The 288,358-nt window shown below is 43.9% G+C and overlaps 3 protein-coding genes and 2 pseudogenes across 3 annotated transcripts; 4 read left to right on the top strand and 1 right to left on the bottom strand.

The window, feature by feature from the left end:
* Positions 1-51,306: 51,306 nt before the first annotated feature.
* On the bottom strand, positions 51,307-54,388 carry LOC120049317 (putative Dol-P-Glc:Glc(2)Man(9)GlcNAc(2)-PP-Dol alpha-1,2-glucosyltransferase). The gene is made up of 3 exons (XM_038995565.1): positions 54,032-54,388; positions 53,481-53,678; positions 51,307-53,249 (listed from the first exon to the last, which is right to left on the bottom strand). Exons 1-3 carry the CDS (start codon positions 54,194-54,196, stop codon positions 52,191-52,193), a joined length of 1,422 nt encoding a protein of 473 aa, XP_038851493.1. The 5' UTR covers positions 54,197-54,388; the 3' UTR covers positions 51,307-52,190.
* Positions 54,389-54,659: 271 nt separating this feature from the next.
* Positions 54,660-57,644, top strand: LOC120049062 (annotated as a pseudogene).
* A 5,302-nt stretch (positions 57,645-62,946) lies between these two features.
* Positions 62,947-65,626, top strand: LOC120049061 (annotated as a pseudogene).
* A 2,304-nt stretch (positions 65,627-67,930) lies between these two features.
* LOC120049060 (cadherin EGF LAG seven-pass G-type receptor 1-like) lies at positions 67,931-194,233 on the top strand. Its single transcript, XM_038995316.1, has 38 exons — positions 67,931-67,946; positions 68,403-71,375; positions 125,597-125,765; positions 126,003-126,183; positions 126,497-126,785; positions 128,343-128,565; positions 135,722-135,837; positions 137,310-137,398; positions 162,717-162,874; positions 164,301-164,464; positions 164,661-164,786; positions 169,299-169,465; positions 169,604-169,789; positions 169,879-169,992; positions 170,181-170,355; positions 172,473-172,614; positions 173,763-173,883; positions 174,165-174,348; positions 175,230-175,331; positions 176,383-176,477; positions 178,548-178,757; positions 179,477-179,660; positions 179,881-180,030; positions 181,313-181,499; positions 182,128-182,295; positions 182,481-182,607; positions 182,795-182,995; positions 185,726-185,900; positions 187,391-187,503; positions 187,816-187,895; positions 188,259-188,385; positions 188,747-188,872; positions 189,028-189,164; positions 190,352-190,458; positions 190,629-190,793; positions 191,057-191,341; positions 191,545-191,854; positions 192,967-194,233. The coding sequence occupies exons 1-38, from the start codon at positions 67,931-67,933 to the stop codon at positions 192,989-192,991; spliced, it is 8,667 nt and encodes a 2,888-aa protein (XP_038851244.1). The 3' UTR covers positions 192,992-194,233.
* Positions 194,234-217,633: 23,400 nt separating this feature from the next.
* Positions 217,634-283,092, top strand: LOC120049844 (GRAM domain-containing protein 4-like). Its single transcript, XM_038996300.1, has 19 exons — positions 217,634-217,924; positions 222,405-222,621; positions 238,440-238,560; positions 262,547-262,667; positions 263,464-263,537; positions 268,289-268,433; positions 269,587-269,612; positions 269,730-269,821; positions 270,424-270,515; positions 273,983-274,031; positions 274,150-274,221; positions 274,334-274,377; positions 274,598-274,707; positions 275,107-275,261; positions 278,850-278,994; positions 279,130-279,223; positions 279,481-279,571; positions 279,730-279,798; positions 279,889-283,092. Exons 1-19 carry the CDS (start codon positions 217,821-217,823, stop codon positions 280,000-280,002), a joined length of 1,935 nt encoding a protein of 644 aa, XP_038852228.1. The 5' UTR covers positions 217,634-217,820; the 3' UTR covers positions 280,003-283,092.
* Positions 283,093-288,358: the final 5,266 nt, after the last annotated feature.

Here is a 288,358-nt window from a genome sequence, read left to right as displayed (position 1 = left end):
TCCTTTGCACCCCATTATTTCTATCTCTACTTTGCACATTCTTCCACTGCAAATCTACCATTCCAGTGTTTCACTTGCTATATTGTATTTACTTCGACACCATGGCCTATTTTTTGCCTCCCTTATCTCACCTCATTTGCTCACATTGTATATAGACTTATTGTTCTACTGTATTATTGACTGTATGTTTGTTTTACTCCATGTGTAACTCTGTGTTGTTGTATGTGTTGAACTGCTTTGCTTTATCTTGGCCAGGTCGCAATTGTAAATGAGTACTTGTTCTCAACTTGCCTACCTGGTTAAATAAAGGTTAAATAAATAAATAAAATAAAATAGCGTAGTAGCGACTACCGAGAAGCTCCCTGACTCACCTATTGCTGCTCATTGGACCCTATGATCACTCGGCTACACAGCTGATCCCTGCTGGACTTGTTCACTAACACGGTACCTCATTTTTGTTTATCTGTCGACGCCAGCCTCGAACTCAGGTACTGACCTAACTGACCTAATTGGATGTAGTCTATCACAGTGCCATCGTTTTGTCACCAAAGCCCCATATACTACCCACCACTGCGACCTGTATGTGCTCATTGGCTGGCCCACGCTACATATTCGTCAAACCCACTGGTTCCAGGTCATCTATAAGTCTTTGCTAGATAAAGCCCCGCCTTATCTCAGCTCACTGGTCACCATAGCAACACCCACCCGTAGCACGCGCTCCAGCAGCTATATTGCACTCGTCATCCCCAAAGCCAACACTTCCTTTGGCTGCCTTTCCTTCCAGTTCTCTGCTGTCAATGACTGGAACGAATTGCAAAAATCTCTGAAGCTGGAGACTTATATCTCCCTCTGTAACATTAAGCATCAGCTGGCAGAGCAGTTTACCGATCACTGCACCTGTACACAGCCCATCTGTAAATCGCCCACCCAACTACCTCATCACCATATTGTTATTTAATTATTTTGCTCTTTTGCACCCCAGTATATCTACTTGCACATCATCATCTGCACATCTATCACTCCAGTGTTAATGCTAAATTGTAATTATTTTCCCCACTATGGCCTATTTATTGCCTTACCTCCCTAATCTTACTACATTTGCACACACTGTACATAGATTTTTCTATTGTGTTATTGACTGTACGTTTGTTTATCCCATATGTAACTCTGTGTTGTTTTTGTCGCACATCTTTGTTTTATCTTGGCCAGGTCGCAGTTGTAAATGAGAACTTGTTCTCAACTGGCCTCCCTGGTTAAATGAAGGTGAAATAAAAAATACATTTAAAAAAGGGTTGAATTGGGATGTGGACATGAAGCTACACTGTAAAAAAACAAGTTGTTGATTCAACGTACATTTGTAAGGCAACCAGCTGCAATAGGATTGTGAGTTTGATCGCTAAAATAGCATTGAAGTTGATTCAAAGTACAATTTTATAAGGCAACCAGCTGCAATAGGATTGTGTTTTTGCTCAACATTTGGGCATATAAATGAACCAACATACATTCTCAAGTTGAATTGTATGTTCACTCAACTTAGATTTTTAGGTTGAGTGAACATACAATTGAACTTGAGAATTTATTGTACCTTATTTGCATATTTCCCAGTGTGCCATTCGAGTGAATTGTAGTTACCACCCATGACTATATTTGTTAGTGACAGAGACATGGTTGTTGTATTCAATGTCTTTTAGTCCTGTAGCTATCACCAAGTGAGTGTCTTAGTGCCTGATTCAGACTTAGGAAAGCTATTTGTTTTTTACATGTTTTGATTTAGGCACTTCTCAGTAGTTGGTATCCAGACTTACTATATGCAGGTGTATAATGGGCTTTGCAGGTGTGGCTCCCTTGCATGCACTGAATAAATGTAATTCATTTGCTGAAAACCCTCCCACTTGATGGGTTTTCATTCAATATGGTTTTCAATACATTTATCTAAAGACATTCCTTTAAATAGTGTACCTTTAAAGCTGCAATATGTAGCTTGTTGGGAAACCTGACCAAATTAACATAGAAATGTTTGTTATAGATATGTAATTCGCATTGAAAACAAGTCTAAGAAGAGGTATATCTGTTCTATGTGCACTATTTCTATGCTTCCCATTCTCAAGTTTTGTTTTTGCTTCTTTTACTTTCAGGTTTTGTACACAAGCTTCAAACAGCTGAAAATACAATATTTTTGGTTATGGAAAAGATATTTAACAGCGGTTTAGATGATACAATGATTCTCTAGACTATACTTGCTTGTTTTGTCACATATACTGAAATTAAGCAAACTATTAGAATTTGAGCAACCAGGAAATGCCCGAGTGATTTCTGCATGATGCATCTTAAATTAGATGTATTTTGACAAATTTACTAGAATATCGAGAAAATGTGTTCAGAGTAGGGATCATTGAAAAAAAGCAATCTGATTCATCCTGAAAGTTGTTCAATCCATGAAATATTGTAAGGTGAGAGAAGTGTACGTTAGGGGTTGAACAATAGTCCTGTAAATCTACCCTAATCCTCACTAATCACAAAACTGTGATAACAGTCCAGTCATCGTGAACCGTGCGCCAGGCTCGAGGTTTAAACTGCTATGTATGAGTCAAATAGGCTACATGTCCCAAATTATTGCACTTGCAATATGTTAGCCTAATATGATCCACTATTGCTTGCGACCCTCAGGAACAACCACACGGACGCAATGCAAAATGTAGGTTACAAACTGAAGGAAACTAATAATCACTGAACTAAAGTAACAGTTATTATGTATATGGGTTTTTGCCTGTATATTATATGATAGAAATGTTAGTTGTTGTTTCTTTTCTGAAAAGGCTTCCATAGGCTACAGCATCGGCTTGGGTCTCTAAATTTCACCCCCACAAATTATGAAGCCATTGGTCTACAATTAAAAGGTCACACTTTTTGGGGGATATTCTGGAAAGTCCATCTGTAGATGCTCTATCAACAACCTATGTATCTGTTGATAAGCAACTGCTTGTTAAGGTCATGGTTAGGGTAAGGGTTAAGGTTAGGGTTTGGGCTAGGATAAAGTTTAAGTTTAGGGCTAGGATAAGGGTTAAGGTTAAAGTTAGGGTTAGTAGATGGTTAGTTGAAATGTTACTGATAGTCCATCTGTAGATGCTCTACAGACTATCTAAATAAAGTGTTACCTGCTTATCAGTTTGCCAATATGACTGCCCACTGGGCACAAACTGGTTGAATCAACGTTGTTACAACGTAATTTGTCAACGTATTGTGACATGGAATCTACATGGAATGTACATTGCGTTTGAAACATAAATCAATGTAAACTTGTTGTTTTGAGGGTGAAATTTCAACCATAGGACTATGTAATCATGGCAAGCATATTTCAACATACCTTGTATAAAATACACTGCTCAAAAAAATAAAGGGAACACTTAAACAACACAATGTAACTCCAAGTCAATCACACTTCTGTGAAATCAAACTGTCCACTTAGGAAGCAACACTGATTGACAATAAATTTCACATGCTGTTGTGCAAATGGAATAGACAAAAGGTGGAAATTATAGGCAATTAGCAAGACACCCCCAATAAAGGAGTGGTTCTGCAGGTGGTGACCACAGACCACTTCTCAGTTCCTATGCTTACTGGCTGATGTTTTGGTCACTTTTGAATGCTGGCGGTGCTTTCACTCTAGTGGTAGCATGAGACGGAGTCTACAACCCACACAAGTGGCTCAGGTAGTGCAGCTCATCCAGGATGGCACATCAATGCGAGCTGTGGCAAGAAGGTTTGCTGTGTCTGTCAGCGTAGTGTCCAGAGCATAGAGGCGCTACCAGGAGACAGGCCAGTACATCAGGAGACGTGGAGGAGGCCGTAGGAGGGCAACAACCCAGCAGCAGGACCGCTACCTCCGCCTTTGAGCAAGGAGGAGCGTGCCAGAGCCCTGCAAAATGACCTCCAGCAGGCCACAAATGTGCATGTGTCTGCTCAAACGGTCAGAAACAGACTCCATGAGGGTGGTATGAGGGCCCGACGTCCAGAGGTGGGGGTTGTGTTTACAGCCCAACACCGTGCAGGACGTTTGGCATTTGCCAGAGAACACCAAGATTGGCAAATTCGCCACTGGCGCCCTGTGCTCTTCACAGATGAAAGCAGGTTCACACTGAGCACATGAGCACATGTGACAGACGTGACGAATGTTGAGAATGTTCTGCTGCCTGCAACATCCTCCAGCATGACCGGTTTGGCGGAGGATCAGTCATGGTGTGGGGTGGCATTTCTTTGGGGGGCTGCACAGCCCTCCATGTGCTCGCCAGAGGTAGCCTGACTGCCATTAGGTACCGAGATGAGATCCTCAGACCCCTTGTGAGACCATATGCTGGTGCGGTTGGCCCTGGGTTCCTCCTAATGCAAGACAATGCTAGACCTCATGTGGCTGGAGTGTGTCAGCAGTTCCTGCAAGAGGAAGGCATTGATGCTATGGACTGGCCCGCCCGTTCCCCAGACCTGAATCCAATTGAGCACATCTGGGACATCATGTCTCGCTCCATCCACCAACGCCACGTTGCACCACAGACTGTCCAGGAGTTGGCGGATGCTTTAGTCCAGGTCTGGGAGGAGATCCCTCAGGAGACCATCCGCCACCTCATCAGGAGCATGCCCAGGCGTTGTAGGGAGGTCATACAGGCACGTGGAGGCCACACACACTACTGAGCCTCATTTTGACTTGTTTTAAGGACATTACATCAAAGTTGGATCAGCCTGTAGTGTGGTTTTCCACTTTAATTTTGAGTGTGACTCCAAATCCAGACCTCCATGGGTTGATAAATTTGATTTAAATTGATAATATTTGTGTGATTTTGTTGTCAGCACATTCAACTATGTAAAGAAAAAAGTATTTAATAAGAATATTTCATTCATTCAGATCTAGGATGTGTTATTTTAGTGTTCCCTTTATTTTTTTGAGCAGTGTATGTTGAATTTCTACATTTAAAACAACAGATCTTCAACGTTTTATCCGCTATCAGAAAACAAAACAATAGGCTGGGCAGCACCTCTTACTGGAGAATTGTACAATCTATCTACAGCTACCCTTTGGTCTCCCATCCAGGGTTTTAACCAAGCCCTATAAGCTTTGATATTTGGTACTGACTATTACCAATGTGTTATTGTGAGAATGATTTTTGAGAGAGCTCCACTTAAGCACTACATAGATTTACTACCAAAGGGTAGGTTTAACAGAGCAACTGATGTGTGACTCTATTTTATTACTCATACAGTATATCATCAATGATGTTATGTTTTGCCTATATAGCATTTGTAAAGTCATCAACAGCTATTGTTTCAATTCAACTCAAAATTCAAACTAAAAATAGACAATACAATACAGTAGGGTTTCAAGCTAAGGTTGATTTAAAAGGTAATGATATTTAATTATATCGATTTGTGTTTGGTTGTCAACGCAACCAAATGTCAACATTTGAAGGAGAGGTATCTTCTGTTTGGATAGTTATATCTGTGCTATTGACTTAGTCTGGCTTTAATTCCAGTTTGTCTTCAAATTAATAATTGATATATTAGATTCACATCTCCATATCAACCAAAAAATGGAACTTAAAGAATAGGACTAAATCAAATCAAACGTTATTTAAAGTTTAAGGTAAAATCGATTTAAAACAATGATTATTTACATGTACAGTACAATCCCCTTATCCAAACGGATTACTCATGTACCTAGTTCTTTTAATAGCTCTTATCAATTTATGTTACAGTGCATGGAGTTTGGTGTAGATGTCGTTCCACTTGGAAGCGACAGGCTGCTCAACCTTATTCATCGTTTCCTCGCACACCTCTGTCACACTTCCATTTCTGTGATCTCCACACCAAACGAATAGCTGGTAAATAGCATGCTATTCTCATGCTTAAATTTGTCAGAAAACGCATAGAGAGAAAAGTGCATAAAAAGTGCATTATGTTACATTTACACATGCTTAACCCGAGTTAGAATTCCACCCTAAGTGAATATTGTATCTTAAAAATAAAACTCTTTATGACAATTCATTACATATATCATAAGGCCTTTCTTTGAGGGCCTAATTACATCATAATGACCCTGCTACGCTACAGACATCGGGTGTCCGGCATTGCCTTCAGCTATTGAGGGAATACTTCATTTGAAATCAATGAAAGCTGCTATACTGCCCGTGTTGCGCTCGAGTTGCGTCATATCCAATGGCCAAGCTCAAGAATAGCCGAGATTCAATTCTCGATGGCTGACGTGCGTGTTCATTCTATCTTGTGAATTGAAATAATGAGAAATAAAGTTGATTTTGGTTGCATATGGCCTCGACTATACACCGCTGGTTATTTTTATAAGATTAATGAACTCAAGAAGCTAACAGATATAAACTGTAGCTAGCTACATGGACTATGTAGCCAACAATTGGGAACTTTTAATCACCTGAAACCTGCATTAAGAATGACTGCCAGGGCAGGGAATATTTATTGCTGAGACTACCTAAATCATATAAACTGGAACAGCCATCTCACTAATGGGTGCAATAAGTCCAACTACTAACAGATTGAATTAGTTTAGAAAAAATATGTTATTTATGTTTGTGTAGCATAAGATTAACAACAAACCAATTAATGTACATGAAAAAACACAGGTATTGAAACAAACATTTCTGAAAATCAACTTGTAATAGAGCATACTGGGAAATATAATGATGGGTGTGGTTTTGAGTGCGTAATTTGAGTGGTTAAACAAACTTGAAATATTAGCTAAAATGATTGTCCTTTTGAAGTCCACTCAACTCATTTGGCTTTTTTATAGTGTTGCCTTCCAAAGTCAAGCATGACATTTTAATTTTACTCAAAAAGCTTTTTCAAATTCAACTCACTTCGAGCAGAGTTTGTTGAGTAAACAAACTTAAACACATTATCAAAAATTATTGTCCTTTTTTAAGTCCACTCAACTCAATTGGTTAAGTTGGCTTTTTTACAGTGACGGGTTCGGTTAGGGTTGTGGTTATGGCTAGGAGTAGGTTTGAACCGGGGTGTGCTCATGAAGTTACAACAGGGTTAGGGTTGTGTTTGAGGCTAGGGTTTAACAGGGATGTGGACATCAAGATAAGGTGGGGGGTTAGGGTTGTGGGTTAGGGTTGAACCGGGATGTGGACATGAAGCTAAGGTCAGGCTTAAGGTTGAGGCTAAGGTTAGCTCTTTATGTTTACATTCAAGGTCCGGTGTAAGGACACAGATTCATTTTACATCTTGACTTAAAACCACGCCCAATGGAGAATCTCTTAGCAAAATCTGTGTCTGGGGAATCAACCGAACTGCTATAACGTGCCTCTCCTCCAGTCTTCCTTCCAGAGCTGTGATACTGTTAGAGTAGGTAAGAAGCTTTTGCTCAAATCCAGCCACACAGCCTGAGGGGAGCAGATAGAGACAGGCAGGAGGGAGCACAGCCTCTGCACGCTACAGAGATTAACTACACACACAGGGACACGTCACATGTGTGCAAAAGCTCACACACAGACACACACAAACATACTTGCACACACACTCTCCAATAACCATGCAAGATGTGGATAGGTGTCGATATTGTCGGGAACTGATGAGCAAGTACAGTCGTGGCCAAAAGTTGCAAATGACACAAATAATAATTTTCACATAGTCTGCTGCCTCAGTTTGTATGATGGCAATTTGCAAATACTCCATAATGTTATGAAGAGTGATCAGATTAATTGCAATTAATTTCAAAGTCCCACTTTGGCCTGCAAATGAACTGAATCCCCAAAAAACATTTCCACAGCATTTCAGCCCTGCCAGAAAAGGACCAGCTGACATCATGTCAGTGATTCTCTTGTTAACACAGGTGAGTGTTGACGAGGACAAGGCTGGAGATTACTCTGTCACGCTGATTGAATTCGAATAACAGACTGGAAGCAAAAGGAGGGTGGTGCTTGGAATCATTGTTCTTCCTCTGTCAAACATGGGTACCTGCAAGGGAACACGTGCTGTCATCATTGCTTTACACAAAAAGGGCTTCACAGGCAAGGATATTGATGCTAGTAAGATTGCACCTAAATCAACCATTTATCGGATCATCAGAACTTCAAGGAGAGCGGTTCAATTGTTGTGAAGAAGGCTTCCGGGCGCCCAAGAAAGTCCAGCAAGCGCCAGGACCGTTTCCTAAAGTTGATTCAGCTGCGGGATCAGGGCACCACCAGTACAGAGCTTGCTCGGGAATTGCAGCAGGCAGGTGTGAGTGCATCTGCACGCACAGTGAGGCGAAGACTTTTGGAGGATGGCCTGGTGTCAAGAAGGGCAGCAAAGAAGCCACTTCTCTCCAGGAAAAACATCAGGGACAGACTGATATTCTGTAAAAGTTACAGGGATTGGACTGCTGAGGACTGGGGTAAAGTAATTTTCTCTGATGAATCCCCTTTCTGATTGTTTGGGGCATCCGGAAAAAAAGCTTGTCCGGAGAAGACAAGGTGAGCGCTACCATCAGTCCTATGTCATGCCAACAGTAAAGCATCCTGAGACCATTCATGTGTGGGGTTGCTTCTCAGCCAAGGGAGTGGGCTCACTCACAATTTTGCCTAAGAACACAGCCATGAATAAAGAATGGTACCAACACATCCTCCGAGAGCAACTTCTCCCAACCTTCCAGGAACAGTTTGGTGACGAACAATGCCCTTTCTAGCATGATGGAGCACCTTGCCATGAGGCAAAAGTGATAACTAAGTGGCTCGGGGAACAAAACATCGATATTTTGGGTCCATGGCCAGGAAACTCCCCAGACCTTAATCCCATTGAGAATGTATGGTCAAACAAAAACCCACAAACTCCAAGCATTGATTATGCAAGAATGGGCTGCCATCAGTCAGGATGTGGCCCAGAAGTTAATTGACAGCATGCCAGGGCGGATTGCAGAGGTCTTGAAAAAGAAGGGTCAACACTGCAAATATGGACTCTGCATCAACTTCATGTAATTGTCAATAAAAGCCTTTGACACTTATGAAATGCTTGTAATTATACTTCAGTATTCCATAGTAACATCTGACAAAAATATCTAAAGACACTGAAGCAGCAAACTTTGTGAAAATTAATATTTGTGTCATTCTCAAAACTTTTGGCCACGACTGTACATAAGCAACTTTAACGGCAGGGCAGAGAACTTATCCCCAATTGTTTGCAGGATGAAGAGAGGAAAAGGCCAAGCTCTGTCCTGCACAGCCTCCTCTTGTGTATGACAGTACCAGATCAAACATTATTACTCCACGCACTACACACACCTCCATCACAGCAGCTGAGCCTCATAATTCTGCCTCTGTGTATCTGTCCTCCATGGTGCCACAGCATCATCATCCCACTGGGTGGCTACCCACCGATGGTGACTGCTGGGGTCACATGCCTCACCTGGCAATGGATCACACCTGTGTGTGTGTGTGTGTGTGTGTGTGTGTGTGTGTGTGTGTGTGTGTGTGTGTGTGTGTGTGTGTGTGTGTGTGTGTGTGTGTGTGTGTGTGTGTGTGTGTGTGTGTGTGTGTGTGTGTGTGCAGGGGTTTCAGTGAATCACTGTCTGGCTATCCCAGGTCACCCACATCAGGGGACCTTTCTATGAAGGAATAGGCCAATTGCACATCCACACACACATGCCTTGGTCACAACTCAGTGTTAACCCTCCCATTGCTGAGGTGGCAGCTACTGTTCCCTTTGTTAAAGCTGTAGATTTGTGGGTACCCAGCATTTAAGATAATTCAGGATAACACAAAGTTTGACTACTTATTTAATATGTGGTTCTCTGAAAGTTAGCTAGCATGCCTACCAACCAAATGCCCTTAGTCCATTCCAACCAACTTGCCCATCCTGTTCCTGCATTGAGCTCTAACTCTTATCCCTAAACCCATTAAGTTTCCAGACCCCATAGGTGCAGTTGGCATATAAGTGAGGGGGACATGTCCCCCCCAATATTCCAGTGGGCTATTTTGCCCCCCCCCCCCCCCCCTATAATTTTATATTTTCTATCCACTGAATGTGCCGGTTAGTTCATAGAACCACTGTTACACGTGTTATGTCTCATGGGTTTCATAACCACATCTTTAAAACAATTCAATAATGATGAGATGGGAGACATGAATTGGTTCAACAATTTATCTAGAATGTGCGCATCGCAAACCCCCATGATGATCTGCTGCACAACCACAATACATAACAACTCCTCCTGTCCTACATAGATTGTCCCCATTATGAACAGTAGTCCTGAGAAGATGACTGTGAGCCACTAGGTGACGACTGCTGGTTCAGGGTGTCACCCAGTAACAGTTCTGGACCACTCATGACTGGTGGTTTTGTCAGAGTTGCTTTACTCAACAGTAAATTATCTGTGTGCCTTTTCTAGATGATATCCTCTGCAGTCTGAACGGTGTAGGACATAGGACCAGTCTGACGATGACTGTAGCAGGAACCCCCTTTGGTCCTTTAAGGTAGTTCCTAGCTAAGACAGTTTCTCCAGGATTGAAAGCTCTGTCGTTTGCTTTCAGTTCCCTATGTTTGACTTGACTCATTGTCCTTTGTGTTCAGAGGTTTGAGTAAGTCGAAGCTTGTGCGTAGCTCTCCATGAGTAGCGATGCAGGCAAAGCCTTGGCGGTTACATGCAGCATGTTACTTTAGGATAGCTTCAGCACTTGGCAGTCCCGTTCTGTGAGCTTGTGTGGCCTAGCACTTTGCGGCTAGGCCACACAATAACACTTCACAATAACAGCACTTACAGTTGACCAGGGCAACTCTAGCAGGGCAGAAATTTGACGAACTGACCTGTTGGAAGGATGGCATCCTATGACGGTGCCACGTTGAAAGTTACTGAGCTCTTCAGTAAGGCCATTCTACTGCCAATGTTTGTCTATGGAGATTGCATGGCTGTGTGTTTGATTTTATACACCTGTCAGAAACAGGTGTGGTTGAAATAGCCAAATCTATTAATTTGAAGGGGTGTCCACATACTGTTGTATTGATAGTGTAACTCTCCTACTCCACAGCAGACAACCGGACTGTACTGACAGCTCAGTTCACCTAGAAAGGTACGTTTTCAGTTCCTGCATCTCCTGCGGCTCTACCTTTGATGATGTTGTCCATCACTTCGGATAACACCGGGTCGTTTCTGTTGTTTCTCTGCACTTGTATTGAAGAAGACTGGGTGCGAAGTAGAAGATGTCCACTTGGTGTGACTTCGGCTTGATAGTGACTCCGGCTTGATAGGTAGTGGCAACCTGGAAAGTCCATCTGCGTTGCAGTTTTTACTTGCGGTAGTTGATGTCCTAGGTGTGTGCTGACAATAACAACGCCAACAAGTAATGGAATCCCAGTGTGCGGTCCAAAGATGGTCATCAGCAGACGATGATCTGTAAGAACTCTGAACTTCCTCCCATACAGATTCTGGTGAAACTTACGTACTCCAAAAACTATGCTTATTGCTTCTTGTTCTAACTATCACATTTTAGGGAAGACCCAGATGCAGACATTGTCGAAGTAACAAAAGTTTATTACTAGAACAGGGGCAGGCAAAACAACAGGTCAAGGGCAGGCAGAGGTTGGTAATCCAGATCAGGGTCCAAATGTTACGGAATGGTAGGCAGTCTCAGGGTCAGGGCAGGCAGAGGTCAATAATCCAGTGGGATGTGACAAGGTACAGAACGGCAGGCACGCTCAGGGTCAGGGCAGGAAGAATGGTCAAAACTGGGAAAACAGGAACTAGAAACAGACAGGAGCAAGGGGGAAAATGCTGGTAGGCTTGACGAACAAAACAAACTGACAGACAGAGAACACAGGTATAAATACACTGAAGATAATGGGGAAGATGTATGACACCTGGAGGGGGGTGAAGACGAGCACAAAGACAGGTGAAACAGATCAGGTGTGACACTATCTGTGCGTAGTAACTTTCTGCTTTGTTCAATGTCCTTGATATGAAAGCGATCAGCTTCTCTTCACCGGAAGGCATGATATGGGACACAACTACTCCCACACCATATGAACTAGTGCGCCGAATACAACAGGTGTAGACCTTGCAGTGAAATGCTTACTTACAGGCCCTAACCAACAGTACAATTTTTAAGTAAAAAATAGGTATTAGGTGAACAATAGATAAGTAAAGAATTAAAAACAGTAAAAAGACGGTGAATAATAACAGTAGCGAGGCTATATACAGGCACCAGTTAGTCAGGCTAATTGAGGTGGTATGTAGGTATGTACATACATACATACATGTAGGTATGGTTAAAGTGACTATGCATATATGATAAACAGAGAGTAGCAGTAGCGTAAAAGAGGGGTTGGCGGGCGGTGTGTGGCGGGACACTGCAGTCCGGGTAGCCAATGTGCGGGGGCACTGGTTAGTCGGGTAATTGAGGTAGTATGTACATGAATGTATAGTTAAAATGACTATGCATATATGGTAAACGGAGAGTAACAGCAGTGTGAAGAGTGGTTGGGAGGGGGGAGGGGGGTGGGACACAATGCAAATAGTCTGGGTAGCCATTTGATTACCTGTTCAGGAGTCTTATGGCTTGGGGTAAAAGCTGTTGAGAAGCCTTTTGGTCCTAGACTTGGCTCTCCGGTACCGCTTGCGATGCGGTAGTAGAGAGAACAGTCTATGACTAGGGTGGGTGTGGTCTTTGAACATTTTTAGGGCCTTCCTCTGACACCGCGTGGTGTAGAGGTCCTGGATGGCAGGTAGCTTAGCCCAAGTGATGTACTGGGCCGTACACTACCCACACTTGCCATACCAGGCAGTGATGCAACCAGTGAGGATGCTCTTGATGTTGCAGCTGTAGAACCTTTAGACGATCTCAGGACCCATGACAAATCTTTTTAGTTTTCTGAGGGGATTAGGCTTTGTTGTGTCCTCTATGACTGTCTTGTTGTGTTTGGATCTTTCTATTTTGTTGGTAATGTGGACACCAAGGAACTTGAAGCTCTCAACCTGCTCCACTACAGCCCTGTCGATGAGAATGGGGGAGTGCTCGGTCCTCCTTTTCCTGTAGTCCACAATCATCTCCTTAGTCTTGGTTACGTTGAGGGACAGGTTGTTATTCTGGCACCACCCGGCCAGGTCTCTGACCTCCTCCCTATAGGCTGTCTCATCATTGTCGGTGATCAGGCCTACCACTGTTGTGTCATCTGCAAACTTAATGATGGTGTTGGAGTCGTGCCTGGCCACGCAGTCGTGGGTGAACAGGGAGTACAGGACTGAGCACGCACCCCTGAGGGGGGACTGAGCACGCACCCCTGAGGGGCTCCAGTGTTGAGGATCAGCGTGGCAGATGTGTTGCTACCTACCTTTACCACCTGGGGTGGCCTGTCAGGAAGTCCAGGATCCAGTTGCAGAGGGAGGTGTTTAGTCCCAGGATCCTTAGCTTTGTGATGAGCTTTGAGGGTACTCTGGTGTTGAACGCTGAGCAGTAGTCAATGAATAGCATTCTCACATAGGTGTTCCTTTTGTCCAAGTGTGAAAGAGCAGTGTGGAGTGCAATAGAGATTGCATAATTTGTGGATCTGTTTGGGCGGTATGCAAATTGGAGTGGGTCTAGGGTTTCTGGGATAATGGTGTTGATGTGAGCCATTACCAACCTTTCAAAGCACTTCATGGCTATGGACATGAATGCTACGGATCTGTAGTCATTTAGGCAGGTTGCCTTAGTCTTCTTGGGCACAGGGACTATGGTTGTCTGCTTGAAACATGTTGGTTTTACAGACTCAATCAGGGACATGTTAAAAATGTCAGTGAAGACACCTGCCAGTTGGTCAGCACATGCCCAGAGCACACGTCCTTGTAATCCGTCTGGCCCCGCGGCCTTGTGAATGTTGACTTGTTTAAAGGTCTTACTCACGTTGGCTACAGAAAGCGTGATCGCACAGTCGTCCGGAACAGCTGATGCTCTCATACATGCCTCAGTGTTGCTTGCCTCGAAGCGAGCATAGAAGTGATTTAGCTCGTCTCGTAGGCTCGTGTCACTGGGCAACTCGCGGCTGTGCTTACCTTTGTAGTCTGTAATAGTTTGCAAGCCCTGCCACATAAGACTAGCGTCGGAGCTGGTGTAGTGCAATTCTATCTTAGCCCTGTATTGGCGCTTTGCCTGTTTAATGGTTCGACGGAGGGCATAGCAGGATTTCTTATAAGCTTCCGGGTTAGAGTCCCGCAGATGTGTCAGGACTGTTTCCTTGGTTTTCATGAATGCTTCCTTGCATTGTTCTGTCCATTTCCATGTTTTGTCCTGACAAAGCAACTAATGCAGTGGCTTCAGCTTCGTTGGCTAAGCTCGGGATAAAGTGCCCATAGTAATTCAGTAACCCCAGGAAAGAACTTAGTTGGCTCATGTTCTGAGGAGCTGGGATGTACAAGATAGCCTTGACCGTGGCATTGATGGCGTGCCTGAGGTATTCAACCAATAATTGGAAGAATGCAAATGTTTACTTATGAACTCGCAGTCCGTGGTCCTTCAATCTGTGTAAGGTCGCATTCAAGATCTTGAGATGGCCCTCTCTGTCCTTTCCAGTAACTATGATGATTTTGCTAAACTTTAGACCCCCAGCTAAACCCATGAGAAAGTTGTCAATGGGTGATAGCAGATACTGCTCAGCAGACAACACAGGGTTAACTGTGACTTTAAAGTCTCCACATATCCTGACTCCACCATCCTTCTTAAGGACTGGTACGATGGGTGTAGCCCATTAACTCACGCTGACAGGCTCCAGTACTTTGTTCTTGACTAAAGTGTTAAAGTCGGATGCAGTATATTTTACACTAGTTATCTTTTGTTTGTTTTTAGTCCCATCCTTTAGCTACCCTCAACCCCTCCCATCTATCTCTGAAAACAATCCAGTTTTGATTTCTATTTGCCATATATTTTTCAACTGTGCTGTGATGTTTAACAAAAGTTCTGAACCTTTCTATTCTCATAGTTTCAACAGATTGTAAATTAAAGATACTATTTTTTGCTAAAAGTATTATTATATTATTGATCCATTGACTATGACTTTTCAGATCACCCAGCAGTGCTATTTGCTGAGTTTAAATTATTCAGCCATTCCTGAACCTGCGACTAAAAACAAGCTACATATGGACAATACCAAAATCTGCAAAGCTGGGAGGGTTGTATCCCCCATATAGATAACACTCTATTGGTTGCAAGAGTTTTGCATAATAATTTAAATTGAAAAACTTTACGTTTTGAATCCGGTGTTGTTTTGTGTATCAGTTTATAAACCATGTGGAAGCGGTACATCGAAGATGTCTTCCCAACTATTTTGCAATCTGTATGGCACAGCTGTGAATTTTTGGTCCTGTATATTTTTTTATTTATCACAATTTTCTTTAAACAATTTTTGTCTTCAATGCTGGGCCGACAAACAAGTTCCTTACTTTCTACCCTTTCCACTTGCCTCTTCCATTTTCGCGGTAATTGTAATTTTGTTGTAATTTTGGATAGAGCGGAGATTTTCATATATTTTTGTTAGCTGCATGTGTGACAACTCCACCAGCCCTATTTATGATATAATTTACGAAGATTATACAGTTTTTAAAATAAATTATTATATTTGAGTTTAACCATAATATTTGTTGAAATATTTGTTCTTTCTTTTCTGGTGGATGAAACTGAAATTGCAACCAACTTTCTATGGCTTGTTTTGAAAATAGCAATATTTTGGAGATTATTTGATTTTCAAATAACCTAAAGTGAAAGGTTGTAATCTGAATAAAGGGGAAAGGCCATTCTTGAACATGATGTGAGCCATTCTTACTAATCTTCAAGAGAACCCGTTCGGATTTCAGAATAGCTTTTGTGTGACTGAAGCCTTTATTGAGAAGTCTAATGCTTTAATATTTAATACATTCTGCCCTACAAATTCATATTATTTATATAAATAGGCTGGTTTAATTCCAAATAAAATGTAATATTTGTTGCTCATATACAATGAACTAAAATATAAATGCAACACGTAAAGTGCAGTGCACTGTTTCATGAGCTGAGATAAAAGATCCCAGAAATGTTCCATACGCACAAAAAGCTTATTTCTCTAAAATGTTGTGCACAAATTTGTTTACAACCCTGTTAGTGATCATTTTATCTTTTGTCAACATAATCCATCCACCTGACAGGTGTGGCATATCAAGAAGCTAATTAAACAGCATGATCATTACACAGGTGCTCCTTGTGCTGGGGACAATTAAAGGCCACTCTAAAATGTGCAGTTTTGTCACACAACGCAATGTTACAGATGTCTGAAGTTTTGAGGGAGCTTGCAATTGTCATGCTGACTGCAGGAATATCCACCAGAGCTGTTGCCAGAGTATTTACCATAAACCGCCTCCAACGTCGTTTTAGAGAATTTGGCAGTACGTTCAACCGGCCTCACAACCAAAGACGACGTGTAACCATGCCAGTCCAGGACCTCCAAATCCAGCTTCTTCACCTGAGGGATCATCGGAGGGGGTAGGAGGAGTATTTCTGTCTGTAATAAAGCCCTTTTGTGGGTAAAGAATCATTCTGATTGGCCGGGCCTGGCTCCCCAGTGGTTCGGCCTGGCTCTCAAGTGGGTGGGCCTATGCCCTCCCGGGCCCACCAATGGCTGTGCACCTGCAAAGTCATGTGAAATCCATAGATTAGGGCTGAATTAACTTATTTCAAAAGACTGATTTCCTTAAATGAACTGTAACTCAGCAAAATCTTTGAAATTGTTGCATGTTGCGTTTGTATTTTTGTTTGGTATAATTTAAAAAAACAAGTCATTAGGTGTATGCAGGGCCATAAGCACATAGGTAAACTGTAAACTAAAGAGTTAATCAGGTAGATTTTTCCACAAATATACAGGCATTGTCCTTTCCATGGTAGCAAGATCTTATCTATTTTTACTAACTTTCAAATGTATTGTAGTGAGAATTTCTTTCTTTCGGGATATGAATTCCGAGTATGTCCACTTCAATATCAGACCATTTTATTGGTAAACTACACAGTAATGTAAAATTGTTATTTTTTTGTGATCCAATATCAAATGAAATCAAACTATAGTTGTCAGATGTGCCGAATACAAGTGTAGACCTTACTGTGAAATGCTTACTTACAAGCCCTTAATCAACAGTGCAGTTCAAGAAAGAGTTAAGAAAATATTTTTGAAAAAAACTCAGGTAAAAAATTATAGAAAGTAACACAATATCAATAACGAGGCTATATACGGGTGGTACCGGTACAGAGTCAATGTGCGGGGGTACAGATTAGTCAAGGTAGTTTGTACATGTAGGTAGGGGTGAAGGGACTATGCATAGATAATAAGCAGCGAGTAGCAGCAGTGTACAAAACAAATGGGGGGGTGTCAATGTAAATAGTCAGGTGGCCTTTTGATTAATTGTTCAGCAGTCTTATGGCTGGGTAATCCAGAGAGGCTGGGTAATCAAATGGGTAATATAGTACATTTATCACAACTTGGTTGTAATCCAGAGAGATTAGAAAATGATCTATATCCTCTATGAGGCTATGGAGGGATCCAAATTGTGGATTAAAAATTTTAAAAAACATGAATCGTCAGCGTACAATGACATCTTTGTTTTGAATTAAGTCCAAGATTTCTAGCCCTTGATATTATTGTTGGATCTGATTTTAATATAATTTTGATGGCCATAATAAATATATATGCTGATAGTGGACAACCTTGTTTTACTCCTCTTGACAGTTTAATACTTACTGAGAAGTAACCATTATTTACTATTTTAGACCTAGGGTTACTAGACATAACTTTAACCCATTGTTTAAGAGATTCTCAAAAATGTGAATATTCCAGGCATTTATATATAAATTCCAGTCGTACTTTATCAAAAGCCTTTTCAAAGTCAGCTATGAATACCAGGCCTGGTTTCCCAGATTTCTCATAGTGTTCTATTGTTTCCAGTACTTGTCTTATATTATCTCCAATGTATCATCCATGTAAAGAACCTGTCTGATTAGGATGAATAATACCCGTCAATACATTTTTAATTCTATGCACTATGCATTTTGCCAGAATTTTTGCTTCACAGCACTGAAGTGTAAGGGGCCTCCAATATTTTAAATGGACTGAATATTTATATTTACCACCTGGGTCCTGTTTCAATAATAGTAAAATCAGACATTCTTGTTGAATATCTGATAATCTATCATTTTTATTGCAGTGGTTAAAAACATGCTAATGGCCTTCCTCTGAGTACATCTAAAAAGGTTTGATATACATCAACTGGTATGCCATCCGGCCCTGGAGTTTTCCCGGACTTAAAGGCTTTAATTGCATCAATAAGTTCCTCTACTGTAATTTGGCCTTCACATGAGTCTTTCTGTACAGCTGTTCATTTTACATTATGAATAGAAAAAAATCCTTACAAATAACTTTACTGGAGATGGAGGAAACTGAAACAAAAACATATGCTTAAAGTACTTTGCTTCCTCTTTTAAAATATAGTTTTGTATATCAATGGTGACTATTTTGAAGATAAAAAATTATTATGTGCATTTTCCCCATATTCTATCCAGTTAGCTTGGTCTTTCTTGAATAAGGTCCTCAGTTCTTTTTGTTTTTCCTCTAACTTATTCTGTCCTTCTATGATACAGATTTTATTGCTATCTACTGTATCTGTACTGTTAGTCCCTCTATTTCCTTTGTTAATATTAAATACTTTTGTCTTAAAGATAAGTATTGAATTCCATGTCCTCTAAAGGCACATTTAAAAGTGTCCAATACAATAAGAGGATCTAAGTTATGTTGTAAAAAGTCAGTTATAAATTCTTCTGTCCTGTTTCTCTGCAGTCTACAACGTCTCAACAGCGGAGGACATTCTAGAGCCAGTCTACCCAACAAGTCAGCACACCAGCCCATTCAGCAAACAGCTCAGGTCAGCGATGCCCGTCTATCCCTCCCGGAGAAATATGACAGGACATCATCCAAATGCCGTGGCTTCCTCCTTCAGTGCTCCCTCTATTTTGCACATCAATCAATCAATTTTATTTTATATAGCCCTTCGTACATCAGCTAATATCTCGAAGTGCTGTACAGAAACCCAGCCTAAAACCCCAAACAGCTAGTAATGCAGGTGTAGAAGCACGGTGGCTAGGAAAAACTCCCTAGAAAGGCCAAAACCTAGGAAGAAACCTAGAGAGGAACCAGGCTATGAGGGGTGGCCAGTCCTCTTCTGGCTGTGCCGGGTGGAGATTATAACAGAACTATGCCAAGATGTTCAAAAATGTTCATAAGTGACAAGCATGGTCAAATAATAATCATGAATAATTTTCAGTTGGCTTTTCATAGCTGATCATTAAGAGTTGAAAAACAACAGGTCTGGGACAGGTGGCGGTTCCATAACCGCAGGCAGAACAGCTGAAACTGGAATAGCAGCAAGGCCAGGCGGACTGGGGACAGCAAGGAGTCACCACGGGCGGCAGTCCCGACGCATGGTCCTAGGGCCCAGGTCCTCCGAGAGAAAGAAAGAGAGAAGGAGAAAATTAGAGAGAGCCAAGATTTTCAAAATGTTCATAAATGACAAGCATGGTCAAATAATAATCAGGAATAAATCTCAGTTGGCTTTTCATAGCCGATCATTAAGAGTTGAAAACAGCAGGTCTGGGACAGGTAGGGGTTCCATAACCGCAGGCAGAACAGTTGAAACTGGAATAGCAGCAAGGCCAGGCGGACTGGGGACAGCAAGGAGTCACCACGGCCGGTAGTCCCGACGTATGGTCCTAGGGCTCAGGTCCTCCGAGAGAAAGAAAGAGAGAAGGAGAAAATTAGAGAGAGCCAAGATTTTCAAAATGTTCATAAATGACAAGCATGGTCAAATAATAATCAGGAATAAATCTCAGTTGGCTTTTCATAGCCGATCATTAAGAGTTGAAAACAGCAGGTCTGGGACAGGTAGGGGTTCCATAACCGCAGGCAGAACAGTTGAAACTGGAATAGCAGCAAGGCCAGGCGGACTGGGGACAGCAAGGAGTCACCACGGCCGGTAGTCCCGACGTATGGTCCTAGGGCTCAGGTCCTCCGAGAGAAAGAAAGAGAGAAGGAGAAAATTAGAGAGAGCCAAGATTTTCAAAATGTTCATAAATGACAAGCATGGTCAAATAATAATCAGGAATAAATCTCAGTTGGCTTTTCATAGCCGATCATTAAGAGTTGAAAACAGCAGGTCTGGGACAGGTAGGGGTTTCGTAACCGCAGGCAGAACAGTTGAAACTGGAATAGCAGCAAGGCCAGGCGGACTGGGGACAGCAAGGTGTCAGCATGCCCGGTAGTCCTGACGTATGGTCCTAGGGCTCAGGTTCTCAGAGAGAAAGAGAGAACGAGAGAATTAGAGAGAGCATACTTAAATTCACACAGGACACTGGATAAGACAGGAGAAGTACTCCAGGTATAACCAACTGACCCTAGCCCCCCGACACATAAACTACTGCAGCATAAATACTGGAGGCTGAGACAGGAGCGGTCAGGAGACACTGTGGCCCCATCCGAAGAAACCCCCGGACAGGGCCAAACAGGAAGGATATAACCCCACCCACTTTGCCAAAGCACAGCCCCCGCACCACTAGAGGGATATCCTCAACCACCAACTTACAATCCTGAGACAAGGCCGAGTATAGCCCACAAAGGTCTCCACCACAGCACAAACCAAGGGGGGGCGCCAACCCAGACAGGAAGATCACGTCAGTAACTCAACCCACTCAAGTGACGCACCCCTCCTAGGGACGGCATGAAAGAGCACCAGCAAGCCAGTGACTCAGCCCCTGTAACAGGGTTAGAGGCAGAGAATCCCAGTGGAGAGAGGGGAACCGGCCTGGCAGAGACAGCAAGGGCGGTTCGTTGCTCCAGAGCCTTTCCGTTCACCTTCACACTCCTGGGCCAGACTACACTCAATCATATGACCTACTGAAGAGATAAGTCTTCAGTAAAGACTTAAAGGTTGAGACCGAGTCTGCGTCTCTCACATGGGTAGGCAGACTGTTCCATAAAAATGGAGATCTATAGGAGAAAGCCCTGCCTCCCGCTGTTTGCTTAGAAATTCTAGGGACAATTAGGAGGCCTGCGTCTTGTGACCGTAGCGTACGTATTGGTATGTACGGCAGGACCAACTCGGAAAGATAGGTAGGAGCAAGCCCATGTAACGCTTTATAGGTTAACAGTAAAACCTTGAAATCAGCCCTTGCCTTAACAGGAAGCCAGTGTAGGGAAGCTAGCACTGGAGTAATATGATCAAATTTCTTGGTTCTAGTCAGGATTCTAGCAGCCGTATTTAGCACTAACTGAAGTTTATTTAGTGCTTTATCCGGGTAGCCGGAAAGTAGAGCATTGCAGTAGTCTAACCTAGAAGTAACAAATGCATGGATTAATTTTTCTGCATCATTTTTGGACAGAAAATTTCTGATTTTTGCAATGTTACGTAGATGGAAAAAAGCTGTCCTTGAAACAGTCTTGATATGTTCGTCAAAAGAGAGATCAGGGTCAAGAGTAACGCCGAGGTCCTTCACAGTTTTATTTGAGACGACTTTACAACCATCAAGATGAATTGTCAGATTTAACAGAAGATCTCTTTGTTTCTTGGGACCTAGAACAAGCATCTCTGTTTTGTCCGAGTTTAAAAGTAGAAAGTTTTCAGCCATCCACTTCCTTATGTCTGAAACACAGGCTTCTAGCGAGGGCAATTTTGGGGCTTCACCATGTTTCATTGAAATGTACAGCTGTGTGTCATCCGCATAGCAGTGAAAGTTAACATTATGTTTTCGAATAACATCCCCAAGAGGTAAAATATATAGTGAAAACAATAGTGGTCCTAAAACGGAACCTTGAGGAACACCGAAATGTACAGTTGATTTGTCAGAGGACAGACCATTCACAGAGACAAACTGATATCTTTCCGACAGGTAAGATCTAAACCAGGCCAGAACTTGTCCGTGTAGACCAATTTGGGTTTCCAGTCTCTCCAAAAGAATGTGGTGATCGATGGTGTCAAAGGCAGCACTAAGGTCTAGTAGCACGAGGACAGATGCAGAGCCTCGGTCTGACGCCATTAAAAGGTCATTTACCACCTTCACAAGTGCAGTCTCAGTGCTATGATGGGGTCTAAAACCAGACTGAAGCATTTCGTATACATTGTTTGTCTTCAGAAAGGCAGTGAGTTGCTGCGCAACAGCTTTTTCTAAAATTTTTGAGAGGAATGGAAGATTCGATATAGGCCGATAGTTTTTTATATTTTCCGGGTCAAGGTTTGGCTTTTTCAAGAGAGGCTTTATCACTGCCACTTTTAGTGAGTTTGGTACACATCCGGTGGATAGAGAGCTGTTTATTATGTTCAACATAGGAGGGCCAAGCACAGGAAGCAGCTCCTTCAGCAGTTTAGTAGGAATAGGATCCAGTATGCAGCTTGAAGGTTTAGAGGCCATGATTATTTTCATCATTGTGTCAAGAGATATAGTACTAAAACACTTAAGTGTCTCTCCCGATCCCAGGCCCTCGCAGAGCTGTGCAGATCCAGGACAGCTAAGCCCTGGAGGAATACGCAGATTCAAAGAGGAGTCCGTAATTTGCTTTCTAATGGTCATGATCTTTTCCTCAAAGAAGTTCATGAATTTATTACTGCTGAAGTGAAAGCCATCCTCTCTTGGGGAATGCTGCTTTTTAGTTAGCTTTGCAACAGTATCAAAAAGAAATTTTGGATTGTTCTTATTTTCCTCGATTAAGTTGGAAAAGTAGGATGATCGAGCAGCAGTGAGGGCTCTTCGGTACTGCACGGTACTGTCTTTCCAAGCTAGTCGGAAGACTTCCAGTTTGGTGTGGCGCCATTTCCGTTCCAATTTCCTGGAAGCTTGCTTCAAAGCTCGGGTATTTTCTGTATACCAGGGAGCTAGTTTCTTATGACAAATGTTTTTCGTTTTTAGGGGTGCAACTGCATCTAGGGTATTGCGCAAGGTTAAATTGAGTTCCTCAGTTAAGTGGTTAACTGATTTTTGTCCTCTGACGTCCTTGGGTAGGCAGAAGGAGTCTGGAAGGGCATCAAGGAATTTTTGTGTTGTCTGAGAATTTATAGCACGACTTTTGATGCTCCTTGGTTGGGGTCTGAGCAGATTATTTGTTGCGATTGCAAACGTAATAAAATGGTGGTCCGATAGTCCAGGATTATGTGGAAAAACATTAAGATCTACAACATTTATTCCATGGGACAAAACTAGGTCCAGAGTATGACTGTGGCAGTGAGTAGGTCCAGAGACATGTTGGACAAAACCCACTGAGTCGATGATGGCTCCGAAAGACTTTTGGAGTGGGTCTGTGGACTTCTCCATGTGAATATTAAAATCACCAAAAATTAGAATATGATCTGCTATGACTACAAGGTCTGATAGGAATTCAGGAAACTCAGAGAGGAACGCTGTATATGGCCCAGGAGGCCTGTAAACAGTAGCTATAAAAAGTGATTGAGTAGGCTGCATAGATTTCATGACTAGAAGCTCAAAAGACGAAAACGCCATTTTTTTTTTTGTAAATTGAAATTTGCTATCGTAAATGTTAGCAACACCTCCGCCTTTGCGGGATGCACGGGGGATATGGTCACATCAGATGGGAGTTCCCACCACCGAGAAGTCTAAGGTTGCCACGGTTATTTCTCAGCTGACTGGGCAGGCATTGGAATGGGCTACGGCTGTCTGGGAGAGAGGAGAGGATGAGCTCGAGTCTTATGAGGGGTTCATGGTTCTGTTTTAAATGTATTATCGGATCATCCTGCCGGAAGGCAGAGAGGATGGTGAGTGTCTGCTTCAGCTCCAGCAGGGGAATCAGACAGCTGCTGTGTATGCACTTACCTTCCGGACAGTAGCAGCTTCCAGTGGATGGAATGAGCCGGTGCTCAGCAAGTTATTTAGAAGAGGTCTGCGCGAGGAGGTCCACACGGAACTGGCCTGCCGAAATGATAACCTCACCCTGGACGCACTCATTGCGATGGCCATCCGTCTGGATAACCTCCTCCGGGAGCGTCGACATCTCCATTTCTTCTCTCCCTCCTTCGGCGAGTGTTCGGGATCAGAGCCTGAACCCATGGAGGTAGGGGTCACACGTCTTCCCGCGGCGGAACGACACAGACGGATACAGCTGGGGCTCTGTCTGTACTGTGGCCAGGGAGGGCACAAGCGTCAGCGGTTGTCCGTTACTTCAGAATCCGGGATCCACTACAGCAGAGGGACGGCCAATTGATGTTACATCCCCCAGACCAGGAGTGAGTATTCCATCTACTGCCCTTGCTGTTAGACTCTTTTTAGTACCCATTCCTCTGGCTGACTGTCCCTCATGCCCTGTGTCTACAGCTCTAGTGGATTACGGCGCCACATGGAACTTTATGGATCAGATCCTTGACTCCTCTCTCAATATTACTACCTGCTCTCCTCTCCTTTTCCGGTTCAAGGTCTTGACTGTCGCCCTCTAGGATCCGGAACCATCACACACATCACCCAACCACTCACCCTCACGTGGAGCCCAATCACCAGGAAAACATCCCCTTCCTCATCACCAGTGCACCAGTTCACAATATCATCCTCGGCCTACCTTGGCTGCAGCGCCATAACCCTACCATCTCATGGTCGAGGATAAGAATCACCGACTGGTCACCTGAATGCCAGAAGACCTGCTTTCCTGTCCCCTGTGGTTCCACGTCGTTTGCGAGTCCGGTGGTTGCCCTCCAGCCCAACATCCCAGAGGAATATCAGGATCTAAGGAAGGTATTCTCCAAGACCCGCACTATCTGTCTCCCTCTTCATTGCCTCTGGGACTGAGCCATTGACCTTTTTTCCGGTGCTACACCTCCGCACAGACGCATCTACCCTCTGTCGGTGGCTGAGACCCAGGCCATGGAGGATTACATTCAAGAGGCGCTCCAACAGGGTTGCATACAGGTCCACGTCCTCTGCGTCGGCTGGTTTCTTCTTTGTGGCCAAGAAGGAGTGAGGATCACGCCCTTGTATCGATTACCGTGGACTCAATGACATCACCATGAAGTATCGGTACCCTCTCCCGCTCGTGCTGTCAGCCATCGAGCAGCTCAGTGGGGCCCGGATCTTCGCCAAACTGGACCTCATTCGCATCCGGGAGGGGAATGAGTGGAAGACGGCGTTCAGCACAATGTCTGGTCACTATGAGTACTTGGTTATGCCCTTTGGCTTAGCCAATGCTCCGTCAGTGTTCCAGGCATTTGTCAACGAGGTGTTCAGGGACATGCTCGTACGTCAGGTGATTGTGTACATCGATGACAACCTGATCTTCTCAACCAACCTGGAAGATCACCACTCACGTTTGATCAGTCCTGGAACGCCTCTTGGCTAACCACCTGTTCGTCAAGGCGGAGAAGTGCAAATTCCACCAGAGGGCAATCTCCTTCTTGGTTTACCACATCAGCCAGCAGGGAGTGAGGATGGAGGACAAGAAGGTAGATGCGGTAAGGTCATGGCCAGTCCCAACCACCATCAAGGGGTTACAAGAATTTGGGGGGTTTGCCAACTTTTACCGACGTTTCATCAGGAACTTCAGTGTCGGAGCCGCCCCTCTCACCTCCCTCCTCAAGGGTGGGTCTCGTAGGTTGCTTTGGTCTCCAGCAGCTGACAGGGCCTTTAGTCTCCTCAAGGGGCATTTCACCTCTGCCCCCTTGCTAAACACCCAGATCCCACGCTACCTTTTGTGGTTGAAGTAGACGCATCGGAGGTGGGTGTGGGGCCAGTTTTGTCACAAAGGGGGACCCACTAAAATTGTATCCTTGTGCTTTCTTCTCCAAGAAACTGTCCCCCACAGAGAGGAATTACGACGTTGTCAATCGAGAGCTCTTGGGGGTGAAGTTGGCATTAGAGGAGTGGAGACACTGGCTGGAGGGTGCCAAGGAACCATTTGTCATCCTCACTGACCATCGGAACCTTGAGTACATACGGACAGAGAGGAGACTGAATCCGCACCCTCTTCTTCACCAGGTTCGACTTCACGCTGACCTATCGCCCAGGTTCTAAGAACATCAAGGCCGATGCCCTTCTCTGTATCTACGATTCGGGAGAGGCTCCTGTCCAGAGGGCACCCATAATCCCATCCTCCCGAGTCGTGGGTCCAGTGGTTTGGGACGCAGATGTGGACATCTGCCAGGCTCTTGAGAGGGAGCCCGCACCCTGGAATTGTCCTCCCGCTCGCATCTATGTTCCCACAGGGATAAGGGATCGTCTGCTGACCTGGGCACACACAGCTGTCGTCGCTGCACATCCAGGTATTTCTCTGAGAAATACTGGTGGCCCACCTTGGTGCAGGATGTTACGCGGTATGTCAACTCCTGTTCCGTGTGTGCTCAAATCAAGTCCCCCCGGAATTCTCCAGCAGGGAAGCTCCTGCGCTTCCCGTGCCTCAGCGACCTTGGTCCCATCTACCCATTGACTTTGTTACTGATTTTCCCCCTTCTGTTGGTTTCACCACCATTATGGTGGTAATGGATAGATTCTCCAAGTCATGTCGATTAATCCCTTTTCCTGGTCTTCCCACTGCTCTCCAGGTCGCTGAGGCACTCTTGCAGCAGGTCTTCCGGCATTATGGCCTTCTGGAGGACATCGTCTCGGACCGTGGGCCCCAATTCACATCCCGAGTAAGGAGGGCCGCCTTGGAGAAGCTCGGGGTCACGGTTAGCCTCACATCCGGGTATCGGCCCCAGTCTAATGGGCAGGTGGAGAGGATGAATCAGGAGCTGGGGAGGTCCCTGAGGAGTCACTGTCAGGACCAGCAGGGTGAGTGGGCACGTTTCCTTCCTTGGGCAGAGTACGCCCAGAACTCTCTGTCATTCCTCCACTGGGTTGACCCCCTTCCCACCAAAGGCTCTCAAAATCGGACCTGAACACTCTCTCCTTGACACTCAGTGTGACCCTGTTTTAGCCCATTGTGACACAGGGAGTGAACACTATTTTGAATGACAGGAACCTGCCACAATTTCAAAATCCGTGGGTGGCAAGCCAATCCAATAAAGGCTCTTTTAAAGGCTCTCTGACATTTAATAGGTAAACATTTTCACAACTATTGTCTTTCCTAATATTGCCCTTAAAGTACTGCTCAAACTTATATTTTCTACAAACCATGAGTAATAGCAAACCTTGTTAAAAGCCCAGTGCATTCAAAATTGTTTTGTATCATATAATAAAACAGAGGAAGAAGCTAACACTCTAAAAGTGTGAAAAATGTCATAATATGAAGTGTTATAGTTGCTGCTTGAAAATACAATCTACTCAGTCAGAATCTTCTAATCAGCAAGTTTTGCATGGGTTTTGGCTTGCCAGGTGACATCACCAGGTGGTTTAAGTTAATAGACCAATAACAAAAATAGTTTGAAACCTCTGTGCCTATAACAGCTACTTTTCAGGTTATATATCCCTCCCATTAGGCCCCTCTGCTCTGGTGGATTGATCCACATTGTGGTTAATGCACTGCTTTGGAGTCCTTCCCCTCCCCGCTCAGACCACTCCCAGACAGTCATAGCAAAATTTTTGCTTGAATTTAATTTTTGTTTATTTTTGACCATTTTAATGGAAAACTATTACAGTAAGGTACTTAATTGTTACCCAGAAATAATTTGATATTGAGATGAAAAAAAAACAGCTGCATTGGGCCTTTTAAAATGTAGGAAATGCAGAGCCACTTTAGCTCTGCATTAAAGTTTCAGATAGTTAGCATAGGAAAGGAATTTGTGATCCATAATTAAGATGTACGTAAACCTTAAAACATGCTTTTCTCTGCCTACCCACCAAACACCTACTGTATAATTATAAATAGCGCATATTCTCATGTAACTGTAATTGTTTTTAGAGTAGAGTTGCTAAGCAGAGCAGAAGTGAGGCCACAGTAAATGCCTGGCCTGTTAGTCTGGGTAGTCATCCTGGTAGGTTGTGTACTATAAATACAATAGCAACACATCTTTAAATAATGTATATGGAAAGGGTCAACAGCTTGCAATGACTCATGTTGCCAATAAAGATACATTACAATACCAGGTTATTTTAGGTGTTTCTAAGGCAATGTGTGTTGTCGCTCTCTCACACACACACACACACACACACACACACACACACACACACACACACACACACACACACACACACACACACACACACACACACACACACACACACACACACACACTCTCTCTCTCTCTGTCTCTCTCTCTTTCTCTTGCTCTCTCTCACACAGACACCAGCCTGATGCTGCTCTCCTCACAGGCTTCAGAAACATGCTGCCTCTGCACTCTGCAGACCGTACCATAGTAGTGAGTTACACACACACACACACACACACACACACACACACACACACACACACACACACACACACACACACACACACACACACACACACACACACACACACACACACACACACACACATACATATAAACACGCACACACATGCATGCACATGCTCACATATTTCATGCAATCAATTACAATGAAAAATAAGAAAATAGGAAATTTACAGATGAGGTTAGAAATGAAATTTATGAGCCTGGCACTCTCATGTAATCCAGTTTGGTGTATAAAACATGATAGGAGAAGTAACAGTTCTCTACAGACATGCCTGTCTGTCCTCTGTGGTGTTGTCACCCTATTTAAAGCTGAAGAAGACCAATGTATTATGCAGGGATGCAGTAAGCAGATGTACAGTACGTAGCGCCCAGAGCAGAGCTGGATCTACAGGGAATGGAATAATGGGGCACTGAGTAAGTAGTAGTGTGCACGTGTGCTCCTTTCTGTGTGTGTGTTTTTGTGTGTGTATGTTTCGGGGTGTGCACGTGCAGATGTGTATTTGAGTGTGTGTGTTTGTGTATGTGTGTGTGTCTGTTTTCAGGGCTGATTGATTAACAGTGACAGCGTCTTGAGGAGAGTGGGCAGGGAGACCATAGGATCCTCTCTCCCAGTCTCTAACACGATGACATTACTGCTACTCACCGGCAAACTGCCCTTTATTACCACTGCACTGTAGCTCTGCATCCCACCTGAGACACAGAATCCCCTGTGTGTGTGTGTGTGTTTGCCCATGTTCATGCATGTGTGCTTACATGTGGGTGCATAAAGTGCATTCAGAAAGTATTCAGACCCCTTCCCTTTTTTCCACATTTTGTTACGTTACAGCCTTATTCTAAAATGGATTAAGTATTTCGTTTTCTCACCAATCTACACACAATACCCCATAATGAGAAAGCGAAAAACGTTTTTTTTTTGTTGAAATGTTTGCATATTTATTACAAATATATAACAGAAATACCTTATTTACATACAGTACCAGTCAAAGGTTTGGACACACCTACTCATTCAAGGATTTTTCTTAATTTTTACTATTTTCTACATTGTAGAATAATAGTGAAGACCTTGCCTCCCGAGTGGTGCAGTGGTCTAAGGTACTGCAACGCAGTGCTAGCTGTGCCAGTAGAGATTCTGGGTTCAAGTTCAGGCTCTGTCGCAGCCGGCCGCGACCGGGAGACCCATGGGGCGGTGCACAAATGGCCCAGCGTTGTCCGGGTTAGGGGAGGGTTTGGCCTGCAGGGATGTCCTTGTCCCATTGCGCACTAGTGACTCCTGTGGAAGGCCGGGCACAGTGCACGCTGACATGGTCACCAGGTGTACTGTGTTTCCTCCGACACATTGGTGCGGCTGGCTTCCGGGTTAAGTGGGCATTGTGTCAAGAAGCAGTGCGGCTTGGTTGGGTTGTGTTTCGGAGGAGGTACGGCTCTCAACATTCGCCTCTCCCGAGTCCGTACGGGAGTTGCAGCGATGAGACAAGACTGTAACTTTTTTTTTAAATAACCAACTAATAAATTGTAAAAGAACAATGAAATAAACACATAGGGAATTGTGTAGTAACAAAAAAATTGTTCAACAAATCTAAATATATTTTAGATTCTTACAGACAGATTATTTAACTTATTATTCACTGTATCACAATTCCAGTGGGACAGAAGATTAGATACACTAAATTGACTGTGCCTTTAAACCGCTTGGAAAATTCCAGAAAATTGTCATGGCTTTAGAAGCTTCTGATAGGCTAATTGACATCATTTGAGTCAATTGGAGGTGTACCTGTGGATGTATTTCAAGGCCTACCTTCAAACTCAGTGCCTCTTTGCTTGACATCATGGGACAATCTATAGAAATCAGCCAAGACCTCAGAAATAAAATTGTAGACCTCTACAAGTCTGTTTCATCCTTGGAAGCAATTTCCAAATGCATGAAGGTACCACGTTCATCTGTACAAACAATAGTACGCAAGTGTAAAGACCATGGGACCACGCAGCCGTCATACCGCTCAGGAAGGAGACGCGTTCTGTCGCCTAGAAATGAATGTACTTTGGTGAGAAAAGTGCAAATCAATCCCAGAACAACAGCAAAGGACCTTGTGAAGATGCTGGAGGAAACAGGTACAAATATATCTATATCCACAGTAAAACGAGTCCTATATGATAACCTGTAAGGCCGCTCAGCAAGGAAGAAGCCACTGCTCCAAAACTGCCATAAAAAAGCCAGACTACAGTTTGCAACTGCACATGGGGACAAATATCGTACTTTTTGGAGAAATGTCCTCTGGTCTGATGAAACGAAAATAGAACTGTTTGGCCATAATGATCATCGTTATGTTTGGAGGAAAAAGGGGGAGGCTTGCAAGCCGAAGAACACTCCCATCCGTGAGGCACGGGGGTGGCAGCATCATGTTGTGGGGGTGCTTTGCTGCAGGAGGGACTGGTGCACTTCACAAAATACATGGCATCATAGGAAGGAGAATTATGTGGATATATTGAAGCAACATCTCAAGACATCAGGAAGTTAAACCTTGGTCGCAAATGGGTCTTCCAAATGGACAATAATCCCAAGCATACTTCCAAAGTTGTGGCAAAATGGCTTAAGGACAACAAAGTCAAGGCATTGGAGTGGCCATCACAAAGCCCTAACCTCAATCCTATAGAAAAGTTGTGGGACGAACTGAAAAAGCGTATATGAGCAAGGAGTCTTACAAACCTGATTCAGTTACACCAGCTCTGTCAGGAGGAATGGGCCGAAATTCACCCAACTTATTGTGGGAAGCTTGTGGAAGGCTACCCAAAACGTTTGACCCAAGTTAAACAATTTAAAGGCAATGCTACCAAATACTAATTGAGTGTATGTAAACTTCTGACCCACTGGGAATGTGATGAAAGAAATAAAAGCTGAAAGAAATAATTCTCTCTACTATTATTCTGACATTTCACATTCTTCAAATAAAGTGGTGATCCTAACTGACCTAAAACAGGGAATTTTTACTAGGATTAAATGTCAGGAATTATGAAGAACTGAGTTTAAATGTATTTGGCCAAGGTGTATGTAAACGTCCGACTTCAACTGTATGTAAATGTGATATTCCAGTTTAATATTTTTAATACATTTGCCCAAAAACTTTTTTTGCTTTGTCATTAAGCGGTATTGTGTGTAGATTGATGAGGATTTTTTAAAATCCATTTTAGAATAAGGCTGTAACTAAACAAAATGTGTAAACAGTCAGGAGGTCTGAAAACTCTTAGAATGCATTGTATGTGTGTGGGTAACCTCCATACCAAAAATCTAAAACAAAGCGATTAACCAAGCAGAATGAGTTATTCACCCCAGCTTTGCTCTTTAAGATGACTCCCACACATCTGAACTGCTGCCAATTTTATATGAGCCCACTTGAAGATCCAAACAATATCCCCTCACACAGAGACGGTATTGTTCCCTGCACCATCTACACTCACAAAGCAAGAAGCGACTCAGATTCCAATATCTCAACGACGTTCGCTACATCAATAGCGGAGGAGGAAACTGGAAAGGTCTCTTTTCATAAATACACTGGAGGGTGGTAATAATAATAATCAGAAATGACATTGCTTTAGCCACCAAGCCTTTCACATAGTGTCATTGGCAGGTACAGATATTGCTTTGCATCACGGGGCCCGCCGGTCTCCTTACATGAACAGAATTTACCCACTATTATTGCCTGTGAGAGATTACACCAGATATTTCAATAATCAATCCACCTTGTTCCATTCTAGACCCCTTTCAGTCTCCACTCTATCCCACTCTAAGTCTCAGATACAGAGATATGATTTGATCTCCGGCATGCAGGATTCTTTATATCAGCACAGGTAATTGTCTTGTTCATTTGTGGCATCTGTGTGCAGTCTTTATGAGCTTCCTGTTCAATAATGTACTGTGAAGAGATAGACATCTGGTCCTCCTGTCTCTTCTCAGCAGGGCTTGGGATATAGCCTCAGGCACCTAGGTTTCTAGGAGTGTACTGTTTAGTATACAGTACACTCCTAGAAAAAAAGTTCCTTATATAACCAAAAAGGGTTCTATCGCTTGATTCATATATGGAACCCCTAAAAGTTCTATATAGTACCCGCTTATAGGGTTATTTTGATCAGAACCCTAGACGTTCTTCTTCACTGAACCAAAATGGTTCCAAGTAGAACCCTGCATGGTGCCATTTATGATGGCTACTGCTGTTAAATATACTGAACAAAAATATAAACGTAACATGCAACAATTTCAACGATTTTATTGAGTTACAGTTCATATAAGGAAATCAGTCAATTTAAATAAAATCATTAGGCCCTAATCTATGGATTTCATGTGACTGTGCAGAGACGCAGCCATGGATGGGCCTGGGAGGGCATAGGTCCACCCACTTTGGAGCCAGGCCCACCCACTAGGAGCCAGGCCCAGACAATCAGAATGAGTTTTCCCCACAAAAGTTATTTATGACAGACAGAAATACTCCTCAGATTAATCAGCTGTCTGGGTGACTGGTCTCAGATGATCCTGCAGGTGATCTGCGGTTGTGAGGCCAGTTGGACGTACTGCCAAATTCTCTAAAATGACGTTGAAGGCGGCTTATGGTAGAGAAATTAACATTAAATTATCTGGCAACATCTCTGGTAGACATTGCTGCAGTCAGCATGCCAATTGCATGCTCTCTCAAAACTAGAGACATCTGTGGAATTTTGTTGTGTGACAAAACTGCACATTTTAGAGTGCCCTTTTATTGTCCCCAGCACAAGGTACACCTTTAAGGATCATTTTGTTTAATCAACTTCTTGATATGCCACACCTGTCAGGTGGATGGATTATCTTGGCAAAGGAGAAATGCTCACTAACAGGGATGTGAACAAATTTGTGCACACCATTTTAGAAAAATAAGCGTTTTGTGAGTATAGAACATTTCTGGGATCTTTTATCTTTTATTTAGCTCATGAAACATGGGGCCAACACTTTACATGTTGTGTTTATATTTTTGTTCAGTATAGTAATATTTTTTTGCTAAGAATATACTAAATATTGGACTAAAGAATACCAGCACAGCATAGGCATCTCTTTTTTGAATGATGGCCCATGTCAACTCTGGCTGACTTCTTTACAATACAATAGAACTTTATCCATTAGTCACAGCGAACAAAAAAAATGTGGCTTATGCTCAGTTCTCAACCCCCCCAAACAGCAGACCTAACACATACAGTTGCAGCGCCCCTGGATGGAGAGCATGTTATGGGGTTAAGGGCCTTGCTCAAGGGCCCAACGGTTGGGTAATGTTATGAGGATGTGAACCCAGCAGCCCTCCAATTATCAGATCAATTCTGCCCGCTTTTCCAGCGTGCGGACCAGTATTCAAACCAGCCACCTTTCAACCACAGGTCCAACTCCTTAGCCGCTAACATAAGTACAGTATATGTTGCTGCCTGACTGGTCCCAGATTTTTTTTTTTTAGTAAAAACACAAGTTAATCTGCCAAAATGAAATCAAAATGCTATGCAAACATATAATTACTATAATGTTGAAGAACATCTTACTGATATGCAGATGTCAGCAGCAGCCGAGAGACAGATCCTCTGCCTCTGATAGTTCTGGGATTACTGCCAGATTGAGCAAAACATAGAGTAACGTAATCATTAACTAGGCTATTGAATCACCAAGACTTACTTTACATAATTTATTATAAATAATTTATACATACCTCTTCTCAGTCAGCAACAGTCTTCTACAGGCTTCATGAAACATAGTCCCCTCAATTGACTCCACACTGAAATAAAAGTAACCATTAGCTAATATCCAATGTCAAGCTGGGTCTCTAGCTCTATTTGGCATATCCTATAATAAAAAGTATGTTTATTTGAAAGAGTTGGCTGGCTAGCTTGTAAAGAGGCAAATTAAAGTAGCCTAGCTTTTTGTTTACTTAGCTAACGTTAGCTAGCTAACAAACAAACATGCTCAAATTTGAATAAAATGTATTTTCTTTTTCTAGCCTGTAGTTTATTATATGACTTTGGCTTCATATATTTCAATTAAATTATCAACTTTGCTTACCTTAATATGTTGAGCAATAATCCAGCCAATTTGACACAACTGTGGGAAGCATTGGAGTTAACATGGGCCAGCATCCCTGTGGAATGCTTTTGACACCTTGTAGAGTCCATGCCCCAACGAATTGAGGCTGTTCTGATGGCAAAGGGGGTGCAACTCAATATTATGTTCCTAATATTTTGCACACTCAGTGGTAGAACCCCTTTTTTTATCTATGATTTTATTAAACACAATATTTCCTCTTGCTTTTAGCTAGCACTTTGTTTTAAAAAGCACAGGTTTGTATCAGTGGAGTACCATGCTAAGTGAATTTGATAAAAATAGTGAAACATTTAAAAAGCCATCCTTCTTAGATAAAACTATACTAAATATATTCACGTCACCAAATAATTGATTAAAACACACTGTTTTTCAATGAAGGTCTACAGTAGCCGGAACAGCACTCTGTAGGGTAGCACCATGGTGTAGATGGAGGAAGCTAGATTCCATTGACTTCAATGCAAAACCTAGGAGGCTCATCGTTCTCACCCACTTCCATAGACTTACAGTAATTATGACAACTCCTGGAGGACATCCTCCAACCTATCAGAGCTCTTGCAGCATGAACTGATATGTTGTCCACCCAATCAAATGATCAGATAATAAATATAGTACTGAAAGAATAAGCTACAGCTAGCCCTGCAGTGCATCAAATGTGGTAAGTAGTTGACTCATAAAGAAAGACAATAGTTGAACAGTTTTGAACAAATGTATTTCTTCAAATATGAAGGAGCGAGCGAGAGCTATATTTACTTAATACTTTCCCTTTCATTTACTTAGGTAGCAAATGCAGCTAGCTAGATTAGCCTACTCAAACAGAAAGGGATGCTATGTTAGGTAGCTGGCTATGGCTATCCAACACTGGAACACTTCCAAGTCAAGGTAAGCTTTTGGTTTTACTAATTTATTGCAACCGGGGCCCGCCGGTGTGACTGCTAATTGCTTACTGACTGTACTGCATGATTGTAGCGGGTTTACTATATTATCTATGTTGACTATGACGTTACTTTAGATAATATGGTGACAAAGATGTAGTTGTTAAGAAATGAAAGTTTGGCTTGGAAGGGTTTTTATTTGACTGTTCACAGACAGCTGATGTGTTGTGCATTGAAGTCCATAAGCGAAGGGAACAGGTGAGAGGAGGAGAGCGTGTTTGTAGAGCTGTTTGTATCTGGCTATGAAAGTGAGCTGTTTGCGTGAAATCAGGGATGTATTCATTCCGCCGATTCTGTTGAGAAACGTATAGGGAAAATGTAAGTATCATGTACTTGCCTAAATCTATCGATGTTGCATTGAACTGCGTGAATGGAATAGGAATGACAATCATCCAATGTGCTGTAATAGAAATAAACCCATGCTCATAAAAAAATTGCACCGACCGTCAATCATTTGTATGAACCTTGCTGTTTGTCACTCAGACCTGGCAACAATGTTGCGAAATATGACATGATCTTCCCCCTGCCTTAGAGAGATAAATGTCAATGTAAAACAGCTGAAACAAATGAAAAGGTTATGTTAGCTTTCATAGAGTTTTATGTGACTGGGTTAGCTTTAGCTGTTTTCGAAAATCCCCAGTACACTCTGGGGTTGGGATTAGGGCTGTGGCAGTCATGACATTTTGTCAGCGGTGACTTGTCATTCAAATAACTGCTGGTCTCACATTAATTGACTTAATGAACAGAAACACATTTAGCATCTCTGGCTTCCACACATAGCCTACAAGCCACATTTTAAAAGTTGAATAAAGCCATTTAATATATCACAATAAATCCATTAGTTTAGGCAGGTCTAAAGAAACATTATGATATGATGAAATGGAGACCATTTCATGGAGTCCTTAAGTTAGGCCCTGATTTAGCCATGCCATATGGCTGTAGCATACAATAGTTCATTCAGCAGACAAGATTTTCTTCAAATTCCCATGGCATTATTTTATAGACTATTGTTTTACAGCCTAGTAAGAAGAATACAATTGAACATAGCTGAATAAAATAGAAAGGATATTTCTCCCCAAACGATTTTCGAAGGAGAGTGCTCATGCGGCTATTGTGTTGAGGGTTTAACAAACAGGTCCTCCTATATGCCTAATTTAGAGTTATTTATGCAACTTTAGTTGTGATACAAAAGTTAGGCTATATGTTTTGATTTCTAATACATTCTAAGGCTGCATGATGCAACGAATGGTAATTGGAAAAAAGTCGCATAACAGGAAAGTGCTCTTTATTTCTTGCACAGGCTGCAGACACTTCATCAGTCTCTCATTCACAATTTGACAAGCACTTAATAATATTCTCACGCAGTATTCTCAATTTAATCTTGTCTTTACATAGGCTATATTCGTAGGCTATAGGCCTATGTGTGGAATTATTTTTGATTTAGAATGGCCCACAAAAAAAAGGAATCCATAGCCTGCACTCCAATAGCGAATGGAGGTTATGTGCAGTTAACGTTTTTAATAAGCCGCTTACTTTTACTTTTGATACTTAAGTATATTTCAAACCAAATACTTTTACTCAAGTAGAATTTGACTGGGTGACTTTTACTTGAGTCATTTTCTATTAAGGTATCGTTACTTTTACACAAGTATGACAAATGGGTACTTTTTCCACCATTGGTCAAAACTCTGTTTTCACATGTGATTAAGCAATGACTGTGCTTATAAGAACACGTTTCACTAGGCTCTAGTCTATGGGCTCTCCAACCATGTTCCAGCGGTCTTGGGCCTATAGGCTACATTTTGAGTTATTTGGCCACTTCAGTTGTGATTAGTGATGTACCGATATGACATTTTTGGCCGACATCAGGCCTTCATGGTCAAATTGTTGCAAAGAAACTTCTACTAAAGGACACAGATAAGAAGAGACATGCTTGGGTCAAGAAACACGAGCAATGGACATTAGACCGGTGGATATCTGTCCTTTGATCTGATGAGTCCAAATGTGAGATTTTTGGTTCCAACCGCCGTGTCTTTGTGAGACGCAGAGTAGGTGAACTGATGAACATCGCATGTGTGGTTCCCCCTGTGAAACATGGAGGTGGTTTGGGGGTGCTTTGCTGGTTACACAGTCAGTGATTAATTTAGAATTCAAGGCACACTTAACCAGCATGGCTACCACAGCATTCTGCAGCGATACGCCATCCTGTCTGGTTTGCTTTAGTGGGACTATCATTTGTTTTTCAACAGGACAATGACCCAAAACACACCTCCAGGCTGAGATGGTTTAGGATGAGTTGGACCGCAGAGTGAAGGAAAAGCAGCCAATAAGTGCTCAGTATATGTGGGAACTCCTTCAAGACTGTTGGAAAAGCATTCCTCATGAAGCTGGTTGAGAGAATGCCAAGAGTGTGCCAAGCTGTCAAGGCTACCTTGCCAAGCTGTCAAGGCAACTTTTTTTGATTTAAGACTTTTTTATGTTAAATTATTCCATATGTGCTATTTCATAGTTTTGATGTCTTCACTGTTTTTCTACAATGTAGAAAATATAAAAAGTAAAGACAAACGCTTGAATGAGTAGGTGGTCAAACTTTTGACTGGTACTCCCTTTTTCAGGATCCTGTCTTTCACGGTTGGGATGGTGTTCTTCGGCTTGCAAGCATCCCCCTTTTTCCTCCAAACATGACGACGGTCATTATGGTCAAACAGTTCTATTTATGTTTAATCAGACCAGAGGACATTTCTCCAAAAAGTACGATCTTTGTCGCCATGTGCAGTTGCAAACCGTAGTCAGGCTTTTTTATGGCGGTTTTGGAGCAGTGGCTTCTTCCTTTCTGAGTGGCCTTTCAGGTTATGTCGATTATAGGACTCGTTTTACTGTGGATATAGATACTTTTGTACACGTTTCCTCCAGCATCTTCACTTTGCTGTTGTTCTGGGATTGATTTGCACCTTTCACACCAAAGTCGGCCTTGTCTCAGGTTGGTAAGTTGGTGATTGAAGATATCCCTCTAGTGGTGTAGGGGCTGTGCTTTGGCAAAGTGGGTGGGGTTATATCCTTCCTGTTTGGCCCTGTCCGGGGGTATCATCGGATGGGGCCACAGTGTCTCCTGACCCCTCCTGTCTCAGCCTCCAGTATTTATGCTGCAGTAGTTTGTGTCGGGGGGCTAGGGTCAGTTTGTTATATCTGGAGTACTTCTCCTGTCTTATCCGGTGTCCTGTGTGAATTTAAGTATGCTCTCTCTAATTCTCTCTTTCTTTCTCTCTTTCTTTCTCTCTCTCGGAGGACCTGAGCCCTAGGACCATGCCTCAGGACTACCTGGCATGATGACTCCTTGCTGTCCCCAGTCCACCTGGCCGTGCTGCTGCTCCAGTTTCAACTGTTCTGCCTGCGGCTATGGAACCCTGACCTGTTCACCGGACGTGCTACCTGTCCCAGACCTGCTGTTTTCAACTCTCTAGAGACTGCAGGAGCGGTAGAGATATCCTCAATGATCGGCTATGAAAAGCCAACTGACATTTACTCCTGAGGTGCTGACTTGCTGCACCCTCGACAACTACTGTGATTATTATTATTTGACCATGCTGGTAATTTATGATCATTTGAACATCTTGGCCATGTTCTGTTATAATCTCCACCCTGCACAGCCAGAAGAGGACTGGCCACCCCTCATAGCCTGGTTCCTCTCTAGGTTTCTTCCTAGGTTTTGGCCTTTCTAGGGAGTTTTTCCTAGCCACCGTGCTTCTACACCTGCATTGCTTGCTGTTTGGGGGTTTAGGCTGGGTTTCTGTACAGCACTTTGAGATATCAGCTGATGTAAGAAGGGCTTTATAAATAAATTTGATTTGAACAGTGCCTCTTCAGTGTCAGGAGGCTGAAGAAATTTGGCTGGGCCACTAAGACCCTCACAAACGTTTAGAAATGCACCATTGAGAGCATCCTGTCGGGCTGTATCACTGCCTGGTACTGCAACTGCACCACCATTACCGAGGGCACATTGCCTGCCCTCCAGGACATCTACAGCACCCGGTGTCACAGGGAGGCCAAGAAGATCATCAAGAACCTCAGCCACCAGAGCCACGGCCTGATTACCCCATTACCATCCAGAAAGCGAAGTCAGTACAGGTGCATCAAAGCTGGGGCTGAGAGACTGAAAAAAGCTTCTATCTCAAGGCCATCAGACTGTTAAATAGTCACCACTAGCTGGCCTCCGCCCGGTTACTCTACCATGGACCTTAGAGGCTGCTGCCCTATGTACATAGTCATTGAACACTGGTCACTTTAATAATGTTTACATACTGTTTTACCTACTTCATGTGTATATACTGTATTCTAAGTCCTATCCTATTTAACTATTGCTGTACATACAGTATACTATTCTTCAGATATTCTACATATTCTATCCATATACTGTCAGTACATCCCATCGCATATTTATACTCCTGACTCCGACAATTCTTGTCCTAATATTTCAATATTTTTTTATTCCATTCTTTTACTTTTTAGATGTATGTTTATTGTTGTGTATTGTTATATATTACTGCACTTTTTGAGCTAGGAATACAAGCATTTTGCTACACCTGCATTAACATCTGCTAAATATGTGTACACATCCAATAAAATTTGATAATGATTTTTATATTATGTTTTGTGCCAACTTAAGGAAACATGCCCTGTAAAATCCCATGTGAATGCATTATGTCCAGCAGAGAGACCCAATATAATGAGACCTTTCAATCTTTACACAAAGTGAGTAAAGTACTACATAAAGATGTCTACCTATAGTGCCATTGCAGATTTTAAAAGACCAGTTTTCCGAAATGACTGCCCATCAGCCAAATTGGTTCTAATTGGACTGGATTCACATGGCCATATTTCCATAAATAATTGGTACATACAGCCAGCCCAGTGATGGCATAAAATGTTTGTGGTGTGGAGAACTACTTCTTCAAAGTAGCCACCCTTTGCCTTGATGACAGCTTTGCACACTCTTGGCATTCTCTCAACCAGCTTCATAAGGAATGTTTTTCCAACATTCTTGAAGGAGTTCCCACATATACTGATCACTTGTTGGCTGCTTTTTCTTCACTCGGGTGATTGTGGAGGCAGCACTCCATCACTCTCCTTCTTGGTCAAACAGCCCTTACAAAGCCTGGAGGTGTGTTTTGAGTCATTTACCTGTTGAAAAACAAATAATAGTCCCACTAAGCGCAAACCAGATTGGATGGTATATTGCTGCAGAATGCTGTGTGCCTTGAATTCTAAATAAATCACTGACAGTGTCACCAGCAAAGCTCCCCCACACCATCACACCACCTCCCTGCTTCATGGTGGGACCCACACATGCGGAGATCATCCATTCACCTACTCTGCGTCTCACAAAGACACGGCGGTTGGAACCAAATATATGCAGCAGAGGTAACTCTGGATCTTCCTTTCCTGTGGCGGTCCTCATGAGAGCTAGTTTCATCATAGCGCTTGATGGTTTTTGCGACTGCACTTGAAGAAACTTTTAAAGTTCTTGAAATGTTCCACATTGACTGACCTTCATGTCTTAAAGTAATGATGGACTGTCGTTTCTCTTTGCTTATTTGAGCTGTTCTTGCCATAATATGGACTTGGTATTTACCAAATAGGGCTATCTTCTGTATACCACCCCTACCTTGTCACAACACAAATGATTGTCTTAAACGCATTAAGAAGGAAAGAAATTCCACAAATTAACTTAACATGGCACACCTATTAATTGAAATGCATTCCAGGTGACTACCTCTTGAAGCTGGTTGAGAGAATGCCAAGAGTGTGCAAAGCTGTCATCAAGGCAAAGGGTGCCTACTTTGAAGAATCTAAAACATAAAATATATTTTGATTTGTTTAACACTTTTTTGTTTGGTTACTACATGATTCCCTATGTGTTATTTCATAGTTTTGATGTCTTCACTATTATTATACATTGTAGAAATAGTAAAAATAAAGAAAAATCCATGAATTAGTAGGTGTGTCCAAACTTTTGACTGGTACTGTAGGTAGGCGCTACCGAATGTCATTTTTGGTCATTTATAAGTGAATGTGAATGAGAGATATTGTGCAAGTGAACAAAGGGGACATTAAGGTGAAGCAGTCCTCTAAAGACACAAAAGACAATAATACAAGAAACAACACTTCTATTGCCTCTCCCTCTACGATACGCACTTCCGGGTTGGAGCGAGTAGTTGCATTCCGCTTTGCTCCACAGGTAGTATTACATTTCATTTCATTACAGTACAACAGTTTGATTTGTTTGATCTTAGCTGGCTACATAGCCGTCTTTGTATCCAAGATAATTGTGTAGTCTAGAGTAATTGTCGAGGTTACCTAGCCAGTTAGAGGTTACCTAGCCAGCTACACTTTCAAACAAAGTCAACAACGCAGCCACTGCTAGCTAGCCTATTTCACCAGCCAGCAGTACTATATCATTTTAGTCAATAAGATTTTTTGCAACGTAAGCTTAACTTTCTGAACATTCGAGACGTGTAGTCCACTTGTCATTCCAATCTCCTTTGCATTAGCGTAGCCTCTTCTGTAGCCTGTCAACTATGTGTCTGTCTATCCCTGTTCTCTCCTCTCTGCACAGACCATACAAACGCTTCACACCGCGTGGCCGCTGCTACTCTAACCTGGTGGTCCCAGCGCGCACGACCCACGTGGAGTTCCAGGTCTCAGGCAGCCTCTGGAACTGCCGATCTGCGGCCAACAAGGCAGAGTTCATCTCAGCCTATGCTTCCCTCCAGTCCCTCGACTTCTTGGCACTGACGGAAACATGGATTACCACTGATAACACTGCTACTCCTACTGCTCTCTCCTCGTCTGCCCACGTGTTCTCGCACACCCCGAGAGCTTCTGGTCAGCGGGGTGGTGGCACTGGGATCCTCATCTCTCCCAAGTGGACGTTCTCTCTTTCTCCCCTGACCCATCTGTCTATCGCCTCCTTTGAATTCCATGCTGTCACAGTTACCAGCCCTTTCAAGCTTAACATCCTTATCATTTATCGCCCTCCAGGTTCCCTTGGAGAGTTCATCAATGAGCTTGACGCCCTGATAAGTTCCTTTCCTGAGGATGGCTCACCTCTCACAGTTCTGGGTGACTTTAACCTCCCCACGTCTACCTTTGACTCATTCCTCTCTGCCTCCTTCTTTCCACTCCTCTCCTCTTTTGACCTCACCCTCTCACCTTCCCCCCCTACTCACAAGGCAGGCAATACGCTTGACCTCATCTTTACTAGATGCTGTTCTTCCACTAATCTCATTGCAACTCCCCTCCAAGTCTCCGACCACTACCTTGTATCCTTTTCCCTCTCGCTCTCATCCAACACTTCCCACACTGCCCCTACTCGGATGGTATCGCGCCGTCCCAACCTTCGCTCTCTCTCCCCCGCTACTCTCTCCTCTTCCATCCTATCATCTCTTCCCTCTGCTCAAACCTTCTCCAACCTATCTCCTGATTCTGCCTCCTCAACCCTCCTCTCCTCCCTTTCTGCATCCTTTGACTCTCTATGTCCCCTATCCTCCAGGCTGGCTCGGTCCTCCCCTCCTGCTCCGTGGCTCGACGACTCATTGCGAGCTCACAGAACAGGGCTCCGGGCAGCCGAGCGGAAATGGAGGAAAACTCGCCTCCCTGCGGACCTGGCATCCTTTCACTCCCTCCTCTCTACATTCTCCTCTTCTGTCTCTGCTGCTAAAGCCAATTTCTACCACTCTAAATTCCAAGCATCTGCCTCTAACCCTAGGAAGCTCTTTGCCACCTTCTCCTCCCTCCTGAATCCTCCTCCCCCTCCTCCCCCCTCCTCCCTCTCTGCTGATGACTTCGTCAACCATTTTGAAAAGAAGGTCGACGACATCCGATCCTCGTTTGCTAAGTCAAACGACACCGCTGGTTCTGCTCACACTGCCCTACCCTGTGCTTTGACCTCTTTCTCCCCTCTCTCTCCAGATGAAATCTCGCGTCTTGTGACGGCCGGCCGCCCAACAACCTGCCCGCTTGACCCTATCCCCTCCTCTCTTCTCCAGACCATTTCCGGAGACCTTCTCCCTTACCTCACCTCGCTCATCAACTCATCCTTGACCGCTGGCTACGTCCCTTCCGTCTTCAAGAGAGCGAGAGTTGCACCCCTTCTGAAAAAACCTACACTCGATCCCTCCGATGTCAACAACTACAGACCAGTATCCCTTCTTTCTTTTCTCTCCAAAACTCTTGAACGTGCCGTCCTTGGACAGCTCTCCTGCTATCTCTCTCAGAATGACCTTCTTGATCCAAATCAGTCAGGTTTCAAGACTAGTCATTCAACTGAGACTGCTCTTCTCTGTGTCACGGAGGCGCTCCGCACTGCTAAAGCTAACTCTCTCTCCTCTGCTCTCATCCTTCTAGACCTATCGGCTGCCTTTGATACTGTGAACCATCAGATCCTCCTCTCCACCCTCTCCGAGCTGGGCATCTCCGGCGCGGCCCACGCTTGGATTGCGTCCTACCTGACAGGTCGCTCCTACCAGGTGGCGTGGCGAGAATCTGTCTCCGCACCACGTGCTCTCACCACTGGTGTCCCCCAGGGCTCTGTTCTAGGCCCTCTCCTATTCTCGCTATACACCAAGTCACTTGGCTCTGTCATATCCTCACATGGTCTCTCCTATCATTGCTATGCAGACGACACACAATTAATCTTCTCCTTTCCCCCCTCTGATAACCAGGTGGTGAATCGCATCTCTGCATGTCTGGCAGACATATCAGTGTGGATGACGGATCACCACCTCAAGCTGAACCTCGGCAAGACGGAGCTGCTCTTCCTCCCGGGGAAGGACTGCCCGTTCCATGATCTCGCCATCACGGTTGACAACTCCATTGTGTCCTCCTCCCAGAGTGCTAAGAACCTTGGCGTGATCCTGGACAACACCCTGTCGTTCTCAACTAACATCAAGGCGGTGACCCGTTCCTGTAGGTTCATGCTCTACAACATTCGCAGAGTACGACCCTGCCTCACGCAGGAAGCGGCGCAGGTCCTAATCCAGGCACTTGTCATCTCCCGTCTGGATTACTGCAACTCGCTGTTGGCTGGGCTCCCTGCCTGTGCCATTAAACCCCTACAACTCATCCAGAACGCCGCAGCCCGTCTGGTGTTCAACTTTCCCAAGTTCTCTCACGTCACCCCGCTCCTCCGCTCTCTCCACTGGCTTCCAGTTGAAGCTCGCATCCGCTACAAGACCATGGTGCTTGCCTACGGAGCTGTGAGGGGAACGGCACCTCCGTACCTTCAGGCTCTGATCAGGCCCTACACCCAAACAAGGGCACTGCGTTCATCCACCTCTGGCCTGCTTGCCTCCCTACCTCTGAGGAAGTACAGTTCCCGCTCAGCCCAGTCAAAACTGTTCGCTGCTCTGGCACCCCAATGGTGGAACAAACTCCCTCACGACGCCAGGTCAGCGGAGTCAATCACCACCTTCCGGAGACACCTGAAACCCCACCTCTTTAAGGAATATCTAGGATAGGATAAAGTAATTCTTCTAACCCCCCCCCCCCCCTTAAAAGAGTTAGATGCACTATTGTAAAGTGGTTGTTCCACTGGATATCATAAGGTGAATGCACCAATTTGTAAGTCGCTCTGGATAAGAGCGTCTGCTAAATGACTTAAATGTAAATGTAATGTAAATGAACAAAGGTTTGATGCATGCTTGTCTGAAGGAAGAACAGTACTGGCTCTAGAGCAGCATGTGTACACACTGTGTCTGAAGGCGCTAGGGCAACGGGCCTGTCTGCTCTGCTCAGAGAAAAGGGGGGAGGAGAAGACAGACCAAGAACGGAGAGAATATCAAGATAGTGGTAGCTGTACAAATAACTCATCCAAATTGCTTTGACTTCTCAAACAGAGAAGAAATCTAAAACAATATGATGCCCTGTCACTTTATTAATTCTGCCACTTAGATAACTAGCTAGTTAAACTTAGGGGTCGTGTGAACACAGAATTCTGAATTTTTCACGAAGGGAAAAAATATAGAACGTATTAGATATATCTTGCTGCGTTTTGTAAATGCTGATCTAAAATGCTTCTTATTGTAATTTTGTCACACCCTGATCTGTTTCACCTGTCTTGTCTCCACCCCCCACCAGGTGTCTCATATTCTTCCCCATTATCCCCTGTGTATTTATACCTGCGTTTTCTGCTTGTCTGTTGCCACGTCGTCTTGTTTTGTCAGGTCTCACCAGCGTGTTTCCAGTTTCTCCAGTTCTCTAGTAATTGTTTTCTAGTTCTTGTTTTCTAGTCTTCCCGGTTTCGACCTTTCTCCCTGCGGTTCTGTCCCTGATTTGACTCGGCCTTGGATGATGAACCTCTGCCTGCCCTCGACCCGCCCTTTGCCTGCCCCTTTGGTTCTCAGAATATTTATTATAACAAACTATTTGCCTCCTGTGTCTGCATCTGGGTCATATCCTGAGTCGTTATACATTTCTGCTCGGCATGACACGAATGTTGTGCTTCAGTTGCACTTCACATGAGAATTCATGAACGGGCATTCTATCAGCAGACAGCGCTCTGACTGATGTGTAGCTACTTTTCTCTGATACATTTCTTGGTGTAGCCAGCCCACTTTTCTCCGGGTAAAATGCAAGATAAGATAAAGTTTAAGCAAAACAAGGAAATGTAGCTGGCTACATTCTTTTTATGATAAACATCAGAAATATGTAAAAAAAAGACCTTGCTTTATCATTGTAAGCTCATTTACTTGTGTGGCTGCCCAGCCAAATAGCGTGGCACTTCTGTTGTCATCTGATGTAAATGAATCTATTTTCTGCCAAATGTGTTGCACTAATGTATTTTATGTGAAGGAAAACTATAGTTGCACATCCCAGATATCTCTAATGAAGCAAAAAAACATTGACTTTCAATGTACAGGAAAGATTTCTTGTCACATTTATTGAAATTGACAAAATACAGAATATCATATTTTATGTCTTTAGGGAACAGCCATTTGACAGTTTTAAGTATTTAAATGTAAAATACTGAAAATGAGGCTGAAATGTATGTATGTTCAAGATTCAGTAATTTTGGTAGATTCTTGTGCACTTTTTCACCACTTCTTCAAAATACTTAAAGTATGCAAATACAGAATATGGCAGACAAATCAATGTCTCGCAAGATCACTTAATGAATGATTAATTATTATTCTGAATTTGTGTGGTATTAAAAAGATTCTCTATTATGTAGAATTGTATGACATTTTTATAAAAGGCCATTTTTTTCTCAGACCTGCAAAAATGATGATCGATTCATTCAATGCTTCTACTATAAAGGAGATCTTTCCACCCCTACTCTTGTCAATGGCGGTCAGGTAACCCACAACCTTCTGGCCCGCAGCCCAGTTTCTAAAACTGCATATGTAAGGCTCTGGTCTGTCCAAGGAGTAAGAGTAAACGGTAGACATGTTTTCTGCTATCCACTTCTGTTTTATAGGGAAGGGGCCATCCATTTTCATTTCAGAGAAGTCCAATCACTCCCTAATAGAATATCCTCAGTGAGAGTGCGATCAAAAGGTTATGGTTGGCATTCAGATGCAGCTTGGACATTTCACCCATAAAACGAGAATAATTATCTTTCACGATTGGCCAAATGCTCTCATCATAATAGTATTTTGTTAAAATGGGTTACATGTCTCTCTGCTGGACATAATCCATTCCTATGGGATTTTACCTAAAGTAAAATTTAGGTACAGATTTCCTGTACGTTTTCTTCAAATTGACACACAACAGAATATCATATTATATATCATTGCAATCAGTAGACTTCAGGGAATACCATATACATTTTTTTAGTATTTACGTGGAAACTATTGGAACAAACCATGAAAACATTAACAAAAAACATACATTTGGCATGCATTTTCATCACTTTTCTACTAAAAGATTAAACAATACGTATTTGTGGCCCATTTATTGTGTTTTCCAAACACCCTGAAACATTTTAAGCCATCATTGTGCTGTATGTACCAATTATTTATGGAGATATGGCCAAGTGAATATAGTCCAATATGGCCACATGTAGATGGTTGGTAGACATGTGGAAATGGCCGCCAGGGGGTTAATGGCCAAAATCTGTGATGGCATAGTAGCCAAAAATACTTCTTTAGACATGCCTCAGCTGTGTGAAATTTGGTGGCTCTATCCAAAGTCCACAATTCTTTCCCGTAGCCACTAGCCATAGTCAAAATGACCTCAATTTGACCCCCATGAACGTCTTCAGAGTATTTGGAGTCAGAATTGTTGTCTATATTATCTGTGGGGTTTATTTAATGAGTAGATAACATTATAAAGTCATTTTGATATTATTTGTAATGATTTTACCCTATTTTATTCTAACAGGAAATCCGAATTGCTGCCATTTTATTAAAATGGCTGCCTTGGTTGACTGACATGCTTACCAGACTGCCTCCAATCTTTAAAATGTTCCTGAAGGTGGTATTTAGTATTAGTGTACCAAGTTTGATACTTGTATCATAGAGTGGAACAATCTCTGGTATATTTGGTTCTTATCCACTGGACTAATAAAAAAAATACTGTGTGTATTCTGTGGGCACAAAGGGAATGCTCAGAATAGGGAACAATTAGTGTGTGTGTGTGTGTGAGTAAAGATAAAACCTCTACAAACGCCTCTACCAGCCACACACCTAACATTTTATACTTGCAACAATAACAAACCTTAACTGGTTTTCCTTATTAACTGGTTTTCCTTATTAAAAACAGCTGCTATAGGTTCATAATACATTGTTATAATAATACACAGAGCTTTCTCTGCCCTTCCAAGCCATAATATTAAAACAGCATATAACATTGTGCGTTCATATGAGGAGCTGATCATTGCAATAACAACAAGATGCTAATTAGTCGTTAACCAAGCAACTTTTGGCTCAATAGTGTAATCAACACTGGATGATAATTCCAGTTACATCCTGTCTGTCTCATTATAAAGCACTTATGTAAACAGCAGAGAACTCATGTTGAGAACAGTGTGATTATACTCTAGTAGGGCCATCGGTTACGTAGGTAGAGAGTAGGGATGTGCATTGTTCCCTTTTAAGACGATTCGATACTTATCTAGATACATGGGCTCTGATACATACAGGATGTGATTCGGTTCACTAACATTTGTTGCATAAACACATTAATTTTCCATTCTAAATTCAAATCTGCTGCTGATGGAACTCATTAGCTGGGCCTCTCTGAGCTGGATCTGTCTGAGCTGACTTCTCTGTGTGTGTGTGTGTGTGTGTGTGTGTGGTGTGTGTGTGTGTAAATTATGTATGTCTATGGCAGGGTTTCACAACTGGCGGCCTGTGGGCCGAATTTGGTTTATATGGCCCCCCAAGTTTTCTGAGAAAAAATAATAATAATATATATATATTTTTTTTAATTGCTGGACATAATAGACTGTAAAAACACCAGCAAATCAGTTTCAAGTGATTTTAATTCAAGAAATATGTTCCCAAGTATTCCCAAGCATAATAGAGAGACACGTGATCGTATACAAATATAAGCACGGCTTGAAATGAAATCTGTTTGGAGTTGAGCAATAAAGGAGGCTCAACAGCGCACAAATAACAATAACCTAGAAAATGACATAGGTTCACTCAACTAATAATGCCTAATATCACGAAGGCCATTTTAGCATTTGAATGCTGAAGGTGCAGCGCAGATGTGCAAGATTAGGAAAAGGCCAGTTTGACTAGGCTACTGATAATATATTGCCTGGGGTTGTGTTGCATGCAAAATTACTTGTAGATCAATGACTGTCAACACAGTAACATGCAATTCGAAACTGAAGGAGAGGACGCATCTATTGACTTAAAAGATGAGGTATTTGGTTGAAAGAATGTAATATGAGCAAAATATTTTAGTGAACCGGCGATTCATAATGTTTTAATCGATCTTCTGACGGATGCGTGCTACCTACATTTGTTTCGGTTTGTGGTCTGCGGATCGATGCACTTAAACATTTTGAATCCGGGACCGGCGAATCATTACATCCCTAGTAGAGAGCATACTTGATTACTCTATCGACATCCGTGTGGGTAGGAAGCGCACTTCACAACACTATAGCTACAAGGCAATCAATACCTAATTTACAGTAAGCATGTTCATTCTTGTTTCTTGGTCTAGCCTTTGTTTCTTCACAATGAGTCACACATTCTGATATACATTTCCATTTACACACGTAAAAAGGTTTGACAATTATATTATGTTCTATCAAATCAATGTTTCCCAATCAAGCAAATCGTGCACAATTCAAAATTGAGTTCATATGTATATTTACAAAATATTAGAGCACCACCTTGTGGTGAAATGGGTGTATTTAAGCATCAGGCAGTGGCTCAAACTCACTCAACACTATTAGTATAACATGAATAATTTTATTGCATCACTTCATTTGATCATTTCAGCCCAGGGACAGCCATACAGGGACAAGAAAGATCAGTAAGAGACAGATAAAGATACAGGTAGGAAATACAGGTAAAAGTAACTGAATTCTGACCAACATTTCTGAAGCTAATGTACACACTACGTTTGAAGAATCTACATACAGTACCAGTCAAAAGTTGACACACCTACTCATTCCAGGGTTTTTCTTTATTTTTACTATTTTCTACATTGTAGAATAATAGTGAGAACATCAAAACTATTAAATAACACAAACATGTAGTAACCAAAAAACAAGTGTTAAAGAAATCAAAATATATTTTATATTTGAGATTCTTCAAAGTAGCCACCCTTTGCTTTGATGACAGCTTTGTACACTCTTGGCATTTTCTCAACAAACTTCATGAGGTTCATGACCTGGAATGCATTTCAATTAACAGATGTGCCTTGTTAAAAGTTCATTTGTGGAATTTCTTTCTTTCAGTTGTGTTGTGACAAGTTCATATTATGGCAAAAACTTTTTAAATAAGCAAAAAGAAATGACAGTCCATCATTACTTTAAGACATGAATGTCAGTCAATCTGTAAAATGTCAAGAACTTTGAACGTTTCTTCATCTGCAGTTGCAAAAACATCAAGCGCTATGATGAAACTGGCTCTTGTGGTGGAATATTCTAATCAGGTGAGTGTGACTTTGTCATTTCTTCAAACAATCATCTATATTCAATATTGATTAATAACTAGCGCCACTGTAAAGGAAGACCCAGAGTTACCTCTGCTGCAGAGGATAAGTTCATTAGTTACCAGCCTCAGACATTGCAGCCAAAATAAATTCTTCACAGAGTTCAAGTTACAGACATCTCAACATCAACTGTTCGGAGGAGACTGCATGAATCAGGCCTTCATGGTATAAAGAAACCACACCAATAAGAAGAAGAGACTTGCTTGGGCCAAGAAACATGACAAATGTACATTAGACCGGTGGATATATGTCCTTTGATCTGATGAGTCCAAATTTGAGATTTTTGGTTGCAACAGCAGTGTCTTTGTGAGACGCAGCGCAGGTGAACGGATGAGCTCCGCATGTGTGGTTCCCGCCGTGAAGCATGGAGGAGGTGGTGTGATGGTGCATTGCTGGTGACACTGTCAGATTTATTTGACCAAGAAGGAGAGTGATGGAGTGCTGCATCAGATGACTTGGCCTCCACAATAACCCGACCTCAACCCAATTGAGATGGTTTGGGATGAGTTGGACCGCAGAGTGAAGGAAAAGCAGCCAACAAGTGCTCGGCGTATGTGGAAACTCCTTCAAGACTGTTGGAAAAGCATTCCAGTTGAAGCTGGTTGAGAGAATGCCAAGAGTGTGCAAAGCTGTCAAGGCAAAGGGTGGCTAATTTGAAGAATCTAAAATCTATTTTGATGTGTTTAACACTTTTTTGGTTTCTACATGATTCCATGTGTTATTTCATAGTTGATGTTTTCACTATTATTCTACAATAGAGAAAATAGTAAAAAATAAATTAAAAAGACTTGAATGAGTAGGTGTGTCCAAACTTTTGACTGGTACTGTATGTTAAATACTGTTTATTAAATCATTGACTGATGAATAGTTAAGCTACTGGATGAAATCTTAGGCCTAAAGGACAGAGAAGGATTCTGGAATTTTAGGGCAACCAACCACACAAGAAAAACAAAGAAGTTCAAGAACATTATTCAAGGGAATGCATTTGAAGGCAAGATTTAGATCATCTAAAATACAGCACAAAGAAAAGAATATGATTATAACCCATTGTATATCACAACTTTACTCTTCAGAATATTGCAGCAGAATGTAAACACAGATGTTTGTTAACATGGTTTATTGATGCTATTCCCGATATAGAATAAGGAATAACAGACTAATTTCTTTGAATAAAGTCAAGGATGTTGTGTTTACAAAGAGAGCCACATCATTTAGTCTCTATCAAACTTTAACCATCTGTTTGAATTAAATATAGACAAATAACACGTAACTCTACCCCAGAGTTAAATTAAGATAAGTCATGAATGTTCTTCAAAACAAATAACATTTCTTTAAACCATACAGTATAAAACACAGATTCCTGCTTTACAATATGGCTTTTACATTTTTTGGTCTCTTCCTCCATCCAAATGACATCATTCAATGTACAATTCACAGTTCAAATGTACATAATAAAACAACTTGTGCTCTTCAAAGCTTTCTTCACATGAAATGCATTTTCTCACATTTAGGGCCAGGGATTTTTCCTGAGCATGATCTCATCACAACAGGAAAAACTCCTGGCCTTACTCATTTTAAATAGAAAAAGTATAACCTATAGGTTTTTCCAAATTACTGGGTTCCTCCTGTTCAGTTCAGGCTACCACATAAACCTCTGTACAGCCGGACTATTTGGCCATTGAAAAGTCTTGTTGATGAAGATGTACAGCGTGGCTGCGTTGACGGCTGTATAGAACAGGAACTCCAGCACCAGTCTGGTGAGGGAGGGCAGGGGCATGTGGAGGCGGTAGAGCAGGTACGGAACAATAAAGTACCTGAACTCTAGCAGCTTCTGAGGCACTGTGGCCGCCAGCAGACACACCAGGAACGCCAGGCTCCAGAACAGTGACCGGGACTTCAGAGTGTCCATGAAGTTCCACGCTGCAAACACGTATGCCGGGATGAGGGCAAAACGCACCACCTCATGCTTCTGGAAGATCCTCTTCCACACGTAGAAGGGGAAGTGTCTGTTGTCAGCCAGGAGGTACTTGTGTACGAAGGTGAACTTCCACACTAGGAGAAGGCAGAGTCCCGTGATCAGTAAGTAGAGCAGTGGCTGCTTCTTGAGGGTCTGGAGGAAGCGGAGAGCTCGGTGGTAGCACAGCGACGTGGGGATGGAGAAGAAGAGGGCAAAAGAGAAGAAGTAGAAGAGCTGAGGGAAGTTGAGACAGGCCTCGTGACTGGATCTGTCCCCGACTACGATCCCATCATTCAACACAATGAATGCGATAAAACCCACGGCAATAAGAATGTACGGCCACGCCACTAACATCACAGCCTTCACATGATTGGCTGTGGTCAGGAATTCCAACAGGAAACGCATCACTCTCTTCACCCCGCTTACAGAGAAAGGTATCTGACAGGGCGACTTATCGTCCTTCTTCTTCGACTGTTCCGTCCTCCAAGTTTCGTCCATCTTGTTGGCCACAAGCGTGCTGGCGCAGAACACCACCCAGATGATGTTGGTCTGGCGGAAGAATATGGCGAAGACGCTGATGAGTGCCGAGGCTTTGTGACAGCCATACAGGGTCATGAGGTACGTGAAGAGAATGAAGAAAGTAGATCCGGCATCTGTGTAGTAGAGGAAGTTGAAGAAGTAGAGCACGGGGAAGGTGGACAGGGACAGGGCTGAGAGAACTCTGCGGGAGGCAGTCTTAGTCTGAAAGAGAAGCCATGGTTGTTATGACCAACAAAAGGAATGCAATTGAAGCTTTAAGGACATTCAATAATTTTTTCAAGGTCTTTTAATTTATACCAAACTTATTTGAGTAAGGTGAGTAAAAGTTGGACTGGAGCAAAAGCCTGCACAGTGCACACACTGCAGCTTTCCACATGAGCTGGCCACCCTTGGGGATGTTATAAATGTAATAACATGTAAAGACATCATTACCTTCTCTTTAAGGTGGAGCTTGCAGATGATGAGATACAGCAGGTAGAGGATACCACAGTTGAAGAGGAGGTTGATGAAGCGCAGCATCGCAGTAGAACACACTACCTTCCCTGTGAGGTCCACTAGCCACACCACTGGCTTGATCACACCCACTGACGCCAGGTACAGGCCAGGAAGCGTGGTGATCATTGGGTCCCACTGGAACAACAAAGAGAAAGGAAAAAGCGCCCGTTAAAGAGCCTCTACTACAGCATTAAACATAAAAGGGTTAATGTTGTTCAAGCTAGAGAGATGCCAAAATGGCTTAGTTACATATAGGGCTATATACCACTGCAGAAGTACAATACTTTTCAGAATTCAGGCATATTATCCTCAATAATGACTAGCGATAGTCTGATCTGTCTATGTTAATCGTCGCAGATGGTTTAGTTAAGGGTTAAAAAGTCAATCTAGCAATCTGTCACAATATTTCAAGGACAAGCGTTGCGTTAATCCGACAAGCAACAATATAACAAAATCAAGAAAATTATATTGACATAGCAAAACGATACCTCGTTGAACTTCCCGTAGCAGTATTTCTGAGCTTGACGGACGTGAAATATTTCGTCCATGTAGGGCTCTCTTTGCTCCCGAGTTATTTTGGAGAACAGGAGACATGAAACCAAAAAGTTGGTGCTGCAGAGAGCAGTGAAAATGTACCCTTCGAATTTCTCCATCTTCACCTACGAATTCCGAACTAACGCAGAAATAATTCTAAAATTAGCTAGATACGTATATATGGTGTACGCTACATACGTTTAATTTCAAGTTAACTAAACATGAAATTGAAATAAGATTACAAAAAATATACAGATCTTTCCATCTAGCTAAAACGCAAACGGAAAAGTTTAGATTTTTTGACAGCTTGGTGGTCCGTCAGTGAAAGATAGTCCGTACGGAAGCTGTTTTAAAATTCTAAGGTCCCTATTAGTATCATTTCACAAATACTTTAATTGCTTCTCTGTTGTACACACGTTTAAAAAATGCGAGCATATATGCATTATATTTTATTTCATAATATGTATTAACAATTTATAAGTACAGCATACATCTTTTTTATGTCGAGTAAAACCGGAACCTTTTAGATGAATTGTGCTACTTTGTTTTTGTTCCCTCTATTTCTTTTTTTAACCACGTGAGATGGTTAAACAGAAATGTTCGGGTCGTGTTTCAACTCAAGAATTGGAACTCTTTCCTGATCGTACTGTAACTCAGTTGCTATTCAAAGATGTCAAAAACGTCGCAGAATTTAGGAAAAATGCCATGGAAGGAAAGATTAATGGTGCCTTGATAAACCCGTCTATGGGGAGACAATGTAATTTAGCTAACGTTAGCTGGCTAGACAGTTTGGTTTGATGTAATGTATGAATGCTTGACTGAAGTTGATGCAATGATTCACAAATTGATTTTTGCAGATAGTGAACCCCTTCCAAGTGCTAGTGGCAGCAAACAAGGCAGCCCATTTACATATCACTGGGACAAGGAGCTTATATTCCCGAAATCATCTACAACCTTTCACCCACTAATAATGTAAGTAGCCTCTAAAAGTACCACACACACATTGACACTCCTTTCTAAGTAAGGAATATCCCATCCCAATGTCTTTGACACATTTTCCTTTGGATTTCAGAGGCTTTCAAGAGGTTTGGGATATCAGACAGTGATAGTGCTCTTCTCATAGTTCTGGTCTATCCCAAAGAGGAGACGCAGCACATGAGTGACATCATTGCCAAGGTGGACGGACAACAGATTCCAGTTGAAGATGTCTCCATGTTGACCGACCCTGCTAAGATCAAAAAGGTTGGTCTTGTTTTTCTTTGTCAGTCTTGTTTTTCCTGGTGTGTTGGGTGCACACACACTAATATAATATATACAGTGCCTTCAGAAATTATTCAGACCCCATGACTTTATCCACATTTTTGTTTACATTACAGCCTTATTCTAAAATGTATAAAAAACATATAATTCTCAGCAATCTACACACAATACCTCATAATGACAAAGCGAAAACAGATTAATAAAAAATTAAAAAAAACATATTTACATAAGTATTCAGACCCTTTGCTATGACACTCGAAATTGAGCTCTGGTACATCCTGTTTCCATTGATCATCCTTGAGATGTTTCTACAACTTGATTGGAGGCCACCTATGGTAAATGTAATTTTTTGGACATGATTTGGAAAGGTACCACAGTTGACAGTGCATGTCAGAGCAAAAACCATGCCATGAGGTCAAAGGAATTGTCCGTAGCGTTCCGAGACAGGATTGTGTCGAGGTACAGATCTGGGGAAGGGTACCAAAAAATGTCTGCAGCATTGAAGGTCCCCAAGAACACAGTGGCCTCCATCATTCTTAAATGGAAGAGGTTTGGAACCACAAAGACTCTTCCTAGAGCTTGCCACCCGGCCAAACTGAGCGATCGGGGGAGAAGGGCCTTGGTCAGGGAGGAGACCAAGAACCCGATGGTCTCTCTGACAGAGCCCCAGAGTTCCTTTGTGGAGATGGGAGAACCTTCCAGAAGGACAACCATCTCTGCAGCACTCCATCAATCAGGCCTTTATGGGCCACTCCTCAGTAAAAGGCACATGACAGCCCGCTTGGAGTTTGCCAAATGGCACCTAAATGACACGATTATCTGGTCTGATGAAACCAAGAGTGAACTCTTTGTCCTCAATGCCAAGCATCACGTCTGGTGGAAACCTGGTACCATCCCTACAGTGAAGCATGGTGGTGGCAGCATCATGCTGTGGGGATGTTTTTCAGCGGCAGGGGCTGAGAGACTAATGTCCTTGCTTCAACAAAGTACTGAGTGAAGGGTCTGAATACTTATGTAAATGTGATATTTGTTTATTTTTAATACATTTGCAAAAATTTCTGAATACCTGTTTCTGCTTTGTCTTTATTGGGTATTGTGTGTAGATTGATGAGGGGGGAAAACGATTTAATCAATTTTAGAATAAGGCTGTTATGTAAAAAAATGTGGAAAAAGTCAAGGGGTCTGAATACTTTCCAAATGCACTTTAATTTGAAAAATTAGCAGCGATTTTGCAGCATGCAAAATGTCCGTCTATGTAAACATGTTGTGTTATTGGCTTGTGATGTTGCAATGGCAGAGACATTTTTTATATACCATTTTTAACTCCATATGACTCAGGTAGCCTAGTGGTTAGAGCGTTGGACTTGTAACCAAAAGGTTGAAAGATCGAATCCCCGAGCTGACAAGGTAAAAATCTGTCGTTCTGCCCCTGAACAAGACTGTTCCTAGGCCGTCATTTTAAAATAAGAATTCGTTCTTAACTGACTTGCCTAGTTAAATAAAGGTAAAATAAATAAATCTCTGACAGTGTATTCTAGAAAGGACTGAAATGTTTTTCGAATTAGCACTTTCGGAGAGTGAAGAACTAAAGTGTCACCAACTGATTTTTAAATGTACTTTTGGGACAGAATGTTGCTTAAGTAGATTTATCTAAGCAGTACTGAAGCTCTTTTGCAAAATGTAGATGTGGAGTGGCCCCTCTCGGTATTGAGACTCGTCGATACACAAACACTCCTCCCTTAGATAAACGTGTCTGTTCTTTTTGTAACGATGGATCCATCAAAACAGAAGCGACATTAGGAATGATCTTTTTTGTCAACTGTCAAGCTATAATAAACATTAATGTTCTAGATGAAAATAATAAATTGTGTGACTCTCCCAGGTAACAATAATGTAAATGTCTGCACTTATCCTCCAACGGAGACGTTTCTTTTTAAAGACCTAAATGTCCTTTTATCTACTGCATCTGCATACATGTGTATAGATGACAATGTATAATAACAATTCCAATAAAGTATAGATGAAGTCATGTATTACAAATGACTCCCAATGAAATATTGTACTATGTTTGGCGATGACTGCTTTTAGGGTCTCAACTCTGACTAGTCCACAATGTGTTTAAAAAAAAATCTGTATTATGTACTGTCAACTATTGTATCATTGTGGAGTGACACTTAATAAATGTTTCTAACTCTAAATCAACATACTCTAGTTTTTTTTCTCCAGCTGTACAAAACCACACCCCAGGAGGATAAGTGTCTACTGGATGCTGTTGTCTGCAGGATGGCAACCAAAGATGTCATGTAGCTCAACAAGAAGACACGGCAGAAAATGGAACTGTTCATGTTCTATAATTTTTTTGCTGCACAGTGTCATAAAACAAATGTTTTCCTCCTTGAATATGTTATTAAACATGTTTATTTTACATTTTTTATATGACTGTTAATTTACACATCAGCAATGTTGGATCTGGTTAGAAAATGACAGAAGTGTAAAATGTTGGAGGACCAAACTGAGTTATTAACTATAGCTAGATTACCATCCAATTGGGTATAGATTTTCATGCAAATACTCAAAAATCACATTTCCCCATCAGAGCTGTTTAATCAAATCAAATGGACTTGTTGCGGATAAAAAGCTGAGTGTTAGGATGTAGTGCACATTTAAATAACTTTTGCGTTTTAATTCCCATGTACCGAATAAAAAAATGTAAGTGGGTTGTCATTGCATTTTCAACTCAACTGATGGTTTTGTCAGAAAAAAATGCCGTTATATCGAGAATGTGCCCACTCTGGCCCTGGCATGTGCGCTCTTGCCTACAGCTCGCATATACAGTGTGGGTATTGCCTACATGATGAGCTTTTTATGGACAAATGAGCGAAATTATTTGTATTTGTAAAATGGCAGCCAAGCATCGATCATCATGTCACCAGATAAGACCCTCGATATTTATTGGAAAGCAGCATCAATCTCATCAACATGCACTTTCACCACCCTGTGAAGTTCATCATAATTTATTTAGCCTATCTGTAGCCTAACGCCGCGATCACACCACCAGTGTCATTGCATTTTGGTACACCAGAAGTACATTAATTTCCAATGGAACGCTGCGTTGGTCTTGCAGCATTGTGTTAAAGTTGCAGTGCGTTCTGTGTGGTGCATGCCTTGGATTTATCGAACATATACATCAAACTGTATGGGTAGACGGCTTGACAGAAATGGTAGCAGAAGGTGAATGTTGAACTTTTGTTGCACACATATCCAGATGATGGTACCATTTTGTCCAATAACACTCGGTGTGATCGAGGTGTTATAAACTGCATGCTTTCCGGTAGTGCCTAGACAGCTTGACAGAAATGATATCAGAAGGTGAATGACGCTGTAGGTGTGATCGAGGTGAGGCATCTAACGCAGCGTTCCATTGGAAATGAATGTACTTCTGGAGTACCAAAATGCAATGATGCTGTTACGTCTCGATCACACCTACAGCGTTATTGCGCAAAATGGTACGCTGCATCATCTGTATATGTGCAACAAAAGTTCAACATTCACCTTCTGCTACCATTTCTGCCAAGCCGTCTAAGCATACAGTTTGACCGTAGACGCATATGTTCGATAAACCCAATGTATGCACCACACAGAACCCACTGCAACTGCCTCTGCAATGCAATGCTGCAAGGTAAACAATGGTGCTGTCAGTGTGATCAAGGCATAAGCCGTGGCAGAGTGCCTCGAGGGTTGGAAAACAAAGACATCCAAATTTACTACATAAAACATTCACATGGATTTCAAAATGTCCTCAATCAAATTCCATAATTGCATACATGTACAATGAATACTTATTAAATAAGCAGCGCTGAGACAATACACAAGTATTCTATGCCTTGGTTATTTCTAGTTTTTAGATTATTTATCAAATGTGGCTTACTGTATAGTATGATGCAATGTATTTACAGTCAGTAGATTTAATGAAAAACTGCTTGTCCTATTAAATCCACAAATAATCCACCCCACTGTGTAACCAACTCGCTCTTGAAATAGCCCTTTCATTCATCACATTGTTCCAGTGGGGAACAGTCCTGTCCTGAGAGTCCTGTCCTCTGTCCTGGTGTGGGAACTCAGAGGAAATGGTGATCCTTGAGTTGCAGCAGTGGGACAGGCACTGTGGTACATCATCATTAATCAATGTTCTCAGGTTCCTTCGTCACAGTTTAGGTTGGGGATTTATTAAAATCCCCTTTTGTTTTACAGAAATCTGTCGGTGTCACCACTCACCGACATTCTTTGTTTTGCAGCGTGAATCATGCTGGAAATGTTTGGAGCAGATGCAACATGTGTGAATCTTTGATGATACAGTTGTACTTGAGTTAACTCAAAGATAGCAAGGCCTCTATGTGTTGTCCTGGGTCCATATATGCCACAGCACAATGATAATCATAGACATAACCACTGCAGCTGTCACAACTTCTTGTATGTACTTGGTGTGATAGAGTCATTTCTTCACTGGTACCCACTTATAATTTTGCCTTCTAGCACGAAGGGGCAGGATCCTAGTGACAAAAACACAAATTATTTATCAGAAACTATATTACAGATTTATTTGACCAAATCTCGAACTACTGTACAGAATATGATAGATACAAAAATTATGCTGTGCATTTAATTCCTCAAATACTACAAATGCAAATATTGAATCATAATTCTATCAAATATATCTGAACATACTGTACAATAGTTTTTTAACCTCATATGAGCAGAATAGACATCAAACAACTAAATCAAACCTTTTGGTAGAGTTCATCCTCTCCTCAAAATAAAAAACTATCACTTCAGTGTCTAAGTTCTTCATCTGGGATCCCTCATGTTCCAGTATGATATGATTCCCCTCCATCCATCTACAGTCTGTACAGTGTCTCCAGTCCCATAGCTGAACAGCAATAGCCCTGTAACGCCCCATTTATACATGGTGCTAACATGTGACATTTGTCCTGATTGTGCCCATATTTGTAGACAGGTGTAGACAATCAAAATACATATTGGGAACGGATTGTAATCAGATCTCTCTGGCCATGTCTAGACTTGACAGTTAATGGAGTTTATGTATTCTGATAATGGAATTACAAACACATCATGCATCTACACCTACATTTAAATGTGTCTGCATTGTCCGCATTGTGTCTGGAATCGGATTCCCTTTTGCTGTGCTATATTCAAATGCCAGTAAGCATTGCAAACGGTGGCATAGGCAAAATATGAGGTGGCATAGGCAAAATTTGATAATAACAGAACAAGATGGCAGTAGCTGTTATTGTTATAATAAATAATCTTTATAACTCAAACATTTCTTTTTCTAAATATAAGCCAGCTGGCTAGCGTTTATGAGGCCAGCAAACACGTTCCTTACACGATACCCACTGGGCAAAAACGGTTGTTTCCACCTAATTTCAACCCCAAAATTCAATGTGGAAAACTGATTCGATTTGCAAAAAGTAATCAAAGTAAGGTAATTTCGTATTTTTGTCACCCAACTTTTCCCCAAAATCCAATGATAGGGTGAAATAAATAAAAAATAACGTTGAATTCACGTTATTTGACAAGTCAAGCAAATGTAAATCAAAACTAGACGTTGAACTGACGTCTGGCCCAGTGGGTAGGAACGGTTGGGCCAGTTGTGCGCCACCCTATTTACACAGTGTAAAGGGATCATCAATGAGGGGCTATGCGTTCTATGGAAAATAAGGAGCGACATGGAAGCTGTGTTCTACGATGCGCTAGCGGAGTGGAACTAACCTTCCACTGATTTGCATTATTTTCCAGAGAATGCATGGAACCCAGAGTTGTTTATCCCTTTTATACCATGGCTATAATTTAATACATTTGCTGCTAGAAATGTGTTCATTTGCTGTTAGAAATGTGTTTGACATCCACTGAAGTAGCTAGCAAGTTTACTAGATAGCTACAGTAGTTGCCATGGTAACCACCGACTTGCTAGTTTCGCTAACCAACCCATCAGTCCTTTATGAAAATCTAGTTCAACAGTGCCAATAATGTTTTCAATTTGACTTTTGCTTTCAAAAGCAGCTTAAACGTAAGAATGAACTGTAGCCATTGAATTCTACCTTGCGTTACAGGGAAATAATGCATGCTCTAGAATGCCAATTCCATGAAACGGGAAAGTGGGGTTACTGAGGAGGATTTTAGGGAATTGGAAGGAGTCACGTAGATAACTGTGCCCAAAACTTCTCAGGCTCTAGCAAAGCAATGGAGCAGGAAGTAGCAAAACGTATGTGGGCCAGATCAGTCAGTCGCCACTGCTTTCGTTACACAGAGATGCTCTCAGATCGTGAAAGTACTGCATACATTAGATCCCTAACCAGGCATTAAGATAGGAAAACTGGAATGCATCAATCATGCTCACAAGAGGATGGGAACAGCACTACGTAAACTTAGTGCCTTGGGGGAGAAGTGTATTAAAATGTAAGAGTCTAAACTGCTATTACAGGGGTGCAGTTCTTGATAACCAGGGTGACGTAGAGGGCATAAAGACTGCTATCTGTGCTGGTTTCTTCATTCTATGTCAACAGACAACCCATACTCACAGTAGATGCTCGTCGTCTTGGTGCTGGCACCAGCAAGCCCAAGAAAATGGTGAGGATCTACCCAGTCACAAAAACTAGAAAAACTAGAAAGTGAACTAGAAACAGAAAATGGTGCCTGTATAACATAGGATGTCAAATGAAAACCTCAAAAGAATGAAGCACAGAGGAACCCAGAATGTAAATGAATCTCGAAATGCTGTAATATGGTGGCCCCAAACAGTCTTTGTGGGCAAAAGCCACATTGATGCAGGCAATGCAGCCAGTATTGCAATAGCACATTCGACGAGGGTGCCACTGCTGTATCAAATGTGATGGAAAGATTGTGGCTTGACAGCATTTTTGGTGACACTGGATGCAATCAGAGAGGAGGGTGAGAGGCATGTTGTGAGAGCTGATGCTGGTTCAACAGTGTGTGCCAAGCGTAGTCGCAGTTCCGAAGACACAGTCCAAAAAGTTAACAGGCTCCAGCAACAACTCAAGTAGTGCCTTACATATGGGGCTGGCTGGCATAGCTAATTCATCCATGAACTTCTGCACATTTCATCAGCCTTTTATGTGAAAAATAATAATGCAATTAACCTATCTTTATCAGCCATTTTCTCAAAATTACCTGTTTCCCATGCGCCAAGTAATTTTTCTCAGCCTTCAAAAGAGGTACATTTACATTATTCCACACACGGGTTCTTAGGACTTATAGCCAAACTTGTCCAGAGGCTTTTTTTGATATCTCGTAGAATTGTTATTTCAAGTGGCATTTTAACTGTAAATGTGTGCAAAATATCGCCTCGATCACACCGACAGCGGCATTGCATTTTGGTACACCAGAAGTACATTAATTTCCAATGGAACGCTGCGTTTGCCTTGCAGCATTGCGTTGCAGTGTGTTCTGTGTAGTGCATATGTTGGAACTATTGTATGCGTAGACAGCTTGACAGAAATGGTAGCAGAAGGTGAATGCTGAACTTTTTGCTGCACACATATCCAGATGATGCTGCGTAACATTTTGCGCAATGACACTGTTGGTATGATCAAGGCGTATGCATCTGCCGTACATGTGAATAGTGTTTTGTTTTTTTATAAATCCATGAAATAACAATATTCTGATAAACTGTTCTGGGCAAGTCTGAGCATTGGGTGTGTTATCACCCCCCCCCCCCCCCCCCCCCCCCCTATTTAAAAAAATAATAATTCTGACTTGAATCAATGTATTGAAAAATGTATTATTGCGATATGCAAAGTGCAGATGATCATGATGATGATCACCCCCCCCCCCCCCCCAAATGCTAACCTCCCCTGTTATTGATACACTATAAGTGAATTTGTTGTCCAAATACTTATGACTTCTTCAAATGGGGGTGGGGACTAGTGCTTTCATTTCTCAACAGTAAAACAGATACGTATGAAAATACCCTCGAATAAATGGTGACATTCTGTACTTTCACCTCATATGAAACATTTAATCTCAAATCCAAAAAGCTGGAGTATAGAGCCAAATGTAAAATGTTACATACATACAGACGGGAGTGTATATAAAGTATTGATCATCTCTCCTCTCTGAGCTGCCTACAGATAAACTTTGTTAAACATAATTTTATTGCATTGTGTTGTTGTTTGGCCTACACCTTAATTACACTGTATTGACATAGATTTCTATATCTTACAAAGTCAATTGTATTTTTTCGTGGACTGTGTGGCAACACTGAAAATCATTATCTGTTTCCAGAGTATGGGCATCTGCTTTATTGGAGAGAGGAAATTTTAGGATTTCATTCTGGAGGTATATACTGTATCAAGTTAATTATTGAGATACGTTAGCCATAGCAATGAATAAACACGTTTGTCTGTAATAACAATATCTGCGTTGCTGTTTTTCTGTCAGTATTTAGAGCCGAAACCGGCGAACTTTGTCTCCATTGAGGAAGGGAAAATCATGTCTGAACGTAAAGGTAACGCTGTGTGATATCCTCAGTGGTATCTTCTATGTTACTGCTTGTCCCACTATCCTTATAAGAGTACGGCTCTTCCGATGGTAAATCTTTACATTAACGACTGGTTCTCTTCCTCTTCTTCTTCCTCTTCCTCTCAGGTTGGTTCACCCTGACTCTAGGCCAAAGGGCTAGGGTTGGTTGATTAGGATTGGTGGGCAGAGGGACGCATGGTTTGTTGTGGACAAAGACATCACTACTGGAGAAGTGTTTGTGGTAAGGTATGGTTTCTACCTCTTCGATACTGTTACAGCTAATTGAGTCCTAAACAACCGGCCTAGCTACAGTACAGGATATGAGGCAGATCTCCCGCCTCCTTGCTGTTATTTGCTGTTGATTCTCAATGGGATTCTGATTTTAAACTCCCTAACATCAGGGTCCGACCACCAATCACCCGGCTCTATTCAGAGACGAGGTACGAACAGATCGTTTCCATTGGATGACAGAGGACCCTCCCACTGAGCTGATCCAGACTAAGATGGAGTGTCACTTCCGCTTCATCCACCAGATGCCTCTTAGTGAGTCACATGACACGTTAGGGCCAGACACAGTTTGTAAGGAAGTGTCATTAATAATAGCTTTACCTCCCATATGGCTTAAACAGATTTAATGGTTTAAAAATGTACACTTCGAAAGTGTTAGTGACATGTTGATAATGTGTTGGTAACTTGTTAATAACACAGCTCCTTGAACTGTGACCTTGAACATGAATGGCTCTGTGTGGATCATGCTGTCTCAGCCAATCAGAGCACTCACACCAGGACAGGTAAGCACTCTGTTGTTTCCCACACGTAGACATGTAAGCCGTCTGTCTCACCCTTTTCAGAGTTTGGGCAGTTGGTTTTGTTACTTCCTAGGGATGTTTTTTTCAACAAAAAAAAGTAAAACTATGATAAAAATTTCTATAGGCCATTTTCAAATTGATTTATTGTCATTAGGTCAGCTTTTAGGAGTAAAGCCAACCCATGTACTGTTACAGTCGTTTTAGTTCATCTGTGTTAGCTGGTGCGTTAGTGTTAGTCCCAGTGTGTTATTCCTTAAGATCCTGATTAGCCAGCGAACAAAGGCCTATCATAGGCCCAACAAACGTAGCCAGCTGCTCCAGTGTGTCTCTGGTTTCCCTGACAGGGATTACTCCAGACTCTAGTCAGGGCACAAAGAGCCTTGTCCACGCTTGGATTACCCCCTTTCTTCATGTGCTATCCCATAACCCACTGCTCTTAGAAAACAATATGGCCGAGACACGTTTGTCTTGGAGCTCTGGGCTCGAGGCCAGAGTGCGGGTAGTAGAATAGAGAAGCGATAGAGAATAGTGGTGTGTGTGCTCAAATGTGGAGGTTAGTTCAGAGGAACTAGTAGTCAATATTCAGCATCAATGTCTCCCACTAACATCAATTTTCCGTTCCTGTCTTATCTACCTCGATATTGAATGAGTAGCCTTGCTTCAAAAATTCCGTCAGTGTCTGCTCCTCACTACCCTCCCTTCTAACTTCTTATTCACTTCTCTCATCTCCCCCCAGTTTCCAGTGCTGTACAAGGGGGACGAGTATCTGGGCAGTGGGAAGATCGTCCGTCTGGGCCTCACAGAGCACACACTCCAACAGGGACGAGACCGCATGAAGGAAGCCCCTGTGGCCAAGGAGAGGACTTCGGAACCAGCCAGCTGAGCCTGAGAAAGACTTCCTAGGCCCAGGCCTATCCACTATCAATATGGACCTAACCTTACCTTCCAGACTTCAGTCACACTGCTGATGGACAAGACTACTGTACTTCCTTCCACAGGCCTTATCCCATTCTCTGAACCACTACTGTAGAACAGAAGAGAACACTGATCATGCTTTTGGACCTGTCTACTTGCCAAAAAACACACACTCAAACTTCCTCTGTACTGTTGCACTCAGTTGATACTTTTTCCTATTAGGGTACTTGTGATGTACAGTATTAATTGATAGTGTGGACTGTGTAAAATCATACACATGGTAATTCATTGTCTAATTTATTTATTTGGACAGATTATTAAAAAATGTGAAATGCATATTTAAAAAATGATGGCTTTTGTGAAAATCCAAATGACACCTTCGGTGTCATTTCACCTAAACACATTTAGCATTGAACTGCATTCTTTTGAACTACTGTATAAAATATCCAATATGTAAATAGAGAATAACTTGATTAAGTGATTAAACTTACGATTGTTTTAAATAAGTGATTTCTGTGGCCAGCAGAAAACCTCACGGAAGAAATCCAGTTAATGTATGTGAGTCACTTTACTTTATAGTTTCACGTCCTCTTCCACTCTCTCCAAAAGGGGGCGAACACGCATAAGTTATACTGAGCCTTCTAAACTTTTCCTACGCACGGTTTCTGGTGGTTAAAATAACAGTATTGATGTTATACCAGGTGGAATGTATAGGTAACTGCCTAAATAATGGAAACACTGGAGTAAATGATGGATACAAAGTATATTGAAAGCAGGTGCTTCCACACAGGTGTGGTTCCGGAGTTAATTAAGCAATTAACATCACATTATGCTTAGGGTGTATAAAATGCTGGGCAGCCCATTATTGTGACTGCCATAGGATGACAATGCCCCCGTCCACAGGGCATGAGTAATTACAATGGTTTGATGACCATGAAAATGATGTAAACTATAAGCCATGGCTGTCACAAGATCTGAACCCCTATGGGAGATTCTGGAGTGGTGCCTGAGACAGCGTTTTCCAACACCATCAACAAAACATAAATTTATGGAATTTCTTGTGGAAGAATGGTGTCACATCCCAGAGTTCCAGACACTTGTTGAATCCATGCCAAGGTGCATTGAAGCAGTTCTGACTCGTGGTGACCCAACGCCCTATTAAGACACTTTATGTTGGGGTTTTCTTCATTTTTACAGTTACCTGTACCTGTTCAATGGTTTTGCAGATTATGCATGATTTAATTTAGTTCCATGCATACCTTCATTTTCAATGGTGATGGGATTTCCATGGGAATAAAACCTACAATTCGCCAAAAGTTGTAAATGAATGAAAGCGCCATACATTACAAACAGGTGCAAGGGACACCTTTTCATTAAATAAGGCTACATTTATGTTGGTACCCATTTTAATGGTAGGATGGAGGAAGCAATGGATTAAAATCTCATTTCAAATGGATGATCTGGAGAGTTATGTATATTCTGAAAATAAATTCATAAACTGACCATAATAAGTGATAATCCAACTCCACAATACAAATCCAAGCACATGGGCCAATTCTAAATCAATAAATTATTGTAAACTATTTATTCAGAATGGATATGCAAATGATGAGCTCTAGAGTACTAACCATAACAATAGCGAATCGTTGACCAAACAGCTTAACTTTTTCCAAAAGGTAATTGTGTGCTAATTTTCTTGGAACCGTGGCCAGACACATGTCTAACAATATACCATTTTCCCAGGTGACAAGCTCAATACAAAACATCAGAGAAAGTTTCAATGATGCCAAACTCGTTTTATAAGAAAGTTCTAGTGACCCTCAAACACACAATGCGCGTGTTAACAAGCTCTCTGTATTGTTATAACAATGGTCCGAATGCGCAATCGTCAACAGCTCAGGACACTTCCGAATGTCAAAGAGAAAGCCCCCTGCGAAAGTGTCCCGGTGAGCCGAACACAGCAGGTTTATGCTAATCGACTCTCAGAGGAGGGGAGCCGCGGAGCCATTTTGTAGTCATTTAAACTTGCCCGTGGAATAATGTGACTGCGCTCCGTGGATACTATGGATATACGTGTGTTCTCCACTTTAAAACTTCACCATGAAGGATAAAAGAAAAAGGGAGAGGGATAGTTAATGTTTTTGTGGAGGTGTTTCGATGAGGTTGAATGAATGGGATTTGTTGGAGTTTTAAACCATGGAATTACCGATGAATTGGATCTGGGTTTGTGTTCTAATCAATGTGCCCTTGCTGGGATGTTTCGAGCTACACCTTTCGGAGACGTTACAAACTGGGACCGTTTTGGCAAATATGTCCCTGGGGCCCGGTTGGACTTACAAAATCGACAGGACTTTAACTCCTAAATACATTCAGAACTTTTTACAAGTGGAATGGCAAGAAGGAGCTCTCCGTATGTACCGAAAAGTGGATTGTATGCGCTTATTGAGGAACCCAGTGCCTGTCTATATCAGGATAGGGTCGTTGACGTCTGAGAATTTTGTTTTGACACATTTCAATACATTTGTACACGGACAGGACTGTTTTATCAAATACAAGAGAAAGAGCACAATAGGTAAGCCCGACATTCACATCAATTACTTTTCCAAACTGGAAGCAACTTCCTGCTTATCCGCGGGTAATTTGCTTGTGAATGTAACAGAACTTTTGCCTGCCTTTTCGCGAAATACCACTTTTTCTGCCTCATGTACTACTGGGAAAGACTTGAGAGCAGTTTTTAAACATGGCAATATATTGCTGGACGACAACTACTGTTTGGGTGAAGGAGAGCTGAGCGAGGTGCATTTGTATTGTACACTGCGTGCTCTGAGTGACCGGCGCGTCCGCGTCTCCGTGCGCGTGAGGTTGCGGTTGGTGACAGTGGCTGAGGGAGAGACCCATGAGCAGCACACGCCATCACCATCACACACCATCCAGATTGTGCCTGGCAAATGGAACCACCGAAAACGGAGAAATGTGAACACACCTCCCCAGTTTCAGCTCCCCAACTACCAGGTGTCTGTTCCCGAGAATGAACCATCAGGGACCCGTGTCATCACACTGAAGGCCACTGATCCGGATGATGGAGAGGCCGGTAGAATAGAGTATGGAATGGAGGCCCTCTTTGACAGCAGATCCAACGACGTTTTTGTAATAAACCCTCAGACAGGTGCTATTACAACAGTGCAGCCATTAGACAGGGAGGTCAAAGACACACACGTCTTCAAAGTAATGGTAACAGACAACGGCTCCCCACGGCGTTCAGCCACGTCTTACCTCACCGTGACAGTCAGCGACACCAACGACCACGGCCCGGTGTTCGAGCAGACTGAATACCGGGTAACCATACGGGAGAATGTAGAGGTGGGCTTTGAGGTCATGACCATAAGAGCCACAGACGGGGACGCTCCCTCCAACGCCAATATGGTCTATAAAATAGTCAACAGCGGCGGAGTGAACGCTGGTTTTGATATCGACCCACGCCACGGGCTAGTGAGGATCAGAGAGCGGCCCGACAGAGAGACCATGTCCCAGTACCAGCTTATCGTGGAAGCCAACGACCAGGGGAAAGACCCTGAACCCCGGAGCGCCACGGCCACCGTCAACATCTCTGTAGAGGACGAGAACGACAACTACCCCCAGTTCAGTGAGAAACGTTACGTGGTCCAAATCCCTGAGAACGTGGCTGTCAACTCTAAAGTCACTCAAGTCGAGGCCACGGACAAAGACGAGGGAAACAACGCTAAGGTCCACTACAGCATCATCAGTGGCAACGTGAAGGGACAGTTCTACATCCACTCTCCCACTGGGGTCATCGATGTCATCAATCCCCTGGATTACGAGATGATTAGGGAGTATAATTTACGGATTAAAGCTCAGGATGGTGGCAGGCCTCCGTTGATCAACGGGACTGGGATGGTGGTGGTCCAGGTGGTTGACGTAAATGATAACGCTCCTATGTTCGTCAGCACGCCGTTCCAAGCCACTGTGCTGGAGAATGTGGCCATTGGCTACTCAGTAATCCACATCCAGGCTATAGACGCTGATTCTGGGAATAACGCTCGTCTGGAGTACCGTCTCACCGACACCTCCCCTGGTTTTCCTTTCACCATCAACAATAGCACTGGGTGGATCACGGTCGCCGCAGAGCTCGACAGGGAAACCACCGAGTTCTATACCTTCGGCATGGAAGCGAGGGATTGTGGGATACCTGCGATGTCATCCTCGGCCAGCGTGAGCATCACGGTCCTAGATGTGAACGACAACATCCCGACCTTCACAGAGAAGGTGTATTCTCTAAAGATTAATGAGGATGCTGTGGTGGGGACCAGTGTGTTGACAGTGACAGCCATCGACAGGGATGTAAATAGCGTCGTAACCTATCAGATCTCTAGCGGAAACACCAGGAACCGTTTCGCCATCACCAGTCAGAGTGGAGGTGGGCTCATCACCTTGGCGTTACCCTTAGACTACAAACAGGAGCGCCAGTATGTCCTGACGGTGACTGCTTCGGACGGCACGCGTTATGACATGGCACAGGTGTTCATCAACGTCACGGACGCCAACACGCACCGTCCAGTGTTCCAGAGCGCCAACTACCAGGTGATGATTAGCGAGGACCGGCCCATTGGGTCCACCGTGGTCGTCATCAGTGCCACCGACGAAGACACAGGTGAAAACGCTCGCATCACGTACATCATGGAGGACAACGTCCCCCAGTTTAAGATCGACCCCGACACGGGCGCCATCACCACCCAGATGGAGATAGACTACGAGGACCAGGCGTCGTACACGTTAGCCATCATCGCCAGGGACAACGGCATTCCTCAGAAGTCCGATACAACCTATGTGGAGATAATAATCCTGGATGCCAACGACAACACACCTCAGTTCCTACGGGACATGTATCAGGGAACTGTATTCGAGGACGCACCCGTTTACACCAGCGTGCTCCAGATATCTGCCTCCGACAGGGACTCCGGATCCAACGGCAGGCTGAGCTACACCTTCCAGGGTGGAGATGACGGAGAGGGGGACTTCTTCATCGAGCCCTACTCTGGCATCATCAGAACAGCCAGGAAGCTAGACAGAGAGAACGTGCCTGTGTATACCCTGAAGGCCTTCGCTGTGGATAAGGGGATCCCTCCTCTCAAAGCAGCGGTGGACATCCAGGTGTCAGTGCTGGATATCAACGATAACGCGCCCGTGTTCGAGAAGGACGAACTGTTTATCTACGTAGAGGAGAACAGTCCCGTCGGTTCCGTCTTGGCTCGGATCAGCGCCACCGACCCAGATGAGGGAACCAACGCTCAGATCATGTACCAGATCGTGGAGGGGAACATCCCAGAGGTCTTCAAGCTGGACATCTTCAAAGGCGACCTCACCGCCCTCACGGACCTCGACTACGAGTCCAGAACCGAGTTTGTCATCGTGGTCCAGGCCACGTCCGCTCCGCTCGTCAGCCGGGCCACAGTCCACGTCCGTTTAGTCGACATCAATGACAACGACCCGGTTCTGCAGAACTTTGAGATTATCTTCAACAACTATGTGACCAACAAGTCCAATAGTTTCCCCGCAGGGATCATAGGGAAGGTGCCTGCCCATGACCCGGACGTGTCGGATAAACTCCACTACAGCTTTGAGTCGGGGAATGAGCTGAACCTACTGGTGCTGAATGCAGACACGGGGGAACTAAAGCTCAGCAGAGACCTGGATAACAACAGACCTCTAGAGGCCCCCATGACTGTCTCTGTCTCAGGTGAGAGCACCTCAAATGAATACATGCAAATGGGAGATCCGCTTATTACCATGTCTTATTATTATTAACTATAATTACCTGTCTTATTACCTAAAGAAAACGCCTTGTTCATAAATCATATTCTTCTGGCCTTCTTAAATAGGCCTAGTTTCTCGCTGGCAGAGTTGAGTGAGTAAGCAAAGGAATTTATTCAAGATGGATATCTCAGTGCTTATTTGTATGGTAGAATGACCGTGAGTTGAATTAAATGAAGTGGAGAAGCATTTGAAAGTAAGCTATTTTGGTTTTCCGCTCTTTCCAGTCACCTGACATCGTTTGCTGCTTGCAGAGTGGAATAAGTGTAAGAAAAATATGTGAGATAGGTAATAGATGTCACTGTTGTAATAACATATTTATCGTCTGGAACTGTGTGTAGTTGACTGCGTGTTCTATTGAAGCGACGTGGAGCTTAGGCCCCAGCAGAAGTGCTGTCTTTCTTTAGTGAGAGGTAGTTGGAAGGTGTAACAGGATCTGGTTTTACCACTTTATACTGTTTGTGTGCTACTGTATTGTGGTGGTTGGTGGTTGCCTGGGTTCATAAAACGTGCTATTATACCAGGTGCCCCTACTTCTTGAACCAATGTTGTTGTTTTTCACTGCAGAACTGCAGTTTGCACATATCAACATCATAGCGCGCGAGACACCTTCCTCGAAGAACTCACCTTAGAAGTGAACAGCTTATGTTGGCCCCTTTTTCACTTAGGTTAGCAGGAATGGTTAAGTGTGATGATCAAAACTGCTGCAATGTCTGTCGCACGCATTCACTAACTGAAATAGTTCTCCGGGCTTTTACATAGCCTTAGTCAGCAGTTCGTGCTTGGTGATTCTGCTGCAATTTCGGTTGAAACGAGGAGTGCCTTGTTGCTGATTGTGTTGTACAGCCCATACAGTTTAGTGTAATAAATGTAAGATGGGTTATCTGCATTCGTCTGTACGTCACGCAGAAATCATTTGTGTGAAAGATGTCCTCTTATACAGCAGTAGACTTCGTTCGGTTAAGTTAAATATTGGACTAATGCAAACACCCATAGCTCACACCCTCACAGAGACACCGTCGTATGGTTATTTCAACTGTAATATAGAGCATTGATGTTATACAGGCCTTCGTATTGACTTGTTTCAGGCAGTAAGTGGGAGAGAGACATCCTATCCCCATGAGAGAATGCTGTCATATTGACAGCTGTTTGTCTCTCTGTGAAGGCTTTTCTTTCAAATCGCGTCTTGTTTCCCGATATGGCAAACTGCCTAGCACCTTAAGTCTCTCTCTCTCTCTCTCTCTCTCTCTCTCTCTCTCTCTCTCTCTCTCTCTCTCTCTCTCTCTCTCTCTTCCCTCTTTCTATTTACCAAGAATGAAACCTCTCTAAGCCTTTCCTTCTCAACTTCTCTCATAGTTAGTTATCTCAATTACTTGTCTTTTTCTGTGTAACAAAAGACAGTCTGGCCAATGAGTGTCCAGAGGCTCGTGGTCGCTAGTGGACCTTCTAAAGGAGCAGCTAGTCCCTTGTGTCCTGCATTCATAGGCCCTGCTTTCACATTCGCCTTTAACAATTGGGACTCTTGAGGTCTCCTTGACAATGCTGACCCCCGGCTGTCCCTCGAGGGGCACCCCTGCCCTCCTCCATCAGACCATCAGAATAATGCGTTTTACACACACGCACGCACGCACGCACGCACGCACGCACGCACGCACGCACGCACGCACGCACACACACACACACACACACACACACACACACACACACACACACACACACACACACACTCACTCCGACCCCCAACCTACCTCCTCACTACTCTAGACATACCCTGATGTCAAATGTTAGTTAACCATTAACACTGGTGCTCTGACCTCTCAACCCCAGGCCCAGGGGAGAGGAAGGGCCCTCTAGGGACAACAGGAGACCAGACTGAGACGGACCTCAACAGCCTGCTACTGGCTCCCTTTACTAATGAAACACTAGCCCTTCTCTCTCTTTCTCTGTGAGGTAATGACTTGGCTGAAATGAAATTCAGAGCTTTTTGGAAGATTAGGCCCAATATTAGGGCTTATGAGAAAGGAAACAAATGTTTGTTACAAAAAACAGTGCTATTATTAGTTAAGTCTGACCTCCTTACCTCTGCCATTGGCATAGTAGTGGTGACTACTGATGTGTGAAATTGAACATTGTTTTAATCAGATAGATAGATGTCTCTTTCTGTCTATTCACCCATTCATACGAAGCTCTCGAAACCTGTTTAGATTCGCCAAAAGGGGCAGGAACAGGTGTTTTATTCTACCCACAGAAAGGGATTGAAAGTGTTTATCTATCCCTCCTGAAAGGCCAGAGGTACTGTCAGATATCCCCCAGATAACGTAGTTTAACATTCTAGTCACAACACCACTCTGTCTCTCCCCTTAGAACAACACCGACGAGGGGCTGAGTGTTCCCACTGTAATACAATATCTCTTATCTGGCTAGCTCAACATTCAACAAGCTTTTCCCTCCGAATGTTGCTCTCTCGTTTTATTCACCGTAGTCTTGTTAAAAGAAGAGCCATTGACTTGGCTATCGAATGTATCTATCTCCTCGGGCTTCTATCTAGATACCTAAAGTCTTTCTCCGGCCCAGCATACGGAGTTCTGTCTGTCTGGTATAAGCTGTCTGTTTGTGTGGCCCTCCTGGCGTAGTTGAGACGGGGGATGGATAGTGTTACATTACTCGTCTGTTGGTTGACTTTGTGAGATGTACCTCAATGATTTGGAGTGATTGGTGCTAAATCATCATTTCCCACTTGGTCTCTCTCTCTTTCTTCTTTTGGAGGGAAGGAGGGATGAAGGGATGGAGAGCTTGCAGTGCGCCGCTACACTCACACACTCCTTCGTTCCCCCCTAGGGGCCTTTAGCTAGCGTCTCTTATAGGACTGGTTTGGCCCTCGACCCCACTCTGTAGGGGCCACATAGCTTTTGAACATTTCTCTTCCCTCCGTGTCTCTCTTTCTCCCTTCCAGTCTCATTTTCTCTCCCTCTCACGCGTTCTTTCTCTCCCTATCTCTCTTTCTCTCTCTCCAGTCTCATTTTCTCTTCCTCTCTCTCTCCCCCTCTCTTTTCTCCCTCCATGTCTCTCTTTCTCTGAAGTTTATCTCCATAGCACCCAGAGGAGGTTTTTACCGTTTCTTCTAAGTCCTATAATCAGATTTCCGCAGGAATCTAAGAGGTTTAATTTGATTTACATGAGGTCTCTACTGCAGCAGCATGAACAAGATAATAAATATAGATGTTTTAGTGTATTAGGCGCTGAATATATCTGACAAGAGGTTTGCTAAAGGACAGGACTAAAGTAAGGAAATGTGTGTGTGTTTGTGTGGGGAAAGAGGAGAGTGTGCCCCCAGGTCCAGCTGTGCCAGTGTGTATCCCAGCCCTGCCTGTTACAATACTACCACTGCTGCCACTGACTGCACTCAACAGAGAGGGAGAGCGAGAGGGGGTTATTGGTGTGGTGGGGCTACACACAACCTCTGACCCCTAACTCTGATGAATGTCCTAACAATGTCCGGAGAGGCTCGTCGGGATGAGTCACTACCTATACAGGGCCTGTCTAGAGGAACATTGGCCTGGTCCCAGATCTGTTTGTGCTGTATTGTGACCATAAGTGTTGGCTATACAGCACAAACCGATCTCGGACCAGGCTAGAGGATCATGCCTTTAGTTGACATGATAGATTGGAACTAGGGGTTCGGAGATTGATGGATTTGTTTGACATTTCATGTGATGTAAGTCGTCCTTTGTTCATAGAACAGATTTTGTTTACATGTTCATGTGCGTGATGTGGTGGTATATTAGTCTTGACCCTGAAAGTAACTGATATTAGCAAGCAACGCCATGGTTATTCCTAAGGCATTACAACCACCTCTCTCCCCTCTCTCGTCCTTCCTTCCCTCTATCACTTTCAATAATATATCTCTGCCTGTTTCTTGCTCTCCCTGCCTCCATCTCTCTTTTTCTCTCTCTCCTCTCTCTCGCTCTCTCACTCCCCTCCCCTCCCCCTCTCTCTCTAAGGATTGTCCTCATTGCCAGTCATCAGAGTCTGTTGGTTACCAGGCTCCTGGTTTGGAGGTTATATCTGTCCTTGGTGTCTATAGAAACTGTTATTAGATTACAGAAACAGTCTGGGTCTCACACACACAGCACACACGCACATTGCTCTGAAACTCGCAGCCTTTGAACAAAACACCAGGCTATGCCTAGAATCCCCACAGCAGGCAAGGGAAGAAATAAAGCTCCCCATAACTCACTGGGGATGTTTTGAAGTCGGAATCAAGCCTAGAGTATTTCAATCCTTGTATTTCATTGTTAAAATATTACATTTGATTAACTCTAACGTAACCAAACTAGTATAATGCATTCGGAAAGTATTCAGACCCCTTTTTCCACATTTTGTTACATTGCAGTCTTATTCTAAAATTGATTAAATCGTTTTTTTCCTCATCAATCTACACACAATACCCCATAATGACAAAGCAAAAACACGTTTTTAGACATTTTTGAAAAATATCACATTTAACATAAGTATTCAGACCCTTTACTCAGTACTTTTTTGAAGCACCTTTGGCAGCGTTTACGACCTCGAGTCTTCTTGGGTATGATGCTACATGCTTGGTACACTGTTTTTGGGGAGTTTCTCCCATTCTTCTCTGCTGATCCTTTCAAGCTCTGTAAGGTTGGATGGGGAGCGTCGCTGCACAACTATTTTCAGGTCTCTCCAGAGATGTTCGATCAGGTTCAAATCCAGGCTCTGGCTCGGACACTCAGGGACTTTCAGAGACTTGTCACGAAGCCACTCCTACGTTGTCTTGGCTGTGTGCTTAGGTCGTTGTCCTGTTGGAAGGTGAACCTTCGCCCCAGTCTGAGATCCTGAGCGCTCTGGGGCAGGTTTTCATCAAGGATCTCTCTGTACTTTGCTCTGTTCATCTTTCCCTCAATCCTGACTAGTCTCCCAGTCCCTGCCGCTGAAAAACATCCCCACAGCATGATGCTGCCACCACCATGCTTCACCGTAGGGATAGTGTCCAGGTTTCCTCCAGACATGACGCTTGGCATTCAGGCCAAATAGTTCAATCTTGGTTTCATCAGACCAGAGAATCTTGATTCTCATCATCTGAGAGTCCTTAAGGTGCTTTTTGGCAAACTCCAAGCGGGCTGTCATGAGCCTTTTACTGAGGAGTGGCTTCCGTCTGGCCACTCAACCATAAAGGCCTGATTGGTGGAGTGCTGCAGAGATGGTTGTCATTCTGGAAGGTTCTCCCATCTCCACAGAGTAACTCTGGAGCTCTGTTAGAGTGACCATCAGGTTGACCAAGGCCCTTCTCCCACGATTGCTCAGTTTTGCTGGGCAGCCAGGTCTAGGAAGAGTCTTGGTGGTTCTAAACTTCTTCCATTTAAGAATGATGAAGGCCACTGTGTTCTTGTGTTCTTGGGAACCTTCAATGCTGCAGAAATTTATTGGTACCCTTCCCCAGATCTGTGCCTCGACACAATCCTGTCTCAGAGCTCTACGGACAATTCCTTCGACCTCATGGCTTGGTTTTTACTCTGACATACACTGTCAACATTGGAACCTTATATAGACAGGTGTGTGCCTTTTCAAATCATGTCCAGTCAATTGAATTTACCACAGGTGGACTCCAATCAAGTTGTAGAAACATCTCAAGGATGATCAATGGAAACAGGATGCACTGGAGCTCAATTTCAAGTCTCATAGCAAAGAGTCTGAATACTTATGTAAATAAGGCATTTCTGTTTTTTATATGTAGTAAATTAGCAGAAATGTCTAAAAACCTGTTTTCACTTTGTCATTATGGGGTATTGTGTGTAGATTGATGAGATTTCTATTTATTTAATCCATTTTAGAATAAGGCTGTAACATAACAAAATGTGGAAAAAGTCAAGGGGTCTGTTGCAGTGCATCTAGTATACATTGACAGCTTCTGAGAAGAAATTAAATGTATTTATTTGTATATTGCTTTTTAATAAATCTGACACTGCATTTAAATTGCGTTTCTTCTCTTAGTTCACATGTGATGTAGCCTATGGAACGCTGTTTGGGTCTTTGCATGTCTAAAAGGATACACATCAAATAATACTATTTGACACGTCAAATAAGCTTTCAATTTGACATGTCAAATAACACAATTCTATTATAGAATGTAGTGTGTGCTGAACATGCACGTGCAGTCCAAGCGCCACCATTACGATCACTGTCAAAGCTGTACGATATTGCGTTGGTAATACGGCATTATTTGTTAGACGGAATGGAAAACATCTGTGTGAGCATTTGAAATTAGATCAGGATCAAACAAGCAGGATCAACATTTTTTGCTAATATTTTTGATACAGATATTTTTAGCAACTTCTGGGGTAGCTAGCTAGCTTTAGCATGGTACCTAGCTAGCAACAATGCAAGCAGTCCAAAAACAATGACCAGTAGAAACTGAAGTAATTTTCAATATTCTTAGCAATGATTTTGGAATCCATGAGACTAAGTATTAGTTAGGTAGCCACTTGTTGTTATCCTATTGAAATAACTAGCTAGCCAGATATTTAACCCTGTTGCCCAAAACTAAAGTTATAAGCAGCCAGCTAGCTTCATCTGGCTAGTACAGTATGGTGTGACCTGACCGGGGTATGTGTTGTGAAGCTAGCCACAATAAAGATTAGCCACAATAGTTGAATTTATGTTTCGTCCTCAAAATAAAAGTCCCTCTTTGAAAGTGATGCAGAAGGTTATAATTGGTGGAATCATGCCATATTTAGACTAGATAATGTTAAACAAGGTTGGAGTGTTGGGGATGTGGAGCAATGAAATGGGGTATCAGTCTACTTAGTGACACCCACAGAACACAACTGTGAAGAGTTTACGCAAATATTAACATCGTAGCTCTTATTGCGGGACTTTTGACTGTGGGAAATCATCTCCCCAGTCAGCCTATTGTGCGTATTGACATTCATATTGCACTGTACAGTCTTACCTAAGGATTGGGAATCAATGAAATGGGGTATCAGTCTACTCAGTACCCAAGTGCTTTTTTTCCCAGTCCTCAGAGTTATCAGGTTCCAAAACATCCACGTCGTATTGTTTTTCCTCTGGAATAGTGTTCAATACAAATAGTAGGTGTATTGGTACAATAAATGTGTCTCAATTCACAGTGGTTTCAAAGTCCCGCAATAAGAGCTACGACGATAATGTTCTGTGGGTGTCACTGAGGAGACTGATACCCCATGTAATTGATCCACAATCCATAGGTAAAGCCGTACAGGGAAATAAGTATGCCCCCAATGCAATTCTAAGGTCTAATACATTTAATAACATTTTATTGGTCACATACACATGTTAAGCAGATGTTATTGCGGGTGTAGCAAAATGCTTGTACACATTTTTTATTTTTTTTCCGGTTGTATGTAATAACACAAAAAATGTCTGGACTAATAATGTAAGAAATAACACATAAAAAAATATATACTGCAAAGTTGCCTAGGAGCTAGAAGCACGGCTGCCCTATCTGTCGGCACCATTTTTCCTCCAGTGTGATTTCAACAGATATTTGTCAAACTAACAAATTATTGTCTTTTGTTGAATTGATATGAGAACACTCCAACCTCGTTTAGCATGATCTATTCCATGATTCCACTAGTTTTATTAATTTGCATCACTTTTATTGAGATACTTTTATTCTGAAGGCCAACCGCAAACGTCACTATTGTGGCTCATCCTTATTGTGGCTAGCTTCACATAGGTGCGTCTGACCATCAATAATCAAATAAGAACTGTCTTATAAATTAGGGGTATTTTAGATGATGACACCTAGCTAGATAGTTAGCTAGCTAACTATAGCTACTGAAACAGATTGTCATTTTGTTATGTTTTTGGTAAGAACATTGTTTGCATAGTGTTATTTGACGTGTATCTTTTTTGACACGCAAAGACCCAAACGGCGTTCCATAGTAGCCTAGCTAAGTTTGTTTGTTCAATACACTTCAACACTCTAGAAAGCAAGGGCAGAGACTGTCATGGCCCAGGATAGCTAGCCTCTGATTTTCCTGTAGTAATTCCATGACTTTAGGTTTGAGCCCACCCCAGCCTTCTCTATTCTCCTACAACAGAAGAGCCAGAGGGAGAGAGAGAAGAGCGGATTGTGAATCGTGAACATCAATTAAGCTGAAATAACTGTCTGAACTGGGTAAGCCGGTCTCTCTCCCTGTTCAATGAGCGGGAAAGGAATCTGATTCATGTTTAATCTTGCACACTCACTTGGGTGGGTGGTGGTGTGTGTGTGTGTGTGTGTGTGTGTGTGTGTGTGTCGGGGGGTGGTAATGTGTGTGCGTTTCTGTCATTGGTGCGTGTCGAGGTGACTGAGATTGATGGAGGCTAGACTCAGGAACGTGTGGATGTGGTATAAGCCTAGTTCTGAAGGAGGACAGGAAAGGGGGAAGGATAGGAAAAGAGAGGAGTGTCTGAGAAAGGGCTATCCAGGGACACTGTAGACACACAGATGACCTCAATCACCTCATACAGCTAGTTTTGATTTATCGATTAAATTAATTTATACCCTAATCCCCTTTGATTAGTGTACAGGCTATTAGTTATAAAGATATAAAGTCTCTGGTATTTCAGCAATGCTCATTGGTTTCTCTGTGCGTGTCTGGCCTTTAGATGTAGCCAGCCAGAGCTAGCCGCAGGGCTGTATCAGCATTTACCAACCCTTGGACCAGCAGAGAGGTATGCCCACTGTTTGTGTGTGTGTGTGTGTGTGTCTGTAAAATCAAATCAAATTTTATTTGTCACATACACATGGTTAGCAGATGTTAATGCGAGTGTAGCGAAATGCTTGTGCTTCTAGTTCCGACAATGCAGTAATAACCAACGAGTAATCTAACCTAACAATTCCACAACTACTACCTTATACACACAAGTGTAAAGGGATAAAGAATATGTACATAAAGATATATGAATGAGTGATGGTACAGAACGGCATAGGCAAGATGCAGTAGATGGTATAGAGTACAGTATATACATATGAGATGAGTAATGTAGGGTATATAAACATAAAGTGGTATAGTTTAAAGTGGCTAGTGATACATGTATTACATAAAGATGGCAAGATGCAGTAGATGATATAGAGTACAGTATATACATATACATATGAGATGAGTAATGTAGGGTATGTAAACATTATATTAAGTGGCATTGTTTAAAGTGGCTAGTGATACATTTTTACATACATTTCCATCAATTCCCGTCGATGTGGATAGGGGGGTGCTCCCTCTGCTGTTTCCTGAAGTCCACAATCATCTCCTTTGTTTTGTTGACGTTGAGTGTGAGGTTATTTTCCTGACACCACACTCCGAGGGCCCTCACCTCCTCCCTGTAGACCGTCTCGTTGTTGTTGGTAATCAAGCCTACCACTGTAGTGTCGTCCGCAAACTTGATGATTGAGTTGGAGGCGTGCATGGCCACGCAGTCGTGGGTGAACAGGGAGTACAGGAGAGGGCTCAGAACGCACCCTTGTGGGGCCCCAGTGTTGAGGATCAGCGGGGTGGAGATGTTGTTACCTACCCTCATCACCTGGGGGCGGCCCGTCAGGAAGTCCAGTACCCAGTTGCACAGGGCGGGGTCGAGACCCAGGGTCTCGAGCTTGATGACGAGTTTGGAGGGTACTATGGTGTTAAATGCTGAGCTGTAGTCGATGAACAGCATTCTCACATAGGTATTCCTCTTGTCCAGATGGGTTAGGGCAGTGTGCAGTGTGGTTGCGATTGCGTCGTCTGTGGACCTATTGGGGCGGTAAGCAAATTGGAGTGGGTCTAGGGTGTCAGGTAGGGTGGAGGTGATATGGTCCTTGACTAGTCTCTCAAAGCACTTCATGATGACGGAAGTGAGTGCTACGGGGCGGTAGTCGTTTAGCTCAGTTAACTTAGCTTTCTTGGGAACAGGAACAATGGTGGCCCTCTTGAAGCATGTGGGAACAGCAGACTGGGATAAGGATTGATTGAATATGTCCGTAAACACACCAGCCAGTTGGTCTGCGCACACTCTGAGGACGCGGCTGGGAATGCCGTCTGGGCCTGCAGCCTTGCGAGGGTTAACACTAGCCCATCTGTGTGGGCTAGGAGTTTGAAGTGGAACCAGTACTACCAGGGGATCAGGCTCGGCCACATCTCTCCCCTGTGTCCATCGCCACAATCTGACATCTGGGTGCCTGTTTAATGGTCTTTTAAATTTTTGTGACCGGGCTGCCATTGTGCTGAGAAAAGAATCCCAAAGTGTAGTTTTAAAGGGTCTCGGCAGACGGTAAATTACAGGCCTAAGAGTATAGAGGATCTATAGTCTGGTCCTGTCTGGTTAGGACATCACTACCCTCAGGGCAGGCAACGCTGGTATGAATTCCATGCAGTCTAGCTATGAATGGAATGCTAAACAGAATATGCAGGCTAGGGATGTTTTATTACCACTACTTTTACACCTTTTGACAGTGAAGTTTGAATTTGTAATCAATTCAATTAGATCTATTTATGTTCTATAGCGGGTTTTGATTGGAATTAAGTCCAGAGGTATGTTTGATTTCAAATCAGTTCTGAGTGGATTTGAAGGGATTGATAATCCATATGGTTATGTATTACCTGTTGTCTTAGAAACTGGACCACTACATATGGAGATTTATTCTGCCCACTTTTAATATATACTGTGCCTTCAGAAGTATTCACACCCTTTGACTTTTTTCACATTTTGTTGTGCTACAGCCTGAATTTAAAATGGATTAAATAGGTATTTTGTGTCATTGACCTACACGCAACACCCCATAATGTCAAAGTAGAATTATGTTTTTAGAATTGTTTACAAATTAATAAAATGTATAAAAAATAAAAAGTGCCTTTCTCAGTGAACTAATCCATTGCGGAGGCCTAGACTAAAAGCCAATTTATGCTTGATCGAAAATGTGGTCGGAGGCTCCATTTGGAGGGTGTGACGCAATTCGCAGAGCATCCAGAGGCATGCAGAGGCCAAATCAAGCTCTTGCACCTCCCAAATTTTGTAACAATGCGGAGGGCTCTGTATAGCTCCGCATTGACATGATTGGTTGACGGTAGGTGGGGGCGGTACATCCTGTAGAAAACAGAAACTCACTTCCTTGACAAAAACTCTGCACTGCTCCGCGAAGCAAAAGAAGTGTGAAGGCCCTGACAACTGCTGAAGCCATATCACCGTAAATGCTGCATGGCCAATGCAGACGTCGGATTGATCATGCGCCCCTTGCACAATGCACTTCTCTCTCCAGAATGCGCTCTCTCCTGCTAATTTGTGCACATTCATTGATTCATAACTTCATTGGGTGAATTGTTTGCGTTTGATTGTTAGTGTATATAAATAAAATGGCGCCCAAAGAAATGGCAGCAGTTTTATAGGCGCCTAACCAATTGTGCTATTGTGTGGTTTTTATTTCGCGTTATTTGTAATTTATTTTGTACATAATGTTTCTGCCACTGTATCTTACGGCAAAAAAAGAGCTTCTGGATATCAGGACAGCGATCACTCACTTCGGAATAGACAAAGATTATTTTCTTCAACAAGCAGGACGCACACGATTTACTGCGAACACCCGATAAGGCCAACATCCCCGCTATTGGCAAGAGAAAGAGACGCAGGTACAGAGGACACAGGGAGGGGTGCCTCGTAAGGATCCGCAGAAGCCGAGTGGGAAAGCTGCCGTTACGTCAGTATTTCTCGCCCCCTACAATCTTTGGACAATAAATTATACGAGGTATGATCACAAAAATCCTACCAACAGGACATCAAAAACTGGAACATCTTATGTTTCATGGAATCCTGACGGACGGCTCTAGTGGCTCAGGACATACGGGCGGCTCAGATGGCGCTGGGCAGACGGGCGGCTCAGATGCCGCCCCAAAGCTGAGCTGGAGGCAGCGACACCACTCCCCGTGTGCCCCCCCCAATACATTTTTGGGGCTGCCTCTCTGGCTTCCAGCCGCGCTTACGTGCAGCCTCCTCATACCACCGCCTCTCCGCTTTCGCTGCCTCCAGCTTAGCTTTGGGGCGGCGATACTCACCAGCCTGTTTCCATGGTCCCTTGCCGTCCAGTATTTCCTCCCAAGTCCAGGAGTCTTGTGTTTTCGGCCGCTGCTGTTGCTGCCCGTTACCACGCTTCTTGGTTCTATTGGGTTGGTTCTGTAACGGCTTTCTTCTGTGGACGAAGGATCGGACCAAAGCGCAGCGTGGTTAGTGTTCATCATGTTTAATTAAAGCCAATAAACAGTTCTGTCTGGTGCAGACACACGAAGACATGAAGACAACCACCCACAAAACCCAACACAAAACAGGCTACCTAAATATGGTTCCCAATCAGAGACAATGACTAACACCTGCCTCTGATTGAGAACCATATCAGGCTGTCACGATCGTCTATGGGTGAGAGAGAGGACCAAGGCGCAGCGTGTGCAAAATACATTCTCTTTATTTCGAGAAGGGAAAAACACGCAACGAACACTATAACAAAACGAAACAAAACAACAAACGATCGTGAAGCTATAAACGTAAGTGCACACACAAGCTACAAACGTACAACATAGACAATTACCCACAAAACCCAAATGCCTATGGCTGCCTTAAATATGGCTCTCAATCAGAGACAATAAACCACAGCTGCCTCTAATTGAGAACCAATCTAGGCAGCCATAGACATACAAACACCTAGACAAGACACTGACCCATTAAACGTACAAACCCCTAGACAAACCAAAACACATACATTCCCCATGTCACACCCTGACCTAACTAAAATAATAATGAAAACAAAGATAACTAAGGCCAGGGTGTGACACAGGCCAAACATAGAAACGGGAAAACTAGACACACAACATAGAATGCCCACTCAGCTCACGTCCTGACCAACACTAAAACAAAGAAAACACAAAAGAACTATGGTCAGAACGTGACAGTAATGTTTTCTTCACCTCAAACAGCAAGCAAACAAAGTCTGTTTTTACATCCATTGAGAATTACAGTAGTTTCTCAATGTATTTGATAAATCGTTCTAGCTCTCTCAATCAAGTTCAATCAATCAAGTTTATTTTATATAGCCCTTCGTACATCAGCTAATATCTCGAAGTGCTGTACAGAAACCCAGCCTAAAACCCCAAACAGCAAGCAATGCAGGTGTAGAAGCACTCTCCCTTTCGATAACCACTCAGTGTGAAAGGGAAAAATGTTATGCTCTGATCCAGTGGAAACATCTTAAAATAGGCCCACCTGATTTCTTCTTATCAGTACTTGACTTGGACTGAAATAGGTTCTGGTACTCATTTTGGGTGCTGGTGCTGTTGATATTTAGGTGCAGGAGCTCCACAATACTTTTAAGCTAATATTCTATAAGAGGAACAGGAGCTCAAGCAGTAGAATATTTGAGGTGCCAGTACTCAGCTCCGTTGAGCTCCTGCCCAAGTCAAGCGCTGCTTCTTATCCCTTGCGCAGATAGCCTAGAGCTGTGTTTTTCCCGAGCTCACTAGTGCAGGAAACGATGTGGGCCCAGACTATTTTGTACCATGTTGCAAGTTCGCCAAGTTAATAGTTGATACAATTTTTGAAGTTAGTTGCAGACAGGCCATGTGTAGCCAATGTGATTCATAGGACATTTATTTTTAACAGGATATTTTCTACCTGCAGGCTGCAATGTTTTTATTTGATGGCTTTATGTAAGCTATTTTTTACATAGTTTGCAATGCCAATAGAAGTTACTTTGTAGGTTTGTATCATTTTCATTTAGATTTGGATAGAATTTTGATTAACCACATGACAATGATTTTGAGATTGACGTTTGAGATTGACTGTTTCACGAAAATCTGCATATGAAAACCATAACTGATCGGTAGAAATGGTAAGATAAATCGGTATTCCACATTTGAAAAGTTGCAGACTCCTCGTGCAGCCTATTACCAGAAACTTCTGGAGAGTAATGGCAGAATCTGTGAAAGCCAGCAGGAGCGGGAGGAGAATAGTTGGGTCAGGTTTTTTTATTCTGGTTATTTAGATCTCTGGTGCCCTCTTGAGGCATTTGTCTTATTTTATCAAACCATAAGCTTAAAGCATCAGACAATCTCAATGAATATATTAGATTATTTTTTTTAATTGACTAATCGATTGGGTCGAAAGAACAGACGACTTTCAATCGACAGCCCTATACCCCACACATATAACTATCTGTAAGGTCCCTCAGTCAAGCAGTGAATTTCAAATAGGTTAAACCACAAACACCAGGGAGGCTTTCCAATGCCTTGTAAGGAAGGGTACCTATTGGAAGATAAATAAAAAATTAAAAAAGAAGCAGACATTGAATATCCCTTAGAGCATGTTGAAGTTATTAATTACACTTTGGGCGGTGTATCAATACACCCAGTGTTAGCATGTTACTCTTCAATAACACAGACCCCAAGGCAAATCAGGAGGAGAAAAATAGGTTTATTCAAAGAGGACGAATCATAGATGTTATGCTGAGAGGTAGATAATCATTCTCCCCTTTCCTCAGTGATTCTCTCCTCAGTGATTCTGAGGAGGGACAGGATGTAGTTTTATAACCCAACCCTAGCCTGTGGTTGACCAATTAGAATTCCTTGCAATAAAACTGGGCCAATGGCCAAATAACAAGTCCTATTTCAGGCTCAATGTATAAACAATTTGGACCAATGAGAACTTGCCATGTAGCTATGAGTCCCGGACTGAAATTCTCTGACCCATCTCTGACCCATTGATCATTAATTCCCTATTACAGAAAAACTACTATTTCCATTGATCGTTAATTCCCTCTTGACCTTTAGTCCTCTATTGACGTTTAGTCCTCTTTAACTTTAGTCCTCTGCGTTGTGTATTTATCTTCAAAATATTCTTACATTCTCCCCTAGACCATTTTAAAAAGAAATATACTTAAAATGTATTTTTAGAAAACATGAAAAAATAGACAGTGTAAAAAACATTAGATTTAAGCATACATTCATTCACATTAAACACCTTGTATTTCTATAAAACACAAAGATCATATTGTACTTGCTGTTACAATAAGAAATACATTCCAAACAAAGTTATAGAAAATAAGTATTTCCAGGTGTAATGATGATGTCCCTACCACATCCTGTATTAGGAGGAAACTCACAAAAAAGAATTGTCTGCAAGACAATAATATTCAATCGTCCTATTGGCAAGGCAATCATTCACCAAGTCCTTTAAAAGTGACCAGCTCTTCCACACTGGTATCTGTCCCACATAGATAACTATTAGACATGATGTTCTGACAGTCTGCCGGTAGTGAGGAATTCTTCTTCCGTTCCACTGGTTGATAAGGACTTCTCTAATGAACACTTCACTGGTGATCTTATATCGTTTCAGGTGCAGCCCTTGGATCAAGGGATATTGCTGCAGCTTCAGACGGTAGATTCTCATGACCTGTAACAAAGGAAACAAAGAAGTGTAAAGAAGTAACATGCCTTGGTTTCAAGAGATATTGATATTTCACATAGATTTCCCTAAGTAAGCATGTCCCAATTTTCAGGAAAACGTTTCACCTAGATATCCCTAATATGACGACTGCGGTGTACAACATAGAAGCTTATCAGGTTCTGATCATCTTACTATGCTTCTTCACCCGAGATTTGCCCCCGGTTGCTAATCAATCAGTTCTTTATTCTACAGGCACCGCTTTGTCATCAAAATGGACAACCTTGCAATTGTTTGCTAGCAAACACTTATGCTCGGAGCACAGTGGTAGACGGAGGTAGATGAAGGGGTGAGGAGGGCGAGGGTACCTGTCCTATTGATGCATAGCTCTCTGACAGGTGTCCCTCCTCTCTCACCTGGGGTGAGGAGGGATAAGGTGGAGGTCTGGAACCTCCTGCTCTCTCTATCACATGAGCACTTCCCCTCTCAGACACGTCGGACACACATGCGGAAGTATACACAGACAAAACACGCACGCCCGCCCACATGCGCACACACACACACACACACACACACACACACACACACACACACACACACACACACACACACACACACACACACACACACACACACACACACACACACACACACACACACACACACACACACACACACAGTCACATCCCTCTGACAGGGCCAACATGCTGCAGGACACTGTTTTCATCACTCATCTCTTGCCGGACTGGAGGGGATATATTTTAGTGTAACACGACACACCTGCCACTCTCTCTTCTCTCCCCACTCTCTCTCTAACCAAACAATAGAGGTCTTTGTCCTTCACACTGAGGGGCTGGAAAAGCATCTTGTTCAGCTAAGGGCACGACAGTGTGACATTACATGGGTCGGCTCTACAGTGACCAACTACTGGAATGTTAAGAGAGGGGGATGGAACTTTAAAGCTGCTGTGCTCCGTCTTAACAGGGCAATGAGTGACAGGGTCCGGAGGGGTTGTGTGTGTGTGTGTGTGTGTGTGTGTGTGTGTGTGTGTGTGTGTGTGTGTGTGTGTGTGTGTGTGTGTGTGTGTGCGTGTGCGTGCGTGCGTGCGTGCATGCGTGCGTACGAGCGAGCGAGTGAGTGAGTGAGTGTGTGTGTTTGTGCGTGTGGTGTGTGTGCCACATGTGTGCATTCATGTGTAAGTGTTTGCGTTAGGGCTGTCCCCGACTAAAAAAAATCTTGGTCGACCGAGAGTCGTCCGGTTCTTTCAACCAATCGATTGGTCGAAATGTTTAAACTTATTTTTCCATATATAGACAGACACACTCTCTTTGAATAAAACCAACTACATATGCACTGAGCTTGTCTGCATGTGTGACTGGTGCACGTTGTCTCGCTCTCACCCCTACTTCAGCGAAAAGGCACCATAGCACAGCAAGTATTTATTGTGCTGTCCGTGCTGAAGCTGTAACATCATGTCAGCCATTTAGTTTCTTATTTGTTTCTGATTGAAACGTTATCTCACCGAAATCCCTAACTGGTTTAGTAAAAACATTCTCTATTCCCTCAATCCTTGCTCTCTTTACGTGAAACAGAAAAGCATTGCGTGCATGTGACCAATAGGGCCTGACCTATAGACTATCATAATCACATCAATACATTTGTTACAGCAAACTCCGAAGACTGCAACACGTGACAGCAAAAGGGATGCGGAGGACGTGAAAAAGAAACTTGAAACGCTGAATGTTTACTGGTTGCTCAGGAGGGAAAGGGGGAGTCAGATGCGGAAGACATTTGACTGTAGTCGTGGAAACTACTGGAGATTAAGAAAAAGGAGGGTATAGGAGCAAGCGTGATTATTATGTGTGCCAAACAGTTGCTGTTAGATTCAAATATTTAAAACAATTCTGACCATTTGGAACAGTATAAACAAAACAAAATAAATAAGTGTACCACAGAGTGTTCTAGAGAAGGAAATAAATACATATATACAATCTTTATTACAGCAGAATGAAAACAATTGCATGCATTCGTGAATTGCGTTTTATTTATTGTTTGGGTTTAATTATTCAAAGCTCCCTTTTTCAAAATTTTAATTGTAAAACTAAAATGCTTGATTGCATTTCAAAGCATGAATGTCTCGTATGCTGTGTGATGGCATAAACAAATGAATTGATTGATACAGTAGCCTATATATTCAAATATAGGCCTACAGTAAATGACGGTAATAAGACTAAGCAGAATGCGCTCTTAGGCCTACAGCTCGATGGTGGTTATACTAAGGCTACTATACCAAGCCTTCTAATGATAACAACATGACTTATTATTTATTATAATGATGATCATAATGATAATTGTAATAATAACAATAAGACGGAGATCAAGAAAAAGGAGGGTATAGGAGTGAGAGCCGAGAGCTGCGTGCATGTTTTGTGTGCTGTTACATTACAATATACATTTCCTGCCTGTTTGGAACAGTGTAAACAACACTAAATCAATTATAAGTAATACCAGTCTGTTCTAACATAAAGAAAACGAACTTTATTACAGCATAGCCAAGATTAAAAACAGACGAATCTTTGAAATATCCGAAATATCAGTAATTTTACCTTTGCATGAGGCTTGGTGCTCACCGAATCAGTAGGCTATTAAAGGCTATTAAAGGCTATTAAACAAACACTCAAACAGGCAACAGAAGCAACATCTGTCTTATTTCTGTAGATATACATTATATAAATGATTTTTAAAGCCAGGCACATTTAACAGTTAGGCTATTGATTATTGACCTAATTAAGTTAGGGTTTCTCCTGTCCTCAATTTTCTTATAAATTAGCCTAAGGCAAGGGCTGTTTTGTCATCTCTGCTGCCTCTGCCGCATTGTTCTTTATCCCAATATTCTGGTTAACTTTTCTATTATGCACATAACAACATATAGGGAAAGGCGCCAATTCTACGGCGCTCTGAAGATTGTTTCAGAACCGCGGACAGCGACAGTATCCAACGCGGGGAAAAGCGCATTTGTTATCATATTATATTTATTAGCGTTGCACCAATATTTTTTTACATAGGATAACCATATACAATTTCAGTATCACATGCATGTGTGCGTGTGTTCGTTCCTGCGTGCTTGTGTGTACCCTCTGCGGGGCAAAATCCCTCTCCAGATTTAGACTTTCAAAGACTTTCATGTTTGCCTGCCTGTTGATCATATTCAAAGTCACTGAGGATGGAATGCCCAGCCCTAGCTGTAACTCTATAGCACTGTTATTATCATCGCACAATCCTCAATGTACAATTTTTCTGTGATGTATAATGGATGAAAATTGAATTGGGTGCGTGATGCATCTGAATGGTAGCATGACAGGTATTAAGCGGTCCCTTGGATAACGCCCATCTGTCTGTCTAGCTAATCCTTTAAGGTAATGGTTAGTGTTTATATAAACTTGTTGGTACATGGCCTTCGCTCAGAGCGAGAAATGAAACCCCGAAAACCAGTCACTCACATCTCTAATGGTGATAATAATGGGATTATACAGTTTCTAAAACACTTCCAAATGCTCCGTACCTTTTTGCTATGGAATTAACTGGTCCATGGCCCATAGAATAAATCATGTCCCTGTCACTGATCTCTGTAGCCCCCACCCCCCATGACAACATGTCCCCCATCCCCTTAACACACAATCATCTGGGTGTTATTTTACATGTCAGAACAGAGCAACAACAATGTGTTTGTTACCTGGCAGAACACACACACACACACACATGTCACACCTATAGCTCCTAGCTACACCAGCTTTATCCCTTCTCTAAGCATATCAAAGGCCCTGTATAAGACATGTATTGAATGGATTGAAGTCTTATGTTTTATTAAACCCCTCCGGGCTAATGTCTAATACTGAGAGAGGAGCGGACAGGAGAACACAGATGGATTGAGTTTGCCTTCTCTATTGTAAAGGTGTCAGGCTACCTCCGTTTTACCTTGCACAACATGATGGAGGTATTCAGTTCATGACCCCTCCCACCCTCCCTCCCTACTGTGTGTGTGTGTGTGTGTGTGTGTGTGTGTGTGTGTGTGTGTGTGTGTGTGTGTGTGTGTGTGTGTGTGTGTGTGTGTGTGTGTGTGTGTGTGTGTGTGTGTGTGTTTGTGTGTGAATGTCAAGTGTCACAGTTTGCCCCAAAGATCCTTCCCACCTTAACACTGCATAGTTAAAACATTCCCCTCACCTCCCTAACGTCTTAAATTCAATTTAGTTTCAAGTAATGCACGTGGGTGGGTGGAACCTGCTCCATGTTGGGATTCGACCTAAAATGGGATCCTCTGTTGGTTTCAGATCCATGTGGTAAATAGGGCTGGGAATTGCCAGGGACCTCACGATACTAAATTATCCCGATACTTAGGTCCCGATATGATATGTGTTGCGATTCTCACGATTTTATATGTATTACGATTTGATGCTGCGATTTTATTTTTATTTGATGTTCCAAACATATTGTTCACTGTATGTCTGCTGCAGAGAGACACGAGAGATGTGAAAATGAGTTTTGATCAGTCGTGGAAATAAAAGTGCTGAAAGCATGTTGGCTCACTGTTTAAAAAGAAGATGGAGAACAAGCTATAGGGTGAATAATACCGGAGTTTTGGCACAGGTACTGTCAAATAGTGCTAGATAATGCTGCCTAGCAACAACGATTTTTTTGGGGGGGGGAATACTCAAAGTATAGATTTAATATCGTCCAAAATAATATTGCGATATGTAACTGTATAGATTCCCCCCCCCTCTCATCATTAGTGGTAAATTATATACCTGCTGCTCCCATTCTGTCCTCTCCCTGGAACACTACTGACCCAACCTCAAACCGTTTATCTAATTCCCCTCAAGATGAACTAGTTTCAAGGGTTGGAACATGCAGCTCTGCAGTGTTATGTGTGTGTGTGCATGTTGGGGTGTGTGTCGGTGAAGTATGAGAAATACAGAAGAAGGCTTTGGTATATCTGCCTCTCTTGTTAGAGGGAGGATAGGTACTAGGAGAGATAGGGAGGGAGAGTCACGGAGGAAGAGAGAGCATTTATCAGGGTTAGTTGGAAGGACCGGGCTAGCTAATGGCTGAATGCCAGCCAGAGGACTGCCCTCAACCCTCAGTGCAACCGTGCAGGCCGCTGGCCAACTGTACTCGCTCACAGAGTGATTCACTGATAACAGGCAGACATCTAGCCTACTCCACTGATACAGCCTCTCACTGTCTCACCATAGACACTCGCACTCACACCACTCATAGATTGGCTGCTGAATGACAAACGTCTGCACTACTGAATGACAAACGTCCACTGAGATCAATTGAATGGACTCTGGTCTATTGTCACTGTTACCCTTGAAGCCTATTCATATTCAAAGACAAACTTTTCCGTCATTATGGTGAAATGAGACAGTTGGTTGAGAAAGTGTGTATCCATATGAATGCACTTATTGATCCATTGTGTCACGTTCCTGACCTGTTTCGGTTTGTTTGTTCGTTCGTTCGGTTTATGTAGTCTGTTCCTGTTTCATGCGTTCTTCGTGTCATGTAAGTTCCTATGTTCAGGTGCGTCTACGTCGTTTGTTGTTTTGTAGTTTGTTAAAGTGTATTTCGTTTCGTCTTTGTCTTGTTAAATAAATCATTATGAATTCACACCCCGCTGCACTTTGGTCCAATCCTTGCTACTCCTCTTCGGATGAAGAGAAGGAGGAAGCCCGTTACAGAACCACCCACCGAACCACCGGGATCAAGCAGCGGTGTAACAGGAGGAAGGGACAGCGCAAGAAGGAGGAATGGACATGGGAGGATGTTTTGGACAGTAAGGGTTGCTACACATGGGAGGAGATCCTGGCTGGAAAGGATCGCCTCCCATGGGAACAGCTGGAGGCAGCTCGGAGAGCGGAGGAAACCGGAGAGAGGAACCGGCGTTATGAGGGGACGCGTCTAGCACGGAAGCCCGAAAAGCCCGTGAGTACTACCCAAAAATTTCTTGGGGGGGGGGGCTAAGAGGTAGTGGGCCGAGGGCAGGTAGGAGACCTGCGCCCACTTCCCAGGCTAACCGTGGAGAGCGGGAGTACGGGCAGACACCGTGTTACGCAGTAGAGCGCACGGTGTCTCCTGTACGTGTTCATAGCCCGGTGCGGGTTATTCCACCTCCCCGCACTGGTAGGGCTAGATTGGGCATTGAGCCAAATGTCAAATGCCAGCCCAGTGCCTCCAGTTCCGGCACCACGCACCAAGCCTCATGTGCGTCCTCAGAGCCCTGTACGCACTGTTCCTTCTCCCCGCACTCGCCCTGAGGTGCGTGACCTCAGCCCGGTACCACCAGTGCCGGTACCACGCACCAGGCCTATAGTGCGCATCGAGAGTCCAGTGTGCCCTGTTCCTGCTCCCCGCACTAGCCTTGAGGTGCGTGTCTCCAGTCCGGTACCACCAGTTCCGGCACCACGCACCAGGCCTACTGTGCGCCTCAGCGGGTCAGAGTCGGCCGTCTGTCCAACGCCGCCTGTACTGCGCGTCTGCCCAGCGCCGTCTGAGCCATCTGTCTGCCCAGCGCCGTCTGAGCCATCTGTCTGCCCAGCGCCGTCTGAGCCATCTGTCTGCCCAGCGCCGTCTGAGCCATCTGTCTGCCCAGCGCCGTCTGAGCCATCCGTCTGCCCAACGCCGTCTGAGCCATCCGTCTGCCCAACGCCGTCTGAGCCATCCGTCTGCCCAGCGCCTTCTGAGCCATCCGTCTGCCACGAGCCATTAGAGCCGCCCGTCTGTCCCGAGCCATTAGAGCCGTCCGTCAGTCAGGAGCCGCTAGAGCCGTCCGTCAGTCAGGAGCTGCCAGAGCCGCCAGCCAGTCAGTAGCTGCCAGAGCCGCCAGCCAGTCAGGAGCTGCCAGAGCCGCCAGCCAGTCAGGAGCTGCCAGAGCCGCCAGCCAGTCAGGAGCTGCCAGAGCCGCCAGCCAGTCAGGAGCTGCCAGAGCCGCCAGCCAGTCAGGAGCTGCCAGAGCCGCCAGCCAGTCAGGAGCTGCCAGAACCGCCAGCCAGTCAGGAGCTGCCAGAGCTGCCCTACAGTCATGAGCTGCCCTACAGTCATGAGCTGCCCTCCAGTCATGAGCTGCACTCCAGTCATGAGCTGCCCTCCAGTCATGAGCTGCCCTCCAGTCATGAGCTGCCCTACAGTCATGAGCTGCCCTCCAGTCATGAGCTGCCCTCCAGTCATGAGCTGCCCTCCAGTCATGAGCTGCCCTCCAGTCATGAGCTGCCCTACAGTCATGAGCTGCCCTCCAGTCATGAGCTGCCCTCCAGTCATGAGCTGCCCTCCAGTCATGAGCTGCCCTCCAGTCATGAGCTGCCACTCAGTCATGAGCTGCCACTCAGTCCGGAGCTGCCACTCAGTCCGGAGCTGCCACTCAGTCCGGAGCTGCCACTCAGTCCGGAGCTGCCACTCAGTCCGGAGCTGCCACCCAGTCCGGAGCTGCCACTCAGTCCGGAGCTGCCACTCAGTCCGGAGCTGCCATTAGTACAGAGTTGTCCCTCTGTCCTAAGCTACCTCTCTGTCCGGAGCTACCTCTCTGTCCGGAGCTACCTCTCTGTCCGGAGTTACACATTGATCTATTTCAAATCCAAGATGGCGTAGCAGTCCTCGTCTTGTCGTGTCCCGTGTATATATCTTTTTATACACTGCTCAAAAAAATAAAGGGAACACTAAAATAACACATCCTAGATCTGAATGAATGAAATATTCTTATTAAATACTTTTTTCTTTACATAGTTGAATGTGCTGACAACAAAATCACACAAAAATGATCAATGTAAATCAAATTTATCAACCCATGGAGGTCTGGATTTGGAGTCACACTCAAAATTAAAGTGGAAAACCACACTACAGGCTGATCCAACTTTGATGTAATGTCCTTAAAACAAGTCAAAATTAGGCTCAGTAGTGTGTGTGGCCTCCACGTGCCTGTATGACCTCCCTACAACGCCTGAGCATGCTCCTGATGAGGTGGCGGATGGTCTCCTGAGGGATCTCCTCCCAGACCTGGACTAAAGCATCTGCCAACTCCTGGACAGTCTGTGGTGCAACGTGGCGTTGGTGGATGGAGCGAGACATGATGTCCCAGATGTGCTCAATTGGATTCAGGTCTGGGGAACGGGCGGGCCAGTCCATAGCATCAATGCCTTCCTCTTGCAGGAACTGCTGACACACTCCAGCCACATGAGGTCTAGCATTGTCTTGCATTAGGAGGAACCCAGGGCCAACCGCACCAGCATATGGTCTCACAAGGGGTCTGAGGATCTCATCTCGGTACCTAATGGCAGTCAGGCTACCTCTGGCGAGCACATGGAGGGCTGTGCGGCCCCCCAAAGAAATGCCACCCCACACCATGACTGACCCACCGCCAAACCGGTCATGCTGGAGGATGTTGCAGGCAGCAGAACGTTCTCCACGGCGTCTCCAGACTCTGTCACGTCTGTCACATGTGCTCATGTGCTCAGTGTGAACCTGCTCTGAGAAGTGGTCTGTGGTCACCACCTGCAGAACCACTCCTTTATTGGGGGTGTCTTGCTAATTGCCTATAATTTCCACCTTTTGTCTATTCCATTTGCACAACAGCATGTGAAATTTATTGTCAATCAGTGTTGCTTCCTAAGTGGACAGTTTGATTTCACAGAAGTGTGATTGACTTGGAGTTACATTGTGTTGTTTAAGTGTTCCCTTTATTTTTTTGAGCAGTGTATATTTTTCTTCGCATATCTTTTTAATATATTTTTTCGAAAACTCAACTTCAAAACACTCTCCTGCAACCCGCCTCACCCAATGTGGTGCGGATCAGTTTTTTTTCTAAAGTATTTGTATTCACCTCGAATCCGGAATCCGCCAACAGAAGTTAGCCAGCTCCCTAGCTACTAGCTAGTAGTCAGCTAACCACTGCTAGCGGTCATCAGCTAACCTTTAGCTCAGAAAGCTCTCGCCAGTTTGTACAATGCGACACAAACCAGAGCATACCGGACCTATTTTCTGTCCATATCCCCGGATTCCTACCGCAAGCTCTGAACATTTTCACTTGGATCTTCGCAGCTAGCTAGCTGCTATCCGAGTGACTACTGGCTAACGTCGGTCCCGGAGCAAGCACCAATTAGCCTGGAGCTAGCCCATGCTAGGCCCTTTCTCTCGGTTAGCTAAAGAGGCCCATCAGCGACTCCTGGGCTACAAAGCCGGATCCCTTCTACTGCCGGTACGGGGCACGGAACCCCGCCGATCCTTCACGACTGGACTACGACGTAATCTGCTCAAGGGGGTACTCAACTGGCCTCTACATCGCGACGTCCCCTGAATGCCCATCCGCTAGCCGCGGATCACTTGCTGTCCAGAGCATATTGGACTGTTAGCTGTATAGATCCATCAGCCAATGTCTTGGGCCACTATACCTATTTTGCCAATTGGACTTGGACCCCTCTGCTACTCGGAACCCTACAAATCCATCACGACTGGTCTAGCGACGTCACCGCACGCGGAGGCTAAAACAGACTTTCCTCCTTCGAGACGTCCCTCTAAGGCTTCTGCTAGTTTGCTAGGCCCGGTCTGCTAGCTTGCTATCCCTGGCCTGCTAGCTGTCTGAATCGCCGCGTCTCCAGCCAGCCCAACCACTCACTGGACCCCTATTGATCACCCGGCTACGCATGCCTCTCCCTAATATCAATATGCCTTGTCCATTACTGTCCTGGTTAGTTATTATTGTCTTATTTCACTGTAGAGCCTCTAGCCCTGCTCAATATGCCTTAACCTACCATTTAGTTCCACCTCCCACATATGCGGTGACATCACCTGGTTTAAACATCTCTAGAGACAATATCTCTTTCATCATTACTCAATGCCTAGGTTTACCTCCAATGTACTCACATCCTACCATACCTCTGTCTGTACATTATGCCTTGAATCTATTCTCTCACGCCCAGAAATCTGCTCCTTTTACTCTCTGTTCTGAACGCACTAGTCAACCAGTCCTAATAGCCTTTAGCTACCCTCATCCTACTCCTCCTCTGTTCCTCTGGTGATGTAGTGGTTAATCCAGGCCCTGCAGTGCCTAGCTCCATCCCTAACTATAACATTTTCCGACAAGATAGAACTGCCAAAGGGGGCGGTGTTAGCCTGCAGAGTTCTGTCTTACTATCCAGGTCTGTACCCAAACAATTCTACTTCTACTTTTAAAAATCCATCTTTCCAGAAACAAGTCTCACTGTTGCTGCTTGCTATAGACCATCCTCTGCCCCCAGCTGTGCCCTGGACACCATATGTGAATTGATTGCCCCCCATCTATCTTCAGTGCTCGTGCTGCTAGGTGACCTAAACTGTGACATGCTTAACACCCCGGTCATCCTACAATCTAAGCTTGATGCCCTCTATCTCACACAAATTATCAATGAACCCACCAGGTACAACCCCAAATCCGTAAACACGGGCACCCTCATAGATATCATCCTAACCAACTTGCCCTCCAAATACATCTCTGCTGTTTTCAACCAAGATCTCAGCGATCACTGCCTCATTGCCTGCATCCGTAATGGATATGCGGTCAAACGACCACCCCTCATGTCAGGGCTGTGCGCTGCTGGTGGAGAAGTCAGGTGCAGGAGAGCAGGGAGTATTGAGCAAGCGCACACTTTATTATGGCAGTAGAGAAAATAACAGAAGAACGCAGCTTCTTGAAAACCTCCAGCCCACAAGGCAAAAGTGTAAGGCGCGATAAATGTTCAATACAAGACACTGTAATACAAAATAAACAAACCGTGTGCAAAAAACACAGAAACATGAAAACCCAGTCGGGCGATTAACGATAACCACGTAACACAAAACAATTACACACAAAGACATGGAGGGGAACAGAGGACTAAATACATGCAGTGTGATTATGGAATGGAAATCAGGTGTGTATGGAACAAGACAAAACAAATGGACATATGAGAAATGGAGCGGCGATGGCTAGAAAGCCGGTGATGTCGATCGCTGAACGCCGCCTGAACAAGGAGAGGAGCCGACTTCGGCGGAAGTCGTGACACCTCATCACTGTCAAACGCTCTCTAAAACACTTCAGCGAGCATGCCTTTCTAATCGACCTGGCCCGGGTATCCTGGAAGGATATTGACCTCATCCCGTCAGTAGAGGATGCCTGGTTATTCTTACTCACCATCTTAAATAAGCATGCCCCATTCAATTTTTTTTAACCAGGAACAGATATAGCCCTTGGTTCTCTCCAGACTTGACTGCCCTTGACCAGCACAAAAACATCCTGTGGTGTTCTGCATTAGCATCGAACAGCCCCCGTGATATGCAGCTTTTCAAGGAAGTTAGGAACAAATATACACAGGCAGTTAGGAAAGTTAAGGCTAGCTTTTCAAGCAGAAATTTGCATCCTTTAGCACAAACTCAAAAAAGTTCTGGGACACTGTAAAGTCCTTGGAGAATAAGAGCACCTCTTCCCAGCTGCCCACTGCACTGAGGCTAGGAAACACTGTCACCACCGATAAATCCACTATAATTGAGAATTTCAATAAGCATTTTTCTACAAGCTGGCCATGCTTTCCACCTGGCTACCCCTACTCCGATCAACAGCCCTCTACCCCCCACAGCAACTCGCCCAAACCTCCCCCACTTGTCCTTCACCCAAATCCAGATAGCTGATGTTCTGAAAGAGCTGCAAAATCTGGACCCCTACAAATCAGACGGGCTAGACAATCTGGATCCTCTCTTTCTAAAATGATTTACCGAAATTGTTGCAACCCCTATTACTAGCCTGTTCAACCTCTTTTTCGTATCGTCTGAGATTTCCATAGATTGCAAAGCTGCCTCTTCAAAGGGGGAGACACTCTAGACCCAAACTGCTACAGACCTATATCTATCCTACCCTGCCTTTCTAAGGTTTTCGAAAGCAAAGTTATCAAACAGATCACTGACCATTTCGAATCCCACCGTACCTTCTCCGCTATGCAATCTGGTTTCAGAGCTGGTCATGGGTGCACCTCAGCCACGCTCAAGGTCCTAAACGATATCATAGCCGCCATCGATAAGAGACATTAATATGCAGCCGTATTCATCGACCTGGCTAAGGCTTTCGACTCTGTCAATCACAACATTCTTCTTGGCAGACTCAACAGCCTTGGTTTCTCAAGTGATTGCCTCGCCTGGTTCACCAATTACTTCTCAGATAGAATTCAATGTGTCAAATTGGAGGGCCTGTTGTCCGGACCTCTGGCAGTCTCTATGGGGGTGCCACAGGGTTCAATTCTCGGGCCGACTCTCTTCTCTGTATACATCAATGATGTCGCTCTTGCTGCTGGTGATTCTTTGATCCACCTCTACGCAGACGACACCATTCTGTATAACTCTGGCCCTTCTTTGGACACTGTGTTAACTAACCTCCAGACGAGCTTCAATGCCATACAACTCTCTTTCCGTTGCCTCCAACTGCTCTTAAATGCAAGTAAAACTAAATGCATGCTCTTCAACTGATCGCTGCCCGCAACTGCCTGCCCGTCCAGCATCACTATTCTGGACGGTTCTGACTTAGATTATGTGGACAACTACAAATAGCTAGGTGTCTGGTTAGACTGTAAACTCTCCTTCCAGACTCACATCAAACATCTCCAATCCAAAATTAAATCTAGAATCGGCTTCCTATTTCACAACAAAGCATCCTTCACTCATGCTGCCAAACATACCCTCGTAAAACTGACCATCCTACCGATCCTCGACTTCGGCGATGTCATTTACAAAATAGCCTCCAACACTCTACTCAACAAATTGGATGCAGTCTATCACAGTGCCATCCATTTTGTCACCAAAGCCCCATATACTACCCACCACTGCGACCTGTACGCTCTCGTTGGCTGGCCCTCGCTTCATACACGTCGCCAAACCCACTGGCTCCAGGTCATCTACAAGTCTCTGCTAGGTAAAGCCCCGCCTTATCTCAGCTCACTGGTCACCATAGCAGCACCCACCCGTAGCACGCGCTCCGGCAGGTATATGTCACTGGTCACCCCCAAAGCCAATTCTTCCTTTAGCCGCCTCTCCTTCCAGTTCTCTGCTGCCAATGACTGTAACGAACTGCAAAAATCACTAAAGCTGGAGACTCTTACCTCCCTCACTAGCTTTAAGCACCAGCTATCAGAGCAGCTCACAGATCACTGCACCTGTACATAGCTCATCTGTAAATAGCCCATCCAATTTACCTCATCCCCACATTGTATTTATTTGTTTATCTTGCTCCTTTGCACCCCAGTATCTCTACTTGCACATTAATCTTCTGCACACTCTACCATTCCAGTGTTTAATTGCTATGTTGTAATTACTTCGCCACCATGGCCTATTTATTGTCTTACCTTTCTTATCCTACCTCATTTGCACATGCTGTTTATAGATTTTTCTACTGTATTGATTGTATGTTTGTTTATTCCATGTGTAACTCTGTGTTGTTGTATTTGTCGAACTGCTTTGCTTTATCTTGGCCAGTTGCAAATGAGAACTTGTTCTCAACTAGCCTACCTGGTTAAATAAAGGTGATTTTTATTATTATTATTATTATTATTATTATTATTATTGATTTCGTATGGATTTATGATCCCTGTCCGCTGAGTTTGTCTCTGGTCTGAGGTAGTAAGGTCACAGATCCCAGGGTCATGATGGTGATTTTAACTTTGACCCTAGAAGTCAACTAGACCAGCACCTGGCCTGCTGGACAGTGGCAGCAGAGTCTTATCAGCATGGACACCAGGGCACACCCGGGTTAGCTGCTGTAACACACACTACTTGTCTGTCATCGTTGTTTCACTATTAGAATCCAAATGAGTGAATGTCCAAGTCTGTTTTTTCAGAGCAGTTCCAATCACTCAGGGTTTGATAGGAACATTGATCCTGTCCTGTTTGCTGTGTGTATTATCTCTTATCTCTGTTCTAGCTGTCTCTGTCAGGGCTAATATTTTCCCATGCGTACACAACAGTGTTACCGATTCACTGTGTGGCCCTGAGATTCCACAGACAGGAAAGGAGGGCCCTTGTCTCTTCACTGTAATAATTATCTTAATGAACTAGGCCTATATCCTGGCAGTCATAACAGGGATTCCTCCGCAATCACAATCGTCTCCTCTCTTCTTGCAGTAACGTAGTGGGATTTTGAAACGGACCCTCTGGTAATGTAGAGCAAATGTAAATGCATGGACAATGGAGCTAGGGGAAGGGGTTGTTTTGGCAATGCCCCAGTAGTCCCAGCTAGCTGACTACTGTAGCCCCAGCCCTTATTAGCCTACACTGTTATAAGGGGTTATGATTCACACACATTGAAATGGCCTGCCGGACAATTGCAAGTGAATGGAGCCTAATTACCATCTGTAATGAAAAGTCACGTTTTTCACTTCTGGGTCCTAAATAGATGTGGTCTTGCTAGGCCCCAGTTAAGTCAAATCAAATCAAAATTCTATTGGTCACATACACATGGTTAGCAGATGTTATTGCGAGTGTAGCGAAATGCTTGTGCTTCTAGCTCCGACAGTGCAGCAATATCTAACAAGTAATATCTAACAATTCCACAACAACTACCTAATACACACAAATCTAAGTAAAGGAATGGAATAAGAATATATGCATATGCATAAGGGTCTAGGGTCTAGGCTTTTTCCCCTCCGGCTGTGCCCCTCTCTGGGCTCAGGGTATGAGGCAGGGCATGAGTCATGGGTCATGGGGGGGTGAGGCCCCAGTCATGTGGGTGATGTGAGGAATGAGATCCGTCCACTCGGGTGATGACAATTTCCATACTGGGATGCCTCACATACTCACTGACCCCCTTATCCTCATCTATCACCACACAGGCTCGCGCAGGACGGCTCGCACGCACATAGACACACATACATTTTAATGCCTGCAGTGCACACAGACACGGGCACGGACACACGCGCTGTGTGTCACTATCCCAGGCCTCATTTCACCACAAAATTTCCAGCCTATTGATTTTCACTCAATGAAATATTATGGCATTAATAAGCTAGTAAGCTTTTGCCGTCATAGATACTGTAGTAGTGTGTAATGATGTTAGGTAAACAAGTCTGCGATGAAGTTCACTGTGCTGAGCTGAGACTGAGCTGGAGTTGAATGGAGCTAGCTTTTCGCGTGGAGCCATAAGTTCTGACTAGTCACTGTTTAGCAAACAGATCTGGGAGTCTGTCCTCTCTCAATGTACATAAAGTTCAATCATGTAGCAGTAGAGACGAGACTACTACAGTATATCTCTCTATCCCCCAAGCTTTCCTCCTGTAGTAATTACACAGCCCTGTTGAGGGAATGTTTGCTCAGTAAGGTGTGTCGTAGCTGTTGGGAGTGCATGGCTCTATCTTTAGCTTTTTAACTGAGAAACACACTAAACACACTAAACACACTAAACATACTAAACACAGGATGATCTTCATCACTTCCTTTAACTGGCCTGTTGCCACACAGCCTAGAAACTGTTAGACATACACATTGCTTTCATAAGTAAACACCGTTGGTGTGTGTATGTGTGTGTGTGTGTGTGTGTGTGCGTGTGTGTGTGTGTGTGTGTGTGTGTGTGTGTGTGTGTGTGTGTGTGTGCGTGTGTGTGTGCGTGTGCGTGTGCGTGTGTGTGTGTGTGTGCGTGTGCGTGTGCGTGTGTGTGTGAGGGTTGGGAACCTATGTACCTGCTGTGATCTGATGTGAGTAAAAACAGCATGATATGCTTCTTTAACGAGTGCTATCCGTGTGTACTGTCATCAGACATAGTTTCCATTGGGTTGCAGGTTTTATTGGGTGTTGTGGTTATGTCTTCAGGGGGAACAGAGGCTGGTATGAACATATCTCATGGTACTGAAGCAGGCAAGCAGCGGCTGGGACTGGTAGTGTAAATGGTCTAGTATTGTAGTGATGACAGTACCGCGTGGGCATGCATTACACTGGCATAGGCCTACCTGTATACCACTGGGAAGTGGAGCTATGGGCTAGATTCCACTCTCTCTGCATTGCTCACTCTCTCTCTCAATTTCAATTCAAATCAATTCAATTTGCTTTATTGGCATGATGTAACAATGTACATATTGCCAAAGCTTACTTTTGATATTTACAACATGAAAATAATAAGAATCAAAATTGTCAACGGGACAACAGTAACAACAATAATCAAGGGTCAAAATAACCATCTTTCTCTCTCTCTCTCTCTCTCTCGCTCTCTCGCTCTCTCGCTGCTCTCTTCCCCTCCTTTAATTTCTTCCTCTCCTTTCTCTCTCACTTATCCCAAAAGCCTTTGCAGGATTGTTGGTGCCCAGTGGGCTATCTCTATAGCAACCAGAAGCCCCTCTTAGGGTCATTTTGGGGTGGAGTGGGGCTCCTGCCCAGGGTCTATTGTGGCTGTGTCTATTGTGGCCTCGCGCTGGGTGTATCACAGTGTGTAGTGTCCCCCTGCTGATCTGTGTGACTGGAGGACAGTAGGGGGGCTGGCTCTGTCTCACTAGCACTGTGTCACAGCCACTAGATGGGCCAGAGATACTCAGCTGCTCTGGAGTCTGGACTCTTGGAGGACAATGTTGAATGGAAAATGTTTAGAAATATATTGAAAAGCAATGGGCATATCAGCCTGCATCACAAGAGCCCGGAAGCAGCACTGGGTTATTCTCTCTCTCACACACTGTAGGGCCCTCCCCTGCCATAGGGCCAGACAGAAGAGCCAGCTGGACATAGGGAATAGAGGTAGAATAGGGTGAGCATGGGTACATTGCCAGCTGAGGATGAACGGAACAGAGGCTGGTTATTAGATCTGTACAGAGGAGATCACGGGGGGGGGGGGGGGGGGGGCATTAGTCAAACGTCCCTATTCAACAACTGGGAGAGAGAACCAGTGAGCTGTGACCACACCCTCACACGGGCCAGCCATGCACCAACAGTCACCCAGTCACCCAGTCACGGGCCCCTGCCCCTTAAACACCAACCTCTCGCCCCCCCCCAACTCCCACCCCCCAACGACCCTTACCCCGCTGGCTGTGAAGTCCTTTGCTAGTCTGCATTGGTCTACCAGATATGTCTACCAAACAGTCTGTGTATGTATGTTTTACTGATCTCATTCAATAACGTAACCAGTTAACTTGACCCTTAACAAATAGCCAGGCTAAAGTTGACTATTGTCTGAAAGGATCAAACGCCTTCTTACAGCACAACCCTTCCTTGGCTTTGCTGTTTAAGACCCACCCACCCGTGCATGTCCTAATAAGACTGGTCTGGAGTATCAGTTCCACTGTCATTAGATCTTCCTCCAGCTAGCTGGCACTCTCTTGTTCCTTTTTCTTTAGTTCTCCTGTCTTCTCTTTCTTTTGTCATTCCCACTCACTCTCCCTGGATTTCCTTGGCTTGCTCACTGTCTTTTGCCATCGTCTCTCCTCTTTTCTCCTACTCTCTTTCTTTCTCGTTCCCTCGCTTTCCCCCTTTCTCGCCCTCCCTCCCTCCCTCCCTCTCCGTTGGACCAGAGTCAAGTTACAGGCATTGTCCGTCCTAGTTACTGATAAACAGGGGGCTTAGTTACGTGCCCGCGGATTATTTGGCTCTTTTCAACAAAGCCAAGAAAGGGTTGCCCGGGCGACACAGAGACTTGTGTACATTTGAAAAAGTAGAGCCGGGGCATGCAGGCGTATTATGAGGAGGAGTGGAGGCATTTTCACAGCTATTACCAACACACAGCTAGAGATGGCATGACCCCCAATACCCTCTGTCGTCTGTCTACCCCCTGCACTGTCGCTAAGCAAGCTGTAACCCCACGGACATTCCCTGTGTAGAACTTAACAATGTGCAAAGTGAAGGCTTAATAATAAAAGTATTGGTGTCTATTTTAGTCAAGCCACTCCATAATGGCAGTCTGGATTAGTGACTCAGGAGTTTAATTTAATGGGAAGAGCCATCAGTAGCAAATCATTGATAAACAAACCATTACTCTATTATACCTATAATCCAACCTATTACTCTCTGTAATGTCAGGCTAACCTAGCCAGCTGAGGAAAGACAGAGATGTCCACTTACGGCTTGCTGCTCTCCAAAAGTGATTTATTACGCCCTTGATAGTAACAACATTACGACCATATAGACCACATAGCTATCTGAAAGCGTTTGCCGTAGGATGTATAGAGACTAGAGACATACCTCTCATTCCTCTCTTTATGTGTCCTGTCACATTTCTGAGGAAAGCAAATAAAACGTGAACAAATGACTGCTGTTCAACGTTTTCATACCTAATTAGTTATGGTGAAACACCCCCACTATTTCACCCCTACTCTACGCTAGACGTCTTTAGCTGCCTGCCGCCGCGAGGCTAGCCCCCAGATACACTGTCATCTCTAAGAAAGGGTTCCAATTATAAATCATTGATCATTTTCCGGATGTTTAACCTGTCAAGGGGGATTTGAAACCTAATAATTATCAGACTACAGTAGATTTACGGACAAAACTTCACATGGGGATTTTTTATTTCTTACAAGAATTTCCCCGCTCACCACAGATGCCTATCCAATATAAAACCAATGCCATAACTAATATATTTGACTTCTCTGCACGAATATAGCATGTTCTTGTATAAACTAGACAAATGAAAACAAATACAAAAGCATGCACCCTTTACATCCTCTTCAAAACTACCGGGTCTGTGATCAGCCTGTGAGTTGACTTGTGCCATTGAGCCATTGATCCCAAGCCAGATGAGTGAATGGGCAGTAGGCTCAGGCCCACCTGGTGCTGCTCTTGGCTGAGTTATTGGTATTTATTGGCTGGGTGCCTGCCCTGCCCACACTCTCTCTCTCTGCTGCCCAGGACCAGGGCTGTAAACCTTGAATACCTGAGTAGCAGGAAGGCAGCCAACATCTCCTCCTCCAACGTGCCTTTTTCTGTTCTGGTTCCCCTCGGTTTTACTACCCCTCTGGTCCAAGGAACAAAGCTGTATCGGCCCAGCCCACCACACTGGGGTTTCAGAGGAGAGAGAGAGATTAGGCAGGGATAGAGGCAGATCAGGGGAAATCTACAGAGGAGGCAGGCAGACTAGGCCAGGTGCTCTCTATTGCCCAGTCCTTCCACTCTGGTCTGTGAGCCTGATGAAAAGGCTCTCTCTATCTCCACTCCACAACACTTCTGAGGCGCAAATCTACAAAGGTCAAATACTGGATGATTATATTTGTCCTGTTTCACTGCGTGTGTAAGTGGGTAACCTGTACAAGTGTGAAATGGAAACGTGTAAAGGCTCGGTAAAGGCCCAGGCCCAGGCTCAGGCCCCAGACTAACACATCTGTAGTCCCATTAATGAGACGGATGGAGGATTGTGTGTAAGCCAAACTACATACGTGTGCGGGGAGAGATGGGGGCGTGTGTGCGTGCGCGTGAGAAAGGGCGATAGAGAAATGCAGGGCTCCTCATGGTTGAAGAGGTAGGCTCTAGACCCTAAACACCAGTCAACTAATACTAAAGGCTTCTGTACTTGCAACATGTACTTGCAAGTGTTTTCACCGAAGAATAGAGTGGTTAACTGAATATTACGAGGGCTGCTGTTTTGTAGCAGTGGAATGGGATGTAATTGTGGTCTTTTTCAGAGTGAAATGAAGCATTCTGCTCGACTGAAGGTGGATAATCCCTGGCTCACCAGGAGATTCTTTTGAAATGAGAGAGAGAGAGAATGTGATTGTGAAAGTAAAGGAATAGAGCGGAATCCACCATCCCCCTCTTCCTCCCTCCCTCCCTCCCCTCCTCCCCCCGTCCTCTCCTCAGGGGAGCTGTTAAGCAACAGTGCATTGTGGGTGGTAGGTAGTGAGGGATGACAGGGAGAGCAGGAATGGAGGGATGAGATACCTTTACCTCCTAAGTACAGTCAGTGGAGAGGCCTTCAGCCTTCTCCAGTCCTCCTCCGTCTCCTTTCCTCCTTTCCTCTGGGAGGGATAAGAGGCTGTCTAGGGACAAGAGGATTTCCGCTGACTTGTGTTTTGCTTTTCATGTATTGTTGTGCATAAAATCATGTATTTAATGTGTATATGGGGGTGTATTTGAATTTGTATATTGTAATTTGATATGTATTGCGCTAAACAGGGCTCATGTGGTAAATAGGCCTTAACTTTACATTCCACCCTGCCTACACCACAGTGGGGGGTTAAGAGGAAATAGTAAATGACTGTATGGCTTCAGTAACGCGCCTGGAGTGACGACCCTCACTTTGCTTCGCATCATCACATCACACAACTATTCCATCTCTCCTCAGAGATCGAGGCGTTTCATTCTGCTGGCTTTGAGTTATGGTTCTGGCCCCACCACACTCCACTCAGTGAGAGAGATTTGAAATACCTCCAGTGCTTATTAAAAGACACACATCCACACACAGACACACGAACACATACACACACACGCACGCACACACAGTCACACACAGTCACACACACTGCTATTAAAGTTCTAGGAGTCATGTTGCAGCATGTTGGCTGTGTCTACCTGTGTGATGTTACTGTAGACGGCCGCTTTATCGTTGAGGGAGATTAATTGTTGACAAAATGGAGGGAGGAGGGCGTTGTGACAAGAGCGAGAGAAGACACACAGAGTTAGGACCGCCTGTGGCTGTGGAACCAATTAACCTACCTTGCCACACCCCCTTATGATTAAGAAAGATACTTCTGAGAAGGGGGGAAATAGCTCTTATATTACATATTTAGCAGTGGTGGAAAAGTACTCAATAGTCATACTTGAGTAAAAGTAAAGATAATAGAAAATTACTCAAGTGAAGGTGAAAGTCACCCAGTAAAATACTACTTGAGTAAAAGTCTAAAAGTATCTGGTTTAAAAATGACTTAAGTACGGCTGTGAAAAAAGTAATCAATTGTCTTACTTGAGTAAAAGTACAAAGTAAAAGTGCTATGCATCAAATTCCTTATATTAAGCATACCAGATGGTACAATTTTTTTGTTTCTTAAATTTTCCGGACAGACAAGGGTCCACTCCAACACTCAGTTCACAAACACAGTATTTGTGTTTAGTGAGTCCGTCAGATCAGAGGCAGTAGGGATGTCAACGCATTATATTGATAGGTGTGAATTGGACCATATTGCTTTCCAGCCTGAGCATTTGAAATGTAACGAGTACTTTTGGGTGCCAGGAAAAATGTAATGGAGTAAAAAGTACATATTTTCTTGAGGAATGTGGTGGAGTAAAAGTAAAAGTTGCAAAAATATACAGTACCAGTCATTCCAGGGATTTCTTCATTTTTTCTATTTTCTACATTGTAGAATAATAGTGAAGACATCAAAACGCTGAAATAACACATATGGAATCATGTAGTAACCAAAAAAGTGTAAAGCAAATCAAAATATTTTATATTTGAGATTCTTCAAAGTAGCCACCCTTTGCCTTGATGACAGCTTTGCACACTCTTGGCATGAAGCGAGGGCCAGCCAACGAGAGCATACAGGTAGCAGTGGTGGGGAGTATATGGGGCTTTGGTGACAAAACGTGATAGACTACATGTGCACTGTGATAGACTACATCCAATTTGCTAAGTAGAGTGTTGGAGGCTATTTTGTAAATGACATCGCCGAAGTCAAGGATCGGTAGGATAGTCAGTTTTACGAGGGTATGTTTGGCAACATGAGTGAATAATGCTTTGTTGCGAAATCGGAAGCTGATTCTAGATTCAATTTTGGATTGGAGATGCTTAATGTGAGTCTGAAAGGAGAGTTTACAGTCTAACCAGACACCTAGCTATTTGTAGTTGTCCACATATTCTAAGTCAGAACAGTCCAGAGTAGTGATGCTAGACGGGCGGGCGGGTGCGGGCAGCAATCGAAGAGCATGCATTTAGTTTTGCTAGCATTTAAGAGCAGTTGGAGGCCACGGAAGGAGTGTTGTATGGCATTGAAGCTCGTCTGGAGGTTAGTTAACACAGTGTCCAAAGAAGGGCCAGAGGTATACAGAATGGTGTCATCTGCGTAGAGGTGGATCAGAGAATCACCAGCAGCAAGCGCGACATTATTGATGTATACAGAGAAGAGAGTCGGCCCGAGAATTGAACCCTGTGGCACCCCCATAGAGACTGCCAGAGGTCCGGACAACTGGCCCGCCGATTTGACACACTGAACTCTATCAGAGAAGTAGTTGGTGAACCAGGCGAGGCAGTCATTTGAGAAACCAAGGCTGTTGAGTCTGCCAATAAGAATGTTGTGATTGACAGAGTCGAAAGCCTTGGCCAGGTCGATGACTACGGCTGCACAGTATTGTCTTTTATCCATGGCGGCTATGATATCGTTTAGGACCTTGAGCGTGGCTGAGGTGCACCCATGATCACTCTGAAACCAGATTGCATAGCGGAGAAGGTACTGTGGGATTCGAAATGGTCGGTGATCTGTTTGTTAACTTGGCTTTCGAAGACTTTAGAAAGGCAGGGCAGGATGGATATAGGTCTGTAACAGTTTGGGTCTAGAGTGTCACCCCCTTTGAAGAGGGGGATGACCGCTGCAGCTTTCCAATCTTTAGGGATCTCAGACGATACGAAAGAGAGGTTAAACAGGCTAGTAATATGGGTTGCAACAATTGAGGCGGATAATTTTAGAAAGAGAGGGTCCAGATTGTCTAGCCCGGCTGATTTGTAGGGGTCCAGATTTTGCAGCTCTTTCAGAACATCAGCTGTCAGCTATTTCTGTGAAGACTATTTTGTTCTGAGTTCTGAAATATACGTTTTGTTTGTAAAAACTATTTCTACGATGAATACTTTGAGTTTTTCCGAAGTCACTTCATTCGCGCAAAAGAAAGAATCTCACACTGCTCGTGCTAGCACATGCAAATAAACTGCTGCAACTCAGATCAAGGCGTTTACATGTCCTAATCATTTGAAAGATTGCTCAGGTATGCTTACCTCGATTATGACCTAACGCCGAATAAGATAAGCAGAATAAGGTGTTTACATGAATATTGCCATAATCAGTTTAATATTGAATTATTAGTGTGCATGTATACGTACTCAGAGAGACCTAATGGTCAGAGACATGAACGCATGCACACGCACGCACGCACGCACGCCGCACGCACGCACGCACACACACACACACACACACACACACACAATCCCCTCCTCGACACACACACGCTTGCCAAGACAGACCTGCACATATAAAAGAGCATTCCTTAATCTCTCTTCCAGATAAATGCATTCCTGTGGAATATATCTGAGTGCCTGTGGAGGTTATTAATAAGAGAGTATGTCTGAGAAAGACATCTAGTGAGTTACACTGAGTTACACTGAGACGTCAGTCTATGGGTGCTGCAGCCATACCGGCCTAAGGGAGGGGGAGGGAGAGAGAGGGACAGAGAGCGGGAGATGGAGAGAGAGGTTGGCTGCTGATGCAGAAAGCAGATGTGTTTCAGGTGGGAGGTCTATAGCTCTCTGGAGAAGGAGGGAGAGGGGGAATACTGTCTTTGACCATACGGTAGCATGTGTGGGACACATGCAAGTGTGTGTGTGTGTGTGTGTGTGTGTGTGTGTGTGTGTGTGTGTGTGTGTGTGTGTGTGTGTGTGTGTGTGCCTGCGTGCGTGCGTGCGTGCGTGCGTGCGTGCGTGCGTGCGTGCGTGCGTGCGTGCGTGCGTATGTGTGTGCCTAAGGCAGCTGGGTTACATTAGTCCAATACTGTTCCTACCATGATCATGAAAGTCACGAGAGCTGTTAGAAAGTTCATAGCCTTCATCTACTCTACCATTGTAACTTTGTATTAGGGCTGGAAATTGCCAGGGACCTCACGATTTTATCACAATACTTACGTGCCGATATGTATTGCGATTCTCACGATTCTATATGCATTCCTATTCAGTACTGTGATTTTATTGCGATTCGATGTTGCGAACGTATTTCTCACCATATGTTTGCTGGGGGATAAGAGAGAGTCATGAGAAAACGACTTTTGATCAGTCATGGACTTAGAAGTGCTGAAAACAAATTGGCTCCCTATTTAAAAAGAAGGTGGATCACAAGCTGTGAAGGAAAAATACAGACGTTTTTGTGCAGGTACAGCCGACTAGCACAAAAATAATATTGCAATATTGTCAACACTATATGATATATCGTCAAAAATAATATCCCGATATATAACTGTATCGATTTGTTTCCCCCATCACTACTTTGTATGTCCCTTAAATTCCTTCATCTGATTGAGTGATCGGAGAACATTCTTTGATTTACAACCCAGGTGATTTCAAGTTTAGGTTAAGTTTAGGGGAATTTAAAAGCTGTACGTTTTAGGTCAAATTTAATTTAAGTAGTAGTGGTTCTTTCTCAGGTGCTTTCTTTTTGTGTGCTTCTGTGTCTCTTCAGTAGTGTGAAATGTAAGCTAAAATGTTAAGGAAATAAGATACTTTACCCTGGCCTAGCGGTATGAGTAGTTTTGACAGGCCTGATTGACTATGCTTCGTTGTTGACCTGTTTTGTGTGTCGTTTTGATTTGGTAGGGTGGTTTCGTCATTGTGTTGTGTAGCTGAGTGAGTTTATCACCCAGACAGACAGAGCTATCTCTTCATCTCATACGCTCTTCCCTCTCACAGTGCAGTAGCATGCCACAGGAAGCCTATTCCACATCTTAGATAGCACAGACATAGTTTATTTTACTTTTTAAACACCGTTATTGGAGATCTCTCTCTCTCCTCTCTTCTCTCTCTCTCTCTTCATTTATCTCTCTCCATCTCTCTTTCCCATATTCCCTCCCCACTTCTCCTCTCTATCGCTCTTTCTCTCGCTCGCTCTCTAGCTCTAGTGTGACGCAGGGTTTGTGTATGCTGTACTCAAATCCAGCTAAAGGGAGAAAACAAAGCTGTCCGAGCAGGGAAATATGACAATGAGTCAATTTTGTCACTGATTGACTACAGCAGATAAGGCAGATAAAGTAATGAGTAGTGGGGTTTTATCTTGTCAGGAACATGTGATCATATAATCACAGAACCCAGGTCAAACCCTGGTGCATCCTCTATCTCCCTTTCCATCTCTCTTTCTGTACATATTGTATGTCTCTCTTCATACTCTCCTCTCTCCCACTCTCTCACCTCTCTCTCCCACTGTCTCTCTCCCACTCTCTCACCTCTCTCTCCCACTGTCTCTCTCCCACTCTCTCTCTCTCTCCCACTGTCTCTCTCCCACTCTCTCTGCCTCTGTCTCTGCCTCTGTCTCTCTCCCACTCTCTCTGCCTCTGTCTCTGCCTCTGTCTCTCTCCCACTCTCTCTGCCTCTGCCTCTGTCGCTCTGCCTCTGTCTCTCTCCCACTGTCTCTCTCCCACTCTCTCTGCCTCTGTCTCTCTCCCACTCTCTCTGCCTCTGTCTCTCTGCCTCTGTCTCTCTCCCACTCTCTCTCTCTTGTCTGTCTGTCTGTCTGTCTGTCTGTCTGTCCGTCCGTCCGTCCGTCCGTCCGTCCGTCCGTCCGTCCGTCCGTCCGTCCGTCCGTCCGTCCGTCCGTCCGTCCATGCTCCAAGGCCCCGGCTACAGAGGAGGATTTAGGTCAGCCCTTGTTGGCTGTGTAGTTGCTGTGGCCACTATTCTTACAGAGTAAGTGTGCGTCTCCGTACGGGACAGGCACTCAGGAAAGAATGTGCATGAAAACGAGTTGTCTCCCATTGAATGACTTTATTGAAGAATCCCTACTGTTGACCAATCACTGACGAAGAGGCGTAGACTTTGGCTGTCGACTTCGGCTTGCCTTGAGAAAAAATGTTTTGTGCCTGAACAGCCGAAAAAACCTTTCTGAAGTCCAAAACGAATAAAAACTTCACAAAATACTCCAAACTGTTTAGTCTGGGAAGCATTCGGACGCCTTGACCCCTCCCTTGATCTGTTCCTGACATACCCCTTCTCGCTCCTCCCCCATCTCTTCCCTCCATTCCTTCTTTCTCATCAACCTCTCCTCCCCTGTTTGTAATACCCCTCCTTTTCCCCTCCCCCTTTCCTCCACCATAAAACAGTCTGGAGAGGAGTAGGAAGAAGTTGACCCTAGCAACTGATCTAAGGTCGGTTTTGCACTTTCCCTAACAAATCACTAAGGTTAATATTGGGGGAGGGTACAACTGGTCCTAGATCAGTGCCTGTGGGCCACGTCTACCTTTCCTTCTGGTGATGAGTAGTAGACACCTGGATATGATGACCTCTGACCTTTATAATAAGGGGAAATAAAGAACCGGAACTCGATTAGAGGAGAGAGAACAGAGAGGTAGGGAGGGATGGAGAGAGAGGGGGGGGGGGGGGGGGTGCTGAGTTGCGTTAAGTAGATCTAAGCGGTGAAAATCAACTAATGTCTTCCAACGAGACCACTTTGATTGCTGCTGAATCTGGGATGTTAATGAACCCTGATAAAGCAACAGGACCCTGTGGCCACCAGTGACCTCGTCCCCAGGATAATTGCTAGCAAATGTAACAGAGAGAGAGAGAAAGAGCCGGCTGGTGGACGAGACCATCCAGTGATCCATCGTGTGACTGTATTCCTGTAGTGTAGAAATACCCCCAACCACCAGCTATCAGGCTCTATTCTCGGTCTCTGTCCTCACGGCAGATGAACGTCGCGTGACACCCTGCAAATTATTGCCAGCTAATTTACTAGACGATGAACATGACACTCTATCCACTCTCTCTCCCTCTCTCTCTCTTTCTCTCTCTCCCTCCCTTCTTAATCTAATATACCTTGTAATGCAATTCCAGCTTTCAGCCAACACCATCTGAAATCTTAGGCCTATAGAGACAACAGGGGCAACTAGCAGCAAATCAATCTGTTCTATCTGTGTTTAAATCTCAGGTCCAGTGTAACAGCTCGTTGAGCAGCACCGAGCTACGGTATAGAGGACAATGGCCTAGACTACCCTATTGTGGATAAGATGGAGTAACAACAGCTAAATAGCAAATCAAGCTGTTAGTCCTTCATTTGGACTCATTTTAGAGGTGGTCTTTCTGTAACCGTGGCTGTTTTCTTCTCCCTGGGTCTGGCCTTCATGGGGACAACCGCAGGTTAAAATGCAAGCAGCACACAGCCCGAGAGGGTCTATAACGTTATTCCTACAGCGCCTTCAGAAAGCATTCAAACCACTTGATCTTTTCCACATGTTGTTGGGTTACAGCCTGAATTTAGCATGGATTCAATTGAGATGTTGTGTCACTGATCTACACACAGTACCCCATAATGTCACAGGGGAATGTTGTTTATAGAACATTTGACAAATGAATAATACATGAAAAGCATGAAATGTCTTGAGTCAATAAGTATTCAGCCCCTTTGTTATGGCAAGCCTAAATAAATTCAGGAGTAAAAAAAGAAGAAGCTTAACAAGTCACATAAAACAAGTCCAAATCTGTCGTTCTGCCCCTGAACAAGGCAGTTAACCCACTGTTCCTAGGCCGTCATTGTAAATAAGAATTTGTTCAAAAGTTAAATAAAGGTTCGATTCAAAAAATGAAAATAATAAGTTGCATGGATTCACTCTGTGTTCAGTAATAGTGGTTAACATGATTTTTGTTTGACTACTCCATCTCTGTACCCCGCACATACAGTTATCTGTAAGGTCCCTCAGTTGAGTAGTGAATTTCAAGCACAGATTCTGCCACAAAAAAACAGGTAGGTTTTCCAATGACTCGCAAAGAAGATGGGGAGGGGAATTATTGATAGATGTGGGGGATAAGTTATCAATTACACTTTGGATGGTGTATCAATACACCCAGTCACTACAAAGATACAGGCGTCCTTCCTAACTCAGTTGACGGAGAGGAAGAATTTCACCATGAGGCCAGTGAGGAATTTAAAACAGTTACAGAGTTTAATGGCTGTGATAGGACAAAAATTAGGATGGATCAACAACATTGTAGTTACGCCACAATACTAAAGCTGCGTGACAGAGTGAAATAAGGAAGCCTGTTCAGATGAAAAGTATTCCAAAACATGTAACCTTTTTGCAATAAGGCACTAAAGTAATACTGCATTGAATACAGAGCTTTTTGTTCGGTGCATATCCAACACAACACATCACTGAGTACCACTCTTCATATTTTCAAGCATGGTGGTGGCTGCATCATGTTATGGGTATGCTTGTCATCGGCAAAGACTAGGAAGATTTTTAGGATAAAAATAAACGTAATAGGCAAAATCCTAGAGTAAAATCTGGTTTTGTCTGCTTTCCAACAGACACTAGGAAATAAATTCACCTTTCAGCAAGACAATAACCTAAAACATGAGGCCAAATATACACTGGAGTTGCTTACCAAGACGACATCGAATGTTCCTAAGCGGCCTAGTTACAGTTTTGACTTAAATCAGTTTGAATATCTATGGCAAGACTTTAAAATGGCTGTCTAGCTATAAGGGCACAAGGCGAGACGCAGATGCAGACACGGGAGGCAGATGGTTTGAGTCTTTTGATATTTATTAAACAATTAAAAAGGGTAGGCAAAAGAATGGTCGTGGGCAGGCAACAGGTCAAAACCAGTTCAGAGTCCAGGAGGTACAGAGTGGCAGGCAGGCTCGAGGTCAGGGCAGGCAGAATAGTTAGGCAGGTGGGTACGGAGTCCAGAAAACAGGCAAGGGTCAAAACTGGGAAGACTAGCAAAAAGAGAATAGAAGCAGGAGTACGGGAAAACATGCTGACAGGAAACACAGGGATATACAGTTGAAGTCAGAAGTTTACATACACCTTAGCCAAATACATTTAAACTCAGTTTTTCACAATTCCTGACATTTAATCCGAGTAAAAATTCCCTGTCTTAGGTCAGTTAGGATTACCACTTTATTTTAAGAACGTGAAATGTCAGAATAATAGTAGAGAGAATTATTTATTTCAGCTTCTATTTCTTTAATCACATTCCTAGTGGGTCAGAAGTTTACATACGCTCAATTAGTATTTTGTAGCAATGCCTTTACATTGTTTAACTTGGGTCAAACGTTTCGGGTACCCTTCCACAAGCTTCCCACAATAAGTTGGGTGAATTTTGGCCCATTCCTTCTGACAGGGCTGGTGTAACTGAGTCAGGTTTGTAGGTCTCCTTGCTCGCACATGCTTTTTCAGTTCTGCCCACACATTTTCTATAAGATTGAGGTCAGGGCTTTGTGATGGCCACTCCAATACCTTGACTTTGTTGTCCTTAAGTCATTTTGCCACAACTTTGGAAGTATCCTTGGGGTCATTGTCCATTTGGAAGACCCATTTGCGACCAAGGTTTAACTTCCTGACTGATGTCTTGAGATGTTGCTTCAATATATCCACATAATTTTCCTCCCTCGTGATGCCATCTATTTTGTGAAGTGCACCAGTCCCTCCTGCAGCAAAGCACCCCCACAACAATTGTTCTGGGATTGATTTGTACTTTTCGCACCAAAGTACGTTCATCTCTAGGAGACAGAACGCGTCTCTTTCCTGAGCGGTATGACGGCTGCGTGGTCCCATGGTGTTTATACTTGAGTACTATTGTTTGTACAGATGAACGTGGTACCTTCAGGCTTTTGGAAATTGCTCCCAACGATGAACCAGACTTGTGGAGGTCTTGGCTGATTTCTTTTGACTTTCCCATGATGTTAAGCAAAGAGGCACTGAGTTTGAAGGTAGGCCTTGAAATACATCCACAGGTACACCTCCAATTGACTCAAATGATGTCAATTAGCCTATCAGAAGCTTCTAAAGCCATGACATAATTTTCAGGAATTTACCAAGCTGTTTAAAGGCACAGTCAATTTAGTGTATGTAAACTTCTGACCCACTGGAATTGTGATACAGTGAATTATAAGTGAAATAATCTGTCTGTAAACAATTGTTGGAAAAAATGACTTGTGTCATGCACAAAGTAGATGTCCTAACCAACTTGCCAAAACTATAGTTTGTTAACAAGAATTTTCTGGAGTGGTTGAAAAACGAGTTTTAATGACTCTAACGAAAGTGTATGTAAACTTCCGACTTCAACTGTATACACCAGGGAAAATAAGCGACACCTGGAGGGGGTGGAGACAATCACAAGGACAGGTGAAACAGATCAGGGTGTGACACTAGCAATGTTCAACAACCAACTTGACAGAGCTTGAAGAATTCTTTAAAGAATAATGGGCAAATATTGTACAATCCAGGTTTGCAAAACTCTTAGAGATTTACCCAAAAAGACGCACAGCTGTAATCACTGCCAACGGTGATTCTAACATGTATTGACTCAGGGCGTTGAATACTTCTCTAATCAAAATATTTGAGTGTTTTATTATCCATAAAAATGTTTGAAATATTTGCATTTTTCTACCACTTTGTCATTACAGATTATTGTGTGGAGATCGTTGACGAAAAAATTACAATTCACTCCATTTTAATCGCATTTTGTAACACAAACAAATGGTGATACTGTCAACCGGTGTGAATACTTTCTGAAGGCACTGTAGTAATGTACATATCTACCTCAATTACCTCATACCCCTGCACATCCACTCAGTACCGGTACCCCGTGTATATAGCCAAGTTATCGTTTCTTATTGTCTATTTATTATTACTTTTATTGCTATGTGTACTTTTCTATTATTTCTCTATTTTCTTTCTCTCTGCATTCTTGGGAAGGGCCCGTAAGTAAGCATTACACTGTTGGTCTACGCCTGTTGTTTACAAAGCATGTGACAAAAAGCATTTTCTTGGATTTGATTTGGAATAGGGTGTCGTGATTGCATTTCATGATCACCCTGGAAGAATTGAATGATTCCCTATTCCTGTTGTAAGGATAAATAGATGTCTGTTCCTGTGTCGTAATCCCACCTGTTCCAGTGCTGTCAAAGGGATGTTATTCCCTGCTAGCCCCCCTCCTCTCGTCCTGGGGTGAAAGGAGTCTTTTGTGTCCCTACCTGCTTGCCGCTCTGCTGTCCTCTCCTCACAACTACGGCTGAGTGACTGACTGGCTAAGTGAGAGAGCAATAATCCCTGTTAGCTCACACTTGAGTTCGGGGTTGTACCATTGGAGAGGAGGAGGAGGAGGAAGAGGAGGGGGAAGGGGACCCCCTAGCAAGTGCGGGTGTTGAGTGGGACAGCTGTGTGTGTTTTTGTGTATGTGTGTCTGAGTTATGACGTGAAGTGAATTTCGCTAGTCTAGTGGGATAGGAGGACACCTCTGTAACATCATCAGCAGTGCTTCCAAAACAGCCAGGGCCGCAGAGTTACAGATAACACAGAATATGGCAGGGTGCACTTCTGGACACTACCCCTGGCAGCCTCAGAAGAGGAGTAGTGGCCAGAAGCTCTCCTCCTCTCCTCTCTATTCCTCTCCTCTACTCTATTACTGTCAGTGTGTCTGGAAGCAGTCAGTGAAAGCCCCTCTCATCTCCCCAGACATGTTTATTCTCAGGTATGTCCATGGTTTCGTTCCAAGTGGCACCCTATTCCCTTATAGTGCACTACCTTTGACTAGATGGGTCCTGGTCAAAAGTATTGCACTCTAAAGGGTACAGGTTGCCATTTGAGATGCAGTCCGTGTGTCTGTCTCCAGGCCAGAGCAGATCAAAGCTGCAGCCAGACGTACATAAACGCTAATCCTGTTAGATAAAGGGTTCTGGGTGTAGAGTCCACCGGGCCTGCTGGACAGACAGGGATGAGACACAGATACAGACGGACAGAGACCGATAAAGATAGTGAGCGATAGGGATGGGTGAAGAGAGGGCGGGAGATATGGTGAGAGAAAGAGGACAAGAGGGAAGGAGGAAGGGATGAGCTAAGATATGTAGCAGACTATCTCTTCCTTCACTTGAACGGACTGCCAGCCAGGTGGAGGAAGTCCAGTTGACACCGACAACGCTCTGCTGACTTTGCACAATTAATTCCTGGTGAAGGGGAATATGAGTGAGAGCGGCAGTGTGGGCGGGAAACATATAGCCAGCGTCCCAAATGGCACCCTATTCCCTATGTAGTGCAGTATATATGGACAAGTGTGCCATTTGGGATGCGGACGTAGTTCAAAAAAGAACTTTAAAGAGTGAACTGATAGATGAGCTCCAGCTTTCTCTAGTTGTCTAACTTCAGGTCTGAGGCCTGTAAACCTGCCAGGGTTTCTCAGTGAACCCAGTCACTCTGCGCATTCCTGTCGGGTTAACCATTGATCCTGGAACACGGTTTCATTTAAAGGGCCACTGGTCGGACTCACGGCCAAAGTTCCTACTCCCTGTCCCTGACACGCGGCCCATATTTAAACACTATCATGCTATTATGGTAAAGTCACATCCCAGTTGTACGTCAACAGAGATGCTAAAGTTATATTAGTGATAGTTGATTTTTATTTCAATTGAACCTTTATTTAACTTGGCACGTCAGTTAAGAACAAATTCTTATTTACAATGACGGCCTACTCCGGCCAAACCCTAACCCGGACGACGCTGGGCCAATTGTGTGCCGCCCTATGGGACTCCCAATCACGGCCGGTTGTGATACAGCCTGGAATCGAATCAGGGTCTGTAGTGGCGCCTCTAGCAGAAGCAGTGCCTTAGACCGCTGCGCCACTCGGGAGCCCACTAATAATGTTATTACAATGATTTGCCGTGGTGTCAGTATCTCCTGTCCTCCCTTGAATGATGCCTATGGCAGTGGTGTGGGTTTGTGTGTGGAGACGTAATTGATGTGTGTGCCAGTTGTGTGTAGGGAGAGACAGATGCACGGCTGTCTGTCTGTCTCAGGGAGGCCCCAATCATCCCCAATCATTGGCAGTGATTATCTCTGTCAGCTACAGTTTCATTGTTTCCTGCTCTCCTTTCCTCTCCTCCCCACGTAATAAACATCCACTTGGCAACTACTAAGAACCTTTCCTTCACTTCCTCGTTGAATCTATTACTTTCCCTAACCAATCATCTCATGTCATGCATATTGAATTCCTGAGTAATAGATTGATTCTATTATGATTGTCTTTCCGTTCTGTCAGTCTGTAGGATATAATGGCCATTGTGGTAGAGGAGGTGAATTCCCCTGTTCTTCTTCTTATCACACAGGCAGCAGGATGTCTGTAGGCCACTGATATGTGATCCTTACATCCCAGTCTGTCTGCTCACGCTGTGAGAGAAACTCTTCTACTGGACCCAGTTAGTTACCAAGTTCTTATAGGGAAAAGTTTTACTGTGTCTGCTAGAGGGAGGGAGGGAGGGAGAGGGAGAGGGAGAGGGAGAGGGAGAGAGAGAGAGAGAGAGAGAGAGAGAGAGATTAATTATACTTTCTCGAGCTGATTGCTGAGAAAGCCAAACTATTAGTGAAAGTGTGGGATTGACTCTACAGTCAAATAACCTGTTTGTTTGCTCTGTACCTGATAGGCCAGGGGCGGTTAGGTGTGTCACAGTGAAGGGGGAGCTGATATCACTCTAGACACCGATTGGTCGAGGTATAGTCGGTTTGGAATCATTGTTGTGATTCAAATATTTGAATGTTCGGAGAGAGAAAGGGGTCAGTTGGTCGCTTTGTGGCGTTTTCTCTGCACCTGCTAAATAGGGCTCCGTTTTTACTGCTTTTCATTGGTCGCTGTACCTTTTAAAATGTTATTGCACAAGAAAACGTGGTTGCCAGTAAAATAAAAAAAGTCTGTATGTCTAGTATGCCTGTTGTAATAATTGTTGGCTTTCTTCAAGGATTCAACACTTTTCCTCGTATCACCATCCTATTTGACTGTGGTAAATGTCAAAATGATTGAAATAATCACATTTCCACTGCAAACAAACCAATGCAGGGAAGGATTGGTCTTTGTGTGGAATGCAGAGGCTGTCCTTTCTTTCCGCTGTCATAGTGATTTAGGAGTGGAGCATACCACTCTCTTCCTGCTGTAGGGGGGAGGTTTGAATCCCCCCTCTGTTTCACACAGGTGAGGTTGACAGGTTTGCGAGGGGAACCTGTCGACCGTCGTACAGTCGAGACGTCTGTCGTTTGTTTTACACCACCCTCTCGGCTTCTTCCGTCATCTGTGAAAACACTGCTGCCGTTGTTGGAGGGAGTAGGTGGCCACCGGGGTTGTGCTCCGCTTGATTTTGAATTCAGTCAGTTGAATTGAAAATCACCTGTTGTTTCTATGAGAGCGTTCCAATTCATTACTAACATTTTAACATGCTTCCTAAATTGTGAGTTGAAAAACAATTTACCCCCACACCACGATGACCACACTCTGTGACTGTCAGTCACAGACCACAGACAGATAGTGACAGCAGTGTCATCGATCTCCAGAATGGGTGGGTGGGGCAGTTAGTGATATAGACAAGGGTTTTGTCACTCACTGTGACAGCTGGGGACCTTGGTGGAATGTGTCCCGGTGTCCCAGTGTCCAGCTCCATCATAGTTAAGTTGGCTTAGAATCTACAGGGACTGGCTGGTGTCTCCCAGTCTATTAACAGCCTTAGCACCTCCTGCCTCGTAAACAAGATGCTCCTAGACACTGATCCATGGTGAGTTTTGAGTTTCTCCCACTTATGGTTAGGATTGGGGGAGTTATTGCTGACTAGATCTGTGTCTATGGAAAAGAGATTGCGGGTTTATTGCATTTTAGTAACCCAATAAACACATATTGCAATCATCTCGTCTATGATTCATTCGCTGCTACAGGTCGGCAGTACACCGTCTGGATTCTTCAGCCGAGATGACTAATAAAACAATGAGTGATACGCCGTGACGCTAATGGGTTTTACTGTTTGGATAATGTATTTGTTTATTTACTTTAGCACTAGTACGTCAGTCTCGTATCTTAATGGTTATTACTAGTTCATGAATGCGTGGCATATCGTAGTTGTAACGCACGGAATATTCAAGGAAGCTGTAGCACACGGGCGATCTTGATGCTTCCAACACACGTCATGGATCTTGTTTCACCAATGTTTCCGACTCTATAGACCTTCGTCGTGGTATTTCATTGTGACACGCTCAGATATACTTGTAAGCGGCATCTTTGTAATGTAGTGTGTGGTGTTTTATATCACTGTGGGATGGGTCCTGTCTTCTCCCACGTCACTCCCATGTAGTCCTGTTTACCCTCTGAGAAATCCTCTTTCCATGGTGTCTGAATGTGACACACCCCTGTGATGACTGGCTGTGAGCTGCCCAGGGACACCCTGTGTGTGTGTGTGTGTGTGTGTGTGTGTGTGTGTGTGTGTGTGTGTGTGTGTGTGTGTGTGTGTGTGTGTGTGTGTGTGTGTGTGTGTGCTTGTGTGTGTGCTTGTGTGTGTGTGTTGCCCTCTCATTGATCCCGAATAGAACAGCTGCAGGGATATAAATAGCATCTCTCTCTCTCTTGGGATGCCACGGGAAAGAGAGGAAAAAGATGGTACTCGTGTAAAACTCTTCCTGTATTTAACCTTGTTCTCCCGCGGTCTAAGGCGCTGCATCTCAGTGCTTGAGGCGTCACTACAGACACCCTTGTTCGAACCCAGGCTGTATCACAACCGGCCGTGATTGGGAGTCTCATAGGGCGGCGCACAATATGCCCAGCGTCGTCCAGGTTTGGCTGGTGTAGGCCGTCATTGTAAATAAGAATTTGTTAGAATTGTGTGTGGGGAAGAGTATGAGGGTTCAGTGGATCTATGTAGTAACTTACTTAGAGAGTCAGGACTGTGTGCATGTACTTCATGGCCTATACAGTAGGCTTTTTCCCGGTTAGTTTACTCAGTGAGTGAATAGCTTAGATTGCCTTTTGAGTACACTGAGAATCGGTGATGAAACATTTGTCAAACACATCATTTAGCCCACAAACAGGACGGCTTGAGCTGTACTCTCAACAGCAACGGGTTCAGAGTAGTACTGTTGTCTTAAGCGGAGTGCCAACAGCTAGTGTCAGGACTTACTTCATCGCGGCTTAATGACAACACTCAACAGGTGACTAGAACCTCTTACACCTGCCTCCTGTATTGTGACTTTCCGTGGTGTGTGTGTGTGTGTGTGTGTGTGTGTGTGTGTGTGTGTGTGTGTGTGTGTGTGTGTGTGTGTGTGTGTGTGTGTGTGTGTGTGTGTGTGTGTGCACGTGTGCATGTTTTTGTCCGACCATCCCTGCTCGCATATGTGTTTGTGTTTCAATCAATCAGCTGATTGATCTAGCTTCTAGACCACCATGTGCACGAACAGTGTGTTGTGCAGACAGACAGGTGGCGAAGGGGGGGACAGGTGGCGAACGGACAGCTGGGTAGGCTACTCTGTAATGGATGGCTAATGTAACAGTTACTCTCTGTGTTAGTAGAGAACACTCGCTCTACATCGAATTAAGGGAACGTTTTGTGTGTGTGTGTGTGTGTGTGTGTGTGTGTGTGTGTGTGTGCGTGCGTGCGTGCGTGCGTGCGTGCGTGCGTGCGTGCGTGCGTGCGTGCGTGCGTGCGTGCGTGTATGACCACATGGGGAGAGGGTGCTTTTGTGTGCACTTCTCTCGAAGTATATGTGGTGACTGTGGGTGTAACAGAGTGGAAAACATGGGTCGTCTGGCTCTTCTTTGTCTGATAATGATGGCACACTGGGCAACACTTTAGAGAGGAGGGAGAGGAGGAGGAGGCTGTGAGGAGACAACGGTATCAACACCCAGTCTGATGAACAGTGTGAGGCAGTCTGATGAACAGAGGCACTGACGGGGGAGGGAGCAGAGAGGGGATATAGGACGGGGGGAGGCAGGGGGTAGAGAGGGGTGTAGGGGTCCTGAGAAATGACCTAATTTGGGGGAGAGTGACTGACAAGGCACCTGCCCCTCAGCCGTCTCTCTCACACACGCATACACATTGACTCAACAAGACTCATGCAACCCGATCTCCCACTCAGAGACGTTTCAACAGTACGTCAACTGCTGCAGCCACCTGTTGGCCACTCTCCTCCTACATCACAGCCCTATAGGCTCTGTCTTTATGCCTGGTGTTGAACATATAGACTAGCCCTATAGACTTTGTATGGATCAGTTAGAGTTAACATTTTTGAGTTGCCAGCTCTCTCCCTATTATCCAGCATTATATCGAACGGGCCCATGCCTATAGGCTCTACACGGAGTATACCAAACATTAGGTACACCTTCCTAATATTGAGTTGCACCCCCTCTTTGCCCTCAGAACAGCCTCAGTTCGTCGGGGCATTAACTCTACAAGTTGTCGAAAGCGTTCCACAGGGATGCTGGCCTTTGTTGATTCCAATGCTTCCCACAGTTGTGTCAAGTTGGCTGGATGTCCTTTGGGTGGTGGACCATTCTTGATACACACACACACACACACACAAACACACACACAGGAAACTATCGAGCATGAAAAAGCCAGCAGCATTGCAGTTCTTGACACAAACTGGTGCGCCTGGCACCTACTACCATAAACCAGGTTCAAAGGCACTTAATCCTTTGTCTTTCCCATTCACCCTCTGAATGGCACACATGCACAATCCATGTCTCAATGTCTCAAGATTCAAAAACGTATTCTTTAACCTGTCCCTCCCCCTCCATCTACACTGATTGAAGTGGATTTAACAAGTGACATCAGTAAGGGATCATAGGTTTCACCTGGATTCACCTGGTCCGTCTATGTCATGGAAACGGCAGGTGTTCATAATGTTATGTACACTCAGTGTATATGATATTTAGGTTAGCAAGACATAGCAGTTTTCAGTTGTTCCACAAGTTGAAATGACACATCAGATTTGTTTAATTACTTAGGAGTGGCTTTGAATCAGGTGGAATCACGAGACCCACTGACACCTACTTAACCCCAGAGAACGCTGGCAGAGACTCAGGACAATATAAGCCAGTCCGTCCCATGTCTCACCTGTAACATAATATGTGTCAGGAAATCGCTGTGAGCAGCACACGTCTCTCGTTTGGCGTTCACACTCTTGGACAGTACTTCTGTCCGGAGCCTTGGTCTAAGTAGTACACTACATAGGGAGTAGGGTGCTATTTGGGATGCACCCGAGATCCCCTCTGAGAAGGATCCGTTAGGATTGAGATATTTACTGTATGTAATTAAAGTGTGTTTGTGGACAAGAGGGGTAAAAATGCCTACACTATCTTGTCATTGACAGGACAGGTTTGACAAAATGCTTATTTATTCAAATGATATATGCCTACCAGTGACTCTGTCTACTTGATTTAAAGTCTGATCGGGCCAGTTATTACAAAATGTTCTCATTCATTAACTATTCAACGGCGGCAGGTAGCCTAGTGGTTAGAGTGTTGGGCCAGTAAACAAAAGGTTGCTAGATCAAATCCCTGAGCCGTCAACGTAAAAATCTGTCGTTCTTCCCCTGAACAAGGCAGTTAACCCACTGTTCCCCTGTAGGCTGTCATTGTAAATAAGAATTTGTTCTTAACTGACTTGCCTAGTTAAATAAAGGTTAAATAAAAAAGTACTGTTCAACACCAGTCTTCATGTGGTTGACTCTACTTCTGCTCCGCAATAAATCCACTTAGATCAGTGTTTCCCAGCCCCCCCCCCCCCCCCCCCCCCCCGGATGCATGTTTAGTTTTTTTGCACTACACAGCTGCTTCAAATAACCAAGTCATCATCAAGCTTTGATTATGTGAATCAGCTGTGTAGTGCTAGGGCTAAAACCAAAACGGGCCCCGGGACCGAGTTTGGGAAACGCTGACTTAGACAATGATCACTTCCACATGCTAAACAAATCTTAGCAAATCTTCATGGCTTCAATTATGTACAGTAGTTCTGGTCCGCCTTTTAACTGTTGCTCTGCTCCCCCCCCCCCCCCTCCCTCCCTCCCTAGACGGTATCCATCAGGTCACAGCCCTGTGCACCCTGCGTGTCACCATAATCACAGACGACATGTTGACCAACAGCATCACGGTGCGCCTGGAGAACATGTCTCAGGAGCGCTTCCTGTCCCCTCTGCTGTCCCTCTTCCTGGAGGGTGTGGCAGCCGTGCTCTCCACCAGGTAATTTGTCTGCTCCTACTGAGGGTTCCAGAAATCCTGGTTGGAAGATTCTCGGTATCAGGACGGAATAATAATCCTTCAACCGAGATTTCTGTCTAAGCTGGGAATTTTTTTGGGGGAAAGATATTGAAATGTTGTAACCCTACATCGGAGTCCGTGTAGAATTCTGTTGTTGCTACGGTACTTCTGCTCCGTGTGCTCACAAGACTCTACTCGCTATTCTCTACTCTCCACCAGCCGCCAGGCCGTCTTTGTGTTCAATATCCAGAACGACACAGACGTGCGGGGCGCCATCCTCAACGTGACCTTCTCGGCGCTGCAGCCAGGGGGTCCCCCAGGGAGGTACTTCCCCTCCGAGGAGCTGCAGGAGCAGATCTACCTGAACCGCACCCTGCTCCGACTAATATCATCACAACAGGTTATTTGAATGAGTCCCAAATCGACCAATACCGACCCCATAGGCACTCCTGTAGAACTGGGTCATGTTCAGTTGTCACGATATTGAAAAAAATTATCACAGACTGAAAGGTACTATCTGAACTTGTCAAATAATACATTTTTGTTGTTGTTTTGAAAAGTTTAGCTACGGTGTGCACTAATGAACACGACTCAGGTTTTCCCGATCTAAGTCAGCCACTGATTCGAAGGAAGGAACGAAAACCAGCAATCTCTGTTGCCCATTTCATTTTCTGGATTTGAGCAATTTCCTGATTTAATTGTGTCCATTCCAGGTGCTTCCCTTCGACGACAACATCTGCCTGAGGGAGCCGTGTGAGAATTATATGAAGTGTGTGTCCGTGCTGAAGTTCGACAGCTCCCCGCCCTTCATCTCCTCCGACACGGTGCTGTTCCGGCCAATCCACCCCATCAACGGTCTGCGCTGCCGCTGTCCTGCAGGCTTCACCGGGGACTACTGCGAGACGGAGATAGACCTCTGCTACTCAGGACCCTGCAGGAACAACGGGAAGTGTCGCAGCCGAGAGGGAGGCTATACCTGCGAGTGTCAGGAAGACTTCACTGGTGAGTGGCTCCACTCTATACTGTAGTATCCTTTGCTAGCCTGTTCTTTGAGCTGTTGTGCGGTCTTGCCAATGGTGTGAAAATGGCCATAGTAGTTGGCAAAGTAGCACAAACAGCTCTGGGACCAGGCTAATACTTTACTAGGTCTCAAAGAGCTTTAAATTATATGTAGGTGCTGTCTGGTATGTCACCCCATCCACCATCAGAGTGTAGCTTCCCATTTGGGTGACGCACGCATTTCATGGCAATCATTTTGGCTGCAGATCAACTCTGGTGTTTGCCAGCAGCAGGATGCGCCAACCCACTGATGATCCATCAACTACAAATGACCCCTTTACTAAATGGGAAAGCATGTGGTCTGTCTCAATGTGATTTATGGTTGAGATGAGGCTGGAATGCTGTCTAGCCGGCAGCCCCAGGTACACTCTATAGTAGGCCCTACTCCCTACTCCTATCACTCTGTCTTTGTGTCTAGGAGTGATGGTCGAGGGTCGGAGCTATCAGTTGCACTCGTGACGTTTTTATTATGGCGTTTGCAGGTCAACTGACCGGGAGCTTTCATCTGATAGTGAGACCACATCTCTCCGTCTCTCTGTCCCTACAGTGGGGCCCGGTAGAATATAATAACAACCCCACCACTCCTTTCCTTCACTTCCTTATCAGCTGTAATTACCTGATTATACCATCCTCCACCTCTCCGCTCCTCCAATGGGGGGCCTAGTCTTTGAAGGTCACAGTTCAACCTCAGCTAGTCGGGAGCCATTATGTGGCCGATGACAGCGGGGGCATACTGTGTCTGCCTTGGGTTTCCACATTATTTCCACATTACAGGGAAACAGATCCTCCTAATTCTCCTCGGAAAAAGGGATTATACCGCAGAGAGAAGAGTCATTACCAGGGTCCAGACAGGGTGCGAGATCTGATGTTCTGGCATCCTGTGCCCCCCTCCGTCCCACGCATACCTGGCTGTCCCCACCCCTCCACCCAGACAGATTTTGTCGGGATGATGGTTGACACAACACTGGAGCTGGAGTTGACGCCGATGGTTGGTGGCTGTCTTAGATAAGGAAACTGATGGAATCCAAGATGGAGTACCAGTCAGAGCCATGGGAGTCTGTCAGTGGAGGAATCAGGAATCTGCCTAAGCTGGCCCACTTTGGCATGCAAACTTGAGCCAGTCAGCCAGTTTCCTGTGGTCTCTTAGACAGACAGTCTGTCAGTGAGAAACTGAGCTGTGTATCTGTGGTGGTGATGTCCAGACCAGTAGTTAGTGTCCATAACCCTAATTTGCTCCTTGGGCGCCGTATTAGTATGGCTGACCCTGTAAATCAACACATTTCACTGCACCTATCCGGTGTATGTGACAATAAAACATTATTATTATTAGATTCTCCATGAGAACCATTCAGAAGAGCAATATGGAAACAGTGTTCAGTGTCTTCTGTCTCTCAGAAATGGGAAATGGGAATGCAGTCTAACAATATGACTTTGTGTGTGTCTGACCGGCTGTACATCACTCTTAAACCTTACTATCTCCCTCCTCCCTTCTCTCCCTAGGTGAGCACTGTGAGGTGAACGCCCGGTCGGGGCGGTGTGTCCCGGGGGTGTGTAAGAATGGGGGGAAATGTGTGGACCTGCTGGTGGGGGGGTTCATGTGCCAGTGTCCCCCGGGAGAGTACGAGAAGCCTTACTGTGAGATGACCACCAGGTCCTTCCCTGGTCGGTCCTTCATCACCTTCAGAGGACTACGACAGAGGTTCCACTTTACTGTCTCGTTCATGTGAGTGCTTGGAAACCATCTACTCTCTCTCTCTCTCGCTCTCTCTCTCTCTCTCTCTCTCTCTCTCTCTCTCTCCCTCTCTGTCTCAGCTCCCCATCCATGTCTACCCCCTCTTCCTCTAGCTGAATCAATTGTACTATTCTCCCCATTTACCCTCTCTTCTCTCATCTCCTGTCGATCTTCACCTCACACACACACGCAGCTACACAGACTAGGTGTGTTAACAGAGCGACATGCGTACTGTACATGGTTGCGTGTGTGTGGTAAACTGTAATTTGGGTACAGGGAGGGTTGCACAAACAAACACACTTCACTCAGTTCAGTGTACCAGTTCAGTGGGGCATGTAGAGACATCTTTATTGTGTCGTAGCTCACACAAAAACCGCTTACATTAAACACATGAGAGGGGTGTGTGTGTGTGTGTTCACGCTCTAATCTGTTGAAACTGCCGTGTAGCAAAATGAGCTATAACACCATTCATAACCATATTAGTCAAGGCAGGAACACAGAAATGGGAATGCAGGTCAAGTTCTTTGTCTCTCAAATGACTCCATATTCCCGGACCATAATCTATAGTAAACTGCATTCTATGTGGCAGCCCTATGTGGCTCTGATCAAAACTAGTGCACTTGCACAATAGTGTAAATATTGTATCAGATCTGTTGCTAGTCCCATTTGAATTTCTAGGTGGGGTGAGGATCGTAAAAGTGGGTTGATGTGAAAAGCAGAGTGTGTGTCGGTGAGAAGCGGTAGAACAGGGTGAAAACAGGAAGCGCCCTGTGATGAGGTGCTCTTATCACTGTTTTCTTTAATCGGCTGTGTCTTCCTGCCCCCCTGCCCCCCTCCACACCTCCCACTGACCTGCTGGCATCTGGTGTCTGACTCTTGTGCCCTCTGTGCCCCTCATAGCATACACACAGGCAGACAAACACACACACACACACACACTTACACAAACACACACACTATGGCAGGGGTTAACAGGGAGATGGGCCACCAGGGCAGGGCATCTACTTCCTCCTTCCTGTCTCTAGACCACTGGTCTTACAACCACTTCCTTATTGTCCTTCAAGTCTCTCTTCCTCTTTTCTTCCTCATGAATTTCTCACCCCTTCCTTACACACTTCTCCAACCTCTCATATATACTACATGACCAAAAGTATGGAACATTTCATTCCAAAATAATGGGCATTAATATGGAGTTGGTCCCCCCATTAGTTGCTATAAAAGCCTCCAGTCTTCTGGGAAGGCTTTCCACTAGATGTTGGAACATTGCTGCGGGGACTTGCTTCCATTCAGCCACAAGAGCGTTAGTGAGGTCGGGCACTGATGTTGGGCGATTAGGCCTGGTTCGCAGTCAGTGTTCCAATTCATCCCAAAGGTGTCCTATGGGGTTGAGGTCAGGGCTTTGTGTTGGCCAGTCAAGTTTTTCCACACCGATCTCGACAAACCATTTCTGTATGGATCTCGCTTCATGGACGGGGGCATTGTCATACTGAAACAGGAAAGGGCCTTCCCCAAACTGTTGCCACAAAGTTGGAAGCGCATAATTGTCTAGAATGTCATTGTATGCTGTAGCGTTAAGATTTCCCTTCTCTGGAACTAAGGGGCCTAGCCCAAACCATGAAAATGTCACGTTCTTTCAAGATCGAACCCAGAAGCAGACCAGGACAAGGAGCGTAGGAAGAAGGTGAGTATTTATTTACAATTAAATGTAACTCCTCTCCTCTGGACCATATCCTTCCCAATCCACTAAATACTGGTACCCTCGACCCCGCCGTCTGGAGTCCATGATGCGGCGCACCGTGTAGACAGGACCACCTCCGATCATCCGAGGAGGAGGGGGCAACAGAGGACTGAGGTGAACCGGCTTGAGGCAGGAGACATGAAAGGTGGGATGTACTCTAAGAGTTGCAGGCAACTTGAGTCGAACCACAACAGGATTAATGATTCTCTCCACTACAAACGGACCAATGAACTTCGGTGACAACTTTCTCGACTCAGTCCGTAGAGGAAGATCCCGTGTAGCCAACCAAACCTTATCTCCGACCGTATAAGCTGGGGCAGGACTACGGCGACGATTCGCCTGGATCTGATACCGGTCAGACACTCTAAGGAGAGCCTTCCTGGCCCGATGCCAGGTCCGGTGGCAACGACGAATGTGGGTCTGGACAGAGGGAACCGAGAGATCCCTTTCCTGAGAAGGAAACAAAGGAGGTTGGTAACCGTACAGGCATTGGAAGGGGGACATCCCAGTGGCAGATGACGGAAGGGTATTATGGGCATACTCGACCCAGGGTAATTGAGATGACCAAGAGGTAGGATCAGAAGAGACAAGACAACGCAACGTGGACTCCATCTTCTGGTTGGCTCTCTCCGCCTGACCATTAGATTGAGGATGAAATCCAGAAGTGAGACTGACTGTAGCTCCAATGGCCAAACAGCAGAGGTAAACTGAGGACCACGGTCAGAAACAATGTCACTGGGCAATCCGTGGACCCTGAAAACCTCCCTAACCAGGATCTCAGACGTCTCCGTAGCCGATGGAAGCTTGGAGAGAGGAACAAAATGAGCAAACTTGCTGAATCTGTCCACAATGGTCAGAATGACCGTGTTCCCAACAGAAGGGGGCAATCCCGTGACAAAATCCAGGGCCAGATGCGACCAAGGTCGCCGAGGAATAGGTAGAGGGTGAAGAAGCCCAGAGCTGGGCCGATTGGTACTTTTGTTCTGAGCACAAACAGGACATGCGGCAACAAACCTCCGGGTATCTTCTCCCATGGCAGGCCACCAAAATCGTCTGCGCAGTAGCGCCATAGTCCGAGCAACGCCAGGGTGACAAGCTATCTTGCTGGCGTGGGACCACTGAAGAACAGCAGAACGGACCGACTCAGGCACGAACAACCGACCGGGTGGACCGTTACCAGGGCCGGGCTGCGTCCGAAGGGCCGCCATCACATCCTCCTCAATCCTCCATGTAACGGCTCCCACGACAAGATTCTGGGGAAGAATCGTCTCAGTCTTGGCCCCACTCTCCTCCGTCTTGGAGAACATCCGGGACAAGGCGTCCGCCTTGCCGTTCTTCGACCCAGGTCGGAACGTCAGGGAAAAATTGAAGCGTCCAAAAAACAAAGCCCACCTGGCCTGACGGGAGTTGAGACGTTTAGCCGATTGCACGTAAGCCAGATTCTTGTGGTCAGTCCAGACCACAAACGGTTGCTCCGCTCCCTCCAACCAGTGACGCCACTCATCCAAGGCAAGCTTCACAGCGAGAAGCTCCCGGTTACCCACATCGTAGTTTCTTTCAGCTGGAGAAAGACGACAAGAGTAGAAAGCGCAGGGATGGAGTTTACCGTCAGTGGAGCTACGCTGGGACAGGATGGCGCCCACCCCCACATCAGACGCGTCCACTTCAACAACAAACTGACGGGAAGTGTCAGGTTGAGAGAGAATCGGGGCGTTGGTGAATCGACTCTTCAAATCCAGAAATGCTCGGTCTGCCTCAGGAGTCCAACAGAACCTTCTGGTGCAAGACGTCAGAGCAGTTAATGGGGCGGCCACCCGGCTGTAATCACGGATAAACCTCCGATAGAAGTTCGCAAACCCCAGGAATCTCTGGAGCTGCAATCTCGTACCGGGCTGGACCCAATCCCGAACCGCCCGAACCTTCTCTTGGTCCATCTTGATCTCTCCCCTGGAGATGATGTACCCGAGAAAGGATGTAGTGTGGGCGTGAAAATCACACTTCTCTGCCTTCACAAACAGACGGTTCTCCAATAACCGCTGCAGGACCTGCTTAACATGCTGGATGTGGCTGGAAAGCTCCTTGGAGAAAATCAGGATGTCATCCAGGTAAACGAACACAAACAGACCGATCATATCCCTCAGCACGTCATTCACCAAACATTGGAACACTGCTGGAGCGTTGGAAAGTCCAAACGGCATCACCAGGTACTCGAAATGTCCCATAGGTGTATTGAATCCAGTCAACCACTCGTCCCCCTCCTTGATCCGAACCAGATGATACGCATTGCGTAGATCAAGCTTCGTAAACACAGTAGCACCCTGTAAAGAATCGAAAGCGGAGCTCATCAAGGGCAAGGGGTACTTGTTCTTGACCGTAATATCATTCAACCCCCGATAATCAATACACGGTCGAAGAGAGCCATCCTTCTTACTCACAAAAAAAAATCCAGCTCCCAGGGGTGATGACGAGGGACGAATGAGACCTGCAGCAAGAGACTCCTTTATGTAGGTTTCCAGGGCTTCCCGCTCAGGTCGAGAAATACTGTATAACCGCCCCTTGGGAAAGGCAGCTCCAGGGAACAGCTTAATTGTACAATCATAAGGTCGGTGGGGAGGAAGTGACTGAGCTTTCTGCTTACTGAACACCTCACCCAACTCGTGATATGTTTCAGGAACCAGGGACAAATCAGGAGAAGCAGACTCAAAGACCCGACTGGGGACAGCATGAGAACAGGCAGTCCTGAGGCAGTTAGCATGGCACTCAATGCTCCAACTAGTTACCTTTCCAGTCACCCAATCGAACGAGGGATTGTGTTCCTTTAGCCAGGGGTATCGAAGAACCAGAGGTACATGGGGGGAAGGCAAAATGAAAAAAGAAATAACCTCTGAATGATTCCCCGACAACAACATCTTAACCGGTTCAGTCCTCATAGTGATCCGTGCCAGAACACTGCCGTTCAGAGTGGTTGCTTCAATGGCTTCCGGTAATTGCTCCTTGGAAAGCCCCAGCTGTTCCACTAAGTCGGCATCAATGAAGCTGTCATCGGCACCTGAATCGATGAAAGCGTTAATCGCTAAACTCTGATCCTTATTTATGAGGGTAGCAGGGAAACGAGGTCTGACAGGACTCTTAAGAGGTTGAAACTGGCTCGCTAACAAACCTCCCAAACTTAACGAGCCGAGCAGTTTAACGGGCGCTGAGGAAAAACGGAGATGTAATGTCCCGAACTACCACACTTCTTCTCCCTCCTTCTCTCTCGGACTCTATTATCTACCCGGATAGCTAAGGTGACCAAACTATCTAGGTCACTAGGCTCTGGATAGGAGATCAGCTCGTCCTTGAGTTGCTCCGACAACCCCTGGTAAAAAACCGCTTGTAGTGATTCCTCATTCCAACCACTCTCCACAGCCAATGTCCTGAATTCTATCACAAAGTCTGCCACACTGAGAGTTCCTTGGCGAAGAGAGAACAAACGTTTAGCTGCGTCCTTACCTCGGACTGGATGGTCAAAAAGCTTTCTCATCTCTGCCGTGAACCCCTGGTATGACGTCATGCAGGTGTCCCGTCGTTCCCAAACAGCTGAAGCCCATTCAAGAGCTCTACCACGCAGCAGCTCAATAACAAAAGCTATCCTAGCCTTATCTGTGGCGTAAGAGTAGGGCTGCAGATCAAAAACTAACCCACATTGCAAAAGAAATGAACGGCATCCTCCCAGATCTCCCTCGTACTTATCCGGTGTCGGAACCTTGGGCTCACGGAAGGAACCCGCTCCCGAATCGGCAGGTGATATGGGTGAAACAGGTGGTAGATGATCCACCGGCAACCTGAGCTGATCCTGGATACTCGTTAATCTATCCGATAAGTTTCGGATCGAACCCGCTATCTCGTGTAGCGCCGTCTTGTGTTGTCCCAACATCTTCTCCTGCTGGGTGATTGCATGGCAAACGGAGTCCAGGTCCGCTGGGTTCATCACTGGCCGGATCGTTCTGTCACGTTCTTTCAAGATCGAACCCAGAAGCAGACCAGGACAAGGAGCGTAGGAAGAAGGTGAGTATTTATTTACAATTAAATGTGAAAGGGTAGATATATCCAGATGGCGTAGCGGGCAGCGGTGGTGAATTGATGAGAGGAAATAGGTGAATCCAATGGAGTAGCGGAATCCTCCGTCAACCAGGCGGGAATGGGGTGAATGATCCGGGTGAGTAACTGAAGGCAAAACAAACGGAGGTAAGTTCAAGGCAAGCAATACGTAAACAAAAACAACAAAACAAATACTATCCAACTTGAGTCTGGTACTATGGCACAACATACTGTTCATGGCTAACGATCCGGCAGGGAATGGAAGTCAGGTCAGAGCTTTTGAAGGGGAGAGATGATGATCAGGACAGGTGTGCAGAATACTGATGGGACACAGGTGCGGGTGAACATCAATCTCCCAACAAGCTAATTCGCCCGGCAACCAGACAGGGTGCGTTCCAGGACACCTGAAACACACTCCAGGACAGACACACAGGCAAACCCAGACTCAGGAAGCGGGATTCGTGACAGAAAAACAGCCCCAGACCATTATTCCTCCTCCACCAAACTTTACAGTTGGCACTATCCACCGGACTGCCAGATAGGGAAGTGTGATGCATCACTCCAGAGAACGTGTTTTCAGTGCTCCAGAGTCCAATGGCGGCAAGCTTTACACCACTCCAGCCGATGCTTGGCATGCTTGGCCATGGAAACCCATTTCATGAAGCTCCCGGCGAACGGTTCTTGTACTGACGTTGCTTCCAGAGGCAGCTTGGAACTCGGTAGTGAGTGTTGCAACCGAGGACAAACTATTTTTGCGCGCTACGTGCTACAGCACTCGGTCGGTCCCGTTCTGTGAGCTTGTATGGCCTACCACTTCGCGGCTGAGCCTTTGTTACTCCTAGATGTTTCCACTTCACAATAACAGCACTTACAGTTGACTGGGGCAGCTCTAGCAGGGCAGAAATTTGACAAACTGACTTGTTAGTAAAGGTGGCATCCTATGACGGTGCCACGTTGAACATCACTGAGCTCTTCAGTAAGGCCATTCTACTGCCAATGTTTGTCTATGGAGATGACATGGCTGTGTGCTCGATTTTATACACCTGTCGGCAATGGATGTGGCTGAAATAGCCAAATCCACTCATTTAAAGGGGTGTCCACATACTTTTGTTTATCTAGTGTATCTTATCTGGCGGTTTGGGTTCAGTACACAGACTCTGTGACAGTCTAAAACTATGCCACATACTTTAAAATCCTAATGAATAATCATTCACAAAAAAAATAATTTGGCTAACTATATTTGAGATGTAGGATTTGAATGGGTGCCATTTCGCCACCAAATGTGGGTTTTACAATAAAAGTTTGACCCTGTGTCCATCTTGTCCCCAGGTTTGCCACCAGAGAGAGGAATGCCCTGCTGCTGTACAATGGGAGATTTAACGAGAAGCATGACTTTATCGCCTTGGAGATTATCGAGGAACAGATCCAACTCACCTTCTCTGCAGGTGAGCGAGCAGCAGTGTGTGTGTGTCCACAGTACAAATAATCAGGCTCACACAAAGAGCTGGAAAATGACTTTCAAGTTGTTTGTATTAACACTAGCCTAATGCTTGATTAATCAACTCCGCTGTAAGGATTTCATTAATGTGGCTTTCACAAACCGCTTGGTAAATACTCTTATCAGCTGAACTCCTTGACCAGTGTGAAACAAACAGTTACAGGATTTCGTTAGAATGTGTCCTCTCAATTGTCTGGCTATGCTGCTGTGCTGTTAAACCTAGAGATGCATTGGCTTTGGCTGTGTGAAAGGAATGAGTGTTTTACTGTGGTCAGAGAGCAGCTGCTTTCCCCCGTAACAGAGCCCGGGCTGACTGATTCATGACAGTATAGACACTTAACAAGCCATAAAGACCTACTTACACCTTAGCCCTGCTCAGCCCCGCTCACACACGCTCGCAAACAGAGGAGCAAAGGCTGGGCCACTGCTTCCCCTGGCTCAAATATGCACGCAAACAAACACAGCTCTTGTTGAATCCACTACGCTGAGTGTGTCTCATTGCCAAAGCCTAAGGAGCCCTGGAGTTTATACCACACAACCAACGAGAAAAGGCAACGTTGTACTGCAGAAGTCATTGCGTTTTTCTCTGATAAAGACTGCTAAACACCATGACTAATGGCTCTGTGTTACACAGCTACGGTGTTGCGTTACTGTTGACTGAGTCAGTGGGTAAATGCTTCCAGAGGGACTCCTGCCCTTGGTAAACAGTCAGTAAAAGCCCTGGGTAAATCTGGTGTGATTGTTGCTCTGTAGACGTTGTGATTGAGAACCATCGATATGGTTGGGAAACCCCCTGTGTTCTTACAGTGAGTGTGATTTAAGATGACTGTGTGAGCTGGCTGGCTGGCTGGCTTTGTGAGTCTGGCTGCGTTTTGTATTTCCCCATGTTGGAGTTTCATGTTTTAGCTTAATGAATGAACGGAGGAGAGAAGTAGGTTTCCTTACGTTGATTTGAACTTTGATGTACTTAGAGGCTGTAAAAATGTTTGTTTTTTAATGCATGTTGTAAATCATGTATTGTTTGTTAGCAGTGTCGTACGATGGCACTACTATAATAGGAGACATTTATAATCCTATTAAAGTACAGCCTATAGGTCTGGCATGCAAGGTTATATACATCCAGCAGACAATATGGTATTGAATTAACCACAACCTCTTTTCATCTCTCTTGTCTTTCCTATCTTTCTTCTCTCCCTCTTTCCCTCTCTCCTTCTTTCCCTCTTTCCCTCTCTCCCTCTCTCCCTCTTTCCCTCTTTCCCTCTCTCCCTCTTTCCCTCTCTCCCTCTCTCCCTCTTTCCCGTTCTCCCTCTCTCCATCTTTCCCTCTCTCCCTCTTTCCCTCTCTCCCTCTCTCCCTCTTTCCCTCTCTCCCTCTCTCCCTCTTTCCCTCTCTCCCCATCACTTTCTCTCCCTCCTCCAGGAGAGTCGAAGACCGTGGTCCATCCCTTTGTTCCCGGAGGGGTCAGTGACGGCCAGTGGCACTCTGTCCAGCTGCACTACCACAACAAGGTAAGACACCGCTACACCTTGTTGATCTCTCAGCTGCACTACCACAACAAGGTAAGACACCGCTACACCTTGTTCATCTCTCAGCTGCACTACCACAACAAGGTAAGACACTGCTACACCGTGTTGATCTCTCAGCTGCACTACCACAACAAGGTAAGACACTGCTACACCGTGTTGATCTCTCAGCTGCACTACCACAACAAGGTAAGACACTGCTACACCTTGATGATCTCTCAGCTGCACTACCACAACAAGGTAAGACACCGCTACACCTTGTTGATCTCTCAGCTGCACTACCACAACAAGGTAAGACACCGCTACACCTTGTTGATCTCTCAGCTGCACTACCACAACAAGGTAAGACACCGCTACACCTTGTTGATCTCTCAGCTGCACTACCACAACAAGGTAAGACACCGCTACACCTTGTTTATCTCTCAGCTGCACTACTACAACAAGGTAAGACACCGCTACACCTTGTTTATCTCTCAGCTGCACTACCACAACAAGGTAAGACACCGCTACACCTTGTTGATCTCTCAGCTGCACTACCACAACAAGGTAAGACACCGCTACACCTTGTTTATCTCTCAGCTGCACTACTACAACAAGGTAAGACACCGCTACACCTTGTTGATCTCTCAGCTGCACTACCACAACAAGGTAAGACACCGCTACACCTTGTTCATCTCGCTGTCTCGTCTGCCTTGTTTGTTGCTCTACATAGAAACTGTAAACATATGTTGAAGGCAAATATAATGGACAACCCAATGGAGAAGTCTGTCATGAACCTGTCATGTTCACCTACTCAGATAACCGGGTTGATAGTCTGTTGATATTTGGGCCACCTATAGATCATTTATTATGGACTATCGAAATAAAGTGTGACTACATTTAAGTACCATATTCATGTTTGGTATTTGGTATTTTATCAGGATCCCCATTAGCTGTTGCAAAAGCAGCTACTCTTCCTGGGGTGGTCCACACAAAACACGACATAATACAGAACATCAATAGACAAGAACAGCTCAAGGACATAACTACATACATTTTAATCATAATGATCATGATTATATCATGAAGATTTTACGAGTCGTGTGTGTGTCTGAGTTAATCATAATTATATTACATGTGAACTATTTGAACAGAGTGAAACATGGCTGTGATTTTCCTTACTCTCTGTATAAAAGCCAATCTTAAGGAGCATTATAATGCTTATTTCATAGTGTGGATCAAATTCACCACCAAAGGTATATATTATGGCAGTAAATTGCTGGGTGTTATTTTCCCACAAACTTCCAAGGCCTCGGGCCCATTGAATTACAATAGCAGGCTGACAACATCTACCTCATCTAGCTCAAACGTATATTATAGATTATGCTTCTCTGAACATGAGAGAGTTTCTTAGCGCCGACTTTTAGACTCTTTTCCAACCGGTTTCCAGGAAAGCTTATGTTAACTGGAAGGTATGTGCCTTGTGTTGAAGCTTTAGAATAGCCTCATACATTTTTGTCACAAAAGACACCGGTTGCTTTATTTCCTGCCTGTCTTTGATTCCCGCTTTCCGGGCTCCCCTAACCCTGGTTTGATCAGATGTGAAATACTGTGTGTGTGTGTGTGTGTGTGTGTGTGTGTGTGTGTGTGTGTGTGTGTGTGTGTGTGTGTGTGTGTGTGTGTGTGTGTGTGTGTGTGTGTGTGTGTGTGTGTGTGTGTGTGTGTATGCATGCATGCCTACGTACAGTGAAGTCCAACATTAATTACACACATTTTTAATTTTGGACCCTACTGTATGTATAGTTTTGTTCAGCCCCCTCTTAAAGAGGATCTGCCTCCGTTCTGACTTCGCCAGGATTGCAGAAAACAATGTAGCATTTTGTTACACTACCTATCAACTAGCCTTGTTTCTACCAGGCATGCTGGCACTGACAAGCATTTGGTCTCAGAAATGTAAATAGATGAAGATGTTCTTTAGAGCAGCATGGTTGTTGTCATTGGTGTATATATAGGCCAAATCCCAACCTTTCTCAATAGGAACCAGTTCTAAAGAGGATGATTATTGTTAACGAGCGACATATCATGTAGTACTTTGTGGTTAGAGCGTTGGGCCAGTAACTGAAAGGTTTGCTGGATCGAATCCCCGAGCTGACAAGGTAAAAATCTGTCGTTCTGCCCCATGAGCAAGGCAGTTAACCCACTGTTCCCTGGGTGCCGAATACTCAGAGGGGTTGGGTTAAATGTGGAAGACACATTTCAGTTGAAGGCATTCAGTTCTACAACTGACTAGGTATCCCCCTTTCTCTACTTCGTTCATCTCAATACCTGGCCATGACAACCACAGTGTTATTTGCACTGTACAAACTTAAGGAATGTTGGTTTTCATTGGTCTGTTTGTTGTATTGCGAGTGTTGTGGGGGTATAGTACCATGGGAACGGGTGATTAATTTCCCTGTTATTGCCAGTCTGGGCAGATTTCCTGTTTCTTAACCAAATCCTCCTCTTTCTTGCTTGTTTAGTTTCTCCCATGACTGGACTTGTCGCCTTTAAGCTACAAGTGTTCTGTCGGCAGCGTAAAACAAACCCAAACGCATACACACACACACACACACACACACACACACACACGCATGCATGGGCGAGCTCACACACACACACTAGAGGTCTTCACGAGTCCAACAGACCTGAAATTCCGAGATCCGACCCGGGACCCAAGTGGGTCCTAAATTCTGACTGTTGTCTCGGATCTGGGTCGGGTAGGTGTAACTAAAAATGTATTCTCGATTGGACCCGTCCTCTGTTAATTTAATGTGTGTGAGGTAATGACAACTGCGCAAGCTTGTAATGTATTCCGGCTGCTCACGTCATGTGCGCCTGCTGCTGAGTAGAAACCCAGTGAAAGGAGCCCTAGCCTAGGCTACTGTTGATTGTGAAGATGGAGGCCTTTTCCACTGAAGTAAAACAATTCTCAGACAATGAGAATGTTCTCGGGGACAAGTTTTAAAAATTGTAGTGGACAAAGATGAGAAGGATGTTGGCGCGGCGTTAATCTAACTGCACTGTCCAATTTACAGTAGCTATTACAGTGAAAGAATACCATGCTATTGTTTGAGGAGAGGGCACAGTTTTGAACATGAAAAGTTATTCATAAACAAATAAGGCACATTTGGGCAATCTTGATACAACATTTTGAACAGAAATGCAATGGTTCATTGGATCAGACTAAAACTTTGCACATACACTACTATCTAAATTGCTCCTGGGCTGGAATAATACATTATGGCCTTTCTCTTGCATTTCAAAGATAATGGTACAAAAAATAAATAATGTTTTTTACTTTGTATTATCTTTTACCAGATCTAATGTGTTATATTCTCCTACATTCCTTTCATATTTCCACACACTTCAAAGTGTTTCCTTTCAAATGGTACCAAGAAAATGCATATCCTTGCTTCAGGGCCTGAGCTACAGGCACTTAGATGTGGGTATGTCATTTTAGGCAAAACATTTTTTTAAAAGGGGCCGATCCTTAAGAGGGACTGGACTGTGTGAATGGACCGTGTGAAACTCGCTATTCAGGTTTGTTGCAATTTTCAAACTTTTATTTATGTCTGTGTCGGGAACATGGCACCGGCATATCTCTATCTTTCTCTCGATCTCTCTAGGGCTTCTCTTACTTTATATATACAGTACCAGTCAAAAGATTGGACACACCTATGCATTCCAGGGTTTTTCTTTATTCATCAAAACTATGAAATAACACATGGAATCATGTACTAACCAAAAAAGTGTTAAACATTTCAAAATAGCCACCGTTTGCCTTGATGACAGCTTTGCACGCTCTTGGCATTCTCCCATGAGGTAGTCACCTGGAATGTGTCTTGTTAAAGGTTAATTTGTGTAATTTGTTTGAGCCAATCAGTTGTGTTGTGACAAGGTAGGGGGGTATACAGAAGATAGCCCTATTTGGTAAAAGACCAAGTTCATATTATGGCAAGAACAGCTCAAATAAGCACATTCCATCATTACTTTAAGACATGAAGTTCAGATAATCCGGAAAATTTCAATTGCTTTGAAAGTTTCCTCAAGTGCGGTCGCAAAAACCATCAAGCGCTATGATGAAACTGGCTCTCATGAGGACCGCCACAGGAAAGGAAGACCCAGAGTTACCTCTGCTGCTGCAGAGGATAAGTTCATTAGAGTTAAGTGCACCTCAGATTGCAGTCCAAATAAATGCTTCACAGAATTCAAGTAACAGACACATCTCAACATCAACTGTTCAGAGGAGACTGCATGAATCAGGCCTTCATGGACAAACTGCTGCAAAGAAACCACTACTAAAGGACACCACTATGAAAAAGAGACTTGCTTGGGCTAAGAAACACGAGCAATGGACATTAGACCGGTGGAAATCTTTCCAGGCGCCTCACAAGTCCTCAACTGGCAGCTTCATTAAATAGTACCAGTGAAGAGGAAACTCCGGGATGCTGGACTTCTAGGCAGAGTTGCAAAGAAAAAGCCATATCTCAGACTGGCCAATTAAAAGAAAAGATTAAGATGGGCAAAAGAACACAGACACTGGACAGAGGAACTCTGCCTAGAAGGCCAGCATCCCGGAGTCGCCTCTTCACTGGTACTATTTAGCTGCCAGTTGAGGACTTGTGAGGCGTCTGTTTCTCAAACAAGGCACTCTAATGTACTTGTCTTGTTCTCAATTGTGCACCGGGGCCTCCCACTCCTCTTTCTTTTCTGGTCAGAGCCAGTTTGTGCTGTTCTGTGAAGGGAGTAGTACACAGCGTTGTACGATATCTTCAGTTTCTTGGCAATTTCTCACATGGAATAGCCTTCATTTCTCAGAACAAGAATAGACTGACGAGTTTCAGAAGAAAGTACATAATTTCTGGCCATTTTGAGCCTGTAATCAAACCCACAAATGCTGATGCTCCAGATACTCAACTAGTCTAAAGGCCAGTTTTATTGATTCTTTAATCAGATCAACAGTTTTCAGCTGTGCTAACATAATGTCAAAAGGGTTTTCTAATGATCAATTAGCCTTTTAAAATGATAAACTTGGATTAGCTAACACAACGTGCCATTGGAACACAGGAGTGATGGTTGCAGATAATGGGACTCTGTACGCCTATATAGATATTCCATAATAAATCTGCCGTTTCCAGCTACAATAGTCATTTACAACATTAACAACATTGTATTTTTGATCAATGTGATGTTATTTTAATGGACAAGAAATTAGATTTTCTTTAAAAACAAGGACGTTTCTTAAGTGACCCCAAACTTTTGAACGGTAGTGTACATTTGCACAAATTTCAAAAAACTTGTTTTTTCTTTGTCATTATGGGGTATTGTGTGAAGATTGATGAGAAAAATAAATAATTTCATCCATTTTAGAATAAGGCTGTAATGTAATGTAATGTGGAAAAAGGGAAGGGGTCTGAATACATTGCGAATGTACTGCATTATTCATGCAATGCCCTGATGCATTTATTGCTCAAATCTTAGACAGCTTAACCGTAAGGTGAACAATTATTGTTTTAGGTGAGTAATAATCAATTAAACAATAGGCTATAAAGTTTTGAATATGCTACACATCAAAACACAACTAATTGTTTTTTATTTTATTTGTCATTGGCAGTTTTTAAGGACACGGATCATTTGGTCAATGTCTCTCATTTATTGATGGAGCTGGCTGCTTTCTTTCTCTCTTTCTACTCTCGGTTCAGAATGGGCATGTTTGGGTCTGTTTTTCCACAGGCCTTTTCGGGAACAGGTCTGACTGTCCTCAGGTCCATTTACTTGATAAAATAGCTGTATTATGTAGGTTGCTTTGAATGTACTGATATAACTTTGAGAATAACTATTTTGTATCAGAGTTGTGCCTGTGGTTCAAATGCATATTTGCCCTCTCATTGGCTAGAATGTCCCCGTCTGATCCAACCTCCTCACCGCCTTCCGACATTTATTCCCATTGTTAGTGGTTCGTGGTCAGTCCAGTATCTGGTCAGTGCGTACACATTCTTTGATCACTATCACTAGCTATCAGTAGCTCACGGGAAAAAATGGCTTGGTAGCTAATTAGCTTCTTCTTACATGTACTACTAAAGTTAAAAAGCGCTGGATTGGTGTAAACATACGCGAGCTAAAGTTTCCTTCCGACATATTTTTTGCTCAAGTCTGTACGCTATTTCTTTTAATAAATCCAAGTCACGATGAGATTGACCTAATAATTCAACCAAAACTCACCTATGACCTGACAAATCACCTTATGTATTACTGCCCCCAGTTGCAGGAAGTGACACAAAACATTTCACAAAAAACTAGCCTCCCACTCATGCTTTCTATCCCTAATACTAAAACTAACTATAAAAAGAAAATATACTTATTTTTATACAACTAAAACCAAACAAAAATGAGCAAATCAGAATTTCAAATAAAAATCGAAAAATGAATAGATATAAAAAACACTATAATAACCTTGCTGTCCACTAATTGGCTGAAATCCCTTAAATCTAGGAAGAGGCTACCGCAACCAGGCACGCTGTCACCTTATGTTATACCTCATCCCAGTCAGATTTAGAACAGCCAAACCTGGCCCTGACAGTCCAGATAGGATCCAGGCCTTCATCTAAAGCCAGACTAAGCTCAGAAGACCTATCACTTTCTACATCAGAGCCTTGGAGAACTTATAAAGGGATGCTCTATGTCTGCATTCCACATGGCATCCTATTCCATACACAGTGCACTACTTTTCACCAGAGCTCTATGGGCCCTGGGCAAACGTAGTGCACTTTGTAGGGAATGCAATGCCATTGCCATTTGGGACACAGCCTATGATATTCTTATGGCCTATTCAAGGCTTCTCAAGGCACCGGTTAGATTAAGGGTTGTCCAAATCAGAGTGGAGAGGCCCAGTCACCCCAAACAGCCCCTAACAGTCTGCTCTGAGTTATGGGGTCAGGGACCGAGGGTGTAGGGGTGCCCCTGCACGCACCCATTCCTCTTTCTCCCTAAACCACAGTTCAGAGGCCACAAGGGGATGGGCTATGAGGGGCATTGGGCCACAATGGTAACAGAAACACTTGCATTGTGCAAGGTGATTTACGGTGGTGTGTGTGGTGGGTAGACTCATGCAGGGCGGGGGTGCCGTCCCTATTGAAGATTTCACACAATAGGAGACATTTTTGAAATTCCCACTTTATTTTGGATGTAGAGCAGCGACTTCTCAAGGACAGCAAGAGGAGTTGGCAGAAGACACACACGCACGCACGCACGCACGCACGCACCGCACGCACGCACGCACGCACGCACGCACGCACGCACGCACGCACGCACGCACGCACGCACGCACGCACGCACGCACACACACACACACACACACACACACACACACACACACACACACACACACACAGAGAGAGCTAAACAGGAAACACAGAGAAAAAGAGAGGGATATTCTTGGACCGTTCAGGTTTTGATGATTATGAAGCAGGAAGTGATGTCACGTCATCTCTCAAAAGGATGATCGTCTGGGAAGGAAGTATTTTGAATCACTGTGGTGTATTTCTGTTCATCTCTTTTCTGTTGTAGACCACTGGTTGAAACAGTGACAGTTAGGCAGGCAGGCTCTGTCTTGTGATGGATGACTTTGGGCACTACGTCGAATGATGAAAGTCTAATAAGGACAAGAGGTTGACAAGTGTGTGTCTGTGTTTGTGCATATTTGTGTATGTCTGTGTACTTTATTTGTGTGTTTATTTGTAAAGGGGTCTATGTCTGGGCCTAGTGTCAGACTTGAAAATAGTTGTGGTCTGGACGGAGTAGTCTAGGGGACACGATATTATTTACACTTTACAGTATAGGGTGCTCTATCAGCCACATTCCCAGACACAGACAGGCCTAGCTCACTGTAATAGCTAGCCCTAATCACACTGCTGCATCGAAGCCCTCATCTAAAACTCATACTCTGACTGATGGAGATGGTGATAACATGGCTTTTATAGATATGGGTCTTTATTAGTGCATGCCATAGGCTGTAGGCTTGTTCATTTAGTAGACAAGATATGCTTATATGTCCCGTGCCATTATTATATATTGTTATGGTTTTATAGTCAAATTTAGCTGAATAAAATAGAAATTATATTTTTCCCATTTGGGAGCGAGTGCCAATATGAAGTGGCTATATTGAGTGTAAAAGTAAAACATTTGAAACAGGTCCTATAGGCTAGTTTTAGAGTTATTTGGAAACTTTAGTTGTGAATGATACAAACCTTAAAATGTCTTAGCGAATGGGTTTGATTTTTCCATCATGCCAGGTAGTCTTTGCCTGTTATTTCACTCCACCCATCAACCACTGTTTGAGGAGCATGCATTCTCTCGATACGCGACAGGTGATATTCTGCCCAAATTCTGTATGCCATGAGCTCTCCAACCCTGTTCCTGCAGCTACCCAGTGCTTAATTTGGGAAACAAAGTGAAATCTGTTTGGGAACATCAATAGTAACATGTTTTCACAACGAAACATTTAATTAAACTGTTGACAGCCTCTCTCTGCACACTCGAGAAAGGAATGAAGGAGAGAGCGGAGGAGATGGAAACGCATGGTGGTAAGATATTCTGTAGCTAAAGGTAATGTGTCAGCCTATTAATTATAATAATATTAAAAATTCCCTATTACTAGGCTATTCAAAATCAAATACAAATTCACTATAATTGTAGGCTAACAATCAATGAACCAACAAGATCGTCTAGGTCAGTTTTAAATGTTTTTCTGCCGTGCGTAATATGCGGTAGGCAATATATATATATATAGGCCTATGCATATGCATAAGCTCTAATATGTTTATAGAGGTTTTGAATGAATCATCGCCTTAGAAAGCGCTGTCCATTTCGTTGTGTTGGGCTTTGAAACAACAAACATGTTTTTCACTCAGTTTCAACCTGTTGTTGAACTTCATTGTTTAAATTGTTAATTCACGGTGAGGTGAGTTTTAAAAGCATGACACTGTTTTGATGATAAGTGTTTGATGTGATGTCAGAGTGGTTAGAGAGACAATAGAGCAGTGAGCACTAGACCATTAGAGACCTGATGGTCGTTAGTGAGTTGGGTAGTACCAATGCAATATCCAGAGTGCATAAGAGGAGATTACCGTGACAACTGTCACATGGAATTCCTTAAAAAAAAAAAAAAAGGTACACTCTGTTTCTGCATTGATCTGAGTATTTATTGGGGCATACAAACAGGCTTAAGTTTCGGCGTAAATCGCCTGAAGTACCCCCTCATGTGCATTTTACCAGTAGGTCTATGGTCTCATGAGTCTTCTCAAGTACACCCTGTGGATAAGCCAAGTACCCTCATGGGTCCTAGTACCCCTGGTTGGGAACCACTGTCCTAGGACCACAAGTAGTAGCACGGCAGTGACCATGCGAGTTGGCTATACACAGTATTAGCAGATCTGGGACCAGGCTACACAAACAGGTCTAGCCTCACTGGACCCCCTGCTGGGTCATTCTCACAGGACAACATAGTGTTTGCCTGCTCTCTCTCTCCTCTCTCACCCTCCACCAGTTTTCTCTTATTAATTCAGCCATGCTAGCTCCACCAAGCAGAGCAGCTAGTGTTATGGCAGAGGGATTTGCTTGTGTTTCAGGAAGCATTTTTATCCAGGACAGCCAGTGTGATATACAGTGTCTCTGTTTCTCTGTGTGTCTCTGCTCTACGAAGGATCATTTCTATGCAAACAGTGCAGAGAGATGATGGAGTGGTAGTGGGGATGATCTAGCTACTCACAGTGAGATTTATCCCCCAACAGATAACTGGACTCTGGGGTGGGCGTTGTGAGTTCCAACACCCAGGTGGAGACCCCTGTGGGGGGGGGGGGGCATAGGAGTGTGTGTTTGGGGAGAGGGCCTCTGCTGCTCCCTAAATGTCTCAGGGGTTAAATGTATGTTTTCTAGGTTAAAGGCCGTCTCTATGTCTCTTAGGGGAGTGTTTTAAAGGAAGCCAGCTTGTTATTCTTTGGTATGTCTTGACGCTCATTACTCCAGAGCTCAAAGGCAGCATTTGTCATCAGTGCTAGCGCCTCAGAACAGTTAAGACGGCTCCGTTCACTGCTCACAGCTGGACTCATGATCATAAACTCTGAGTGAGTTAAAACGTGTGTTTTAAAACGGGAGTCATATCTGCCATAGCCATTGGTTTTATAGGGAGATAATATTTGTGGTTCACTATATTAGCTGATATACCTGGAGTTATAACTGATGTAACTTTTTTTTATTTATCCGGCTCAGCATTTTTCAGTCACTGAGACCTAAATGAGCAGAAACAATTTCTCTCAAACATGCATACACATGCATACTCCCTGTCATGCAGACACAGACAAACACACACACTTACGCTAGACTAGAGGATCCACTGTTGGTGCTGTAGTCCACACACACACCCACTAGTTGCAGATCTTAATGGATCTAACACACCCCTCTCTCTCCCATGGTCTACCCAGGACAGCCTGCACCTGCTGGGGTCCAGTGGGGTGCTGGGGGTCCCTCTTTATACTGCCTGGCTGGAGCTGACACACAAGGAGGTACAGTAGCATGGCCTCTAGTGTCTTAGCTCTAGTACTGGTGTTAGTTCTAGTACTGCAAGTACTGGTGGTAGTACTAGTCTTGGGGTTAGTCTGGCTCTAGTCTGGTCTCTGGTCTTGCTCTAGTTGTGCTCTAGTCTTGCGGTGGTTCTATGGTTAGTTTGGTTCTAGTCTATAGTGTGTTATCCAACATGTTGTTGAGTGTCTCACAGGTTTGAATGTCTTTACAGCAGGGTTCCCCAACTGGATTTGACCCGCGGGTGGTTTTATTTGGCCCTCCAAGTTTTTTTTAGGCAAATTTTTTTATAAAAAAAATACAAAATTGGGGGGCGGGGCGGGACATAAAAGACTGGATAAACACCAGTCAGCTCAAAGTGATTTTTATTTAAGATATCTGTTCCCAAGAATTCCCATGCATAATAGAGAGACACGTGATTGTGTGCAAATGTAAGCAAGGTTTAAAATGATTATGTTTTAGTCAAACATTATATCTGTTTGGGCTTCTTGCGGTCAATTTGCAGTCTACAAATTAATTGTAAATATGTTCCGGCCCCCCGACCGTCCCCTCAAGTAAAAATCGTCCCGTGGCTGAATCTAGTTGATGATCCCTGCTTTACAGACTCCATTCTTTAACAGAGTTACTTCACTTCCTGTCGTACGTTTCCATTTGATTTCCATTCATTTCACTGTAGCTACATTTTCCTTCACTGAAAACACAATGCTCACCCGTTAAACCCGTGTGTTTGTGTTCGTCGACATCTCTCTATGCTGCAGCCTCTCAAACACCTGCAGGGAATCTTGCAGGAGCGCTGAGCACCATGAGCTACAAGCACCCGCTGTAGCGCTCAGCAGAGGACTGGTTCAAATGGAGGTGTTGATTGTGAAGTGAGGTGTCCGATTTCAGCCAACCACCAGTCAGAATGGCCCTGACACACAGAGAGGGATCTCTTATAGGGCTGGTCGTGTGACCAAGGGAGCAAATAGGAGCAGTAGGATTACAGAGATTATCTGGCGCTTTTGTATACTTTTTAGCCAGTAGCTCTCACAAGCCAAACGCTGTCCCCGAAAATTGCGTGCTATGTCACATATGTACAGCTGATACTGTACGTACACCTCGTCGTTGCTCTCTCGCTCTGCTATGTGTGCATCTTGACAGCTGTCTACTCAAATGTCGAGGGACTGAAGCTTAATGGCTAGAACTCAAATTTATGTTGGCAAGATTAGGAGTTCGGGTGCTTTCTGTCAGTGTGGATGGTACTCTCTCTTTAACAGTTAATCTCATCAATTTGATTTCCTCTGAGTGATAATAAGGATACTTTGGGATAAGTGACTTGCTAATTCATTGGGATTAATGTATTAAAGATGGCTACATTAAAGGGATTGTGTGAAGGATTAAAACATGGTCCTTCCAAACCTCTCCAGCTGTATTGGTTCCAGCATGGTGTATGCATAAGACCAGGACATGATGAGCTAAGCGTAGTGTGTGTGTGTGTCTACTTGTGAGTTACAGTAGTAGAAAACCCCAGATGTTTAGACAGTGAGTCATAAATCTGCCAGTCTCCACCTGCATTCATGACTGCCTCTTCCTCCCATCCCTCTCTCCCTCCCTCTATTCCTCTTTTACTTTCCCTCTCTCCCGGTCTCTGTTTCTCGATCTCTCCCTCTGTCTGTCTCTCTATGTCTATCACACACTCCCTTGTTCTCTCCGTACCTCCCTCCCTCTGTGTTCTAATCCAGGGGTGTTCAACCGGGGGTCCACGGTACTGCAGGGGGGCCGGAAAAAGTATTTGTATAAACAAAAAAATGGAACAGTTACATTTTTTATATGTTTTTATGAATATCGCTAGCAACAACAGATTACATTAATGTTGAATTTCATACCTACAGTAGAAAAGAGGATAGTACCTTTCCAACTTTATTTCTCAACTCCTAATATTGAGCAATTTACACTCATTGGAGCTAATTACACTCTCTGGAGTATCTGACATAGGCTTTGAAAAAGTGCAGCGGGCAAATCTATTCATTTTAAAATGTTGATTACTTCTCCTTACCATTCACTTGATGATAAGACAAGACGTGACATTTTTTTGTTTGCTAACATGAACTCAGCAAAAAAAGAAACGTCCTCTCACTGTCAACTGTCTCACTGTCAACGTTTATTTTCAGCAAATTTAACATGTGTAAATATTTGTATGAACATAACAAGATTCAACAACTGAGACAAGTTCCACAGACATGTGACTAACAGAAATGGAATAATGTGTCCCTGAACAAAGGGGGATCAAAATCCAAAGTAACAGTCAGTATCTGGTGTGGCAACCAGCTGCATTAAGTACTGCAGTGCATCTCCTCCTCATGGACTGCACTAGATTTGCCAGTTCTTGCTGAGAGATGTTACCCCACTCTTCTACCAAGGCACCTGCAAGTTCCCGGACATTTCTGGGGGGGAATGGCCCTAGCCCTCACCCTCTGATCCAACAGTTCGCAGACATGCTCAATGGGATTGAGATCCAGGCTCTTCGCTGGCCATGGCAGAACCAGGATGAGCCTGCAGGAAGGGTACCACATGAGGGAGGAGAATGTCTTCCTTGTAACGCACAGCATTGAGATTTCCTGCAATGACAACACGCTCAGTCCAATGATGCTGTGACACACCGCCCCAGACCATGATGGACCCTCCACCTCCAAATCGATCCCGCTCCAGAGTACAGGCCTCGGTGTAACTCTTATTCCTTCGACGATAAACGCAAATCGTTTATCGTCACCCCTGGTGAGACAAAACCGCGACTCGTCAGAGAAGAGCACTTTTTGCCACTCCTGTCTGGTCCAGCGACGGTGGGTTTGTGCCCATAGGCAACATTGTTGCCGGTGATGTCTGCTGAGCACCTGCCTTACAACAGGCCTACAAGCCCTGAGTCCAGCCTCTCTCAGCCTATTGCGGACAGTCTGAGCACTGATGGAGGGATTGTGCGTTCCTGGTGTAACTTGGGCAGTTGTTGTTGCCATCCTGTACCTGTCCCGCAGGTGTGATGTTCGGATGTACCGATCCTATGCAGGTGTTGTTACACGTGGTCTGCCACTGCGAGGACGATCAGCTGTCCGTCCTGTCTCCCTGTAGCGCTGTCTTAGGAGTCTCACAGTACAGACATTGCAATTTATTACCCTGGCCACGTCTGCAGTCCTCATGCCTAAGGCACGTTCACGCAGATGAGCAAGGACCCTGGGCATCTTTCTTTGGTGTTTTTCCGAGTCAGTAGAAAGGCCTCTTTAGTGTCCTAAGTTTTCATAACTGTGACCTTAATTGCCTACCGTCTGTAAGCAGTTAGTGTCTTAACGACCGTTTCACAGGTGCATGTTCATTAATTGTTTATGGTTCATTGAACAAGCATAGGAAACAATGTTTAAACCCTTTTCAATGAAGATCTGTGAAGTTATTTGGATTTTTACGAATTATCATTGAAAGACAGGTTCCTGAAAAAGGGACGTTTCTTTTTTTGCTGAGTTTATGTTGCCGGTTTGCCTGAGTGGGGGTCCCTGGGCAAGAAATGGTTGAAGACCCCTGTTGTAATTCCTGTGTCCTATTCCAGACCAATTGCTGTTTGCCAATGAGGGAGCCAGAGATTCCACGCAGCTCATGTAGCATGACTCAATGTTAGAGAGAGAGGAGGGAGAAAGTGGTCAGGAGAAAGAGAACTAAGGAGGGTGAGAGATCGAGAGGGAGGGTGAGGGTGCTACGAAGGGATTTGTTATTAGTGCTGTAAACACCTGGCACCTGTCTCTGTCTTTTACTCCCCCCCCCCCCTCTCCCTCTCCCTTTCCTCCCTTACTCACTCTGTCCATTTCTCTTCCTCATAAGCCGTGTTAATGTGTAACAGCATTCACTGCCAGACATTCTCATGGGTGTTTGATGCTTTCAATACTCCTAGGCTTGTATAGAACACGTGTTACAGTAACCTTTCACACCTACAGTGGGGAGTTTGTAGTAAGATAGTCATCTCACAGATATTCCAACTAGCTTTAGATTTCAATAACCGTAGGAGAGAGACTCCATATTTGAAGGTTTCCTATTCCTCAGCATATCATTTGTCCGGCTCAAGATATCCAGAGGACAATGCTGCTGTCCATCTGGCATCGCCCAGAGAAAGAGCAGAACACTGATATATATGTGTGTGTGTTATAGAGAAGGCATCAGGGTAACATATAGGGTTGAACGTCCGCCTCATGTCCTGTGGGAGAGAGAGCAACATTGTTACCCGTTGTATATCCTCAGGGTGTGTGTGTGTGTGTGTGTGTGTGTGTGTGTGTGTGTGTGTGTGTGTGTGTGTGTGTGTGTGTGTGTGTGTGTGTGTGTGTGTGTGTGTGTGTGTGTGTGTGTGTGTGTGTGTGTGTGTGTGTGTGTGTGTGTGTGTGTGTGTTTGTGTGTTTACATTTTTCCTGAATTGATGTGATAACGATAAATAGAAAGATACGTTTATAATGTTGCCCACAGTTTGATTTATTATCCTTTCACCTACAACGACTAGTTTTCCCATTAACAGTCACGCATATTGGCAAACTTATTTCATTTAAAACTTTTTCTAGTTTAGGCTACTTATCATAATGAACAATATCAGCAAAATGCATGCGATAAGTGATTTGTATGGTCGGTGTCGATCATTTTAGGTTTAGCGTCCCAGCTCTAGTGTGTGGGTGTGTGTGTGTGCGCGCATGCATGCATGCATGCATGCGTGTATGAATAATTGACAGCTCTAGGTTTACAGTGCCAGAGGGTAGGTGAGGTAATGGTCAAAGAACAGATGGGGACGTACACAGACACCCAACCCCACACAAGACAGGCACACATACACACGCATACACACACCATGCATGCACACACACATTGAACATTTGCCTTTCCCCTCCCTCCGTAGTAGCACACAAAGCAAAGGATGGCAGGAGATACCGCTTTTCAAAAAAATTCTTGAATTTGGAATGAGAGGGAGACAGAGAAAGAGAGGGCAAGAGATTGGCGATTGAATTTCCTCAGTGAAACCCAAGTCAAATCAGAGCCTTCGCTCCCGACTTCCTTCATTATGAAAATACCCCCGCTCACCCTTTCCTCTCCTCCGCTAGTAACTTCCTACAGCGTGGGCCTGACTCACACACTTACTTACTTGAGGTAGTCCATCATATGCGATGATGACTTCCACTACTGCTTGTGGGTTTGCTGATGACTGTATAATACGATGCGGAATGCACACAATCTGCCACAGACAGAGTTACACAAAGGCCTGTCCCGTTGATGCTGGTACAGGCGTGGTCGTATGTCTTCTCTGTCCATCCTCTGGCATCCGGACGGCATGGCCGAGCCATCTAAGCTGGTGGTGTGTGACGGATGCCTCAATGCTCCTGCAGCTGGTTCTCTTTAGGATCTCTGCGTGTGGAACACGGTCCTGCCAGGTCACTTTCAAAATGCATTGTAGGCATTTTATGTGAAAGGACTCCGGTTGTTTTACGTGCCGGCTGTAGACTGTCAATGTTTCACGTCCATAAAGGAGTGTAGATACACACGGCCACTTTGGTGTGTAGGTTTAGGTTGTTAAAAACCCGATTTCCTTAGCCGTCTAAAGGAGGATGAGGCCTGTTTGACCCGATTCTGGGTATCCTGGTCGATGTTGCGGTCTTCTGAGAGGATGCGTCCAGGATATTTAAAGTGTGGTACAATGGCAAGTGAGGAGCCGGAGATGGAGAATGCGGGTAGTTCAGGCAGAGGATCAGATGACCACCGACATAGGACCTCTGTTTTTGGGATGTTAACAGACAGCCCGATTCTGCTGTATTATCTCACAGCTGCTGTGAGGGTGGCTCGTAAAAGCTTCTGGGGTATGTGCCACAAGAACGCGATCATCGGCGTACGTGTTCAGATTTGAGCTTTGTGGTAGCTTGGAGCTTCCTAATGTTGAAGAGGTTCCCTCCCGTCCAATCTGAAGTCCAGGGTTTCCCCCATTGTCTTTGTGCGGGAGTGTTGTGACACAGCGGAGGAAGACTGATACACACACACACACACACACACTCTCGACACCACCCACACCCTCCCACTCCACGGCCCTAACACTGCCTTGTGACTCAAAATGTACTCCTGGAAAGATTCCAGTCATGACATTAGCAGTATTATAAGTCCTCATAAAGTGGCTCGATTTTTTCCCCCAGTTGTTTTTCCTCTTTTGTTTGTAATCTGATACATCCACCACTGACCTTTGCCTCCCTCCCGGGTAGTAAAGTTTCATATGTGTGTCAGACAGAGGTCTAAGGATGAAAATATAATGTTAGTTAGTCAGTGTTCAGTCCTAGGGCTGTTTGGGGGTAGTTACTGCAGTGTTTTCTGTGTTGTCAGCTCTGTCAGTAATCTTATACCCTACATACTGTGCTGCAGGGCACACTGAGTGGTAAAACATTTTTTGAAACTTTCGTAAACCAACACTCACACTTGACTTTTCCCCTCTACTACCACTGACTTTGCTGAAAGCTACTTTGAGGGAAATGTACTTACTATGACTGACATATGTGGTTGTCTCACCTAGTTATCTTAAGATCAATGCACTAACTGTAAGTCGCAATGGATAAGATCGTCTGCTAAATGACTAAAATGTAAAAAAATTAAAAATAAAACGTGAGGCCATAACATGGAGTGTTATGCCTGTACTGACTTGTGTTAGAGCTGAAAACAAGTACACAGAGCGAGAGTTAGTTGGTTCACACACTCAAAGAGGCGGTGAGAAGAGAGAGTGTGTGCACGCATGCGTTTGTGCGTGCGTTTGTGCGTGCGTCTGTCTGTCTGTGTGTGTTACTTGTTGCTTGTGTTCTCTGACCTTCTCCTCTTTGTCAGTCGCCGTATGGATCAAGTGTGTTGCTATGGCACCAGCTAGGCTATCGTCCCCAGAGACGAGCTAGGAGATGAACGGCAGAATTGTCAACACCCCAGAGAGAGAGAAAGAAAGAGGGGAGAAAGAGAGAAGGAACGGGGGTAAACTGGAGACTCTCAGGGGGCCCTGTCTGTGAGCCAAGTCCACTTTTAGTCGGGGGATCAGAAACTCTATTGAAACTGAAACTGTATAGGGCCTAGGCCTTCATTTCTGCTGAAAACTCTGGTGCAACTCCATACATTTCTGCCATACATACAGATCTATCTGTCAGTATGCTGTCAGTGTCACTGAAAGCCCCATTCCATAAAAAGGGCAACATTATTTCACACAGGACTTAGTCAAATGTCTACTGTATGTATGTCTTGGAGCTGTATTGGGGAAGTTTCCTCTGTGTGTGTGTGGGGGGGAGACACTTGTGACCAGCCGATAGCTGGGTAAATGGTCATGTTTCAAATCAAATCAAATTTTATTTGCGCCGAATACAACAGGTGTAGACGTTACAGTGAAATGCTTACTTACAATCCCTTAACCTACAATGCAGTTTTAATAAAAATATGTGTTAAGTTAAAAATAGATAAGTACAAAAATAAGAAATAAATGTAACAAATAATTAAAGAGCAGCAGTAAAATAACAATAGCGAGGCTATATACAGGGGGTACCGGTATAGAGCCGGTTAGTCCAGTTAAAGTGACTTTGCATAGATAATAAACAGAGATTAGCAGCAACGTAAAATGGGGGTAGCCATTTGATTAGCTTTTCAGGAGTCTTATGGCATGGGGGTAAAAGCTGTTGAAAGGCCCTTTTGGACCTAGATTTGGCTCTCCGGTACCGCTTGCCGTGCAGTAGCAGAGAGAACAGTCTATGACTAGAGTGGCTGGAGTCTTTGACAATTTTTATGGCCTTCCTCTGACACCGCCTGGTATAGAGGTCCTGGATGGCAGGAAGCTTGGCCCCAGTGATGTCCTGTGCCGTACGCACCACCCTCCGTAGTGCCTTGCGGTCGCAGGCCGAGCTGTTGCCCCTGCGCATACGTCAATACGTCAGACACATATCGGACCCCTATCCTGGGATTTCAGTGTGTGTGAGTGTGAAGTGAGTTTTGAGCACATCTGCTGCAGACCCTTCACCGTTCGGTGTGGACCCCCATATACCACATCTGGACCTGCATCTGTTTCTCTCTGTCTTTCTTTCTCTCCTCTCTCGGTCTATCTCTCTCTTTCTCTCTTTTTTCCCTAGATTAGAACAGACCATGCAATTACACACTCTAGTGATAAAACACCTGCATTCCCAGCCCTGCATGGCTGAGGACATAGGGGAACACGAAGGTGAGACTGACTACATATCCTCCACTCTGTGTGGTTTTACTAACTACTAGCTTCTGTTGAAGAAAGTCACATTGGCTAACTCAACAAAGTGGTTCAGAAGTGAAGAACCATCACAGGCATTTAAAGGGGCAATCTGCAGTTGAGATTGGTTACATTTCTGCAGCCTCAACCCTCGGCTATTTACCAAATCAGTGACGGGGTGTCAGCTTTGTTATTGTTTCAACAGCTGATTGCCCCTTTAAGGGTACTAGACAGGAAAGAGGGATGTCTGTGGTTACCATGAGACCCCAGGGGGCACCCAGGTACAGGTAGACACCTGCCAGGTCCCGGGGGAGAATGGCACTGTGCCAGAGACGGAGGTGTGTTCTCATTATAAATTGCATACCTGCATAATGTATATCACCTGCTGCAATACATATATCACCTCTGATTTCACCATACATGTACTATATTATAAACCGGGTAGTTTGGGTCCTGGATGCTGATTGGCTGAAAGCCGTGGTATATCACGGGTATGACAAAACACATCTTTTTACTGTTCTAATTACATTGGTAACCAGTTTATAATAGCAATAAGGCACCTTGGGGGTTTGTAGTACAGTATATGACCAATTTACCACAGCTAATGGCTGTATCCGCGTTGCGTCGAGCAAAGACAGCCCTTAGTTGTGGTTTATTGGCCATATACCACACCTCTTCGGGCCTTATTGCTTAACAATAAACTGGGTGGTTCGAGCCCTGAATGCTGATTGGCTGACGGTCATGGAATATCAGACCATATACCACGGGTATGACAAAACATTTATTTTTCTCTTATTATAGCAATAAGGCCCCTCAGGGTCTGTGGTATATGGCCAATATACCTCACGCCCTCATGCCTTATTGCGTAAATATACCACGGTATGCAGAGTTTGTTCTGGATTTAAAAGGGGCCTACGTGGTGGGTGTAGCAAGGGGGCGTGGCAATGGGCGTGGTTGGCCCGTCACCGAGGCTGAATTTTAGAAGTGCTTTTATTATAAAACATATGTTTTTTTTTTTTTTTTAAATTACACTGTTTGGACTTAGCCGTCCCACCCAAGAATTTCAATGCCAGAAAAATCCCTGGTATGATTACTTATTTACTGCTCTAATTATGTTGGTAACCAGTTTATAATAGCAATAAGGCACCTTTGGGGTTTGTGGTATATGGCCAATATACCATGGCTAAGGGCTGTATCCAGGCACTCCGCATTGCGTTGTGCATAAGAACAACCGTTAGCCGTGGTATATTGGCCATATTCCACACCTCCTCGGGCGTTATTGCTTAATTATATAACGTCCTGGGTAGGGCTGTGCTGATCATGACATTTTATCAGCCGGTGATTGTCAAGCAAATAACTGCTGGTTTCACAGTAAATTACCCTTTAATTAACATAAACGCATTTGGCATCTCCTGGATTCCACGCAACGCCTACAAGCCACTGATGCAGACCTTTGCAACATCTACATTTTAAAAAGTCTAATAAATCCATTTAATATAGCCTACACCTTCACAATAAATGTATGATTTATTTTAGACAGGTCTAAAGACACATGATATAAGGAAAATGTAGTCTATTTCAGAAGAACAGAATAGCATACTCTGAGTTGTCCTTATGTTAGGCCCTGATCTGGCTATGCCATATGGCTGTGGGCTACACTAGTTCATTTAGCAGACAAGATTTGCTTAGAATTCTGTGGCATTGTTTTATAGTATGACGATGCTATGTAACATAGCTAAATAAAATTGAAAGGACATTTTCTACAAATGATTTCCGAGGGAGTGCGCATATGCGGCTATTCTGTGCTGAGCGGTTAACAAAGAAGCAGATCCTCCAATATGCTTAATTTAGAGTTATTTTTTCAACTTTAGCTGTGATTAAAACGTTGTGATATATGTTTTGATGCAACTCTAATAATGATTTGAAATAATTCTCATGAAAGGCATGAGCTCTGCTTTGTTTCTTCTGCAGGCTGCACACTTTTGATAATATTCTCACCGGGCCTCGAATTTCCTGTGGCATCCGCCTTGTGTGTCCTAAATGCCCTCTACATTTTTTTTGCACATTTATAAAAATATGAAATATCACATTTACATAGGTATTCAGACCCTTTATTCAGTACTTTGTTGAAGACCCTTTGGCAGCGATTACAGACTCGAGTCTTCGGTATGACGCAACAAGCTTGGCACACCTGCATTTGGGGAGTTTCTCCCATTCTTCTCTGCAGATCCTCTCAAGCTTTGTCAGGTTGGATGGGGAGCGTCGCTGCACAGGTATTTTCAGGTCTCTCCAGAGATGTTCGATCGGGTTCTAGACTCTGGCTGGGTCTATCAAGGACATTCAGAGACTTGACCCAAAGCCACTCTTACGTTGTCTTGGCTGTGTGCTTAGGGTCATTATCCTGTTGGAAGGTGAACCTTTTCCCCAGTCTGAGGTCCTGAGCACTCTGGAGCAGGTTTTCATCAAGGATTTCTCTGTACTTTGCTCTGTTCATCTTTCCCTTGATCCTGACTAGTCTCCCAGTCCCTGCCGCTGTAAAATATCCCCACTGTCACGCTCGTTGTTGGAATGAGTGGACCAAGGTGCAGCGTAGTAGGCGTACATCTTACTTTATTCAATGAACACCGGAAAAAAAACTAATACAAACGAAACGTGACGTTCAGTTGTGCTAAACAGCACAGTAACAAGATCCCACAAACTACAGGTGGGAAAAAGCTGCCTAAGTATGATCCCCAATTAGAGACAACGATAGACAGCTGCCTCTGATTGAGAACCTTACCCGGCCAACAAAGAAATAGAAAACATAGATTGCCCACCCTAGTCACACCCTGACCTAACCAAATAAAGAATTAAAAGGATCTCTAAGGTCAGGGCGTGACACCCACAGCATGATGCTGCCACCACCGTGCTTCACCGTAGGGATGGTATTGGCTAGGTGATGAGCGGTGCCTGGTTTCCTCCAGACGTGACGCTTTGCATCAGGCCAAAGAGTTCAGTCTTGGTTTCATCAGACCAGATCATCTTGTTTCACATGGTCCAAGAGTCCTTTAGGTGCCATTTGGAAAACTCCATGCGGGCTGTCATGTTCCCTTTACTGAGGAGAGGCTTCTGTCTGGCCACTCTATCATAAAGGCCTGATTGGTGGAGTGCTGCAGAGAGGGTTATCCTTCTGGAAGGTTCTCACATCTCCACATAGGAACTCTGGAGCTCTGTCAGAGTGACTATTGGGTTCTAGGTCACCTCCCTGACCAAGGCCCTTCTCCCCCGATTGTTCAGTTTGGCCGAGCGGCCAAGTCTAGGAGGAGTCTTGGTGGTTTCAAACTTCTTCCATTTAAGAATGATGGAGGCCACTGTGTTCTTGGGGACCTTAAATGCTGCAGACATTTTTTGGTACCCTTCCCCAGGTCTGTAACTCAACACAATCCTGTCTCGGAGCTCTACGGACAATTCCTTCGACCCCATGGCTTGGTTTTTTGCTCTGACATGCACTGTCAACTGTGGGACCTTATATAGACAGATGTGTGCCTTTCCAAATCATGTCCAATCAATTGAATTTACCACAGGTGGACTCCAGTGAAGTTGTAGAAACATCTCAAGGATGATCAATGGAAACCGGATGCACCTGAGCTCAGTTATGTATTTGTGTTTCTGTTCTAAAGGTAACTGTAAAGAGGATATTATATTGTACTTGCCCAAACACAGCCCTCGAGGTCCCCCTGGGCATAAACACACACATACACACACTCAACTCTTTTCCAGTCCACTGCCGCTGAGTGTGTGTTGCTGCCAATGTGTAAAGAGATGCCTGATGTGCCAAGCCAAGTATAGAGTGGGGTTTCATTGAGTGTGTGTGTGTGTGTGCATGTGTGTGTGTGCGCATGCATGCGTCACTGTTAATGTGCCGCTCTGCGTGCCAATGGAGATGCTTCACCCCTCGTCTCATTAATCATACAGTGTCACTAGGCTGACACGGAGAGTGTCAGCCTATTCCCTATGTAGTGCACTGCACTACTTTTGACCAGAGCCCTACATTGGTCGAAAGTAGTGTGTTAAATAGGGTGCCATTTGGAACATAACCAGAGAGTGTGAGAGTGTCTACTTAGGAGGCCAGTACTGTATTCTTAGGAGGTCAGTACTATATACTTCACCCTGAGAGCCATTGATCTGCTGGCCTAGCCTGTCAATGGGGAGCTGGCTACAACATCTACTACAACATCCACTAGACTTCTATGGTCATTCAGCAGACACTTCACCTACACACAGATAAGAGGGTAATTTTCATTATCCACTCTGAGAACTGCTCCTCCTTTCTCTCATTCACTTACACACATTAATTTAGCACAGATCTTCCTTGATGTTGAGACATGGAGGAGTGACAGGCATGTAACTCGGCCTCGTGTTATTTTTCCAGGCAACTGTTTCTTATCGAATATCGATCTTTTCTCATGGTTATGTGGCAAGGCGAGGAAGTAATTATTTTATTGTGTTTGGCAGTAAGTGTGTGTGTGAATGTGTGCTTGCTTGCATTCATGTGTTCACGTGTATATGTGCACATTTGGCAGTAATGGTGCCACTACTTTCCCTCACTCTGCTCTCTGATAAAGAGATTAGACAGAGAGCCGTGGTGCTTAGCTCTCTATTCAAGCTCTTATAGTAAATCAAACTATTAGAGAGTTCTAGTGGTGCCTTCAGAGCGTAGCCAGCCAGCTCCCAGTGCAGCTCTTAAATCAGGCCTGGCCAGCCAGAGTTATGACGCTCTACAGGTTGACCCAGTGTGAGTGCAGACCAGGGCATTGTGCGGTACTGAGCTGTACGTGGTACCAAGAGAAGTTGGCTCAACCTCAAGAAACACCCGCCGCCCGCTCGGCTCGCTACCTCTACTTAAAAGTTCAAAGCTTTCACGCTCTATACCTCCTACCTCTATCATTCTCTCTCTCGTGTTCTATCTCTCGCTCTCTCTCTCCCTCTATGAGCCAGAGAATATCTAGGGGTTTCAATTGAGGTTACACTGCAAAGAGAACAGTAACCTAAAAGGACTTACATCCTCAGACCAGGCCTGTGCGAATTACCTTTTTATTAAGCTTTTGTACTTTGTAACGGCCAGACACAGTTGGTGGTGTGTTGTCTGAGAGCTATCCCACAATGACCTGCTCCTGCTTCTGCTCCCGCTGCTGGACCACGCCTGCCTGCCTTTCAACAGCCCATCCTCCCCATTGTCACACATCCACAGGAAAGGGATCAAATACCCACACTGCTAGACACACACCGTCCCTGTTAAACCCTGTTTGTGTGTGTGTGTTTGTGTGCGTATGTGTGTGTGTGCGTGCGTGCGTGCGTGTGAGAGAGAGAGAGAGAGAGAGAGAGAGAGAGAGTGTAACGTAGGGAGAGACTGTAACGAGGTCAGAAGCGCACTGTTGTTTAGGTAGGTCTTTATGTGGAAAATGTGAAAGTGTTTTGAAGGTGGAGAGCGGTGGAAAGGGGTGTGGCTAAAGGAGTGGTTGTGATAGTGCTGCTAAAGGATATTGTGTCCTGGCAACTGTGCCGCCCTGGGACTGCTCTGACCCGAAATGGAGCTCGCTCTCTGTTTCTGTCTCGCTCACAACTTTCTCTTGTTTTTCTCTCATTTTTTTTTCTCTTTCCACTTCTTTCTAACTATAGTCTCCCTCTCTATTTCTGTATTTCTTTCCTCCCACAGTCTGTCTGCCCTACCATACACTGTCCTATTACTTTAATGTTATTTGTCAGTGATAAACACTCTGCCGGCCCCTCTATCTCTTTTTCTTCCTCTCGCGTTCTCCCCTTCTCATTCTCTTCCTTTCTTCTAGCCCAATCTTTAAGCACCCAGGATTAAAAGCCTTCCTATCTTCTGTAAACTCTGTGGTCATCTGCATTGTGATCTGTAGTTAGTTATTGTAGGGGCAAGTTCTTTACTGTTCATCTGAGTTGGGATCTGTACGGGAGTTCTTGTAAGGGTAGACTATTTACCTTTTTACTGTTTTCCAGGGAGACAGAGAGACAGATAATCAACTAATCTGTGGTCTCAGGCCAGGCTGTGGAGTAAATACACTGTGAGACAATACTGGTCTTTCCACACAAGCCCACTGCTTGCCTATTGTTAGGGGAGATATATTCCTGCAGATGAATGTTCAGCCTGAGCTTTGACACTGCGATTAAAACCAAGGAGTTTAATCAGATTTTCTGAACTGATCTTCATTTCTCTCAGATCAACATTCATAGGCCAGAGCCCTTGATCATGATAATTGCACTCATCAGTGTCCGTTATGACCAAATTAACCTGATAGCTTTTTAGTGTTTAAGTTTCACGCAATCTTTAGAATGCAAACTATTTTCAAACAGTAAAGAATGAGTCAAAAATAATTTTCAAAGGAGGGCAACTTCTTCATTCCTCCATTATTGATTTTAGTTGTTTTTACCATTCCTGTAATAATCATCAGACCTATTACCTCTGTGTTCCAGCCCAACATTGGTCGACTGGGGATCCCCCATGGACCCTCAGGTGAGAAGGTGGCTGTGGTTGCTGTGGACGACTGTGACATTGCCATGGCAGTTCGTTTTGGCAACCAGATCGGCAATTACTCCTGTGCTGCCCAGGGAACCCAAACAGGACAGAAAAAGTGAGTACCTCTCTCTGTTTCTCTCTGTTTTTCGTCCACTCGCTCCCTCCTCTCTCTCTCTCTCTTTCTTCTCTCTCCCTCTCGTCTCTCTCCCTCTCTGTCTCCCTCTCTCCCTCCCCCTCTGTCTTCAGGTTCATTCCACTACCTTCAGTGAGACTAATATGTGTTAGGCTAATAGGTGTTGTAAGTGCAGGACTGATGTTCAGTCACCCTCATTACACCACATTACCTTGCCTTTCTCTCTCTTAATCTCTCGGGATTGACATGCTCTCAATTGTCAGACGAATGTCTCAGACATAGCCTCTTACACAGCCTAACATAGCTTAACCTTTATTTAATCTTTCAGACGTTTACTACCTGCAACTAATTGTTTCTGTATCTGAACCCAAGATCCTTTTCAAATTAGGGACGTTAGGCAAGGCAGCGAGCTAGAACACATTTAGGAAAAGAAGAAAAACACATCAAAGGAACGGGGTAATGAGGCTGCATTCTTTTAGAACCGGTCGCTCCACTATGATAGGCTCAGAGCTGTTCCACAGTGAATTACGTGGCTCCGTTTGACTCCGAGGCCGACACCCAGGCTTTTAGGTTAGGTCTTTGACGAAAAGGAGTGAAAGTTACGACGCACGCACACACTGTCTATCTGTTTACCTATTTGTCGGTCAGACCTCACTCTAGCTGCTTCTCCTGAAGTGAGAGGCAACAATCGCCACAAAGGACCGGCTCAAAATAGCATACATTGTGCGACTCTCGTTCAACACATACTTTGTGGGACACCACACGAGTTAATGTGGCATTTTTAGACCATATGACGTTGGACTTTTGCCGTATTCAAATTGATCATATGTTTTACGTTATGCGTTGGTGTTGCGTCACAATAATTCACGTTAAACCCTGGGCCTTGGATGTTTTGTAAGTTTAGAGGCTTGTGTGTAAGCTAAGTGGCTTCTTTAGCCAGCGTCTTTGCTGCCTGCTAAGTCTTCTGGGCTGTTGGTGGTGTTACAGGAGGAGGAATGAATCAAGCTAGCTAGCTGGGTTACAGTGGCTTTGTCCTTTCAGTCAACAAGGCCTGTGACAAATAACCTTTTGCAGGGTAACCATACTACTCACACCATCAGTACCCTGTAGTCCCCTTTAGAAAACTTAAGACCCTTTGAGGAACACTTTGGTGTCTGTCACAACAGGCACTCTGTTGTGGAACGTTGGTGCTGTCATTGCATTCATTTGAAAGAAAGGGAGTTCAATATAGTGTGTGACTTTTGTTTTCACCTAAGTCCATTACCCATCAGTTGGCACTTTGTTGGTGCATCTTTAGCACCTAATCCATTGGGGGCTGAGGCGCCATTTTGGATCCAGAGCCATTAGAGGAACTCTAAGTGCCATTTTGTCTCCATTCTGACCCAGTTTCCTGTACTCTCCCCTGCAGATCATTGGACCTGACAGGACCGCTGCTGCTGGGTGGTGTTCCCAACCTGCCCGAGGACTTCCCTGTGAGGAACAGAGACTTTGTGGGCTGCATGAGGAACCTGAGCATCGACAGCAAACCCACCGACATGGCCAGCTTCATCGCTAACAACGGAACCACTGCAGGTAACAACCTTTGTTTGTTCACTCGTTGTTCGTCGTTTGTTTGTCCGTCCGTCCGTCCATCCGACCATTCATTAATTGATTCATTCACCAGGCTATTAATGAATGAATTCATAGAAACATATCTTTTTGTCTTTACTCAGGTTAGCTGTGTTGTTTGTGTACTGCTACTGATTGACATCTATCATGACCCATGTAGGTTGTCCTGCCAAGATCAACTTCTGTACTAAGGATTTGTGTCAGAACGGAGGAGTGTGTGTCAACAAATGGAACACCTACAGCTGTGACTGTCCTCTGGGCTACGGGGGCAAGAACTGCGAACAAGGTGAGGGTGTGTGTGTGTGTGTGTGTAGCCGATGTGAAATGGCTAGCTAGTTAGCGGTGCACGCTAGTAGTGTTCAATCGGTGACGTCAGTTGCTCTGAGACCTAGAAGTAGTTGTTCCCCTTGCTGCGCCACGGCTTTTGTGGAGCGATCGGTAACATCGCTTTGTTGAGTGGCTGTTGTCAATGTGTTCAGAGGGTCCCTGGTTCAAGCCCAGGTCGGGGCAATGAGAGGGACGGAAGCAATACTGTTACGTGTGTGTGTGTGTGTTTCAATATGGCATAAGGACTGCAGCTGTGCATGTTACAGGGAGAGTCCCTCATATTGAATATCTGGATCAACATCTGTATGCGTCAGTGTGAGCAGGACTTGTTTGTGTTACAGTTGATTGCATAAGGAAGTGAGGAAGGACACTGGAGCTAATGTGGCTTAGCTTCCTGTGAAGGAAGTGTCTTTTCAGATAGCGATCAAGAAGGGTGCGTGCGTGTGTGTGTGTGTGTGTGTGTGTGTGTGTGTGTGTGTGTGTGTGTGTGTGTGTGTGTGTGTGTGTGTGCGTGCGTGCGTGCGTGCGTGCGTGCGTGCGTGCGTGCGTGCGTGCGTGCGTGCGTGCGTGCGTGCGTGCGTGCGTGTGTGAAGGAAGTGTATCTGCGGATAGAGATCCAGCAGGAACCTGAGGTGACTGGTCATTACTGACTCATACACGTGCTATGCAGAAGCTAGATGTTAGTATTATAGTGAAACTTAGAACATAGCCCAAAGAGCTGTTGTCTATTTCACTAATGAGACAAAGACCAACTCTGACTCACATATCAGTGCCAGGATCAAGGGACGGGGACACACACGGACCCTGTGGTTGCCCCACTGTTGTTGAGCCAGAGTGTTTACATGGAACAGACCACGGAGCTCCTGTTGTGTGTATGTACAGTACCAATCATAGCAGTCCTATATACTCCTGTGCTGATGGACAGGGGTGGGTGTGTGATAGACAGATATATGATGTGTGGTTACACTGTTACAGCTTGTCCTGTTTTGATCCTGACTGTTCTTTTGCTCATATCCCCCACTAGGGATGGATGATGGGTGGGGTGAGGTGTGGTGGAGTGGGGTGGGGGTGTGTGTGTGTGTGTGTGTCTAACAGGCCTAATGATAGCGCTGTATGCTTGTATAACAGTGATTTACTGGTTTTGTGGTCCGGAGCGGGGTACTGAAATGGTGTGCGTGTGTTTCTCTGAAAGGGTTAAACTAAGTGACTCACTCTGTGCCTGTCCTGTCTCGCACCCAGAGACATCTAAAGTCATCAAGGGAAGCTGTAGTGTGTGTGCGTGTGTGCGTGTGTGTGTGCGTGTGTGCGTGTGTGCGTGTGTGTGTGTGTGTACAACGGTGTGTGCGACTGTGTGTCAGTCAGCATTATGGGAAACTATCCCAAGGCCACGGCAATAGAACCAGAACACTTGCCAAAAATATTGTTATTTTTACCTGAGTGAAATGAATGCTACTACACGACTATGAGTAATATTCATACTGAGTTATAAAACAGTGAGAGGGTGGCTTTGATTTACCCTCTAGGGCCTGCTTCCAAACAATTATAAAACACACACACATTGATATTTGACAAAATATCTCCACCTAGTCTGGGTTGGATGAGGCAGCTGTGTAGTGATGCCAGGCAGCAGATCGAGTATCTGTAGTTGGACTTAGGAACAGAAGTAACACGGAGGGTTTGGCTGCTTCACTACTTGTTGACAAGCTGTGTAGGAAGTAGAAACCATAGGCGTTATGTCATGGGTATGGACAGCACGGGAACCATAGACGTCATATCACTTTTAGAGTGGCAAGGGACACCATAGACATATCAGTGGTACTGTAGAGGCGCAGTAAGAGAAATATGACGAGACAGTCGATAATTCAGGATTTCCCAGACGCATTCTGTGGGTTTGGACATAAACTCAGCCAAAAAAGAAACGTCCCCTTTTCAAGACCCTGTCTTTCAAAGATCATTTGTAAAAATCCAAATAACTTCACAGATCTTCATTGTAAAGGGTTTAAACACTGTTTCCCATGCTTGTTCAATGAACCATAAACAATTATTGAACATGCACCTGTGGAACGGTCGTTAAGACACTAACAGCTTACAGACGGTAGGCAATTAAGGTCACAGTTATGAAAACCTAGGACACTAAAGAAGCGTTTCTACTGACTGAAAAACACCAAAAGAAAGATGCCCAGGGTCGCTGCTCATCTGCGTGAACGTGCTTTAGGCATGCTGCAAGGAGGCATGAGGACTGCAGATGTGGCCAGGGAAATAAATTGCAATGTGAGACGCCTAAGACAGCGCTACAGGGAGACACGACGGACAGCTGATCGTCCTCGCAGTGGCAGACAACGTGTAACAGCACCTGCACAGGATCGGTACATCCGAACATCACACCTGCGGGACAGGTACAGGATGGCAACAACAACTGCCCGAGTTACACCAGGAATGCACAATCCCTCCATCAGTGCTCAGACTGGCCGCAATATGCTGAGAGAGGCTGGACTGAGGGCTTGTAGGCCTGTTGTAAGGCAGGTCCTCACCAGACATCACCGGCATCAGCGTCGCCTATGGGCTCAAACCCACCGTCGCTGGACCAGACAGGACTGGGAAAAAGTGCTCTTCACTGACGAGTCGCGGTTTTGTCTCACCAGGGGTGATGGTCGGATTCGTGTTTATCGTCAAAGGAATGAGCGTTACACCGAGGCCCGTGCTCTGGAGCAGGATCGATTTGGATTTGGAGGTCTGGGGCGGTGTGTCACAGCATCATCGGACTGAGCTTGTTGTCATTGCAGGAAATCTCAATGCTGTGCGTTACAGGGAAGACATCCTCCTCCCTCGTGTGGTACCCTTCCTGCAGGCTCATCCTGACATGACCCTCCAGCATGACAATGCCACCAGCCATACTGCTCGTTCTGTGCGTGACTTCCTGAAAGACAGGAATGTCAGTGTTCTGCCATGGTCAGTGAAGAGCCCGGATCGCAATCCCATTGAGCACGTCTGGGACCTGTTGGATCGGAGGGTGAGGGCTAGGGCCATTCGATTTTGACCCCCCCTTTGTTCAGGGACATTATTCAATTTCTGTTCGTCACATGTCTTTGGAACAGTTTATGTCTCAGTTGTTGAATCTTCTTATGTTCATACAAATATTTACACATGTTAAGTTTGCTGAAAATAAACGCAGTTGACAGTGAGAGGACGTTTATTTATTTTTCTGAGTTTATGTTGTGGTTTAGTTGCACATCAACAGCTGACCTGTGAGTGTGTTTAGGTTAGTGTGAAGGTTTCGTGTGAGCTGGTGGCTTTCCTCTGCTCTCCACTCTCTTATGAACTGTATCTCGAAGGAATCCAACTCCAGGCTATCTCTGATGTTGTTCTTTATGCATCATGCACACCTTTTAACTCTTTCCAGGCACTGCAAATGAGCAATGTATCGTGTGAAAAAAAAGTTGGAGAGACACAAGAGAGAGCGACGGTTCAGGAGCTAGTCCCCATGCATCTTCTGAGTGTGTGTGTGTGTGTGTGTCTGTGTGTGTGTGTGTGTGTGTGTGTGTGTGTGTGTGTGTGTGTGTGTGTGTGTGTGTGTGTGTGTGTGTGTGTGTGTGTGTGTGTACTCTGTGCTTCAGTAGAAATATGTGCCCTGCGGAGAAGAGGGAGATCGAGAGAGCTTAGCGCTTCAGTTGTCTCATAGGGAACAACCTAGTGCTCTGCTGACAGACATGCAACTGTTATACTGACTGACTGAATGGCTGACTGACTGACTACAACATGTCTGTTTGGCTGCAGGGCTAGTGGGTGCTCTGGAGTGTGATGTGTTATACTGTGGGCATGTTTGTCAAAGAAGGATTAGTGTCCTGTATGGTACAAGGTTTTTGACAGTAATGATGTCTTATAGCTGAATTAGACATGGTGGGGTGGATTAGCTACTGTCATTATTCTGCCTGGAAGAATACAAAAATACAAGATGCAATCTGTAAGTCTGACATACTAAGCATTAATGATGGGGCGGGGGGAAATGGATACAGTTACATATCGAGATATTGTTTTTGGACGATATTGTATCGATACTTTGACTCCAGGTATCGATGTGTAAAAATACAAATGTTTTTGTTTTGTCTGCTGGCTAGCGCTAGTCGCCCTATATTCACCCTATAGCTTGTTCTCCATCTTCCTTTTAAACAGTGAGCCAACATGCTTTCAGCACTTTTATTTCCATGACTGATCAAAACTCATTTTCACATGCTCTCTTGTGTCTCTCTGTAGCAGACATACAGTGAGCAATATCGAATCGCAATACATATAGAAATTGAGAATCACAAAACATATTGTATCGGCACCTAAGTATCATGATAATATCTTATCGTGAGGTCCCTGGCAATTCCCAGCCCTACTAAGCATGTGATGTGTATAACACGTGATTTGCTTTAATCGCAGTGATTATTGAACATATTGTGTGATTCTGATTCGCACTATTCTCCTCTAGTGATGCCGTCTCCGCAGCACTTTGACGGCCAGGCCCTGGTGTCGTGGAGTGACCTCGACATCACCATCGCTGTGCCCTGGTACATGGGCCTGATGTTCCGGACGAGGCAAGGCACTGGCACACTGATGCGGGCTAACGCTGGAGAATTCTCTACGGTCAATTTACTGGTGAGTTATTGTACACGCACAATAACAACAACAGAGCAAGAAGGTAAGTTGTGCTATACGGTTGATTGAAGTTCAGTAGACTGCCCGTGTGTAGTAATTGTCTTTCTCTCTCTCTGTCTCTCCCCACCCTCCCCTCAGATAAGTGATCAGTACGTGAGGTTTGAGGTGTTTCTGGGATCTGAGCGGGTAGCGGTGCTGGGCTTCCCTCAAGTCAGGGTGAACGATGGGGAGTGGCACCATGTCCTTGTGGAGCTGAAGAGCGTCAAAGACGGCAAGGACATCAAATACATGGCCCTGGTGTCACTGGACTACGGACTGTACGAGGTACTGAGACATACACATACAGACAAAGACACAGACACAAACACACACACAGCAAATCGTATACTCTGTGTGTGTCTGTGTGTCTCCAGAGGTCTGTGGAGATAGGTAATGAGCTGCCAGGTCTGAGGCTGAGGGCTCTGTATCTGGGAGGATTACCAGGAGTGGGGAACGACGTCCACGATGGCTTCACCGGATGCATACAGGTCCGTTTTAACAGTAACCATGGTCTGGATTACATTATTCTTCACAACATAAAGTACTGTAGCCCACTGTATGTATATACCTACCTGTCTTAGCTAATACCTAGGGGCTGTGGGCAGAGCGTGTGATGAGAGTGTGTACCTGCGACTCTCTGGGACCTAATGGAGAGGCCATGTTTTCTTTCCCACAGGGTGTGCGTATGGGTGAGACGTCCACCAACGTGGTCAACGTGAACATGCTGCAGGGTTCTAAGATTCATGTAGAGGACGGCTGTGACCTGGCTGACCCCTGTGACTCTAACATCTGCCCTGAAAACAGCCACTGCAGCGACGACTGGAGCACACACACCTGCGTCTGCGACCCAGGTAACACACACTCATGCGCACGTATGGGCGCACACACACACACACACACACACACACACACACACACACATACACACACACTGTAGTAGACACACACACACCTGCGTCTGCGACCCAGGTTACACACATGCTGTCAGCACACACGGTGTACACACACACACCCGTGTCTGCATCTCGTCACACCATTCACTTGTTCTTCACCATTTATTGTCCCGTGTGGCTCAGTTGGTAGAGCATGGCACTTGCAACGCCAGGGTTGTGGGTTCGATTCCCACGGGGGACCAGTACAAAAAAAAGTATGAATGTATGTACTTGTAAGTCGCTCTGGATAAGAGCGTCTGCTAAATGACTTAAATGTAAATGTAAATGTAAATGTTCTGAAAAATGTTCACCATAGGAATGCTGTTTTGTAGTCTCCAGCTTTGACTGAGTTTTCGTTCCATTATACACTGCTCAAAAAAATAAAGGGAACACTTAAACAACACAATGTAACTCCAAGTCAATCACACTTCTGTGAAATCAAACTGTCCACTTAGGAAGCAACACTGATTGACAATAAATTTCACATGCTGTTGTGCAAATGGAATAGACAAAAGGTGGAAATTATAGGCAATTAGTAAGACACCCCCAAAAAAGGAATGGTTCTGCAGGTGGTGACCACACACCACTTCTCAGTTCCTATGCTTCCTGGCTGATGTTTTGGTCACTTTTGAATGCTGGCGGTGCTTTCACTCTAGTGGTAGCATGAGACGGAGTCTACAACCCACACAAGTGGCTCAGGTAGTGCAGTTCATCCAGGATGGCACATCAATGCGAGCTGTGGCAAAAAGGTTTGTTGTGTCTGTCAGCGTAGTGTCCAGAGCATGGAGGCGCTACCAGGAGACAGGCCAGTACATCAGGAGACGTGGAGGAGGCCGTAGGAGGGCAACAACCCAGCAGCAGGACCGCTACCTCCGCCTTTGTGCAAGGAGGTGCACTGCCAGAGCCCTGCAAAATGACCCCCAGCAGGCCACAAATGTGCATGTGGCAGCATATGGTCTCACAAGGGGTCTGAGGATCTCATCTCGGTACCTAATGGCAGTCAGGCTACCTCTGGCGAGCACATGGAGGGCTGTGCGGCCCCACAAAGAAATGCCACCCCACACCATGACTGACCCACCGCCAAACCGGTCATGCTGGAGGATGTTGCAGGCAGCAGAACGTTCTCCACGGCGTCTCCAGACTCTGTCACGTCTGTCACATGTGCTCATGTGCTCAGTGTGAACCTGCTTTCATCTGTGAAGAGCACAGGGCGCCAGTGGCAAATTTGCCAATCTTGGTGTTCTCTGGCAAATGCCAAACGTCCTGCACGGTGTTGGGCTGTAAGCACAACCCCCACCTGTGGACGTCGGGCCCTCATACCACCCTCATGGAGTCTGTTTCTGACCGTTTGAGCAGACACCATATGCTGCCACATGCACATTTGTGGCCTGCTGGAGGTCATTTTGCAGGGCTCTGGCAGTGCACCTCCTTGCACAAAGGCGGAGGTAGCGGTCCTGCTGCTGGGTTGTTGCCCTCCTACGGCCTCCTCCACGTCTCCTGATGTACTGGCCTGTCTCCTGGTAGCGCCTCCATGCTCTGGACACTACGCTGACAGACACAACAAACCTTTTTGCCACAGCTCGCATTGATGTGCCATCCTGGATGAACTGCACTACCTGAGCCACTTGTGTGGGTTGTAGACTCCGTCTCATGCTACCACTAGAGTGAAAGCACCGCCAGCATTCAAAAGTGACCAAAACATCAGCCAGGAAGCATAGGAACTGAGAAGTGGTGTGTGGTCACCACCTGCAGAACCATTCCTTTTTTGGGGGTGTCTTACTAATTGCCTATAATTTCCACCTTTTGTCTATTCCATTTGCACAACAGCATGTGAAATTTATTGTCAATCAGTGTTGCTTCCTAAGTGGACAGTTTGATTTCACAGAAGTGTGATTGACTTGGAGTTACATTGTGTTGTTTAAGTGTTCCCTTTATTTTTTTGAGCAGTGTATAACTGTGTATAATTCTGCCATGTTGTTGAAGACCTGCTGACCAGATGTCTCTCTCTTCTCTCTGTGACCTGTGTCCTTTCCCAGGGTACTTTGGGAGGGAGTGCGTTGACGCGTGTCACCTCAACCCCTGTGAGCACGTGTCCACCTGCGTCCGCAAGCCTAGCTCCTCCCATGGCTACACCTGCGAGTGTGGACAGAACTACTACGGACAGTACTGCGAAAACAAGTAAGACCTGGCCGCTTTGTGCAAGTGCCTGTGTAAGTGTGTGCACGTGTGGGTATGTGTGTTTCCTGGTTTGGCTCCACAGTGCCGGGGAAACACACATTCACATGCCTCCAATATCAACGCAACATCTGATTGTTTTCATGTTAGCCTAATCAACCTCTGCTCCCTTACCTTCCTCTCTGTCTTTCACAAATATGCGCCTCACCATTCATCTGACTGGCAACAGGCTCTACTTTTACTGGCCTTAACTCAAAACAGTCCTTCTCCAGCACCTGATGTAAGCCTGCTGGTAATGAACCCCAGATGTGGCTGTTCCCAGACCTGTGATCTGAGCTCTCTGGGGGATGATCCTTCTTCCAAAACTGATCCCAGATCTGCCTTTGATCAGAGCAGGAATCTGGCGTGAGTGTTAAGAGGCAGGAGCCAGAGGGTTAGATGAAACCACTGTGTGTTGTTCTAGACATTAACTGGGTCTTGTAACAAGTGTGCATGTGTGTGGTGTGTATGGTTTAAATGCAAACGGGGTCTGTAGCGTTCGTGTGTGTGAGTATGTGTGTTTTTAGCCATATATAATGGTAAGCCAAGCCTCATGCCAGCTTTGGCTATATTAGGTTCTGGCCATAACTGGCTCCTGTAGGACTGTAGTTATGTAACAGTAGCTAGCAACGTACTCCTGACTATTCCTCTGGGTGGTAGATTGCATGTCAATTCTTTACCCACTGACCTTTGACCCATATGTCACACATCATTTCCTGTCTAAGGCAGGCTGTGGGACCACCTCATGCTTCAGTGCTCCTCCATGGGTGTTTGGTCTCCACCTGCACTGATACTCTTCTACTGACTACCCTGCCCCTATCATAACCCACTATCTTACCCCTCCATCAGCTCAGAGACATGAAAGTGTTGGAGAAAGAGTGTTTGACTCACTCACTGTGTTGTGTCTCTCTTCCAAGGGATAGAACATTTATACTAGTTTCATGATGCAGTTGAATGCATTTTTGTTGTTAAGTGATATTGTTATATAGCAGGTATGTGATGTAAGGATAAATGCAGTCTCCTTTTTTATCTTAATTTTTTTTCTGCCATTTTATTTCCATTCATTATGTGCTGAACTCAACTAAATGCGTTGTTATCGTGTGATGTGTCAGGGTTGAGAAGCCGTGTCCTCGGGGCTGGTGGGGGAACCCCATGTGTGGCCCTTGCAACTGTGACATCAGCAAAGGATTCAACCCTGACTGTAACAAGACCAGTGGAGAGTGTCGGTGCAAGGTAAGAAGATAATCACAGGTACTCTTCTAACAGGCTAATGCAGCGTTTCTCATATGTTTTTTGGACCCTCCCTATGCCTTTTGAATTTTCTGTGGCTGAAGATGAATCGAACTATGTTTCCTCTTGAAGCCCCCCAATTGTAAACTACGACAAACCTAGTAGGAATTGGCCACAACTCACCAATAGGTCCCAAATCAACCAACCATTCTTAAACAATAGGCTGGTAGATAATACTGCATGTTGTAGGCTTAGTAAACTAACCGTATCTTCTCTCTCCCCAGGATAACTACTACCAGCCCAAGGATGAGGACACCTGTTACCCCTGTGAGTGCTTCCCTCTTGGGGCCCACTCCCGTACTTGTGACACACACACCGGACAGTGCCCCTGTAAGGCCGGGGTCATTGGACAACAGTGTAACCGCTGTGACAACCCCTTCGCTGAGGTCACCGCCACCGGTTGCGAAGGTACGTGGAAGGAAATGGTGCACATGCAAATGTTTGTCACTCTTAAATGTGACCTTGCGAGCCTGTGAGGGCATTCTGTCTTTTTGAACACTTTGAAAAATGCAGCCTTTCTTCTGTCCTCCCTTCCTTGACGTAATCATTGACCTCACTCAATTTGGATTCATGAAAGCAAGGATTCCTCTCATCCAGACATGTCAGATCAGTTATAACGCCAAGGACTGGAGGAAGGACGGATTCATCTTCAGAGTATTTGAACAGAACCTTTTCCTCTCTATAGTCTGGTTCAAGGCCTTCCCTCTTTTAGATCCCACTCTAGCTTCAATAAAGAACCACAGTCCCCATACCATATCTGTCACCTAAGTGCTTCAACCCAACCTTGTGGCTTACTGTATCAAAGGTCTTCAAAGGGTTACAATCATGGTCACTTCTTAGGATATAAGCACTTGGGTGTGTATACAATACAGCACATGATCAGACTGCATTACTTAGAAAGCCATAACAACACGCATACAAGTCTTAACCTGGCTTTGTTTAGGATTAGGCTACTAAATTAGAAATCAGGTGAATAATTTATTAACATTGTGTAACCACTTTGTAGGATTATTGATATAATTGCTGGCCTGTTTTGGCTGTTTTGAAAGACTCGTAAGAGTCGTTAGCAGTCGTGTTTCTTGGGCGTGTTAGATATGTGAAATACAGCCCAAGGCAGCCCTTGACGCTCAAGGCAGAAGTTGTTCCTAACCATCTCGGATCAGATTACACAAGACTCACTGCCAACCAGAACCATTAGGGGATCTCAACACGTCTGACCCTGTGTCAGTGGTTAGGGATTATGGGGACCACTTCTAACCATGTGCCATCTGTCCCCTCTCATCTCTCAGTGGTGTACGAGGGCTGTCCCAAGGCCTTCGACCAAGGGATCTGGTGGCCTAAGACCAAGTTTGGCCGTCCTGCAGCCATGAACTGTCCCAAAGGATCTATCGGTGAGTTCCTCTGCACGCAACACAGCTCTTATGATAGCAGGTACAGTCACAATAATACAAAGCCCAATTCGTACGGATATCAAATGCTTCAAAGGATTTTATTCATAATAAAGATTGTATGGGTGGAGAAGGGAGGTTATGTACTGTGGAGTCCCTTAGTTCAAGGCCTTCGGGCTGTTCCTAACACCTCTTTCTTGTCGAGGGAACTCATTAACGCAGCACACTAACGAGGCCATCTCATTGGTCTATCAGGGCCTTTTGAGATTTGTCGTCGGCCAATGGTGTTAAAGAAACTCTGTCTCTGGAGGGCAGCAGCCGGAGACAGAGACAAAACACAGGGTATTGTGTAGAAGACTTGGCAACATCTGCTTGGAGACACATTCATAATACTGCAGAACCGTTTGTGTGTGTGTGTGTGTGTGTGTGTGTGTGTGTGTGTGTGTGTGTGTGTGTGTGTGTGTGTGTGTGTGTGTGTGTGTGTGTGTGTGTGTGTGTGTGTGTGTGTGTGTGTGTGTGTGTGTGTGTGTGTGTGTGTGTGTGTGTGTGTGTGTGTGTGTGTGTGTGTGTGTGTGCGCGTGTGTGTGTGTGTGGTCGCCTACTCCACATAGAGCCTTAGCAGTAGAGACAATATGGGCAGGGCCAAGATGTAACATCACTGACCTGTTCCCATTAAACCACAGTAACCTCCCTAGTTACCCCCTTAGTTACTCTTGTCACCACGGAAACCCGTTGTTGCCCCGCAGGACTCTCTTGGGCTGTTTTTATTGGGTGACTCGCCTTGGCTCACATCAACCAACTGTCAGTTCTAACCGTAAAGTCTTTTCTCTGTTTAATGCTTGTTTGGAATTAATGGTAATGACGTTGGCATTTAGATTGTGCTTTTAACTAATTTATTATATGAAGTAACTCCCCATTTTCACCCATGTGTAGAGAGCCACCTGGTGCTAGGAAGAGACGGTTGAACTCTTTCACACCCCAATATTCCTTTTTGTTTTTTCTATTCTTACTGTGACTATAGCGATCATTGAACTTGTTTATTTTCTAACTGTAGGAACTGCCATCCGCCACTGCAATGATGAAAAGGGCTGGCTGCCTCCTGAACTCTTCAACTGTACCACAGTCTCCTTCTCCCAGCTCATGAAGATGGTGGGTGTGCTCCTCTTATCCAGTCCAAGTTCACTCATACAGAGACCTATTTTAACTACAGACGTGCACATGCACAGCTCTTTCTTAACTTGCAAATCTCCCACTGAAAGATTATGCAAAATTTGGAGTCACTTATGCGAATCTAGAGTTCAGTGGTGAAAGTAAGCCGGTACGCATCCCAGCAAAATAAATACTGGTAAAAAGTGAGCCTATCACAAGTAACACAAAATGGCAAAAAAAAAAACTATAGGCTATTAGACCATTATTTAACATTACTGAATGTCAGCCACATGGAAAATGTGCAAATTGCTCCAAATTGCATTGTGGTTCAACGAGAGCACTTACATTTTGCCAAAGCGGAGATGAATGGTCAAGACGTGCGAGGACAAGGCACAAAGTAGTGGCTGAGACCGAGCAGTGCAGATGAGTGGCTGAGATCGAAGCGCGCGTTAATAACAGTGGACATCCATTCGGGCTACACGTGTAGGCCTAACGACAATCGCAGAATGTCAGTGCATTACAAGTGGGTGTTTTACAACAGATGTCTCTTTCCATTCATCAAATTGTGGGTCAACAGAGCACTGTTGGGGTTTGGATGCTGGAATTATTTTGTGAGTGGACGAACGTGCGTGGATAGCCTACAGGTGTGTCTTTTAAAGTGATTGTTTGACAGTCAGATGAAAACATCATGACTGGTTGTGTTTATTCCACATGAAAAGGCATAGATGGCGTGTCCATGAGGCTAGGGGAAGCTAAGCTTCCCCTAGCCTTCCCTAAAGCTTCCCCTAGCCTTCCCTAAAGCTTTCCCTAAAGTAAATTGAATTAAATTGCCAATAAAAAAATCCTAATTAGCTTACTTCTGTCTATACATAAATAAATACAATCTTTTGAAATGTGCTACTACACCAGAAAGCATGATTTGGCCACAGAGGATCATTAGCTTTTTTTGTTGTTGCAGTGGATTGTTTTAAATCACATGGCCAACACTCGCAAGGGCCCGCAATTGGGCAGCGCACTCGGCAAATACCAAATAGATGAACGTTGAGTTGTGACTGTCAGTGAAAAGCAGAGAGACGCAGCCAGGCATATTGTAATATTTAAAAATACAATCGTGGAAAACCGGTTTGGAAAGCAAATGGCTATTGCTGTGAAGAGATGACAATGAAAAGACTCCAATCTGTCTTTTAGTTATCAAAATTCTCAACTTAATTGAGCGAACAGTAGCCTACCTTATTGGCACTAGCGGAGAACATCAGCCATATCTCCGGTGAGTGTGCATATTCACTGTCTTTATCATTGCGTCACTGCCACTTTTGTTGGTTTTTGGACAATCATTTCCTCCTCCAGGTTAGATGGACGTCATATTGTATTTGCGTCTCCCCCTTTTCATAGGCCGATTATATGGATCCGACAACGTCGTTTTTATTGAGCTGTTTGTCAATGGCAGCAAAGTAGGCTACCCTGTAATTTTTGTCGTATTAAAACAGTTTCTGTTCATGTCTCCAGTCTTATAAAGTGTAGTAGAATTGCATGAAATGTGTTTATAAAAGGCCAACAACAAATGCATGTGATAGGCCGATAGCTTGTAGCCTAGGCCTACTCTACACCGCTACGTGCTGCACTGAACAGTCTTTTTTGCAACCAGTGATTGAGTTATATTATGACTATCCAATCTAGACTATCCAATCTAATCATCACATTAGGAAAAGTAGGTTCTCTTACATAAGTCGGCAAATGCGAGGATGCATGGAATGCTTTATGACAAAGGTGCATGTTTATGGTGAAAATGTGCTTCCTCAAACACGCTGCCTGTTAAAAGGTATTGCATGTTAAAAGTGATATGACAAATCTTTACTTGGTCTAGGCTACTAGGCCCACAGAGATCCTATATGAAATGAATAGGTGCGTGTGCTTGGGTGTCGCGTATCGGTAATAAATTCAATCTACTTTCACCCCTGGTTAGGATTCATCTATTAGTACCAACCTACCACAGACAGTCCATATAGCTGTAACTGTCTCCAGTATCTGTCTGTGTTCTTGACCTCCTTCTCTTCCCCTCCGTCCCTCCAGAATGAGGAGATGCATCGTAACGAGTCCAGGATGGATGGCGAGCGCTCCAAAGCGATCGTCCGCCTGCTCCACAACGCCACCAACCACACGGACAGCTACTACGGCAACGATGTGAAGACAGCATTTCAGCTGCTGACCAGGGTCCTCCAGTACGAGAGTCAGCAGACAGGCTTCGATCTCACCGCCACGAGGGACGCAGAGTTCAACGAGGTCAGAGTTTGTTGTTTTTTAAATCTTTGAATACAACATTGCAAGGATGCTGATTGCAAACTGTCTAATTGCAATATATATATCTTTTTTATAAAGATTAGTTTTTGTATGCACAGTATTTCTCTCAGGGACCATGCACTAGTTGTCTGTTGTGTCAGGTGCATTACCAGTGCATTATTCAGGAGTAGCCTACTGGGTTCAGTTACACTGGGAAGACTGGAGGAATACTGCCCTCCACTGGCTCTCTCCCAGTTCCACTGACAGGGGAAGCTGACCTGGCCAATGTGAACGCAGGTTGGAATTTATTTCGATGACCCGTGTACTGGAGGCAGCTCTGCAGAGTGGTCACTAGCTGGCACAGCCACAACGTCCTATAATCTGATTTTAAACATAACATGAACCACACTGCTGACTGGCCCATCTAGCGGAAACTGCTCAGTTCTCGTTGCAGGGAAAGATTCATGACAATAAACGTCAACCTGCAATATGAAATCTACAAAAATCTGAGCTATTTTATATCTCCACATTTTATTATGGCATTTCTCTTTAGGTTGTGAATGTTTTAGGTCACCTATCTCATACAGGCCTACGTGAGCAGGTAACTTTTGCTACTCCAGGACTTAAAATGAATTAGACAGGAGTGACAGAGTTGGAGCTGTGCCCATATTCAAAGCGACTTACTGTCAGACCGTCCTGCTCTGTATTGTTAAACCCTTCAGAACCTGGTGAGAGCGGGCAGTGCCATCCTAGACCCTGGCACCAGAGACCACTGGGAGCAGATCCAACGCTCTGAGGGGGGAACCGCCCACCTGCTGCGCCACTTTGAGGATTACACCAACAACCTGGCACGGAACATGAGGAAGACCTACCTCATACCATTCACCATCGTCACTGACAATATGAGTGAGTGAAGACACATTTACAGACCAATGAAGAGAGGATTTTAGAGAGTCTAGGAGCAGATTCCTAACTCCCTAACACAGAATTTGAACAAATCGTCCATTGATAATTCGCCTTTGGGTAAACTGTAGTCAAGTTTTACTCCCATTCAGTGCAATTATAATATATCACCTTTATTTGGTAATGAGCTGGTCTTGATGTGTGGTTCTTTCTCTCTCCTTAGTCATTGTTGTTGATTACCTGGACACGTCCGTCCCTGAGCAGGCCTCATTCCCTCGCTTCCATGAGATCCAGGAGTACTACCCCAAAGACCTCACGTCCTCTGTCCATTTCCCACAGTTCAACACTAGGGCCCAGGAGGTCCCCGACAAAGGTACAGTCTGCTCACACTACCACTGGAATACTGCAAACTGTACAAGCTCGTTTGGGCTGTAATCTTTCAGAACCTTTCAGATTTGTGGGTGACCTACCGATTTAAACAGATCCCGTGCTTGTAGTCAAGCTCAAGCAGTCGTGTAACACAATCTCACACCAAGACTCAAAATGAATCAGCCGTGATTTGTATTCATATTTATTATGGATCCCCATTAGCTGCTGCCAAGGCAACAACTACACTCACTTCCTGGGGTCCAGCAAAATGAAGGCAGTTAAAATACAATTTCAAAAATCATTGCATTACATTTCACAACAGATTTCACATCACATTAAGTGTGCGCCCTCAGGTTACTACTCTACTACCACATATCTACAGCACAAAATCCATGTGTACGTATGTTATCATGTGTGTGTGTATGTATGTTATCATGTGTGTGTGTATGTATGTTATCATGTGTGTGTGTATGTATGTTATCATGTGTGTGTGTATGTATGTTATCATGTGTGTGTGTATGTATGTTATCATGTGTGTGTGTATGTATGTTATCATGTGTGTGTGTATGTATGTTATCATGTGTGTGTGTATGTATGTTATCATGTGTGTGTGTACGTATGTTATCATGTGTGTGTGTATGCCTCGTCACAGTCCCCGGTGTTCCATTTTTATATCTGTATTTTTACTGCTTGCATGAGTTACTTGATGTGGAATAGAGTTCCATGAAGTCATGGCTCTGTGTAGTACCGTGCCTCCCGTAGTCTGTTCTGGGGACTGTGAAGAGACGTCTTGTGGCATGTCTCTTGGGGAATGCATGGGTGTCTGAGCGGTGTGCTAGTAGTTTAAACAGACAGCTCGGTGCATTCAGCACGTCAACACTTCTTACAAATACAAGTAGTGATGAAGTCAATCTCTCCTCTACTTTGAGCCTCTCCTTTACAGAATTCAAAATGACAATGCTTGTCTTTCATAATTTGGATCAGTTATACATGGATGTGTAGGTTCAGAAATAGTTGTTGGCATGTCATGCCTACGTTTGCTAATCATAGCAATGAAAAAAACATTAAAGTAGTTGGCAATATTAGTGGGTTTTGTGATGAATGAGCCAGCTGATTCAGTAAATGATGGAGCCGAGTTTGCCTTTTTGCCCAAATTTTTTATTTAAGGTCCAAAGCCTTTTACTATTCTTTATATCATTTATCTTTGTTCTAATGCATCAGTGGGTCCCAATCTACTATGTAGCAAGGACTTTAATAGGTGTAACTCTCTCACTCTCACTCTCTAGTAGTCGAGCCCAGCCCCAGCGTCGAGCCCTCTCAGACCGACGCCCCTGAAGAGGATCACAACCTATCCAATAAGAGACGCCGCCATGTCGAGCCCGCCGCCCCCCTGCCTGTTGCCGTGGTGATAGTGTTCAGGTCGTTGGGTCAGCTCCTCCCTGAGAGATACGACCCGGACCGTAGGAGCCTCAGGTAACCAGCACTTTACTACATTTTTCCACACTTTACTTCAATCTTTCATAAAATCGGACATAACCAGACACTGCCTTTATCAATTTCTATGTGGCTAATCTAGCCATCATAATAAAGATATAATGTATGTCATAAATTACTCAAGCGTGGCAACAGATATGGCAACTGTGTTTGCGTTGGCACAAACCATTGTTTACTTTAGGTGCCATTATTGCCCTGGCATACTGTGGGTGTTTGTCTCACATAGCATTGCCATGCTGTCTCTTTCAATCTTTCACTGTATACATTTAGACCACTCAAAACTCTATATATGATTCAAACATATCATTACAAATGAAAACATACACGTAAGTGTAAGGCGGAGTTAAATGTGGAACAGTTTGGTTGGTATGTCATAATATTTAGCGCTGTGTGTGTATATGATAGCTGCTACACTGGTACTAGAAGGGCTCAGAAAGCACTATTTGGCCGGTCGCCAAGTGGCCACAAACAGCTGAGAATGTATATTTTGGGAATACCCTAAAAGGAGTGTTTGCGGTCATACGTGCGTAAACAGTACTTCAAAAGTTATCAAAATGAGGGTGCCCGTTCATGCTTGCTCATATGTATATGTGTTGTGTGTGAGCAGGCTGCCCAACCGTCCAGTGATCAACACCCCCATAGTGAGCACGTTGGTGTACAGCGAGGGTTCGCCCCTCCCTTCTCCCCTTGACCCCCCCATCACACTGGAGTACACACTACTGGAGACAGAGGAGAGGACCAAACCTGTGTGTGTGTTCTGGAATCACTCCATCGCGTGAGTACTACATACGCACACACGCACGCACACACACACACTCTTTACATGGTATTTATTCTCTTTCCTGTGTGTGTGTGTGTGTGTGTGTGTGTGTGTGTGTGTGTGTGTGTGTGTGTGTGTGTGTGTGTGTGTGTGTGTGTGTGTGTGTGTGTGTGTGTGTGTGTGTGTGTGTGTGTGTGTAGGATTGGTGGTACGGGAGGCTGGTCGTCTAAGGGATGTGAGCTGCTGAACAGGAACAACACACACATCAGCTGTCAGTGTGACCACATGAGCAGCTTCGCTGTGCTCATGGACATCTCCAAGAGAGAGGTAGGCTCATAGAGATACACTGTACATAACTCTAAATATAGTTGTAATTATATTGCTATGGGGGGGTAGTTAATGTCCTCTCACTGTTTGCTGCTACCGAGTTTGATTATGATCTTTATTTGAGCTAGTTATATAACAATCTAATACACGTCTCTCCCTCCTTTCTCTTCCCCTCCCCTCTCCCCAGCATGGTGACGTGTTACCCCTAAAAATTGTGACCTACACCACGGTGTCAGCCTCCCTGGTAGCCCTGCTCCTCACCTTCATCCTGCTGGCTCTACTCAGGAAGCTACGCTCTAACCTCCACAGCATCCACAGGAACCTGGTGGCCGCACTCTTCTTCTCCGAGCTCGTCTTCCTCATCGGCATCAACCAGACTGACAACCCGGTGAGAAACAATTTAACCTATGACCCCTGACCTCTTACTGTGACTTCTATGACCCTAACCCTGATGAATCGACCAGGCTGACAACCTGGTGAGATAAATGGAACTAAGGAAGCCTAATTGTGACCTCTAACCATGACCCTGACCTCTAATCTCTGACCCATCAACCAGACTGAAACCCCAGGGACTGAACACTAAGGAACCCTGACCTCTAAACTCCTGAAAATGACATTGACATTGACAATTGACATTGATTAGCAGGGATAGTTTGGAATGTTTAGTATTTGTGATATGAATGAAAAAGATCTTGGGTTTTTGGTAGCAGTCCTGATTCTTAAGCTTAAGTGCCTCTGTTCTCTCTGCTTAGAGCACAGGTGTGCTTTCCATTGTATTCACAGTTACATTTCATTCTTGAATTACCACTTCTGTAAATGATGTGGATTATGGAGTCGCCACATTTTGTTTACACATTGAAGGGATCACCTGGGATAACCCCAGGAATACAGCCCTGCAGCCATTTTCTCCCTGGCGTTATGGGAATTCATCGTTGTTGTTGAGCTGAGAAAAGAGTCCAGCTCTACAACATCACTATGGAAAGTCTTAGTGTCTGTCTGCCCGCACAGGTTTCTCTTTTTGTCCAAAATCACATTGCAATGTTTAAAACACACTAACAACCCACGTTCATTAAATATGCACACACAAACACACCTCTCAGTCCCCCCACATACACACTCCTCCCCAACATATGCAGTATTTGTCCTATTCCTGTAGTGTGGTGGATTTTCAGGTAGGATAAGGGATAAAGCAGGGATTTCTGTTTCAGGTTCACGCCAGTTAGCGGTTTCTGGTAAGTAGCTGCTATTTTTTTGCCTGTAGCCATTCAGATACTGGTGCCGACAGGAGCTTAGAGGGATCGGTCCTACCTGAGAGTTTGTCTTTTTCTGCTCTATTTGTTGGGGGGGATTATACATCTGATGCGTCACTGATAGTGTTAGAGCTACGGAATTTACTGTACTGGATGTGTAACGGGTGTCCTCCTCCTCTTCAGACGAAGAGGAGGAGTAGGGATTGGACCAAAGCGCAGCGTGATAATTGGACATAATGAAGTTTATTAAAGTAGAAACGAAAACCGAAAACACTTCAACAAACTACAAAATAACAAAACGAAGTAGACAGACCTGAACATGGAACTTACATAAATAACCGAAGAACTCACGAACAGGAACAGACTACATCAAACGAACGAACAAACCGAAACAGTCCCGTGTGGTGCAACATACACAGACACAGAAGACAATCACCCACAAACAAACAATGTGAACAGCCTACCTTTATATGGTTCTCAATCAGAGGAAACTTCAAACACCTGTCCCTGATTGAGAACCATATAAGGCTAATTACACCTGACCTAAACATAGAAACAGAAAACATAGAATGCCCACCCCAATTCACGCCCTGACCAACTAAACACATACAAAAATAACAGAAAACAGGTCAGGAACGTGACAGGATGGGACTAACCATTTCTCTGTTGGCTAAAAATAGATTCCCTATTTAAGGCACTCTGAGATGCCGATACTGTGTATTCGCATAGCATGCGATTCCTTTAACTTGTAAGTGCAGTATAAAGGTTTGCCTATAAGCAAGTAATCTAATAGTGTATTTTGACTTAAACATTTTTTTTTTAGGTACATTGGTGCAATTTACTCTGAAATGCACACACATACACACTAATAGGCCTGATGTCCCTCTGGGCCTGTGATAATAGAGACATGCTGTTACTGGTGCCTAACTGTTTGAGCCTCGGGGGCAGTAGACCCTGTCACAGACAGACATACAGGTCTGAGTCTGTCTCCATAGACTCTGTTACTGTTCAAATTCAAATCAACTTCTTTTATATCATGAGCTTTACAGAAACCCAGCGTTAAAACCTCAGAGCAAGCAATGCAGAGGCAAAAGCACAGTGGCTAGACAAAACTCCCTAGAAGGCAGGAACATACAAAGAAACCTAGAGAGGAACCAGGCTCCGAGGGCTGGCCATTCCTCTTCTGGCTATGCTGTTACAACAGTAGTAACGATTGACTCTTACTCACTGACTCACCCTCTGTTTTTCTGAAGTTAGAAGCCTAGCCGTGTGTGTGTTTGTGTGTCAGTGCTGTGGAATGCTGTCATCAGTCACAGCCCTGAGCCGTCTTCTGTTAGATTGATGACCCTCAGCTCCGTGATCTAGCTCTAGTCCTCTCCCTCCCCTACCTGCTGGGGGATTCCCAAGAACCCTGCATTCTTCCTGGAACAAGGGAAGGAGGGAGATAAAGAAAAGTAGAGCGAGATGGAGGGAGGGAGAGAGCGAGACCCACTCAGGGCTATACAGAGTGTACAAAACATTATGAACACCTGCTTTCCATGACATAGGTGAATCCAGGTGAAAGCTATGATCCGTTATTGACGTCACTTGTTAAATCCACTTCAATCAGTGTAGATGAAGAGGGGGAAACAGGTTAAATAAGGATTTGTAAGCCTTGAGACACTTGAGACATGGATTGTGTATGTGTGCCGTTCAGAGAGTGAATGGGCAAGACAAAACTCTAAGAAGGTGTTCTTAATGTTTTTGTACCCTCGGTGTAGTGTGGCCAGTGCTGAAGAATGGAACTTGGATTAGTGGTTCTCAATGTGATTGAAATGGATGTCCCTCGTGATCACTGACCTTGTCCCTCCGTGACTCTCTGTCTGTAGTTTGTGTGTACGGTGATCGCCATCCTGCTCCACTACTTCTACATGTGTACGTTTGCCTGGATGTTTGTGGAGGGCCTCCACATCTATCGCATGCTGACGGAGGTCAGGAACATCAACCACGGTCACATGAGGTTCTACTACGCCATGGGCTGGGGCATACCTGCAATCATCACAGGTGAGGACACACGCATGACGTAGGCACACACAGATGCACATGCAGACACACACACACACACACACACACACACACACACACACACACACACACACACACACACACACACACACACACACACACACACACACACACACACTTAAACTCAGTCACCCCAATCCCAGGTAAACAAACCTAGTCACATCCATGAGTCAGAAGGCATGTTGTCTGTATTCTGGTGTACTGCGACTCTTTGATCCCTGTGGGAAACCTGGAGGAGAGGGAGGGAGAAAGAGAGAGAGCGAGAGCAGTAGGAAAAGCCAGATAATATGAGGGAGAGCGCAGAGAGAGAGAGGGAGAAAGAGAGAGAGCGAGAGCAGTAGGAAAAGCCAGATAATATGAGGGAGAGCGCAGCGAGAGAGAGAGAGAGAGAGAGAAAGAGAGAGAGCGAGAGCAGTAGGAAAAGCCAGATAATATGAGGGAGAGCGCAGAGAGAGAGAGAGAGAGAGAAAGAGAGAGAGCGAGAGCAGTAGGAAAAGCCAGATAATATGAGGGAGAGCGCAGAGAGAGAGAGAGAGAGAAAGAGAGAGAGCGAGAGCAGTAGGAAAAGCCAGATACTATGAGGGAGAGTGCCGAGAGAGAGAGAGGGAGAAAGAGAGAGAGCGAGAGCAGTAGGAAAAGCCAGATAATATGAGGGAGAGCGCAGAGAGAGAGAGAGAGAAAGAGAGAGAGCGAGAGCAGTAGGAAAAGCCAGATACTATGAGGGAGAGTGCCGAGAGAGAGAGAGGGAGAAAGAGAGAGAGCGAGAGCAGTAGGAAAAGCCAGATACTATGAGGGAGAGCACAGAGAGAGAGAGAGAGAGAGAGAGAGGAAGCGAGCAGAAAAGAGCAAGCGGTGGAAAGAGAGAGAGAGAGAGAGAGACATCCTGAAGTCTCTGTCTGGTAGTAGTCTCCAGTGCTATATGTCTCCTCCTGTCCTGAAGACTTCCTCTAGTGGATTAGACCGGTGTCTGCTGATGCCAGTCGGCCCATAATGCTATATCACCTTCCACCCTGGCACACGCACAAAGCCTGGGGAGAGAGTAAGACCCTAACCCAGCCCAGCTCCTCTCTTCACTCGTGGATAACACCAGTAGATAACACCGTCGTGCACTAGAGTGAGGTGTTTTATGAAGCCTCTGTGCATGTCTATGGATTTGAATGAAGGAAGAACGCCTGTACACAGTATACGCTGTCCCCGCATGGTTTGCTTGACCTGCAACGTCATTTGTGGACGAACCATGCACAGGCGTTCTAGACTTTCTCTGCTATTCTCTTCTCCCGTCAATAATAGCCCGATGCATCTACTTGCATAGGTTTTTTTTGTGGGGGTTTCTAATAGGTGCCTCTGATTTATTTAATGAAGAATTCTTGCACAGTGCAAATGTATTATTGGCCCAGTACAGGTGACGCTCATACTTTACCTGTAGCTAACACAGTCTTGATGTGTTTCTCTGGTTCTCCCCTCCTCAGGTCTGGCAGTGGGTCTTGACCCTCAGGGCTATGGGAACCCAGACTTCTGCTGGCTCTCTGTCCACGACACCCTCATCTGGAGCTTCGCAGGACCCATCTCTGTAGTCGTCCTGGTGAGTGCCTTTTTTTAACCTGTAACAGTGATAGATTTTGACTTACTGTACACGGTTCTTTTTAATGTTACGTTCTTCTTTTTCTTTCTTTCTTTCTCTGCTCGTTCTTCTCTCCTTGCCCTTTCCGTTTCTTTTTGTCCTTCCTTTGCTCTCTCTCTCTCTAATTCCTTAGTGAATGCCATGCCTGAGCCCTCTCTCCCCCAGTGATTTGCAGTTTAAGGTCTTGAGTGTATCTGTTGTTGACTGTAAGTGGATTACCCTGTTGTCTGCCATGGCACTAATGCTTGTCTCCATCTCTCTCCTCTCTCTCAGGTCAACATTGTCATCTTTGTACTGGCAGCTAAGGCATCCTGTGGACGCAGGCAGAGGTCCTTCGAGAAGTCTGGAGCCATGTAATTATTTTTACACACACACACACACACACACACACACACACACCCTTGAGATTAAGAACTTCAAAGGCCATTCTCTACATTCCATTGTTGAGCTACGCCTATGTTACATTAACCATCTATTAGTAGGACTTACGTGTGTGTCTCCTATGTTACATTAACCATCTATTAGTAGGACTTACGTGTGTGTCACCTATGTTACATTAACCATCTATTAGTAGGAATTACGTGTGTGTCTGTGGATGCGCGACTGTGTGGGTGTGCATCCATGCGTGTATGTATGAGTGTGTGCATGTGTGTGTTATATCGTGTGTGTGTGTGCATAATCCGAGTTTCTCCCTCTACCTCCCTCCCCCTACATAGTCCTGCTCTGAGGATAGCCTTCGTCCTCCTATTGCTCATCAGCGCCACCTGGCTGTTGGGCCTCATGGCAGTCAACAGTGATGTCATGACCTTCCACTACCTGTTCGCCATCTTCAGTTGTCTGCAGGTGAGGGGTCAGGGACAGGGCTCAGGGTTAAAAGGTCACGGGTCAGGCTGTACAGTCATTCACGACTCTAGAGGTTAAAACTCTCAGCCTTACTGTACACCAGCCGTTACAAAATCCGTTCTCTTCATTAGGCCAGGGCCTACATTCAAAAAGCGTGTCAGAGTAGGCATACTGATCTTCGATCAGTTTTGCCTTTTAGATCGTAATGAATAAGATTACATTGCCGGGGGGGACCTGGTCCTAGATCAGCACTCGTACTCTGAGACAATTTACGAATGCAGGCCCTGGCCTAATATCAGTGAAGAGAATGGATTTTTGAAAAAGGCTTTCACTGACCCTCTCTCTCTCTGTCTCCTTATAGGGCATCTTCATCTTCTTCTTCCATGTGATCTTTAATAAAGAAGTGAGGAAGAATCTGAAGAATGTCTTTACTGGGAAGAAGGCTTTACCGGATGAGTCCAGCACTACCAGAGCATCTCTACTGACTGTACGTATACACACGGATAAACACACACACATAAGGAGATGAACAGATGTCTTTACTGTCTAGTACTGACTGGTTTCTTTCTCCACACCCCTCTCCTCCTCTCTCACTCCCTCCCTCCCTCCTTCCAACCAATCCCCCCTCCTCCCTCCCTCCAGCGGTCTCTGAACTGTAACAACACGTACACTGAGGACGGTCCTCTGTACAGGTCAGCCATTGGGGAGTCCACTGTTTCTCTGGAGAGTGCCGTCAGGTCAGCCAAAAGCCACAGCAGCTACCTCGCTTACACACTCAGGTAACATGGTGGCTGCCGCATGGCTATGGCAATGGCATAACTGTCTGCCCTGTCTCAGTCTGGATCTCCCTTTTTTTCTCTGTTACTCTTTTGATCTCTGAGCCATCTCTCTCTCTCGCTCTCTCTCTCACCACACTAACCCCAGTTACAGCCTCCACAGCATCTCTGAGCCCTCTCTCTCTCTCTCTCTCTGTTGATTTCTAGACTGTTTTTCTACCTTACTGAATGTTATTTCACACGCATGCAGGCAAAGCATGGCTCAGCTTAACACAGCAGTGTGTCAACGACAAGCACACACACACACTTACACAGGTCAACTAGGGCTAGTCCCAGTGGGTGGGGAGTGTCGGCCTGGAGGAGGGAGGTATATACAGTACCTGGTAGAATATTTCAGACACACACAGCTGGCCTCTGGCAGTTAGGCTTGTTGGGGCTGGAGCCTAGCTAACTCCTAGATCAGAAAGCATCAGACAGGTTAGCTACAATACAGTATTGCTGTAGGCCCTCTGGCTAATGTCTATAAGGAATCTATAAGAGTTTGGAAAAGGTATTACTCTGACATTATGTTCAGGGAAAAGAGACTAAATGGGGGGGGTAATACACTTCATCCATTGCCCAGGTGAAGTTCGTCATCATGGCCTCCCGAGTGGCGCAGCGGGCATCGCAATGCTAGAGGCGTCACTATAGACCCGGGTTCGATCCCAGGCTGTGTCGCAGCCGGCCGCAGCCGGGAGACCCATGAGGCGGTGCACTATTGGCCCAGCGTCGTCCTAGTTAGGGGAGGGTTTGGTCGGCCAGGATTTCCTTGTCCCATCGCGCTCTAGCGACTCCTTGTGGCGGGCCGGACTTCGGTTGCCAGTTGTACGGTGTTTCCTCCGACACATTGGTGCGGCTGGCGTTCGGCTTAAGCGAGCAGTGTGGCTTGGCAGGGTCGTGTTTCGGAGGACGCATGGCTCTTGACCTTCGCCTCTCCGGAGTCCGTACGGGAGTTGCAGCGATGGGACAAGACTGTAACTACCAATCGGATATCACGAAAAAGGGGTGAAAAGTCAAAAAGGGGAAAAAAATAAATAAGAAAATTAAGTTTGTCATCAGTTCTTCTGCTGCTCTACAGTAAGTTCAAAGGATCCAATGTGATGACATCTAGACGTGTAACTAACCTCCGTTTGGCCTGCTCTCTGATGTAGGGGTGACTCTGGTCAGAAGCCCAGTGTGTCGTCGGCAACAGCGAAAGCAGGACACACTGACCTGGACGGATCTCTGTTCCACAGGAACGGCACTAAAGGAGGAGACGGTAAGCCGCATCATGATCCGATTCAAACTCCATCAAACTGTCCTTTTTTCATGAAAGAGTTGATGGAGATGGGGTGCAGTCTACACAGCAAGTGAGCTGTGTGTCTGTATAATTCATGTGTTGCTCTTTCTCTCTTTTTGTCTGTTGGTCTCCCTCTCTCTTTCTCTCAGACTCGGACTCGGATAGTGAGTTGTCTGTAGATGAACACAGCTCGTCCTATGCCTCGTCTCACTCTTCCGACAGCGAAGATGATGACATGGACATCAAGCCCAAGTGGAACAACGAGAGACAGCCTCTACACAGCACACCTAAAGGGACCAGCATTGCGCCCAAAGGTAGCCATCCATTTCCAATCCAAAACACCCCTCACCGGTACCTATCAAAACATCCATGGTCTCACTGCTTCATTCTTAATGACTCACTGATAAGATGACGTAAGTCTGAGAATACATTATAACTGGATTATAGTGCATTATACCTGCAGACTTTACAGTAAAGTAAAGTGTTATCGACATATTTATTATTGTACTGTGGTATGGTAGTACTACCTACAACCAAAGTACTGATTGGCTCATATTTCTTCCTCCTCTGACCCTAGTGGAAGTAGTGTCCAATCACGTGAAGCCTTACTGGCCCAAGGAGGCGACAACAGCCAGTGACAGCGAGGATCCTGGGGGTGCAGAACGGCTGAGGGTGGAGACCAAGGTGAACGTGGAGATGCACCAGGAGAACAAACTCAACCATGTAGGCGAGAGAGGAGAGACACCCCAGGACAGGGAGACCCCCACTAGGGAGAATGGACCTCCCAGTCTACCCTCCAATGGACCCTCCAATGGGCCTCCAAGCCTACCCAACAGCACTCATCAACCTGAGCCGAAGAAGGGTGCGATATGTAGACATTCCTAATTTAGTTAATTTTTGTTGTTGGTTTGTTTGTTTGTTTGTTTGTTCATTCATTCACTTGTTTGTTCATTCATCCAAGCATACAATATATTGGCCCTGTAACTGGGTCTTTGTCCATTTGTGAACGTTTTTTTATTACACCCAAAACAAATCTAAAGAGATTCTGTGTTCTTCCCATCTCAGGCATCCTGAAGAACAAGATCACGTACCCTCCTCCCTTGACCGACAAGAACATGAAGAACCGACTGAGAGAGAAGCTGAGTGACTACAACCCTCCCACCATCTCTTCCTCCATCCCTCCACCCGTCATCCCTCCATCTAAGACCCCCTCCGTGGCCTCCAACGACGGGGTGCACCCCGTATCTCTGGGCAAGAGCAACAGCGCAATCATCAAGCCGCCGATTGCCCCACGGCCACAATTACCACAGAATGGGGGCGTGGCTATGAGCATGAAGGCGATAACAACCAACGGAGGCAACGAATCAGACTCAGAGTGGGTAGTCGCGTGATGATGTGATTCTGTGTGTGGTGTTTTTCAGTAGAGCTGAGAATGCAGCGCAACTCAGCATGAAGTGATGTATGAATCCTTTTAGCCTAAATAGTGAATGAGTGGATTTTTTTTTTATGTCAAATTGCATCTGAATGGTACTTCATTATAGACACTTTAATGACACGCATCTGTTGATCATGGAGTCTATTGATGCTGACCTGCATGTGTTAGGTGAAGTTATCACATAGGGAGGACATATTTCGCTGTTGCACATGTCTATGTGTACTGTATGAATGAAAGTTCCCATCCTACATATGAATGCTGCACGTGGTTGTACACTGTTTAGTGGTGTTAGCCTGCATCCCTACCTGCACACATCTAACCCAGCATGTCTCCCCTCCCTCCCTCTATCCTTCCCTCCCCTCCCTCTATCCTTCCCTCCCCTCCCTCTATCCTTCCCTCCCTCCCTCCCTCTATCCTTCCCTCCCTCCCTCCCTCTATCCTTCCCTCCCTCCCTCTATCCTTCCCTCCCTCTATCCTTCCCTCCCTCCCTCCCTCTATCCTTCCCTCCCTCCCTCTTTCCCTCCCTCCCTCTCTCCTTCCCCCTCACTCCCTCCCTCTATCCTTCCTGTTCTCCCTCCCTCCCTCTTTCCCTCCCTCCCTCTCTCCTTCCCCCTCACTCCCTCCCTCTATCCTTCCCTCCCTCCCTCCCTCTATCCTTCCCTCCCCTCCCTCTATCCTTCCCTCCCTCCCTCCCTCTATCCTTCCCTCCCCTCCCTCTATCCTTCCCTCCCTCCCTCCCTCTATCCTTCCCTCCCCTCCCTCTATCCTTCCCTCCCCTCCCTCTATCCTTCCCTCCCCTCCCTCTATCCTTCCCTCCCTCCCTCCCTCTATCCTTCCCTCCCTCCCTCCCTCTATCCTTCCCTCCCTCCCTCCCTCTATCCTTCCCTCCCCTCCCTCTATCCTTCCCTCCCTCCCTCCCTCTATCCTTCCCTCCCTCCCTCCCTCTATCCTTCCCTCCCTCCCTCCCTCTATCCTTCCCTCCCCTCCCTCTATCCTTCCCTCCCCTCCCTCCCTCTATCCTTCCCTCCATTCCCTTTTCTCTCCCGTAACAGCGGCAGTAATGAAACTTCAATCTGACCCAGCAGGAAAACCAGAGTCTCTCTGCCCTTATGAGAGGAGAAAAGATGATCTCTCACTGAAGTAGAGGAGAGAAGGAGGAGAATAAAGGAACAAGAGAAGAAAGGACAATGAAAGGAAAAGAGAGGAGAAAACAAGAGAGTAATGGAGAAAAGGGAGGCGAGAAAAGGATAGGTATAAAGAAAAAGAGAGCAGGTATCACACCCATGTGCAATGGAGAAGTGACCTCTCGCCCTTCACCTCTCACCCTCTTAATCTCGTAAGGAGAGCAGTATTACTGCAGAGCCCATGCCTGCCGGACTAAAGTAAAGACAAGAAAAGGGAATGTATGCATCAGACTTAACCAAGTAAAGGATGGGGTCCTACCTACTGGACTAATGGAACCTCCTGTGCCAAACCACATTTTTGAAATCCGTGAAGAAAGACTCCATCCCCCAGAATGAGTGACTCACATTGGTCGATCAGAGACTCTTAAGAGCCTCAGGACTGATACAGATATGGATGTATGACCACTGTGTGCCGGTACAGTCAGAGGTAATCCGGAGAAAGACTTCTAAGACTACAAATCCTATGGAGACCTACAGGAAGCTCAGGAGAAACTCAGAGACTTACCAACTGCCCTGTTCCTCCAAGCTAATCATAGAAAGAGGAGCATAGCTTTTCACCCAATGCTTTTAGAGTGTAATTAATATGTAGATATTTCCTCAAAAAAATCTATATTTTGTATTTGAACTGTGTCATCATGGATGAGACAAAACAACATATTTGTAAATTGAAAAGAAAATGCTTTTGTAAACACAACAATTGTAGAAATCCTTTGTCATTGTGGAGAAATCACACGCTGTTATAGGACATGTTCTTCTGTGGCTCAGACTAGCAAACCTGTGCCTTATCGTTGTGCAAACCATGCCCATCAGGCACTCCAGGAGTGCTCCCCCCCAAAAAAATTGAACACAGGTCAGCAGCACACACCCATTATTCTGCTTACCAAAGTAGATCAAGAACCACTGCAGTACATATATACGGTATGGAGTCTCTAATGTCAAGCTAACCACTACACAAGTAATGCCTTTATAACACTTCCTATCATGTGATCGGCACTGTACAAAATGTCTTATTTTTTTTTGTATGATCAAAGACACTGGAATCGTTTTGTAACACATGTATATTTATTTTTATGGTTTCAAGACACTAGAAAAAAATGATTGTAACTGTAAAATTAAAGATGACACGTTGATTTTTTTTTGTATGCCTTGTCTGAATTCTGACATCCCACCCACACATTATGAAAAGTGGAAATAATACCCTTAAGGAGGGAGATAAAACTGAAATGAGGATAACTGGGAACGAGGTCATGGAGGAAAGAAAAGAGATGTACTTTGAATGGTATTTTTCCTTAAAAGGTAGTGTAGCTATGTCTTAAATGACTCTCCCTGTATATCCTTACACTGTCCATGGAATGTAATGTCTCCTTACACTCCTTGAGACTGTCCTGTGCTGTGCCAGGCACAACTGGGAGTTTGTGTGTGTGTGTGTCTGGCTGGCTGATGGACTGTCTGACTTGCCAGCTGTGGGGTCCAAAGTCCAGACAGTGACTGAGGTCCAGGGCTAATCCTTTATGAAACAATGGTGCCTACCGGTCCTGCTGTGTGTGTGTGTGTGTGTGTGTCTCACTCTTCCAGTGTGGTTCCAGGGTACCGTACGTTCACATACCAGAAAGGGTCACACATGAAACAGAAGCAGTTAACCCCAGACATCACACACACATACACACACACACCCTACAGAACATGCTCACTGTACCAGGCAGGCACCCTGAGAGACAGTCAAACTCTCACACAGATTGTATTATCCACATAACGGGCAAACGTGAGTGTGTAATAGAAGGCACATTTTTGAAGTGCGTTGAGTTTTTCTTGACACCCTGATGAAGAGTTTAGGTATTTTATCACACTTTCTTAGTCGTTCTTTAACAAATGGCTCCATAAGTTCATGGAAAAGGTGACCTGGGTTTAAGCAATGAGTATTGATGATGATAAGGTGGATGAACAGGAATGTTTCCTGACTGAGACATATTCACAAAGCGTCTTAGAATAGGAGTTCTGATCTTGGATCAGTTTTGTCATGAAATGGGTTATATGGATTTTTATTTTACCAGGTAAGTTGACTGAGAACACATTCTCATTTACAGCAATGACCTAGGGAATAGTTACAGGGGAAAGAAGATGAATTAGGAGGAGCTGGGGATGATTAGGTGGCCATGATGGTATGAGGGCCAGATTGGGAATTTAGCCAGGACACCGGGGTTAACACCCCTACTCTTATGATAAGTGCCATGGGATCTTTAGTGACCACAGAGAGTCAGGACACCTGTTTAACGTCCCAACCGAAAGGCAGCACCCTACACAGGGAAATGTCCCCAGTCACTGAACTGGGGCATTTGGGATATTATAAAACATTTTGACCAGAGGAAAGAGTGCCTCCTTGTAGGGTTGGTCCTGGTTGGTCCCTGGACGGCCAACACCACTTCCAGCAGCATCTGGTCTCCCATCCAGGGACCGACCAGGACCAACCCTACTTAGCTTCAGAGGATGGGGAGGACCTGAGCTTAGACAAGCACTCCTGCTCTGAGATGCTTTATGAATACGGGCCCTGACCCCCCCAAAAAATGGTTTCTAGTTAATCTAGACTTTAACTATGACCCAGAGTTATTCCTTACCAAGTTACGCGGTCAGGGAAAACCCCTGGCCTAAATGATGACACTCAACAGCACCCTTTAAAGGGGCAATCTACAGTAGCTAAATAGATTTTTGGACTTGTGAATTAATGATTAAGGATTCTTGAAGAATATAACTTATAAATGCCTCGTGAGCTTTGTTCAACTGTCGTACCCCATCAGAACCCAAAATAAGCTTGTTTTGCTCCAATGTTTGTAAACAAAGTAAATGTAAACAAACACTATATAGCCTGGAAATATGGTTTAAACTATAATTTTGATATCATAGATGGTCAGTCTTTGCATCCATAGCTCTGTCTATGAATTTGAGTGGTTACATTTCTCTAGCCCCATTTTTACCGAAACAGGCCGGGATTGTTATTGTTTCAATTACTGTTATTGTTTCAATTGCTGATTGCCACTTTAAAGTAAAGCCACATGTTTTATTAAACTTTTGACATCACACATTCTCCTCCTGTACATTACAACCTACCTAAAAAGCAGGCATGATTATTCACCTCTCAGATCTGAATTCCAAGGTAAGCCTCTCGCCCTTTTCAGATTTGGGTATTTCAGCTCCAGCCTGACGCATCTCCTTTGCATAGAGTTGATCAGGCTGTTGATTCTGGCCTGTGGAATGTTGTCCCACTCCTGTTCAATAGCTGTGTGCGAAGTTGCTGGATATTGGCGGGAACTGGAACACGCTGTCGTACATGTCGATCCAGAGCATCTCAAACAGCTCAATGGGTGGTATGCAGGCCATGGAAGAACTGGGACATATTCAGCTTCCAGGAATTGTGTACAGATCCTTGCGACATGAGGCCTGAAGTGGTGGCGGTGGATGAATGGCACGACAATGGGCCTCAGGATTTTGTCACTGTATCTCTGTACATTCAAATTGCCATCATAAAATGCAATCGTGTTCGTTGTTCATAGCTTATGCCTGCCCATAACATAACCCATCCGCCATCATGGGGCACTGTTCACAACGTTGACATCAGCCAACCGCTCGCCTACACGAAGCCATAAAAACTGTCTTCCATCTGCCCGGTACAGTTGAAACTGGGATTCACCCTCGAACAGCACACTTCTCCAGCGTGCCAGTGGCCATCGAAGGTGAGCATTTGCCCACTGAAGTCGGTTACGATGCCAAACTGCAGTCAGGCTAAGACCCTGGTGAGGATTATGAGCATGCAGATGAGCTTCCCTGAGATGGTTTCTGACTGTTTGTGCAGAAATTATTCCGTTCTGCAAACCCACAGTTTCATCAGCTGTCCAGGTGGTTGGTCTCAGACAATCCCGCAGTTGAAGAAGCCGGATGCGGAGGTCCTGGGCTGGCGTGGTTACACGTGGTCTGCGGTTGTGAGACCGGTTGGACGTACTGCCAAATTCTCTAATATGACATTGGAGGTGGCTTATGGTAGAGAAATTAACATTAAATTCTCTGGCAACAGCTCTGGTGAACATCACTGAAGTCAGCATGCCAATTTCACACTCCCTCAAATCTTGAAACATCTGTGGCATTGTGTTGTGTGACAAAACTGCACATTTTAGAGTGGCCTTTTATTGTACCCAGCACAAGGTGCACCTGTGTGTAATAATCATGCTGTTAAATCAGCTTCTTGATATATGTCACACCTGTCAGGTGGATGGATTATCTTGGCAAAGGAGAAATGCTCACTAACAGGGATGTAAACAAATTTGTTAACAACATTTGCAAGAAATACGCTTTTTGTGCGTATGGAAGAACAGCACTATTTAGTAAAAACTTATACAGTAAGCAACAAACATCAACATACTACTCTTCCATTTGAGACTGGTGTAATTAGTCACGCCCCCCTACTAAGACGTTGCATGCATAGACCAATGGTTGCATTCCACATCATCGACTGTGTCATCGACCGACAGATTGCTATAAAATATGTGGTAAACTGATACATAAAATACATATTCAGGCGTTGTGAGATCTGGCTTTCGTCAAAGAATCCTCCATTTGCAGCAATTACAGCCTTGCAGACCTTTGTCATTCTAGTTATGAATTATCTGAAGAGATTCACCCTATGCTTCCTGAAGCACCTCCCACAAGTTGGATTGGCTTGATGGGCACTTCTTACGTGCCATACGGTCAAGCTGCTCCCACAACAGCTCAATAGGGTTGAGATCCGGTGACTGTGCTGGCCACTCCATTATAGACAGAATACCAGCTGACTGCTTCTTCCCTAAATAGTTACTGCATAGTTTGGAGCTGTGCTTTGGGTCATTGTCCTGTTGTAGGAGGAAATTGGCTCCAATTAAGCGCCATCCACAGGGTATGGCACGGTGTTGCAAAATAGAGTGATAGCCTTCTTTCGTCAAGATCCCTTTTACCCTGTACAAATCTCCCACGGTACCACCACAAAAAAAAAACAATCACATTGCCTCCACCATGCTTGACAGATGGTGTCAAGCACTCCTCCAGTATCTTTTCATTTTTTCTGCGTCTCACAAATGTCCTTCTTTGTGATCCGAACACCTCAAACTTAGATTTGTCTGTCCATAACACTTTTTGCAATCTTCCTCTGTCCAGTGTCTGTGTTATTTTGCCCATCTTAATCTTTTATTTTTATTGGCCAGTCTGAGATATGGCTTTTTCTTTGCAACACTGCCTAGAATGCCAGCATCCTGGAGTCGCCCTCTTCACTGTTGACGGTGAGACTGGTGTTTTGCGGGTACTATTTAAATGAAGCTGCCAGTTGAGGACTTGTGAGGCGTCTGTTTCTCAAACTAGACACTCTAATGTACTTGTCCTCTTGCTCAGTTGTGCACCGGGGCCTCCCACTCCTTTTTCTATCCTGGTTGAGCCAGTTTGACCTGTTCTGTGGAGGGAGTAGTGCACCGCGTTGTACGAGATCTTCAGTTTCTTGGCAATTTCTTGTATGGAATAGCCTTCATTTCTCAGAACAAGAATGGTTGATGAGTTTCAGAAGAAAGGGCTTCGTTTCTGGCCTGTAATCGAACCCACAAATGCTGATGCTCCAGATATTTAATTAGTCTAAAGAAGGCCAGGTTTATTGCTTCTTTAATCAGGATAACAGTTTTCAGCTGTGCTAACATAATTGCAAAATAGTTTTCTAATGATCAATTAGCCTGTTAAAATTATAAACTTGGATTAGCTAACACAACGTGCCATTGGAACACAGGAGTGATGGCTGCTGATAATGGGCCTCTGTACGCCTATGTAGATATTGCATTTTTTATTTTTTTATTTTAAATCAGCCAGCTACAATAGTCATTTACAACATTAACAATGTCTACACTGTATTTCTGATAAATGTTATGTTAAGTGACCCCAAGCTTTTGAACGGTAGTGTATGTGGTCAACTGAAACGCAAAATACCAATCCGGGCGTTGTAATATTTGGAATGCTTCAGCAACGCCAGGGCAGAGGAACGCGCCCATCAAATGTGCAATCACGCTTGTAACCCGTCACTCGTACATTTTTGTAGAGTGCGTCCCCTATTCTGATTATCAGCTGTTGTCGAATACACACGTGGGTGTGAGAAACGATTCTCTTCCTCACTAGTGTGCAGAGAATTCTACGAGATTAAAATCCGAAATCAGCGTGAAATTAAAGTTGATCTGTTATATTGGCAAAATAGCCAAGTGACTGCTCTAATAATGGAAATACACATCTTCAATGATTGAAAGCTGGCGAGACTAACATTGTCCAAGCACACCAAGACAGTCGTGAAGCGGGCACGACAAAACCTATTCCCCCTCAGGAGACTGAAAAGATTTGGCATGGGTCCTCAGATCCTCAAAAGGTTCTACAGCTGCACCATCGAGAGCATCCTGACTGGTTGCATCACTGCCTGGTATGGCAACTGCTCGGCTTCCGACCGCAAGGCCATACAGAGGGTAGTGCTATCGGCCCTGTACATCACTGGGGCCAAGCTTCCTGCCATCCAGGACCTCTATACCAGGTGGTGTCAGAGGAAGGACCTCAAAATTGTTAAAGACCCAAGCCACCCTAGTCATAGACTGTTCTCTCTGCTACCACACGGCAATCGGTACCGGAGCACCAAGTCTAGGTCCACGAGGCTTCTAAACAGCTTCTACCCCCAAGCCATAAGACTCCTGAACATCTGGTCAAATGGCTACCCAGACTATTTGCATTGCCCCCCCCCCACCCCACTCTCTGTTGTCATCTATGCATAGTCACTTTAATTAACTCTACCTACATGTACATGCTACCTCTGTCACGTCCTGACCTTAGAGATCCTTTTTATGTCTCTGTTTTGGTTGGTCAGGGCGTGAGTTTGGGTGGGCATTCTATGTCTGGTGTTCTATGTTGTCCTTGTGTTGTATTTCTGTGTGTTTGGCCTGATGGTTCTCAATCCGAGGCAGCTGTCATTTATTGTCTCTGATTGAGAATCATATTTAGGTAGCCTGTTCCCACCTGTGTTTGTGGGTGGTTGTTTCCGGTTTAGTGTTTGTTTTCACCTTTCTGGACTGTTCGTTTGTCGTTTTTGTTTAGTTTTGCGTATTTAATTAAAGAATATGAACACTTACCACGCTGCACCTTGGTCCTCTTCTCCTCCAGACGACAAGCGTTACAACCTCAACTAACCGGTGCCCCCGCACATTGACTCTGTACCGGCAACCCCCTGTATGTATTGTTATTTTTTACTGCTGCTCTTTAATTACTTGTTACTTTTATCTCTTATTCTTATCCGTATTTTTTAACTGCACTGTTGGTTAGGGGCTCGTAAGTAAGCATTTCACTAAGGTCTACACCTGTTGTATTCGGCGCATGTGACGAATAAAATGTTATTTGACATGATCAGGTGGGACCATTCTAGCCAATGAGAGGGCAGATACACGTGTGAACAACAGGCACAGCTAAATTGTTTTTGTCAAATTTGCCGGAATGCCACATGCATCAACTTATCAGTACATTTGTAACAGCCTAAACATTATGAAACTTCTATTCGATCAAATAAGCCTCACCTAATTTGACATGCTCTCATAGACCTCCATACAAAAAAAGGACTTCTCATGCAGACAGATTTTGGACGGTGTAAATCCTCACGCAGTGACTCTTCCTCGCTGATGACATCCGGGCATTTAAAGTATAGGCTACAAATGTTCTACCCTGCATGCATTGTTTGTAGTTTTCCTCTGGACATGTAGGATAATCTTACAGAACTGTGTGCAGGGTTGCCATGGGGTGTTTGTCCCATTGGGTGAAATCTTGTTTAATTAACAAGTGGACACCCACTCCTCGCTGCCATAAAGTGCAATTGGTTTATTGACACATTCAATTGGTTTTAGCCAAATTTGCATTTCAATTTGAATTCGTTTTTTAATTCTGTAGAATGCCCTGCGTGTCTCAGTTCAGTATTCACCCTAAATACTAATTCAAACCATCAATGACGGCTCTTTTCCGCCTTTGCCTTACCATCATACTTGTCATTTCGTACACTCATTCTTTGTAGGAACACCAGTCAGCCATGACCACTGTCAGTAGCGCACAGTGGTGTAAAGTACTTAAGTAAAAATACTTAAAGTACTACTTAAGTCATTTTTGGGGGTATCTGTACTTTACTATTTACATTTTTGACAACTTTTACTTCACTACATTCCTAAAGAAGATAATGTACTTTTTACTACATACATTTTACCTGACACCCAAAAGTTACATTTTGAATGCTTAGCAGGACAGGAAAATGGTCCAATTCACATACTTATCAAGACAACACAAGGTCATCCCTTCAGCCACTGGTCTGGCAAACTCACTAAACACAAGCGCATATTTTGTAAATGAGTGTTGGAGTGTGCCCCTGGCTATCCATACATTTTAAAAACAAGAAAATAGTGCCATCTGCTTTGCTTGAAATAATGAAATCTACTTTTAGATGAGCAATTACATTTACTTTTGATACTTAAGTTTATTTAGAACCAAATATTTTTGGACATTTAATGAAGTAGTATTTTACAGATACTTGAGTAACTTTCTATTAAGGTATCTATACTTTTACTCAAGTATGACAATTGGGTACTTTTTCCACCACTGGAAGCTCAAACAGCGTTTGCCTTGGACTTTCTTCACACACTTGGCCAATCCAACTCCAGTAAGAACATCTGCTTCTCTCCCATGAGCATCAGTTCAGCTCTGGCCATTGTCCACCTGGGGGCCAAATGACTCTTTTCCTCTGATGAAACCGGTACACAAACACAAAGGAAGATTTTAGAAATACTTTATCATCAACATTCAATGGTGAAATTGACCTGTATAAAGACCACATCAAGAAGTCTTCACCTTTTTATCTGGAGGTAATTTTCCTGCTGTGGAGTGGTTCTACAGTTGAAGTCGGAAGTTTACATACACCTTAGCCAAATACATTTAAACTCAGTTTTTCACAATTCCTGACACTAGTAAAAATTCACTGTCTTAGGTCAGTTAGGATCACCACTTTACTTTAAGAATAATAGTAGAGAGAATTATTTATTTCAGCTTTTATTTATTTCATCACATTCCCAGTGGGTCAGAAGTTTAGATACACTCAATTAGTGTTTGGTAGCATTGCCTTTAAATTGTTTAAAGATAAACTTCTCCTTAATGCAACCGCTGTGTCAGATTTCAAAAAAGCTTTACGGCGAAAGCACACCATGCGAAAATCTGAGTACAGCGCTCAGCCACCAAAACAAGCCATACAGTTACCCGCCAAGTTGTGGAGTCAACAAAAGTCAGAAATAGCATTATAAATATTCACTTACCTTTGATGATCTTCATCGGAATGCACTCCCAGGAATCCCAGTTCCACAATACATGTTTGTTTTGTTCGAATAAAGTCCATCTTTATGTCCAAATACCTCCTTTTTGTTCGCGCGTTTAGTTCACTAATCCAAGTCCAGACAAAGTCAAAACAGTTCCATTAAAGTTCGTAGAAACATGTCAAACGATGTATATAATCAATCTTTAGGATGTTTTTATCATAAATCTTCAAAAATATTCCAACCGGACAATTCTGTTGTCATTAGAAAGGAAAGAGAATGACCGTTGCTCTCACGGCCACGTGCGAGACACAACTAATGGCTTTCAGGCTGACCACTTGTTGAAAATGCTCTTATTCTCTCCCCTCTCACAATAGAAGCCTGAAACAACTTTCTAAAGACTGTTGACATATACTGGAAGCCTTAGGGAGTGCAATCTGACCCCATTTACACTGGATATTGAATAGGCAATCACTTGAAAAACTACAGACCTCAGATTTTTCTCAGGTTTTTGCCTGCCATATGAGTTCTGTTATACTCACAGACATCATTCAAACAGTTTTAGAAATGTCAGAGTATTTTCTATCCAAATCTACTAATAATAGGCATATCCTAGCTTCTGGGCCTGAGTAGCAGGCAGTTTACTTTGGGCACGCTTTTCATCCGGACGTGAAAATACTGTCCCCTATCCCAAAGAAGTTTTAACTTGGGTCAAACATTTTGGGTAGCCTTCGACAAGCTTCCCACAATAAGTTGGCTGAATTTTGGCCCATTCCTCCCGACAGAGCTGGTGTAACTGAGTCAGGTTTGTAGGCCTCCTTGCTCGCACACACTTTTTCAGTTCTGCCCACAAATTCTACATAGGATTGAGGTCAGGGCTTTGTGATGGCCACTCCAATACCTTGACTTTGAAGTCCTTAAGCCATTTTGCCACAACTTTGGAAGTATGCTTGGGGTCATTGTCCATTTGGAAACCCATTTGCGACCAAGCTTTAACTTCCTGATTGATGTCTTGAGAAGTTGCTTCAATATATCCACATAATTTTCCTCCCTCATGATGCCATCTATTTTGTGAAGTGCACCAGTCCCTCCTGCAGCAAAGCACGCCCACAACATGATGCTGCCACCCTGGCCAGTGCTGCCATACTGGCTTTTTTATGGTGGTTTTGTAGCAGTGGCTTCTTCCTTGCTGAGCAGCCTTTCAGGTTATGTCGATACAGGACTCGTTTTACTGTGGATATAGATACTTTTGTAACTGCTTCCTCCTTCATCTTCACAAGGTCCTTGCTGTTGTTCTGAGATTGATTTGCACTTTTCGCACCAAAGTACGTTCATCTCTAGGAGACAGAACACATCTCCTTCCTGAGGGGTATGACGGCTGCGTGGTCCCATGGTGTTTATACTTGCGTACTATTGTTTGTACAGATGAACGTGGTACCTTCAGGCGTTTGGAAATTGCTCCCAAGGATGAACCATACTTGTGGAGATCTACAATATTTTTTCTGAGGTCTTGGCTGATTTCTTTTGATTTTCCCACTGGAATTGTGATACAGTGAAATAATTTGTCTGTAAACAATTGTTGGAAAAATTACTTGTGTCATGCACACAGTAGATATCCTAACCTAGTTAGGGAGTGGCCCAGTTAACGACTTTACACTGAAAGTATAGAGCCTTACAACATCTATAGAGTTTATCAAATGAAATGTGTCAATTAGTGAGTTAGCTTCGGTGCTTGACTACCATTGTAAGGCCAGAACACTCAGTTCAACCTTTCTCCTTAGCCAGAGCATCCAGTGTGCGTTCTGACACCGGTCTGAATTTACGAATGACACAGAGCGCACTCAGACACACTGGAGGCATTTAACAAATGCATCTGACAGAAGGAAGCTTGTATAGAATAAAAAATATTCCAAAACATGCATCATGTTTGCAATAAGGCACTCTGTGATTCTTGGCAAAGAAATTAACTTTTGTCCTGAATACAAAGCATTATGTTCAGAGCAAATCCAACACAACACATCACTGAGTACCTGCCACTCTTCATATTTTCAAGCATGGTGTTGGCCGCATCATGTTATGGGTATGCTTGTAAAGTTGTTTTCATTGCAAGTTTAAGCGTACTGTTAGCTAGCTGGCTCGCTAGTATGTATGTAGTATGTATGATCTGTGTGGTAATATTATTAATATTTCCGAAATCCATTTGCATTGCTAGTGATAGCCTAATGTTAGCTAGCTAGCTAGTTGGGGGTGATAACGGCCATTTATTTGACTAGATAAAGTGTATTTTTGCTGCACAAATGTACCTAACGATAAACATCAATGCCTTTCTTAAAATCAATACACAGAAGTATATATATTTTTTAAACGACATATTTAGTTCAAATAAATGCATGTTAGCAGGAAATATTAACTAGGGAAATTGTGTCACTTCTCTTGCTCAGTGCACGCAGAGTCAAGATATATGCAACAGTTTGGGCCACCTGGCTAGTTGCGAACTGTTTCTTCCTAACAAAGACCGTAATTAATTTGCCAGAATTTTACACAATTATGACATAACATTGAAGGTTGTGCAATGTAAGAGCAATATTTAGACTAGGGTTGCCATCCGTTTGACAAAATACAGAATGGTTCCGTATTTCACTGAAAGAATAAACGTTTTGTTTTTTAAATGATAGTTTCCGAATTTGACCATATTAATGACCAAAGGCTCCTATTTCTGTGTGTTATTTATAATTAAGTCTATGATTTGATAGAGCAGTCTGACTGAGCGGCGGTAGGCAGCAGCAGGCTCGTAAGCATTCATTCAAACAGCACTTTACGGCGTTTCTGAGCAGCTCTTAGCAATGCTTGAAGCACAGCGCTGTTTATGACTTCAAGCCTATCAACTCCCGAGATTAGGCTGGCAATACTAAAGTGCCTATAAGAACATCCAATAGTCAAAGGTATATGAAATACAAATGGTATAGAGAGAAATAGTTGATGCGTCATAATTCCTATAGTAACTACAACCTAAAACGTCTTAACTGGGAATATTGAACCACCAGCTTTCATATGTTCTCATGTTCTGAGCAAGGAACTTAAACGTTAGCTTTTTTAAATGGCACATATTGCACTTTTACTTTCTTCTCCAACACTGTGTTTTTGCATTATTTAAACCAAATTGAACATGTTTCATTATTTAGTTGAGACCAAATATATTTTATTTATGTATTATATTAAGTTAAAATAAAAGGGTTCATTCAGTATTGTTTTAATTGTCATTATTACCAATATATATATATATATAAAAAATAAAATAAAATAAAATAAAAAAGGGGTATATGTGTGGTTCGGGTTACTGGCGGCCGGGTGACGGGACGTCAGTCAGCCCAGTGACAACAGGCTCTACCTCAGGTGACAGAGCTGGTGTGGGACACAGACAGTTGAGGAGGATGCGTACAGGTAGTAATGGGGTGTTAGGGATAGAGGTAGTCTTGGGGGCACCTGAGACCGATAGCTTTAAAACCTCAAGATGCTGTGCTTTCTAAACTGTGTTAAAAAAAAAAATTACGAGTATTTTTCAGTCCGAGATGAACAATCAGCCAATATTCCTTTTATTTCATACTCTTCAGAATCATATTGTCACTGTATAATCACTCTCAGTGTGTATCGTTGGGGGTTATGTGGAGACACTTTAGCCGACTCAGAAGTCTGGCACTGACCTTTCCTCTCTAAATTATCTCTGCCTCACCTGAGTGTCTCTCAGACATGGCTATCACTTTAATAATTCCTTTTCCTGTGGGCGGGCCCATGTTGGCACCACTGGAAGAAAGTGCCATACAGCAGATACACAGACTTCAGAAAACTGTCCTATTTGTTGGCTCAAAAAAGTCAATGACAAGAATCCTACACCGCCATCTATTGGTTGTAAAATAGTATCACAACAGGTATATTATATTGCAGATACATTAATTTCGCCTGCCCTGCCACAGTGGATACCAGGGCTGATGGGTCCTGATTGAATACCTCTTCGTATGCTCTAATTGTATTAAATCTGGACTAAGGGCTCCCTCTTAGGATTTTCTCTGGTGTAAAAAGCACACTTTTTAATTTAACTGGCAAGTCAGTTAAGAACAAATTCTTATTTACAATGACGGCCTACCCCAGCCAAACCCAAACGACGCTGGGCCAATTGTGCCCCGCCCTATGGGACTCCCAGTCACAGCCAGTTGTGATACAGTCCAGGATCGAACCAGGGTCTGTAGTGATGCCTCTAGCACTGTGATGCAGTGCCTTAGACCGCTGTGCCACTTGGGAGCCCACTTAGTGTCACTAAAATGTAAAAAAGCCACCTCTTTCTCCTTTCATTTCCTCTGCCTCTAAGCGAGGGGTGTCAAAAATACGCGAGGAGGACCAAATCTGGCCCCCAGGTGGTTTGAGTAAAAAAAATACATAAAAATGACTAACACCAAATCGAAACTGTCTAGAATGGACCTGCATTTATACAGCTTCTTCACTGTATCCAGCTCTCTAATAATCACCGAAATTAAAATAAACAGTCAGTGCAACTGTGTTGGTTATTATTCTTTTTTTTTGGGGGGGGGGGGTAATATTTAAAATACTCTTTGAAGAGGTAGGGTTTCAGGTGTTTTCAGAAGATAGGCAGGGACTCTGCTGTCCTAGCTTCAGGGGGAAGCTGGTTCGACCCCGTTGAATACCGAATGCGGCCCCCGGAGTTAGACACCCCTGCTCCAAACTCAACCATCTCTGCACACCAGCCTCTTGACATCTTACAATGTATTTATTAAGGATCCCCTACTCTTCCTGGGGTCCAGCAACATTAAGGCAGTTACACTAGATTACCAAAGTATGTGGACACCTGCACTCTCATTTGAAAATCATGGGCATTAATATGGAGTCCATAAGAGCATTAGTGAGGTCGGGCACTGATGTTGGACAATTAGGCCTGCCTCGCAACCGGCATTCCAATTCATCCCAAAGGTGTTTGATGTGGTTGAGGTCAGGGCTCTGTGCAGGCCAGTCAAGTTCTTCCACACCAATCTCAACAAACTATTTCTGTATTGACCTCACTTTGTGGATGGGGGCATTGTCATGCTGAAACAGGAAAGGGCCTTCTCCAAACTGTTGCCACAAAGCAGGAAGCACAGAATCATCTAGAATATCATTGTATGCTGTAGCGTTAAGATTTCCCTTCACTGGAACTAAGGGGCATAGCCCGAACCATGAAAAAGAGCCCCAGACCATTATTCCTCCTCCACTAAACCTTCCAGTTGGCACCATGCATTTGGGCAGGTAGCGTTCTCCTGGCATTCACCAAAACCAGATTTGTCTGTCGTACTTCCAGATGGTGAAGTGTGATTCATCACTCCAGAGAACAATGGTGGCGAGCTTTACACCACTCCAGCCGATGCATGGCATTGCACATGGTGATCTTAGGCTTGTGTGTGGCTGCTCGGCCATGGAAACCAATTTCATGAAGCGCCAGACAAACAGTTCTTGTGCTGGCGTTGCTTCCAGAGGCAGTTTGGAACTCGGTAGCGAGTGTTGTAACAGGACAGACAATTTTTACGCGCTATGTGCTTCAGCACTCAGCGGTTCTGTTCTGTGAGCTTGTGTGGCCTACCACTTCGCAGCTGAGCTGTTGTTGGGCCTAGGATGTTTCCACTTCACAATAACAGCACTTACAGTTGACTGGGGCAGCTGTAGCAGGGTAGAATTTCGTTGGAAAGGTGGCAATAAGGCCATTCTACTGCCAATGTTTGTCTATGGAGATTGCACGGCTGTGTGATCGATTTTATGCACCTGTCAGCAACGGGTGTGGCTGAAATAGCCAAATCCACTAATTTGAAGGGGTGTCCACATACGTTTGTATATATAGTGTATTATCTAAGTGAGTTTCAGAGATAGTCAGTATATGAATGTCATCTCTTACTTGCAAGTTGTTGATTTCATAAACCTTGTTTCTTAAGCTACATATGTTAATGTGGGCTATTTTTAGCACTTTTCTGGGACTCTTGATTGTTTTTATTGCTTTACCGGGAAGCTTATCAGAAGTCGACATGACAATGTTATTTATGTTTGAGCTCATGGTGCAGGGTGAGCTGCATACAGTGGACTACCTACTAGAGCACACCGCCTCAGTGCTTACAGTATAACTCTGGTTCATAGGCACATGATTACTGTATACAACAGCTGTAGGATCAACAGAGGCATTCAGGGGTGTTAGAGGGACATAAATTAGGTTACTTACATTGTGACTGCCAATGCCCCTGGGATAATGTACATTTGCTGCAGCATTAAGACAACTCAGCGACAGTGCTAGGGATTATCTGATCTGATAAATCATTGTCTCAATGCAGCCTTAAAATGTGTGGACAGAGTCAAGGAGTCAAGATGATTTGGATGCACTCCGTCATTCCTGTAGAGCATCGTCTGTTTCCAGAAGGTGTCAAAGTTATCTATAAAAGTTATTCCAACAGAGCTACAGTAATATTTTAGCCAGGTGTGTAATGCCAGTAGCCTGCTGAATCTTTCACACCCACAGCCCAACGATGGAAGCGGACCTGAAATAATTGTCTGCTTTTTGGAATCTTTCAGAGCTATAATCATTTATTTAAAATACATTTTCAGCAGTTCCGAACTAGCCCTCCTAATGTAATTCGACCCCACATGGACTATAACAGTGTCAGCTCCCGGCAGCTGTTGTAGAAAAGTCAGAAGCAGCCTTGTAATGTCCCGTACTCCAGGATAGTACAGGGCTTTTACCCCGTGAACTGAGATGTTTCTTACCATAGAGCTGCCGATGACGACAGCTGGTGCAATGGCTGAGGAGGTACGTCCGTTCTTTCGCCTCGAGTGGTTTCGCAAACCCCTCGAGGACCGAAGGGTTGTGGTGACCGATGGACCCGAGCCAGCTGTAGTATCCATTGTGGATGATGAATGGGCCGGTATCTTAGATAGCCTCACGGTCCGATGAGGTGGGGAGCTCTGAGGATCTGAACCCGAGCTAGAAAGCCACCGGAGAGGGAGACAGAACAGAGGACGAAGGCGCAGGTACCTCAGGATCCGATCTCGAATCGGAAGCCCCCAGGGAAGAAGGCGCCGGAAACTCAGGATCAAGGGCGGCGAAGCTGTTTCAAGTCTGTGTCCGGTCCAGGATTACCTTCGCCAAGGAGGCCCCCATTGCCAGAGTTGGCTGTTTTCGACTTCCACGGTGAGTGATATTTTCATGGTTGGTTGGTAGGATCGAGAACATGAACATCCACCAAGTCATCCAGGAGCATCCTCCTAACGCCATTCTCCAGGGAAGGGGGAGACCCCTTCGGGGATGGGATCCATGCAGAGTACCGGCCAGTCTGGTGTGGAGAGCCGACATGGCGGCGACACATACACATGGTTAGCAGATGTTAATGCGAGTGTAGCGAAATACTTGTGCTTCTAGTTCCGACAATTCAGTAGTAACCAACGAGTAATCTAACCTAACAATTCCACAACTACTACCTTATACACACAAGTGTAAATGGATAAAGAATATGTACATAAAGATATATGAATGAGTGATGGTACAGAACGGCATAGGCAAGATGCAGTAGATGGTATCGAGTACAGTATATACATATGAGATGAGTAATGTAGGGTATGTAAACATAAAAGTGGCATAGTTTAAAGTGGCTAGTGATACATGTATTACATAAAGATGGCAAGATGCAGTAGATGATATAGAGTACAGTATATACATATGAGATGAGTAATGTAGGGTATGTAAACATTATATTAAGTGGCATTGTTTAAAGTGGCTAGTGATACAATTTTTACATCAATTCCCATTATTAAAGTGGCTGGAGTTGAGTGAGTATGTTGGCAGCAGCCACTCAATGTTAGTGTGGCTGTTTAACAGTCTGATGGCCTTGAGATAGAAGCTGTTTTTCAGTCTCTCGGTCCCTGCTTTGATGCACCTGTACTGACGTCGCCTGCTGGATGATAGCTGGGTGAACAGGCAGTGGCTCGGGTGGTTGTTGTCCTTGATGATCTTTATGGCCTTCCTGTGACATCGGGTGGTGTAGGTGTCCTGGAGGGAGGGCAGGTAGTTTGCCCCCGGTGATGCGTTGTGCAGACCTCACTACCCTCTGGAGAGCCTTACGGTTGTGGGTGGAGCAGTTGCCGTACCAGGCGGTGATACAGCCCGACAGGATCCTCTCGATTGTGCATCTGTAAAAGTTTGTGAGTGCTTTTGGTGACAAGCCAAATTTCTTCAGCCTCCTGAGGTTGAAGAGGCGCTGCTGCGCCTTCTTCACCACGCTGTCTGTGTGGGTGGAACAGTTCAGTTTGTCCGTGATGTGTACGCTGAGGACCTTAAAACTTACTACCCTCTCCACTACTGTCCCGTCGATGTGGATAGGGGGGTGCTCCCTCTGCTGTTTCCTGAAGTCCACGATCATCTCCTTTGTTTTGTTGACGTTGAGTGTGAGGTTATTTTCCTGACACCACACTCCGAGGGCCCTCACCTCCTCTCTGTAGGCCGTCTCGTCGTTGTTGGTAATAAAGCCTACCACTGTAGTGTCGTCCGCAAACTTGATGATTGAGTTGGAGGCGTGCATGGCCACGCAGTCGTGGGTGAACAGGGAGTACAGGAGAGGGCTCAGAACGCACCCTTGTGGAGCCCCAGTGTTGAGGATCAGCGGGGTGGAGATGTTGTTACCTACTCTCACCACCTGGGGGCGGCCCGTCAGGAAGTCCAGTACCCAGTTGCACAGGGCGGGGTCGAGACCCAGGGTCTCGAGATTGATGACAAGTTTGGAGGGTACTATGGTGTTAAATGCTGCGCTGTAGTCGATGAACAGCATTCTCACGTAGGTATTCGTCTTGTCCAGATGGGTTAGGGCAGTGTGCAGTGTGGTTGCGATTGCGTCGTCTGTGGACCTATTGAGGCGGTAAGCAAATTGGAGTGGGTCTAGGGTGTCCGGTAGGGTGGAGGTGATATGGTCCTTGACTAGTCTCTCAAAGCACTTCATGATGACGGAAGTGAGTGCTACGGGGCGGTAGTCGTTTAGCTCAGTTACCTTAGCTTTCTTGGGAACAGGAACAATGGTGGCCCTCTTGAAGCATGTGGGGACAGCAGACTGAGATAAGGATTGATTGAATATGTCCGTAAACACACCAGCCAGCTGGTCTGCGCATGCTCTGAGGACGCGGCTGGGGATGCCGTCTGGGCCTGCAGCCTTGCGAGGGTTAACACGTTTAAATGTTTTACTCACGTCGGCTGCAGTGAAGGAGAGTCCGCAGGTTTTGGTAGCGGGCCGTGTCAGTGGCACTGTATTGTCCTCAAAGCGAGCAAAGAAGTTATTTAGTCTGTCTGGGAGTAAGACATCCTGGTCTGCGACGGGGCTGGTTTTCTTTTTGTAATCCGTGATTGACTGTAGACCCTGCCACATACCTCTTGTGTCTGAGCCGTTGAATTGCAACTCTACTTTGTCTCTATACTTCCAACAGACCATAGCATCCGGCTACTGGGGTAGAAGAGAAAGAAAAAGGAGTCGGGCGTGGATTCCCCAGTAGCTTGTGTAAGTTTGCTAAGAGTAGCCACTTTGCCCCTGTAGTCCTCTGCAAGCAAACAGTTGCTTCATTGAAAGTCCGGGCGGTCCACGTTGTCCCGGAATAAAGCAAAATAAACACAGCTCCTGCAGCATTGAAAACGTTTGTTAGCGTCCTCCATTTGAGGCTACAACCTATCTAAACTAGCGGGGATTCCATGTCTTTCCTCTTGACAGGGAATTCTCAACATGTCGGAGAGAGAATTACACGGCTATCAAAAATGTCAGACCAAGATAAGCCTACACCAAACACACAATTAATTAGAATTTTTGTAAAATTCACAATGTGAAAAATGAATGTAAACTCATCTTATACAGAAATAGGATATCAATATATCAAATATAATTATCAACCACTGGGATCACTAAGTTCAGGTCCATAATTTCAGAAAGTGAATTAAAATTCAATTAATAAACTTATTTTACAAAAACAATTGAAAATAAATGTCACTTTTTCCATCACAGACTTGTATATCAACTCATATTTGATCTCCTTTCTATTTCTTACAAAATGTCTAATCTCATTTCCCCTCATACAATTGTGTGTTTACATCATTAAAGCAGCACCAACCCCTCCAAGCTGTTCTGTAATTGACTCAAAGTGTGGTAGTTGTGATTGCATAAGAAGAAAACATGTGCAATGAACGCTCTAGAAAACACTCAATTGGGATTAGGACTTTTATTTATAACATGGAGGGAGGATTTGGGCGCTTCAGCCCCACAGCTCTGATATGGGACATCGAGAGAGAGAGGCTAGAGTGATGGTTGTGTTTAGGCCAGAAATAGAGTAGGGATTACATACTGTAAAACCATGGTATAAAATCATTTAGTTTCCACAAAACATACATCCTGCTATTGTAACATGTCCAATGAGAAATTTGGGATCAGGATTTTATGTTGTCATAATACTGCGATACTGTGTCAAATAAAATGTATTACAATTTCGTAAGACGGTAATCGAATTACCTAAAACATGGTCTCAGCGGACTTACGTAACACAATTCATATGCACAGTGGTGATTGAAGTCTTTAAGTCTTGATCTGAATTTACCACTTAATCTTGCATACTGCTGTATTACTTAACAATATAAGATAGTGTTTTGAGAGGATGATTGGCATTTTATATGATTGGTTATACTGTATGATGCTTGTAATGCAAAGCAGTGTTTGCTTGGCTCATACAGTGCAATGACTAACGGCTCAGTGACATTTTAGTGGGGTCCATCTGTTTCATGTTTGTTATGTGACCACCACTTAGTGGAGAACATTAAAAGAGAGGGAGAGAGTGAGAAGGAGAGAGAGAGAGAGGGTAGGAAGAGAGAGAGAGGTGGAGACCAGACTTCCGCACAGTCTGAAATCAAACCCTCTTCTCCTAGACACTTTGTTGGTCTGAAAGGATCGGATGGATGTTAGCCATATCATTAATATTACAGCAGCTCCACCTAGCCCTCCATTCTCAGATCTAGGTTTACAGGACAGACAAGCGACAGAAGGAGGCTGGTTTTAGACTGGGCCAACACATTTCTTGGTCCACTTGGCTGACTCAAACCAGGGCCACGTTCAGTAGACAAACATTGTCGAACATTGCAGATAGATATGCCATGAATAGGGCTGATGTGATTCCTTATTCTATACTGAACAAAAATATAAACGCAACATGAAAAGTGTTGGTCCCATGTTATATTAGCTGAAATAAAAGATCCCAGAAATGTTCCATATGCACAAAAAGCTTATTTCTCCCAAATGTTATGCACAAATTTGTTATCCTTTGCCAAGATAATCTATCCACCTGACAGGTGTGGTAAATCAAGAAGCTGATTAAACAGCATGATCATTACACAGGTACATCTTGTGCAGGGGACAATAAAAGGCCACTCTAAAATGTGAGGTTTTGTCACACAGCACAATGTTACAGATGTCTCAAGTTTTAAGGGAGCGTGTAATTGGCATGCTGACTGCAGGAATGTTCACCAGAACTGCTGCCAGAGAATTTAATGTTAATTTCTCCACCATAAGCCACCTCCAAAAGCGTTTTAGAGAATTTGTCAGTATGTCCAACTGGCCTTACAACCGCAGACCACGCGTAACCACGCCAGCCCAGGACCTCCACATATTTCTGTCTGTAATAAAGCCCTTTTGTGGATTTTTTTGGGGAAAAACTGGGCTGAGCCTGGCTCCCCAGTGGGTGGGCCTACGTCCTCCCAGGCCCACCAAAGGCTGCGTCCCTGCCCAGTCATGTGAAATCCATAGATTAGGGCCTAATTTATTTATTTAAATTGACTGATTTCCTTATATGATCTGGAACTCAGTAAAATTGTTGAAATTCTTGCATGTTGCGTTTATATCTTTGTTCAGTATACGTGTCAGAGAGGCATGTTAGTAATATGCTATGTAGAACAATCTGAACGTTCCAAAACATTGCATCCTGCTGAATGTGCCCCAGTGTAAGTCTATAGGCCTACTGAAGGGGTGTACACTATATATACAAAAGTATGTGGACACCCCTTCAAATTAGTGAATTCAGCTATTTCAGCCACACCCGTTGCTGACAGGTGTATAAAATCAAGTACACAGCCATGCGATCGCCATAGACAAACATTGGCAGTAGAATGGCCTTACTGAAGAGCTCAGTGACTTTCAACGTGGCACTGTCATAAGATGCCACCTTTCCAACAAGTCAGTTCGTCAAATTTCTGCCCTGCTAGAGCTGCCCCGGTCAACTGTGAGTGCTGTTACTGTGAAGGAAAAACGTATAGGAGCAACAACGGCTCAGCTGCGTAGTGGTAGGCCACAGAAGCTCACAGAATGGGATCGCCGAGTCAGCACAAGAACTGTTCGTTGGGAGCTTCATGAAATGGTGTCGATGGCCGAGCAGCTGGCCACAAGCCAAAGATCACCATGCGCAATGTCAAACATGTGTAGGTGTGTAGCTCGCCGCCATTAGACTCTGGAGCAGTGGAAATGCGTTCTCTGCACTTCACCATCTGGCAATCCAACGGACGAATCTGGGTTTGGCAGATACCAGGAGAATGCTACCTGCCCCAATGCATAGTGCCAACTGTAGTTTGGTGATGAGGAATAATGATCTGGGGCTCTTTGTCATGGTTTGGGCTAGGCCCCTTAGTTCCAGTGAAGGGAAATCTTAACGCTACAGCATACAATTACATTCTAGACGATTCTGTGCTTCCAACTTTGTGGCAACAGTTTGGAAAAGGCCCTTTCCTGTTTCAGCATGACAATGCCCCCTGTGCACAAAGCGAGGTCAATACAGAAATTGTTTGTTGAGATCGGTGTGGAAGAACTTGATATGTCTGCACAGAGCCCTGACCTCAACCCCATCGAACACTTTTGAGATGAATTGGAACGCCGACTGCAAGCCAGGCCTAATCGCTCAACATCAGTGACCTCACTAATGCTCTTGTGGCTGAATGGAAGCAAGTCCCTGCAGCAATGTTCCAACATCTAGTGAAAAGCCTTCCCAGAAGAGTGGAGGCTGTTATAGCAGCAAAGGGGGGACCAACTCCATATTAATGCTCGTGATTTTGGAATGAGATGTTTGACGAGTAGGTGTCCACATACTTTTGGTCATATAGTGTACTTTTGGCCATGTAGTGTATCAACAGTCTCATCACTGAGTCACAGACCTTGTCTCACAACAGACTCACAACAGACAGACACATGGTTCTATGATTCCATCCCAGTGTTTAATCTCATCATTAGGTTTCACGGGGGGCAGAGTTCACTTTATTCAGACAGCCATTCCAGTGAGAGGTATTGTAAGGGTCAGGGGTCATTCCCTGACCAGGATGGCACAACAGCAGTATCAGACTATCAGCTGCTGGAGAGTATAGAGAAGACCATTGTATGGTGTCAAATGCATGTAGACTAGTCTACAATAGTTTTTGCGACAACTGCATAACAGGACAAACGGACTATACAGTCGTGGCCAAAAGTTTTGAGAATGACAAATATTAATTTTCACAAAGTCTGCTGCCTCAGTTTGTATGATGGCAATTTGCATATACTCCAGAATATTGTGAAGAGTGATCAGATGAATTAATTAATTGCAAAGTCCCTCTTTGGCACACAAATGAACTGAATCCCCCCAAAAACATTTCCACTGCATTTCAGCCCTGCCACAAAAGGACCAGCTGACATCATGTCAGTGATTCTCTCGTTAACACAGGTGTGAGTGTTGACGAGGACAAGGCTGGAGATCACTCTGTCATGCTGATTGAGTTCGAATAACAGACTGGAAGCTTCAAAAGGAGGGTGGTGCTTGGAATCGTTGTTCTTCCTCGGTCAACTATTGTTACCTGCAAGGAAACACGTGCCGTCCTCATTGCTTTGCACAAAAAGGCTTCACAGGCAAGGATATTGCTGCCAGTAAGATTGCAACTAAATCAAACATTTATCGGATCATCAAAAAGCTTGTCCGGAGAAGACAAGGTGAGCGCTACCATCAGTCCTGTGTCATGCCAACAGTAAAGCATCCTGAGACCATTCATGTGTGGGGTTGCTTCTCAGCCAAGGGAGTGGGCTCTCTCACAATTTTGCCTAAGAACACAGCCATGAATAAAGAATGGTACCAACACATCCTCCGAGAGCAACTTCTCTCAACCATCCAGGAACAGTTTGGTGATGAACAATACCTTTTCCAGCATGATGGAGCACCTTGCCATAAGGCAAAATTTGATAACTAAGTGGTTCGGGGAACATAACATCGATATTTTGGGTCTATGGCCAGAACTCCCCAGGCCTTAATCCCATTGAGAACTTGTGGTCAATCCTCAAGAGGCAAACAAAAACCCACAAATTCTGACAAACTCCAAGCATTGATTATGCAAGAATGGGCTGCCATCAGTCAGGATGTGGCCCAGACGTTAATTGACAGCATGCCAGGGCAGATTGCAGAGGTCTTGAAAAAGAACGGTCAACACTGCAAATATTGACTCTTTGCATCAACTTCATGTAATTGTCAATAAAATCCTTATGAAATGCTTGTAATTATACTTCAGTATTCCATAGTAACATCTGACAAAAATATCTAAAGACACTGAAGCAGCAAACTTTGTGGAAATTAATATTTGTGTCATTCTCAAAACTTTTGGCCACAACTGTACATTGTTTTGGAGCTCATTTCTGTAGATGATGGAAGTTTAGATTTCTGCCTTGCTAATCTGAGTGGAAACATGCAAAGGTTTGTATTTCAAAAACACTTGGCAACTGTTTGGTTATTTCATTAAAACATTATTTCATTGCTGTTTTATATATAAATGTTTATATGTGCAAATGTCAATTCATTCAATGTATGTATTATTTATTTATCACCTGTATTACATGAAAGAACTGTCGAAATAATATATGAAATCAACTCTGCACATGCAATACTGTTGGTAGGCCTACATTGTTATACTATTGTCATCCAACAGAGGATGCTGATGGGCATTATGAAGGCAGACGAATACAGAGTAGGCGGTACAATAACAGAAAGGGAAGGCTTGTTGATAACTTTGAAACTCCATTAACGGCCCCTTTAAGAAAGAAAGTCTGCTGACATTTACGGAATTCCCTGGTCTGGCTTGCGAGAGCTATGGAATTAAGAGAGAGAGTGACTGGTTTCAAACGGTACTGATGGAGATCGCCTATACTATTATCTCTCGGGGGGAACTGGCATTCCTGCAAAACTAATCAAGGCTGCAGCGGGATGTAAAATCGTTTCTTTGGTTTACAAAAGAGCGGATTGCGATGGCGGGGCTGAGGCTCAATGAACAGCTTGTGGTTTAGCGGATCTGAGCAGGTGGACGCTACTGGATACATTCAAAGGCAATTCTCAGTGTTAATGAAACTTTGCTACGATTTACGGGCTGGGTAAGAAGAAACTTATTTATTTTTTTATTATAAAAAATATAATGTAAAGTAGCCTAGCTCAAGTCTTTGCGTGTGGTGTTTATGTAAACGTCTGGCTTTTAGTTGGGCAATTAATGTATTTAATAGAGCGCAAGGGCTACTGTGCGTAGCCTGTCATTTACGAAGAGTACAATTTTAATTGAAATAGGAACTACAAGTAAATGAAAGTATTACAAATGAACGTTGCATCGCCATAGTTTCAATAATGAAGCGAAGACGAACATAACGGACTTGTTACGTTGTCACAACGGGCCAACACCTACTGTTGCTCACGCGCATTGTTACAAATCGTCGCGGGTACAGTGAAGCCATACAAAACTGGTCCTTCGTACTCCGTCAAACATTATCACAATTAGGCTCATCTTATCACCTGTTTTATTTTTGTTTGCTGCGAAGCTATGACAGCTCGCAGTGCGTTAGCCTTTGATCATAACTCAGTTCCATTACGTTACACAAGTAAAAGGACGAAGGCGTCTTCTGTAAGGGGAAGGTTTGTTAAGATCCCGACGCTCTGTCTGAACATTAACATGCCTCGCTTGCTGTACGGTTTTGGAAGGACCTTATCTTTCATATCAGAAAAAAAATATTTAAAGAAACAATGTTAAATTGATACACACCTTTTTATAGGGTTGGGGTTAGTGTTCTCACATGGCCATATCTCCATGTTACAGTGTGTGCTTACAGAAGACATGGACCACCTGTGCTAATTAGCTCTCTAGCATGCCTTGAACACCTGTCTGTAACAGAAGGCCGCCAGAAACATGTTGTCACTGAAAAATACTGTTGGCTGCAACTGGGATAAATCAATAAAGCCTTGTACACAATGAAGGCCTTATTGCCTATATCAGTTTTGTTTTTCAAATCCGTTTTGTAACACTGACTGTCCATAGACAAGTGACCTAATTGGATTTGTGTGTGTTCAGACAGCAGTTATTTGCTGACATGGCTACGCTAGTTGTCATAATAATGACACGCGTGTGTACAGTGGTGTAGGCTGATTGGTGTTGGTGCTCAGGCTTCCTATCACTCAGAAGTTATGTAGTGAGCTAAGGTGAAAACAATGCCTGCCATGGATGTTTCCCAGTAAGAACACGTTTAAAGCCTTAAATGATAAGATCATCCAACTTTAAAAACAAGTCAATTTTGGCTAGTCAAGGCAGTCAACTTAGTTAGAAAGCTATACAGCTACCTAACGTTAGCTTGTTATCACATATATTAATTTGTTTGGAAACCATTAACAAGCTAATTGGCTACCACATGTTATTGTCACTGTGATAGAGTAGGTAGTAAGCAACAAGAAATGCCAAATAAGTCTAAAAACCACAAGGGTAAAAAAATCAGATTTGACCATTCAGACAAAAGTCCCATGGCCAGGAAATAAGCACAAATAGCTTTCTGGTGTCCTCAGATAAACTATAGCAATATTATTTTATATTTTCTAAATAATAAGAATTGTTGAAATCGGGTTGTTTTTGTCCCTATTCCACTTAATTTATAATAAAAATGACCAAACACTCAACTCCTTTACTAAAACATTTAAACATTTAGCCTAATGTTGACATTCATTCAGAATTCAGTCTCTGAATGAACAATCACATGTAGACTACAGGTTCAGTGGGTCTGCAACCAGGAATAACATTGACAGGGGGTTTGTTGTATTTCATGTGAAACATGAAACATCTCCCGGGTGGCGCAGTGGTCTAGGGCACTGCATCGCAGTGCTAGCTGCGCCACCAGAGTCTCTGGGTTCGCGCCCAGGCTGGGCTGGGTTCGCGCCCAGGCTCTGTCGCAGCCGGCCGCAACCGGGAGGTCCGTGGGGCGACGCACAATTGGCATAGCGTCGTCCGGGTTAGGGAGGGTTTGGCCGGTAGGGATATCCTTGTCTCAGTATGTAAAAATGTAATAAAATGTATGCACTCTACTGTAAGTCGCTCTGGATAAGAGCGTCTGCTAAATGACTAAAATGTAAAATGTAAATGTAAACAAAACCTGTGAGGTGACTGTGCATAAAATAAATGTGATGCCTACAGGTGGGTGTGAGAGGTGTTAAGTACTTGCCAATGGGGGTTTCAGGAGGGGGTTCCGGGTGGGAGTTTTTAGTTTGTATTATTCTCAGAAATATCTGTCCTTGTATCTCTCACCCTAAACCTAACAATGTCTGATTAATGTCTTTGTTTAATTCAACAATGTCCTATTTTCTATGCAAGTGTGGGGCCTTCCATCACTACTAAACGATGCCATTGACTATCCAGTTCCTAGAATGCTGTTCTCTTCTCAGAAAGTGCTCAATCAAACACACTAGGCAATGAGGGGAGCGGAGCCAAGTCAAGTCTTTGTGGCCCCTTCTCTTTTATTCAGTAGATTCACATCAGAGGTGGTAATCTCATTGAAGTGAGACACGACAACGCTCATGGCTGCCATTGCAATGGCTCTCATAGGAGTATAGACTGATGTGCAGTCACGAGTACTGTGTGTCAATTCGCCTGAATATTTAAGGTGTGGGTGAGTGTCTTGAGTCTGTGTCGTCTAACTTTGTATATGTTTGACTGTGAGTATGATTACGCAGTACTTAAGATCTCTCTAGGTATATCCCATTGAAGAAAAACTCCTCTTCTCTGAACAACATTACAGCTTTACCCTATGGTACCCTCTCACCTCACCTTGCTCCTGCAACTGTCTAGATGCTTCACTAAGCTAAGCTGATGGTGGTGAGCTCTGGGCTATGGGGTCATTATCTGACGAGAGAATGTTACCTAAGGACTGATCTAATGTCAGAGGTTAATCAACCTAAATGGTCATGGTTAGGATTAGAGCAAGGGTAATCTGATTCTAGATCTGTGGTTAGGGGTAACTTCTACCTTGAGCATCATTAGCAGGGACTTAGTGACACACTGACCATAGAGGTGAGCAGAGGACTTCTAGAGATGCACATGAGGACACAACACGCTTAGATGATGCCCACCTTGAGAGCCGGATCAGAATCCCCTGGCCAGAAAATGGCCTGAACTGTCCTATATAAAGCTCTGTGCCTCAATGTGTGTCATCCCTGTTGATCTGCTCTAATGGTGTCACCTGTTGGTCTGCTCAGATGCCCACCATTTTACATTAGAGTGAAGGATCCCTTGGGGCAGGATCCCTTGAGCGAGTGAGCTATCGTGTCACTGACCAAGTTTGCACTAGCCCCTTTCCACCCCCCTCAATACAGCCCAGGAGGTGTGTGTGCGGGGCCGGCTCCAGGGATAAGCGGTCTCTACGTTATTTACCATTCATTTCTATTGGGCACAGCATAATCCAAACCAAAACAAACTGCAAATGCATCCAAGTTTATAGAGTCACACGCTTGATGTAATCATTGCGTGCTAGGAGTATGGGACAAAATACTAAACTTTTGACAAAATGTAATCCACTAAGTGAAGTTGTCCAAATATATGTATGATACCTTCAAATGGGGGGACTAGATACAGAGTGAGGAAGTTGGAGGTATGAAAATGTTAACTTCTCCTGTTATTGGTAATGTTGAGAGATTAGCATGTTTTGATATTATGACCCCTTCAAATGGGGGGACTAGATGCATAAAGTGCTTTTATTTCTAAATGGTAGAACAGATATGTATGAAAATACCCTAAAATGACATTCTTTGCTGTTGCCTCATGTAAAACATTTGATCTCAAGTTCAAAATACTGGAGTAGGCTATAGAGCCAAATTAAACGTTTTAGCTTCACTGCCTATATAAATACGCAGGGGAGTGTAGATCTAGGTCAAAAGGATTCACATTAATCAAGTCGTTAAGTCATTTTTGGTAACAGTGTTTGAAGTGAGAGGGTGATCGCCTCTTGTCTCCATCTCGCTCCACGCCTCGTTGTGATAATTTCCTAAGCAGTAAGAGATATGGCCCTGGATGATGGCTGATGACTCAAACACTGATGGGCCTTCAATGGATCTACCGCTAGATCTATATGGTTGTGTTCCAAATGGCACCCTATTCCCTTCATAGCTCACTACTTTTGAGCAGGGCCTATAGAGCTCTGGTCAAAAGTGCACTATATAGGGAGTAGGGCACCATTTGGGACGTAGTCTCTGTCAGTAGGCTGTCTGAGTCAGAGACGACAAACACAATGATAAAAGGTGATAGTCTTTTACTGGATACTGGGGCAGAGATGATATCTTAAATGGAGTGATCTGTTACATTATTAGGATACTGTGGCTCCTGGCAGGCCTATATTTTAGTGCGTCTGTATGGTGTCTATGTATCTTATTTTTTTTTTTTAAGGCTTGTATTGGCCACACTCAACAATTGTCTTTACTTGTGCATCTGTGTTCTGTAGTGTTTAGGTACTTATTTATAAAAAACAACTTCTGATGCAAAGAAATTTGTCCCACCCTTTAATTTTCGCTGCTTTTCAAAGGCGATCCTTTGACCCTTCTGTTTTGTCTTTTCAGAATTGCTGTACACCATGCTAAGGTAAAGCCACCGACGAGAGGGGTGTTGAACATGCTAAAGCGGCTGGACAAAATCAGGTTCAGAGGTCAGAAGCGAGACGACTTCCTGGATCCAGCAGACTCCCCCAACGGATCCGACAATGAATGTAGCGATGACATCCTGCTGAGGACGAAGCCTTCACTCAAGACACAAGACACGGAAGAACTAGGAGACCCTGTAAGTATTCATTCAGCTGTGTTCTTTGAATCAAATGAGACCATGAGCAGGGACAGAAGTTTTTCCTTTCAACGGGACCCGACCAGGAAAAACTCTGGGCCATAGTTATAGGCCGTATCAGGTGGTCTGGAAAAACTCTAAGTCAGTGTTTTTCAAAGGCCTATGGCACATCAAGGGAACAGTAGCCTACTGTTCAGATGGGTTAAATGTAAACTGAAATCTGGTCACAGACTACACAGTGCATTCGGAAAGTATTCAGACCCCTTGACTTCTTCCACATTTTGTTACAGCCTTATTCTAAAATTGATTAAATATTTTTTTTCCCTCAAATCTACATAATTCCCCATAATGACAAAGCAAAAACAGGTTTGTAGAAATGTTTTCCAATTTAAAAAAATTATGAAATATGACATTTACGTACAGTGATTCGTCCTTTTAAAAGTTGCAGCGTATTGCAGCACAGCTTGCGTGGTGCCGCTGAATTCTATGGCACGTTACTTAAGTGCCTGGTACCATTAATGCTAGTCCCCATGCTTGTCTCAGAGCAATGCGAAACGGTGCTAAAATAGTTGTAGGCTATTGCTTCAAATCCTATTGCTTCTAACATCAATATGCTCTTTAAATAAGACCTACACCACTTTAAACAGCACATTACTCAACACTAGTGAGACTCATGTCACCTACAGTATATCGAAAAATATGACGTGACTCTCCGCCAATAATTACATATAGAGGATTGGAGGATTCTAAATTAAAACCAAAAGCCGCCTCATGGGTCTCCCGGTGGTGGCTGGCACGAGTATCTGTATAGCAACTCATTTTGCAATGCGATGCGGTGACTTAGACCGCTGTGTCACTGGGGAGGCCCCATCCACAAGGTATCAAAATACAGAGAGGTGTTGGTAAAGGTATATTGTCCTGCTAATAGCCCATAATGGGCTGTTATAATACTGTACATGGTAGAGGTCGACCGATTATGATTTTTCAACACCGATACCGATTTATTGGAGGACCAAAAAAAGCCGATAACGATTAAACGGCCGATTTTAAAAAAAAAAAAAAAAAAAAAAAAAAAAAAAAAAAAAAAAAAAAAAATTATATATATATATATAATAATAATAAAAAATAAAATATAGATTTTTATTTATTAATATTTTTTTGTTGTAATAATGACAATTACAACAATACTGAATGAACACTTATTTTAACTTAATATAATACATCAATAAAATAAATTTAGCCTCAAATAAATAATTAAACATGTTCAATTTGGTTTAAATAATGCAAAAACAAAGTGTTGGAGAAGAAAGTAAAAGTGCAATATGTGCCATGTAAGAAAGCTAACGTTTAAGTTCCTTGCTCAGAACATGAGAACATATGAAAGCTGGTGGTTCCTTTTAACATGAGTCTTCAATATTCCCAGGTAAGAAGTTTTAGGTTGTAGTTATTATAGGAATTATAGGACTATTTTTCTCTCTACGATTTGTATTTCATATACCTTTGACTATTGGATGTTCGTATAGGCACTTTAGTATTGCCAGTGTAACAGTATAGCTTCCATCCCTCTCCTCGCCGCTACCTAGGCTCGAACCAGGAACACATCGACAACAGCCACCGTCGAAGCAGTGTTACCCATGCAGAGCAAGGGAAACAACTACTCCAAGTCTCAGAGCGAGTGACGTTTGAAACGCTATTAGCGCGCACCCCGCCCAACTAGCTAGCCATTTCACATCGGTTACACCAGCCTAATCTCAGGAGTTGATAGGCTTGAAGTCATAAACAGTGCAACGCTTGAAGCATTGCGAAGAGCTGCTGGCAAAACGCACGGAAGTGCTGTTTGAATGAATGCTTACGAGTCTGCTGGTGCCCACCATCGCTCAGTCAGACTGCTCTATCAAATCATAGACTTAATTATAACATAATAATACACAGAAATACGAGCCTTAGGTCATTAATATGGTCAAATCCGGAAACTATCATCTCAAAAACAAAACGTTTATTCTTTCAGTGAAATACGGAACCGTTATGTATTTTATCTAACGGGTGGCATCCATAAGTCTAAATATTCCTGTTACGTTGCACAACCTTCAATGTTATGTCATAATTACGTAAAATTCTGGCAAGTTCGTTTTCAATGAGCCAGGCGGCCCAAACTGTTGCATATACTCTGCGTCCAATGAACGCAAGAGAAGTGACAAAATTTCACCTGGTTAATATTGCCTGCTAACCTGGATTTCTTTGAGCTAAATATGCAGGTTTAAAAATATATACTTCTGTGTATTGATTTTAAGAAAGGCATTGATGTTTATGGTTAGGTACACGTTGGAGCAACGACAGTCCTTTTTCGCTAATGCGCACTGCATCGATTATATGCAACGCAGGACACGCTAGATAAACTAGTAATATCATCAACCGTTTGTAGTTATAACTAGTGATTATGATTGATTGTTTTTAATAAGATAAGTTTAATGCTAGTTAGCAACTTACCTTGGCTTCTTACTGCATTCGCGTAACAGGCGGGCTCCTCGTGAGGCAGGTGGTTAGAGCGTTGGACTAGTTAACCATAAGGTTGCAAGATTGAATCCCTGAGCTGACAAGGTAAAAATCTGTCGTTCTGCCCCTGAACAAGGCAGTTAACCCACTGTTCCTAGGTCGTCATTGAAGATAAGAATGTGTTCTTAACTGACTTGCCTAGTTAAATAAAGGTGTAAAAAAAAAAAAAAAGGCAAAATCGGCGTCCAAAATTACCGATTTCCGATTTGTTATGAAAACTTGAAATCGGCCCTAATTAATCGGCCATTCCGATTAATCGGTTGACCTCTAGTACATGGTGTCCAGGTCAGGATAACCAAAGCATTTCTTTATTAAAGACTATCAGAAAGAATGTTGGTACTTATTTATTTTGATCCAAAGCCATGAATGAGTGAGTCACTCAGCTTTATGTAGGTGCCGCTACATGACTGTGCCATCAACTTGATAATATCTAATGATATTTTGGAGGTTATTCAAAAAAACAAAAAAAAACGAAAGTGACCGATTTGTAAAGTGAATAAAGACCAAAATAATATTTGTATAGGCCAAAACATTTCTTTCTGTTTTTAGAGGGAGAGAAACACTGGGCCAATTGTGCACTGCGCTATTGGACTCCGAAGTTGGATGTGATAAATAATACTTTTTGTTGTATTATTTGTTTTGTCTTTTCTGGTGGATTAAACTGAAATTGCAACCAATCACGACCGGTTGTGATACAGCCAACCTAAGAAATACATTTGACGATAGAATTCTCCCCCTACCCGCCTAGGCAAGTCTATTGTCCAGCTACTTGCTAATAGCCATAATGGCACTGTACAACGTGACCATGTGTGTTAGAAATAGTCTTTTCCAGTAAGCAACAATTTGTTTACCTTTATTTGGCAACTTTGTTCCAATATTTCTGTAATTCAGTAATATGTATTCCCATAGTAATTAGTTATAGATCCGTAACTAAATTAACATCGGCATTTTGAAAGAGTATTTTTATTTTATTAACGAATGCATAAAAATGCCATTATTAGTTACGTTGTCTTAGTTTGAACGTGCAGACTGACACTAAGAACAGCGGGAACGTTTCCCTAGTCGGCACCATTATTAGTGCAATGCTCCTTAAAGTGTTGCTCTGTGCTACCCAGTGTGGTGGGGGTCCACATCCCTCTCCCTTCCCCATGGGCTAGGTCTGTCTTCTGTGCGCGGCTCTACGGCCCATCCCGTGCCCCCTGCCCTTGTGCCTGTATACTCGCGCGCTTTCAGTGGATACAGCTGGAGAACTGCAAGGCAATCCCATTGTGCGCCACTCGGGAGCCATGACCAATATATATTGTCCTGCTAATAGGGTTAATAATATCTGTGAGAATATCCAAGGGGCTTTTATATAATTCTAAATTAATAATAGTCATTTTGTTTTTATTTGAAAACGTTTTATTATTATTTTAAGTAAAATGACTGAGGAAAAAGGACATTCTTGAACATGGAGTGAGACATTGTTACTAATTGTAAATAAAGCCAGTTTTGTTATTTATAATTATTTATTTCAACAGTCATCTCATGGGCCTCCCAGTAGAGGCCGGCATGGGTATTGAACCAGCATCTGTAACAACACAGCTGGCACTGCTATGCAGCGTCTTAGACCGTTGCGACACTCAGTCGCTGTACAACGTGACCGGTCGGAAGTGGGCATCACTAGTAAGAGTAAGATAATAAAAACCTTAGTGTAACAACAGTTTTAGTAAGTTATACTGAAGGTGTGCACAATTTATCAGTTTCTATTTAGGTGTGTCGCACATTCATTGTCAGTTAGTAGACCCCAAAAACATAATTGGTGCTCTTACTCACCGTTGCGCTGGTCTGGAGCAATGAAGTGGTGACACAGGGTACTGTACTAAACCACAAATTGCCTCTAAGTACCGCAGCATAATTGCTAAACTTTTAGTGGAGCAACCACTAAATATTCAAACCCTTTAATCAGTGCTTTGTTGAAGTGTCTTTGGCAGAGATTACAGCCTCGAGTCTTCTTGGCTATGACGCTACAAGCTTGGCACACCTGTATTTGGGGAGTTTCTTCCATCCCTCTCTGCAGATCCTCTGTCTCTGTCAGATTGGATGTGGAGCATCGCTGCACAGCTATTTTCAGGTCTCTCCAGAGATGTTGATCGGGTTCAAGTCTGGGCTCTGGCTGGGCCACTCAAGGACATTGAGACTTGTCCCGAAGCCACTCCTGTCTTGGCTTGGTGCATAGGGTCGTTGTCCTGTTGGAAGGTGAACCTTAACCCCAGTCTGAGGTCCTAACCTGCTCCAGAGCACTTTTCATCAAGGATCTCTCTGTACTTTGCTCCGTTCAGCTTTCCCTCGATCCTGATTAGTCTCCCAGTCCCTGCTGCTGAAAAACATACCCACATCATGACGCTGCCACCACCATGCTTCACTATAGGGATAGTGCTAGGTTTCCTCCAAACGTGACGCTTGGCATTCAGGCCAAAGAGTTCAATCTCAGTTTCATCAGGCCAGAGAATCTTGTTTCTCATGTGCCTTTTTTTACTAAGGTGTGGCTTCTGTCTGGCCACTCTACCAGAGATGGTTGTCCTTCTGGAAGGTTCTCCCCATCAACAGAGGAGCTCTGTCAAAGTGACCATCGGGTTCTTGGTCTCCTCCCTGACCAAGGGCCTTCTCCCCCGATTGCTCAGTTTGGCTGGGCGGCCAGATCTAGGAAACAGTCTTGGGGGTTACAAACTACTTCCATTTAAGAACGATGGAGGCCACTGTGTTCTTGGGGACTTTCAATGCTGCAGAAATGTTTGGTACACTTCCCCACATCTGTGCCTCGACACAATCATGTCTCGGAGCTCCACGGACAATTCCTTCGACCTCATGGCTTGGTTTTTGCTCTGACGTTCACTGTCAACTGGGGTGTGTAAACAGGTGTGTGTGCCTTTCCAAATCATGTCCAATCAATTGAATTTACCACAGGTGGACTCCAATCAAGTTGTAGAAACATCTCAAGGATGATCAATGGGAACAAGATGCAATTGAGCTCAATTTTGAGTCTCATACCAAAGGTTCTATTTACTTATGTAAATAAGGTACACTACCAGTCAAAAGTTTTAGAACACTGACTTATTCAAGAGTTTTCTTTGCTTTGACTATTTTCTACATCGTAGAATAAAAGCGAAGACATCAAAACTATGAAATAACACTTATGGATTCATGTAGTAACCAAAAAAGTGTTGAAGAATCTCAAATATATTTTGATTTGTTTAAATAGCCACCCTTTGCCTTGACAGCTTTGCACATTCTTGGCATTCTTGGCATTCTTTTCCAACACTCTTGAAGGAGTTCCCACATATGCTGAGCACTTGTTGGCTGCATTTCCTTCACTCTGCAGTCCAACTCATCCCAAACCACCTCAAATTGGGTTGAGGTCGGGTGATTGTGGAGGCCAGGTCATCTGATGCAGCACTCATCTTCTTGGTCAAATAGCCCTTACACAGCCTGCAGGTGTGTTGGATCATTGTCCGGTTGAAAAACAAATGATAGTCCCAATAAGCACAAACCAGATGGGATGGAGTATCGCTGCAGAATGCTGTGATAGCCATGCTGGTGTGCCTTGAATTCTAAATAAATTCCAGACAGTGTCACCAGCAAAGATCCTCCACACCATAACAATACCTGCTCCATGCTTTACGGTGGGAAATATACATGTGGAGATCATCCGCTCACCCACACAGCGATTCACAAAGACACTGCGGTTGGAATCAAAAAATCTCCAATTTGGGAAAATTTCCACCAGTCTAATGTCCATTTCTTGGCCCAAGCAAGTTTCGTCTTATTGGTGTCAGTTTAGTAGTGGTTTCTTTGCAGTAATTCGACCATGAAAGCCTGACTCACACAGTCTCTTCTGAACAGTGGATGTTGAGATGTGTCTGTTACTTGAACTCTGTGAAGCATTTATTTGAGCTGCAATTTCTGAGGCTGGCAACTCTAACTTATCCTCTGCAGCAAAGATAACTCTGGGTCTTCCTTTCCTCATGAGAGCCAGTTTCATCATAGCGCTTGATGGTTTTGTCGACTGCACTTGAAGAAACGTTCAAAAGTTCTTAATGTTCAATATTGACTGACCTTCATGTCTTAAAGTAATGACGGACTGTCGTTTCTCTTTGTTTATTTGAGCTATTCTTGCCATAATATGGACTTGATCTTTTACCAAATAGGGTGATCTTCTGTATATCACCCTACCTTGTCACAACACAACTGATTGGCTTAAATGGATTAAGAAGGAACAATTCCACTAATTAACTTTTTAAGAAGGCACACCAGTTAATTGAAATTAATTCCAGGTGACTACCTCATGAAGCTGGCTGAGAGAATGCCAAGAGTGTGCAAAGCTGTCATCAAGGCAAAGGGTGTTTTTTTAAAATTTCAAATATAAAATACATTTCGATTGATTTAAACACTTTTTTGGTTACTACATGTTTCCATATGTGGTATTTCATAGTTTTGATGTCTTCCCTAATATTCTACAATGTAGAAAATAGTAAAAAGAAAGGGTTTTCAAAAAATTCTGACCGGTAGTGTGTTTCTATTTTTTTTATAGGCTTTAAAAAAATGTGTAAACCGGTTAAAAAAAATACTCTAGGCAGAGTTTCAAAGAGAGCCATATCTGACTGGCCAATAAAAGGATTAAGATGGGCAAAAGAACACACACTGGACAGGAACTCTGCCTAGAAGGCCAGCATCCCGGGATCGCCTCTTCGCCGTTGACGTTGAGACTGGTGTTTTGCGGGTGCTATTTAATTAATCTGCCAGTTGAGGACTTGTGAGGCGTCTATTTCTCAAACTAGACACTCATGTCCTTGTTCTCTTGCTCAGTTGTGCACCGGGGCCTCCCACTCCCTTTTCTATTCTGGTTGTAGTCAGTTTGCTCTGTTCTGTGAAGGGAGTAGTACACAGCGTTGTACAAGATTTTCAGTTTCTTGATAACTTCTCGTATGGAATAGCCTTAATTTCTCAGACATATGACTGAGTTTTTTTAGAAGAAAGGCCTTTGTTTCTGTCCATTTTGAGCCTGTAATTGAACCCACAAATGCAGATGCTCCAGATACTCAACTAGTCTAAGGCCAGTTTTATTGCTTCTTTAAGCAGAACAACAGTTTTCAGCTGTGCAAACATAATTGCAAAAGGGTTTTCTAATGATCAATTAGCCTTTTTAAAATGATAAACTTGGATTAGCTAACACAACGTGCCATTGGAACACAGGAGTGACGGTTGCTGATAATGGGACTCTGTACGCCTATGTAGATATTCCATAAAAAATCTGCCATTTCCAGCTACAGAAGTCATTTAAAACATTAACAATGTCTACACTGTATTTCTGATCAATTTGATGTTATTTTAATGGATAAGAAAATAGCTTTTCTTTCAAAAACAAGGGACATTTCTAAGTGACCCCAAAATTTTGAACGGTGGTGTAAATTGTGCGCAATTTTTTTTCCACCATCTGACTGTAGCCTACAGAACATTTTAATTTTTTTTCCACTGAAATGTTCTGCTTGTCCTCCGTTTGATGTTTCCCCGAAAAGCTCCTACTGGCAGACGTGTGTGTTCCCTCACATCTAGCCTACTTTGCAGACAGAAGTTTTGATCTTAGCTTAACATCTCCATCACTTCCTGGGGAAAGCAAAGGGACCATTTTAATGTTGCTACAGACGTGTGTGTGTGTGTGTGTGTGCGTGTGTGTGACAGGTTCCAATGAAGTTGATTACTTATCCCTCAGGGAGACTTAATGGAGAACGTACTTCAGCGAGAGTGGGAGGGAAAGAGAAAAGGAAGCACAGGGCGGTTTGATAGGCATTCTTCCTGTTTACTCTGCTCATTCCTCAGAGGGAGGGTTGGATGGAGGGAGAGATACAGAGTACACACACACTACCTCCTATAGGCTTTCAGCCACTAGGGTTACTCTGAATTTATCGTCCCCTGCTTGCCAATTTAATATATCATTACTGCCGATGATCTCAGTGTTTGGACTTGTCTTGAGGGGATATTTTAAACTGCACCGTCATCTTGACTTTTTCATGCTTCATGTACCATCAGCCAGTCAGTGTTTTCCCCCATATTAAAACAGTAGATTAGTCACTTGATTGTCTAATTTCCTCAGAGGTCAGTTTCCTGTGCTCATCTGCTGATTTTCTAATATAAACTGAGCCCTTTGCAGAGTTAGGCCTTTTAGTCTGAGTGTACACATTTCGTGTGTGTGTACGTCTCCCAGTGTTTTGCGCGTGTGTGGATGTCACAGGCCGCCCGCCCTGTGTGTTTCTGTGCCAGGCATGTGGGCAGCTGCTCACAGAGGGTGTGAGAGGTCACTGACTAGAGGAGGCCTCGGGAAAACACTGTCAGCGTACACAGTCCTCTCTCACTTCATATAAAGTGCCTTCGGAAAGTATTCAGACCGCTTGACTTTTTCCAAATTTTGTTACGTTACAGCCTTATTCTAAAATGGATTAAATAAATAAAAATCCTCAGCAATCTACACACAATACCCCATAATGACAAAGCGGAAAAATGTTTTGCAAATGTAGAATAAAAAAAGATACCTTATTTACGTAAGTATTCAGACCCTTTGCTATGAGACTTGAAATTGAGCTCTGGTGCATTCAATTGATTGGACAGGAAGTGGAAAGGCACACAACTGTCTATATTAGGTCCCACAGTTGACAGTGCATGTCTGAGCAAAAAAACAACCCATGAGGTTGAAGGAATTGTCCGTAGAGCTCCGTGACAGGATTGTGTCGGCACAGATCTGGGGAAGGGTACCAAAAAATGTCTGCAGCATTGAAGGTCCCCAAGATCACAGTGGCCTCCATTCTTAAATGGAAGAAGTTTGGAACCTCCAAGACTCTTCCTAGAACTGGCGGCCTGTCCAAACTGAGCAATCGGGGGGGAAGGGCATGGCCTGTAACACTTGCTGTAGGCTACTATTTACTAGTTAACATAAAATCATGTATGTAATAAAATAAATCCCCCCCACCCAGTATTGTAGTCAAAACTTACCAGAAAGCATGTAGTCCTTGGCTCAGACAGTGTAGTAGTCTGGGCTCAATAGCATCTCATTACTGTGCAAGATCTTGAGAATCAGCTGTACATGTGATTGAAGAATGCACTGTGGATGCAGAGGGTTGCAATTCCATTGAATTGGGGATAGTTTAACCAAAATATGCCACAAGACCTAGAATTACCTTGTGTATCCCACATAAAAGGTTCACTCTTATAAGCTAACATAAAAAAAAAAAAATGAATTTAAGCAAAATTCCCCATATTCCCAGGCTTAACTTCCCATGGAAAATTTACGGAAATTTACCTGAACGTTTCCGACCCTTTGCAAACCTAGCAGCAATGCTCCCCATCCAACCTAACAGAGCTTGAGGGGATCTGCAGAGCAGAATGGGAGAAACTCCCCAAATACAGGTGTATCAAGCTTGTAGCGTCATACCCAAGAAGACTTGAGACCGTAATCGCTGCCAAAGGTGCTTCAACAAAGTACGCTGGTGGCTTTTAAATGTAATATTTCTGAAATGTTTGCTAATTTATATTTTTAAAAAATGAAAGTTTTTTTTTGTTGCATTATCGGGTATTGTATGTAGATTGACTGACTGCACATCTTTGTTAAGTTACAGCCTTATTCTAAAAATGTGGAAAAAGTGAAGGGGTCTGAATATTTTCTGAAGGCTTTGTATTCACATACTTTACCCTCCGCTGTATTCTCCCTGTTCCTCCCCTTATTGCGTCTGTCAGAGCAGGTGAGTTAGACAGGGGCATTTGGATACATTTACAGGCTAGGAAGGTAAAACAAGGAGAGTAGGACTCTAGACTATTGAGTCTCCCATTCTCCTGTGCGTAACCTTTAACTTGCATGTCAAACTCGAGGCCCGGACCTCTAGCCCATTCAATCTGGTCCGCATGTGGCTTTTCTGGGGGAAAACTTATCTCAGTGGACATTGAAATGACTAAAACCAAATCAAAACTGTGTAGACCTAATGGACCTACATTTGTGGTTGGTTTACTTTGTCCTGCTTGCTAACAGTCATCAAAACTAAATCTAGACAGTTGGTAAAGCATCGAAAGTTCCAAAAGTGATGGAAAAATAAAAACATTTTGCTAATTTTGAGGGCAAGGAAGTATAATACATGAAGTGCGGCCCTCCAGACCTTGGTGAAGACTGAGTGCGGCCCCTGGGGAAATGAGTTTGACACCCCTGCTCTTACTGGTTAACTGACACAGAGGCCCAGGTCACAAGTATTAATCCCCTAGCCACAGCACACAAGAAATGTCCTCTCTCTGTGATTAAGGCGGCACTGGGACCAGTGCCAGAGATACTGGGTCACCAACCGTTGCCACCCCAGCTTCCCAGTAGCCTAGAGTACTGCTGCTGCTTCAGGTGACTGTGGTGTTAGCTTTACATCACCTTATGCTTGACGGCTTCTGGCATCAAAAATAGTTGTTTTTCTCTGTCTCTCTGTCTCTCCTTTCTGTCTTATCTCTGTGGGTTAGATGATGACAGGAGAAGGCTATTGATGGATGAGAAGTGGAGTAAACGTTTATTTTCAGCTCGATAAGATGTCTCAGCCTGTCTGTAGCTTAGGGGAGAAGAAGCCAAATCAAATAACATGACAGGAGGCAATTCCTCAGCTGAGATATTCAGGCCGTTCTAGAAGGACCTATCTAGCTCTCATTCAATATCTCATACAACACAGATTGTAGGTGCAAGTGATCATCCACATCAATCCACTGTCCCCATTCCTGATTTTTAAGGCTTTCTGCAAAGGTAGAAGTCACAGATGCATTCTAATCAATATTTAGCTTAACTATGGAACTGTCCGGATTGGTTGAATTGAGCAGGAATACTGTAACAGCTGATGACTCAATCTCGGATCAATCCATGAATCTATTCCATGCTTCTGTAATGTTATGGTTTTGCCCATTTTAATCCCCTTCTAAAGTGGAGCAAATCTCGGCAGGAGTGTTTTGCAAGTCATTTGCATGGCCTGTAACCGAACCGAGAGGAATAGAAGCAGTAGAAACACCAGTCTTTTCTGGCAGACAGAGGTAAGACTAGACTTGCTTTTTAAACTCCAGACCTTTGCTAAGGCGTTGTCTGTTTGCTTAACCTTCTAACATGGAAGGAATTATATCACCGCGATAGTAGTCTGTCTGGCAGACTGTATAGCAGTCCAGTCCAGCTACTCTCTGCTCTACATCAGACCACACCTAAGGGCTACAGCTTGCTAATGGAGCCCTTATTGCTCCCTATATGAACAAACTGTTTTGCACACATCCAACTGGGCACTAGAGCTGGACAAAAAGAATATATATATAAAAAATATATAAAAAAAGGATGATGTCCTCTCACTGTTTTCTTATTTAAAACATCCATCCTTTTCCCCTCCCATCACAGCAGCCCAGGTGGGTGGATCTGTCATTGATCTTTGCTAGAATGCTCTAACAGGTATGATTTCTTTCTGTTAGGAGTGCTCTCTGATTATGTCCCACAGGGATCCGATTGTGAGTGGTCTGCCTCTGATGTTGGTGTCTGTTATTGGTCTCTCTTCAATTGGACCAAAAAAAAAGTGATGCCAGTCCGCTGATGATACGACACCTGCTACAGCACCGATGAGTCATGATCAGGAAACGCTCTCCTGTTGGGCTGAAACACACAGCTAGATTTGAATAATCGTGGCTATTTATGGCTAATTGTTTTCCCCTTTAACCATACATCAAATGTACCATTTATGTAGCCAGCTTGTGGTTTGTTTGAAGGTTTAATTTCCTGCCACAGATATAATTATTAGGGTTGGGCGGTATCCAGTTTTATCATACCGTTTCTGTACTGTATTACTGGAACTTTACATAAGGGGCGCTATTAAACAGAATAAGTGTGGATGGATAGATGGATACAATCAAATGTTTGGACACCTACTCATTCAAGGATTTTTTCTGTATTTTTACTATTTTCTACTTTGTAGAATAGTGAAAACATCAAAACTATGAAATAATACGTATGGAATCATGTAGTAACCAAAAAAGTGTTAAACAAATCAAAATATATTTTAGATTATTCAAAGTAGCCACACTTTGCCTTCATGACCGCTTTGCACACTCTTAGCATTCTCTCAACCAGCTTCATGAGGTAGTCACCTGGAATGCATTTCAGTTAACAGGTATTGCTAGTTTAAAGGGGTGGCAGGTAGCCTAGTGGTTAGAGCATTGGACAAGTAACTGAAAGTTTGCTGGATCGAATCCCCGAGCTGACAAGGTAAAAATCTGTTGTCCCTGAACAAGGCAGTTAACCCACTGTTCCCCGGTAGGCTGTCATTGTAAATAAGAATTTGTTCTTAACTGACTTGTCAAGTCCATATTATTGCGAGAAATGACAGTCCATTAATTTTAAGACGTGGAGTTCAGTCAATCTGGAAAATTTCAAGAAAGCTTCTTCAAGTGCAGTCGCTAAAACCAAGCGCTGTGATGAAACTCATGAGGACCGCCACAGGAATGGAAGACCCAGAGTTACCAATGCTGCAGAGGATAAGTTCATTAGAGTTAATTGCACCTCAGATTGCAGCCCAAACACTTAACAGACATCTCAACATCAACTGTTCAGAAGGGCCTTCATGGTCAAATTGCTGCAAAGAAACCACTATAAATGGACACCAATAAGAAGAGACTTGCTTGGGCCAAGAAACACGAGCAATGGACATTAGACTGGTGAGAATCTGTCCTTTGGTCTGATGAGTCCAAATTTGACAATTTTGGTTAGGTGAACGGATGATCTCCGCATGTGTGGTTCCCTCCATGAAGCATGGGGGTGGGGGTGTTTTGCTCTTGACACTGTGATTTTATTTAGAATTCAAGGCACACTTAACCAGCATGGCTACCACAGCATTCTGCTGCGATACGCCATCCCATCTGGTTTGTGCTTAGTCCCACTATAATTTGTTTTTCAACAGGACAATGACCCAACACACACATCCAGGCTGTGTAAGGGCTATTTGACCAAGAAGGAGAGTGAAGGAGTGCTGCATCAGATGACCTGGCCTCCACAATCACCAGACCTCAACCCAATTTGAGGTGGTTTGGGATGAGTTGGACCGCAGAGTGAAGGAAAAGCAGCCAACAAGTGCTTAGCATATGTGGGAACTCCTTCAAGACTGTTGGAAAAGCATTCCTCATGAAGCTGGTTGAGAGAATGCCAAGAGTGTACAAAACATTAAGAACACCTGGTCTTTCACACTCTTTTGTACAAAACAATATTTTTTATATTTTATAAAAAAAATTACAACAATTTAGGCAACAGGGAGGGGATTGAATGTATTTGGTGTAACCAAAAAGCTTGATCTTGACATCTAGCCATCTTAGCTAGCAAGTTAGCAAATAAAAGGATAGCTAGAGCACTGAGCTAGAGAAATTATTTGTCGTCTTAGATTTCTTATAGTTATACTTAAGTTTATAAGCAGTGGCACTTATAAAAAAGGAGAGGGGGGGTTTATGGGTACCCACAAAACCGGTATCGAAAGTCATACTGTCGATTATTTCAAAATAACCAGATAAACGGTATGTGGCCCAAGCCTAATAATTAGATCTATTTTCTGCCCAGGAACAATCATGAGACCAGCTCAGTGCCAGCTGTATGTGTGAGGTTGCTCCTGACTTTCTAGTCATTTTCTGAAAAACAACTTTCACAATCATAGAAGTAGAAGCATAGAACTGAGGGGAGTAGACCTGAACAGTGGTTTTGTAAATGAAGATGCCAGTAATATGCCTCGCCCAGTAATTCAAAGAGTTAGAGAGAGAACCTTTGTTGGGCTATGCAGGGTCCTAGTTCTTTAAGATCCTGGGCTCTGCTGCAACGATCCCCAACAAACACACACACACCATGCTGTGTTGTTGTCTTTGGTCTCAATGTTGTGGTGTCTCTCTTATCATGCTGTGTGTTTTTTTTTGTCCTACATTTTGAATCCCAGCACCCGCAGGGGGCCTTTTGCCTTTTGGTAGGCCATCATTGTAAATAAGAATAAAGGTTGAATGAATAAATACAATATACACACACACACACACACACACACACTGCTCCTTCCTCAGTGCTAGTTCTGCACTGCTTCTTCTTTGCCCCTCAGGACCAGATCACATGACTTAGGTGTTTACTTCCAAATCCTCTTCCTGTTTCAGACCCACCCAGTATAGCCCCTCCCCTCTCCAGCTCCCTCTCCCTCTCCTCCTCACTCTCTCATCGTCCCTCTCTATTGTCCCCCGTCTCCTCTCGATCCTCCTTCTCGCCATCTCTCTCTGACATTTGAGCTACAGAGCGAAGGCTGTCTGTTTAGTCTTTAATTTGTCTCACTGTCTTTATTCTTCATCCCTTGTTAATCACTGGCTGCATCCCAAGTAGGGCATCTTTCCTTCATTCCTTTCTCTCTACTCATCCCTTGTTCTCTCTCTCATGCGCTGTGTCTCTTTCATGGACTTGACAGGTAGCATAATAGATTAAGACACGCTGCAGTCAGGACTGCTGCAGGGAGAAGAAGCTGCTGCAGTGTATGTTTTCGTGTTTGTCCGTGTGTGTCTTTGTCTGTGGCGGGAGCCTCTTAAAGGGACACCCTGCCTGCGTTGGTCAGTTGGTGGCTGGTAAACCTGCAGTGGCTCAGAATAGCAACACAGCACGGCAGCTTCCACGCTCTCCTCCCTCGATTCATCCTCTGTCTGTCGCTTTCCCTTGACACTTCTTTTCATCTGCTCCTCCACTCTTCTCCTCTCACCTCCTCTCTCTCTCTCCCTCTCGCTCACCTGGCATTAGTCTGGTAATCTATGGAGTAATGCGGTTACGTGGTCTAAAGATCTGAGTCAGAGAGAGTGGTTGAGTCATCAGTGTAGTGTTTAGACTAGAGGACAGACAGTCAGTCGGCAGGGATCTCCTTTGCAACGCGTTTCAAAACGGGAGGGAAACGCACTGCCTGTGAGTCATCATACTGGAGATATAGCTACTCCGCCATGGTGTGTTTGTGATGCGTGTGTCATTTTTAAAATTCATGCATGTTTTAATGTGTTTTAAAAAAAAAAAGTCGATCTCATGCATGTTTTGGCGCGCGTGTATTGCTGTCATGCCTGTATTCATGTCAGTTTCGCCTCGTTGTTCTTGCTTTGACGGGTTCTGGGGCTCTCACCATGGAGGCCGCCTTTCAGGACTTCCAGTCTGCGTGCGTTGATATTACGCCTGCATGAACGTGCGTATCTCCTCTGTGCAGGCGGGTTCGGGGGCTCTCACCATGGCTGCAGCATTTCAAGACTTCCAGAGGAGCGAGTCAGACCGGCTAAATGAGATGAAGGGTCATCTCGAGATTGCCTTACTGGAGAAACACTTCCTACGTAAGTAACCTTAACAACTCTAACACACATTTTTTTTGCTTTTTATTCGTCCTCCATTGCTATAGTAGCCATCTGCTTGTGCACATTAATTGGTGAGTCAGTGTGCGAATGGGAGGGGCTGGAGGATTGGCTGTTAACGGGGAAAGAGGATGGTGGAGGGATGGGTGACGGAGAGGAATGGACGAGGGAGTTGGGATGCTCCGTAGCCTGACGGGGAGCACATTCAATTGTGCTGACTCATGTTTATTCTTTCACACACACCTCTCTGCTGGGTCAGCCACTCTAATGCCTCTGGCCAATGTGGCTGTCCTGCCCCATTAACCCCACTCAGGGATGGGTACACACTGTACCAAGCCTTCACTACGGTGTAGTGGCCTGTGCTGTTTGTGTGGGTGTGCTACCCCACATGTAGCTGACGTGTGTGTGTGTGTGTGTGCATGCGCACAGTTTTTCCATCCACAGGTCTGCCAGTGTACCTCTCCATCCCTGAGAGTGTGAGCTTGCATTGCTGAAGCTGTGTGACTAAAGCCTATTGCTAAGGCTATATGGCTAAAGCTATAGGCTACGGATAAAGCGATAGGTTATTGCTAATTGCCAGGGCTAAAGCTATATGTCCAAAGCTATAGTGCTACATTGAAGCTAAAGCTACATGGTTAAAGCTATGGCTAAATGTGCAGTGCTTAATATACACTCCCCTGGTATTTATTTGGACAGTGAAGCTAAAACGTTTACTTTAGCTCTCTGCTGGAGACAGCAGTGGCGACAGTACAGAATATCATCTTTTATTTGAGGCTATTTTCATACATATCTGTTTTATCATTTAGAAATGAAAGCACTTTATATATCTATCCCCACATTTGAAGGTGTCAAGTATTTGGATAATTCACTTAGTGTGTCGGGGCTGGGGGGGAGCAGCAGGTGTAAATAAAAACAGCACACAGAAATAAACTTCCATAATTCATAACATACCAACTGCCTCTGTAGTGAAATGTTTATTTTTCTTTTGCAACACTCGCTCATCAGACATTGTAAGCAAGCTAATGACAATGCCTCCTAAAGACATGATTGACATCGGGAGGTTGATGTAAGTCTGCTAGTTAGCTAGCTATGCTGTCCCCAATTATTATAATTTTTTAAAACTTGATTTGAGTTTGTTCTGCTGCTGACGTGCCTCTTACCAGTGGCAATTTTGGCATGTAAATCTTTTTTGTTAATGCATGGCAGCAAAGCCATAACGGAACACTTACATTAATTGCACTATAACGGTGACAAACGGTGCCCACAAAGTGTTAGGGCCTACATTAAAGCACCGTGGAGTGAATCCTTACCACTGCTTCACCTGGTGGTCAGCGGAGCCTTGTCTGGCATCGTTTACTGCCTTTTTTTAAAAACATAGCTGATATTGCTGACTTGCTTAAACAAATGTGGTTTCTACTGACAATTGAGATGTACAAACTATGGCATGAGGGACGACAAGCAAATAAGAGGCAATCTGTAATTTTGATTTAAGACATTTAATGAGCAAGCTCGGACGGACATAGTGAATATAACTTTGTTCAGCGCTTTTGAAATATACAGCGACAGGGGAAAGAGGTGACAGTATTCTCCCTGTACACCAAGTCAGAACCGTAGGATAAATAAGGGGGGCATTTAAGCAGACAATGAAAGCTCTTACAATATTCAATGATTTCATTTCTCTAAAACAGGCTATAGGCTACATGTGCACCACCAATTCAGAATAGTAGGCTAAGGTATGAGGGGGAAGGGACCAAATTGTTAGGGTGAAGCGCTTGAGTTCCCAATTTTCTTGAACTCACTGAAGTGTGAGATTTGCGAGTTTCCAGTTCTTTTGAATGTGGCATAAGTCATGCTGGATTGCCAGCATGGCCAATGTATTCAACCTTTTCTGGCATGTGAATGTCTAACTCTTTAAGCTTGGAAAAGAGACCATAAACCCAGACTTGGACCATACACCCACTCCACTGAATAGCAGGCAAGTGATTGCTTTACAAACCACTGATTCCTTCCAAACCACTCATGGTTGAGTTTGAGATTTCCAACTTGTTGTGTAATGTTTATGGCCAATGAGCACCAATATGTTATCTATAATTTCTCTTCATTATGACAAGGATAGAAAAGGATTTGCCAGTAGCTCTACTTGATTCATGATGACTGCTAACTAAGACTTAGAAAGTAAGATGTTGACATGATCAGTCCAATCAAAGCTATGGTAGATGTGATTTGACGCCATTTTATCTGTGGCCAATGACATTGAGCCTTCTTGGATGGGCACTTCTAATGTAAATCTATGGCCGCGTCCAAGGGGCTTGAATTTGAGCTCTCCCCATAGATTTGGCGGTGACTTGGTGTCCCCATGAGTAACAGAACACTGAGCCAATCACGGCGGAACACTGAGCCAATCACCCTATTCCCTGGCTGTCCCACCACCACAGAATGCACTTTTGGCTGAAACACCTGCATTTTGGAGCTGCCTTAAGAAAGCAAAAAAGAGACCATAATATTTGTATGCGGTTTTATTAACTATTTTAAGTTACTATAAAAAATATTTTTGTTTGTAAACTGAAATAACATGCAAAAAGAGGCAACAGTTTTTTATTTATTATTTTTTGCTAATTTGATGAGCAAATTGTTACATTCCAAACATTTTTTAAGAATCTTGGGAGTAATGGAAGAGGGATTTGGCATGCTCCGTATTCTGAGGGGAAGCAAATTCAATTGTGTTGACTTTCATGCTCATTATTTTTTTCTCTCTCTATAGGGCTCTCTTTCTCTCTCACGCATGCACACAAAATAATTAATCAAATAAAAAAATACAGCGATGGCACTTTCTCTTAGAAGGGCAGGTGCTCGGGCACTGGTTGATTCCCATCTACATGTCTGTAGTCAGAAGTTTAGTATTTTGGTCCCATATTCCTAGCACGCAATGACTACATCAAGCTTGGCACTCTACAAACTTGTTGGATGCATATGCAGTTTTTGGTGTTTCAGATTATGTTGTGTCAAATAGAAATTAATGGTAAATAATGATTTGTGGTTCTTTTTAATTGTAAATAAGAATATATTTCTGAATACTTCTACATGAATGTGAATGCTACCATGTGTCATGTCTTTGGCATTATTAAAGGTGAAGACTTATTTTATCAAATCAATTATCTGTAACTTATTACGTGATTAATCTAATCATGTTAATGTAATTAATTAGGAAGTCGGCACCACGGAAAATCTTCAGATTACAAAGTTATAATTTTCCGAATATAACTCTTCAGATATTTTAATATCTGATCAATTAGTCTTCTATTAATGAATTCTTTATCTTACGTCAGTCTCATTTCAAACGTCGTAGAATTCTTGGTTATCTGCACGAACCCAGCCTAAACCATTAATCATCCATACAGCAATTGGCTTAATCATTTATTTACTAACTAACTAATCACAGAAATGCATAAACAAACAGTAGCTATTGGTTACTAACAATGATAGGGAAGATCCCCTAGTGGGCTAAGCCGATCTGACGGCTTGGTGGACAAAGGGAAGTGGGTGTGGACTGAGAAAGAAGCGGGAAAGACAAAAGGGATCATTACACAGTTCAATTATATTAATTGAAATGCTAATCCTTTGCGCATGAACGCTCACTCATTCGGGAATAATTGCATTCAATGTATATTTACGCCCATGTGTTGTGATCTTCTCTGTTGGAATCTGGTCCGTCTGCTGGAGAGTTCATCCGAGTCTCTTTCTGTTTCCCTGAAGATCAGTCTTTCGTAGTTAGAGTGGATACTTCAGAGTACCATCCAGAAATGTTCTCATAGAATAGATGTTTTGGCGGTTGTCGGTATTCTCATCCCAGGTTTACATAATTTCTAGCTGCAGACTAGTATCCAAGATTTGCTCTTATTTTGTGGGGATCGATGGTCTCAGAGTTGAACTATTTCCAGCTGTGTAGCCAATGCTCCACGTGGTATGGTTAGGAATTCAATAACTATTCGCAATCACAGCTCACGCTGTGGCTTTGCTTAGTCTTGGTACTCAAACCTGTGACTTCTCAGCTTACACCAAGGTATGCGTGGTCTGAAAAGGATTTCCTCAGGAGGGTTTTTTATTCATAACAATAGAAACGGCGGTTCCATGATGCCAGATCATGTCTGTGTTCATGGGGGCGGGCCAATGACTTAGTTAAACTTTAAAGGGAATACAATTCTCTCACGTTAAACCTTTAATATCACATTTCACAAATAGTTTCATCTTTACTCATTCATTTTATACAATAATTAGATGCAAACCTCATAATGGAGGCACCTGTATAAACAGAGTTATGGTAATGTGGCTGTATTGTCTTTCATGAGGTCACAAACATGAAACAAAACGGACCGGGTCGTAGCTGGCTTCTCCACCGACCATTTACACATTCTCCAAAATGATGGATATTGTTCAGTTCTCAAATTCTGTGATGTAGTAGAGTTCCTTTGTTCTACTGTGAAACTCGCTGCATGGCCAGGGAGAGCCTCTTTATGACGTGGGGGTTAAATTGTAAACCTGCCCTCCCCAACAGGGGAAGGGGTTGTTTACATCTCTGCTAGGCAATTCACTGAAAGGGCTAGCGTCATGACACATGATTACGGATAATCTGTTACACATACGCCGGGAGTCAGAAAGCAGGTGCAGATGGTGAGTTTTTAATATGGAACAGATACAAAAGAACCAACATGAGAAGTCTACTGAACGAGAGATGATAACATCTAAAGACTGATTAACACAGAGGGCTAAATAAAGGGCAAGTAATCAGGGAAGTGATTAAGTCCAGGTGTGCCTAATGATGAGGCACAGGTGTGCGTAATGGTTGCCAGGTGTGCGTAATGATGGGTTGACATGAGCTGTGGTTAGTAAACTGGCGATGTGGATGTGACAATCATGAATGAATTGTGAATAATGAGTGACAAAGTTACAGAAGCATAAATATCATACCCCCCCAAAATTTTAACCTCCCTATTATTGGTAATGGTGAGAGGTTTGCATGTTATGGGGGTATTATCTTATGACACCTTCAAATGGGTGGACTTCAAGAAGGCGCCGACGGAGATGGTCGCCTCGCTTCGAGTTCTTAGGAAACTATACAGTATTATAAAAACATTTAATGTATTATTTCTTACATTGTTACCCCAGGAAATCTTATAACATACAGCCGGGAAGAACTATTGGATATAAGAGCAACGTCAACCAACATTACGACCAGGAATACAGCTTTCCCGAAGCGGATCCTCTGTTCGGAACCACCACCCAGGACAATGGATCTAATCCCAGTAGCTGACCCAAAACAACGGCGCCGCAGACCGAGTGGCCACCTGGTCAGGCTCCGTAGATGTGCACATCGCCCCTGCTCCCGAGTATACTACTCGCCAATGTCCAGTCTCTTGACAACAAGGTAGATTAAATTTGAGCAAGGGTTGCCTACCAGAGAGACATCAGCTTGTAACATTCTCTGTTTCACGGAAACATGACTCTCTCGGGATATGTTGTCGGAATCGGTTCAGCCACCTGGCTTCTCCATGCATCATGCTGACAGAGCGAAACTCCTCTCTGGGAAGAGGAAGGGTGGGGGTGTATGCTTCATGATTAATGACTAATGGTGTAATCATAACAACATACAGGAGCTCAAGTCCTTCTGCTCACCCGACCTAAAATTCCTTACAATCAAATGCTGGCCATTTTACCTACCAAGAGAATTCTTACTCATTCTTACCTCCCTCAATGTCAACAAAACATAGGTGATCGTGGACTTCAGGAAACGGCAGAGGGAGCACCCCCTTATCCACATCGAAGGGACAGCAGTGGAGAAGGTGGAAAGTTAAGTTCCTCTGCGTACACATCACGGGCAAACCGAAATGGTCCACCCACACAGACTGTGGTGAAGAAGGCGCAACAGCACCTCTTCAACCTCAGGAGGCTGAAGAAATTTGGCTTGTCACCCAAAACTCTGACAAACTTTTACAGATGAACAAACGAGAGCATCCTGTCGGGCTGTATCACCGCCTGCTACGGCAAACTACCTGTCCTCCACGACACCTACAGCACCCCATGTCACAGTAAGGCCAAAAGGTTTAAGAACAACAACCACCCGAGCCACTGCCTGTTCACACTGCTACCATCCAGAAGACAAGGTCAGTACAGGTGCATCAAAGCTGGGACTGAGAGACAGAAGCTGTTTTTCAATCTCAATGCCATCAGACTGCTCAACAGCGATCACTAACTCAGAGAGGCTGCTGCCTACATTGAGACCCAATCTCTGGCCACTTTAAAATAGATCACGAGTCACTTTAAACAATGCCACTTTAAATAATGCCACTTAAATAATGTTTACATATCTTTACATATCTTATTATTCATATCAAATGCATATACTGTGTTTTATACCATCTACTGCACCTTGCCTATGCCGCTCGGCCATCGCTCATCCATATACTTATATGTACATATTCTCATTCACCCCTTTAGATTTGTGTGTATTAAGTAGTTGTTGGGGAATTGATAGGTATTACTGCACTGTTGGAACTAGAAGCACAAGCATTTCGCTACACTTGCATTAACATCTGCTAACCATGTGTATGTGACCAATAAAATTTGATATGACACAAAATGCTTTCATTTCTAAATGGTAAAATGGATATGTATGAGAATACCCCTAAATAAAAAGTGACATTCTGTACTGTTGCCTCAAACATTTTGATCTCAAATCCAACATGCTGGTGGAGTATGGAGCCAGATCACACATTTTTAGCTAAAGCTAGGACTGCTGCTAGCAGTTCTATTCTTTTAGCATTTTTTTCCCAATATTCCTTGCTCGCTCGGCCTGTGTCGCTCGCTCGGCCTGTGTCGCTCGCTCGGCCTGTGTCGCTCGCTCGGCCTGTGTCGCTCAGTGGGTCGTGTGTGTGTGTCTGTCTCCCTCTGTCAGTCTGTTCTTATCCCCTCGGTTATCGTTCTCCCTGACATGATAGTTTAATTAATCAGGCGTAGTCCATCTCAGCCCTGTAGAGGCTCCTTATGAAGAGCCTATCACACACACACACACACACACACAGATGGATGAGAGACTCAGCATCTAAAAGCAATACGGTCTTATCACCACTACTCATTTAGACAGACAAATGTGTCCCGATGAATGTTGTCTACAGAGTTGAGTACCATTTGTGTCATAAGTACATAGCACAGTCTTTTGTCAGGGTAATTTGCTGTTTCAAGTTCACACTCCTGTTTTGTGTGGATCTGTATGGAGAGGGAAGGTGGACTGTTGTATAAGAATCTGCATATATACTGGACATACTCATGCATTATTCAACTCTGCTTTGTTGTCAATGACAGTCTTCCATAGCTGATGTTTGAGTTAGCGTTTAGCATGCTATAGAATACTGTCACAACATGGCAGCTTTGCCTTGCTAAAGGTCAGAATAGAGATGTCAGGCCAGGGACTAAATGCATCTACACACTTCATACTGAATGGCAGTAGAAGGTGCCTGTTGTATTCGTGAACTAGAGTGAATCTGTTTCTGGGTAATACAGGTCCTGACCAGGCCCCTCTGCTCTCTTTCTCCCGCCCTCTACCCCTCTTTTCCTCCCAGTGTAATTGGACCAGTAGGAGCAGTGAAGCAGGAGACTCCATTAGCAGCTAAATGGACTTTGCTCTGTTCATCCTTGCTTTCTTTTCTGTTAATCTCTGCTTTATTTTGTGTTCATCTCTGCACGGTTGTGTATGGAGGTAGTGGAGCAGGGCGAATTGAGAAAGAGACGGGCATGTGGGGTCTGAGTGGCTGAGATTTGACTGGCTAGTTGTTAGACTATAGCATTGCCTATAGTCCATCTGATGCCCCACTCTGAACAGCTGAAACAACCTCAAGCTACTAGACAGGCTAATATGCTACTAGAACTCTGAAACAATCTGTATACATGCGGTAAAGAGATCAATCGAACTCGACCAAAACTATACATTTCGTCTATTGGTTGTGTATTTCACACTATGTTGAGAAAAAAATCTGAGTATAATGCTTGTATGGATGTCAACCCCAGTACATGTTCATATCATCACCAATAAACTCCATTACACTTCAAAACGACCACCGATTACTGTATGCTAGCTATGCTACCAGCTCATACGAACAGGAGTTAGCATTTAGCAGTTACTTCTAAACCTGAAAAGGGACAACTTCTGAATGTTATGCTGCGAAAACAGCCAAATATATTTAAAATCGGACTGTAGTAGCCACATTGTGGTCCTGTTACAATACGTAAATCATGACGGATGTGACGAATATCCACTTTGGCGCACATTCAACAAATCTGGTCTAACAATCTGGCATCTGTCTATCCCCCACGGTCTGCGGTCCATTGACCTTTTTACCACATCTATTAAACATGGCAGCATGGATTTGATAGAACCCATGATGGTACATAATACTGATGAAATGGTTGAGCTCGGCCAACCAACGTTTGTCCCAAATGGCACCGCATTCTCTATGTAGTGCACAACAGTTTACCAGGCCTCATTAGGCTCTAGTCAAAAGTAGTGCACTATGTAGGGAATAAGATGCCATTTGGGATGCAGATGTAATTGACAAGTCGCTTTTGCAGTGCTGGTGCTGTGGTATGTGTGTTACTGTTTGAGGCTAGCCGATTTAAAGCGGAAGACGTCTACTCTCTGTCCTATTAGCATATCACCTCTGACTGCACAGTCACTCACTCCTCTGAAGTCACTCGCTGTAAGCGCTCTACTCATCCCCTGATCTGCCTTTAATGGGCTTCTTTCCCATCTACGCCTTTCATGACATCACTTTTCATCGATTCCCTCTCCCCTGTGAGTGCTTCCCCCTCACCCATGGTCTCTCATCACCCATCTCTTTATCTTGTGATATCTGCAGCAGAGGTTGCAGGCATGACAGAGTAGAGTAGTCTCTGGAGGTTGCAGGAACGCATTGTGGTCTTCAGTACCTGGATGATAATCCAAGCCCTCCTTGTTTGTTTGGGCCAGGGCCCAAAAGTTGTGCACTATGTAGGGAATAGGGTGCAGTTTGGAATGCAAACAGTGTCGCTATGTGAGATTGCGAGCCAGTGAGGGAACAACTGGATTGTCTGTGTTGTGGTGATCCTGTTTGTTCTCGTGTTGCCTGATCATCTTTATCACATTAGTTGACAATATCAATACTCAATCACTACTTTCATTTCAGTTCTACAGGGACCATTTTAGCCAGTGCCGTTGTAGGACTAACCAGAGTCATTGACACAGTGTAGGTTTGTACAGTGCACAACTTGGATGCTGTTGAACTAAGGTACACTATGCTACTACTTAGACACCATTGAGCAGAGGCATGTGTTTTATGTGTGAACGATTTAACGATTCTCAATGTATTCACCGCTTTTTGTTTCGACAATGAACTTTAATCAGATTAACAAAGAGAGGGACAGCGGAGTTCATTCAAGATTTATTTTACCTTTATTTAACCAGGTAAGTCAATTGAGAACCAAAACCAAAACTAAAGCCATAGCATACTTAGGCTAAAGCCCATACCATACACAAACTATATTTACATTTTAGTCATTTATCAGACGCTCTTATACAGACTGAGTTACAGGAGCAATTTGGGTTAAGTGCCTTGGTCAAGGGCACATCGACAGATTTCTCACCTAGTCGAACAAGCAACATTTTGGTTACTGTCCCAACCGCTAGGCTACCTGCCACCCTGCCCTACCAGCCTCTCTGCCTCCTCTATCACAGGAGATCCCAAATAGCTTAGGAGTGGCTATTGAACATAGAACAGTATTAGCCTTGTGTTTATAAGTCAGTAAGAGACTCTGAATTACAGACAATAGCTAGGCCAAAGCCCATAGCAGACCATAGCTAGACTACAGGAAGGTTCAAGACCCTATTATGGAACTGGCCTAGAGGGTGTCTATTGAGCATGTAACACGCACTGTAGCTGATAAGTCATTGAGAAATACGTGTGAGGTAACTATGTGAGTAGGATCAGACATCAGATGTCTACTAGGCCGCTTGATCTTTTTGGTAAATAGGAAAATGTAGAAAAGAGAAGCGGAAACACTCCGGGGCTCAGTTGAAATACATGTAATAGATACCTGGTATAGTTTTGATAGCTATGCTGCCTTTATCAGGGTTTCATCTGATAGAGGCTGAGTCATTGTTGGAGGCACAAACTGTGTTTTGTGCTTACTAGTTGATTTTTAAGATGATCATAGCAGGTAGGTGGGTTGGTTCATTCGTGTACCTCCCTGTTCTGCATATTCCTCTTCTGCACAGTCATTGGTTTGGTTTCCACCGCTGCAGCCTGTTATGTGTGGTTGTCAGGGGGTGTGTCTGTACTTCTTGACTCTGCAGCCTGCAGAGCCTGCTTCTGCAGGCGGATGCCTCCTTTAAGCATATGGTACTGCAGATATCACGACATTGCACAATGGATGTTTAAATTATATAAGGAGTTTAGCTCAATACATAAAACAGTAGGCAGCAGCAAACCTAGCAGCATCCTCCTCCAGCCGTATGTCTTATCTCTAGCTATTTACAGTGGCATGCATCTGCCTGGTTGTCAGCAGGCTAATACTGTAATAATGCTGCAAAGGTCACACAGCAGTTAAACTATATTCAATAAGTTATATGAATGATGATAACATCGGCATATACCGTCAGTAATCAAGTAGTTTAATGTATATAGAATATAATTGTAGTTCTTTCAGTCAACTCAGATCTCACTATGGGTCATTGGTTAAGCCTCATTCAAGCACGTATAACAGGGCAATCTGTATAACACCCTGCAATGCCCTGGTTTCTTCATTCTTTGCCTCTTCACAAGTCTATTTGGTTACTGGCTCGTTAAGTAGCTTTCTTCGGAAAACTAGCTCTTAATGGTTAATTTCGGTGTGGATTTGATATTTCACTAGGATCACCATTCGCTGTTGCAAAACACCCGCTACCCTTCCTGGGAGATGCCATTTGTTAGGAGCGCATTTTGTAGTCGGCTAGCTACAGTTCACCTGTTGCCTACATGCAATTAGCATTGATAACTTTGAGTGGCGTCTTTTCTATTTTCAGGAATTCTGCTAGCTTCACTTTACTGATTTGAAGTGAGCTTGTTAGGAGCGCATTTTGTAGTCGGCTAGCTACAGTTCACCTGTTGCCTGGCCTACATGCAATTAGCATTGATAGCTCGCTAGCCACTGCTTTAGCATCCCGCCTATAGCAGGTTTCCACTAGTTTTGGCTACTTTTACCTGTGGTCGCTAGCTCACCATCGGTTCCCACCATTCAGAGTTAACTGAACATTCCCATGTCTTCGCTAGCTAGTGGGCTAACGGCACCACATGTGTTTTAGCTGTCAACCCCCATTCAGTTTGTTTGGCTAACACGAGCGGTGCTGTTTTTTTCCTAGTGTTACACCACCATTGAAGCACCATCCCTTTTTAAATTATCCTGTAAAAGATGACCTAGCTGTGTGTTTCTACCTCGAGTTCTTGGTTTACAAACCAAGTCATTACTCGGTATTTGACGCGATGGCTAGCTAGCATCTTTGTTAGCTCTACTTTCACTACACCAAAAGTATAAAGACTATTTATTTCCCACCACCCTGGTAAATAAAGCTGTCTGTTTCTGCTTACCTGGCTCAAGCTCACGTTACCCCTTGTCTCTCACAACTTTGCGTTGTAGTAGCAGGGTGTTGAGTAGCTAGCTAGCCCCACAATTATTCCATTTGCTTTCGTCTTTTTTTTTTTTACCTCCCCAATTTCGTGTTATCCAATTGGTAGTTAGTCTTGTCCCATCGCTGCAACTCCCGTATGGACTCGGGAGAGGCGAAGATCAAGAGCCGTGCGTCCTCCAAACATGACCCTACAAGCCGCACTGCTGCATGACACAATGCTCACTTAACCCGGAAGCCAGCCGCACCAATGTGTCGAAGGAAACACCAGACACCTGGCGACCATGTGTCAGCGTGCATGCGCCTGGCCCTCCACAGTAGTCGCTTGATGGGATAAGGACTTCCCAGCCGGCCAAGCCCTCCCCTATCCCGGACCACGCTGGACCAATTGTGCGCCGCCTCATGGGTCTCCCTGACACAGCCTGGATTCGAACCAGGATCTGTAGTGACACAGCTAGCACTGCTGCGCCACTCGGGAGGCCACATCTAAACGAGATGTCGACAGGCTTACCAGCCAAGTTGTCGACAGGCTGTAATACAGCGTGCTCTCTCTCATAGAGGGGGAGAGCGGGACGTCGGCTGTTTTATGGCGGTCATAAAATACATTGCCTCTATGCTCTGTCGTGTTCGAGATTGGAATGTAAACTGTGGAACACAGAGAGACCCTTGGACTTCAAAAGTTTGAGTAATTAAACAATATTTCTATTTTTGAGAATGTGGGAGTGGTCCGTGGACACTTAAGGGGCTGTCATGTCGAGTGTGTTTCATTTGGTGATCTCATGAAGGACAGGACACTCATTACGGTGTCTTTTGGTTGGGTACACTTCTTTAATTATGGGGTTCACATCTAAATATTGTGAAATGTATATGATTTAAACGTGAGACTATTTGTGAAAAGATGTGATGTTAACCTTCTAAATGAGAAAGTATGGGTTTTCATATAAAGTTAACTTCTAGTTCCTCCCAAACCCGGATCCGGGAGCACCCCCACCAGTAAAAAAGCTGACTAGCATAGCCTAGCATAGCGTCACAAGTAAATACTAGCATCTAAATATCATTAAATCACAAGTCCAAGACACCAGATGAAAGATACACTTCTTGTGAATCCAGCCACCATTTCTGATTTTTAAAATGTTTTACAGGGAAGACACAATATGTAAATCTATTAGCTAACCACGTTAGCAAAAGACACAATTTTTCTTACTCCACCATTTTTTCACTCCATCAGTAGCTATCACCAATTCGACCAAATAAAGATATAAATAGCCACTAACCAAGAAAAAACTTCATCAGATGACAGTCTGATAACATATTTATTGTATAGCATATGTTTTGTTAGAAAAATGTGCATATTTCAGGTATAAATCATAGTTTACCATTGCAGCCACCATCACAAATCTCCCCAAAGCGACTAGAATAACTACAGAGAGCAACGTGTATTACCTAATTACTCATCATAAAACATTTCTTAAAAATACACAGCGTACAGCAATTGAAAGACACAGATCTTGTGAATCCAGACAATATTTCAGATTTTCTAAGTGTTTTACAGCGAAAACACAATATATCGTTATATTAGCTTACCACAATAGCAAACCAGACAACAGCATTGATTCCAGCCAAACATAGCGATAACGTATTCACCACCAAAATAAATTAATTTTTCACTAACCTTCTCAGAATTCTTCAGATGACAGTCCTGTAACATCATATTACACAATGCATACAGGTTTTGTTCGAAAATGTGTATATTTAGCAGCACAAATCGTGGTTATACAATGTGATCAGTGGCAACAGGTCATGCATTCTGGCCGGCGCCATCTTGGAAAGGCACCTAATCTAATCAATAAATAATCGTGAACTTGACTAAAAAATACAGGTTGGACATCAAATGAAAGATGCATTAGTTATTAATGCAACCGCTGAGTTAGATTTTTAAAATTAACGTTACTAGACATACAGTGTGCGTTACAGCCAGACTAGTGCCGCAATAATGGCGGACAAATCCGTTTACATTTTTCCACATAAATACGGAATAACATCATAAATAGCTCTTACTTTTGGACGAGCTTCCATCAGAATCTTGGGCAAGTGGTCCTTTGTCCAAAAGAATCGTTGCTTGGTTGTAAAACGTCGTCTTCAACTTCGGAATTAGCAGCTAACAATAGCTATGTGGCCACAACATGCCCAAATCCTCAAAACGCAATACTAAGGAAATTCCGAAAATAGCAATATACTCGCATAAACTGATATAACTCGGTTTAAAATAACTTCGTTATGATGTTTCTAACACCTATATCGAATTAAATTACAGACGGATATATCTAAGGTCGATAACTGAGCGTTTCAAAATGCCATCCTGAGGTCTTGCTTTGCGCAATGACGAACGTCGAAAAGAGAGCTCCCCTCGTTCCTTGGCCTTTTATAAGCTCTGAGAACTACGTAGAAACTCCATTCCACTTCTCATTGGTTACTGACATCCAGGGGAAGGCGGGTGCAGTTCATGTCGACCCATAGGATACATACAGAGCTTTAAACTGATCTGAGAACAGAGCCTCGTTTTCAGACCTTCGCAGTTCCTGTCATGGATTTCGCTGCAGAAAGAGTTCTGGTTCACCCACAGACATAATTCAAACGGTTTTAGAAACTAGAGATTGTTTTCTATCCAATAGTAATAATAATATGCATATTGTACGAGCAAGAATTGAGTATGAGGCAGTTTAATTTGGAGATGATATTTTCCAAAGTTGAAACAGCACCCCCTATATTGAGAAAAGGTTAACCTGTCTAGCCCCAGCGTTCCGCTAGCGGAACACCTCCCACATTCCACTGAAAAGGCAGAGCGCGAAATTCAAAAAATATTTTTTAGAAATATTTAACTTTCACACATTAACAAGTCCAATACAGCAAATGAAAGATACACATCTTGTGAATTCAGTCAACATGTCCGATTTTTTAAATGTATTACAGCAAAAACACCACGTATATTTATGTTAGCTCACCACCAAATACAAAAGAGGACAGACATTTTTCACAGCACCGGTAGCATGCAGGTAGCATGCACAAAGCCAACCTAACTAACCTAGAACCAACCTAACTAACCTAGAAACAACTCCCTCAGATGACAGTCCTATAACATGTTACACAATAAATCTATGTTTTGTTCAAAAAATGTGCATATTTGAGCTATAAATCAGTTTTACATTACTGCTACCATCATAGCTACCATCATAGCTACAGTCAGAAATAGCACGGGAGTAGCCAGAGTAAATACAGACACCAACGTCAACTACCTAATTACACATCATAAAACATTTCAGAAAAATATATGGTGGATAGCAAATGAAAGACAAAGATCTTGTGAATATAGCCAATATTTCCGATTTTTGAAGTGTTTTACAGCGAAAACACAATATATCGTTATATTAGCTTACTACAATAGCTATCACAAAACAGCATTGATTCAAGGCAAACGTAGCGATAGCACAGTTCGACAGATATATGAAATAGCATCCCAAATTGGGTCCTTATCTTTGTTGATCTTCCATCAGAATGTTGTACAAGGGGTCCTTTGTTCAGAACCGTCTTTGTTTGGATCCAGAACGAACTATTTCCCTCTTGAAATAGCATGCGCACTGGCCATGCGGCGCTAACCTCTCCTTCTTGAACAAATTCCTCCAACGCATCACGTCTAAAGTCCCGAATAAATTTCAATAATATAATTAAACTATATTGAAAAAACATACTTTAGGATGATATTGTGACATGTATCAAAAAAAATCGAAGCCGGAGATCATATTCACCTATAACGACGGTTTTCCAGGAGGCGATTCCAGGTCCAACTTCGCGCCTTCCAAAAAAAAATAATGGCGGACCTCTCACTCCAAGAGGTTGTATTCAATCCCAGAACGAGATAATCAAGTCATTTCTGCTCTCACTTCCGCATGACACCCAGGGGAAGGTGTATGACGTGTTTCTACAGTCATAAGTGACATGCCCTTTTATAGACAAGCTCTTGAAGAGAGACCTCGCTTTTGGAAATCTCACTTCCGGATAGGAAATGGGCTGTAAAAAGAGTTCTGTTTCACTTAGAGAAATAATTAGAACGGTTTCAGAAACTAGAGAGTGTTTTCTATCCAATATTAATAATAATATGCATATTGTACGAGCAAGAATTGAGTACGAGGCCGTTTAAATTTTGAACGATTTTCCCCAAAAGTGTAAACTCCACCCCTTGTCCTTAAGAGGTAGAGTATTTCCAGGCACTAGCATTTTGTCCCATCCTAAATTGGTTTAGACATGATTCTTCTGCTCCCTGGGCTGGGTATAAAGAAATATGGTGTCTCCTATTACCCTGGAAGAGGTGGTCTTTACTGATATATCCCTTAACCACTGTAAACTACGCCTTGTTCCAATTATTGCTCTCACAATTTCTATTTGCCGCAAAATTGAAAAACAATGTAACTGGGAATCAAAATGGCATGCTATGCTCCAATATTTCATAATAATGCCTTGCGAACTGGAGGGCAGCCTCCAGTTGGAATCTGTACCCTTGCCGAAATCATGGACACAATGATTTTAGAACATTCCAAGATTTTAAAGACTCATATACACGGAGTATACCAAACATTAGGAACACCTTCCTAATATTGCATTGTACCCCCTCTCCTTTTGCCCTAAGAACAGCCTCAATTCGTGCATGGAAAATGTGTCAAACGTGTTCCACAGGGATGCTGGCCCATGTTGACTCCAGTGCTTCCTACAGTTGTGTCAAGTTGGCTGGATGTCCTTTGGGTGGTGGACCATTTTTGATACACACGGGCAACTGTTGAGTGTGAAAAACCCAGCAGTGTTGCAGTTCTTGACACAAGCCAGTGAGCCTGGCACTTAAATATTTTGTCTTGTCCATTCACCCTCTGAATGGCACACATGCACAATCCATGTCTCAATTGTCTTGAGACTTTAATCGATCTCCTCCCCTTCATCTACACTGATTGAAGTGGATTTAACTAGAGACCTCAGTAAGGGATCATAGGTTTCACCCGGATTCACCTGGTCAGTCTGTCATGGAAAGAGCAGGTGTTCACAATGTTTCTCAGTGTTTTTTCTTCTCCTATTTTTACAATTTAGGGAAACCCAACTACCGAACCATCCAATGATGGGATTTATAAATAAATTCTCTGTCCTCCCGAAAGGATTGATCTCTAATATATAAACAACTTTTGGAAAGCTTATATTCTGAGCTAGCCATTTTAAAAAGTATGGTCCACAGATCTAAGTGAATCTGAACAACCCTTTAACTGGAACAGAATATGGAAAAATACAGTCTTGACATCCCGTAATCCAAACCATCAATTTAAACATTTTAATTTTGTTCACAGACGTGTTTAAATACAAGGAAATGTTTTACAATGAAATTTGACCCAACTGTTTACTGTTCCACCTAAATCAGGTAGGCACATTCCTTCATATAATGTGGGAGTGCCCTACAGTTAAATGCTTCTGGGACAAAGTTACAAAATTCATTCTGAGGTGCGTGAACATAAATATTCAATGCGTTGCATCTACTATGTTACTAAACTTCAGTAGCTCCATGAATCTCTCAATCAATCAGACTTACTGGCAGGCAGCACTTCCTCAAAAAAAATTTGCCACTTAGGTGGCAATCGCCCCAGTCACTGTTAGAACATTTAGAATGATTGACAATGAGAGTGAATGATGCTAGTCAAGTAGCAATTGAGGCCTGGACAGTTGTGATTAAAAAAAATTATTGAACCTTTTTATTTAACTAGGCAAGTCAGTTAAGAACAAATTCTTATTTACAGTGACGGCCTACCCCGGCCAAACCTGGAAGACGCTGGGCCAATTGTGCGCTGCCCTATGAGACTCCCAATCATGACCAGATGTGATACAGCTTGGATTCGAACCAGGGACTACAGTGACGCCTCTTGCACTGAGATGCAGTGCCATAGACCGCTGCGCCCCTCACGCGCCTCCCGAGCCCCCCAAATATACTTGACTCCGTAAAGAATAATCTCAGCTAAACAATAAAGCCCAGCATATTTTTGCATTTTATTTTTAACTTGTTTCAGGCCCACAAGGAAGGGGTGGAATGGGGTGAGTGGATGTGAAAGCATCCTCGGTTGATGAGCTACCCTAGATGTAAAGGGGGTGGGGGCTTAGGGCAGGCAGGCCCAGTGTTGGGTCCAACTCGTTGACCTGCTGACGGGATGAAGAGTGACAGAGTAACTGGCTCTGCCTGATTACTCCAGTCATTCAATACCCATTACACAAGCATGGGGAGAGGGACGGAGGCCTTTCTGTTACATTACCCAGCATGCTTCTCTCTTATTACCTAGCCTGCCTCTCTGTCCTGTCAGCTGATGTCTAATAGGGTTACAGGCATTCTCTGGCACTTAGCACGAGGTCACAACTAAGCTACTTATACCACGCAGGGGTCTAGTCGAGACTAACTTTTTCCACGGGTGGCACTGGTGCAACTAACTTTCAGTTGATGGCCACAGCACATGATTTGGTTGCACCAATTTTTACCGGACCGGTGTCCCATAACGTCAGCTCTGGGATTCTATCCAGCAGACTTTCGGTTACTGTCCCAACGTTCTTAACCGTTACGCTACCTGCCGACCCTATAGTGACCTACCCTCCATCCACACATGCTTATACTGAACAAAATATAAACGCAACATGTAAAGTGTTGGTCCCATGTTTCATGAGCTGAAATAAAAGATCCCAGAAATGTTCCATATGCACAAAAAGGTTATTTCTCTCAAATTTGGTGCACAAATGTGTTTACGTCCCTGTTATTGAGCATTTCTCCTTTTGCCAAGATAATCCATACACCTGACCGGTGTGGCATATCAAGAAGCTGATTAAACAGCATGTGCTGGGGACATTAAAAGGCCACTCTAAAATGTGCATTTTTTGTCACACAGCACAATGCTACAGATGTCTCAAGTTTTGAGGGAGCGTACAATTGGCTTGCTGACTGCAGGAATGTCCACCGGAGCTGTTGTCAGAGAGTGTAATGTTAATTTCGCTACTATAAGCTGGCTCCAATACTGTTTTAGAGAATTTGGCAGTATGTCTAACCTGCCTTACCACCACAGACCTCGTGTAACTATGCCAGCCCAGGACCTGTGGGGTCGTCTGAGACCAGCCACCCGGACAGCTGATGAAACTGTGGGTTTGCACAACCGAAGAATTTATGCACAAACTGTCAATCATCTCAGGGAAGCTCATCTGCATGTTCATCACCAGGAAATTGACCCGACTGCAGTCGACGTCGTAACCGACTTCAGTGGCCAAATGGTCACCTTCAATGGCCACTGGCATGCTGGAGAAGTGTGCTCTTCACAGATAGTTTCAAATGTGCTGGGAAGATGGCAGCCGGCTTATATGGCGTTGTGTGGGCAAGTGGTTTGCTGATGTGAACAGAGTGACCCATGGTGGAGTTATGGTATGGGCAGGCATAAGCTACAGACAGTGAACGCAATTGCATTTTATCGATGGCAATTTGAATGTCGTGATGAGATTCTGAGGCCCATTGTTGTGCCATTCATCCGCCGCCATCACCTCATGTTTCAGCATGATAATGCACGGCCCCATGTCGCAAGGATCTGTACACAATTCCTGAAGCTGAACATTTCCTAGTTATTCCATGGCCAGACATGTCACCTGTTGAGCAGGTTTGGGATGCTCTGGGTCGACATGTACAACAGCGTGCTCCAGTTCCCACCAATGTCCAGCAACTTCGCATGGCCATTGAAGAGGAGTGGGACAACATTCCACAAGCTCCAATCAACAGCCTGATCAACTCTATGCGAAGGAGATGTGTCACGCTGCATGAGACAAATGGCGGTCACAACCGATGCTGACTGGTTTTCTGAGCCACGCCCCTACGTTTAGTTTTAAGGTATCTGTGACCAACAGATCCTTAGTATCTGTATTCCTAGTCATTTCAATTGACTGATTGTCCTTATATGAACTGTAACTCTGTAAAATCTTTGAAATTGTGCCTTTTTTTATATTTTTGTAAGTTGACAATCATGTTTCCATTGATTGTTTGGAGTGAAATCTTTGCTCTATCTCAAAGGGGATTATTGTTTGAGGGTTAACAGGTAGAAACGAGAGTGATGGAGAGAGAGAAGAGTGACACTGCGGTAGTATAAATCTCCTATGGTAGATAATTAAGGAGATGGTGGTAGAGGAAACTGAATTATACATGTAGCCCTACAGGTGGGAGTAGCTGCTCTTTTTCTCTCTCAATCTCTTTCGTTCTTTGTCAACCTTTCTCTGCCCCCCCCCCCCCCCCCCCTTCCACCGGGTGGACATCTACTGATCGGTTTACTTACTTACTTTTTTTTTGTCTCATCCTCTGATTTGTTCTGTTTCTGATTTTGACCCCTAGTGTCGCAGTGCTGTTTTGGGATCTGAGAGTGATCCTGGTGACATGTCTGTCTAATCACACTGTACAGGCTAGCATGATTGCTATGTAAGGTTGCTTCAGTACATAGTCGACTCATAAGATGGTACGTTAGTAGCAGCATGTTTTTTTTGGCGCAGCACTATTAAGAGAAAGACTGATCGAAGGCTGTGGAGTAAAGTAATACCATTATCTATATGGGGGGGGGGGGGGGGTTCCATTAATATGTGTGTAGCTTCTAGCATGAAGTCAACCACTGAGTTATGACTGGTGTGTGACAGGACGTTGTACCGTAGTAGTTGTATGGAGACGAGTGTTGTGATGTGGGTGGTCATTTATAATGGATGTTAGTTCCACAGGCTGTGGAGCTGTGTTTCTTTACTGTAATTGACATTCCCATAGACAATAAGTACCATGAGTGGTGAGCCTACGCACAACAACAGACAGTGGTCTAGTGAAGGGTAAACACTGTTTCTACACCTTTTTTGTTGTTTTGCTTTTATCCACCTTTTGCCGGAAAAAAATTGCATTGAAAATATGGGGAGCGTTACTTGACTCACCGCGAATGCCGATCAGCGTTTGGCCACCTATTTTTATCACTGATATTAATTTTGACAAGTCACCTCAGCATTGATCTCCAGTATGGCAGTGTTTACCCTACCATTCCTTACCATTTGTATAAGGGCGGTGGATCCCCTCACTTAGCTCTGTTGCTCCCGAACAAAGAGTATGGCTTCTATTGTTTTCAACTGACAACTCTGATTCCCAGATGGACTGGATCTTGCTCATCTCGTCGTCTCCTCCAGTCCTTTTTTAAAATATTTTTTTTTATATTGCAAATTGATTGTGGCTTCTATAAATGTATTTGTCTGCGTAATTTCCAATCCCCCATATTTTATATGTCCTTGTTTTCCATATGAAAACATACATGAAATGAGTTGCAAAATGAATAGGAAATATAGTCAAGACGTTGACAAGGTTATAATGATTTTTAATTGAAAGAATTGTGTCCTTCGAACTTTGCTTTTGTTAAAGAATCCTCCATTTGCAGCAATTACAGCCTTGCAGAAGATTGAAAAAAAAGTGTTATGGACAGACGAATCTAAGTCTGAGGTGTTCGGATCACAAAGAAGAACATTTGTGAGACGCAGAAAAAATGAAAAGATGCTGGAGGAGTGCGTGACGCCCTCTGTCAAGCATGGTGATGGCAATGTGATGGTCTGGGGGTGCTTTGGTGGTGGTAAAATGGGAGATTTGTACAGGGTAAAAGGGATCTTGAAGAAGGAAGGCTGTCACTCCATTTTGCAACGCCATGCCATACCCTGTGGACGGCGCTTAATTGGAGCCAATTTCCTCCTACAACAGGACAATGACCCAAAGCACAGCTCCAAACTATGCAATAACTATTTAGGGAAGAAGCAGTCAGCTGGTATTCTGTCTATAATGGAGTGGCCAGCACAGTCACCGGATCTCAACCCTATTGAGCTGTTGTGGGAGCAGCTTGACCGTATAGTACGTAAGGAGTGCCCATCAAGCCAATCCAACTTGTGGGAGGTGCTTCAGGAAGCATGGGCCGAAATCTCTTCAGATTACCTCAACAAATTGACAACTAGACAACTACTTTTGAATCCGGCGTCGTTTTGTGCATCAGTTCATGTTCGTTAACCATGTGCCTCCAGTCTGTGAGAGGAGCTGCCCTCTCTCTCCCAGTATTCATGAGGCTCTGTGGTTGTGTGTGCAGGGACAAAAGGTGAGCAGGAACACAGGGCTGAGCTCCGGCATGGGGCTAAGAGGAGGCATGGTCTGCCCAGTCACTCGATGACACCTGACACTACTGGAGTCAGCCAGGCGAGGAGAGAGGGAAGGAGGGAAAGTGGTCAGTAAGAAAAGAAGAGGATGAGAGAGACAAAGGAAAAAGTGAGGAAACGAGAAAGAAACAGGACGTTAGTGAAACAATTACCAGAGTCTCCTCTCGTCTGTCAGGTGTGTATTGACTAGTGACCAGCCTCTTAGCACCTCGATCACTCTGTAACCTCTGTGGCTCTGCTCAGGGTACAGGGCAGAGCAGTGAAAGGAGCCAAGTGGGACAATGTAAGAGGATCACGATCTCATCCCGTGATTATCATTCTGTACTGCAGTCTGCAGGGGTTGAAATTGTATCACAGCACAGCAGCTACCAGAATAACAGTTATTATTCTGAAACTGACCCTTGTAAAGATGTGTCAATGTGATCTGGAACATCTCAAAGGTTTTGGGTTTTTATTTATTTTTTACCAGATTTTGAACAAAGACAAATAGATTCCAGAATACAATTTACATATCTGTCTGTATGTGCATTAACAAAGGGGGTAAAGAAATCTGATGATCATCATCAAATTTTATTGGTCACATACACATGGTTAGCAGATGTTAATGCGAGTGTAGCGAAATGCTTGTGCTTCTAGTTCCGACTATGCAGTAATATCTAACAAGTAATCGAACAAATTCACAACGACTACCTTATACACACACATGTAAAGGGATGAATAGAATATGTACATATAAATGTATGGATGAGCAATGGCGTGCCCCATAGGCAAGATGCAGTAGATGTTATAGAATACAGTATATACATATGAGTAATGTAGGATATGTAAACATTATTAAAGTGGCGTTATTTAAAGTGACTAGTGATACCTTTTATTAAGTCCATTTATTTAAGTGGCCAGAGATTTGAGTCTGTATGTTGGTAGCAGCCTCTCTGTTAGTGATGGCTGTTTAACAGTGTGGGTGGACCAATTCAGTTTGTCCGTGATGTGTACGCCGAGGAACGGGGTGCTCACCCTGCTGTTTCCTGTAGTCCGCGATCATCTCCTTTTTGTTGACGTTGAGTGAGTTTATTTTCCTGACACCACACTCCGAGGGCCCTCACCTCCTCCCTGTAGGCCGTCTCGTCATTGTTGGTAATCAGGCCTACCACTGTTTTTTGTCGTCTGCAAACTTGATGATTGAGTTGGAAGCGTGCATGCCCACGCAGTCATGGGTGAACAGGGATTACAGGAGAGGGCTGAGAATGCACCCTTGTGGGGCCCCAGTGTTGAGGATCAGCAGGGTGGAGATGTTGTTTCCTACCTTCACCACCTGGGGGCGGCCCCTCAGACCCAGGGTCTCGCTTAATGACGAGTTTGGAGGGTACTATGGTGTTAAACTGAGCTGTAGTCAGTGAACAGCATTCTTACATAGGTATTCCTCTTGTCCAGATGGGATAGTGCAGTGTGATGGCGATTGCATCGTTAGTAGACGAATTGGGGCGGTAAGCAAAAATGAGTGGTTCTAGGGTGTCAGGTGGGGTGGAGGTGATATGATCCTTGACTAGTCTCTCAAAGCACTTCATGATGACGGAAGTGAGTGCAATGGGGCGATAGTCATTTAGTTCAGTTACCTTAGCTTTCTTGGGGACAGCCATCTTGAAGAATGGGGACAACAGACTGGGATGGGGATTGTTTGAATATGTCCGTAAACACACCAGCCAGCTGGTCTGCACATGCTCTGAGGACGCGGATAGGCATGCCTTCTGGGTCGGCAGCCTTGCGAAGGTTAACACATTTAAATGTTTTACTCACGTTGGCCACGGAGATGGAGAGCCCACAGGCTTTGGTAGCGGGCCGTGTCAGTGGCACTGTATTGTTCTCAACGCGAGCAAAGAAGTTGTTTAATTTGTCTGAGAGCAAGACGTCGATGTTCGCGACTGGGCTGGTTTTCTTTTTGTAATCCGTGATTGACTGTAGACCCTGCCACATTCGTCTCGAGCTTGAGCCATTGAATTGCGATGATACCAGTCGTGTGTGTGTGTTTTTCAGAAGAGGAGTTGAGGAAGCTACGAGAGGAAACCAATGTGGAGAAGATAAAGGAAGAGCTGGAGAGAGAGAGAGGGAAGAGGCTCGACCTCGAACTGAGGATGAACGAGGTGCTAAAATCCAGGTGTGTGTTGGAGAGAGTGAGGGGAACAATGTGTGTCGTCTCATTCTCTAAGTGTTGCTTGCTTAGAGAACACTTAGTTAGTCACTTCACTCTGTCTGTCTGTGCTGCCTTCAGTGCTGCAACCCTCCACTCCCTGCCTACCATCCTGCCTACCCCAGTGAGTTGTCCTTTGGTGGGGTGGATCACCCTGGGCTGCAGCGGGTATAAATAGCTGCCCCTGCAGCTTGGTTGGCACATGGCAGGGAATTCCTCAAGGACCTGTGTGTGTGTGTGTGCTCACTGTAGTGTTTGTGTATGTGTCATAACCAAATCACGCGCTTCTATATCAGAGTGCAGAGCATGGCGCAGCAGTTATGTTAGTCTTGGGACGTTCACGTCTGTGTCCCAAAACTATCTTTTTGGTATTTGTTTCATTAGTCCATTGTTGATGTAGTCCCAAACATGTTTTGCATGTCAACAATCAAGTTTAACATATATATATATATATAACTTTCAAAATGCAGAAATGCTGCAAATACCAAAATAGCGTTTTTGGGTGGAATTTTCCTTTAAGTAAAGCTTCGGGTTCATCCAGTCTACTCAGAATGGATTTCAGTGGCATTTTAGCTCCTGCCAAAAGGACACCATGTGGAATGTCTCCTTGGCCTTACAGTAAGGTCCACAAGGCATGAAGACACATTACACATCAAATAACCAAAATCTTAGGGTGCATTAAGCTCATGAATGTTTGTTTACATAGTGTTGCAAAGACTCACTCTTTCTGTCTTTCTCCTCTCTTTTTCTACACTTCTATCAGTTTGGAAGACTCGCCGCCACAGCCTGCCCGTAAACCCCCATCTCCAACGCCTGCTGCCAATGGCAAAGACACAGGTAAGCAAGGCAGAAAGTGGACTATGACGTAACACCTATGACTGCTGATTAGTATACACCAAGAACTGCCCCTACCTTTACTGTTTATGGAATTGAAGAGACTGGATTGATACTGCTCACACCTATCCCAGTCCTTCAGATCTGCAAAGGCTGAAAAGGATAAGGGAATAATCTGTAGAAAAGTCACTAAAATCAGACGCCAGTTTCGGTATTTAACGTGCTAAGCTTTCAAGCTTTGCGTCAGAAGAAACCTTTGTCAGAAACAGCAGTAACTCTCATAGATCACTGAAATAAAAGGGTTTGTAGGGCCACAGGGCAGCTAGGGACTGAGAGACTGTGGGAAGGCGTTCAGGACTCAGGTTGAAGCCAGTGGAACTGTAGAGCTGAAGGGAAAAGGACAGGAGACAGAACAGGGGGAGGAACTGACTTTTGCTCTGACACTTTAAGGACTGGGATATGTGGATGTGTGTGTTTTACAGTAGGGGTGTGTAGGGATGACTATTCTTGGAAGACTGTAATAACCCCGTGTGGGGGGGGGGGGGGGGATTCAGGATGGTGGAGAATCTATTTTCTCCATGGGGGATTTCACATATGTGTCTCACCACCAGGATTCGATCTTATGTAGCACAATTTGAAATGGTGTTTTTTAGCTACAAAATGTCATACACTGCATTTTTGAGGAACAATGGGAAAGTAATTCTGCTTTGAAAGTTAATAAACTTGTAAACTCACTTTTGAGAAAATGGCCGTTGAATGTTTTCGTATCGATTTGAAGAGCTCTTCTTTGTCTTCACCCATTCAGCATTGTTCACACCCTCTTAAGCTTTGGCCCCACCCATCTCGTTTTGCTTTCTGAGCGTTCAGAGCGCACAATTGACGCTCTGTCCAATGATTTGCTTACCTCTGGATAACATGAAAACAGCCTAACCAGCTCTGCTTGCAATAATTTCATTACGCTTTTTTGCCGACGTTTACTGACACCGGCCATATTCAACACGTGTTGTACACTTTAGCTTAAGACATGTACAGTTGAAGTCGGAAGTTTACATACACCTTAGCCAAATACATTTAAACTCAGTTTTTCACAATTCCTGACATTTAATCCAATTAAAATTTCCGGTCTTAGGTCAGTTAGGATCACCACTTTATTTTAAGAATGTGAAATGTCAGAATGATAGTAGAGAAGGATTTATTTCAGCTTTTATTTCTTTCATCACATTCCCAGTGGGTCAGAAGTTTACATACACTCAATTAGTATTTGGTAGCATTGCCTTTAAATTGTTTAACTTGGGTCAAATGTTTTGGGTAGCCTTCCACAAGCCTCCCACAATAAATTGGGTGAATTTTGACCCATTCCTCCTGACTGAGCTGGTGTAACTGAGTCAGGTTTGTAGGCCTCCTTGCTCACTCATGCTTTTTCAGTTCTGCCCACAAATGTTCTATGGGATTGAGGTCAGGGCTTTGTGATGGCCACTCGAATACCTTGACTTTGTCCTTAAGCCATTTTGCCACAACTTTGGAAGACCCATTTGTGATCAAGCTTTAACTTCCTGACTGATGTCTGGAGATGTTGCTTCAATATATCCACATAATTTTCCTTCATCATAATGCCATCTATTTTGTGAAGTACACCAGTCCCTCCTGCAGCAAAGCACCCCCACAGCATGATGCTGCCACCCCCGTGCTTCACGGTTGGGATGGTGTTCTTCGGCTTGCAAGCATCCCCCTTTTTCCTCCAAACATAACGATGGTCATTATGGCCAAACAGTTCTATTTTTGTTTCATCAGACCAGAGGACATTTCTTCAAAAAGTACGATCTTTGTCCCCATGTGCAGTTGCAAACCGTAGTCTGGCTTTTTTATGGTGGTTTTGGAGCAGTGGCTTCTTCCTTGCTGAGCGGCCTTTCAGGTTATGTCGATATAGGACTCGTTTTACTGTGGATATAGATACTTTTGTAGCTGTTTTCTCCAGCAATTTCACAAGGTCCTTTGCTGATGTTCTGGGATTGATTTGCACTTTTCGCACCAAAGTACGTTCATCTCTAGGAGACAACGTGTCTCCTTCCTGAGCGGTATGACGGCTGTGTGGTCCCATGGTGTTTATAGTTGCATACTATTGTTTGTACAGATGAACGTGGTACCTTCAGGCATTTGGAAATTGCTCCCAAGGATGAACCAGACTTGTGGAGGTCTACAATTTTTTTTATGAGGTCTTGGCTGATTTTATTTTATTTTCCCATGATGTCAAGCAAAGAGCCGCTGAGTTTGAAGGTATGCCTTGAAATACATCCACAGGTACAACTCCAATTGACTCAAATTATGTCAATTAGCCTATCAGAAGCTTCTAAAGCCATGACATCGTTTTCTGGAATTTTTCAAGCTTTATAAAGGCACAGTCAACTTAGTGTATGTAAACTTCTGACCCACTGGAATTGTGATACAGTGAATTATAAGTGAAATAATCTGTCTGTAAACAATTGTTAAAAAAATTACTTGTGTCATGCACGAAGTAATGTCCTAACCGACTTGCCAGAACTATAGTTTGTTAATTATTAACAAGAAATGTGTAGTGGTTGAAAAATGAATTTCAATGACTCCAACCTAAGTGTATGTAAACTGCCGACTTCAACTGTAGCTAGCTAGTTAAGTAGGTAAACAATGAACCTAGCTAGGTAAACAATGTGTAAGATCACACACGTCATGTAACGAACGAGCCAGCCAGCTAACGTTAGCTAGTTAAACAACAATGAACATAGTGGTTCTTCCTTTAAAAGTTGCGGCATACTGCAGCACAGTTTGCAGGGTGCTGCAGAATTCTATGGCACGTTATTTAAGTCTCAGCCATTGTTGCCAGAATGATCTTACAATTTACCACAATATGCCACCATCTATCATGAACGACCGCAGCATAAGCTCAACATTTTTATAAGGAAGAGCCATTGTACTAACGTTACCCTGCATGAATCTGCTGGGAGCTAACCAACCAGGTTCAATGTTGGCTAGCTAACATTAGGCTCTAACTAGCAAAGCAAACGGCTCTGGGATACGAATAATAACGTCAGCTAGGGAGCCATCCAGCTAACGTTAGCTAGCTAACAGTACACTTTAGCTTAAGACATGTAGCTAGCTTGCTAGGTAAACGTGTAAGATCACACTATCATGCATGATGGAAGCGTCTCCCTGTCACGGATGCCATGCCACTGCTGCCCTAAGTTTGAAGATGTAATCCGGAGACAGGTGTTTTCTCTATCATACTCTAATTCCACTGATTTTAAAACTCGATCCTCCAGAAAGTGGAGAGCAACACTTATGCAGCTCTACTACACAATACATATATTTCTTTAAAGCCGCGTTCGACAGGATTACCAACAGACTGACCAGCACAAATAGACAGCGTTCTATATAGCAGACCAATCTGAACTCCTCTCTCGGCATGTCCAGCCCACTCATTATCACAGCCAATCAAGGCTCGTAATTTTAACAATTGTATTGATATTTACAGATGGCATACAAATTTGTTAAGGCACATGAAAGTTCACATGTTCCAGAAGGCATTTTTTTTGCCAACAAAAAAAATGAATGGCTCATGTTAAGTCGTGACTTGTGACATACGCATAGATTCCTGAAACGGGTCACACACACACACACACACACACACACACACACACACACACACACACACACAGGCTTGTCCTTAATCCCTTGAGTCAATGCAGAATACACACACACACCTCAAACTTGGAGATAGGAAGCTAGGAACACAAGCATTTCGCTACAACCCTAATAATATTTGCTACATATGTGTATGTGACCAATAAAATGTTATTTGATGAACAGGTATTCTCATATCAAAACAATGACTTCAAAAACTCTCTCTGTTTCCCCTCACACACAGTTTCCCCATTCATTTTAAAACTCTAACCCAGCAGTAAGGACAGGCAGCTTTAATAGCAGTGTTTAGTGCAAACCACTTTCTGGGTGGTGAACATCCTCATTAGCAGAGATATTTTAGTGTGCGTGGAGCACAGATTACTGCCAGGCAGCCTGTCTGTCAACAGGCTGGAAGAATACACTGTTTGTGTGCGTGGGTTGGGGGAGAGGAGCTGTTGAAGTATCTCTTGAAAATACATTATTTTAGGGTTCCAGAACCAGTTGTTCGACTAGTAGCTTCAGGTGCTGGTGACACTGGCAAGGGTGTTTATTTTAGGAAATGGGCTAAGTTTTTAATCTAGGCCAGACAGGCCCACAGTGTTAGAGCAGCCTCACCAAATGTAGAATGTGTGTATGTGTGCGTACATGAATTTGTTTCTGTAAGAGAGACACAAGGAGCTCAGTGTGTAATTTAGGTTAATGGGTCTTTGGTATTAACTCTAAATTAAACCAGCTTCTTAACTGGGAGATCTATAGACCTGTATCTCCTTCTGTACCTGTCTTAATTTCAATAAACAGCTTCAGGTAGTTATAGAAGTTGCCCGTAGGCACAGATCTAGGAACAGAAATGCCAAACCGACAGGGAGGCAACTTCATTGTACTAATTATAAACCTGTGCTGCCTGTAACCTCTCTTCCCGTCTCTCTCTTGTTCTCACTCTCCCTCTTTCTGTCTTTTGAATGTATGTTTATTTATATTCAGTAACAAGATAAAAGACAAAAGAACATACATGAGTCCTCTTCCAAGTATACAATGACATAAAACACCCACCCAAAAAAAGAAGCCTAATGACAACATGATCTTCAACTCGGCCCCTCCAGACAAAGAGAAGCCGCCACAGGGGGAGACCCTGTACTTGCGGGCGTGGAGGTGGCTCTACGACAGGGTGGGGGTCTACATAGAAGACTTCCGCTTCGTCCCGGAGGAGAACACTGTGGAGGCGGAGGAACCGCTAAGTGCTAAAAGGTACATTGTTGTGTTCCTACGATGTGTTGTCAAAACCATAGAAATAGAATGAATGGGTCCACCCATCATGGAATATTGGTTTTGAATGGCAATGTCTGTTCTTGTAATATTATTTCTATGTACTGAACTAGGTGGTGAAAACAGCAGTCACATTGAAAGGCTGTTGTAGTAGTCATTATCTGAACATTGTGTATTTGTTGCACCCCTCATTGCCAGTATGCTACCACTCACAGAAACAGTAGTCTTCTACCCTAACCTTAATGGTAGTGATGGGAATTCTATACAGACACAAGACATCTGGACATTCTGTATACGTTGCACATCACTGCATGAGCAACATGACCAGGGTGGTTTTCAGTAGGAAGTAAGCCATTTTAAAACGGTGTGAAACCATGTAACACTCACAGAAACATTAGTGTGATGTTAAGACATTTGATTGGCTGGTAGGCCCTTCCTGTCTGGGTTTAATAGGAGGCCGTGTAAGGCAGATTAGCCACAGGGAGTGAATACAATGTCTGTGCCCTCTGGTGGTGGTTTGACCACACTACAACTCCCTGCAGCCATTGACTGAGGCTATAGACATTGCCCTCGGTGCACTGATTTAGGATCAGCTTCACTATCCCCCAATTCTAACCTTTACCATTAGGGGGTAAACTCCTAATGGTGACATATGAGATGCAACTCATATGTCATGCTCCTCTTTACTCCACTTTAAGCTAGCTGGGTTCAGTCTAGGACTTGGCTCATTTTCCTGCTAAGCGCAGATCAGATTGTGACCTTAGGCAGGAGGCTACTGTAAACACACACATACATACACAGTTTGAAGTGCACACAGATTGGATAAAAGTTGGCAGCGCAGGTAGAAAGTTCTAGAAATAAAGGATGCACTGTATTGTAGCTGACCTTGTGGAGAATGGAGAGAACAGAGAAATAGATTGAGCTCTTCATTCTTCCCTCCTCGCCGCTGTGTGACTCATGAACAGAATGATCAGTGGGTTGAGGTGTTGCCACCTCCGCTAAGCAGGAAGCATTTCGCTCTTTTAGTAGATGTTTGAGAATTCTGTTCCCCCACGGTGTGGTGTCTGTGTAAAGGGCATGCTAAAGTTCATGTTGTTTCATCTACCATTGTGTGTCCCTCTCTCTCTCTCTCCAGGCTAACAGAAAACATGAGGCGACTCAGTGAGTATTTATCGATTTAATACCCACTCAGAACTTTCTGCCATTGAGCTACTGTTGTCAGCTATTGTTGTAATGTGACAATAGGTTGATGACAGATTAATTTTTTTATTTTTCCAGAGCGAGGAGCCAGACCGGTAACTAACTTCATGAGGAACCTCTCAGCCTTATCCAACTGGCACTCAGTATACACCTCAGCTATTTCCTTCATAGTGAGTACAACTGCTCCTATCTGTCTTTTTCAAGGGATATGCGAGTTGTGTCCAAATCATCTAAAAGTAACTTCATTGAGCTACACAATTAATTTGAGGAACTTTAGGATGATTTGGACATGAAGTGCGAGAAATGCTAATATCGGTACCATTGACTTGCATTGGAGTTGTGCCACAAATGTAATAAGTTAGCATTTGGAAACATGGCCAGGCAAACAAAACCAAAGCATGGATTTCTGTCATACCATGTCCATGGACTGCTTACAGGGTAAGGAAACTAATATGTAACTTGGGTGAACTATCCCTTTAGTGAGCTGTCCTGTTTGACTAGTTAAATAAAGGTTAATTTAATAAAAAATAAAAAAGTACTACTGTAAACATTATCTCAAGGCTTTGACACATGCTATTCTATAGAGATATTAATGTCTAATCTAATGCTTGTCTCTTCAAGTTCCTCTCATTCAATGTCCCAAATCTCCCACTATATTCAGTAGCGCTTGTCATTTGGAAGACTTGTATATTAAATCTGATTGTGAGAAATAGGATGTAGGCTAAGTACAGTATATAATGATGAATGTCACTTGTGTTTCCTCCTGTCTCAGATATACATGAATGCTGCATGGCATGGCTGGGCCATCCCCATGTTCCTCTTCTTGGCCATCCTGAGGCTCTCCTTGAATTACCTCATTGCTAAGTAAGACAAGCATACTACACACACACACACCCACACCCACACACAAATTGCAATTTATTGGTGATAATGAGTGATGCAACTACACTGAACTGTACATTCATTTTTATTTATTGATGATGATGATGAGTGATGCAGCTACACTGAACCAGAGTATATGAGCGGAACTGGAGCGAGTAGTGGAGCGTGCCCATTTTGACTGGAGCGTGGAGCGAAATTCCCAAAGGCTGGAGCGTCGGCCTTCTCACCCGCTCCAATTTTGCTCCAGCAGCGCTCACTTCATGAGCTCAGGGCATGCCCACCCTAGCATGCATTTGTAGTTTACTTGTGTGCTGCTATAGCCCCTTGCTTTAGCTACTGAAATGGTATTCACTAAATATTTTCATAAAGAAACTGATAAAACACACAGATGCTAAATCAAGGTGCGCTGATGTAGTGTCCACAACTAAAGAATCATTGTGGAATCTGAAAAGACATGTATCCAAAAAGCATGATGGTGTACTTACTACGTGCACATGCTAAAATAAGGGAGTGAGGTGTGTGTGTAACAAAGTGTGTCATTGTAGCAAAGTATTTATAAACAAAACATTTGATCTCAAACTTTTTGTTCATTTTCATTCTATTACCTATACAATAGGCCAAAATTGATTTTGAACCAATATTATTTTTATTTATTTAAGTAGGCAAGTCGGTTCTTCATTGTAAATTCTTATTTACAATGACAGCCTACCCCGGCCAAACCCGGACAATGCTGGGCCAATTGTGCGCTGCCCTATGGGACTCCCAATCACGGCCGGAAGTGATGCAGCTTGGATTCGAACCAGAGACTGTAGTGACGCCCAATAGGCCTGGAATATTCCCACGTTCAAGCAGCTTTCCGTTTTGATTGGGTTATTTAGCCTAAAAACCTTTAGGCCTACATATAGAAAAATAAAAAAACAACTCTGCATCTCTGCCCAGCCTGTCAAGAGTGGCCAAAAGGGTGTTTAGCATCCCCAGTGGCTCTGCAAGTGTGGAGAGAATATTCTCCGCTGCTGACCGGCTCTCCAGGCACCATCGCATGAGCCTGAAGCCACAGACTGGCCAAACTCGTGTTTCTAAAAATGTATTCAAAGGCACTAATAAGCCTTTTTTCGTTTAAATTGTATAAGTAAGTCACAATTTATAGACTAATGATTTAAATCCAACAAAATGTTTAAATGCTGAGCGCTTTATTTCCCTACCAGCCTATTGTGTAGCACTTGCAAATGCTTGACAATGTATTTATTTGCAGGCTATAGCCTTGAAATATAACAGCCTAAATAATTACATTTCGTTCCTTCTTAGGCTCCCTGTCTGGCTCCTGACCTTGTTTTTTATATGCTGGTTAATATGACATGTTAGCCTATTTTGAAATTATTTGCTTCTTACATTCACCTTTTTGATGTTTATTCAAATACTTTTAATTCAAATCCTTATGGTTTGGTTTCAATACCCTAAAAACCAATTGGTAGGTCCAGATAGTCACAAAAACAGGTGGGTGTTGGTTAAATTTTAATGAATGGAGCTTATTTGGAGCGGTTTTTAGTGGAGCGATAGAGCGGTGAGCGGGATTTCCAACTGCTCAACTCGGCTCACATGCTCTGCACTGAACAAAATATAAACGCAACATGCAACAATTTCACGAACATCCCAAACATGCTCAATGGGTGACATGTCTGAGTATGCAGGCCATGGAAGAAACGGGGACATTTTCAGCTTCCAGTCAAGGTGTACAGATCCTTGCGACATGGGGCTGTGCATTATCATGCTGAAATTAGGTGATGGTGGCGGTTGAATGGCTCAATAATGGGCCTCGGGATCTCATCACGGTATCTCTGTGCATTCAAATTGCTGTCGATAAAATGCAATTGTGTTCGTTGTCTGTAGCTTATGCCTGCCCCTACCATAACCCCACCGCCACCATGGCGCGCTCAGTTCACAACGTTGACATCAGCAAACCGCTCGTCAACACAACGCCATACTCGCTGTCTGCCCGGTACAGTTGAAACCAGGATTGATCCGTGAAGAGCACACTTCTCCAGCGTGCCAGTGGCCATCGAAGGTGAAGTCGGTTACGACGCAGAACTGTAGCCAAGTCAAGACCCTGGTGAGGACAACGAGCACACAGATGAGCTTCCCTGAAGGTTTCTGACAGTTTGTGCAGTAATTCTTTGGTTGTGCATACCCAGTTTCATCAGCTGTCCGGGTGGCTGGTCTCAGACGATCCTGCAGGTGGTGTGGAGGTCCTGGTCTGGCGTGGTTACACTTGATCTGCGGTTGTAAGGCCGGTTAGACGTACTACCAAATTCTCCAAAAGGACGTTGGAGGCGGCTTATGGTAGAGACATTAAGATGAAATTCTCTGGCAACAGCTTGGACATTCCTGCAGTCAGCTTGCCAATTGCATGCTCACTCAAAACTTGAGACATCTGTGGCATTGTGTTGTGACAAAACTGCACATTTTTAGAGCAGCCTTTTATTGTCCTCAGCACAAGGTGCTCCTGTGTAATGATCATGCTGTTTAATCTGTGTCTTGATATGCCGACCTGTCAGGTGTATATAGATTATCTTGGCAAAGGAGAAATGCTCACTAATAGGGATGTAAACAAATGTGTGTACAATATTTGAAAGAAATTTGCTTTTTTTGTATATGGACAATTTTAGGTGACATTATTTCAGCTCATGAAACAGGGGACCAACACTTTTACATGTTTATTTTTGTTCATACTTACCAAGTTGGGATCAATAAATTCATACTATGCTCTATTACATGTAATTACACTGTACCTATTTATTTAATGTGGGGCAACTCATTTTCACAGAGTCCTTTTTAGAGCAGGGATGGGCAACTTTGATTGGAGTGGGGGCCACCAAAAATCTGAACTCATCGTGGGGGACCGCAGTGGCTCGCAGGTCTCTGTACCCTCATCCATACCCACACATGCAGTCAGAGCCATCCCTAGTCTTTTAGGGGACCCTAAGCAAAACTTTGTAACCCTCCCCGCACCTTGCGAACAAAACATTTTTAGCGGCCCTCTTGACAGCAGAGGGAAAATTGAAGTTGCAGATTTAATTTCCTGCAATTCTACTCATTTTGCCATTGGGTGGAGAGAGAGAATTGCATGAATTCTGAGGGACTTATAAAATCAATGGGTGCCCCCCTGTCGGTAATTCAACAATGATTACTATAAGTGTAGATAGCTGGCTGCTAGACTAACTTGCCAATCTAAAAAAATATTTAAGTGAATTCTGAGTGACTGACTGATGCACAACCAAATGTTGTGTATTCTATTATTCTAACTCTCAACAGTAAGTTGAGACCCCGACTGAGTTCTAAAAAAAGGAATTGAAATTGATCCGCAGGTGCGGGCCACCAGTTGTCCATCCCTGCTTTAGAGTTTTGACATCTTTACATTTATTTTTGATCTCTTCCCTTTTTTTCCTTTTCAGAGGTTGGAGGATTCAGTGGAGCATTGTGCCGGATATTACGGATCCTATAGTAAGAGACCTCCCATTTTCACATGACTTCCTCTGACCTCACAGGAAGTGGCCTGTCGTATTTCCTACCTTTTTTGGAATGGAATGAGCTGATTTAATTTTGGGTTTGTTTCATGTAGGAACCATCAAAGGATGACTTGACTGTGTCTGAAAAGTTCCAGTTAGTGCTTGACGTTGCACAAAAAGCCCAGGTACAGTAGTAGTGAACACACACATACACAAGCACGCGTACATACACGCAAAAACACCACATTCTGACATTGTGTGTTTCGTAAAAGTCATTTTGTTGGGCTTTTTTCACAGAACCTTTTTGGTAAGATGGCGGATGTTTTGGAGAAAATAAAGAAGTAAGTAAGAAATGGCTGTTTCACTGTCTTACCGTTCTATTCTCTTTCTCTAAGTTGGACTGAATAGTTGATCAAACGGTTTCCCTCTCGCTATCGCCCTCTGTGTGTGTGTGTGTGTGTGTGTGTGTGTGTGTGTGTGTGTGTGTGTGTGTGTGTGTGTGTGTGTGTGTGTGTGTGTGTGTGTGTGTGTGTGTGTGTGTGTGTGTGTGTGTGTGTTCAGCCTGTTCATGTGGGTGCAGCCTGAGATCACTCAGAAGCTCTACATAAGCCTGTGGGTTGCCTTTCTCTCCTCCTGCATACTGCCCTTTAAACTCGTGGGCTTCATGATTGGTGAGTACACGCACACACAATCATACACACGCTGCTGTAGCCCTCACACACACACACTGAGTGAAATGCTATGGTTATGTAACATTCAATATAAAAACACCACTTTATTCTCTTTGCTGCTCGGGGGCATTGTCTCTTGGCACAATTTTTGTTCCTCTCTAAAGCAATTGGTCTTCTACTGTGTGTTCCCTGTTGGTGGCTGTGGAGGCTTTAAGAGGAAGGAGACTGACTGAGCCATTTAGTTTACAGCAGACACACGTTTTATGAAATACATAAAACGTGTAGATAAAAAAAGTATACCAACATATGTTTTGGTACAATCATTGTACTTTTACAACATTACTGTCAACTTTAAAAAATAAATAATTTATATGACATTTTTTTCCCCCTCGCTCTCAGGACTGTATGCAGGGATCAAATTCTTCATCATAGACTTCTTGTTTAAGAGCTGTCCCAAGCTGAGGGACAAATATGACACACCTCACATCGACTGGAACAACCTACCAACTGATCCACAGCTGAAGGAGAGGACCAACGCTACAATGTCCCGACGGGTGAGAACACGCACTTATGAATGCATACACAGACGCACATATCCACACACACGTACACAGCATATACGGTATACAATAACACACAGGCTGTCATCTGACAACTTAAAAAAATAACTTCACCCCATAGAGAAAGGAACCAATTCTTTATCCAACCCAAACTTCCCTAAAATTGGCCTTTATCCAAATGCTAAATAACTAAACCCCAAAGTAGCTATTACAACTGAAGGATAGATTTTTTTTGTTTTTTATAATTTTTGTAACTACTGTCAAACCAACGTTGTAATTTATTTTATCTTATGATGAGCCTTAACCCTTTTTATTTTGAACCCTTACTTTAAACAAACTTAATTTTCCTCGACACTGTCACCTGAATGTCATGCGCTGTCGTGTGTGTGGTGTGTGTGTGCGAGACTGTGAGTGTTTGCAATGGCTATCTTGGTTTATTTCCTCAGTCAATTGACAGTAATGTTAGTGGTGCTAGATGGGCTTTGCTTTAGTGACTGTCACTATACGTTGTGTTTTGTTTCTCTCTCTCAGCTGTCTGGGTCTGAGAAGGTAGGGACTCTGGTGTGCCTCTGTCCCCTTACGTTACGTAGTGCCTGTGTGTGCCACCAGCTAAAACATGTATATACACTACCGGTCTAAAGTTTTACAACATCTACTCGTTCAAGAGTTTTTCTTTATTTTTACTATTTTCAACATTGTAGAATAATAGTGAAGAGATCAAAACTATGAAATACCACATATGGAATCATGTAGTAACCAAAAAAGTGTTAAACAAATCACCCTTTGCCTTGATGACAGCTTTGCACACGATTGGCGTTGTCTCAACCAACTTCATGAGGTAGTCATCCGAAATGCATTTCAAATAAAAGGTGTGCCTTAAGTTAATTTGTGGAATTTCTTTCCTCCTTAATGCGTTTCAGCCAATTAGTTGTGTTGTGACAAGGTAGGGGGTATATAGAAGATAGCCCTATTTGGTCAAAGACCAAAGCATTATTATAGCAAGAACAGCTCAAATAAGAAAAGAGAAATGACAGTCCATCATTACTTTAAGACATGAAGGTCAGTCAATATGGAACATTTCAAGAACTTTGAAGGTTTTTTCAAGTGCAGTTGCAATAACCATCAAGCGCTATGATGAAACTCTCATGAGGACCGCCACAGGAATGGAAGACCCAGAGCTACCTCTGCTGCAGAGGACAAGTTCAGTGGAGTTACCAGCCTCAGAAATTGCAGTGCAAATAAATGCTTCAGAGTTCAAGTAACAGACACATCTCAACATCAACTGTTCAGAGGAGACTGTGAATCAGGCCTTCATGGTCGAATTGCTGCAAAGAAACCACTACTAAAGGACACCAATAATAATAAGAGATTTGCTTGGGCCAAGAAACACGAACAATGGATATTAGACTGGTGGAAATTTGTCCTTTGGTCTGGAGTCCAAATTTGAGATTTTTGGTTCCAACCGCTGTGTCTTTGTGAGACGCGGTCTGGGTGAACGGAAGTTCTCCGCATGTGTATTTCCCCAGGAGGTGTTATGGTGTGGGGGTGCTTTGCTGGTGACACTGTCTGTAATTTATTTAGAATTCAAGGCACACTTAACCGGCATGACTACCACAGCATTCTGCCGCGATACGCCATCCCATCTGGATTGTGCTTAGTTGGACTATCATCTGTTTTTCAACAGGACAATGACCCAACACACCCCCTGGCTGTGTAAGGGCTATTTGACCAAGAAGGAGAGTGATGAAGTGCTGCATCAGATGACCTGGCCTTCACAATCTCCGACCTCAACCCAATTGAGCTGGTTTGGGACGAGTTGGGCCGCAGAGTGAAGGAAAAGCAGCCAAAAAGTGCTCAGCATATGTGGGAACTCCTTCAAGACTGTTGGAAAAGCATTCCAGGTGAAGCTGGTTGAGAGAATGCCAAGAGTGTGCAACTCTGTCATCAAGGCAAAGGGTGGCTATTTGAAGAATCTCAAATATAAAATATATTTTGATTTAACACTTTTTTTTTTTGGTTACTACACATTTCCTTTTGTGGTATTTCATAGTTTTGATGTCTTCACTATTATTCTACAATGTAGAAAATAGTAAAAATAAACAAAAACCCTTAAATGAGTAGGTGTTCTAAAACTTTTGACCGGTAGTCTGTCTGTATGTGTGTGCGCACTGCGTGTGTGTGTGGTTCACGACAAACCTCCCAACATTAACTGAGTGTTTGTGAATAAATGGATCAAAAATATCAATGCATGTATCCACTTTTAGTGGGCCATAATGACATAACGTCAAACTCAGTCCAAAAGAGACACTTACTAAGCTTTAATTGAACCAGTCTTAATTGATACAATTATGAATTAATTTGACTTTTTTTTTGAATCCATTTTCACAGACATACTCTGTAGTAACCAGGTGTTCAGTGTGCTGACAACCCCAAACTAGCACTGTCAAAATCAACTTTAGTGTGACTAGAGTAGGATACACTATTGTCCGGTTTACAGTAGAACCTTTATTTCCCCCATAGTTTACCTCTAGAACACTAAAATGTGTATTCCTTCATATCGATGGTAAGACAATCAGGTAAGGTAAAACTTTCTTGTGATTCCAATTGGTAGTAGGCTTTGTATAACAATCACTCAATTAGAATCATTTACCAGGTGACCCTTGAAAAACAGAGCCAACTAGTGTGTCTGAATTCCCCAACCATGTAACTAAGACTTATTCTACAGCTATTCGAAGACTTCTACTCTATTCTATTTCTATGTAACATTACAAATAATCCCGTCTATCTGCTGGTATAGTTAGGGGCCTGCCTGCCTGCAGCATGAGGGAGTATATTGTACTGTAGCTGTAAATGGCATGGCCATTTATCTGCAGAGCTCCCTACTCTCACTCCCAGCATTACAAGCACTAACTAATCCACTACTATACCATCCTGTCTATACTGTACACTGACCTCTGATTCCCCCCCCCCCCCCCCCCTGCCTGAAGTGTGCACTCACTCACCCCCCTTCAGGGATTTAGCCTTCACTAAAAACATTGGATTGGTGGGTGTAAGCATGCATAGGCAAAAGACAGGTGGGAAATGGTCCACTATAATTATATATGAGGGGTAGTGAACCAGTGAACACTTCAGGGCAGAAGAGTAGAGGATACCCTTAGAACACAGATAATTAAATAAATTAAGTTAAATAACAAAATGTCCTCACTTAGAAATGAAACTAACCGAGATGACTACCTACATGTACTGTAAGTGTACTGTGTCTGGGGGGGGTCGGAACTGCTCTGCGCTTTGCACGAGACCCTCACCCTGAGGCTGATGTTTGATAAGCCGCAAGTTGTTTGCAAGGCTATGTTACGAGGAGTACGTACTCCTACTGTGTACAGATGAATGGCCTCCATCTTATGTTTCCTCTGTGAGAGGCTGTCTACCAGTTTAGTCTCCGAGAGAATCCATAGTGGAAGACAGCTACAGTAGTGCTCTGTAGTAAAATTCTTCCCCTTCCTCCTCCTCCCCCACCCGCTCCCCAAATCCTCCTTCTCCTCGTCCCCCCCTCCTTCCACTTCCCCTCCTCCTCCCCTCTAGATTCAGCCTGTGGTGGCAAGAGGTAGCTTAGCAACCGTCCCGTGCGGTGTAAGCCTGGATGGTGACAGCGCCAGGATTCATAGCACCAAGAAGGGAGCCTTTCATGAGATCTTCAACGTCTCAGAGAATGAGCGCCCTCTACCAGGTCAGAGGACTTACTGCACCTAAAATATTTTTATTTAAAAAAATATTTTCCCCCTGCTATTTACTTTTTTTAATGCTTTTGGGGCGCTGTCCAGCCGCTTGTAATAACTATTTGTGTGTGTGTGTGTGTCTACAGTGTGTGAGAATGGGTGGAGGTGCTGCCTCATCAACAGAGACCGGAAGATGCCAACCGACTACATTCGAAACGGCATGCTCTACGTTACAGAGAAGCAAGTAGACCTACCTCATCACACTAGCTTGTCTCTTCAAGTACTTAATCACAATAGCTTTTCACCTCGTGGTCTGCTATTCCTTTTTGGGGTGCTATCTTTACTCTCTAATGTGGGTGTATACAACATGCCACGAAATAGTGCCATTATGTTGCAGATTCTCAGAGCTAGATCCAAGAGCGGATGCTTTGTGCTGACTCGTCTCTCCATCGTTCTATCTCTCCTCCTCTCTCACCATCTGTCTCTTTGTCTCTCAGTTATCTGTGCTTCGAGAGCTCCAGTTCCAAATCGGCCTCATCCAAGAAGAATAAGGTCATTAAGCTGGTGGACATCACAGATATCCAGAAGGTGTCTATCTACACTCTCAGCTAATTCAATATTTTTATCATATCGTTTCTATGTTTTCTGTGATATCCTGAAATGCATCTTCCAACAAATGATAGGTTCTTTTGAAATGAATCTATCATAGTTGTATGCATCTGATACCATCTCTTCTCTGTTCCCAGTACAAAGTGCTGTCTGTCTTACCTGGGTCTGGAATGGGAATCTCCATAGCCACTCCCGCCACACAGAAGGTATGGAAATAAAGACTCATTTGACCATTTATTATCCTTTACATATTTACAAATAATACCATTTATTTGTGGGTTTCTGTGTCTCCTCAGCCTCTGGTGTTTGGTGCCATGATCCATCGAGACGAGGCCTTCGAGGCGATCTTCACCCAGTACATGAAGATCATTACCACCTCCAGGCCACCCTCGGGCAGCCCTGAGCTGTAGCCCTGCTATCCCCATGGACAGAGGGCTAGGCTGGGGTCAGGGCTGGACCACCTTCCTCTGAACCCTCCCTGGCTGGAGGAAAGACAATTGGGGGGAAAGTGACAGGACACACACCTCTTCTCCTCCCTCTCTTATTTACAGTGACTGGACAATCTTCTCTTTTATGACTGAGAGGTGTCTGTGCGCGCGTCTGTCTGGAGGTGGGACTTGTAGTCCAATAGGGATGGTGCACACATTCCTGCACTCTTTCTATGTTGGAACGTGGATGAGGGGGATGAAGAAGAAGGGATGGGAGGGACATTTTTAACACGCATCTCATCATAGGAGAAGGAGCTGGCTCTCCTGCCTGCTTGCCTGACTGACAGCTTTAATTCGCTTCAGAGGTGTGTGTGTGTGTGTGTGTGTGTGTGTGTGTGTGTGTGTGTGTGTGTGTGTGTGTGTGTGTGTGTGTGTGTGTGTGTGTGTGTGTGTGTGTGTGTGTGTGTGTGTGTGTGTGTGTGTGTGTGTGTGTGTGTGTGTGTGTGTGTGTGTGTGTGTGTGTGCTGCCCAGACAGTGCGTCTCTACTCACCTGTCTTCTCTCTGTCTGTCTCGCAAAGTCAGAGTCAGTGTAACTGTTACTGCTGTTCCTGCACGGAACCGTACAGACAGTATGCCGTACGGTAGCTAGATGTTTGTGTAGAAAACAAAAAGCTGCGAGAAAGTCGAGCCAACTCCTGAACAACGTTCAACATGACACGAAGCCTTTTCCATTAGTTTACATCGTTGCTGTGGATTTTCTGTGGAGACACGCATGCACATTTCAGCAACAAACCGTTTGCTTTCAGGTGTCTTTTCGCATATGACGTGTGTGTGTGTTATACTTTCAACACTCACTACTGAACTGTACTGTGTCACGTACAGTAGTGGGGACCTTGGCGATGATGTTCATTGTGAAATGTTTTCAAATGCCTTTCTTTTGAATTCTGCTTATTTCTGTAATAACCAATGGCATGATGAGGAACTGGACTTTGTTAAAGTATGTCCTGGATCTGTGGATTGTGTTATAAAACTAAAGCACACTCACTGTTAGAGAGCCATAACAGACCTAAACCCTGAGTAATGTGTCTAAACTGAAGGTAGATAGTTTAAATGTAACATAACTGGTTCAGTGAACTAAACTTGTGTGCTGAGTAACCCTGAGGCCTAAGTTAATGCCTTGGCTTTAGCCTAGTAGGCCAACACATTCTTAAGGTGCATACTGTAGGTCACATAAACATACTAAGACCCAAAACCTGTGTTACTTCAGTCTTTAGTGACATGTTACGGTATAGTAGTACTATAGTAGTTCTACGGTAATACCACTAATACCAACCTGTAGTATTAACACTGGAGTGGTCAGATGTGTACAATATGCTGTCCTGTTAAGAAGTAATTTAACTTGGTTAACTTGACTAGTAACTAGTTAACTCCTGGATGACTTATCTCAGTATTTCAATGCAAATCGAGTCAGTCAACTGGCCTAGTTCTGTAGTATTCATTGACCGCAGGATGAAGTAGACGTTTGAACTGAATATTTTAATGTCACTTTATTATTGTCACCATTTGGGATTTAAAGCTGGTCTTTTATTTCTCAGATAGGTTTGATATGTAGAATTGTAATGAATGCCAAACTAAGTGGATGTGCACACTTTCTGTGTTTTGTAAGATGGCTGGAAGAGTTATTGTGGGTAAATATTTCTCGTTTATCGTTTACTGCAAATGAGAGAGGAGATTGTACCATGCTCTCGGATCCTTTTTTTTGCCTCAGCACAACAAGCTAGTCCCCTAAAACGCGTTCATCTTCCCACACTGTTAACAAGCCCATATAAACTTTGTTAGTTATTGTCTTACAAAACCCAATCTCCAGTTGTGTTACGACTGGATACGAAATATAATTTCTGGAGATTGTCTATTGTCTAAGGAACTCATGATGTTAGTGTGTTGATTGAATGATTGTCTGACTGTATGTTACTGTAGTCTTAATGCTTACCTGGAACCTTTCTTAGTCGATTAGTAACAACTAACTTTGAAATCTGCAATCAGGGTCTGTCCTAAAAGAAGCATACTGAATGTATTGTGTTATTGCTGTAAACGCTTAGTTACATTGTTTTGTTGCCAAAACTTAATTTCTTTCTTTTACTGCCCGCCATACTCTGCCTACACTGATGTTTACTGAAGGTTGGGTTAAAAACCTTTAATTGATTTTGTTTTTCTTTTGTTTGGATTGTCGGTTTGAGCTCCTAGCCACAGGTGGAGTTATGAAGACTGGACAGATATCTTCCTCTTGCGTTTGAATTACTGTTACAACTGTCAGCTTTTAAATCGGCTCAGACTGGTCTCAGGACAACCTCTGCTGCTCACCTTCATCCCAACAGCAAACGTAAGCCTGATCTCTGATCTGTTTATAATGCTTTAATAGCTAAAGCTAAAGTTTAGCTCTTCTGTTGAGTTTGTTGTCATGGCAAATACTATACATGTACTGCATAGCGTGGTAATGAAAGTCAGAGGAGTTGGATCAAGCATATAGTAACAGATCTGGGACCAGGCTAACAGTAGATAGACGGTGACATCAGAGAACATTCTAGTCAGATTATATTGCACGTCAATCACGCTGCAAAAAAAACGTCAGTGATCGTTCTAATGGTAGTGGCGTGCAGTACATGGTAAAATCATAATCTTTTAGCTATTTTTGGATCACTCACAGGCCTTCCTTACAGACAGCAGAGGTCATCATGGCGACTCCGAGACCTTCTGTCCACTGGTTTCTATTGGTTTTGACTTCTGTGGCTTCGTTGTGTTAACCAAGTATGAGTTGTAACTCAAAATGTAAACATTAGTCAATTACTTCATGATATTCCCATACAGTATATCACTGCAAAGTTCAATATACTGCAATCATCTGTCAGTTGTGGGTAATTATTTGTCATCTGTGGGTCCGAGGACTAAAATGACGAAAGAGGAATTTCTATACAATAACGTAATCCATTGATTTTTAAAGAGAACAATGTCCATTGTAAAATATGTGGTGTCCATTTTTTTTTAATATAAATAAAATGAATTAAGTATTTGGCCTTCTCTGTATTGTTATCCTTTGTAGTACACCTATAGATAATTATAAGAATGTTAGTCATTTCAAATTAACACGAAGGTACTGTAGTAGGAGATGGTGTGGTCGAGTGCTGACTGCAATTCCCACATTCGGCAACTTGATGTCACTGCAGGACAGATGGATGGAGGCTGATAATGACCCTTTAGACACTAGAGTGCAGTGGCATAAGGTGAATAACTCCCAAAACCTTTTAGAGCCTGCCTGGTTGTATACACAATTCAGTGTGTGTGTGTGTTATTTATATATATATATATATATATATCCTTGGAAATTGCTCCCAAGGAGCAATCTTGGCTGATTTCTTTAGATTTTCCCATGATGTCAAGCAAAGAGGCACTGAGTTTGAAGGTAGGCCTTGAAATACATCCACAGGTACACCTCCAATTGACTCAAATGATGTCAATTAGCCTATCGGAAGCTTCTAAAGCCATGATGTTATTTTCAGGAAGTTTCCAAGCTGTTTAAAGGCACAGTCAATTTAGTGTATGTAAACTTCTGACCCACTGGAATTGTGATACAGTGAATTATAAGTGAAATAATCTGTCTGTAAACAATTGTTAGAAAAATGACTTGTAGCAAAATAGTTTGTTGCACAAAGTAGCAAACTAGTTTGTGAACAAGAAATTTGTGGAGTGGTTGAAAAAACGAGTTTTAATGACTCCAACCTAAGTGTATGTAAACTTTCGACTTCAAATGTATATAGTTATTTATATATACACACATTATATACTGTATATAAACAGTATATGTATAAAAGAGATACATTTTGACACCAGCCAGCCCTCTAGACAAATCACATCCCTCCACTGTCATGGAGCATACACAATGTTCTCTCTCTTGGGAAAAAGCAGAAATGAAGGCAATGTGGTGACAGCAAGTGACAGTGTCACTTTTTATTATCCATCCGCCCCTTGCTCATACTAAGCTGCCAAACTCTGCGGAATGAGGGGAGGCTAGTTGGGGTCAAGCCGCCGTCAAGACTCATTCGCAGTGTTTTCCATTTTGGCTAGTGTTTGCCCACAATACACAGATTATATGCTCAGAGCCTCAGAGAAAGCAATTACCGTTACTGTTTACTGTTATGAACGGCAGGGCTATTGATCCTCTGTCATTAGAGTGATTTGAGACAAGGGGCTCTATTCGATCTGTGTCGATGAAGTGTTCCAGATTGCACAATTGAAATTTAAAGGATATTTTTCGACTGAGCCGACGTGTATGTAATCTCCACTGACTCGGGAACATTGTTTAAATTTCAATCATGCTGTAATGCTGAACTTCCATGGTACAGATTGAATAGAGCCCAAGGTCTGCAGTAACGTAATGGATAGGCTATAGACTTTGCCTCTTGCAACCAGTGAGCACGTTTTTGTTTAGTGTTGTTCAGGAGGGAAAAATAAGAAAACACAAAACATGTTACTTGAAAATTTACTGACGAAGAGAAGAGACAACAAAAACAAACCCAAGTAAATGTATCTCTCCGGTACACTTGTTGAATTTATCTGAGAGGCTAAGACCCTTTCAAATATGTGTGGGGGAATTAGCGGTGTTTCTCTGTGCAACGTTGAGCAAACATCTGTGGTGTGCCCCTCTTAAACTTAAGCATCTGCTGATCAGTCAAAACGCTCCCCCTCCTCAAATATAAGGCAAATCAACATCATTAAAACAATTCTTCCCACCTCCCCCGCGTGTCGCAGACCATGCGTCTCGGGTAAACATTGCACCAGCTCATTACCATCCACAATCATCTAACAGTTTGGGCTCTACGCCAACATTAAGGATGAGAGAGAGAGCGAGCGAGAGAAAGAGAAACAACAGGAGATTATCCCAATTGTGCAATCCAATTCCTTAGTTAATGAAGGGTTTTCATGCAAGGGAGAACAACTAAATCCTCTGATAGGAAACTTCATATTTAAATATTCATAAGAAGTCGGATAACTTTGACAACGGGAGATTTAGGTGAGGAGACTTTGGTGATGAAGTATTAGGGAGTTTACGGCTACATTATCAGATCTCTGCTTGCTGACATCCGCATAGTGGTTGTTTTTTTGCGGTGTCAGAAGTGGAACCATGTTATGCCCATACACATTGTGACGTATTTATTACGACCTACGTCATCTTCACAGAATCTCGTTCAGCGTCATAAATATTCACGAGTCTTGTCGGGTGATTGGTTGACCCGTCTTGAGTGCGCGACGTCACACAGATGCTCCTCAAAGCCTTCTGTTTAGCTAGCTCGTACTGCCTGAATAAGCAGAGCACCGACTGAACCACCAGCTTTAGCTTGATCACCAAATGAATTTGGAAATATATAAAAACTTACTCCAGCTAGCTACCAATCTATTTTAGTTTCACTGTCCGATCATTCAAAAAACAGTGGGGGATTTTGGCGATTGGCAATGTTATTGGTGCATTACCGCCACCTACTGTGCTGGAGTGTGGGCCAGAGACAGCACTAGCAACATCAATGGCAGTGGGCACTGCATGTAGTGACCTCAGTCCGTGTAGACATGGCAACATTTGGAAAAATGTTAACTATGCGGCATCCATTTCGCAATGGAGCCTTCAACCGGCAAGGGGGTGCTGCGATACCAGTCTGTTGCGGACGGTCTCCACTGAAATGAATGACATCTGCTGCAATGCAATGCAACTTACTGCTCATATGTGAATGAGGCATTAGAGCTGTCAGATCTACAAGCGGCTCCCGGCATTATACCTAAAGAGGACATTGCCATTGGCTTCCCGGAGTTGCATTAAAAGAAGTCCCATGCAGCCTTGTTGGTTGCTTTGCGCCAGAGAATGGGGCTGCAATGGATAGCTGCCATTTTACGGGCTCATGACCGATTATGCTATTTTGTGTTTTTTTGCTCTGATCATAACTTTTTTGTACGTAAGGTTACCGCCATCGTTTCCTATGACCGAAAAGAGCTTCCAAATATCAGAACAGCGATCACAAACCTCAATTTGTAGGAAGATTTCTACTTTATAGAGTCAGCAGCGCGGGCACCCTAATGAAACTACGTCAGCGAATTTATAGGCTATATTGACAGCTCTTTGGTCTTGGCAATAGTGGAGTTTGGAGTGTGACTGTTTGAGGTTGTGGACAGGTGTCTTTTATACTGATAACAAGTTCAAACAGGTGCCATTAATACAGGTAACGAGTGGAGGACAGAGGAGCCTCTTAAAGAAGAAGTTACAGGTCTGTGAGAGCCAAAAATCTTGCTTGTTTGTAGGTGACCAAATACTTATTTTCCACCATAATTTGCAAATAAATTCATTAAAAATCCTACAATGTGATTTTCTGGATTTTTTTTGCTCGTTGTGTCTGTCATAGTTGAAGTGTACCTATGATGAAAATTACAGGCCTCTCTCATCTTTTTAAGTGGGAGAACTTGCACAATTGGTGGCTGACTAAATACTTTTTTGCCCCACTGTATATATATATATATATACCGTACCAATCAAAAGTTTGGACACACCTACTCATTCAAGGGTTTTCCTTTATTCATACTATTTTTTACATTGTGGTGGAGCAGATCGAGATCTTCAAGTTCCTCGGTGTCCACACCACTATGGATCTATCATGGTCCACACACATCAATACAGTCGTGAAGACGGCACGACAAAGCCTCCTCCCGCCTAGGATGCTGAAAAGATTTGGCATGGGCCCTCAGATCCTCAAAAGGACTGTTCTCTCTGCTACCGCACAGCAAGTGGTACCTATGCACCAACTCTGGAACCAACAGGACCCTGAACAGCTTCTACCTCAAGCGCAAGACTGCTAAGTAGTTTGTTAAATAGTTAACCAAATAGCTACCTGGACTATCTGCATTGAGCCTTTTTGCACTAACTTTTCTGATTCATAACATATGCTGCTGCTACTGTTAATTATCTATCCTGTTTCCTAGTCACTCTAGTTATATGTACAATACATATCTGCCTCAATTACCTTGTACCCCTGCACATCGACTCGGAACTGGTACCCCGTGTATACAACAAAGTTAGTTACTCATTGTGTATTTATTATTCCTTTTATTATTACGTGTTATTACTTTTCTATTATTTCTCTATTTTCTTTCTCTCTGCATTGTAGGGAAGGGCCTGTAATTAAACAAAACACTGTTAGTCTACACCTGTTTTTGATGAAGCATGTGACAAATACAATTTGATTTTACAATTTGGAACACTGACATGTGAGAAGTTATCTACACCTCGATTAGGCTGATAGAAATCCTCATTATTTAGTTAAATGATTTTCAATTTGAGTGTGATTATTTCGATATAGCCTACACTTTCCCGTTCTGAACTTCTAACATGTGTCGGACAGGTGCGGCTTGACAATGATCACAAGAACAGCTGCTCACCGATTTGACAGCTCCAATGCACTTACTCCTCCCACACCACCAAAACATCAGCTATGCAGGTATCGGCTTTCACCTGTTAATGCTTGATCTGATTGAATGTAGGCCTTAGTTTAGTTCATGTTGGTAGGCTATGTGAGATTCCCAGCTTCCCACCCCTCCCCTCCCTGCATAACAAAAACTAATACTGGACCGATAATTTGGTATTAAGCACTTCAGTGCATTCCCCCACCACGGGTCTGCTGCTCAATGGCCTGCAAACATGCAGACCATGCAGTAGCAGATGTAGATTTTACCATAGCGCCTAGGGATTTATATAGGCCTAACACAAGACGTCAGGTCTCAGGCAAGGTTCCTTATCGTGTAAGCGTGGTTCACCAAACTGTGAGCGGTAAATCCAATCTAACTCTCCTTTAATAACCCTCTCTTATCGTAATAAAGCCTGATGACGTTGCTTTCCTACAATCACTCCTTAATTTCCTTCTCATCCAGGTCTCTTTCTGTCGATATCCCGACCGAGTCCCAAATGGCACCCACTCCCCTACATAGTACACTACTTTGTAGTGACTAGGGTGCCATTTTGGATGAAACCCCTGTCCACACTACACTGGCAGATTAAATTACCTTTGTGGCATACGCCTTGTGATACACACAGCGCTGGCTAATCATACCGTGGTGATTCGGACGGTAGCGGTAGCTAAGAAACTAAAGGAATGTAATTGCTGTAAATGTGAACATGCTCCCCAGTTAGGTTATGCTAATTAGGGATATTTTAGTGCTGTATGGAGGTGGTAGAGAGTTCTAGCCAAGGCACTTCCAAGTCTGGAGAGACATGAGTTTATTACAGTACAAGGGGCAGGCAATCGGTAG

This window comes from Salvelinus namaycush, chromosome 6, assembly GCF_016432855.1.
Source record: "Salvelinus namaycush isolate Seneca chromosome 6, SaNama_1.0, whole genome shotgun sequence".
NCBI lineage: Eukaryota > Metazoa > Chordata > Actinopteri > Salmoniformes > Salmonidae > Salvelinus > Salvelinus namaycush.
The sequence above is the reverse complement of the archived record's forward strand: the minus strand, read 5'-3'. Positions and strand labels throughout refer to the sequence as shown.

Excerpts from the sequence above, each read along its gene's own strand:
- LOC120049317 (XM_038995565.1), bottom strand. The coding sequence starts at position 54,196 with ATGGAGAAATTCGAAGGGTACATTTTCACTGCTCTCTGCAGCACCAAC. Across the intron at positions 53,679-54,031 it reads GCTACGGGAAGTTCAACGAG|TGGGACCCAATGATCACCAC; the intron begins GTATCGTTTTGC and ends TTGTTGTTCCAG. Across the intron at positions 53,250-53,480 it reads AGCTCCACCTTAAAGAGAAG|ACTAAGACTGCCTCCCGCAG; the intron begins GTAATGATGTCT and ends CTTCTCTTTCAG.
- LOC120049060 (XM_038995316.1), top strand. Across the intron at positions 174,349-175,229 it reads CACCGCCACCGGTTGCGAAG|TGGTGTACGAGGGCTGTCCC; the intron begins GTACGTGGAAGG and ends CTCATCTCTCAG. Across the intron at positions 191,855-192,966 it reads GGCAACGAATCAGACTCAGA|CGGCAGTAATGAAACTTCAA; the intron begins GTGGGTAGTCGC and ends CTCCCGTAACAG.
- LOC120049844 (XM_038996300.1), top strand. The coding sequence starts at position 217,821 with ATGAACAGCTTGTGGTTTAGCGGATCTGAGCAGGTGGACGCTACTGGA. Across the intron at positions 270,516-273,982 it reads TTGAATTACCTCATTGCTAA|AGGTTGGAGGATTCAGTGGA; the intron begins GTAAGACAAGCA and ends TTTCCTTTTCAG. Across the intron at positions 278,995-279,129 it reads GAATGAGCGCCCTCTACCAG|TGTGTGAGAATGGGTGGAGG; the intron begins GTCAGAGGACTT and ends GTGTGTCTACAG.